Here is a 269,390-nt window from a genome sequence, read left to right on the forward strand (position 1 = left end):
AGATAAGCTTGCAGTGTGCAGGAGTCTGCCAAACATTGTGTCTCTGAACATCTTAATTAATTGTTAGTTATACTCTGCAATGAGATCTTGTCCAGAAGGCTTTGTATTGAAAGTGCAAACTGCTATTTCTGGGGTGCAAAGATGTCCTTGCCAAAGTAGCATTTCCAAAGAAATGAGAGCCTCTGGAGTGAACTGCCAAAGAGCACAACTATATTGCAAATGGAAGAACATCTGAGGTTTTGGGAGCCCTAGGGTACAATTCTTCCTAGATATTGATCTGAGGAAGCCATTCCATATTTTGATTACAGAAATAATGAAACAGCACTGGAAAACCACCAGCTACATACTGTTTATGTGTGTAATGATTAAACGTGTATTTCAGTTATCAGTGTTGGTTGGCACAAGAGGTAAACTAATATCTGAGTCCCTGCTATGTTGTTCTTTTCAAAAGGAGAACCAAGTGATGGGCATTGTCTTATTTTTTGTACAGTTTGTTGGTGGTGGTGTTTTTTTTTTACATAGTGTTGTTTCTCAGCACTTGGGAACAAATTATAAATTGACAGTTTCCTCATTAATAATTTCCAAAACTGCAGAGAGTGTCTGATTCATGAGCTGCAGACAGGAATTGGAGATGAGAATTTACATAAGAACGTAAGAAAAGTCATTCCCATCAGACTAGGCGTCTGTTTAGTCCAGTATCCTGCCTCTAAACCAGAGGCTGGGGGTCTCTTACTATTGCTAGGAAACTGTCTGAGCCTCCCTGGGAGCACAAGCAGCTTCACGTCAGTGGCCTAAACTTTGAAATGATGGATGAGAGCCACTGAAACCTCTCTGAGCAGTGGCGTGCTCTGACTGACTGTACCTTGCTGGATCTCTCAGCCAAGCACTTGCCTGGTCTCTCCTTGAATCCCTGTAAATGTTTTGCATCCATAGCACCTAGCCCCTGAACTTCCCCTCTCACTCTTTCCTAGGAGAATGCCCCTTGCTTGAGTGTTCCCTGTGCTCTCCTTCTGTAGACAGCACAGATGGGCTTGTGAGATTGATTTCAAGCGAGCTAATGTCCTTTAGAGAAGTTCTTTCTCCATTGCCTACGGAGGAGACCTCTAAAAATGATTATAAATCCGGAGGATGAGTCTGGGCCTTGGACTCTCCACCTCTTTGCCTCAGTACTGGGGCTCCCTGGAGTCTCTGCACAGCAGCCATAAGGAAAACTAAGTATCCCTCACCACTCTGTAGGAAATTACTTTAGTGACACGGAAGCAGATCACCTGTCTCCTCAAATCATTTGCTATTCTCCTCCTTGAAGAAACATAAATACAGGAGAGAGGAAGACTGGCTGGAGTTTAGGCTACTGTATCTACTGTGGCAGGTAGCCCTGACCAAAACCGTTGTCATGATTTTGGAGTCAATAAGGACATTCTCTTTGCTTCTCACCACCAGGCTTATTATATAAAGAAAGTTATTTTTAACAATTTCAGGCTTAGCACTTTCAGTAGCCATTCTGATTTTAAAATTTACTGGTTTATTAGGTTTTGTGTGCAGGCACTCAAAATACAAAGCTGCATCATCTTCCTGATGGCAAAGTGCTAGTGATAAGAAAAGACTTAGGTGTTTACTTTTCTTTGATCAGTTTTCTCAAGTTTCATTCAATATCACAGCTGGCTGGCAATTGCATTGGGATATATTAATGCTAGGGCTAGTCCAAAAAATCTCAGATATGTGGCCCTGAAGAGGAAAGATTGTTCCTGGTTTATGGCAAAGGCATGCTCTTGAAGAGACTGTACCAGCATTTGATGGGAAGTCTAGGTAAATGTACAGTGTTACTGCAAAGTAAGAATGTTTATGGTAATACTAGTTTGCAGGTTTTACAATCTAAATTCACTGTGCTAAAATGATGGTCAAGAGAACTGTAGCCACAGCCCTTTTGTTTGGTTTTGTGGTAGAGATCAGTCCTGATAGACCTCTGAGGTTCACTACTAGATACTTTTGCTCCAGGTGTTAACCATCTGAGGTTTTTAAAGTCTCACACTAGACTTGAGCACCCGTGGAGGTGTCAGTTTGGTGGAGAAATGAGATCACTGCATTCTGCACTTCAGCAACAACTTCTTGTTCCTGAATGAACGCCTTACAATTTTCTCCATACTGCCAGTAGCATTATGTGAGTCTAGTTCTGCAAGAACCACACACCAAAGTATGCAGATTTCACAACCATGTGTTTTTAACACTGCTCACAGTAAACCTTGTCATAAATGTTTGCAAGATTAGATCCTTTGCCCGTGTTCACAGCCTTCTTGAAAACAATTGCCTGGCTTATGCTACTGCAGGATAATCCTTATGCTTTAAACTTGGGAGTAAAAAATGGTCTGTATCACTAAAATCCATAACTGGATGGGGCAACGCAGATGAAAATGGAAACCAGAGCTGAAACTAATGACCTAGAATTGTGCTAATTATACGAGTGTGACATTTCCTAAGTGTTCAGACCTTTGAAAGGGTGTAGTTATAGACAGGGGCTATTCCTAATGAGGGATGGTATTGAAAGGTCAGCTGTCAAAAACAGTCAAAGATGCAGACAGGTCTAGTTCTCTGTTGCTGGTGCATGTAACAACCAGGAAGGCTGCCTTTCTCAGGCATCAAGCCTGGGTCACTGTAGCACTGTAGCACACTGTAAATCTCTAGAACAAGGGGCAGAGTTGCAGTTTGTGTATTGAAAAGCCTGATTTGTTCCTTCCATGATATTTTAATTGTAAACTATTTGGAACAAAGGCTACATGTGCTATTTATTTGTATTCTGTCTCAGTGAGGACTTGTTTAGCTGAAAGTTGGACATGCTGCTTGTAATATAAAATAATGAATCCAGTGAAGATTGCTTCCTTTCTCTTTCAGTGACTAACAGTGAGAACAAACTAGCCAGATTCCTCTCACTTAGCTCCTGTTTCATATGTATTCTCTTGCTACCACCCCAAAACTGGCATAGCACCCAGAGCTGACAGCCTTCTAAAATAGAAAAGATACTGCTCTCTTCCTTCTGACATCCAAAATGCCTGGATTATCTTCTTCATAGCTGAGATATTTTATAAATTGAGCTAGAGGCTTTGTTACTGCAGAAAAGTTTTCAGCAAAAGTACTCAGCTTCACCTTTATGTAACCTGACTCACTCTTCACAGAATTGTATTTGGTAAAGTTGCCTCCTTAGTAAGGGTCACCTTTGAGAGCCAGGAGCACAAAGGATCTTATTACATGCAAATTGCCCTAATCAGTTTGAGAACAATACAAAATCACTGCCTAATAAGTTATTCACAAGACTCAACTAAGCAGCTATTTTCTTTTCACTAATAAATTATGCTATTTCTCATGTGAGTATGCCTAAAACATTGGATACTAAGGATTTCACTACCAGATCAGACCTGTAAGTATAAATGATGTAATTTTTAACAGTATCAGGCAACAGCACAGTTACTATGTGGTGTGGTTATGGTAGAATCCTGTGTTGCAATTTCTTCAATGTCAAGGTGAAGATAAGAGGTTCCCACTCTGGCCAGTCATTCCCAACCTCCAGCCACAGTTTAACTCTCTTTCACTTGTGATGATACAAGTGGGGGGGGGGGGGGGGGGCTTGTCCTACAATGCATCAGTGCAATGCTATGGAATTTTGATTTTCTGAACCAGATGATTTCACAGATCTGCTATAATAATTGTAACACAGGACTGCACTCTTGCAAGGCTCAAAATGTGTTCCTTCACTCCTAGTCCTTTCATCAACCCTGCTCTTAAAATTTCTGGATTTTATAACCTATCTGCTGTTTAGTCCCCACTTTTTTCCTGTGGATTGCTGTCAACCCTCTACAGACTCCAGATTACCTGTTCATCCTTGCTTATCCAAATCAGAGTGACCACCTAACATATGAAACTAGTTGCCCGGGGGAACATGCACTTTTCTGTGAATTATTGCCTTGACTTTCAGATACTTGGCTCAAAGCAGTTTCATTATCTGCTATGTGCAAACTGTATAATACATGTCCCTGCTAATCATATCTTTAATTCTTTAGTTCACTGAGGACTGAGCATTTCTGGAAAATACAACACAGATCTTCAAAAACCCTCATTCAGCTCTAAACTCCATCCTACAGGAGTGATTTAAAATCCAGAATATTATTTGGAAATCTGTTGTGTTTTTTTTTTTTTAATAAATGTATATAAAAGATTTATCTGCCCATCTAGCAAGTCCTAGAGGTGGGAATCAATGCAAATGCCGTGAATCAAGTGGTTTTCATTTTGTGCAAAACACCCTGCTATCCTTTGGAATCTCTGGCATAATTATTAACTATCCCAGCTGCACTGACTGAAATAAATTCACCATAGATCCTGTGTTACAATCCCAGCATTGCTGGGGTCTCTATCTTCTCATGCGGGATCAGGAATGACACAACACCAATATGATGATCAGATCGTTCGTTTATTCTCCGATCCTGGTTACATTTACAGTACACTAAGTTCCGTACACGCGCACATCTGTCCTCCGATAGGCTGCATACTATCTACACGCGCTCTTCAGGTGCCTCTACAAGCATTTGCATTGGTTAATTGTATTTGCATACATACAACCCGAAACTTGCAAAACTTCTCTACATTGTATCTTATTTTGTTCAAACTTGTGTGCTTTTGCTGACCACAACTATTCCTTTGTTTGCTGACTTTGCCTTGTCCTTGCATTGTCCTGTCTGCATTAGCTTCCTTCTAATGCAGCCCAGACTCCTACACAGCACCAGTCTTCCTTTTGCTTAGCTTGTTTAACATCTGCTACTGTTTTGCAGATTCTGCATTAATTAAATGAAGAGTCTATTGCAAGAGTTACACTGCCATAAAGCATCCCAGGTGAACATTTTGCTGAAGATGAGCACAAACATATAAAACCACAAAGCATTTCCTTAAACCTAAAATGTTCACGAGTAAAGGCAGAGCGCGCCTCGGTAGCACCCAGGATGTATGTTCAATCAGCAGGCGTGGTGATCAGACCCCACGTGTCTGAGATGACCCGATCACAGTGGAGAACAGAAAACCTGGTTACAGCAAAAAGCTTAATTAAAAAGCTTTAGTTAACCAAAAAGCTTAATTAGCTCATCTTTGCTGATGGTTTGTTTTGACTGAAGTAGCCTACAACGTGTTCCTACAAGCAGTTCAGCTGGCATATCCAAAAGACAGGTAATGCTAGCAACGTTTACTGGGCATTTATGCAAGCAGCTGAGGCCAGTGCTCCTTTACCTAGCACAGCTGTAGCTGGATGAAGCTGCAGGTGGGCTATCAAGATAAGCAAGGCAAAACAAAACAAAATCACATTTGTTTCTTCTCCTGCCTCTGAGATCAGAAGTATTTGCCAGCTACTCAAAAGGAGTGAGATCAGTCTGTATATTGTTACATGTACAACACAGTGTTGTATGCCTGACCTTAGAAATACAGTTACAAGATGACAAGAAGGGGGAAAAAAAATCACAAAGTTGATTCTTTTGTTTATTTCTTTACAAAGTCCAGAAAGCGTTATAATGCAAAGTTCTAAGAAGTCATAACACAACAAAATGCATCAACTTTTTATTTAGGTGAAATTCCCAGTTTAAACCTTTCTTTCTAAAATGCTCACAAGAGGATGGCTGTTCCTTCCCCATCGCCAGGTGGTGGGTGAGGCTTCTCTCTCTGGGCATGCCCCACTTGCCTGCCTTTAAAAGCAAGGACCTCCACCATGCTGCAGGACCTTTGAAGGTTGTTACCAAATGGAGGACTTCTCTGGCCAAGGATTTCTGTGGGAATGGCACTTCCCTTGTTACCAGCAGTAAGTATTTACTGTAGGGATACAAAAGTTATCTGTTGGGTTGAGGTACTACCTTTGGTGCTTGCCTAGGATGAGTGGTAGCTTACTAGACCTTGCATGGGGCCTATGTTGTTACTGCTTCTAAGAGGACTTGAAGCCCCTTTGCCTTTTCTTTTGCCTGTGACTTTTGGCCTCACTTCCTCACTAGGCAGAGGGGACTGTAGTAACTTGTTTTTTCCTCTGAGAGATGCAGTAGGACACACGTGCTGGGACTTGTCTTCCTACACGCCCTCCATCCACCTCCCCAGTGACAACCGGAGGAGTTTTGAGATCCCATCACTGCCCTGGAGAGGATTCACCCCATGATTTCAAAGTGCCCATCCTATCTCTGTTTTCTCCCTCTCTCGTTGCCGCCCAAAACTCAACTACGTCCGATCTCCTCAAGAAGGAGCCACGGGCAGGCGCGAGCGCTGCCCGTCCCCCCCCCCCCCCCCCCCCCCCGGCGGCCGCTGGCTCCGCGGCGGGGGCAGCCGGGCCGTGCCCCCGCTCTCGCCGGCCCGAGGGCTCGCACATCGCGTGTCCCTGCTCTCTCCTCCCTCCCCAGGCCGCGGCACCGGCTGCCCCGTGCCCTGCCCGAGGCGCCGCGGCCCCTTCCCGCCCCGGGGCCCCTCTGTGGCTCCGCGCTCGCCTCCGCCCCCCTCCCCTCCTCTCCGCGGTGAGCGAGCAGGTGGCTGCGCTGCCTCTTGCCCCCGCGGGGAAACCGGTGCCGGGTCTCCGTGTGACCTCCGCCGTCCTCCTCAGAGCCCGGCCCGGACGGCACTTCCCGGGCCGTGCCACGGCCGCCGCAGCCCCCTCGGGCGGCCGCCGGTGTCCTTCCCTCGTCCTGCCTCACCGCCCGGAGGCACACCTTAACCTACGGGCGCGGGCGTCCCTCGCAACACCCTCGCTGCTGTTAAACGTCCTTTTATTACTGTTATTCCTTTCAAAAAAAAAAAAAAAAAAGGAAAAATATAAATAGTGAAACTACGGAGCGCCCTGCGCGTCCCCTCCGTAAGCCCAGGCGTCCTCTGCCCCGGGCTGCGGTCCCCCTGTACAGCCTCGCCAGGCTAGGCGCTGGGGTGGCCCGTGGGTGCGCGGAGCGGGGGAAGGCGGCCGCGGGCGACGCGGCGTCTGCCCGGCTGCCGGCCCCCGGCGCGGGGGAGGCGGCGTGGCCGAAGCCCGCGGGGGTGCCGCGGGAGGGGGGGTCCTGCAGACTTGCTTAATCCCAGCACGAGTGGGCAGGCGGCGAGGCGCGGAGCTGGCTCGGGGCTCTCCTGCGGCAGCGGCGCGCCAGCGGAATGCGGTAGATGCGGCGCGTCTTTAGCGGGAATACGGTATCGGGGGCGGGGGGAGCGGCCTCCGAGGCGCCGCTCTGGCGGGGAAGATCCGGTCTAGGTGGCATCTCTATGGTCCCGGATGTGGTTGTGCCGGGAGGGCGGGCGCGCTCTCCCTGCCCGGCCTCTCTATGGTGGCTTTCCGGGGGGAAGGGCCGCCGCCGGCGCCACGCGCCTGCGTGAGCCGGGCCCGCCGCCCCCCCGCCGAGGCCGCTGTCCGACGCGGTGAGCGGCGCCGGCTGCCAGCGCTCGCGGCGGCGCCGCCGGTGCGGAGGAACGCGCGCGCCCCGCCCCCCTGGGCCCCCGCCGCGCCGGGGGGGCCGCGCCCCCGCCCCGCTGCGCCGCTGGCATCCCCGGGGCTCCGCGGCGGCAAATGGTGGGGCCGGACGATGCCGGAGCTCCGGGCGGCGCAGCCGTGCTTCCCGCGGGCCGGCAGGAGGCGGCGGCGGCGGAGGAGGCGGAGGAGGAGGAGGACGGGGAGCGGGATGGGAGCCGGGGCTTGAGCCGGCGGAGCGGCGGGCCGGGGCAGGAGCGGCTGCTGCAGCGGTACCTGGCGGCGCTCGGCCCCGCCGCGGCGGCGGGTGGGAAGCGCTGCCCGGAGAAGCCCGCCAACGGGGCCGCCTACGCCGTGGGCCCCCGCGGGAGGATGACCAACGGGGATGTCGGCTTCCTGCTGCTGCCGCCGCCGCCGTCGCCGCCCCCTCGGGCAGGACGGGATGAGCCGGGGCCGGGGGAGGAGGAAGCGAAACTGCAGAACGGGGGCTTCCTCCCCTGCCCGCCCGACCCGGGGGGCGGCGGCGGCGTCCCCGCGGGAACCGCCTTGGAAGAGCCGCTGAGGAGCTGCCGGCTGCGGAGCGAGGCGGAGCGGCGCGGGGGAGCGGCGGCTGGCAGCCCCCCGCCGCCCCTCGGCCCGGGGGACGACGCCGGCAGCCGGGCGCAGGCCGCCCCCGGCGCGCGGACCTCCTGGGGCCGGGCGGACCCCGCCGCCCTGCCGCCGGCGCCCCTCGGCTTCACGGACGTGAACCTGAACTCCCGCAACACCTACGAGGTGAGCCGCCGCCGCAGCGCCCCGGAGCACCTGCCCCACGGAGGGACGGCGCCCGCGGCCCCGGCGCCGCCGCAGGAGTCGGCGGAGAGGGCCCGGCGGGCGGGCATCGCCGGCGCTGGCAGCAGCTTTGCCGAGTTCTTCACCAGGTAAAGGAGCAGGCGGCGGCGGGGCCGGCACCGGCGCCCCGGCAGCGCCGGGCCTTGAGCCCGGGGTGGGGGTGCGGGGATGCCCCGCGGGGCACGGGCGGGAGGGTCTGCTGGGCCAGTTCGCGAGGGGTGGCGGGGTCGTCTGAGGGACCGTGTCTGGGGTCAGCAGGGTCTTGCTGCTGGCCAGGTGATGGGCGAGTCCAACCCCGAGGGGCTCTTCGGCCGCCAAGTAACTATTGCTACAGGGAGGAGGCGTCGTTGGGCTGGGCGGAGGGTAATGCGATAAAGGATCTCTTGCTGCTACAAACTATATGGACTTCAAACTGGAATTTGCTTCCTGTGCCAGAGCGTTTCGCTGTCTGAACGAACGCTGGTAGCGATTAAACCGATGGGGGAATACGGTGAAAACTGTTGGTGTTGGAAGCTACGTTCGGGCAATTCTGGGAATCGTCGTGAAAGTTGGAAAGTTTTTGCAACCTGTTGACAGTGTCGGTACAGTTTACTGATTCATTCCAAAGTGTAGTGTGGAAAGCTTCAAGGACTAGGGTTTGTGCCCAAATTAGCCGGGCTTCTGTTAAGTTTTAGCACAAAGAAAAACTGTAGGATATCCAGCTTCATTACCTGGGGACTCTCTAGCATCACTAACATACTACACAGGAGATGCATCTCGGCTGTGATAGTCTATAGAATACTCTGTATTAGTTATGTTCAAAGAGCACAGTTTAATTTCCAAATTTCTAACAGTTTTTATTCTCTAAAACCCTGGGGTTATAGTTATTGTGTGACAGTCACTCTGATTAGCACAGTGGGTCTCTAAGTGTTTTGGGAAGGCAGAATAAGATTAAATCTATTAAGTGAAGAATTGATATAGGAGAGGTTTGATCTCAAAGCAGGATCCCAGATTGAGAAATAGGCTCCTTCTGCCAACCCTCAGGAAGGGGAGGATGGATTTCTGCCTGAGGATAAGGATAGTGGCAGTTGCAGGGTAAGTTTGATGCGTCCGCTTTGTTTCAAGGATGGGTTGAGATGTCCCCCTATTCCTGCTGTTTCTTATTAGTGTTCTTCCTTCACACACCCTTTTTTTTTTCCCTACGTGGTATGTGGACTGTAGTACATTGCCTTCCCTTTGCTTCATTACTTTAACACTTTGACCAGTAACATTGATACTTGTTGCTTTTTGCCCCAGAGTGGTAGCGTGGTGAAGTTCTGGAGAATTTTTCTCATAGAAAAGACTGAACTTGGTGTGCAGTAGAAGTTGTTGTCAATATGCAGTGATGTTTCCTGTTTTCAGTGAAGACTTGGGTAATACATGGAAAAAGTTAATTACTTCTATCATGACAAAAGCTATAGTGCGCAGTGAAAAAAAGGATATGCCAGAGAGCCAATTTCATAGCCCCTGACTGGCCCAGCTGGCTGTGCCTCTTGTATACTTGGCCTGGTGACCAATATGGGCCTCAGAGACTTTACATTCAGCTCTGCCTATATGTTCATAAAAGTGCCATAGTTACAGCTGATTTCATCTGAGCAGCCAAAATGAGATCTTCTAATAAGAACCACTTTTACTGATTTTTTTTTTTTTAAAAACAAACCCAAACTTCTCTTCCTTGATAGATCTGTCTCTAGATACAGTAACACTAGAGTTCATAGTCTCCATTGCTTAGAAAAGTGGTTATAAAACTTTCTTTTCATCATTTTTTTGAGTAGTTAGTTCTTGTCTTCTGAACTATTTCTGATACTTTAAAAGCTTAGACTTCTCACTTTTTTTTTTTTAAACTGCTCAGATTCAGTCAAAACTGACAGTTGCTATTGTAAGTGGATTTTTTTCTGGTTCTTAGAGAAGTACCTTGGCTCTCAAGTAATGAGGACTCAAATCATATAAAAATTGTCCTGTGATTGCACATTGGCGGCAACTATACTTCCTTGTGAAGCTTCTAAGCAGATGGTTGCTTGTATTTTTGAATGAGCACAGAGCCATAAATGATGTTGCTCCCCAAAGTTTTAAGTTGTACCCGGTGGCTGTGTTCTATCGAAAGTACTTGCTAAGAGAGAACAACTCATTCATGTTTTGTCAGAATGCGTACCTGTTCCCACAGTGTATGAGAAAAGATACTGGATGTGCTAAACATAGGTAGCTCAGCAGCCTGGAGCATCTTATATAGGATGTTTCACACTTGTAATGAATGCTCTTCGTCTAGTTTACAAACTATCTAAATTTTGGTAGCTCGCATAGTTTTTTCTAATAGTCATAATTATATGGAAATTCTTTTAAAAAGTAGACATTTCTTGCTGTTGTTTAAAAACTGAGAGAATGCAAATGGGAAGTCCTACTGCCCTCAGTGTGAAAGCTTCCTTGTTGTAATTGCCTGGTCAGACAAACTGTTTGGTCATGGCAGATCTGGGTTAGGAGGCTGCTGTTTCCAGCTGCTTGTTCCCAGCTCTTCAGTTATCAGACTGGCCTGCTTCACAGTTCTTTGAAATCATCCATGTTAATTGTCTGTCTTCATCTCATTGAACCATAGGAGAAACCGATGACGTGAGGTAGGGGAAAAAGCAAGCGGCTGTCAACAGCAGCATCTTACTTGAGCTCTGTGACAGGAAGAGTGGCTGTGCCCTCAAGATTATTGGTAATAATTATCCTAAGGTCATGCGAAAGTTTACATCAATGATTAAAACTTTTTTTCCAGGTAAGTATTAGGTGTAATATTTGGCCCTGGGATCTTAAGTTGTATTTATGCCAAATTACTAACCCTGACAAATCAATGCTAGCAACTTTTAACTGAAAAATAATCGGTTTTGCTATCTCTTTGTTCTACATCTGTGTTTCTCCCAGCATGTGAAGTGGGATGCCTCAAGTAAATCAGAGGTATGTGGAGCAGAGTGCCGTGGCAAGGAAAATTGCATGACTGTGGTCACTTGTCTCCACTGTGCTACTGTTATGGTCAGAGTATTAAGTAGCTTCTTGAAAGTCACCTGTCACTGCTTCATACTCCTGTGTATGATTCATAATACAGTCATACATGGGCACTGTTCTTATGGTTTGTGGTCTTACATAGCAGCGTACAAGTGCAACGTTCTGTTCTTGGATTATTTGATCACTTTTGGGTAGCCCCAGTGGATTGCTATTGGGTACAGAATGGTTCAGTGAGCAGGAATGTTGTGTGGACGATAGAATTAAAGCCATGATGATTACCTTGATTGCATTATGCTTTAGACCACAAAGCACCACACACAGAGCAGAACAGTAAATCAAAAAGGGCAAGCAGCAGTGAGTATTCCAGGGCTCAGATAAAGCCACAGTGATTCTGAACCTCCTTTAAAGATGAATTACACTTCATAATTCTACATGTATGTACTGGGCTTGTGTACTGTTCCTTTCTGAATTGTATATTTACTGCATAAATTTAGTTATCTGGTAGTTGGCGAAGTTTCTCATTCCTGGATTCAAAGCTTACTGCTGATAACAGCAGTGATATTTACTTTGTTGTAGTAAAGCATCATTTTCCCAAATACTTGTTCTCCAGAATTCATTTAACAAGTTTTCCTGATAAAATCGCGGAGAGCTTAATTCATAACTGACACTTCTCATAGGTCTTTATGATGTGCTGTGAGCGATAGGTGTAAGGGGTTGTAAGCATGTATGGTAGTTGGCACACATACGCTTATAAAAACTGTCTTTAGTCTCATCCTTCCTCACCCAGAACACTTGTGCTTATTGTTCAGAAGTTTTGAAAAATCTTCACTTGGGTTGATGCAAGTTGAAGGGAGTCAGTATATGTAGGAACAATGAACTGAGAAATCACTGAAGCCCACATTTTTTTCTCCCTCTTTGTAAACACAGTTCTGTGGTTCAGTAAGTAGGTAGTTCTTCAAAAGCTGCTAATCATCTTGTTCCTACAGATGTCCTTGACAAAGACTGGAGGGTTGCAAAGACGTTCACTTCCCTGAGCATTGTTACTTGTGTACATAGTAATGTCTCTAGATCTGTAGTTTATATTTCAATTTATTACTAAGTAGCACTTGTAGCTCTTTGAGCTATGTAGGCATATTCCTAGCCTACAGTTACATCTTGTGACTGTTTAATACCAGAATCAATGTTTCTCTTTGTATACAGAGCTTGTCTGTTTCACAAAACAGCATGAAACTTCAGGGGACGTACTGTGCATCTATGGGGAAGAAGTCTGTTTTGTGGGGTTTTAGTCAAAAATGAGAGTCAAGTGGGGAATGAGCTGTCCTAGTTGCGACAGATCTTCTAAACCTTCTGTTTGTGTAAAGATCAAAGAACAGATTGATGGGGGCACTTCACGATGCTTAATTTGTATTTTTATATTGCCTGTGCCTATATCTTGGTCAGTTCTTGCTGACATCCTGAAAGACTTGTGTGTGTGTTTTTTGATTTTTTTGGGGTTGATTTTTCCCTGTCCAGGTAAAAAAAAATATACCGAGTGCCTCTAACAGGTCAAGGAAATATACCAACAGTATATTGGAAAGATAACTGGAGAGAAGAGCTAAGGGAATAGAACAAAGCTGCCCCCCAGAAATTGGGAGGGCACCCTTTACCCTCCTGTCTTTGTCAGACGTAGTGTTTTGCTTTCTCTAAGCAATCTTGTAACTTAAGTGAACAAATAAATACTTATAATTGATTTGGATTAAAGCTGACTGGAGAGAGTAGGCAAGAGCACCTGGACCCAAATCTGTGACTTCAAAAAGTCTTCCTTTTTCCGAGTTGGAGACATAATTAACTTGATATAAATAGGAAAAAGCATTCATATTATCAAAATGAGAAGCTTTCTGAAGATTATTCATTCAGTGTTTGCTAAGAATGATTTATTTGTTAAGTTGTGTTGATATGTTGCCCAGTTTCTGTTTCAGTCATATGAATAACAAATATAATGACAACTTCAGTAAATGTAATCTCCAAAGTAAAACAAACTAACAAACTTTGAAGATGAGTGCTCAGCATTTTATTATTTTTTGGCTCCCAACTTCTTAATAACTGTGTACATAGAAAAGTTTACCCAAATTGTATAAACTTTTTATTTGTAAAAAGGTCAAGGAAATAGCTCTGCGTATCTAAAAGTTTTTTTGCAGGTGTGGATCCCACTGTAGAAAATGAAATCTATGTGACAGCAGCCTTGTTCTTATTAGTGAATTGGTTCCAAGCAGCTCATGAAAACAAGCAAGTCCTCAAGGTCTATGAGCTGAAAATGCCTGTTTGAGAAAGCTTCATTCTCAGGCCTCATGATGTATAGGTTTTAAAGAGTTTTGTGTTTCTAAAAAACATTAGGAATGGTGTTTCATTGTAAGCATGTAAGATGCTGTGCACCTATGTTACGCTTCTGGCTAGGATGTCTGTTGAGTAGCAAACTGAAGCTAAATTTCAGGTGCGCAAGTTGGAAGAATCGTATGTTGATCTGGATAGGTACCAGATTGCTCTATTGCTCCAACTTCTGTCTGCAGCCCATCTTCCCCCCCACCCCCCAAGCTGACTAAATAGATGTCACTTCGAAGACCTTAGATCCATATGTACAATCTTTATCAATTTAAATTACCCAAAGTATTAGCAGTTTCTCTGCTCTCCTTAGTAGATAGTGTAATATTCTACATTGGTACAGATATTTGCACTGGGAGTTTTATAATCTTAATGGGATTTTTCCTGAAGTAAGTTCTCCTTAAAGCAATGCTGTAGTTTTTGGGGCATTTTGTGTGTGTTTTTTTTCAAGCCAGACAGCTGAAACTGCTGTTCAGTGTGCAACAAACCCTTGGAGTCATAGCTTGTTTTGCTAAGGGGTGTTTTACAGAGGCATTTAAACTTAACCTGAAAGTGTCTCTCCCCGCCATTTTGCAGAAGGCCTTTTTTCATTTGTTGGTCTCTTCTGCTTCTTTTGACACAATTTCTTACAGACTCAATATACTGAGAGTAGTGTGACAAAGTGAATGGGACCTCTCTCTTCTGAATAGGCTATGACTAAAAGGAGAATGTTTTACATGGAAAACAACAACCAAAGGAGGTTACTCTAATCTCAGCTGGCCTCTAAGAAAATGGTAGTTTTATGCTTTTGCTCTTCTGGCTGTTCAGTTATTCATTAGGCTGTTTTGTCTTGATTGTTTAAGAATAAAAAAGGAGTTTAAGCGGTTTGATCACATTTCATTCACATGGATGCAAAAATTGTTGTTTGTCTCTTCAGTTTCTGGTAACTGCTGAGATGTTTATGATCTAGATCCTTTTTTTATCCCTTATTGGTCTTGTTTGTTGCTCAGCTGGGAAGAGACTAGGTATGTTAGACTGGGTGGTAGGCATTGCTTTAAGCGTCTTGGCCTTGGACTGTGCTGTGCTTCTCAGCCTTTTTATTATTGTTTTCTAAGGAAGTGAAGCTTAGGCAGTTACTGCCTGATCTCTCTAATACTGCAGCCTGTTAGCCAGGTCCAGTCAAACTCCTCTGCGAACGAGGTGAATCAAATGTAAAAATCCTACAGGTTTTTGAACGACGGCTGAGCATAAGGAAAGCCTGCAAGAGACGCTCTGCTAATTTGGCACTGTACTTGGAGAAACCAGTCAGTGGTGCAATCCACCTGCAGAGCATGTTGCTTGTGGCCCAGCATTGGGGTAGCAGTGTGAGAGGTGGCTGTATGTTGTGTGGGTGAATTTATGACTTCAATTAGTAGAAAACTAGTTTTGATGGTCACAGATGTCTACTTCAGAGATCCAAACACTCAGACTGGTGTTCTTGTAAATTCCTTTCCTCCTGACTGAAAATAGTATTGGTAGCCTACAGGAGGAAGTTCTTTGCAGTTTTTCTCCATCCTTTGCCAAGGTACTCCTTTATTAAGAGAAACCATGTGCAGTTTCCATTGTTCTATTAGGAACTCTCATTTAATGAGCTTTTGTGTAAGTGAAAGTGTCTCCCTTGATCAGGTAGTATAATAAAAACTGCCTTGTTGGCTCTCCTCACCTAGGGCACTTTCTGTTGATCTAAACAAGCCTCCTGAAGGCCAGCTGTAGGAATAGGCAAACTAAGTGATTGTCTGGAAGTAAAAGAGAAAAGACACCAGAGATAGAGAGCAACAAAACATCTGTAGCCCTTCTGCCTCTGCTGGAGCCACAGAAATGCCAACTTGCTGCTGCTGCTGTCACTGAGGTCTGGTTTGATATGCTGAGGAAGATGCTATGGGAGAAGGGTGATTGTACTTCACACATCTTACTCATGCTCCAAGAACAGCAGACAGAATTGTTGATGGCAGCTCCTCTGCTTTCTGTAGCAGGGGAAGCTTGGCCCTGGCCAGGTCTCAGACCCTGCAAAAGTCAGTCCTATCTGTATTGCTTCTGTTGCCTGATGCATCCATTAATGCAGGATCTTGTCTGTCTTGCTGGTGGGCAGTAATGAAGCTGTTTGTATGCTGGATGTCAGAATCCTTTAAAAAATCCAAACAAACCATGAACTACCAGAGGTATTTGGGCAGTTGGTAGCTGCGAAACGGGAAGCTGTGGAGATTCCAGAGCACAAAGTATCTCTAGTTTGGGCAGCTGAGGGAACTGGGGTTTGTTTAGCCTGGAGAAGGGGTGACTCAGGGGAGACCTTATTGTTCTCTACAACTACCTGAAAGGAGGTTGTAGCGAGATGGGTGTCTGTCTCTCTTTCCCAAGTAGCAAGTGACAGGACAAGAGGAAATGGCTTCAAGTTGCACCAGGGGAGGTTTAGATTGAGTATTAGGAAAAATTTCTTCACCAAAAGGGTTGCCAAGCATTGGAACAGGCTGCCCAGGGAAGTGGTTGAGTCACCATCCCTGGAGGTGATGGCACTTAGGGACATGGTTTAGTGGTGGACTTGGCAGTGTAAGGTTAATGGTTGGACTGGATGATCTTAACGGTCTTTTCCAACCTACATGATTCTAGCTTTTTATGATTGTAACCTTTAGGTGTTTTGCAAGTGTTACAACCGGGGACTGGGAGCCCAGGGAATTGTAAAGGTCTTGTGATGCCCTCGGGTTAAATTAAGGTGAAATGACATAAACCGACCAGTTAAAATGTTTTACTTGCGGTAGAAACAATTTAAACTTGAAAAATTATGGTAAGTGATGTGGTCTCTTATTGATAAATCTGTAAGAAAGGAAAGAAAAGGAAGGGAGAGAAAGAGAGTTAAAGAATCTGGATCACCACCCCAGGTTCTAGCGTTGTCTCAGGTCTGGTAATCTTGGGTGGTGGGTGCACACCCAGCAAAGTTTTCTGTCACTTTTTAAAATTAATTTTATTGGCTGATTTGCATACTAGACAAAGAGAGGCAGGTATTCACAAAATCATTTGCATGAGAGACAAGAAAAAGGTGGAGCATGGCTTCTGCCTGTGTGTTGAGGGGGAATGGGATGCATTAACCCTTTTGTCCAATTGAGTCTGCACCCTACCACCTCTACCTTTTTCCTCAGTTTTTGTTCGCGCTTCTATACACCCTGTGGTTCCCTAGGCAGATAGTTCGTTCCTTAGACTAACCACAAAGGCCACAATTTGTCCTTGAGGCTTTCCATGTCGATGAATGTTTGAGGCATTAACTCCTCAGTTCCTCACAGCAAGTTGCTTGCTGTTCTTCAAATTCTGTAGGCAGCTGAGTGGTAGGTTGGGAAATATTTTCCTTGCTTTATAAAAAGCCATCAGGCAAAACTGAAAGAATCAGTCTCTTGCATATTAATATCAGCTGTCAGATCAAAAATGGATTATTGAGTTTTGTAGTATTTCTGCAATTTATTACTGAAGCAGTGACATAAAATATATTGTGAATTGCTAGCCACAGCAGAAACCTGATACGTGGAGTGGCTACAAAAGTAGCACAGTAGTACTTTGTAGTACTACATTACACAGTTGAGTAGTCGACAGGCACTCTGGAACCATAGGGAAAAATTTTAACTGAGGCCTGACCAGGCTAGTTGGAATAGTAAGCATCACCAATTCTTGGGACAGTCTTCAGAATAAAACTCTGCCATGTGTTTGAACTTACAGTTCACGGTCTTGTAGGCTGTGTCAAAGGCTGAAAATCTTTCTCACCTTTGTCTTGAAAATATATATTGTATGGGAACATTTGGACTATAGGTATAGGGACTGCCTTGATAAAGCTGGTGGTTTTGCCTTAACTCAGAGTGAGTCACTACTAGAACAGTTTAGCTTCATTAGGCTTTACTTTTGTGAGGTACCTTGGTGAGCTGATTGAAGAATTAGCTTTTGTCAGGAAACAAAGGGAATGTCTCTTCCCTGTTTCTGGTATTTATTTGATCCTCTGTGAGCTGCTGTAGCTCATTAAGCTGGTGAGTGAAAAAATGTGGATGGTTTTCTGTGGGATTAGTGAGTTGAATTGACTTGCAAGGTATGGAGAGTCTTGGAATCAGTGCAGCCGAAGTGAGTGTAGGACATTACTGGTGCGAGGAAGAGAAATGGGCTTCCCCTTAGTGGAGCTGAAACAGCTTAACTGTTATGTGCAGGTCTGGGAGGAAGGTGTTGCTGCTTAACCAGCTGTGGCTTTGCTGGAGTAGATATTCCTGGCCGTGCAAGAAATAGCAGGATATCTGTAGTCATCTGGTAGAAATTCTCTTCTTCTTGCAGCTGTGACCTAGGATTTTGGTTTAGATTCTGTGGTCAAGTGACATTTGGTTATTATAGAAGATTGACTATAGTGTTTGGTGTAGTGTCAAAATAGCTGCTCAACTGCCTGATTAAATATGAAGATGATAGAATAGTTTGACAGAGAGCTCCGTTTTGCTAGTTCACTCTGAAAAGTAAAGGTGAGACCACACCGATTATCTTCCTTTACTCTTTTTGTATTTCACCATTCTGAAATTTAACCGTGTCTGTTACCTTGCATATGTGTCTGCTTGTTCACATACATTTTTGAGTGCTTGAACCTGTTTGTAAAGCTGACCTGTGCAACAGCTCTTTGTTAAGTGTATAATGTAGACTGTTAAAATACTGTTTGCCATTAAGTGTTCTGTACAAAGCGTTCTGTAATATTGCTAAACACTTTCAACTCTTAAAACTTCTCAAGTGTTTGTGTACCCATAGTAAAACTGTTTTGCTAGCAGTTTGTAAAGCCACTTTGGGACTGGTATCAACTAGGAGCTTGAGCAATAGGGTTGATATAATTTAGTATCTTCAGTGCAGTTCCACAATAGTTCTGTTAATCTTTTTGTCCTCACTAAGAGGCCAGAAACCTCCTTCTTCCCTGCTCCTCAATACTTAGCAGCTGCTACTTGACAGTTCATTAGATTTCAGGTATACCTAACTGTGGCTGAGGCTTTAGTTGACCAGTAATATCAATGGAACTGTCATCGTTTCAATAAAAAAAAAAATACTGCAAGCTTGGTCTTGCTGAAGATGCATGTTCTTTGGTTAGGATTTGTTTCCTTATTTTAATTTTTAGGGAGGATGAGGGGGAAACAAAAAACTTGCTTGTATAGCACTTAAGACTAGTTTTAGAGTATTACAGATGCAAATGTTGAAGTTCCTTTGGGGAGGGTGGTTTGGGGTATTCTTTGAGTTGTCCTGGTGTGGAGAGAAAGAAGAGGTCTTTGTACTGCTAAAAGGTGCTAAAACTGGAAACATTCTGCGACAGATCTGTGTTTGGGGGTAGCAAAATTTAAAGAGAAGCTCGTATCTAGCTTCTCCTTGTAGCAAGGGGGTGGAAGGTGTGGACTGTAAAATTGGTTGGGTGACCTCTCCTCCACCACAGGGCAGAACTTGGAAACTTCTGCTCAGAGCAACTGTATAAATGTATTGAATCAAAATGAGTTGATCTTATTCTAAGGGATTGAAACGAAAAATGTAGAATGTGTAATAAATTCTAAATTTATTAGTGTTCTAAATCTCCATGTTAATAATTTAAAACTAAGCCTAAAAACACTTGCATATTAACATACAATTTAAGGTTGAAATGTGAGAATAAAGGATGAGTTGGAAAGTATATTTGTAAAGTAGGGGGTATTTACTCTTAATATTTTTGTTCCTGTCACTTTTCCAGCCATAACTACTAATGTGAGAAAACACTTATGAGCATGTAAAAGTGTGCAGGAGCTATTTACTCAATGTCATATAATTAAAACAGTGGACAAGCAGTGACACCCTATCCATTGATCAAAGAAATAATTACTGTGTGCCTCTGAACATACATTGTAACTTTTTAGACACTTTTTTATCCCTCCTACAAATTGTGTACTCTATATAACAGTTTAAAATGTAGAAATAGAATCCTACTTCTATTGCTGTGCAAGCGGCTAACCAAAAAGGTTTTATTTCCTTTTAATGATTCATTATTTATGCTTAGAGTTGAGTTACATTTGTTTCTGTATGTGAATTATTGAAAAGTCTTGTTTAAAGCAGAGGAGCTAGTAGTGTAAAATCAAGCCATGTTTTTTCTGCTATTATTTCCAAATTGTTGCACGTAAGACCTTAACAGAATGGACAAGACTTGAGTATGAAGAAAAATTCTGTTGTGTTCTTAAGCAGCTTTCACGTTTTATACATGGTAAAAACACACAAATGTGAATGTAGTAATTCTTGTTATGTACTCAAGTAGTCATGAAGGAATATGAAATCACAGGCTTGCAGGAGTCTTCAGAATTTGTGCCGACTGTTCTGAAAGTATGGTTTTAAGTCAAATTATTAATTTTAATGCTATACCAGTAACAATTCGTAGGATATACCTCTCCTAACTCCTCACTGATACAGCTCTCTGGATAAAGATTATTAGGTATGTAAGTAGTTCCCTTATCAGTTTGTCTTTCAGCTAATTCAAATTCCAGCAAATTTCAAGCATAGACCTATTTTGTATATATAGGAAGCTTAGTTAAAAATTAGCATAGGGATGGAGCAAGAACAGACTGTGTGCATGAGTAGAACTCTAATCTTTCCAGAGACGCAAAATCAATTGTGGTGTAATACATATACAGGTTTTAATGAGTTTTGTTACTTCATATTCTTTTTACAAATTCTGAGATTTTATTGGAAGCAGTGGATTTTTAATGTACTTTAGTTACTGCAGAGAAATGCAACTTCCAGGGTTTTTAACTGCATTTTTGTAATTATATTTAAAACAAACAAACAGAAAACCTAGACTGTTTTTTGTCCAAGTCTGCTCATTTGTAGCATTAATTCTCTGCATTCCCCCTCTAAGCCTTTGTGATTCGGGGAGGAAAGGTTATATAGGATAGAGTGAGGATGCTCTTGATGTGATGCTGATTCCTTCCTCTTTGTGTCTTGCTTCCCTGGATCTAATGTGAGACAGTTGTCTTATGCAGTGTCTAATAACAGATACTAGATGCTTAATAAAAAGGAAAATATAATCAGCCCTCACTTCCTTCGTCAGTTCTTGTGGCTTTCAAATCTTGTTTTCTCTGCTTCCCTGTCATAGATCTTGAAAGGTGGATGCAATGAGAAGAAATGATTGTTGGTTGAAAATGACAGTAAACCAGACTGCTATGTGTGTAAAATAAGTCAGAAAAAAATGTTTTGAGTAAGGTTTTTTTTCTAGAAAAAAGTTATACTAGAGTACTAAAAATTATTCAAGTGGTCACTTGTTGGAACTGTTTTATTTGTTGATTAGTAAGTAAACATTTTGAGCAAGGTCAAAGTTACCTTGCAAGGGAAATAAATTAGAGAATAGTAGTCTAGCTTTCAACATCAAGATTTAAACACAGTATTCATTTATTTTCTAAGATAACCCTGCATTCTGAATATTTTATTTGGAAAAAATTGTTTCTTTGGTGCCATGCTTCAAGTTTTGCAAGGATTGCTTTCCAGGGATGTCCACAGTTATTTGTTGTCTAACACAGTGCAGCATTTTGAATTATCCCATTAAAATAATCACGTTCCGCCTATCCCCTTCTGAGACTTAGTTCTAACTGCATATAGACTTCACCAATTTATCTTAAACAGCGAGAAAAACGTGATTTGAAAAGCAGAAGTGAAGTGGAAACAAGCAATTACATTACTAGAACATCACATTAATGTCACCTGTGGAAATGGTTAACATCTTTGAATTGCTGTACTATCAGTATGGTGAAACTCTTGCAGTGTGCTGTGGGCACAAGCAGGAGTAGTTGAAGCAATGTTGTTAAGGAAGAAAACTACTCCTTGTAGCTGTTACTACAGCTGTTGTAGTTGTGTGATCATGAGAGCCCATAGGTTTTTGTGTAGTGTAATCCAAACAATGTTAGGAATAGATGTCTTGGTATGTGTCAGTGAGGGCTTCTTATTCTGTGGTGCTTCAGTTATTTTTCAACCTCTTCAGTGCAGCTACTGCAACATTTTTGAGTGTCATTTGAGAGTGTTAACATGCGTTCCAGTGTGGTTACATAAAACTAGCAGGGAAAAAAACTTGCAACTTTTCCACTGGGTTTTTGTAAACTAGAGCTTAATTCAATGAACTAATTTAATACTTCTATCCCACAGATCCTTTCAACAGAAATCATTATTCAGTTTTAAAGTGTAGGCTTCTTTTTAAGGAATTCTGGAGTTTTCAAGTGGATTTTGAGATTCTGTACTAAAATGCTATTGACTTTTCAGTCCATCTCAATGGATGACTTTTCCTGGGATCAGTGAAACTCATGAATATTCTAAGCAGCAACAAATATATCAAATCTAGTATACTTCCTGCAATTCAGTGAATGCAACTTGTAAGCATTCACAGATGCTGTTCCTTAACAGGGCTTTTGTAAGGCTGTACTTGTTGTCAACAACACATCAGATGTGATACTGTTAGCTGCCAAAACAATGTATTAAACGTGTCCTTCCATTCTCAGCAAAGCTTATTTGTAAACCTCCCATTAATTTCTCTTGGATTAGAATTCTTATGTGAGGTTTATTCTGACATGATATAAAGTTTGACCAAATTTTTGCCTTCGCAAGAAACAGACTTCAATGAATATCTACCCAATAAAAGTAAAATTGTGTATTTTCACTTACACATTCATAGAAAGCGAAACAAGCCTTTGCTTAATTCAGTACACCAAAGAATATTAAGCACCACCCCACCCCCCCTCAAGATTCATTATGGTGGGGATTATGTTCTGGAAGGTTTGTTTTTAATATTATATTTGTTTAAAAAAAATTTTAAAAAAATCAAATTTTGTAAGAGCCTTGAGCATCCTTAAATATTTTGTACAGAAATATTTAAGTCTTCTGTGTGTTTACATGTTTTTCCTTTTTAAATCTACCAGCTTCCTGGTTAATCATCAAACAGCTTTGATACAGTGACAGATTACCATCAATGTTAAAGGCATACATACATCTTTTTAGCTTCCACAAGTGCTAGAAGCAGTGAAGCTGAACTGCTAGGTAATCCTGGTGGTATTCCATAGTATGTGCAGAGACTGGATGGTTATGGGTATCCATAAAGATAGGATGCATGAACTGTTTTGTATTTCATACTCCAGAGTGTATCTTCCTGCATACCTGCCTTTGGGGGAAAAAAACCTCTTCCATTTAAGTTCAAATACAGCTGCTTGCAGTAGTTGCAGATTTAAGGTCAAGGCTGTAGTGTAGTATTTAGTGACATGTTGGTCTTTAGAATACTTTGTCTTGTTTTTGTGATGATTCTTTGAACACTCCTCCTTCCCTCCTGAAGACAATGTAAAGCACTGTGAAAGGTGTCCTGTACTTGTGAAATGAGTCTTTGTTACTTATGTAAGTACACATTTTACTTTTTTTTTTTTCTTTTATGGATGGACCTGTTCATTTCACTAATAGTATATAGTCCTGGGATTGACTGAGGACAGTGTCTTTTAAAGATGTTGGTACCATGGCTGGGCTTTTTCATCAGCCCCTCCTTTCAGGTCATGTGTCAGAAACTGCTAGTTTGGTGTTCTGGGTGCTTACTTTTCTTCCACAGGAAGGGACTAAGATATTGCAAGTTTCCCTGATGGGGACAGAGTTGTGGGATGCATAGATCACAACCAACTAGAACACCTTGTACTAATTAAGCTATTAACAGCAGCAACAGCTTGATTCCATTAATGACAGGTAACTATTCATACAGTGCAAGCAATTATTTCCAAACATGCTTACTCAGTTACTGGGCTGGAACAACAGCTGGGAGACCTCCACAGAGGTATTGATGTACCAGCAGCTTCTATGTGAACATTCAAAAGAAAAATCTCTCAAGGTGCTCTCTTTCATCAGGTGTGCATGTAATCCCACAGTCCCTGTCTGCCTATAGCAGCTGCTGCTTTCTTGAATGCAGTCTTCAGTCTTCTTCCTTTTTTTTTTTTTTTTTTTTTAGCAAGGTGTTGTTGATGGTAGTGTGTGCTGGTGACCTTGGACACAGTGAGCAGAATCTTGGTGTTCTGAGTTTCATGGTTCTTCTGGATTCTTCAGGACTGCTAGTCTTGAGCTTACCAGTTCTTGGGAGACTTTCATGTTTTATCAGCATCTACTTCTCTCTCCAGCTTGCTGTTTTCTGGTGGCTAGATCTTCAGCTACACACAAGTATCTGTAGAGTCCATTCACGCAGACTTGCACAGAAGGGATTTTTGTGACAGGCATTTGCTTGTTTCCCAAATAACAAAAAACATTCTGGGAACTGAAAAGATAGTTTGTATTTGAAAGCTATACAATGTCTTACAAACACCAACAGTTGCTAATTGTAAATCTATGCTGCATGGTCAGAGACCCTGACAGCACTGGAATTTAAGAGCGACTGTGCATTTCTCAGATTGTGGTTGTTGAATCATGCTACGTCTATCTGGGCAAAGCCAAGAGACTTTTCTGTGCACAAACACGAATGCATTCAATTTGAGAAAGAAATGTATTTTAAAATACAGCAAATGCTCTAAGTGAAGATTAAATCTGGGGATCTCTTTCCAGGGGAAGAGCATGAAAGTACAATGTTAGCTAGTTAGCACTACACAAAAACATCTTCCAATAAAAGTGCTTCGTATTCTGTTTGCTCAGAGGTCAGCTTGTGAGCATCCTAAGAAGTAACCTTACAGATTACTTAACTTTTAATCCGTCTGTGTTTTTCATAAGAAAGTAACTTTCCAATATTCAGAATAACTCATACATAGCATGCTGTGTGGGAGCCTGTGATTTGGAGTCAAATAGTACAGCCATGTATTTAGACAAATGGTTGCTAATATGATCTTGTGATGATTTGCTTTCTAAGAATTAATAGAGCAATGCAGTCATCTGCCTGTTTGAGTGTAATTGCTTTAGGCACTGGCAAAGGTTATCTGCTAAACTGAAGCTGTGTGCATCTTCCCTAGTTTTCTAGACCATGTCATGAAAATTGGAGGTGAGAGGATTGCAGAAAATGTTAATAGAAGTTCACCATTTCTTTTTGAAATCTGTAAGTTACACAGTGATTTCCAGCTGTTTTCTTTTCAGTCTCCAAATATCTGCATAAGATACACTAAAACAAACCCCAAACAAAAGCCTGAGACCTGTTGCATGCTGCTAACTTACATTTAAGAGAGTGTCTGGTATTACTAAAGGAGCTCTGATACTGCATAAAGTAGCTTAGAATTAGAGGTAAAACTGAGTGTTAAATACAAATATATTAGAATCAAAGCACCTGTGATGAAAGCTGCTCCACTTCAAGTTAATTATTTTAAAGTATAAGAGAAAGCTAAGGTAGAACACTATGCATTTGCTGAGCAGTAAATCTCTCCAGTGGTGAACTTGGTTTAAAGAAATGTTAAGTGACTACAAATATACTTTGTTTATATGCTTATAATAAACAAAAAGAAAACTCTCCTCTCTTTTCAGAAACTTTTTCACTAAAAGGACGAAGGAACTCAAACCTGCTGTCCAAAGTGCTCCTGGTTGGAAGTTGTTTGGAAAAGTCCCACCCAGGGAAAACCTTCCAAAAGATTCCAAAATCATTCAGCAGGTGAGTAAACATCATGCAACTCTAGATACAAAACTTGTAAAAATTAATGCATGGATATTGCAGTTCTCTGCTGTTATCATGATGTTGTTACTATACAATCATAGAGTGCTCTGGGAAGACTCTTTTGGAGCTTTGTCTAAAGAATAGTAGTTACTGTGAAGGAGTGTGAGTTTTATGATTAATACATTCTTCAGTACATCTCAGTGCTTATAAAAAAGTGATACATGTTCAAAAAGCATTTAAGCTGTTTAGGTCAGAACACCAAAACTTATATTTATTTCCTGTAAAATTTTGCAATATTTAACATGATATGCTACAATTTTTTTTAATGGCAAAGTGATTGTGAAATACTCTAGGCTTCCTTTATGAAGTTCAGTTCTGAGTTACTTTTGCCTGTTTTGTGCAATAAAACCATAGTCATACTTGTATATTCAGTTTTTCTTCAAACTAGGTATTAATCTAGTAGAATTTATCCTCTTAAAGCATTCTTTGATAGTCTAGTGTTACAAAACAGTGGGGTTTTTTTGGTGTGGGTGTTTTTTGTTTTCAATCTAACTCATCTTTCCCTAGTCCTTACCTGGAAGATTTACCATCTGGGTAACTTGTGACAAATTGCTTAGAATCTGAAACGTGTAATCTTGTTTCACTTATACCTTGAGTGAGATCAAAAGTCTTTTTGTTTCAAAATAGCACTGTAAATTGAACTTGTTTTGGAGTTACTGGGATACTACAGAAAGGTAATTCTGATTTGCTTCCCCTGATACCAAGTTGCACTTCCATATATTTGTTCCTCTGGAGTCTGTCTTTGATAAAATAATAATAAAATGGTATAGTCTTTAAAGATGAGAATTGGTAATGTATCATTAACTTCATGTTAACATGCAATCCTGAAGTTGAAAGATTTGTTGATACAAGAAATGTGTATGTCCCTTGTGTTAGTGAAAACAGTAACTTGAATCTCTCGAGAGCTACTTTGTCTCCTTTCTTAAATTCCATATAAGCTGATGTGTTTGACAGGTGCAAATGGCTGTGAATGAAGCAGTGTTCAGCCATCTTCTAGAAAGAGCTTCGTGGTGAAGAGGGCCTTTTGGGAGCAACTAAAGTGAAAAACAAGAGGTTCTTTTTGAAGAACTTGTAATGGGACTGGTCACACAATGGAATGATGTAGAAAAGTGATGTGATTGCAGCAAGTACTATTTACTCTGAAGTAAACTGGGTGCTTTTTCAACATTTTCAAATACAATTTTCCATATTTAAATGCTTTCACTTTTTGGGTGGGAGAGGGCAAGTGTTCTTGCTTAGTTTACTTGCAGATGAATGCTGTTGGCCTTGTGCTATGAAAATACTGTGGTAAAAATCCAGATGTCTCTTCTGTCCTGAGAAATGGAGAATGTGCACAATGCTACCAGTCATCTGCTTCCAATTTTCTAGTAATGAAGATGTTTGTTCTGGAGACCAAGTCATAATCTGCAGAAATAGTCTTACTTTCTTATCCTGTTGTCCCTCAGTGACTGCTTTTCTTTTAAACTGTAGTGTTCCCATTTTTTTAACTTCTCCAAAGTGGCAAAAAAGCAAATATATTAAAACAATGTATTGTCTTTAAATGTGATTGAGTTGGTCCTAGTCACTAGTCATGTGGTTTGTGTTGTTATGGTTGCCAGATTAGGGTCACTGTTGGATTTATATAATCTTGAGTAAAGTGTCAGTAATAGCTAATATTTTTAGCTTTTAGATAAAGCATGAATGGTCTTTAGATAAAGCATCATGAGCTAAGATACACAGGATACACAGTTATCAAAGGGGGATACAGATTGACAGTATACTCTGCACAGTGTTAGATCTACAATACCTGAGAACTTGATTCGTAAATTGAGAGGTAACCCTGATGGCTCCATATTTAACATGTCAGATGTCTTGCATGTGTGTTTAAAATTTACAATATACCTCCTTGTGCATATGCCTTTGAAGAAAAGCTAGTTGGTTTCTTTTCTCAAAAATGTTCAAATTTGCTAAACTGGCAGTGGGTTAGAATGTGATTATAGCCGCACCTAGTTATTGAAAATCCGTGGAAAATAGTATCTTCACTTTTGAATGGCTGACTGAAAGTCCCTAGACTAAATTTCTCACTCTTACAGGAAATGAGTGAAAAGAATAAAGGCAAGAATACAGTTATGAACCCTTTAAGAAGTTGATAGAAATATGATTAAAGCTTAATATGTTCTGTTCACAAGTAATTCTCTGAGCCTGGTAGAATACTTCATATCGAACATGGAGTGACTCTACAAACTTTCACATTGACTTTCTAAACTGAAGTCAAGGGATCAAGTGTGATCTGGAATACAAAACCTGCATTTTTTCCCAATTTTTTTAGCCACCTGTGGTCAAAACAATGGCTACTTTCTGTTTACCAGCTATTGTAAAATGAGCTTCTAAGTGTAAAACTATGCAGGCAGAATGGGCTTAAGCTGTAGGCCAGTTGTCTGTGAGGGAGTTTATGGTAGTTTTATTATTAGCAACAAATCTTGCCATTCCTGAACAGCTATGGCATTCTGCATGGTTGAACACAAAGTTCTGTGACTTTACTGATGCCAGTGGCCAGCTTTTGGAGGGTGTGAATAAACCCTTGGTTGAGGAAACTCAGTAATGAGTCAGCGTCCTTCAGATGAAAAATGAGATCTTAAGAAGCCCTTTTGCAGGAAGAATTAACTCACAACAGGAAAACTTTGTAATTAATAGGACGAGGAAGTCTTTTGGGTAAGGGTGATACTTCTATCAAAGGTTTATGGCAATATCGCAAAGCCTAAAGGACTTTCCTGTTAGTAAAACAAGGGAAAAAAAAAAAAGCATCATTGTAGATTTATAGTCAAAAGGGTGGTAGAGCTCTCATGCCCTGTTTCCATCCTCGCTGATAGAAGCCTCCTTTGTTATCTTTGTTTTGGTAAGGATGATGTAGCAAATTGATAATTAGATTTAAATGAATGCTTGTGGCTCCTAGTCACTGTCTATCAACTAGACATTCCTATAGATGCCTCTGTGGCGAAGTCAGGTAGTGATTCTAGTATCTTGAATAACTTCCAAGAAAATCTGGAAACTTAATTTGGGGTGCTGTTTCAGACATTTTTCAGACAGCAACGTTAGCCAGCTCTGCCTTTAGAGACTGTCTAATGAATATTACTGTAAATAATTTCTTTGTAAATTTTTTAGCATATGTAGAAGAAGAAAAATATTTGTGTCGAAAAACAGCCTGCAGGGCTTCTCTGGCTGGGGAGATGGCAGAGTCCCCTGCAGCTGTGCTGCCATCAGCATGCTTTGGGCAAGATGCTCTAGCTTGAACTGGGTCAGAGGTTGAAAGTTCTTGGCAGCTGCATCTCCCCACTCGCAGCTGCTGGCACGCTCTACTCTCCTTGGATTTAGAGCTGCAGGATGTGATTGAGGCCAACTCTTTTGCTGGACATCTCCCTCCTCTGGGCTTCCTTCCTTCACTGTTCTTTAAAAAGGAAAAATAGCAACTCCTTAGGACTGCAAATGTCAAATGCATTTGACGGTTTTAGGAAGTGTGCCTTTTTTCATGAACTGCAGCTAATAAAACTGGCTATTATAAGAAGTATTTGGTCATTAATGATCAGGCTAGTAAATTCTTTTTGTCTGTACAGAAATCTGCTTTAAATTAGACTGCTGAAATATTTTAATAGAGAAGCATTTAAAGCAGAAACCAGCTTGTAGACTGACGTGTAACGTTTTGGTGTGTATTGACTGAAGTCCAAGTTTTGTTTAAAAATGCAAGCACAATTTCATTTTTTGTGCTTATAGTTAAAAAAAAAAGAGCTTTTAATCTATGGTCAAAATGATTCTGAATATTGACTCATTAAGTTTCTCTTGTTTTTTATTAAAGCAGTCTTGAATACTTTTAAAATTAATTTGTTTAAAGCAGTATGGTGATTTTTTTCTTAATACATCTGAATTAAAGTGAACTCAAAATATGGAAATACACATTGCAAGATAAAAGTAAAACATCCACCTAATTCACTTTATCAGCAGTTTTAACAAAGTACTGTCAGTAGTAGCCTTAAATGGGGAGGGGGAGAAGAAAAAAAAGGTTTTTTTCTATTTAAATCTGACACACTAAGTGTATATGGCATGTTTGTCAACAAATCTGAGGACTGAATATCTCAGAGAAGTAGGTAAATACAGTGCTGGATGCTTTTTCATAGGAGTGGTACTTAAGCAGTTTGTTACTTAGAGGTCACGTTGCCTTGTCTTGCACCTACTACTGGAGAGAAGAGAAAGGGCAAGACTTCTGCCTGTTTAGCAGATATAGGGTAGTATTACATTGGTAACAAACTGCCGTGAAACCAGGACAGACAATAAATGGGGGTATTGAGTCTTGCAAGGAACATGTAACACCTGAGTAACAATTTGTCTACTAGCAGCAGTGAGAAGTCTGTGATGGTTTTCCTTGTAGACACTGTAGTGGTCAGACACTGAAGAAATGTCCCTCATCTTTTCGTCACACATGTAGTCAGTAAAATGCTATGCTAGAGGTAAAACAAAGACATTCCACAGCTTTTTAAAATTTTGCAATGATTATCTTGTCAGTAAAATGGTAATGAAACTGGTAGGATTTCAGTGAGACAAATGCCTCCTTTTGTTTGTGTAAAGGACAGAAAATACAGTTCAGCTCCTAGTACCAGGGTTTACCCAGCTGCCTTGACAAGGAAAACTTGTCAAGAACCTCTCATGGTGTCAGTGCTATGTTAGTGTTACAAATGCATCTTCAGGGGAGTACTTTATAGTAAGCATGGGATTGATGTTTTGAAAATACTACAGAGGTGTTAACTCTGCTGATTGTTAATTCTTCTGATTGCTGGGTTTTTGTTTTGTTTTTTTTTTTTTTAAAAAGAAGTCTTTGAGGTCAACTGTGAAGAGTATTGAAGCAAACTTTCTCTTCCTAAAGCTTGAAAAAGAAAGCATTATACATGTTTTCATTTCTGTCCTTGGAAGTTGCTGAGCTTTGGGGAAACAAAGAATATAGAAACAATCTTGAGGTAATAAAAATTATAAACTTCTTTTGGTTCGATGGGACACTAGATTTTTTTTTTTTTTTTTTGGTCTTCTCGATCCTCTTTTTGATGTGATGCCTCCTTCTCTATTGGGCCTTTGAATTTCTTTAGCAAAGGATGACACAGGTAAAAATAATTGTTTTTTCTTCTTTTAAGAAGTAAGCTTTTGCAGGTTAAGCAGCCTTGTGCTGGTGAGCTTGAGGTGCTGCATTAGCAAAATCATCATCTAGGCAGGCTGTATCAAGTTCCAAAATGATAGGAGTTAGCAAAAAGATTCAGGTGGTAAAGATGCTGTTTTTCATGAACTTTTTAAAAGGTGTGTTTTGTTTGTTTGTTTTTTAATATAAGCCTTATCCTTCTGAAGCTTCTTCCAGGCGCTGTAATCCAATGCTTAAAAGTAATGTCTGTGTCTTTCCCCCCTCCCCCCTGCCCCACACTGTCTTTAAATTTGGCTTCTTCATTAGAAAAACAGCTTTGACTTCTGAATGGAAACCTGCGGAGCTGTGGTTGTACAGGGTCTTCTGTAGTCAGGCATGCTTTTGCCTGATTGCCTTGCTGCAAAGTGGTATGAGGCATTTCAGATTGCTGCTTAGAATCTTGCTTTGAATTTAAGTGACTGTTTCTCAAAGCCTTACAAATGTATCTTTGTTCTCATCAAGTCACTGGTGACATTGAGGTGTAGTCCACTTTTGAGCTTTCAATTTAGAAATACTAATTATAACATGGGGAGGGGAAGGTGGGGGACTTAAATGCTCACTCTTAAGTCGCTGTGCTATTTAATGACATTTTCTGCCCTCTCAGGTTAAATAGTAAAACCCAAACACTGAATGACAAAGTTCTGTTTGAAAGTTACCCTAGTATTTTGTTTCTTGACAAATGCTTATCCAAGTCCAGTTATGTTTCTTTTCCCTTTCTCCACAGTGCAAGTTCTATTTTTGAGTGTTCATTTTAAGCTTTAAAGCTAACTAGCTTATAAGCAAAGATCTAGTTGGGTGTGAGATGCAGTCCAAGATGAACTGAATGAAAGCAAGGTCTTCAAGGTTCATTTTCAGAGCAGTTTCTGTTTTCTTGTGTGAGTCTTCCAAGGTCAGTGTATCTTCCAAGGCTAATGTTTAAATAAGTGTAACTTTTATGGGTGATATGGACCTAGGGAGAGACCTGATATACCCTGATACACCTAGGGTGTATCAGGGAATATCTTTTGTCATGCACCTGAGAAGTGCCATGGAAAAAGATCTCCCTTTGGGCAAAGGTGCTGATTGTAGAAAATATAAAACTTCAATTAAAACAGAAAAATAGTCTAATAGATGTCTATACGCATCTTGCACAAGTGGGAAGTCTTTGTATGTGTTTTTGTGTATTTTGAGGGCCGGAGAAGAAGGCAGAACAGACACATCTATGTTTCTTCAAACATAGAGTATAAATACTCTACATGTGAATTTAAATTTTGGCTTGCATGTTGCTATATTGTAATGGTCTTTTTCTTCATTTATTCACTAAGGCTTTGCTTCTGTTTTTCTCATTAGGATGACAGTTCTGGCAGTCTTGCGTCAATATCTGCTCTCAGTCTATTAAACGCAGGGGTATGAAATTTAATATATATTTTTTTTCTTAGTTGTATTCAATGCCATGCATGGGACTATGTAGCACTCATTAAAATAGAACAAACATCACATTTTCACAGTAGCATGAATATTTGGCACTAACCATCAACTCATTAAGTATCATTAGTAAAATAAAGAAACTTCACATGTGAATCTGACTAACAACTTAAAGCAATTAGAGTGTTGTTGTTGTTGTTTATATTGCATGATCTTGAATAGCAGGAAATAGGTAATGCTAGAGTTTGACAGTAATTTGTTTGCTGTGCCTCCTTGCTTAATGGTAAAAGTTGTTAAAAGGCTTAATTTGTAATATTTTTGAAGACCTTGTATTAGCTTTGAAAATTGACATCCTAGAATCTTTTTTTTTGTCCAGTCACTAATTCACACAAACTATTAACAGTGGCACTTCAGAACTCCAGATGCTTTTAATCACTATTTCAATATGAAATTGGAAACTTAGAAAAGTGTAGCTGTTGAAACTTTTATCATATGTTATGTCTTCGATTTGCTGTGACTGATATCCTTCTGAAATTGGTCCAATGCATGTGTGTTATTTTGAAAACTTTATGTAATCCCACACTGTTAAACAAGAATAGTACAAGTTGGCTTTTTAGTTCTGTGGATTTGTTACTGTGGCATTGTGAAATAGAGCAGTAATGTAACTGCTAGTTGATACGTGATGCCTATGGTTTATGTTACATGGTCCAGCCACTCTCAACTCTTCTTTATTGAGCCCAAAGCCCACGGCTTCATGATATTTTGTAAACAACAAAAGATGAAACTTGATGCAACTTTCCAGTTGAGGAAAAAATAAAGTAAATGAACAATTGAAGATGGATGGTTTGGAAGGTTGACCTAGAAACTCTTCTGTCTGGTTGTTCTCTTGTGCTATATGAAGATTAGTATTTTTCCCTCCTTTGATATAGGTTCTTCCTATATTGCCTGCAAATTAGGAAAGAATGTACTGTTCTGTATGTCCTGATAGCATCTGCTGTTCTTAGTTCTAGGAAAATGTCTAGTTTACAACTCAGAATTTTTCAGTGATGTCTACTCTTGCTGTCAGCGCTTTTTTGTTTATAATCACCTTGTAACCAGTGCTAGCTCAGCAATTTTAATGTTTAACCTGGGACACACACATATGATGACATAGGAGGGAATCCTTATGCATTAGCAGAAATTCTTCTTACATAAATTTTCTATTCATTTCATTAAGGTGATGTAGGTGGGTGCCCTCCTAAGCAATTCTATTAGTGCTTCCATTCTTGGATGATCAACCCTGCTTGAAATGAAGGGAAATAATCTTTCTGATGGTATTTCTAGTTAGCTGTACAACATTGTGAAAATAATCATACAGATGTTTTTAGAGGCTCATCTGCTTCACAGAGTTACACGTGTGTGTAGCGGGGAATATATGGCAATCCCCGTTTCCTCAACAGAAGTAATGATTGAGTAAAACCTGTTTCAGTATTAGGCTTAGAATTTGGGGGGAGTAAAGCATGTTAAAAGAAACTATCACACACAGAGTGCATGCTTTGTTTAATTGGAGTATTACTATGCCTTGATATCTACTTTAAATAGAGGCAATCCATAAGATATTGAAAATTAATTCAGTGTTGCCTGGTCAGACAACTTCAGTTATCTGGTCACTTTTTCCTCCAGCATACCTAACACATTAATTGGATCTGTGGTGCTTAATCTATAATTGGTACTTTCAGGACTGTGAGGACTTTCATAATCCTTGTAATCCAAGGTTTTTATTACTCTTTCCAGGAGTTCAGCTTTTGTTGTTGGATCCTAGATAGATCAAAATTCATCCCAGCAAGATGCATGTTAAGTTTCATGGTCAATATTTATTCCTTTAAAGCTCTATAGTTTGGGCACTGTAGATACAAATCTGTCTTCTAAAATGGAATCATTACGTGCATGCTTAGTTAAATACTCTATCCCCACAGGCATACCCTTCTTAAGGTCAACTAATGCTTTTGGAATGCTGTGATGCAGCTGGTTTTCCTTTCTGTAAGGTAGTTTGCTTAGATGCTGAAAGAAGCAGCTATGGGCAATTATACATATGCTACACAGTGCAATCCAGTAGTGTTCAGAGATCTCTAAAATAGCTCTGAGTGGTCTAGCAGTCCTATACAGTTCTTTTGAGGAAGGATGAAAGAAACTTCAGTTTTGTGTGTTTTCCATGTAGATAGCAAAAAGTTGCAGGCAATAAAGACCCCTGCAGGTTTAGTTTTCTTTTTGTTTAAAACAACAGGGTATTTTTGGTGGGTTCGTTTGGGTTTTTTTGTTTGGGTTTTTTTTTTGTTAAGAAGATACAGTTTGGGATATCTTTATCTTCTTAAGCACAAAGGCAGTTTATAAGCAAAAGACTCTCTTCCCAGCCCCATTTACCTGTTACCTGTCTGTAGGTTAATAGGCTTATCTGTATTTCTGTAGGAATAAATACCAGAAATGCAAGTCCCTCCACATATCAAAGTGCCCTTAACTATATTGTCACAGTGTTTTTCAAGAGAAGCATGCTTTTAGCCTGCTAACAGGTTAATTATTGACAGTAGATGAGAGAATGTGGTTCCAGTCTTCATAGGAGATACCTACTCTTACTTTCTATTCAAGCCGAGATATGTTCTTCTTTAGTTTGGGATTGTGAAATGTTCCATAACCTTCAATGAATACCAGATATGCTGCAATAAAGAATTTTTAAACAACATTCTCTAAGATACTGAAACAATACATGTGATTCCAAATTTTTTTTTTACATAAACAGGTCTTACATGGTCCTCAATCTTAGCTGTCAACTGTTCTATCCTCTGCCATGTGCCCTGCATGTTAAGCATTTGACTTTAAATTGTATTTTTGCCTTGTTATGGAAGAGTATTAGCTCACATCTTTTGAAGTTAAATTCTATGTCAGCTCAAGCTTTTTATCCCATGCCAAGAATTTTAGATTCTGCATCAAATGCATGGTTAAGGCTATTGGATTCTTTACATCTAGTCATACAAAATATTCCAGAAAAGAATGGATATTTTAGTTGCACAAACTAGTGAGTTCAGTGCATGTCTGATGGTTCTGGGATCTAATCTTCACATAAGTTGCCCAGAGCATAGGCTTCTTGAGGAAGAAGCATCTTCCATTGGGAAGTTGTGATACTTTGGAATATATGTAATCTTGGGGAATGTGCAGCCGTGATAGTTTGAGCCTGCAGCTATTTTGGTCTCTGCTTTGACTCTTCCTAGTAACTCTTACGGTTTTCCCCTCTCTGTTCATGTGTTCTTGTGTTCTTTTCTTGCAAAAAACAACTGTTCATAAAGTGTATTTACTTCCAGAAGCACAGTTGGGTGATGAGTTCTGCTTTTCTCCCTGTTGAAGGTTTGAAGGTTTTTTCTTTTTTCCTCTGTTGCTTTAGAAATAGTGTATCAGTTCTTAGCATGTACAACAGCCAGGAGCACTAGCACCATTCACATCTGTTGCTTGTAATAAAAAGGTGAGAGTGGCTTCATTTCTAATGTCTATCTTGAGTGCTTTTTTATTTAACTTGAATACAAATTAGGTGCGTAGGAATGTTGAAAAGGTTGGTATCATTTGAGCTTCCTCATCTCTGACTACTACATGAACTTGATTTTGTGGCTCCTGTTACAAAGTACTGGAAAATGTGAAACTAAATCAGAACTTCTACCAAGAATATGAGGGATGGCATTGCTACTGTACTGCAGCCTGGATGCTGATCTCTGGGTGCTATCACAGGATACGTTCCTATCTTAAGAATGTGCTTGGGGTATTCTGAGGTATAAAGCATGGCAGGAGTGTCTATACTGTCTTTGGTTTTAGGTGGAATTAAATAATTCTAGGCTTAAGAATAAGTAGATTCGTTCTCATAGTAAATGTTGGTTTTCTGATTTTTCTCGTGCTTGTGTGAATACAACAAAACTCTACCAATCCTATATATCCAGTTGTTCAAGATACTTGTTAGAATGTGCCAAATGATGTTGGATGCATATTATTTTCAATCAGAAGTTGTCTTGGGAATTACCCTTCAGGACAGGAATATGTTCTAGGAAATTTGTATAAACACTATTCTTGGCCAGAGACTTAGAAATATTTAGAACTAAGTTGTAGTTAAGAATGGTTGGCTAGTAACTTTGTCATTGTGTTCACAAAGAATTAGGTTTTTAGTGAGAACGTATGTATAAATGATGATAGCAAACATGATGATAGCTTGCTCTTTTTCTTTACAAGGTGCATATTTGGGCTTTTTTTGAAGACAGAAAAGCAACAGAGCTTCTCCTCTAGTTGAAATAGTAGGCTGGTTGCTGTAGATTTGTGCTTGTCTTTCCAGGGCACTAACAAAATTAGTTATTTGGTACGCTGCTATGGGGCAGAGTATGATACAGTGGTTAAAAGGTGGATAGCTGAAAGGATAGCTGAAGACTTTGGGGGGAGAGTAGGGAGGTGGAAACCACTTCAAAAGATATTGAGAATGTTTCAAAACCATTCTTCAGCTTGTTTGGTGGAGGTGCAATCACCCGTTCTCATCAGTTAAACTATTGTTCTGATTCCCACAAAGTAGAAGGACAAGAAGTCCAGATAACTCCTCAGTATAGTGGCGTATAATGCATATGGCTGTGAACTGTGAACACACATGATCTCCTCTGATCTATGAAGTTAACAGGTTGAGCCTGGTTAGTAGTTGTATGGGAAACCTCTTGGGAATACCAGGTGCTGTAGCCTCTGTCTAGCAAGAGTGGAGTCTCCATCCTTGGTGGTATTAAAAATCTGGCTGAACAAGGCCCTGTGCAACCTGCTGTAGTTGGCCTTGCTTTGAGCAGGGGAGCTGGACTAGATGATCTCAAGTGGTCCATTCCAACCTCAGTGATTCTGTGATAACATCCTCTTGAGATGAGATTAACATGACATCAAGGTTATACTTTTTGGATCACTTAATATATTATGGCCAATGTGGAAGAACAGAAATTTTGTTACAGATCATTAAAATGGGTAGGGTAAGGAGGCTGTTGAGCACAAACCTTTAAGCCATTTTAGTACTGGGAAAACACTTTGTGCCTTTTCTGGAAATCTGAGGCTGCATTGTCGCATTTGTAAAAGGTCTTTTCCTATTTAACTTTATGGACTTCAACTGTCTACTGAACTATTAAGGTATATAATAGCTTTAAAGTTGTCAGCTCTGTTTCTATAGTGCTGTCAATGAACACTGAACATGTAAAGCCTGTGGGAGAAATATTGTGTAAAGAAGCTGCGTATTAGGTGTGAAATTCATTTGGGAGCAGTTTCTAGAGAAGACTTATGTTTGATTGGGAAGATGCATGACCTAATTAGTAATTGATCAATCTTTTATTTTTGGTGACCTAGATTAACCAAAATATGTTTGAGACTGAATTTACTTACAGAATTATTAAAGCAAGAAATGTACAAGAACAAACTGTCTTTATATAAAAAAAAAAAGCTTGTACAAGTTAGAGCTCACTTGGCTGTGCTTCATAGAGCTGTGTGATCTGTGAAAGTACATTACTAAAGTACCTTGAATTTGTTCTCTTAAAAATATGATTTTTCAGCTCTTAGTATTCTATGGTTGAATTCCAGTATGTGGAAGACTTGCAGAGAAACTAGTATTTAGCCTTCATGCCTAAGGAGAGTGTGAACCCACAAGCTAACTTGGTTTGGGAATAAGTTGAAAGTCTCACAGATAACCTTTTAAGATTTGCTGGATTGTAGGAATGGGTTTCCCAGTAACTTGGCAGTAAATTGTTATTTACAGAGGGGGGGAAAAAGAGAATGTGAGATTTGAAATTCACATCTGGCTCTGTCTAGCCTTTTTCCTAAAGGCTTTTAGCCTTTTTCCTTATATTTCTGTTTTGCTGAGTTGCTCTTGTGGAAAAAGGAATGTGATTCTTTCTTCCTCAGAATCTTCTGTGTATTAAAGTCTGTTAAATATTTATTTCTAAGTAGATTGCCTGTTTTAACCTCTGAGAGAGGAATTACATGAAACAGACTTGTAATGATAAATACTGTTATATTGCCACCGAGTATAGTGTAGGTAGTTCTGGATAATGTGGGTTTGATGTTTTTGTTAAAGGCTTCAGAAACGTGAGGAGTACCGGATCTTAAGGGTGGCTAGAATCTAAAGGGAAGTTGTGGGAAGAAGCACAGGTTCTTAGCTAGTGGTTTTTGGCGGTGGTGGGGTTTTTCGGTCAACTTCACATATTACTTAAATATACTTGCACACTAATTAGTTTGGGAAGATTATGCAGATTTCCTAAGTAACTGATCCTTGGATGCTCAGTAGTAATATTGAACTAGAATAGATCAAACATTAAGTTGCTACAAGAAGCTGTCTTTACTTAGCAGTCCTGGGAAGCTGCACTGTCTTGCTATAAACAATTTCAACTTGTAATGTTAGCTCCTCGCTGTCTTAAATTATTTAATATTATCTGTCTTAACATTATTTAGTAAGTGTTAAAGAAGTAATGTTATGCTTACTAGTTAGAAGTGAGGCTGAAAGTTGAAATTTAATTTTTATCAATAATGTTGTTTAGGAGTATGAAGCACGGACAGGAAGAATGTATAAACCTCCACCCCCATCAGCAAGACGTAAAAATATTGAATTTGAACCACTTTCAACTACTGCTTTGATTCTGGAGGATCGACCAGCGTAAGTATGATTCTGCTGTGGAACTGATGATGATTTGTTACATATACTTCTGATGAGCTAAACTTTACAAGTCTTACACAAAAGTATCATTCCATCACAGATAACAGCCTAACAAATACCTCCAGAAGAACCTTAAGTATATTATAGTCAATGGGACAAATTCTTTCTTGCTGTAATGGGGCCACCAGTCTGTTATCTACTGTATATCACAGCTGCCTGTGATAGTGTTGTAACCATCCTTAATTAGGAAAATTCCTGAAGACTCTTATGGATTTCTTCACTGCTGTCTCAGTGCATGCTCTCTTCTCCATCCCCTATTCTGGAAACTTAATTTCCTAGACCAGTTGGGAAGACGTAACTGGCAGCTGTCAATTCAGCAAACCTGGACTTGGCTTACCAGAGAAGTGTTTTAGAAAAACTAATAGCAGGGGTGGGAAGAATCGCCTTTGAAACACAAGAAATTTCTTCCTGTCACAAATGCTGAATGCTCATTTTACATCTGGCAAGTACAGTTAACTGTTTTGTTGGTACCAAGGTGATAGTATTCACTGAAACTGTTCCTTGCCCCTGTTCCAGTTATGTTTTCACGGCTCCTTAAAACTACAGCTGAAGGCAAGGAAATGGCAGGTGAAGATGCAACAAAAAATGCATTAAGTACAAATAAGAATAGTAATGAGAAATGGGTAATAAATTGATCAGTATTGTCAGCTATAGTGTCTTCAGCAATTTGAAGGAAAGAGGAGGACTAGCTGACTAGGAACACATGCTGCAGGAAAGCAAATGGAGCAAAACTTTCAAATTGCACCTTGAGAAAGCTTGTGATGGCACTGTTAAATGTTTGCTCTAATTGGTTCCAATTAGGAAATGGAAAATAAAACCTACAGTGTTTCCTTTGATATTCTCTAGTGGTATATAAGCCCATTCAGTGCTAAAACAGAAATAATCTGAATGGAGGTATGGATTGCTATGATTATTTTTTTGTAAATGCATTATTTCTTTTGCTGTATGGTGGGGAGTAAGATATGCAGTAACTGGTTTGCTGATGCTTTTCTGTACTTTCAAAATATCACAATTCACAAGGTAAGTATGTTTTTTACAGATGATATTTCCACCTGTTTCAAATTGGAGTGCCATCCCAAGTGTGTAATGTGGTGCCACAGTCTCATCCTTGAAAATATATTCTGCTCTCACTTTCATTGGAAATATTAATAAAGTGATCTTTTCTGCTTGTATAAGAGGAGATGGAAAACTTTTTTTTTGTATATTAAAATGACACAACTGTCTTATTTCTATTTTGAACCACAGCAGACTAGAGATTGGGTAAGAGACTGAGACCAAACATTGTGTTCTGATTTGTTTTGGAATGAGTCTGGGTGGTCAAGGGAAGTGTGTGCTTGGCAATTCAGGGGATCACTATGCAGCCAAAAACCAAACACATTTTAAGCTGGTGAAGTTGTAATACTGCAGCAAGCTTCCTTAGTTTTAGCTGACATAAGTGGGGATCTATTATTTTTACCTTTGGTAAAGCTGTCTTCTGTGGGAGTTTTAAAAGGCTAACCATAATGAATAAAAACCTTTTACCTTTTATTGAAAATAGGTCATCATAGGTTTCATATAAACAATTGGAGTATTGATATGCAGGTATGTTTAAGGATTGAAATATGCCTGTGCAGAAATGCATTGGAATAAATAACTATATGGAATATCAGTATTTCCCTATTGTCACTTCATGCAAACTTCATTTGAGCATCATTCCAGATGTTCAACAAATCTAATAACTCTGCTTTGGGGGAAGCTATAAGAGAACTAATAAACAGAAGCAGTAAACATCTGGTAGTTGTCTATTGCTGTTACTGAAACACTGGTACTGTGACAAGGCCAAAGCTCACCTTAGAGAGAAGCCAAATTAAAACCTGTTTTGAAATGGTTCCGAATGTCATTTGTGTGTATTGAATTCAGGAACAACTTGTTTTCAGAAATCTTCCTGCCAAATCAGTGGAGGAGGCTTTACGTCACCGACAAGAATATGATGAGATGGTGGCAGAAGCAAAAAAAAGAGGTATGTTAACTGCCAGTAATCACTATAATTCTTTTTAACTGTATAGCAAAAATAGTTTCTGACTTGTAGACTAGTAGGGTACAGTAAAGAACAACTGTGTTTAATATCTAGCTTAGTCTGGTACATATGTGCACACAGTTTAAAACAGAACTCAATTATCAAAGTGTTTTCTTATTCCACCACCTTTTTAATAAGAGGGATTAATAATGATCCTTTTTTAACAGAAGACAGACTATTCCTCTCTTGTTCAGCATTGTGGCTATGTCTCGTATCTTTAGGTCCGCTTTCCAGAAAAGAAAATACATGATCCTTCTAGGTGGAAGTTTCAGTAAAATTTGAATAATTTTTTAAAGTGGATGTAGAATTGCACTTCTGAATAATATTTTTATCTACAGTTATTGCTGATTAGTCTAATAAGTAAGGTTTTAGTAGAATATGGTGTGAAATTCATTACAGGAAAAACAGCACTGATGTGCTTGCTTTTTAGTCAATCTGTGTACTGCAGAAAAGAGTGCTATGATTTTTTTAGCAAGATTTTTACTTGTCTAAATCGCTGTGTATTTGAATAACTTAGCTTAAATTTAAAAGTTTCCTGAGAAATATACCTACAGTCAACAGAAATAATACCAGCTAGCTCATGTGCAACTGCAATTTACTCTTGATCTTTCAGACATCTTCTAAATAATTAGGTAATAGCTGAATTATTTACTTAATAATTTATATACACTAATACAGAACTATAACACGTTATGCTTAACAGAAATTAAAGAAGCACATAAAAGGAAAAAAATAATGAGAGAGCGTTTCAAGCAAGAAGAGAATATTGCTAGTGCTATGGTGATTTGGGTCAATGAAATACTGCCTAACTGGGAAGGCATGTAAGTAAAGTTCTGTTATGTAAATGAGGCAAGGCTGGCTTGTTTCTCCTCTGGAGACAGAGGACCCACATACCTTATTTTCCTTCTCCTTTGTCAAGAAGTCAGTTTTTGTTGCCATGTTACAGTGAGAAGTCATTAGAAAGCAACATGAAATGTGCTTTCTGGGAGCTTAATGTTTTGAGTTTGTTTTTTTAATGTGGCTTTAGCATAATCAGAGATCCTTGAGTATTGATTTGGGAAATAGTATGGTATTTTGCTTGCAAGCTGACCAATGATTTTAGAAAACAAGATGTGTAATATGTGCCTTTTCTTCCCCCCCGCACCACCCCCCTGCCTTCTCTATCCTAGGCGTGCTACACGAAGAGTTCGAGAGCTGTGGTGGCAGGGACTACCCCCAAGCGTACGTGGGAAGGTTTGGAGTCTAGCTGTGGGAAACGAATTAAATATCACTCCTGGTATGCCTTAACAGATAGTATTTTAATGCAAAATTAAGTTGGTTATTTACAAAGAAAAATTTAAACTTCTGTTAAAAACATATATATACACATATATAAAAAAAACGTATTTGCTTTTTGAAAAACTGTATTTTGCAACCTTAGGAACAGGTGTTTTTTTACAATTAGACATCATAACCTGGTAAATTATGGAAACAAGGTTCAAAAGCTACTTACAAAAACATTTTAGTCTAGTAAGAGTTTAGATGATGCTCCCCCCCAAAAAATAATTTTATGTTTAAAATTGAGAATTTGTAACTTTGCTTTCTCAAGGGGGTGTAAAGGGGAATTGCTTTATTTCATAACTTACTATTTTGATGAACTGGAATTGTTCTAACCCATTCACAAAAATAAAAATCTGAATTATTTAAGACATGATTTCCCTCTTGTAATTTGCATGTTCACCACAGAAGAAAGCATAATACAGTGCGTGTTATAAAACTGTGTATAGTGGTACTGCAGTGGTTAGTGGTTACCATCTAATAGATTATCCCCCCGCCCCCAGTGGTTAAGATGAAACCAAGCAACAAAATCAAAGCCAAGAATATTTAGTGTGCTTTTGGTTTGAATGGGTGCTTTTCTTATCTCTTCCTTTTTTTGTTTTTGTTTTGTTTTCTTGCAGAACTTTATGAAATCTTCTTGTCAAGAGCTAAGGAACGATGGAAAAGCTTCAGTGAGACAAGTTCTGAGAACGACATAGAAGGTGAGATCTGAAAGTCACTCTTACAAACCCAGGGAGTCTCACAAGTTCAGCTGCAATTGTGGCATTAGGAATACTTGTTAAAAGAGCTCTGGGTCATTCCCTACTTAAATGTTTGTGTTCTTGTAACAAGTCAGCGAGTGAGGGGCTTAACATTATTTATTGTATCAATAAAAGATGCATCAAAATATTGCATGTGCTAGTTCACTTTCAAATGAATGTGTTTTCCTCTGAATTCCTGAAATAACAGGACTAAGCTGTCATGAAAACTTTAGAGGAAATACAAAAAGAAGAAATGGGAAACTAAATTACAGTAGGTACTATTGCTTAGCTCTGCTTAGATGGTTAAGTTAGTATCCCTTCCACACTTTTGGGAAAGAAAAAATTAGATTTTTTTTGACTGTGGAACTGAGAGGTGAAGAATGTGTAACATTACACATTTCAGATCCCACTTCGGTTTCTTTGGCTGCCCAGATGGCCTCTCCTCCCAAATCTATTAAGTGGGGATGTTAGCACACTTATATGTATAATGGAGTTTTATCACTGGCATATTGCTGTCTCCTGTGGGTATTCTTTCTGTTAAAAATAGCATCAATTATGTTTTTAATGGTGAATATATCCTTGTTATCAACTCCTTCTGCTGTTAACAGTTACTTTTTAAAATGCTGTCTTATGTGATACTGTCAGTACCAGCTGCTATGGAATAACTATTTTTCTGAGTTGGTCTCTTTTTTTGGGAAAGAAAATGTCATTGTAATGCAAGATGTACTTTTTTGTTTGCACTTGCCATAGCCAGTTCTGACTAGCTACTTTTGACCGTAAATTATTCAGGTCTTCCTTAGGCCACCTCTGTGACTCATCTGAAGCTTGTCTTGAGACAAACTGTTTATAAAAAAATCTGTGTGTACATGGCTGTAAATATGCTTATCCTTGGAAAACACATTTGCAATGCCCCTTAATTTGTGGATGGCGGTTTGTTTGTTCCTTTGTTGTGGGAGTGTGGCCTGAGCATGGGGGAAAGTTTAGGCAATTTGTTTATTTTGGAAAGGTAGTAGTTCTGGATGGGAATGAAAGGGGGGAAGGGTCCAGTGTGATTGTGTCAGATGTTCTGGGAAATGTAGTAATAAGGGAAAACCAAGAGTAATAGGATTTTCATTTCTGGTTGAAAAGCAAGCCAACCCACTGTGCTTATTACTAATCTTTGGTAGCAAAATCTGGGAGATCAATTACCTTAGCCTTATTTAACATATTTGATTAGTTCTGAGGATTTTTCCTGTTCAGATATCTTTTAACACTTTATTCTGGCAGATAAAGATTGAAGCATGAAAAAGTATCTTTCTGTGTCTTGAAGACAAGACATTCATCAAGATATGTTATTGGTCAGATCTGTTCAAAAGACCCCCAGCAACTCATCTTTTGGATTTCACAGAACTGAATTTCTTGTATTAATCCAGAGTTTCTTGTGCTCTGTATCATGGATTCTCATCTTCCTTGGGAAGCACTCTAAATGGTTACTGTCCCAAATGATCCCAAATTATCCAATATAATGTGTGTTTCTTTTGAAAGAGAAAGGAGGGATTAAGCAGTAGTTCTTGAATGTTTTATTTTAGATTGTGTATGTTTTTCTCTGTAATAATAATTGCCCTCTTTCTCCCAAATTCCCCTAACACAGCCTGCAGCAGTCCTCCTCACTCCTGAATGCAACTATCATAGCTTTAGGAGGACTGGAAGGAAATGCTACTTTCCAGGCTTCAGCAGAGCAGGTTCTGTTTAACCTATTCATCAAATTCTGTGATCTTTCACTTCCCCAGTGGCTTTTGGTTGGTCTAAGCCCTCTGAAAGAGCTTTTTCCCAACTGCCATGTGTATTTTTCTCCTCGCTATCACTAGTATTTGCATCATGTCCCAATGCAGCGGATAGGACAGAGATAACTCAAGGGCCAGCAGTATTTCTTCTGAAGATTTGTGAGTGAATGCTGCCTTCTTTCCTGCATTTGAAGAATGCCAGTCCTAAGGATGCAAAAAACCATCTGAGTCAAATGAAAGCTAACAAGAGCTCAGAAGTAATGTAACTGTGTGGTCAATTCTGGAAACGTCAGTGAGGTTTCTCTGTATATTTTAGTTATCCTCAGTAAAAGTGGGACATGAGAAATGCATGTCTTTGAAAGTAATATGTCTGACTTTGCAGGTGAAGAAGTGCTGGCTTCTTATGATAATGATGTTATTCATCTTTTTTTCCTCTAGTGTATGTAGTATATTTCAATGCTGCTGGTTGAAATGAGCCACCAAATGAGCTGATTAGGAATGAAAAATTTGAAAAGTGAGATCCCACTGGATCACGTTTAGATCAAGAGCAGTGCTCTCACTCTGTGCTCTTGAACAGACACAGTAAGTGAAGTCACAGTAGAATCTAAGAAAGAATGCAGGGTTTTGATGACTGTACTGGGCGAAGTTCAAATTCTAGTGAATGTGGGGCCAGTCTGGGCCTGGATAGAGTGCTATACAGAAGCAAACCTGCTGGTCTGAAGTCTGAATGGTGTAAAGGTGTATGACTTGAAAAAGAATGAGTAGACAGGTAGTAATTATTGATTGTTTCCCTCACTGATATCATATGCCAGGTATCAGTGGACAGTTTTAGCTCTTGAAGTATAGCATTGTAGAAGCGTACTCCAAGAATTAAAACTAGGTAACATTTTTCCTCAGATCCTTAAAGTCTTTATGTGTCTATGGTAATTTTATTTTGAAGTCTGTAGAATTCATCTATCAGTTCTACTGAGTGTTGGTTTTGCTTGCAGATGCAGGTGCATCTGTTGCTGATCGTGAGGCCAGTCTGGAGCTAATTAAGTTGGATATATCACGCACATTTCCATCCCTTTATATTTTCCAGAAGGTGAGATTTTTGTAACTTCAGTTATGCCAACTTTAAACTTCTGAGTAGTTAAACAAGAAAAGAAACCTAGCTGGCTAAATATGATGGAATAGTTTTTAGAAGTTGTTTCTATAAAACAACAAAAGTAAAATTAGTTTTTCTACATACAACAGCAAAAAGTCATCTCTTTATTCTCATTTAAAAAAAAGTAGGGACACTTAAAGATGGACTATATGGCTTTTTCTCCTGGAAAAATTGCATGTGGTTCCTATTAATGTTTATGAAATTATGTGCAAAAATTAGAATATTCTCACTGCTTTTACAGAAATCTTGATGTGTTTTAGTACACATTTTCAGGCTTTATGATTTTTATATAGATATATGCACACACATGTATATAAAATAGCATGCACTATTGTAATACAGTAACTTGTGTTACTAAGGATTAAACCATTCACCGACTCTGAAAAGGAAAAATCAACCCTAGATGTGTACCAGGTATCCTCATTTTTTCATTATATACTGATTTCCACTGAGTTATTTCACAAGATGATTAGACTGCTACTTTTCCTTTAACATCTCAAAACCATACATGGTAATGCTGAGGGTAAAAACTGATATTATTCTAGATATAAACAAAGCAATAATTCACTGGCTCACTTGCATCTTAAAATACTGGCATGTTACCTTCCTATATTTATAAAGTGATTTTGAAAAAAACCTTTTTTTGCTTTTCCCCTCCTCCCCTCCCTTGAATTAGGGTGGTCCTTATCATGATCTCCTGCATAGTGTTTTAGGAGCATATACATGTTACAGACCAGATGTTGGATATGTAAGTATTTGCTGTAAAATGCTTATAACATAGTGAATCAGCTTAAGATGTCATGTACTAGAATGTATTAAATAAGTAGGTTATCTAAACTTTATGCTACTAGCACTTAAAAAAAGTAATTCAGCTTTGGCACTTACTCACTTTATAGCAGTTAAAATGATGGTAATTCTTAAGGATAATTAAATAGCTGAAAATGTACTGAATGCCAAGGATGAGTATACTACCTGGCTTGCATGGAAAATTTTAAACAGATGCGTTCACAAGGCATTGCAGTTCTGACAGACCCAGAGTATCTACAGAAAAAAACCCACAACCCACTAGTGGAATTCCAGTGAGCACTTAGCCTGATCTGTCCTCGTGTTGCTCCCACTGCTATTTCTGTCGTGATACTCTCAGCTTCACTACCACACATCCTAAAATCCAGAAATGCCTTACTGGTGTCTTGTTGTCAAAGATTAATTGCTCCATCTGAGTTCACTGAAGATAGATTGTTTGTAGCAAACATTACTGTGTTTAAAAAGTCAAAACCAAAACAAAAATGAAAAAAAAAAACACAACAAACAAACCAAACCAAAACCACAGAAACCTAAACCCCATAAAAAACTCCCAAAAAGCTTGCAAACTAACTAAACCTCACATCTCTCTGAATGGTGTCAGTTTACAGAAGCAGATAAATAACACAGGTCCTTTTTTTCCTTTTTTTTCTTCCTTTTTTCCTGGGGTAACTAGGAACAACTTTCACAAGCTCTAATTGCTCCTGGGCTAAAAAGAACCTGAAGAGTTTTAAGTCTGATCCATGTAGCAAAGCATTATTTAGCACAGGATGTGTTTTTCTCTCTATATCAGATGTGCTTGGGACTCTGCATCAGTATCTAGTTGATTTTTCAGGTTCAAATGTTTGTAGCCCTGAATTCTGTCATCTGTGACCTCATTTTTGGAGACCCTCCCATACTCTTTAAGTGAGATTACAAACTCTGCAGGTTCTGAGACTTCTTGTTCCCAGGGTGGAGTTTTGAAAGGCAAGTAAGTAATTTTTCATGGATAGATCTTCTCTTTTTCATTAGGAACACATCTAGCCTGGCTATTTCTGATCATAGGTATTTTTTTTTTTAATATTAACATGGCAGTAAATGTAATGTAATCTTATTTCCACACCCATCTATCCCACAAAAATGGAAAGCTGCTGGACTGTTTCTGATGCATATGAATACCCTTTTCCCTAGCTGGTTACAATACTGAGTGCATTTTTTTAAATGAGGAGCAGGCAGAATAAAAGCCTAGAAACAGCAGAATAATCATCTTTGCAGTTGAAATCGGATAAATTTTTTTTAGCATAATGAGTATTCAGATCATCAGTTAGCAACTACAAGAAGAATGCTCTTCACTTATTGCAGGCTGAAGTGTTTTTGAGAGAGTAATCATGGAAAAATGTAAACTTGCATTGTAGCTAACTACTTAGAAGTACTTATGTGAACAAATGCTGCTTGGCAAATGGAAGGATATGTATTGACTGTTCTGAAAGAGAATTTTGTCTCAATTCCAACATATCTGTCTGGGGCTAAAGTGTCCCATATGTGAGGTTTTTCCTCCACGTCTGCTTTTCTCATAGCTTAACAATGAATTTAAGGCTAAGTTTTGTCTCTTATGAGCTCTGTGTCCAGCCTGTGTGGTTTTCGCTTTCTTGCATTCCAAGTCCTGAGAACTTGTGATCATGAGACCTCCCAGAACTTCCATCAAGCACCTAAAACCAGCATCTGAAGAAACACTATTCTTGCTGAAATCAGACTGACTGCATGCATGAAAGTTATTTATCTGTGTTGTTTCTGTTCATCTGGAAATGTTATGCAATGGTATTTGATATATTGCAGACTGTAAATATTTGCATTTCCAAAGACATAAGATGTACTGAACCTACTGAACTATATTTGCCTGGTGCTTTTCCCACTTGAAGGTGCAAGGGATGTCCTTCATTGCTGCTGTGCTCATTCTCAATCTGGAAGAGGCAGATGCTTTCATTGCCTTTGCTAACCTTCTAAACAAGCCATGCCAGCTGGCCTTTTTCCGTGTGGATCACAGCATGGTATGCACAAGAGTTTTCTGGTTTTGAACCATGACATTCTTTTGACTTGATTTATTGATGACTTCCTTTTGTTCTATTGATTAATGGAGAACTTTAACCTGTGGTTTCAAAATTGAGAATACTAGATACTAATCCATAGAACATATTCTACTGTTTTGATTTTTTTCCTCTAGAAACACTTAATTGTTGTACTTATCCTAAGAATTCATATTATGTTATGCTGACATTCTCAATTCTTGGTGGGGTTGGTGTTACTTTACAACTAAATATTCTTCTGTTGATTGCTTATGAGGTGCTTTACTGTCTCTACAGATGCTGAAATACTTTGCAGCCTTTGAAGTATTCTTTGAAGAAAATCTTCCCAAATTGTTTCTTCATTTCAAATCATACAGTCTTACTCCAGACATATATTTGATAGACTGGTGAGTTCAGAGAACATAGCACACCTAACCTTAGAACTATTGGGACACTTTCCATTTTTCTATAGGTTCTTCAGCAATAGAAATACAGCACAGAAAAGCATTCAGTAGGTGTTTATGTACCTCAGCTTTCTAGGTCTTGTGAAATCATGGTAAACTGGTTTGTGCAACCACAGTTCCTCTGGCAAGATTCAAACTTTATGATCTGGGATTAGGAGTGACATCTATTCAGATGGAAAACAAGACATGCAGGAGTCCTGTGTGTCTCATTTTCTTGTTGCTGCAGGTAAGAGTCAGCTATGTGTAATATAAGTAGGGGAGAGGAGACTACTATACCATAGTTGTCTTATGACTTAATGAAATGAGCATAATCAGCTACTAAAGAAAGTATGAACGTAGGCATATAGACTTTAAAGCAGAAGGAGGATGAAATTTAGTACCTGGTTTGGGAAAGGATAAACTTAGAAATACAGTGAACACTTTGAAGTAATGAATGTTCTAAAGCAGAGAGTACCAAACTACATTATGTGCCTGTAATGCAAGCATTCTTGAGGCTTGTGTAGTGCTGCCAAATACAGAATGTCTATTCATAAGTGTGTGTGTGGATAAGGATGTGCTTCATATAGGGTTATTATATGGGTTACAAGTTTCTAATAGAGTAAATTGAATTGGGAAGAATTAAATAATATAAAAACATGTCATCTGAACTACAGCTATAAGATGCAGCTAGTCAGTAAGCATTAAGTCTTAGCAGGAGCAGGTTATACAATGGCAGCATTGAGTCAGGAGTGTGTCACAGTTCTGAGAGTTTTGGCAGACCCAGAGAGGTATATATGTTGCAGAAATAGTGCTGCTGTACAAAGTACTAGAATATTCTGCTTCCAGTTACCTGTGCGAAACGAAGATTGTTCTTCCTGCACATGTTCCAAAGGTAGCCTTGAGATAGAGCTCCTCTTGCAAAGAGAGAGTAGAGAATGTTATGGTAGTCCGTGGTAAGGAGTGTCCTGAGGCTCCTGAACCACTTCCCAGTAGGAATAATGGGAAAATGGAGAATGCTGTGCTTTGTATCAAAGGAACCACTACAAATTTATGGGAGGGGTTCTACAATATGGTACATACTGCAGACTGAAGTCTCTGCACGTGTATAATGAATGCTTTTTAAAAACAAAATTTGCAGTAAGAAATGCAATTGTACTCTTCCCAGTAAGAATAGAACAGTGACTGTCTTTAGATTTTTAGCAATTTTTAACGCAAGTAGAAATTCAAAATGTATCACAGAAATGTAGTTATTGAATGCTCATTAGTACCTTAGTGGGATGTAGCCTTCGGCTGAGATGATTTCTGGCTTTAGATTTAGTTTAGAAAACAGCTGATGAACAGAGTTAAACTGTATGGCTTAAGCAACAAAGATCATAACTGTAACTTAACCCTTCCCATTATTTAAGTTCTTATTTGTATATTATACCCTGGTTGAGTATAAAAGATGCTTGTAACTTCTCTAACCAGAGCTTCCTAAAGGGAGGTGACTTTCGAATGGAGGATTTCCTGTAGCATGAAGAGATGGGCTTCAGAGTAGGAGTTCTGACTTCCAAAACTGGAGGCTGGTGGATCTTTGAAATATGGAAAAAATAAGAACATATGAAATAACTTGTCATCTTCTCACTCTCAGCTAATGTAACTGATATTTAAAGGAGGTAGTATTTTCACCTTTCTGAAATAGGTTAAAGTTTTAACTGTGCCTTTTCTCTCAATTGTAGGATTTTTACACTCTACAGCAAGTCATTACCACTTGATCTGGCCTGTCGTGTCTGGGACGTTTTCTGTAGAGATGGAGAAGAATTTTTATTTAGGACAGGGTTAGGAATCCTTCGGTTATATGAAGATATTCTCCTACAGATGGACTTTATTCATATAGCACAGTTTCTAACAAAACTTCCAGAAGACATTACATCAGAAAAGCTTTTTAGTTGTATTGCAGCTATTCAGATGCAGAATAGTAACAAAAAATGGGCACAGGTGAGTGGCTTGGATAATATATATCAAGACAGACATGTCAGCACATGGGGCACTTCTCTTAATGACTACTTCATGCTGCGTATCTGACTTCTGAGCAGTGGGCACTTCCTTTCTGGTGTCTCATTCTAGAAATTAATCTCTATGCTAATATTGTGGTGGTTAACATTGGTCTTTTCTATAAGACTTTTTTTTATGTTCATTAAATAATTTACTTTTCCAGGTGTTTGCCTCACTGATGAAGGACAACAAAGAAGGGGACAAGAACCATAGCCCAGCACTGAAAAGCTAATCATTGTAATGTTGAGGTCAATTGGAAATGTGGAAAACCACTTGATGACAAAGGAGTTTTCACATCGCTTCTATGTGGAAAAGCACTATAGAAAATGTGAACAGGAGATGGAAAAATGACACAGCTCTCAGTGGAGTAATGAACTGATGAAATCTTCACCCTTTTGCCAGTATTAGCTTTTGTTGTGGGAAGATTTATTTTCACACAGAGTACTAAAACCTATGAAACTGAGAAGTGGGGGAGTTCATATTTAATACTTTAAAAGAATCAGCTCAATGCAATAAACATTTGTAATAACTTCTGTTGGTACTTTAAAAAAAATTTTGAGGCATAACTTTTTTTACAAATACCACAAAGGCACTTTTTGGGGGGGATGAGGGAAATGCTGAATCTTAAGGCCCCAAAACTGCTATCCAAACCAAATGCTTTGGTACAAATAATACCTCCAAAATTAACCATTTGAAAGTATTGAGGACCAAATAAGGTTGTTTGGTATGTTTATGTGCAAGGTGGTTAAAATTTGGGAAGGGGTATTGTCTTTTTTTTTTAAGTTGCAGCTTCATTCTTCAGTCTGGGCAAATGTAATTAACTCAGGAACTGTGGAAGTACCGTGTCCAAACCTGTTAGAGCAAAAATCATCTGAATTTTAAACAGTGGTAAGATCAAGGCTATTTTCAGAGCGTACAGCTTTCAAAGCGAGTGGTGTTAAGCATTCGTTTTGGTGTATTGGTTGTGCGGCTTATTGAAAATGGAGTGGGTATTCTGTGAAAGAGTTTTGCCACCAGAAGTTTTGTTTTGTCAAGCCATTTCCAACTAAGAAATACTTGTCTGTAGTGGTGAACACTAGAAACTGACAAAGCTATCTGCAGACTTTGTGTTGTCAAAGGAGCAGCCAATTTTAACACTTTGGAATAATGCAGACACAGAATTGGTTTTGAAACTATCTTTTATTAGTGTGCAATACTGAAATCCAAAAAGCATCTAGTTTAGTGATACGTAATTCTTTAACATCTTTTAACTGTGAGACACAAGGTCATATTGTATGTGTCACGGCAGATATTTTCAAACATTTCCTATTCTCAAAGATGCTGTACAACAATGTGTGATTGTAGGGGATGGAAATTTAAAATGGATAGCACTGCAGGTGAGGAACACTTGCACTCCTTTGGTCCATTTTTGCTAATATTTAATGTAAATAAATTCCTTACATGTGGGTTTTTGTAACTGGTCCCTCTGTGGAAATCAAGTCAAAATTACCATTATGTATTTTTTAAGTGCAGGAGGCTTCCAGTTGTCTGGTGTTTAAAAGCAGAGTCTACATAATTGGGGTAAAGATTTAGTGTGGTGTAACTTACATTGCTATCTGGTTTAAAAACTACATATATGCTACTCATAACATTACAATTTGAAATGTAAATGTCAGATTTTTCTTAACTTATGTATTCACTACTTTAATTGGATCCAATTTGTCTTATATTTTTGTGTTATCTTGTACAGTTTTCTTACTTTTCAACTATAAATCTGTATATAACTGTAAATAGAAGGATCAAACCTTCCTTTAAGACCACTAGCAACACTTCCTGTGTAAATAAAACTTATCGCAGACCTGTGCTGTGGTTCTTTTCGATTCCTCTATAACTTTCTTGCCCTACTCAGCAGTGAGTGCCTCAAGGATAGTCATGTACTGATGAGGACTGAGCTGGTTCCTGCACTAGGTCACCCCACGCCGTTACCCGGCTTTCTTGCCTCCCTGAGGAGCCGAGGTGTAGGGCCGCTGTGTAGTACGCTTTGAGCTTAGCTTGGCGCGGGGGTGAGGTCGGAGGCAGATACTCTGCTCCCGGAGGGCGTGTGTTGATGCGGGGCAGAGGTGGAACACTAAAACACAAGACTGATTGATTTACGGAGCGGGAGCAGCTCCCCGCCGGGCTGGCGCCCCTTTGTCCCTCAGCCGGAGCCAGCTAGGCCGCCGCCGCCAGGGGCCGCTGTGTCGGCGGCCGCGCGGGGCGGGGCAGGACAAGGCTCCGCCCCCGCCCGCCACTTCCGCTGCGCGGCGCCGGCGGAGGCACAGCACGCGCCCAGGGTCGCCGCCATGAAGCCGGTAGGACGCTGCGGGCGAGGGGGGCTGCGGGTCTGGGCGGGACGGGGAGCGGTGCCCGGGGCTCCCGCTGCCCCGTGTGCTGCCGCGGGGCGCGCCGGCAGCCTGGCGGCCCGGCCCGGACGGCGATGCGAGGGGCGGCCCCTGGGCCTCCGCCGCGGGCTCCCCGGGAAGGGGCTGCTCTCCTGCGCTGGCTCCTCTCGCCTCGGGCCGAGCCGGTTTGCCCGGTGCTGCCGCGGCCGCGGGGCCGCAGGAAACGACCAAACTCGGAGCGTCGGGGGGCGGGTGGTGGAATGCGGTGTGCCCGGAGCGGGCAGCAGCCCGCCCCTTCAGCGGCGGGTTCCCGGCAAAACGCAGGTTCGTCTCTCACCCCACGAAGGGGATTTTGCCAAAACTAAGGCGTGGAAGGAGCAGCGAAGCACAGTCGCTCGTCACACTGAGGAGCGTGGCCTCGGAGCTTTCCTAGAGAGCGGGGATCTGCGGCGCGCCCGGCTGCCCGGGGCCCGGGCCGGGAGGAGGAGCAGAGCCCGAGCTGACTTCCAGGCAGGGCCATGGCTGGCAGTAGCTCTTCTAGCTCAGTGTCGGCTGTATGGCACAGGGACAAGCGTCAGTGCTGCTTCTGTCTCTTCAGCGCTTTCCCAAAATCAAAACTAAAAAGGGAGGCTGAAGGTCAGCTGACAAAAATTCCAGATTCGAGGAGCCCCACGCTGGTCCAGCCACTTGTCCCCTTACTAAAGGGACACGTCTTCCCCTACCACGGCTCTAATATGATGGCCGGTTTTCTCTCCGCTTTCCTTGCTTTCCCATGCCCCTCAGTAGGTAAATTGTGCTGCATCTATTTCAGTCCTGAACACTCTCTGGAGTGTTTTGCGGTGTTGGCACAGGGTGCCTGTATTGATCTGCACCTCTGGGCTTTCCCTGAGCCCTGTTTCTCGTGACCACTGTGGCTCCCTGAGCTTTGGCACCTGTAACACGTACGGAGCTTCTGCATCACACTGCTCTGAGCATTGCAGCGGGCAACCTTGTCTTGTCCATGCAGCTACTGGTAGTGGTGGGTTTGGGCAGGAGAGAGCCAAAGCTCAGCATGAGGCAGGAGGACATTTGCCTGAGGCTGTGGCCTTGTACCTGTACCTTAAGGTACCTTTTAGGTTACTGTGTGTTGGGGAAGAACAGCATCCTGAAGAGAGAAGACAGGAGCACACAGGGCTAAGAACTGTGCCCTAACAATCTGTTGAGTGTTCATGTGTCGTAAGTGTGATGGTCATCGGGTTTAATAAAAAAGTCAAAGAATGTTTCTGTGAGACATTCTTTGCAGGTCTCTCTTCTCAAAAATGTAATGCAGTTGGATAAATTTGGAGCTAACTGATGATACAGTTTGGAAGAAACACCTTGTTCAGCCCTTGTAGAAATACGAACTTAATGGGATCTGAAACAGTGAAATGAGTTTTACAAAGGCTATGAACAGGCCAGTTACTTGTAGTTTTCTGTTTGTTTCCTAGAGAAAAAACACAAAACGAGTTCCAAGCTTTCGCAAGTTACTGAGAACTAGTAAAATAAAACTTGACAACAAATTAAAGAATAAACAGTACAAGCAGCAGAGTGCTGCTAAGAAGTATCGAAAAGAACAAAAGAAGCTAAGGGAGGCTGTCAGAGATGCTATCTCTAGAAGACCTTTTCCGTTGGAAGAATGCAAGAAAAGACAAGTTGGTAAGTTTGCTCACTTATTTTTGTAAGCGAAAAGGCATGAGGGTTACTGAATATCCTGCTCATATTGTAAAATTATGTATCAAGAAAACAACATTTCGTTTTCTGTGTACGAATATTTGCTGTTCTTGTTTAAAGGAAAGAAAGGGAGAGTTATGAAAAATATGTGGCAACAATATCTGACAGTTGGAGATGGTCAAAATGTGTTTGCTGTGATCATTTTTGGATGTCACAATAAAGGAACAGTTTTCTGGGATAACACAAAACACATTCATGAAGGTTGATGAGTTCCAGGTTGAAGAAATGTGTAAAAAGTGTAGGCAGGGTTAGTTTTTTAAGTTTGGATATACATACAGTATCTTAATCTGTACACATCATCCTTTAAAACAGCTGAAAAACGGGAGGAAGAAGAGGAAGAAGATGCTCTTCCACTGGATATGATGGATGAAGATGACTTAAAATTAATGGAGGATTTGGCTCAAAAAGCATCCTTTTTAACCAGAGATCTTTCTTCTGAGTGAGTGTTGTTGTGATGTCTACTTTTTGTACTAATTGAGCTTTGTGTGATTAATATGTAATTAATATGTAATGTAATACATGTATCAGGAGGTCACTTTCAGTCTGGTGTTTCTTCACAGATTCCATTTAGTGTTTCCTTAGTCTGTCAGTACATTTGCTACTAATGTATTGATGTTTATCAGTACATTCACCTGCTCTGCCTGACCTTCAGGATACTGTTTCTGCACAGTGTTCCTTCCCATGAGGTCCCTGGCTGTGAGCTGAGTAGCGTTCTTTAAACTTAAAGAAATGCTTTAATCTGTATACAGAGTCTTTTTTTCTATATGGAGTATTCAGGACATTCCCTGGACTTTGGGCCACTATACTTTCCACATTGCATGGCACGTTGCTGCAAAAAAATAAAAGTTCTGGAAGCCATGTCTGTAAACACATGCAGCATCAAAACATTAATACAAAAAATACGCTACCTGGTTTCTGGAGCAAGGTATTAGGTAGAGTTCACAATGAAATACATAGAAGGGTGGTGCTCCTAGTTGTAGAATTGTAAGTCTTTACAAATACACTTCTATGGAGTAGTGTGGTTACATGATAGTTTGAAAATCTTGCCATTTTAAAGTTGCAGTTGTGCTGTACCCTGCTGTATGGTCTCTTGTAGCCACATTGCAGGTTCTTGAATTAAAAGAATTCTACTTCAAACCTTACCCTCCCCCCAAACTGAGTGTCACATAACTTTAAAGTCTTGCAAAACTCAAAATTTATTGTGTGTTTTTATTTAGTGACATTTTGCAAGATGCAGTTCTATGTGTCTTGCATTCATTATGACAAGGCATTTTTAGAATGGTGGAAAAACACAGTGGAAGTAGTTGCTCTTTTACCTGTTTTACTGTTACTAGCTTTCATAGTGTTCTGTTAAACTGGAAAATTTGTCTTTTTAGTCTGCTTTACTCCAATCAACTATAATAATCATTAAGAACTTGTCAAATATTACCTCACTGATAAATTATGTGTTAATATTAGCACAGACTAAGTACTTATGTTCTTATTTACTTCTGTGCAGGTTAGGAACATACCCTAGCACTCTGGCCTAGGTGAGAGCAGGCCGTGCTGAGATCTTAATAGGTTCTGGTTTGTGTCTTCATATTTTACTTATTCTTTTCCAAAATCTTTAATATTTTAGGGCTGAAATCATGTTTACAGAGGATGTTTGCCTTTACAAGTTTCATCTGATTTGTTCACTGTTGCTTTACTTTGAAGGGGGTCCCTAAGTCCCTTACTGCTACGTGCATGGGAGTAGTGCCATCTCAAAACCCATCAGCTAGGACTAGGGTTTCCAGATGTCTGGTATGACCCAGAATTTCCCTTGTTTTCACAGCAGCTGTATTTTATTCATGCTCAACAGATCAGTCACAGACATGTAGAATTCCTGTACTTGTTGAGTAGGATTTGGGTACATGGGAAAGGTTTGACCTGCACAGGGACAGCAAGGTTGAGGCTGGTGCACTGTCCTTAAAATGTATGCGTAGGGTAGCTGTGTCATGTGTGCAGGGAATCTGAGTACATGCTGGGATGTAAAAATACTTCTCATACAAGTGATTTTTACTTTCTGAAGTCTAGCAGTCTCTGAGCCCAGAGCTTTCAAAGTCCTTCAGATGTCCATAGTTGAAACTCTGTCCCTTACAAGAACAAAAGCAGTGTTCCTGTTATAAGACAGACCATGTGGCTTCAACAATGTGATTCTTCATCCGTGGCTTTTAGTTTTTTAATAAGATAAACAGATAGCACACTTCATAGTGTGCCTGTACTATAAGCAGTTACACCATTTAATTATTTTTTTTGTAAATTCAAAATCAATGCAAGCATTTTGCATGTGTGTGTTTACACTCAATAATAATAATACAATAATATAATAATATACTATATGATAATATAATAATTATAATAATTATATAATAATATAATTTACGTTTCAAAATTCACTAAGTCAGCTGACCTGCCAGATTAACTAAAACATTTTGTCTTTGCTCTTTTCACATTTTGTTTCCTATAAAAAGGAGATGGGAAGCACTGTATTGTCCTGAATTCAAAGATCCTATACAGATACACATTAGCATTGTTTGATTGAGTGGTGACTGGTGCTGTCAGTGGTGAACACATTCAAACATTCCACTTAGCATTCTAAGTGCAGACACTTAATCCAGCTAGTACACTGTCATACAGGGTTCTCATCTAATTAGATGGCTAAGTCATTTAGTTTGCCTTGTATTTTTCAGTGAACCTGTTCATGTCAAAAAACGAAAACATGAAAGTGTGATTGACAAATATGAGAAGGTGCCAAGGCGCATGCAGACTGAACCAGAAAAAGAGCTCATCCATCTGCTTCCCATTAAAGACAAGGGTGGCATTATTCCCCAAACCATGGAGAAGCCAGGTAAGACACAGATTCTGGAATCGGTATGGTAGCCAAATTGTATATAATTTATTTTTTTAAAAATTCCACAGTGTTTATTACATGCTTGACACTAGACACTCTGTTTCTGCAGTTCTCAATGTTGCACAGAATGAAGAAGAGGATACAGAAGAAATGGAGGAAGCAGAGGGTAATAAAACATCATGTTTGCCTTTTGTTGGTTCTTCTGTTTTGTTTGGTTTGTTTTTTTCTGCAAATCACTGACATATCTGAAGAGTACTTTGCTGTTCCCTAAGGAAGTTTGTAATTTAAGTGTATTTTGTTTAGGGTGGTTTTGAATATGTTCATTACCATGTTGCCCCCAAAGCATAACAGTGATTCAGAGCTTACTTTCTTACCTGCTAGGATCCCAGGACCTGAGGAACAGCTGGCTTCAGAATCTCTTTCTTTAAAATTATTTTGATTTTCACCTGGAACTGATGTTTGCATGAAGTTCCTTGTATCATTTCTGTTATCTTTGCTAGTGAGAAGGGAAATCCTTATCTTAAAGAATATATGCTGAGTTTCTAGTTTGATTACTCTGAGATAATTTTGAAATGAAGTTCAGGACACAGGCTTGTGTAGGCCTTTGAGAGTCTGGCTTTGTCTTTGAATTTTTTTACTTAAAACATCAGAATACTGAGAAATTTGGATTTCGATTTGCAGTTTGCTATCCAATGAAGAGTCATATTCAAATAACAGTTGCAGTTGTAGGTGCCACTTCTGTGTCATCATTCTCTAAATATAATCTGAAGTTAGGGAAAGACATACTTGTAGCAAAATAGTACTCAGAAAACACAAAAGAATTCTATTTTTAAAATAAGAAGTGAATGGTGTATAATTTGCTGCAAATTGCAGAGTACTGCAGTTTCTTGGCACGGTTGGGGTCATATGTTGAGTTTCTGTGTTCCCACTGTACTTAGGGAGTACCATTTGCAGATTCAAAAACATTTGGTCCATTTGTTTTTGCAAGCATAAGATTTTGGAGTGGAGGAAAATTTAATCTCTGGTTTAATGTAAGTTCAAGCAAGGTCATTCTTAGAGCTTCTTTTACTGTGGAACTGCAGTTGCTCTTGTGTGGGGTTACTGTGGTACCCCATCTGAAATGCAATATCTAGAACTGTAGTTGCAATATGGTATTTGTCAAGCGGCTTCCCTAGTGACCCTCTTTTCTAACTCTCACACCTTGTGCTAGACTTTAATGAAGAACCCTTGCCTGTTCTCACTCCTGAGGAAATGGCTGCTCAAAGGAGACAAAAGCTGCAGGAAAGGAAGATGCACATAGCTGCCTTAGCATCTGCCATTCTCTCTGAGCCAGACAACAATGTAGGTAGCATTTACCTAACATACATGTATGTGTGCCTGTGTTGTGCAGTAACTCAATAAAAAAAGGTCTGAAGTGATCAAACAGTAGCAAAAGCAGAAAAATACATGGGTAGAACAAGGAGAAGGGTCAGTGTAGTATCACTTTTCAGGGGGTTGCAAACAGTGGAACTGCTGCCATAGGTTGGTACAAAGGATTTGAATCAGGTGAATATCCAGGTGACAGTGTTTGCTCTGTTTGGGAGTAATTTGTCCCTCTGAATACTTGTGGTTTTAGGAATAATACTGTCTGTGGTGTTTCCTGTCCAGACTACGTTGTTCCTTAAGCATGACCCTTATTTAAGCTCTGATTTCAGGGTCATATCTGATAATTCTCAATGTTTCAGGATATGCTAGTAATTTTCTATGATTCTGTGCAAGCTTGTAATAGAAGAATAGTTTGAACATTCCCAAGATAAAAATTTTGTTGGAATATCTAGCATTTCTTGGCTCTTTATGCAGTGCTAAGTAGTGTCTCAGTAACTGCTGAGTTAATGGCTTTCTCTTTCTAGTGTTTAAAAACACGGCACATTTCTCATGGCAACCTTTTGCTGAAATGTACATTGTACTTGTACATTGGTTTGTGGGTGATCTTCAGCTGACTTCATCTGCTTCTTAATCAGATTAAAAAGTTGAAGGAGCTGCGTGCTATGCTGATGGAACAGGATCCTAATGTGGCTGTGATTGTTCGGAAGCTGGTCATGGTTTCTTTGATGGAGATATTCAAAGATATTGCACCTTCTTATAAAATTCGGCCTCTGACTGAAGCAGAAAAGGCTACCAAGGTGAAATACTACATTTCTTTATAGAGTATTGTGAGTAGTTCAGATTTTTTAATGTTATGCCAAATACTAATACTGATTTGTTTAATATGAATTTATAGTTTTGAGCAAAGGGTGACAAATACACAAGTACTAGTGGAAATTCTGAAACTGTGACACTTTCAGGGGCAGAGGTCTTTGTTTTGAACCTTTAATTCTTATGTACTTCCTTCAAATAAGTAGGTGACATGCTGGTGGTAATGGAGGGAAAAAATAGTGTATGTAAGTAGCATACCAAACCTGGGATGAAAGTAATATACCAAACCTGGGTGACTTTCATCATAAACCTTGGAATAAGACGGTGTTTTGTGTCACACTGAAGGGAACTAGAAAGAAAGCAAATTACGCAACATTGTCATCTAACTGGCATAGCTTTCTTTGAAAGGTGTTCAACAATTTGCAGAGCAAATGCAGAGTAGCTTTGTTTTCTGGAGCTTGTTTCTAACTGATTCTTTAGAACGTTTCTTGAATATAGGTAGTGCAGTTTAGAGTCATGGCTTTAAAATAACATCTAGTTGAAAATTTGACTTCAGTCTCTATAAATTAAATAAGCCTAGTTGGAAGAGGCCTTCTGAACACAAGAACATCTATGGAAATATGTAGAAATATTTTATTTTTAATACATTTCTAAGAATGTCTGTCTAGAAGAAAAAACTACTTGGATATGTGATATTTGTTTTAAAACTCTATTTTTTCATCATTGACTAGGATTTAGGTCTCCAAATAAAATTTCATTTGTATTATTTTACAGGTTAAAAAAGAAACTCAGAAACTGAGAGAATTTGAAGAAGGCCTTGTGAGCCAGTATAAATTTTACTTGGAAAATCTGGAACAAACAATTAAAGGTACAATAAACACTTCCCATTTTTTGTACTAAATGCAAAATGTTTGCGTCATCACAGTTTACCTCCTCTGATTGAATGCTACCTGCTGTCTTTGAAATAGTACTCGCATGAAGTAAGCAGGAGAATGCCTGCAATAACTAAAAATTTAAATATTTAGAAGCTCCCCTGCATTCTGAACAGTAATCACTAAAAATAATATTTTGTGCAGATTGGAAACAAAGGAAGTTGAAGAAAAGCAATGTCATCTCATTAAAAGCATATAAAGGTCTAGCAGAGATAGCAGTGAAGTGTCTGTGCGAGCTGCTTGTGGCCTTACCCCACTTTAACTTCCACAATAACATTATTGTTCTCATTGTTCCACTCATGAATGATGCATCAAAAATGGTAAGTGATTTTCTGATTAGCGGAAGAGTTCTTGTTCTGCATGAAAAAGAATCTATTTCTGAGCTTTATTCCACAGTATCTAGATCTTGTGGCCATATATTTTCACTATTTTACAGGCTGTGTACACTTTTTCATTAGTAAATACAATCAGTTTTACCAGTTAGCTGTTGTCGTGGACTTGGCTTTACAGAAGAATTTGTTTGAATTCACTTTTCAGATTTCTGAACTGTGCTTTGAGGCAGTTAAGAAGCTCTTTAAACAAGACAAGTTGGGCTATGCTTCACTTGGTGTAGTTAAGGTCATTTCTGGCCTTGTGAGGGGTAGAAATTACGATGTCAGACCTGAGGTAAGAGTCTTTCTGTTGTACTATACAATTCTCTTCTGGCAATGATTTAAAAAATATCTAAAAATTAAAGTTAGTGCAGCTGCTGGCTACAGACAAGCAGAATTTCCTTACTCTGTCAGAACACAGGCATCTTAGGAGTGGGCTGAGCCAGAAGGTTAGAAAGAGAGATATGGGGCAAGGGAAGGAAACTGGGAGGAGGAGAGCAGATCCTGACAGAGACGTGGGTTACGTCAGGCAGGAAGACTTGAGAGAGGCAAATGGAGGAATGGGTAGAAAGGGAGAGTGCTGCAGAAGGAACTGGGAGCAGAGATGAGAGACACAAGTATGAAGGAACAGGAGGACAGTAAACAGAAGAACCTTTAACCAGTAAAGCGCACTTGCTGGAATGGAATTCAGGATTTCTTACCTTCCGTTCTTCTGTTGTGAATCACTTTTCACTGTATTTATTTTATCTTACAATAGGTGTTAAAAGTATTTCTTCACTTAAGAATTAAGGAAGTAGAATTACAAAAAGATTCCGAAGACATTGCACCAAAGAAAAAGTTCATGACTTACAAAGAGAAAAGAAAAAATCTTTCAAGAATGCAAAGAAAGGTATGACATGTGCTTTCTCATGCACTACTTCATTGGCTTTATGTAGCAATTTGTTCTAGTAATGATTACACTCTCCTGTTGCCATTGTTAACTCTCAGCATCAGTGATTAGTGTTTGCATTGTACTTGAACATTTATGAGGTTCTACAGGGAATTTAGTTATCTTCCTAATTTTTTTCCTCTTTCTGGTGTTGATAATGCCTTTGATTGGTTGTTTCTAATAGGAAGGAATATATCTAAGCTGGTTACCTTGTAGTATCACAGGGTGACTTAAGCAACTCACCAAGCATGGAAGATTTCTTCTCTGGGTATCTTTGCAACCTGCATATCCAGGCTGGTTGGAAACATTTAATCTGTTGTCTTAAAATCAACTGTATGTTTTCAGTGGAAGAAAGCGGAAGAGAAACTGGAACGAGAACTTTTGGAAGCAGAAGCATCAGAAAGTAAGGAAAAAAAATTGAAACTGGTAAGTAATTTAGAGATTATTTTCCTGTTCTTGCAAAGTAGCAGCTCCTAACCCTTTTGTAACCAAGTGTCTCCCCTCCATCCCAACCTGTCAGCATTCCACATGTCTAGATAATGTTGGCAGCTTACAAACATTTTGCTTGTGCCAGAGGTCTAGGTTTTAGTAAATTAATCCCTCTCAGTTTACTTAGGAAGGCCAGTTTAGGCATTCCTATTTCCTTTTGTTCTCCACACAAAAAGGTATTTCAGTCCATTGACATACTTCCTCCAGGTGCCCTCTTCCATGTGACACTATGTAATGGCTGTTACCAGCCTCCCAAAGTGGCCTTTAGGCAAAGGAGGAGTGTGGCTAGCATGGACTGAGGGGAAGGGAGGCTGTTTAGCTGGGAGAGTGAAGAGACAGAGTAGGGAGCAGAATTTGAGCTTTTCAGCATAAGAAGAGCAGAGGTGGCAGTGCCAGGACTGGTTTGGAAGGCCTGAGTGCAGGCTTGGACAGAAAGAAGCATTTTCAGTTGAGTTCAAGTGAAGTAGAAATGTCTGTTTTCCATGCTTAAGTATTTTATTTTGTTTTCTTTCCTTCAGCACACAGAGACCTTGAATATTGTATTTGTAACTTACTTCAGAATCCTGAAGAAAGCTCAGAAGTCTCCACTTTTGCCATCTGTCCTAGAAGGTCTTGCAAAGTAAGAACTGAATCCACCTTCTTTCGTGTGTGTTAGAACAGACATAAAGCACTAAAGGGATTTTTGGCTTTGAAAGGGATTTATAAGCAGTGAGAAAAGATGGTCCCTGACAAATTTGTTGAAATTCTTTTATTTCTCTGCAGAAGTTTTCACCTACTTCTAAAAACACTTCAGTGTGATGTGAAATTTCCCGTGATAGAATTGATGTGATGCAAACCCAGCAGGGTGTGATGTGATTACATCGTTTTGTCTGATTACTTCCTGAAGAACATGAGCATGTCTCTGGTGCTATAGGGAAGCCCTGATTAGCAGTTGGGGGCTGAATCATCCATCTATGTGAAGATAATAAATGTTCAGCATTTAATTTAGCTCTCATTTTAAGGTGCAGATTTTGGCAGTTCAAAATAGTTTGAACTGAGTTTGCAGATAATGTCTATAACGTAAAGATAAAAATCTCTTTGATTCAAGGTTTGCTCATCTCATAAATGTGGAATTTTTTGATGACCTGTTGATTGTCCTTCATTCTCTTATTGCATCTGGGGTAAGTTGAGCTTATTTTTTTTTCTTCCTTTTTCTTTTCTGGTTTGAGTTGGAAGGGACCTTAAAGACCATCTAGTTCCAACCCCCCTGCCATGGGCAGGGACACCTTCCACTAGACCAGGTTGCTCAAAGCTCCGTCCAACCTGGCCTTGAACACTGCCAGGGAGGGGTCAGCCACAACCTCTCTGGGTAATCTGTTCCAGTGTCACCACACTACAGTAAAGAATTTCTTCCTTATATCTAACCTAAACCTACCCTCTTTCAGTTTAAAGCCATTACCCCTCATCCTATCCCTACACCCCTGATAAAGAGTCCCTCCCCATCTTTCCCGTAGTCCCCCTTTAAGTACTGGAAGGCTGCTATAAGGTCTTCCCGAAGCCTTCTCTTCTCCAGGCTGAACAACCCCAACTCTCTCAGCCTGTCCTCATAAGGGAGGTGCTCCAGCCCCTGATCATCCTCGTGGCCTCCTCTGGACTCGCTTCAACAGGTCCATGTCCTTACGTTGGGGGCCCCAGAGCTGAACACAGTACTCCAGGTGGGGTCTCATGAGAGCAGAGTAGAGGGGGAAAATCCCCTCCCTCAACCTGCTGGCCACGCTTGTCTTGATGCAGCCCAGGATATGGTTTCTTAAAATTATGTTCTTTTGGGTACTTAATCAGTTTTGTATTCTTAGGGTTTAAGCTATCGTGAGAGTCTTCATTGTGTTCTCAGTGCTTTTCATATACTCTCTGGTCAAGGTAAGAGATCTTTAAAAACAAACTTTTGCTTAATATTGTCTAATAAATTAATGGGGTAAATGTATTTATTTTGGATTATGTTAATAGGTGATGTTCTTAACATTGATCCGATGAAATTCTACACGCATCTTTACAAGACACTGTTCAGCCTACATGCAGGTAACTCCAGATTCTTATTTTCAGTGTTTACTTAGATCATCTTCATTCTGCTTGTTTGGTACAAATTACATTTGGTTTAAGATATCTGAGTTCTGAAAAGATTACAGTGTTTTAATCTATGTTTTTCTTAAGTTGCACATTGCATTATTGCACTACAGATACTAGAACTATTATTACAATACATGGTAACAGGTTCTAGTCATGTCATTTCATTAAGGAATGCCAAGTATGTGATCTTGGATAAGCATTTATCCCATCCCTTATGTTTTTTTACTTACTTATAATTGTTTCCTTCAGTGGCAATTTAAAAATTCTCTATTTTTTCTCTAGTTCTTTCTCTAATAGAGAATAATCTCTAGTTTTTCTAATACAATTGTAAAAACAATTTCAATTTAAATTCTGTTTTCTAAAATCTTCTGGTATATATTTCTGATTTTTATAATTCTGACATTCTAATTTTCTAATCTAAATTTTCTAATTCTGAGGAGCTGAATAGTTTATGAAAAAAGATATTTATAAAGTTTGAAATTAACATAATTTTAGTTAAGTTCATAGATGTGTATTCACTAAGGAGGAAAGATTGAGGAAAAAACATTCTACAAATCTGGATGGGTAAAAGACTAAATCTTTGCACCATTTATTTATAAAACATGATAGATATAATGAATGCACTTAGGGTTAAAACACTAACTGCTTCTAATGTTAGGCATTTTGATGGAACAAATATTTTCTTAGAAAGGAGCACAGAAATAATGATACACTGTTTCTGTTCAAAGCTGGACTTTTTTTACCAAAAAAGGATGGATGCTTATGCCTGTATTGCATTAGTGCTGTGTTTGAACCTCTTAGTTTTCATGCTGTTTCTCGGGTTCCAGTGTACAGTTAATAGCAGAGTATTTAGCTGTATGTTCCTTGAATGGTTATTTACTCTTTATATGAAATTCTGCTTTTGAGGTGGTACCAATGATGATACAGGGATTGTGCTCCAGTGCATGGATGTCATGTTTGCCAAGCGGAGAAAGCAAGTTTCCCAGCAGAGAGCTCTTGCTTTCCTAAAGCGACTTTCCACGCTTGCTCTTCATGTACTTCCAAACTCCAGTGTTGGCATCTTGGCAACAAACAGGGTATTAATGCAAGTAAGTTTTACTTGTTTAGCTTACTGGTTAAAGGTTATTGAATTTTTTGACAAATTGACAAATTTTGAAGCATCTTAAGCAAGAATGATGAAAACAGAATATCCTTAAATGCAGCTGAGACTGAGTAACGTGGAATGAATCCTGAACTTATAACTTAACCATGTTATAATTGGATGTGTAATATAACTAACTCAGTCCTTTTTTTTTGTGTTGTAGACATTCCCAAAGATGGACCTCTTACTAGACAATGAATCTCAAGGCAGTGGAGTGTATCTCCCAGAACTAGAAGAACCAGAGCATTGCAATGCTCAGAACACAGCTCTGTGGGAGCTGCATTTACTGCAGGTTAGTGAGTTAGTGAGTAGCTGAGTGATTTGAGAAGTAAAAGTCAGCAGTAAACAGCTACTGAATGTTTATGTGCTTTACACAATTAGAGAACAGAGGTCTTGTCAGTCACATCTGGCCCACATGAGCCTATTCCATACAAAGAGGAATTGCAGTACAGTGGTATGGAATCATAGAATCGTTGAGGTTGGAAAAGACCTTTAAGATTATCGAGTCCGACTGTTAACCTAGCACTGCCAAGTCCACCACTAAACCACGTCCCTAAGTGCCACATCTACAGGTCTTTTAAATACCTCGAGGAATCGTGACTCAACCACTTCCCTGGGCAGCCTGTTCCAATGATTGACAACCCCTTGGTGAAGAATTTTTTTCCTAATATCCAATCTAAACCTCCCCTGGTGCAACTTGAGGCTGTTTCTTCTTGTCCTATCGCTTGTTATGTGGGAGAGTCTGACACCCACCTTGCTACAACCTCCTTTCAGGTAGTTGTAGAGAGCGATAAGGTCTCCCCTGAGCCTCCTTTTCTGCAGGCTAAACAACCCCAGTTCCCTCAGCTGCTCATAGGGCTTGTGCTCTAGACCCTTCACCAGCTTCGTTGTCCTTCTTTGGACACGCTCCAGCACCTCAGTGTCTTTCTTGTAGTGAGGGGCCCAAAACTGAACAGTATTCAAGGTGCAGCCTCACCAGTGCCGAGTACAGGGAGCCTTCCTTCCCTGTCCCTGCTGGCCATACTGTTTCTGATACAAGCCAGGATGCTACTGGCCTTCTTGGCCACCTGGGCACACTGCTGGCTCATATTCAGCCAGCTGTCAACTAACACCCCCCTAGTCCTTTTCTGCTGGGTAGCTTTCCAGGGAAAAAACATGCTCAGGGAAGGAATGAGCTCAAAAGGGGGTGTTCCACATCTATGATAGTACTACACTGGATCTTACTGCAGGTTGCGTAATAAGACTCCTTTGGAGGCTTTTTCAATCTGTTAAGTTCCCTTGCAGTCCAGCCCTTCTCCAGGGAGCAAGTGACACCTTGATCTGTCATTTTAGCCAGGGTTTAGAGTTTGGGGCTTCAGGAGAGCTTCCTCTGCTCTTTCTCCTGCCTTCTGGTAGTAGGAGTTAGATTACCTATGGAGAGTTATGCTCACAGCATGACATAGTAGTGAATAAATGTATGACTGGGTGTTCTCATTCACTTAACCCCAGAAACTGACTGATTCTGAGGTGCTCAGTTTATCTAAAACAAAAGCAGAACCTTCCATCTTTTGAAATGGAAATAAATGTGAGAATCCATAGATAAATACATTATCCCTTATCCCTCAGTTAACTGCCTTCTTTCTTCTTTCTTTCAGAGACATTATCATCCAACGGTGCAGAAATTTGCAGCTCACCTTATTGTTGGAGCTCCAACTGAAGGCTCAGGAGCTCTTTCACTTGATTTGAGCCAAAGGTGAGTTATCATAGAGTTCTGTTTCTAAAAATGGTGCCCTGAAGAAAGAAGCTGTTGCTCATACTTTTTTTAAAGGAATCTCTAAAAATATTTATCCATAAAATTCAAAGATTCTGTTCTTCAAACTCATTTTGTTCTTTTGCCGGTACAGAATGTTGGCTACCTTTCTCTTCTTTTTTTTTTTTTCTTTTGAGTCTTGTTGCCAGGCTGTGACAAGGGTAAAAAATCTCAAAATGCAGTGTGTTTTCCTCCCATGGGAGCAAAATACCTACATTTCCTCAGTAGCAGCCCTGATCTGAATAAGGATCAGGATCACTGAACTGTGGCTGTCAAGCGCAAACTGGAAACCAAGTTACAGCATAAGATCCATAATATGTTGAAACATAAGAACAGCCATCCTGGTTCAGACTAAGGATCTAATTCAGCATCCTGTCTTTGGATGCCTCAGGAAGAGTAAACACAGGGCAAGCATGTAAGACACATGCTCTGAGCGGTGTCCTAGCCTCTGACAGGTTTCAGACTGGTCGACTGCCTGAACCTGATACCATTTATGTTTAGTTCTCGTTGTGCAATTCTTTTCAAAACTGTTCAGTGTCCCTTGAACCAAAGCACACATTTTGCAAATACAGCATTGTTTGGTAAGGGTTCCATGAGTCCACGGCTCATTACATTAAGACCTACCTTTATTTGTTTTGAACCTGGTGCCAGCATGCATCATTTAACAGCCCCTGGTTCTTGCTCTGGGAGGGGAATGAACAGCCTGCTCTCATACACTCTCTGTGCCTCACATGACTTGGTAGACCTCTATCGTGTTGTCCCTCTGCCTACCATCGCTTCTGGCTGAAGGGATCTGGCCCAGACAGGAGCTGTTACATACTTTTCATCATCTTTGTTGCCTGGTTCTGAACTTTTACCAATTCAAGAATTTCAAGATGAGGAAATTGGAGACTCGGATGCAATATTTGAGATGTGGGAGATCTGTGGATTTATACATTGATGTAACTATTTTCTGTTCTGTTCTCTCTTTAACTCCAAACAGCATTAAGGTCACAATCCCATGAAAGTATCTGTCATAACAAAATTTTTTTCCTTAAGTGATAGTGGTCAGCTCAGAGCTTAACTGTTTTTATGTGAAGCTGCGATTGCTTTTCTCTATGTTTTTTTTTTCACACTAAATGTAATTTGTGATTTTATTGACCATCTCATACAGTCTATCTGCAGTTCTTCACAGGCAGCTCATTCCTACTAACTTGGTACTCTCCAGCTCATCTTTGAGTGTGTTGAAAAGCACAGGTCCTGCACAGACCTTGTAGAAATCCATAGTTTCTTTGTGCCATTGCGAAAACTGATCACAGACTCCTGTCCTCTGTTTCCTGTGTTTTAACCAGTTCTTTTCCCATGTGATAGTCTTCCCTGTTCTCCCATGGCTGCTTAGTTTTCATAAAACCCTTTGGTAAGGAACTGTTGGAAAGTCTAGCAGATTCTACCAGCTAGATGACCTCTATCACATTTTTTTTAACTTTTTCAAATATGTAGAGAGCAAGCAGTGACTGCTTGGAGCTCTGGCAAGCCAACAGAACAGTCTTCTTGTCTCCCATTTCTTCTTCTGTCCCCCAACTGAGTATTTAGATGCATTTTACTTGTTTTTAGTTTTATCATTTCCCAGTTGTTGGCTTCTGATCTTTTCCAGGTGTAGCTCATTACTCTGAGTCGTTCTCTTAAAGCATGGTGGAGGGTGTGAATGGCATGTGTGGGGGGAGAAGCTGCTTTTGGTTTGGTGATACATTATTTGAAAATGCTTCTAATGCCATTTTTCTTTCACTGTGGTTTTTGCTACAGGCCTGCTACAGAACTTTTTGAGGCATACAGTATGAGAGGAATGACCTTTAATCCTCCTGTTGCGTCAGTAACACCCAGAAGAAAGGTACCATCTCGGCTCTCTGTGTCTATTTCCAACCATGATACACCAATATAACCTGTATCTGCTGGCTCACTGTGCAGTGCCCAGGGATTAGCACACTTACTTTGGCTTTCTGGTTTCTGTAGTTTCTGTGTCAAGTATTTTTTTTTTAACTGGCATAAGATAGCACTGACTATAGAGAAGGAAGAAAAGCTGTATGAATAGTGCCAGCTCCCACAGCATCAGTTAATGTAGCAAAATGAATGTGGAAGCTATTATTTTACTTACCTTTTGCACTTCGCAGTGGCTCAGTGCAGATTTCTTGTCCCTTTTCTGTAATGATGAACTAATGTTCGTTCAAAAAGCAGTAATAAAAAGCCAGCTGTCTTTCCTCAGTGTGGGTAGTTGGCAGGACAGCTGGATTTTCAGAGCTTTTGATTCAGTACATAGAAGGATACTGATCTGCATTAGTGTCACTTTATAGCTTTAAAGTGTAAATTTGAAGGGAACGAAGAGCTAAGGTATAAAGAGCAGAAATGGGTGAACACTTTTTACATCCTCAGCTCTGGATCTGTTCCAGATGCCAACCTCCCCTGAATGTCCAGTGAATGGTGTGTCCTTTAAAAAGTGACACTTTTCTTTCTTCCTAAAATGAAAACATTATAACCTATTAACCTTGTTAGTGCCTCCAATTTTAACTCAGTAGTGTCAGTTAAAGCCTTGAGAGCGCTTTTTTTTTTCCCCCATTTTAGAGAAGCAACTTCAGAAAATGTATTTGTACTTACTTATTCTGTTCTTTTACAATGACTTTTTGATGTGTCTGTCCTGCTAGGGTGCTACATTAGCCGCTCTGACAGATCAAGACTGGAAAGAGCAGACAGGAGAGAGATTGGTGTAGTGTTTGAATAAGGAAATGCACAAGCTCTTTATGGTAGCAGAAACAAAGGAAGAGGAAGATAAGAGAGAGAACAAACTGTCCGTAGGCGGTTATAATGGACATAACTGGGAAGATGACCTTGGGATCTTGCCTAGTTTCTGGCTGTTTGGCTCATTTAACAAGTTTTGGCAGTATCATCTGTTTTACTCTATCTGTCCTGCATATTTTCCTCTGTGTGCCATGCTGCCATTGTCTGTCAGCACCCCACACCCCCACCCCCACCCCCCCCCCGTTGACAGAAGCTCTGGAGTTTTCTTTCCCTGTGCACCACTAAAGGAGGATCTCAGTTGTTCTTGAGTGCACAAAGTACTCAACTGTGTGAGGGTGAGGACATTAACAGGGAGGTGTAAATCATGTGCATGACCTTCCTCATCTGAGCACCAGGAAAGAGTGGAGGGCTCCAGACTTGGCTGCAGGCAGGAGGGATCTCGAGGCAGGGTCAGGGCATTCCTTTCTGACTCACAGCCTCTACTGTTAGCGGTACTGCTTTCACTGGCCTTTGGATCGGAGATGCTTGATTTGCTGTTGTAAGGTGTGTTGAACAGGAGGCAGTGTGTAAGTGCCTTCAGAGCTGGAAGCTGTGGCTGTGTGTGTAGTAGGTGTTCTTCTAAAGCCCAGTTTACAACAAAACAAAAAATCCTTGCCAAAACCATGAGCTGATGAAGGACCATGTGACATCGCTTTGTTGCTAGCCAAGTGAAGTTTACTGGCAGGCCATGTAACGTGGGCTGCCGGTTCCATAGGTCTGGTCTAGATGACTGGGGGCGTGGGAGAGAACCGGAACTGCTAATTTAAGCTATGCATGGAAAACGCATACTGGCCTTGTTTAGTAATGCAACTAATATTTTGTAATTTTCAGGACACATTCTCACAAATGGATTCATTTATAGATGAAGAGCTAAACAAACAGCTTCAACAACACATCAGCGAGACCATTGTTCACAAACCCTTGGATTTTGCTAAACACCTGAAGGAATCATCGTTGTTGTAAATGAATCTATCAATCATGTTCAGTTGGCTTCTTAATTATGGAGAAAGATTGGCTGAAAGAAACTTCCACTCATCATTAAAAGAATTCAAGTAGGCTTTTGTTTGAATACAGAAACACAAAAAACGTAACAGCAGTTTTCCACACATTGTTACAAGGCCTCTCCACTTACCAACAGGGCCCGCGTTCTCAGGGCATGGGAACCACAATGGACAGTCACATCAGTAATTTAAAAAGATACAAGCCCAGGTCATTTTAAAATTGTTTTCAACCATGCATTATAGTATTTTTGTTTATATATTTTCTAATTTTTATAACAATATAGACATATGTGTTTCTGAGAAATCACTGGGTTCTGTTGATGAATTAATAAATATTTTGGAACTTTTAACATAATATTGACTTCTTTGATGTTTAAGATACTAGAGATTCAGAATATGTATTTCATTTTTTCTGTTTTTCCAACCATTCATCTCATCTTGAAATGATTTTGCACTTGGTGGGGCTTCTCCCCTCCGATGAATCTTGGTATTGGCAAACTGAAATTACTGAATTCCAGTTCTGAACTATCATCATGATTGAATGCTCTACTACAGTGTCTTCAATAAACCCTTGCTGTCAAAAATACTGGACAAATTCAAGGTAAGAATTAAATCTTTTTATCTTGGAATTTATTTTCTCACCATTCCCCAAATATTATTTATTGCCTCGTTGTTCTAGAATCCATTTTCAACTGCATGTTGGCTTTGCAAACAGTAAGTAAAATATATGAAATAACTTTAAAAGTGAGTGTTGGCTTTATATGAATTCCATTCTACAGGTGAGTGTAGTAGACTGTCCCTGGCTGGTGGCTAATACATTTAGTATATTTTTGTATTTTTTGTGTTTTGGAAACTTACAATAATCAGAAAATATTTTTTTCTAGGATATTTAGTCCTTTATCCTGATTTATGGTGGTTAGATATTTTTAAAAGTAATGTATTTATTTTAATACATGTTTTTAGTATTAATCAGACTAGTTCACCAAATTTCAAGTAGTTAAACATTCACAAACATTTTTGGAACAGGCATCTATCTATTAATGGATTAGAAAATTTTACTATGTAGATTATAAAACTGCCTACATAATACTGATGGTAATACATGTGTTTCTGTCTGTTTAGGCTGCCATTCCCATAGCTTCTGAGTAGCTCCTTTTAGTGGTTAAGTGTTTGCAAATGTGGATGTGATTTAAATTCTGAAAAATTCCATGAGGGCCATTTACTAGTACTTTGTTAGTTCAGGAAGGGAAAAGCAAAGAATCAACGTCTTAAATCATTTATTTTTTTACAACATATACAAATACAAGTTTATTCTTCAAGTCAGCAGAGAGAAAATAGTCCAGGTGGAAAAGTCACGTTTAAAATTGTTCATTTTACATAGTTTCCAAACAATATAAAGACTGGCACATAGTGATGTTGCATTTTCAGAATATGTTGACGTGCTTTAAGAGGCAGAGGAAGGTAACTGTACAGCTAAGTCATTCTGAAATACCCTATACATGTATTGGAGTGGAATCTATTTACTGCTATTTATTTTTGTGTTTAATTTGCTAACTCTGCCAAATGTCTACCACTATTGAAGTTACAAAATATTTATCACAGAGAGGAAAAAACGCTGCCATTGTTACATTTAGTGGGGTACCCTAAAAGTAAACTGAGTTTTATAGTGAAATAGTAACAGCCAGTGATTAAAAACCAAATGTCAGTTGAAACATTCAGAGAGCTAGAGCAGGATAGTTGAGTTTCAGAAGCTGCAGACTCAACCTTTCACAGAAATGTAAAGCTACCAGCAAGTTCTTCTTTTTTAAAGACAAACTATGAATGTAAGAGAATATGTTCTTGAAATATTTAGAGATTTTCATGTTAAAGTCTTTAATTCGTGAAAGCACGTGATTCTAGAGGCAGACAGCTTTCTAAAGATGGCTATTGAGATAACTTCATCTAGTAATATTTGTAGCAATAAAAATAATGTGACTGGGTTTTAAAAATTACAACTGACACAGTATTTTTTATTCTTCTAACTGCTAAACTTGGGATCAGTAAGATAGAACAGGAAGCCCTCCAGGAGGTAGGAAGTACCTCCTGGCATGCCCCAGTTCCTGCGAACTGACTAGTCCTGCAGCAGGGCCAGGATCTGTGGCTGCCCAGCTTTTGTCCCAGACAATCACACCACTGCAAGCAGAACATGCTATGCAAGGAAAATGTAAGAAATTGGTAGAAAAGTAACTGGTTTTAAAGTAGTATAGAATAAAATACTTCTGTATTTTTGCCAATAGGCAACAGTGTGTGAGATTTCCACCTGTAAACTGTTCAGCTTGAGGCCTGCTACCACTCAGAGACTGCGTGTTTCTCAAAGGTGTTGATTATTTACATTCCTTTCGTTCAAACTTTATCCTGGAAGCTGCTTCCTGTAAATAGTTTGTAATGTAAAAATAAATGTATTTTCCTAACTGATGTCCAAGCCCAGCCAGAAAGGGACAAAGTTATTTTGTCAGTCTTGTCATAGGAATGTGTGGACAGGTATTCCTGCAGAAATAAAATCTGTGGCTAAGCAGAATAAACTTTCCTATTAGAATAATACTCAGCACATGAAATATGTTTAACTGGGCTTTCACAAAAGTTAAAAAAAACAAAACTGTTTAATGCTTCAAATGGTGTTGTATTTTCATGATTAGAATACTTGGAACAACCACAAAGGGAAGGATATTGTACTCCTTTCCAGCTTCACCCCAAATGTACCACATTTCATCAACAAAAGTTTACTTGGTTTACCGATACCTAAATTTGAAATTAAGTGATTGATACATGTACATTAATGACATGTCATTAGCCTTACACAATTCCAGATGTCTACATGCCTATAAAGTTGGGGGTTTTTAATAGAAAGTTAAGTATTTTGCTGTTCTCTTTCACTGTAATAAACAGCAGCAAAAGCAACTTTAGACTTTGAGGAAGATACAAATATTAATAAACTATTCCCACAGCTAGAAAATGATTGCCACTGGACTTCAGGCTACTGTTAGACCTGCATTACACAATGTCACATGGCTACTGTTGTCCCTTGATTTCCCAAGGGTTTGGTTTGTTTTTTTTTTAAATCTATGTGACGGAAAACCATTAGTGGATGACAGCATGTGTAAGAACTGTCTGTGTTGAATCTAATGAATTTGCAAGTGTGTCTTCCAGACTACTATGATACTGCAGGTGATGTTAAGAATTTATTTTCATTGCTGCTGAATATAACAAAAAAAAAAAAAGCCAAACAGGTAAGGGCTAACTCTGTAGGAAAGTGAGTATTGTTTCTAAAGTGCTATAAAAACACCAAAAGAAAAAATTCTTAGTGATGAGAAACTGCTACTGTGTTAAAATAACAGAGAGAATGAAATTAAGGAAAAAAAAGTTGCATTAGTTGCATTGTGCAGTAGATTGATGTAAGTATTTCCCAGTAATTCCAAAGTATTCCAAAGCAAACTATGCATATAAAGCTATGGGTAAGTTGTCACTTCTAACATTTTACTCAGTATCAGTCTGGCATTACGTGTGTGCCATGGGGTGGGGTAGGGAGAGAGCATACCTCATGGTTACAGGGGCTGGCTGTATAGTTAGGATTTGTAACACGTGTGAAGTGGGTGAGCTAGGAGGTGGTTGAGGTTTTAATTGGATCATGTTGCTGAATTGCCCAGTGCTGTTTTGCTACATCAGTACTGAGGATAAGCAGTGGGAAGCGCATGGCTTCTGGGAGGATATGCCACAGGGAAATGACCTTTTTGTGCGTCTGTGGTTATTTTTCCTGAAAGCTGGAAATTACCTCTAGAGGGCACTTTTTTGCTTTGGTAATAGCTACTTTATAGACATTTTCTGTAGTGTATAGTGAAAGACTTCATAGCTTCTAGTGACAGAATGCCGGTTCTGTCTGCTTGTTTATATGCCAGTTACTGACTTTGCTTTCTTTTATTTAATTTTCTAATTACTGGGGGCGGGGATGTATGTTGGTTGTCACAGGACTACTGCCTGTAACTTCTTTACACTACCAAAAGTAAACCTCAGTTTAGTTACACTGCAGTTTTATCCTTTGCCTGATGCAGCTTCTCTTATAGGAGCAGCAGCATTTTGTGCTTGAGTGCATGAATCACTCTCTGTATTCATGCATTTCCCGATTTAGTCACACCAGGTAACTGAAATGCTTTATTTAGGGATTGTTCTAGGGAGACAAAACATGTGCAGAGCAATTTATTCACCACAGATACACTTCTTGTGGGAAATCAAAGGGATGACGGATTTCAGCAGTTGTTTCATTTGTGCGCCTGAATGTTGGTATGGATTGTTTTAACTAACAAAGCACATTAGTAACTCCCATGGAGAAATAAGAGACAACCACAACTAACTTAAATATCAAAAGATGAATTCAGCAAACGTAAAACTTCACAACAGTGTTTCTATGTAAACAAAAATGTCAAGAGTTATAGTGTAAGAGTTCTTTATACTCTCTGGGTTTAACAGACAAGTAAAAAGACATTTCCTGACTGTATGGAAAAATGTATTTTGAATTCAAAATTTCAAAATATTAATTACATTTATCAATGCATTGTTTTGAGTTTGGTCAGTTTTGGGTATTAAACATTTTGTGCTGAAAAGAAACAACCAGAAAAGTTCAAAACATTTTTTCCTCTAAATCCAGAGAGAGGTAAAAATTCTGCATTTTCTAAAAAGTAGTATATGATAAATATATTATACAATGGCATGTACTTAGAAACATGATAATAAATATTCTTTAAACACAAGCCTGGAAAACTAGAATTTATAAGAAGAAAATGTTGTTCCTTGTCAAAGTATCACTACCAGTTAGGTGTTTTTAGCTATTGTACATTATTTCATTAAAGTAGATAAAACATAAATAATTTGAGCATTTTGTGTATATTCACCAAAGTTAAACAGATATGCAAAGGAAGTTACAGTATATTTAAATCTCTTTACAATCACTTAACACAGTGTTTAACAGAAATCTTCAGGTAAAAGTGCATTATTTTAATATAATACACATAAAAGAAAACTCTGGTTCTCTGCCTTCAGTTTCTCTAAAGGCAACTGGCTAAAATTATCTTTTGTTTAAAAAGGGGAGGGCAACAACACATGTTTGTTTACAACATAGAGTCCAAGAAAACTTCTTCATCCGCCTACCGAGAATCTGCAGATGTGAAGATACGGGAAGAGAAGACTCTTCCGAGAGCTGACAGGCATCTTTCCAATCTACAACATCCCATTTAGGATTCCCAGATTCTGGATGTTAATCCGGCAATAATAATCCTGGATTAAGCATCTGCAGCACAGGGCACACAAATACTGACCAGTTCAGTCCGCAGCAGGTTCCTTCAAAGGCACTACAAAAAGATTCAGTGATGTAAATTCCAGTTTTCAAAAAAAAAAGAAAGAAAAATTGAGAAGAGGAGGGAATGTGACTGGAATCATTCCATAATTTACTTCACTTTTCTTGAATTCAGATTATTTTGATTTAGGATTTTTTATAGTAGCCTAGAAATAAGGTATTAAATTTGTCCCTTCATAATTGAAATATCTTGCAAATGAAAATGTTATTTGAATTCTGTTAATTTAATGATTTAGCAGTAGTATAACTGCATGTCAAATAATGCTTTAATAATTAGGTGTATGTGGAAAGAAAAATGTAATCTTAAATTTGCTATATGTGAGATGGGATTATCAACACTGAAAAAGATTTCTTCTTCATTTACAATGAGCTGTAACTTCCCAGATGGTACCTCAACGCTGTAGTAGCATTGTGCAAATATCTGTATAGTGTAGGTCAGTGGACAAGTTACGTGTACTATCCTCACATAAATGTGACAGTCTTGTGTATTTCATTTGTTGTTTTAGGTCAAGCAAGATGGAAGAAACTGAAGAGATACAGAAGGGATAGTAAAAATGTTTAAACATTTCTGGCAAAATTTCCACTGAGAGAAATTAACACTATAAACTTGTTTTTGCTAAAAAGGAGATCATAATCCTGATGATTTTATTATATGCATGTAATAAAAAAATAACAACACAATCTCTGCTGGATACTTCTATTTACTTTGGCCCAGAGCAAAAGACTAACAGGACATCATTAATTAAGCACAGTTAGTTGATTAAAATGCATACTATAAAATCAACCAGGATGGAACATTTTGGGTTTTGTTTTTTTAAATGGGCAGAGGAAGTGGGTGAAACTGCAGTCTTCACACCAGTCTGATTCACTGTAGCAAATGCTGTAATAAATAACTGGAGACCTTACTGATCTTACTCTGCCTATGCATACCAATGTATATGGTTTTTATGGATCTTTCTGTCAGTCCCTTGTACCTCACTGTGGTTTAACCAACTACAACTTTGAAAAAAAATACTCTCTAAATCATGTATTAAATGATTGCTCAGAGTTAGAATCAATATCTCATACCTGAATAGACCGTACTGTAGGCAGTGGTGGTTATTATTCCATAATGTCACTAAAAGTCAAACTGCACGCAGACCTTTCATCCTTGCTCTGTGGACTGTCTGGCAACACCTGCAGAGGTGGCGAGATGAATCCCCGATACTGCTTACTTGACTTGGTTAACTTCTTGAGTTCACTGGTAAAGGAAATGCCTTTTCTTTTGTCATCTCGTGCTGCCTGCAAAAAAAAAAAAAAAATCATATCATAGTAGTAGTTTTAATAGGCTGTTAACTGTGAAATATGGAATTAATATGAAGCACATTTCTAAGCAGGTCTCCCTTTTGAAATTCAGTGCAGCTGTGCTTTCATAGCCAAGCACATTCTTCTGATTGTTCTGAATAAATTAATAGAAAATTATGCATTGTCAAAGATAGGTTTAGCAAATTTGTTATAAACTTGTATAAAAATCTGTGCTTATGACACTGTTCCTTTAAAGCAGCAACTGATGTGGATTGGTGGCATCTGCTGGAAGGGAGAACACAGCTCCTTCTCCCAGCAGGCCCATACTTCATTCCTGCCATTTTCCAAAGCCTGAGATAAAGCAACAGAACTTTTCCACTGAGCAGGAATAAAGGGGACTTTATTCCACTAGTTTTTTAAGTTCTGCCCATTTGAATAGTCCTGCTTTACTGGGATGGGGAGCACGGCGCACACAGCCAGATTTTGAAAAACAGCTGGTAGCAAAAGAGAAAGATGGCCACGGCATTTGCAGGCTACAAGGGAGTCATGTTGCTGGATGTAACTGATGCAGTTTTATAACAAAAAGAAGTAAGGCAGGTGTGGAGAAAAGAGGAATCTGCTTTTTGCTGTAGTCTTCTCCCCACTCATCCTTACGCCATTGAAATGCCATCCTCCCTCCCACTGAAAGTAGGTTCCCATTAAGCTGATCGTACACCATCTATGAAACCTGCTGCAAAGTATTTAATCTTTTACCTGAACCTGTTCTTTGAGTTTAAGGATAAATTTTCCTGCTCCCTTCCACTTGCTTTGGGCGTGAAACACACACTCTTGATCAGAGAGAATCCTCTGAGATGGTTTAGATGTTGAGGACTTCTTGTTTGCTGGCTCTTTTGTAACCTCTTCCAAAAGCACATAATCACTTGGATTTGGATTGCTCAAAATGCTGTAGGAGTATTTGGCTTTGCAAAGAGTCTGTTTAAAAGCAGAAAAAAAAAGACCAAAAAAAAAAAAAAAAAAGGCATTCCTTCAGATTCAGGTTACTAAAGTGATTCCTCAGCGTAGTGCTGAGAACAAACCCCACCTGGTCTTGTGTGAAACCAGCCTCCACCCTACATGTTACAGACCTACTAACTGGAAACGTGCTGCTTACCTGCTGTATGACATCCTGAGCTGTGCTAAAGCGGGGAGCTTTGATGACGGTGCGTGGTTGCTCTGGGGAGACATCATGTACCTGAACAAAGAAACTGTCATCCTCAGAGCTGATGGCTGCATCTTCCTTTGCTTCTTGAAAGACATTTCGCTCATTTAAATTCTATAGAAAAAAGAAGAGCCAAATTCATGTACTTCAGAGAGATGACTAATAGCTGGTGGACACAAAATTTTTTACCACTTGAAAACTGGAGACTGCTGTGGCCTGGCCCCGTGTCCATTTCATTAAATGCAAGTCTTATATAGAAGATTTTTGACAAGAAACTATTGCTCATAATAAATACTTATGTTTCTAAAATTGATGTCTGAAATACCTTTCACAGTAGGCAAGGAACGGAGACGTATGCATAGTACCACATTACACAATAATTATCACTTAAATCTTTATTTCCTTATGTGTGCAAAAGTCTGTAATGGTGGCATTAAGATGGGAGATGGTGGTAAGTGTCCTTTTCTTTCCTTGTCCCTGCACTAAAGCCAAAAGAATTTAGAGAGCAAGAAGTCTGCACGAAGATTTTCCTGTGAAGCAAGAGGAAGGCTGCTTCTCTGTCCTTTTTCAGGCTCTATGACTACTGCAGATTTTAGAGAGAATTCCTCCCTGCACCTTCTCTCAGATAAAGCATTTCTCTCCAACCCCTTGTAACATAGCTTGAATTCATAAGCTGTAAACATGGGCTGCGTATCACACACCCTACAAGTGGACCCACTCCTTGTTTGCAGCTTCATTTCTAGCTCCAAGATCTGAGGCTGCTACCTGCAGAAAGGCTCAAAATGATAGATAATGTTTTGAGTTGCTAGTATCACAGGGCAAAAATACAGCATATTTTTCACATATACTAAGATTTTAACCCATGTTTTCTGAAAGAATGGGGTTTGGCAGTGACACGTTTTGTAGTTGCATACACTTAAGTGTTGCAGTCAACTGAAGTAGGCAGGCTACTATTTCCACAAACAAATTTCTACCTAGTAATTTTTGCTCCAGATATTAAAAATAGAGGAAAACAAAATACGTATTTGTTTAATATAATTGTAATTTGTCAAATTGAAGCTTTATGAAAAGTTGTATGAAAATGATCAGTTAAAAATAAATTTTTTTCACTTTAAAGGATCCCAGAGGATCTCTGTCATTTGTGTATGTGAAATCTGTGTATATAAACAAATGTGTACAAATATTACTATGTTCAGATAAAGCAAGCATTATTATACACTGAACTGACCAAAGGAAGTGCCTCTAAAAATGAGATCATTAAGTGTCTTTCTCCTGCTTTTTTGTTTCTCTCTCACAAGCCTGGACACTAGTATATTTTCAAGCTGTGGATGTTTTGCTGATAGTTTAAACTGAAGTAATTGCTCCATCTTCCTCCTTTAAATTAAAAGAAATCACCTATTTCATTATTTTAGGCCATCATTGATAATTTAATCATCCTTTGAGGTTTTTAGATTTAATACTAAAATCCTTTCTAATTTTTCTGAACAGAGAAATTGCTGACATCTAAACTGATTGATAATTGTAGTCTGGAGTTCTGTTATCTACAATCCTTTGGTATTAACTATTATCTTTATACTAATTTCCTATCATGTCAAAATCTAGATTTGCATCAAATTAGAACTATGAGTCAAAACAGTAAGCTAGTGGCATTGAACCATTGGCTAAGCAATAATGATTAAACACCATACAGCTGATACTAGAGCTGAACAAAGTCAAATTAAGTCTAACACAGGTGTATAAAGTCTAGTTGTGCTTACTCAAGACCTATATTTGTTTTTAAACAATGTACACAGCATTGACATTACTCACCAAGTAGTGAAACAAACACTGCACCCTTTTGTTTCCTGATCCTAACAGCTATTTTTAGTGACCTTTGTAAATAACAATTTATCTAAAACAGACTTACTTCCTCTCGGGTTTTAAAGATAATCCTTCCAACATATCCTTCTTCTGGGAACCAACTGTTCAAAAGCTGCACTAGCCCTTCTTCAGGACCAATCACTCTCTGGAATGGTGGTTTTCTGCACTCACTCTTTTCTTTAGATATAAAACTTTTCTCTTCCATCAGAAAATAGTCTGCAGCACATGACTCGGTGCCTTTTGTGGTAGACAAGAGCTAAGACAGACCACAATAAACACACAGCAATTAGAATGCTAAATATAAACACTGCATAATTAGTAGTTATAAATGAGAATGAATAAGGAAGCTTTACGAATCAGTAACTATTCTGATACTGCATGCAAGGTTTCTGATGTGCTATTTATTATTCAGATATTTTACTCCAGGGTAATGTACTGTTCTCTTTAGCCTAGCCAAGCAGTTCAACTATTCCAGACAAGGCAGTACTATTTAAACTTATTTCTGTCCTGTTTGGCTGGCCAGACAATTTATTCATAATCCTAGGACAGTACAGTCTTTTCCCACTGCTAGAATAACAATCCCCGTTGAGTTAACTGGTTTTTCTGCTCATGAACTTAGCCCTCTAACTTTTACTCTGTATTCCTATGGTGCTCAAGTTCAAAGAATTGCGCAGAAATGTTTGCCCTTGTTGTAAAAGGACAGCCCACTGCCTTTGTTGGTCAGAAAGAGTGTTTTTCTCATCTGCATATGCCCAAATATTAAAATACTAACAGGGAATATGTTCTAAGATTATAAAACCATTCTCTGAAGCCAAGATTGAGAATATTTCGCTGATGATACTCTGTTTGCAATGTAATTAATTCCACAGTAATACATTTCTAAAGCACCTCCTGTGATGAACTACAATGACCCTGGCACGTGAGAAATGCGGGGAGACGTATGTCCAGAATGATGTTAGTGTGGATTCTTGCAATTAGAGTCTGCAATTCAGCGGGCAGCTTACCTGATGGAGAAGCTGTGCAGCCGTGGTCCCGCCACTTATATTAAAAACAGTGAAAGGCTCCGGGCCTGGAATTCCATGAATTGTCACTTTGTAAGTCCCAGCAGTCTTCCTTTCCCCCATGCTAAACAACTGTTCAGACAACATTCAACAGGTTACTGCATGTTTTTACACAAGCGTGTTATTTTTAGGTTACTTAAAAGAAACTGTATGCACAAGTTGTAAGGACCTTGACAGAGCAAGGCTATCCAGTTAATACATGGCTCTTATGCTACAGATCAAGGCATTAAAAACCCCCCCAAAAGACTGCACTCCACCCTATCTTGAAGCTGAAGAGAAAGAAGAAAAAAGGAAGTTTTCCAGTGAGAGTGCATAAACTGCCACTGGACAAAGGGTAGACCTCCATCACTCACTATCCATTCTAGCTGTGCTCGGACTATTTGGATTCAGTGTACAAATTACTGGATGAAAATCTATTGCTTCGTTTTACCCTCCAAACCGTTTCTAATTTGTTAATAATTTGCATCTTTCTTTTTTTGTCCCAAATGCATTGCTTATGATTCAAGCATAAAGGAATCCATGAGGCAGCTCTGAACCTTACTGCTCAACCACACTCCTTCTGCAGCACAGGAGTTCTTGTGCTACACCTAAATACACCAGAATCCCAACTTTGAAAAGATTTACCCTCCCACAGTTTCAGCCCAATGGGATAACCTTACTTCCACCAAAGCCCAAAAGAGTTAGGCATCGAGGTATTTCTGAAAAATGTGCAGGTTTAGGGGCTAACATCTTTGAACAGTCTGGTTCTAGAAGTCTTCAGACCGTAGTAGTCATTACGACAAGAATAAACGGCATTCACAAAAAAGTAATTAAATTACCATAGATGCAGGCAGAGCGTTTCCAGAGGGACTTTCTTCCATTCTCCGACTGTTTATGAACAAACTAGAAATTTCTAATGCTTCATTGTGCAGGTTATGGAGCTGGACATGTCTATAGCCTAAAGAGAAAAAACCCTTCTGTAAGTACTTTGTCACATCCTAGTACACAAGTCTCATAAATGGAAAACTCAACTTTGCTATATTTATAGCTACAATTTCCCAAACCTATAGGATTTAAAGCACTGCATTAACACTCTTTGTACAACAGTGTAACCCAAATGTTATTATCTGCTGAGTGGCTCATATAGCTGCCTACCTTTGTTTTGCGGTAATATTCAATATATTCATATATGAAATAGCTAAATTTTAGAATATGAATGAAACAAGGACAAATTCTTACTGGGAGAATGCATGTCTATGGCCAGATCTCCTCATATGTTAAGTTTGCTGTGTGGTATTACAGTATCATGAAGCGAATATGAAAGTATTTTTGCAGTTCTACTGAAGAGCTGCTGACAATATGGAAACTCCCTCCCCCAGGTATCACAGAATTAATGATGCTTCCTCATCTCTCTCTCTCACCTTTTTTCACCTTTCCTTCACCTCTCCTCCAGCCATGGCTGCAAGAAGTGCAATTCCCCTCTGCCCAGTGATCACCAGATACAGCAGTTTCTTGGGCAAAGGACAAGGCAGGGAGTGAAACCACTCCACATTTCCTAAGAGAGCAACAAGTCTCAAGGTGAACACAATGTCACATCCACAGCTCGGGATCGGAGCAACTGCATACAAGATGCCCAGTCTCTGCAACAGTACAGGATCTGACTTTTTACAAGTCACTGGGGCAGCCTTCAGCTACTAGATCAGCATGATACTGCCAGGGCAAGCATGTTGTCTGATATTTGCTCCCTGTCTCCTTTAGAAAAATGCAACCAGATGATTAAAAATATCCCTCTGGAAGGATTCAGTCCAGGAATCCGCTGGACCATTTTGGCATAGGGCGTCACTACAACCTATACTGTACCTCTTTTTAGAGCTTTTAGGGGAATGATTCTCTGAGCTGTTACAGCTGAGCTGTTATTTTCAACAACTGCAAACCGAAGAAAGACCAAATCTTCGAAGTGAACCCGGAAAAGGAACTGTTCATTCCACATGGGGTTGAGAGTGTTGCGATGAATGGGCTTCGTCCGGAAATGGCAGCTATCCAGAGGCATCCCCAGCACATCGATTTCAATGCAGGGACTGCCCATGCTATTGCTAGGGCAGACATTCTGTCCAGACACAATCTGAAGCCGAGGAGTACAGACAGAAACCAATTAGTGGAGTAATTCTTTCACTGTCACAATCCTGAGCTAAATATTGTTTAGCACACTCCTAAGAACAGTTTGTTAACATGCTGATTTAATTGTAACACTCCTCTACTTTTGTAATTGCCAGGGCAGTTGAAGCAGAGCTGCTTCAACCCCCCCCTCCATGCCATTGCTAGGGTATCTTTCCTCTGAAAAAAATACACTATACATCATGAGTGTAACCATTCAAGGCATCTGAAAGTTAATCCAGAAAGAATGTACCAGTAACACAGTCAAAAAGGATCAAATTTTCTTCTCCATTACTCAGGGGTGATGGCACTGACCTCTGGCTTGCTTTGGCGTATACAACACAAGAATTAGGTGTGCAATTACCCCAGCTGGGAGAATTTTGATTCTTATGAATCTCACTTTTCTGAAACATTTCCTGGAAGGGACTAGCTTCTTAGAATACATTTTTTTTGGCCACAAATCCATGAATTATGTATCTTATTATATAACTTAAAAAAAATATTTTTCTAAGATTCAGTACAGTTTTTCATAATGCCTTTCTGTGTAGCTTCTCAAGTGTTCGCAAACGTTTGAAACATCCAGGCACACGTATAATTTTACACAGTTGTGTAGTCCCAGGGAAAATGCTTTCAGGACTGGGTTTTGACAAATATTGTGAAGGAAACAGTTAAAGTAACTAGAATACAAACCAGACAGTAAAATAAAATAAAGACAATTATTTGCTCCCTTCCCCTCCAGTTTGTTAGTTATGCAGAAGTTACGTACTTCAGAAGTACAAGCAACAATTACGGGTTCAATCTTTTCATACAGAAGCGTGACTGTAATGCTGGTTAAAGACTGTAGTTAAATGTTGTCTACTTCTATCTGTTTGGCTGTATGAAATTCCCTTTTAATGTACTTACTGTTAAAGAATATATAGCTGGCTCTTTATTATCAAGATCTCTTTCTAATGGACAAAACTGCTGGTACATTGAACAATTTTTATCCCACAGAACAGGAGGTTTCAAAACGTATCCACAGCCACCATTAGCCTCAAACATCGCTGCATTAAGTTGCAGAGGAAGATCTGTGAAAGTAAGGCAGCCAAAACTGACAAAGAGCAATGGTACAATGGAAAAACTGTTACAGTGAAGACAAAGACATGTTTTAAGTATCTTTTTTTGTTGTAGCTGTGTACTATCAATTCATTCCTGGTTTTCAGAGATAGCTGTAATTTATGTATCCAATCTATTCAATACTTACACAAAACTATAAGAACAGTTCATTCTTTTCTATCCCTCTCTGTTGTCTTTATCCAACTCTAGGGCTTGCCTACACCCATTTTCTGAGAAGTTTCTACGTATTTGCCCTGAACTGGAGAATGAAAAAGCAGTGACCGTGTAGCTTTGTAGATGACCTAATGGGTCCCCCATCAAAAAGGTGAAGGAACACAAGATAGGATAGAAAATGGCTCAAAAATGTTTCGATCAACATTAAACTAGCATCCAAGGTGGCACTTCTAAGTGAAAAAATAGTTCAGTACCTTTTTATACTGGAAACTATCAGAAAGGGGTAACAGCTACTTGAACTGGGAAAAAAAGAACCTTCAGCAGTAAAATAAAAATAAAAATAAAAATGGAAGGTGTTGCTGTCCAGGCACTTCTGTGCTATCAGGAAATCTGCTGCATTGGCATAAAGCTCCTGAACCCTGGGGTCGGATTGTCATGGTATGAACCTGCTTGTGCTAGGGCACATAGACAGGTAGATCCCCTTGTGGTAGCAGGTAAAAGCAAATGTCAAATACAAATTCACAGTTTAAGGACTTATTTCACATTTAAAATGTGAAATTTTAATAAATGTAAAAATTTAATAAAATGTGAAATTTAAAATGTGAAATACTTAAAGGGACACTTAAAGGGGGCCTACAGGAAAGATGGGGAGGGACTCTTTATCAGGGGGGTAGCGATAGGATGAGGGGTAGCAGTTTTAAACTGAAATAGGGAAGATTTAGATTAGATATAAGGAAGAAATTCTTTAATGTGGGAGTGGTGAGAACTGGAACAGGTTGCCCAGAGAAGTTGTGGCTGCCCCCTCCCTGGCAGTGTTCAAGGCCAGGTTGGACGGGGCTTTGAGAAACCTGATCTGGTGGAAGGTGTCCCTGCCCATGGAACTAGATGGTCTTTAAGGTTCCTTCCAATCCAAACCATTCTAAGATTCTATAAAATGTATTAAAATGGGTGTTCGTGTACCCATACCATCTGTTTGGTAGTTAAGAGCCACAAGCTGTACACCATGGAGCCAGAAGATCAGCGGATGGGGATTTGAGGAGTCGATGCGCGTGGCAGCAGGGTAGGTCCTCAGGAGCTGACAGGTGGTGTGCTGGATCAGCTTCTGAGAGTACCGCCGGCACAGCCGCTTGGCAGCGTTCTCATTCAGGGAGGAGATATGATAGCACTTGGGCGTCCTTATGATAGCACTGAGAGAAGCTGGAGAGTTGTATGGAGAGCAAGGATCTTCCCAGGTCTGCCGCATCACATCAAAAGGACCTGGAAAATGAACAGTACCCTCAAGTTACAGCTCCAGATCAATAATCTCCAAGAATTCAATGCTTTCTAGTGAAGCATGTGTGCTTACTTTGGTTATGGTAGAAAAAGATGATCCTGGAAAATGACACTACTCAGTGTGTCACATTCCTTCTTTATACAGTAAGAACAATCCACAGAGGAAACATAATGTTTAAGTATTGAAATGATACTGTGATTAGATGTGCTAACAACCATTTTAATAAATAAATACTTAATTAGCATTTGCCTCTATAAAATAAAGGAATAAAATTCCATTCTTCTCATTTATACATTCTACATGAGGAAGGGAGGCAAGATTGAAACCCATCTGCTAAGTCACCAAACAGGCAGTCTACAGAGGCCATAAGAGTTAGGGGACAAAGACACCAAAATACTTCTGTGTTTTAGAATTAGACACTAGACTTCTTCATTTCTAGGACACTGGCCTCTAGAAGGGAATCTACCCTGTCTGCTGCAGTTGTGCCCTTGGGCTGAAATAAATGCAACATTCCTTGAGCCAGAAAATGAGTACAAGAAAAGGCACAACTCTACTTTATGGCATTCACATGAAAGGCAGGGGATCTGGGTCTCATCCCTGTTCCAGAATCTTTTCTATACTTTGTATTTGTTTACATCTGTTCATATACAATTTCCAAGCTTACTGAATCACCTGCAGAGCGTAAATACCCCCAAGGCGGAATACGGGAGTCTGCATGATTACACGTTTGGACTTGGCTGAATTTTAGGCAACTAAGTCCTACTTCAGACACTAAAAATCCTTTTCTGGATCTAGCCCAACAGTTTTGCCTTCCACTTGTACTTTGAAAAGATTCATTCATACCTTTTAAAATACAAATTTTAAGATACATCACGTAAAATGTATGTTAGTTTTGAATCGTTTATGAATTGGGGTCTTCATATTCCTGACCAAGTAATCCTATTTTAACATTCCACACTCAACACTTCAGTTATAATAGTGTTACTGTAATAGCTGCTGCGCTAACGAAAAACCATTCCAGAGTTCAACATCTTACACATTGTAAAGTATTTGATCTTTAACAACTTGGTCTGGTACATGTGTTGGATTACAGAGTCATTCCACATGACTGGTGAAAGAAGATGCTAACTTTACCTTTTCCAGATGCTTTGGCAAGAGTAGCTGACTCCCCAGGGCTCAGCCTGCCAGGATTGTTGCCAAAAATGGACTTCCTGCTTTTTCTTTCTTTTCCTCTGCTAGAGCCAGATGGGTTTAGAGTTGACAAGCCTGTTCCCATAAATGTGAAATAAATGAGCCAAAAAACATGACCAAGAGGGCATGACATTTTCCATCATATTTTACATTATTTTTGAAGGCATGAATACTCCTGTTATATAGTACACAGGGCAAGCAGTGTACTTTTCTCCATAATTTAATATTAACAACTTTACATACATACATGCCTTTATATATGTATATATTATGTGTGTTTATATATATAATGTATATAAAAACTTATAGGAAGCAATACAATATACAGTTATCTCTCTGTGATATAACTTTTCTCCAGCTTACTTTTTGGCTTGCAGAAGGTATTATTGGCTCTGTCTCAAATTATCAAATGGTCCTAATTAATACTAAAAAAATCTGCAGTAACAGTCCCAATGTATTTGTCCTTAGAATGATTTTTTTAAAAAATCATGGAATTCACTAGGATAGGATTCCTGCATAATTAAATAAATGCAAGAATATGATTTAAAGATATAATGTAAAGGAAAAAGTACAAATGCTGTTGGTTAAACAGTTTAACCTCAAGATGCTTTCAGAGTTACCTTCTGTTTAGAATTTGTATTTCAATGATGGGAAATATGGTAGATGTGCAAAATCCATTAGGTATTTAATGACCAATATGTACTAGAAGTGGAGCTGGAAAGCTATAGTATAGCTATTATTCAAACATATGTATTCCAGCAAAATAATCATTAAAATCATGACCTAAATCCCAGTGAAGTAAACAGACTTAATCCCCATTAAGGTCAGTTTCTTTCTGTTGACTCGGAGAGAGAACACAGCAGACCAAAATTAAAGTCAAAATGCATAATAGTTATTCTAACACCCACAGCAGTGATGTGTGGGATGCTCTTGTGATATAAAATACAACAAAGCAAGTACACTGTTATTTGCCTAACTGTGACTCACAAAACAACCTTCATGAACTCATATCAATTCACACCTGCCTAAAGACAGTTCTGGATTTAATTCTAATATTTCAACTACAGATACAAATCACAAAGAGGATACATTGGGCTCTCTTCTACTGAAGTCTGTCCACAGCTGTAAATTTTCAGCTCTCAATCTTTACGGCATGTCTACATGTATTTAGTAAAGCTATGCTGATAGTTTCAATGGAACTGCTCGGGTTAGTAAAATTTAGGATATACATAAATGTTTTCAGCATTGGAGACATACTGTCTCTTTGGGCCAAAGCATACACATAAACCATAGAAGATGGTAGAAGCTGAGATCAAGGAATATTAACTGACTAGAAGAATGAGGAGTCATGCACTGTGTGTTTCCAGCACTATTTAATCCCAGTTTTCAATGGATCAAATGGATTTGGCAGGCAAGATCCAGGTTTCAAAATCCTGTTGTGGAGACAGTCACTGAGGAAACAGACAAACCTCATAAATCACCAGAGTGCAATGCAAAACGCCAAGGTTAACTGTACCCAGTGTGATGGGCACAGGGTAAAATGCAGCTGGGAGTTTTCTTTCAGTCTTTCCCATGGCCATGCTTTTGCATGTGACACTCCTCCTCCCAGAGGCAAGCTCCATTTTTCACTCCAATTTAAACTTGACTCCAATAGCATCACCTATTCATAGAATCATAAATTCATAAAATAATGGAGGTTGGCAAGGATCTCGAATTCTGATCCAACTCTCTGGACAAACCAAGATCAGCTTAGATCTCACCATTCTGCACGTAGATCCTATCATACTACTAGAATGACAGAGTAAATGTTTTGTGTTTCCCTACAACTCCTATGCTCTGATCTTCGAGTTACAGAATTTAGTGCCCGTCTCTCATGTTAGATATAACCACAGTGCTTTACTGCTTTTAGATTTTTAATCCAGAGGATGGCAAACTTCCCTGCACTTTGTATTCTAACCATGCTAAAGTAACAGGTTAAATTAATTGTCACCTTCTCACCATGTGTTTCAGACCAACAGCCAGTTAGTGTGCAGGTTTGCAAACCTTGAAAAAGAATTTACAGTACTTTTGTATGTAGGGTGCCCTTTTTTATGTTCAATTTCCTGAAAAGTGACACCATAGGGGCAGGTAGTCTGATACAATGGAGACGGTGACTGAATTTCATGCTGGTTAGCTCAGGTGACTCCCAGCTCTCTGCACTTGATTGTGCAGATCCTGTTTTCATGTATTCAACTTTCTCTACTCATTGTGTAAGGATCCTCAGCACCAAGGCAACAAGTCATGTGCCAGTGGGTTACAGCAGTATGTTTCAAGTTCTCAAGTATGCTTCACTGCCCTCATCTTGGGTGACCCAAAAGAACAGATCTTCACCCTCTTAGATAATGGTACGATGATAACCAAGAGACTGAAATTGAAGTTAAGCAAGGACTGTAAGGGTCAAAAAATACTGAAACAACAAGAGCTGTGGTGGGTTCCTTGTTACCAGAGATTTTTATAAACAAGAAATGTTATTTTCTCCACATGATAAATACTGTTTTGACAAGGGAGCACTTAGGGAAGTCTGTGTTACTCAGTAGGCTAGGGTAAGTGAACATAATGGTCCTTGTCCTTTTTTATAGTCATGAACCAATGATTAACCTTCAGGGACATAGGCAACTGAAACCATAGAATAGAAATATATGAAGACAGGAGAAATAAAATATATACACCTTTGACCAGCCACTGAGATGAATTCTGCCCTATTTCCAAAACTCTTGCATTTTCTGAGTCGGTTAGGAACCTGGTCAATAGAGCTACGTAGTTATGGATCTACCAGCCTTGTTCTTATTATTAATGGACAATATTGGGGTATGGCAGTGCACCACGTCTGTGTCCTCCAGCTAAGCAGAGGAATCCGATCAGTAGCATGGTGGCCATGGAAGTCTACATATCTTGAAGAGAAGGCAGTATTTGTCTCAAAAGGAGACAGTGTGTTGGAAAACTAATTTCTACAGCTTCATGTGTTCATCTGTGAAAGGAACTAATTTTCTTAATTGTTCTATTCATGTCCCCTTTAAAGCAAGAAGAAGAAATCTGATAAGGAAAGCAGGTATTTCTTTTATAACTGAAATTACATTTAAAAAACTGAAATATTTTAAAGTTTTCTTTGAACATCAGAACTTCGTTGTGAGTCAAAATGCTTGGAACAACTTAAACTATCTCTGTTTAATCTTGAATATCATTCTTTAAAAGAAAATATTTTATTTGAAAGATATCTTATTGCAGATTTCATTAAAAAGAGTATCAGATATGAATTTTTAGAAGTTATTATTTTTACAAGTGACACCTACAACTCTTAAAGTTATAAAAGATTATAAAAGAATGTCTCTCCATTTTTCAGCATGTTTATCTTGCCTATTTGACACTATTTTATGTTTGGTTAGCTTCTCTAATCTGATTATAGTTCTATTTGTATAAGATCATGATTTGGCAGAATTTCTAACTTTTCCACAGAGAACCATTTCATTAAAAAGCAGATTTTTCATTCAAAACATTAAAGACATCAATAAACAATAAATTCTCAATTTAAAAGTATTTGTGTACACAGTATGAGCCAAAACATACTCAACCTTATGTTTCAGTACTGAACAAGTAACTATCAGTGATCTCCTCTTCAGTTACTCCCTCTCCTTTTCCTCTGCAAACATTATTCTTCCTACTGTACAAAGGATGATCCTCCTATTTCCTTAACCCCTTCCATAAAGAGTGTGTGTGAGTGTGCAATCAGCTGTCCTCACCCACCCCACAGAACAGCTGCTTTAGCCCCCCAAATGGCTCCCCTCTTATGCGCTTAGGAAAGAACAGAAGATGCAGCTGCAGACAAAGGTGAAACACACTAAACTAAGGTCGCTTAAAGAAATGTGACAAGCTCTTCCTGCAATGTTTTAAAAATATTTTCCTTCCTAATTCAGTAGGTCCTTACATGGAAACTCAGAGGTCTTAAGATAAAGCTTTCTGTCGTCTGTCATTTGGCAGTGAAGCAGTTGTCTAAGTTGTGGAGACTGGCAAATTTCACTTTTGTAAACATTTTAATACAGCACACAATATGTCTTCACATAATTTATGAATACTACTTCTCAGCCAGGAACTATTATTACATAGACTACCAAATCATCAAGAAAAAAGCTCCTTGACTACTTCAATTTGAAAATGCTTGTACTAACTAATTCAAAACATAAACATAATGTCTCCAAGCATCAGAAAGCTTAAAGCAGTAAAACATGGCAGTGTACTTACCAGGGAACTTTACAGCTTGACAGTAGATTACAAGATCTGATAGCTCTGGGGCTATCTGTCTGCTTTCCTTCTTATTTTGCGGAAGATAGAATTCTTCACCCAGCTCCATGTCATAAACCTAAGTGACAATTCCAAGAACATATAATAATAAAATTACTGAAAGTACTCTTGCATATCTTACTTATGTCTTTATCTCATTCTTCCTGTATGGTTTGCTGTCTTCACCTAACACATCTTTGTGTGCAGGTTTATGCATCAATACCTGTCACTGCGGTAGCATGCAAAGGCCTCAGAGTCAGTTCTACAAACATTTAGATCACAAACATCTATGTTCAGGAGAAACTACGATTTACTAAACAGCAATGCATTGGTTCACTTGTCAGATGACTTAGTAAATGGTAATGGGGCTATCTGATATCATAGTGTGGTATTTTAAAGTTATTTAGATACACAAAGATGCTGAAGATTCAGATGAAATCTTCAGTTCCATTGATGTTAATGGCAATTAGATATCTAAATAAACTTCTGGATCTAGCTTCAATGAAGTCTTTCACTGAGAGCAATGACAGTTAAAATTTTCAGCCAAACAGCCTGTATATACAATAACCTCTGGGGACTTTTCTTAAACAGTATTTTGAGCATTTGTTCTATTTAATTTATTCTCTCTGCTGCGTTTCCATGCTTTCTACTATTTGTCTTCATTAAAGTGCATTTGCCATCTGATGTCTCAGTTACCTAAACTGCTCAAATCCTTTTGAAGCTGGTTATATATCAAAGTGTGGCTGAGAAGAAAGGGGGGAAAAAGCAGAACTACCTTTCCTTTATTATTGTAAGTAGCACAATCAGCCTTCTTTATTCGTTTGGCAGTCTCTTCATTATATTCAAACTGCAGTTTATCACTTGATAATTTATTCTCAGGTCGGTCTTCAAGAATGTTATCTAAAAATTAATGGGATTTTAATAAACATAAAGCCAAACAATTTCAACTGGAGATTTAATCTGAATTAACAGTATTTGTGGACAATGCTGTGAATCTTATCTGAATAACCAGATGCTGAAATAATGCATTTACTGGTCAAAGCATTCTCTTTTAGTAGTAATTTTCTACTTTAAAACTTTAATGCTCGGCTTTGGTTAATATGTTGCACTTCTTTTAAAGCCCATCCTTTTGTGCTCAGGAGATGCTTAAAACAAAATCATCTAATGAATTAAGCTTGCCATCTGAAAACAGCTGATATTCCTGAACAACAAAGAATTGCTCAAGTCCAAACACAATTAACCACATCAAACATGTACACGTCTTTGTACAGCAAGCTTTGACTTTCCTCTCCTTACATTCACCATGAACAAATCTTTTTTACATCTATAGAAATTCCTCTTCAAAGCCTCATATTTGTCAGAGAATAATACACCTACTAATTTGGTCTTTCTGGACCAAAATATAGTAACTGTCACAAAAGGAATGGTTTTATTTTGTTCCTGATATTCCTGATGCTTTCACCATAGTCTTTTTATGCATAATCAGTGTCACACATGCAGCCTTCTAACAGTTCCTGACCAGTTAACAATGCTATATAAAATATCTGATTGCATTTTTAATATGATAGAAACCATATAGTCACACTGTCACATTTAACAGGCTGGAGATGCAGTGCTGATTTCATGCAGTTAAAATGCTCAACCAAATGGCCTTTACCTTCCTGGCTGTTAGGAGCAGGAGAAGCATTAAGGACATCAGCTACAGGGAAACGGAGTCAAAGAGGGAATAAGAGTAAAGGAAATTAAGATTTACAGCCAGAGAAATGAAAATTAAGTGTCAGTCGTAAAACTATTAGCCTTACGCAAACCTAATGTATCAGTAAGGAGAATAAAACTGAAAATCTTTTAGAAAGTTTACAGACCATTATTTAGATTAGTTTTGCCAAAATATTAACATAATTAAAGATCCCAAAGAAAAATCATTGTAATAAAGCAGTAAATCATGCTGCAGATTGCTTCATATATTGGAAGGTGTGAATGTTTCTTGCTAGCTTCAGATTTCTCAAACCTTCTCTTAAGTGGAACATTGCTCAAACATCACTGACTGCAGTTAGCTTGCAGTATTTTCCTGACAAGTCTGTTAATAAAGATCTAAATTTTTCACAGCAATTTACATCTACCCTATCTCCACCCTGTCCCACACAAGGAGTATTCTTAAGTAAGCAGTTAGACCAACTTTCTAGCAAAACACAACTAGAAGGCAGCAAACCGGCACCAAACTCATAAATTTTCATATTAGCATAAATAATTCTGTTATCCCACAAGCAGTGTCAGGTCCTGAACTGCATTCATTAATTTTGTGGCTATTTTTAAAGTCATTAAACACAGAAGCAAATGATGTAAATAAGAGACCAACTGGAAAGAGGTCCTGTGCTGCAGGGCATGCTCAAGCCTTACATCTTCTCTGAAAATGGTACCTAGAACTTAAAGGTACCCATTAGACTTAAAGGTTCAATGAATGAAGTACTTTAATGTTTACCTTGGAGAACACGCCCAGCTGCGTCAGACCAATGGTCCATCTAGCTTGGCATTCTCTTTCTCACAGTGGCAATGAGAGATGCTGTTTTAAGAGCGCATCCAACCACTAGTCATGGTCCATTTCCCTAGTACCACCCCAACATCCACAACTGCTGAATATTAGGGATGTTGAGGTTTGAATTCAGCCAGCAACCAGATGCCACGTGGCCAGCCGTTCACATCCCTCCCCGCCACACACACACACACAACCCTCCTCTGGTGAAATAGTGGAGGGACAAAAAGAAGAGAATTCGTAGGTTGAATAAAAAGAAAGAATTTACTAAATATAACAAGAGAACAACAGTAACAACAGTGAGTCCAAAAAGAAACAGGTAAAATGCAGCAGTGGCTTACCGAGTGAGGCGACCGCCCCCACCCCCCAGCAACAACACGACCCGACGAGCAAACGGCGCGAGCCCAAGCCTGAGCGAGAGCCGACCTGAGAGAGCCCACCCACCTAAATCCCTGGGCATGACATCACATGGTATGAAATACTCCAATGAAAGTTAACTCCATCCTGGTCGAAACCAGGACATTGGACCATACATTTCTACCCATAACATTTGCTTATAAACCTGTCCATGAATTATCCAATCCTTTTTTTCAATCTGCTGATACCATTTGCCTCTGCAATTTCCCATGGCAGCAAATTCTAGAAGTTTACTACCAGCTGCACAAAGAAATACTTTATCTTACCTGTTTTAGACTGATCTTCCACTTGTTTTACTGAGCACTTCCTAGATCTAATGAGTAACAGTCCTGTACCTCTCTTATTCAGCACTTCACATGATTTAGTAAACCTGCTTCAAATTCACCCTTCAGTCCTCTACCAGCTGGAGAATTCCAGCCTTTTCAGACTTGCGCAAGGCCACCATCACACTCCCTTTACTTTTTTGGTTGCCCTTCTCTCTAACTTCCTTAACTTCACCATACCCTTCTCAAGATCTAGAGACAAAAACTGGACACAGAACTCAAGCTGTGGCACATTAAGGTTTTATACAGAAACAAAAAGATGTTTTGTTTCCAGTACTGTTCCTGATGATCCCCATCTTTTGGCTGTCACTGCACACCAAGCTGAGGATTTCAGAGAACTTTCAATAATTCCATGATCTCCCAAATTGATTGTCCTGGTTTTGGCCAGGATAGAGTTAACTTTCCTTGGGCTGGGAGGGAGCACAGCTAGAGGGTCAGGTCCAGATCGATCATTGGAACGTTCCATATCATGTGACATCATACTCAGTACATAGGCAGACGCATGCTCTCCCACGCCCCCGTTTCAGTTTTACAGGTCGGCGTGGTGGGATTTTCTGGTATGGCCGGGATAGCTGCTGGGAACGGGCTCTGTACCAGTTGCTGCTCGGTGAGCCACTGCTGCATTTTACCCATTTTGGACTTACTATTGCTACTGTTGGTTTTGTTACTATTACCAAATTTTTTTTATTCAACCTACAAATTTCTTCTTTTGTCCCTCCCCTATTTCACCGGGGACGGGGGTGGGGAAAGTAAATAACTGGCCACGTGGTGACTGGCTACCAGCTGAGTTCAAACCACAACATTGATCCTGCCATTGTTGAGCTTAGAATTATATAATACATTCCCCTAAACGTATTACCTTATGTTTATCTACACTGAAGCACATCTGTAACTTTTTTGTCCCCTTGGTCAGTTTTGTGACCCATTTATGGAGTTTAACAATGGTGCAGCACTTAACTATCCAAAGAACTCGGTATCACTTGTACCATCACTGCCATTTCATTGGGTAAACGCACTATGATCTATTTTGATATATTCTCTGAAAACTACCAATTAAAAATAACAAGTAACCCATTTAGATGCATCCAACTCATTCAATCCATGCATGCGGGTTTTGACAAACGTCCTTTGACAAAACTTGAGACGATTAAATGTTTCTGACTCCAGCTGTTTGCTCTACCAGAATCTACCAGCCCCACAGCAAGAGAAGCAAAAAAAGATGCAGGCCTTCAGCTCAGCCACCTCAGTGTGGCACATTCTGTCCTTCATCTGTATTTGAATCAAATGTGCCTGACTGAACCAGAGAGCTAAGGAAGTAGTGGAAGTTACTAACTGCAGAATTTTTTATCATCTCTGTTACGCCAATCATTATATCCAATCTATAAACTGCTCCTAAAGGTTGATTTATGCTAAACTGCCAGTTCCTGAAGGCTGGGATAGCTGCAGCATAGACAGCACAGGAACTTACAAGGCAAGTCAGTAAGGCATGTCTTGACGTTTTTTCACTGAGTAGCTAAAGCTTTAATAAAGCCATCTTTCTTGAACAAGCCAGGGACTCAGTGGCTTCTCTACCTTTATGCATGAAGTGAACAGCTGATGCTGAAAGTGTAACTAAAACAGGTACTTCAAGGGCCTCTGGGACAGTAACCAAGGAGGACATCAAAGAATCTGCATCTTAGGTCAATTTAATGGCAATCATGCAGATGCAAGGGCTAAGCCTGCTGTGAACCTTGAGCTTTCCAGTGTCTAAACTCCTTATGAAAGGCAATACAGGTGAATGTAGATAGAGTATACTATGAACCCAATCATTTTTGCATAATAATATAAAATATAATTTATAAAGACTACAATTTTGCATACACTACACAGTTAAAGTCACACTCAAGTCTTCTACACAGTCACATTATTTTCACAGTATTATAGACTACTGCACCAAAGTGCCACTAAGGATATTTAGTACATCTTTCTGTCACAAGGTAAGATCAGCTTACCTACATCATTCCTGAACTAGAATGTTTACATACTTTATTGCTACAGTTCTAACAACAGCACTGTAATAAATAAATAAATATTGTTACCATCAGAGAGAGATTCATAGTCATAGTCGTATTCATCCTCTTCATCTTCTTCCTCTTCGTTGGTAGGTGTGGGGTTGGTAGTACCATTGCTAGCCTGTGCTTGCATATGTGCCAGCTGGTGAGCCTACAGCAACAGAACCACTTATTACATTGATAAGTATTTTTAAAAAGCAAAAGAGTTTTCATCACTGTTTGCATCTTATTTTATTTATATGAAATCACTGAATATATATAACGAGAAATAAGATTGTTAAGATCAAAGTAAAATACCATTTTAAGGGTTTGAATACAAAGAAAACTTGTATTGGTAGAAAAACACAAAATAAGATATGAAACCTACTTAATTATGGGAAAATGTCCACTTTGCACATTATTCAAAGCAAGACTGCCTTTTTCCAGTCTGAGGTGTGCTGGTTTTGAAACAGTTAAAAACTTTTTTTAAAGATGAAGAATCACAGAATCACAGAATGGTTTGGGTTGGAAGGGGCCTTAAAGACCGTCTAGTTCCAACCCCCCTGCCCTGGGCAGGGACACCTTCCACTAGACCAGGTTGCTCAAAGCCCCGTCCAACCTGGCCTTGAACACTGCCAGGGAGGGGGCATCCAACAACTTCTCTGGGAAACCAGATTCCGTGTCTCACCACCCTCACAGTAAAGAATTTCTTCCTTACATCTAATCTAAATCTTCCCTCTTTCAGTTTAAAACCATTGTCCTATCACCACAAGGGGTGTAGTGGGAATGCCCACCTACTGGCACTGTCAGCGTGATTTACTTATTCTGATATAAGAATTCCATTCTAATTCAATTGTGTTTACATTTTGGGTAAAAGCAATTAATTTTCAAGGATTCAATCTAACTGCTGACTAACAACAGACATTGTTAAATTGAGGCTAACAGAGACGCAGCCCTAACTTTTAGAAACCAAAGAAATTCTCATATAGGTATAAGCACTACTTGAATAGCAGAGTCCCCACGAAAAGGGAGTAAGAAAGAGAGTATTTGCCTGGCTTGAATATGAAAAAAGAAACAAAGCAAAATTGTACTAAAATTTACTATATACTGTATATATATACACACATACTCAGTGCATATCACGACTTCTCAACAAACATCAATAGCAAACGTTATAGCCTCAGAGCAAAACTTCATTTATGATTATCACATAGGGCATATGGTGCTAATCATAATATTATGAAGTATTATAAAACTAAAATACACTAAAATTTTGTACGCTGTATCTATACTTTAGTACATGTCTTGTCTACTTATTTGAAAGTGTTACAATCCACTGTGAGTCTTTCAAGCGTGAATACTCATTAGATTATTCCGCTGGATGTATTGGAATGGAAAAAACTTCAAACACAAATTAATTATGTCTAACAAAAGTTAGGTCTCACTGGTTACTATTAAGGGAGGACTTTACCTTTTGTTTCAATATATCCACTGGTGTTTGATGGGCTTTCAGCTTCTTGTTTTTAAGGAGGATTTTTCTTTTCAGTTGGCCAGGTGAAGGAAGCATGGGATCATCAGAAAAGTCACTCTCAAATAAAAACTTTGTTACCAGCTTATCTCCAAATACATTCTGAAATATCAAGAACACGTGATATATTATGGAAAATGCCAAGGCACGTGCTTAGAATAATTTACCACCATTTATGGCCTACCTTGAAAATTTCAGCCATCTTGCGTTGCTGAGGCAATGAACAGTGGTTTTCTATTGATATGATAATTGGCATGTCAGAGGCGATAAATGCATTGCGATCAATAGCTTCAACTACCTCCTGTGAGAAAGGTCATTGAAAGAACATGTGATTATTTTGCAGCATTCACTTAACTTACTGTTAGTTGACAGTGGAGAAAGGCAGGCGTCTGTTTTCCCCTCTAAGAAGAAAGAATCCACAATTTGCTTTCAAAACAAGCTCCTACAGATCAACCTAGCATCTTGTTAAAACAGAACTAGTAAGAGCTATTTATGTTAGTTACGTTGACAATAAAAAGACAGAAAATTACAGTACATATGCTACAAAAACTAATTTGAAAAGCGTCACGTTTATAACTGAGGGGTCTGACGTAGTCCATAGTTCATGTTCTATTAGGATTTAGCCTATTACGATTTGTACTTTTCTAGCAGGTGAATTTTTTCCTTCATTAGAGAAAAGGTTACTGATTTTCTTCTCATTTTTGGTTTCTATATGCAATTACCAGCATACCTTAAAAGAGATCTTAGTAGTAAGAGTGTGCCCATGATAAATGATAGGCATCCCATCATCGCCATCCCAGCAGTCTAATTCTACACTTCTGCAGCCTTGTAAAAGAACCTACAACGCAATTGAACAGTGTAAGCATGTATAAGCCACAGTCTCATGCCATCAAAGCAGAAGACAGACCTTGCAGAGCTAAATGAAAACCCAGTGATTCAGCAAAAGTGCTGGAAAGAGCAATCTCTGTGGAGTAAACATAACCCACTGAAGCTACAGTCCCCAGATAACTGCTCTCCCTAGGCTGAGAAAGAGTGGGAAAATTAAGAAAGCATTTATGTTCTTAGGAGAAGTACCATAAAGCTTTGAAATACATTCTATCTTACAGGACACATACAGAAAATGGTTCTTAATGTATAGCTTAATGTTCTGAGGGAGAAAAACATTTCCACATTTCTACCTGCAAAAGCAGCTAGAAATCAACATGACAATTTATTCAAGGTTGCCACCATCCACCCATTTATTTTTTATTTATTCATTTATTTATTTTAGAAAGTCCTACTTGCTAGAAAACCACTGAAGAAAGCAAAGAGGAAGGATGAAGGGAAAGATAAGCTAACCCAACTGTTGGCAGCCCAGCTTATTATTGCTATCAATATTTAGCCTGCCTGTCATTGAAAGAGTTATCTGTATGACAAATATTTAACCGAAAACAAACATCCCAACAATCAAAACCATTTCCAGCAGAAACATTCAAGAACAAAGAAAAAACTACTTCTGCTATTCAAAACCTGTAATTAGATTTCAGGCAGTTGTGTCCATAGCTGGCACACCACCACTTCTGTGAGAGCCAGACACACTGAGCCAGAACAAAATGCCCCTTCTCTTCTGGCGACAGCTACTTGAGGGATAGGAAGAAGCTCTTCTGCATCATGCAAATTTTGGAGCCAGCAGAGCTCTGTCTGACTTCTTATCTATTACCAACACAATATTCACATCACTCTGCACAGTTTTACTACAGAAACCTCCTTTGTAATTGCATTATTCAATGCAATCATGTTATTCGGGCTTTCCTAACACAGTCTCACCCCTCGGTCTTATAACTACAGGCAAAGCAGCACATGAGATGCCAGATAAGCCCTTCTCAATGGTGAGTCATTAACATTTAGAGTAATGAAAACACTGTTCACAGGAAGTTTGATGCTTTCTCTTGCATTTCGTAAATACAGACATACACACACACATACATATATATGTATGTACAAACACAGAACCAAAAGTCCTAGAGAGAAATTGTTCTTTTCCTGTTCACCACCAACCAGGCATAAAGTCTAAAAAACCAGAATATTCCTAGAAGTAATGTTTTTAGAAGTTACAGTTCCATTTAAGATTTGTCTTTGCAGTACAATGTACATTATTTGAGTAGTGTTTCTGACATCTGAATGAACTAAAATATTAGATCAGTCTTTCCTGTGGGAAAGTCTAATTTTAGTAGGTTGGGTCAGACTGACTGGTGTCTAAATGCTATGAATCTCAAACTAAACCCTTTTTTTTGCCTTAGAAAAGGCATTTGAGCACAACTGTGCTTACAGGCAGCTTTCCCACACATCATGTTTTCCAACATTTTGCAAGCAGGGGTTTAGGACATTTAGATTTTCAAAGCAAAAAGGTCATGTTTCTGAGACTTGCCAGTTAAACAAACAAGTTCATGTTGAAAATTAAACAATGATCCAATCCTGCATACCTGGCTGTAGAGCTCTACCGAGGATTCCCCTTTAAGCTGATGGCCGGTAAGGTAAGTATTGTGTGAAGATTCTATGTAGTAATATGACAGTGGAAAGTGCAAGTCCTCAGCATTCTCTTGTGACTCATCGTTTTTGGAGGCAAAATTGTCTTTATCCATCAAAAATCTAGAGGTGAAAAGATGTGAGGAAATTTTATGCTGTGCTGAGTATTTTGTGACTGTCATACAAACATCAGTAAACTAACACATAAGTAATTACCTTGCAAATCCTTCAAAAGATAGCAGTCCCTGCTGGCACATATTGACACTGGGTTCAAATTTCTACGAAGAGGAAGAAATTTAAAGAGATATGTAATAACAATTCTTAGAAATACAGCTTCTTCATGTTTTCATAGTGTAGTCTGCTCATTGAACTAACCAGCTAACATGTAAAACCAGTCTTTTTAATTAGGTGCCTGCAGTATGCTCATGCTTTTTTACAAATCACTAAACAAGCATACTAAAGTCATAATTGTACATCACAGAATCAGTCAGGTTGGAAAAGATGTTGGGAGGTCATCTAATTCAACCCCATGTCCAAAGCACAGCCAGCACTTAAGCCGAAAATAAAAAGGATCTATAATCACGCATCCTTCTCCTATCTATTGTGCTTAAACACAACACCACCATCACAAAGAGACTTGTGGTATGCTAACTTGATGTTTCTTTAGAATTTCTGTCTGTTAAACTTTGCAATTTTGTATTACATGTGGATAGTTGAAATATACAGTTTTTAGCCTTTGATAAATGCTAAGTGGGAGCTTAATTTTGGAGTATATAAATTACTGTATGCTTGGAAGAATTCAAAATTTTCTACATACTTTCTAATCACTTCAGCCATTGTACATAATAGAATAAAATGTCCATGTTTGCTCTGGAAAATTTTTTACAGTAAAATAAAAATATGTGGAAATGGTGGGTTTTTTAAGTTCCAAATTAGGGTTAAGCTCTATCAAAGATGGTCATAGACAAAGAGAAAACAACGCACTGCCGTGAATACTTTTCCCTAAGTGGTGACATCCCTTTCTGGATAAAGCACACATAGCCAATAAAACTGTTTATTTGCATTTTTTTTTTCTATGGACATATTTATGGACATCTGCACAATTTTATATCCCAGAATAAACACAGTACTGTAGTGAACTGTAGTGAAACCAGTGTGAAAGCAGATATCCAAACAGATATGCTATTCTGACTACAAGGCAGACAATGCTAGCGGGGAAAACAGAAGTAACAAGAGTTCAAGTAAAAGGAATTGAAAGATGTTTGTATTACAGACCTGGATAATACTGAGGATTTCATCATAGGTGCAGTGTTCTCCTTGGCAATTCACTAGGAAGTCATTTAGCTGCTGGATTCCCACTCCAAATATTCCCAGCGATGTGCTTTCAACTCCAGTACCATTGGTTACGATACTGGCAGCAGCAATAGCATCAGATATTTGCCTCTGGTTGTCTGATAGTTGCTGCCTGCTCTTAATGAACAAACCAAGGTCTGAAACATTCCTAGTCAACAAATCTTAAAAGAAAAAAAGGAAATATAAATATAAACTATATAATTATGTGTATTATATATACTGTATAGAATATAATGTAATATATAATACACATAAATATCTGACTGAATATTTTAGCACTGACACAGTAAATTACAACAAAATCATCTTGTTTCTATTAACTAATGAAAGACAGAGTATTAAGCATGTATGAAAACAGTGAGAGCAGAGTATAAGTGTTTGATTACTATAAACAAAATCCTGGAACCTTTGATGTGGATTCGCAGCCTCTCACACACTGTCGCCAGTCACTGACCCTCTTGCTTCCTCTCACCACCACGTACAGCCTCAAAGCCCTTCTTTCACCGTGTACAACCCCATACCCTTCCTGTGTGATCACTGTTTATTTTCTTCCAGTCCCATACACTAATTGTACTGCACCCTCCCCACAGGCTGCTTGGCAGCAAGACTGTTTTCTTTACATGTGGACAAAGCTCCAGACTTAGATTATGGTAACTGGGGAATGTAAAGGGGGACAGAGGTTTCCTTCCCCCTTGTCACACATAAAGCATATCTACTAGGGAACCAGATAGGAAAAAACCAACCAAATAAGAAACAGGGCACAGCCTCATCATTTCTCCTCCCTACATTTGCTCAGTGTTTTAGCCCTTCCAGAGCTCCTGAAACCAGATACAGGTCCCTGTGTTGGGCCTATCCGCTCAGCAACAAGTTTTATGCCTCTGCTATTCTGGTTACAAATATATCTGGCTAATGTAAAGCAGAAATACTTTTCCACTCCTTCATTTCTGAACAAAGAACCTGTCTTACATCCTGCTAACTAGGTATTAGTGAAGGTACGGCAGCAATTCTCTACTTATAATTGATAGTTCTTTATGAGACTGAGACACTTTTTCCTAAGATCAGTAACTGAAGCTGTTCAGCAGTGTAACAGCTGTATTTTCCTCTTTAACATACCTAAATCAGGCTGGAATCCACTGCTATTTTCATCAATCTTCAAATTAGTGTAAAGTGGAGCAGGCTCTAAACCAGATCGATTGCAAGGCACAGCATAGACATCGAAAAGGTCTTTCAGATCCTTGCGGCTACGGACACTGCGAAAAGAGTTGAAAAATTCAATTTTTGCTCTTTTATAAACTGGATAATCTCACTGGATGAATAAATCAGTACAGAATAAAAATGTATTTTACCTGAAAGACTTGAAGAGCTCTACAAATTCCACAAAAGTCATGTTACTGTCAGACACCATGAAGTTCTGAAACCCCTTCATTCCTCCTTTAACGCGGCCATGCCAGCTACTGCTGCTCCATGTGCTAAATCAGAAAGAGGCTGCTGTAGTTTGGTTACCTTAAATTTCTACATATTGAAATATTATGCATTACTTCATTAACACTTTATTTGTGGTCTCCTTAAAGCATTTATTACCATTATCTGGAAGAAGCAAATAAAGCAGTATCTTATAAGATGCATAATAAAAGTTTTTACTTTGTTTTACAGCAGCTATTCTTTTCCCTCAAGACAACCGCAGACTTTGACAGAATAATAATGTATACGTATGCTATTTAAAACTCTTCCGTGTGCAAAAGGGCCTGATGCAAACAGCACAAATGAAAGCACTCTCATTTTCCCTTTAAAGAAAATGCCAGTAGCATTGTAGCACAGGCTGTTTATGAGGTTTGTTGAAGATTTGCTAAGGGAAAAATAAAACATGGATGTAGAATTTCTTAAAACTCTGCACTGTCAAAATAAGATAGTAATATTCTGACTGGATATGCAAGAAAAACAAATATTTTCCTTATGTACCTGGTGTTTCTTATATCTGGGATCATTAAAGGTGCAATTTTAAGAAGCATAATGCTTCCCCTCTCCTGGCACTCAAACCTTACTGTTTCCCAGCCCATGGGTTCCTGGACACTCCCCAAGAACAGTCAGGATTTCTCATCAGATATCTCAAAGACAGGTCAAGCTACAGTCCTCCTCTTCTTTTAGGCTTGGACAGCAGCCTCTGGAGGACATTTCCTTCTAGAAATGAGGTTCTAATGATTTCCTCCTTTCAGCTTTGAGGGCTGAAGGAAGGAAAGCAGAGTAGAATTTCTTGAGAGCAAAGGCAGAAAATGATCACAGAAACAACTGACTGTTTGGTGCTAATTATTTTAGTTGATTTGAGTAATACCAAGCCCAGCCAATTTCTTTATAACTGCAATTGTTAACCCAAGTTGTGCAGCTGAACAAAGTTTCTGAAGCAGAGCCAGTACATTTCCAAAAGCCACATCCCAAAACCTTTAAGCTACTACAGGATTTATACTAGTAAGTGTAGTTAGGCCCTGACTTGAACTATCCCTTGAGCAGTATGAACAAGTCCTTAGTGAATTTCATGTACTAATTTGCAATGATGAGCTGAGCTCATGAGCCCCTTCCTGGGCCTAAACACACACTGCAGGAATGGAATCCGCCAGCACCAGCATCCTGAAAAGGGAGGGATCTAAGCAGCCAGCACAAATATCAAGAATTGTCTAGTTTAAACCACAACTAACTCCAGAAGTTAAACCATAACTAACTCCATTTTGTTTCAAAATATCAGGCTAGGTGACTCTGTGTCAGACTTTATTGCTCTGCAATGTTCAAATCTACAAACCCATTAATCTATGACTTCTGCCATTAGGTTCAGTACAAATAGTTCCAACAGCTGTGATGGAAAAACAGGACCAGCTTTTCCAGTGTTCCTAAAGACACTTGCAAGCAGACGACTTTTTATATAAATATGCTAGGTCAGATTCTTCAATTCACTCCTGGCCTGGGACGGATGCATGCAATTGAAAACAGAATGTGATTTAAAAGTATTAAAAAATACCATCTACTTTAGTTGACAATGTTCAAATTTGTCTGACATCACTACAGCAAGTTACATACTGCATATAACTTTTAGGCTAAAATAATTTCTAACATTTTTAGCAGACAAGAAAAATAAACCATGATGAGGAAGGTCTCTTGACTCCAGAAAACAGACTGGAACTGTAGAGTACTGAACAGAAGACCAGCAGCAGATGATAATGCTCAGCATTTCACCAGATCTGATCACTAAAGAGTATCTTCCACAATCATCCCATTGGTATTAAATACAGGTTGTTAAAAAAAAGCCAAAAACCCCAATGAAACCCCATTACCACCACCAACCACAACTGTAATTAGTACCAGTCTGGATTATACCTGTATACAGCTAATGAGAGAGGCAGTTTACTCTCTCTTCACAAAAAATCCCCCATCTCTAATTTTCTATATCCTGTTATCTGTTTCCCAGTGGTGTTACCACCCTTTCCTTTGCTTCCTCTACCTTACAGGAGGCACTAGGTTTCCAAAGAGCTTAAGAATTTGCTGGATGCGCATCTGCTTTGAAAGAACAACAGAAGACAGCTGCAGGCTACCTGTGTTTGGAAATTATCTGGACATCTGGATTGTACAAGGATTTATTCTCAATGCAAACTATTTGTAAGGAGGTCAGGAATATCAAGGTTGTGAGTCATATATGTAAAAATACTGGTTTTTGTTCTCTGCCTATAAGAACTACTATTATTTAAAATGTACAACAAAGATAGCCAGGTCTTCCTCTTTTTAAATTGCTATGATTATATTTACTTTTTTTTTCCACTTCAAGAAATTTTATTTTATTTAGCACTTCTCACTTGGTGGAGATGCTGATCTAATTTACTGGTCAGGTAAAGTTAATGCACATACATGGCAAGAGAAAAAGAACTAGAAATCTTTCTTGCTCTCCTCCTCCTAACTGCTACACTGCAGCTAACAACCATTTGTTACCAGCTCAGTTTTCTGTGCTGCAAAGGCTTCTGCGCAGGCTGGTGGGACCCTCTGCTCCCCGCTCTCCTAAACTCTGGGTTCTGTGAGGGATCATGCACTCACCTAGTGTGCACAACCAGCTTATGTCCAACACTCTCTCCAACTATGAAGCCTTGTCAGTGTCCGAGTCTAAATTCAGATACTAATCTGAATTAATAAACGCTGTTTGCTCTAATCTGTGCAGAGCCATACAAATGTATACAAGCACCCCCAGTGGATCCTGTATTTTCTAGGTTATTTCATTATCTAGGTCATTCCAACTTTCTGTTACTTTGTAAAATGGTACTTCATTTTATCTTAATTTATGATGCTACTGACAAAACTGGTTGGTATAACTAAGTATATAACTTGATTTTTATGAGACTGCAGAATTAACAACAAAAATGGAGCAAAAAGAAACAGAAGATGTCTGTGTTCAGCCTATGTGGGTGCCCAAACTTACTCTGGTTGTGTATCACCGCTGTTAGGGACAGCAGCTTCCAGAAAGAATATTGCGCTGCTTGCAGACTATACGTACCACAGCTTGTGAACCACTGCCCCAGTCTGCTCCTCCGTCAGTTATATCTCTACTGCTAAAGGCATCCATCTTGCCACTGTTCCTGAGTGGGGCAGAAAGGCTCAAGTTCACATTGCTCTATACTGCCCAGCAACTGGCTCAGGTCTGGTTTGGTATCCCATGGTGCTTGTCTGTCTCTAAGATATCATTTTCATTTTCAGTGTGTGTTCTATCTGAAGTGGCTGAAATAAACTGCAGCATATGTTACTGCCTGACAGACTGCCATGTATTTAATGTAACACAAAGCAACAGGACACGCCATGACTGTGGGTGGATTGCCTGAAGGTACAATCCTTGCTGGGAGTGTGTCCTACAAGACAGTATATAGTAGATGGTTCAATACTGAGTAAGCTCACCATCCATACTATCTAATTACAGAACTCTCAAGAGCAAATATTCCCAGAACTGTGCCTAAATTCCATTTTGGAGGCAACCAGCTGGTTTACTCTAAAAGAGATCCCAAAAGCGAATTAATACACATATAGGGTGATCACAGGACTTTGCAGCAAACCAGAGTGCCAACTATTTGATAGCTTAGACTTATGAATCACAGTTGAGGCAATGTGAAGTGTCCACACATATGAAAACTGGCAAGCACAATTCAGACCTATCAAGGGTCTGAAGGGTAAATATCAAGAATAAAACTCTCTTCAGTGCTCCAAGTCTTTTAATGGCTCATGAAAATTGGGTCAAGATAATGGATAAAAAATGTAATTCTGTTCTGAGGAAGATTTCCTCAGGACTGATGAAACAGCCATACAGCTGTATCTGAACAAATTCTAGCAAGAAAGGTCATATCAAGCTGGGGCAAGCTCTACCAAGAGACACTGAAGCTGCCAGACAACTTTGCCAGGGAAAACCTGTCATAACTCAGGAAGGCCCACAGTGATAAGCTGCACAGGGATCTGTACAGAAACCCAGGACTGAGAGGATTTAAAGGAATATTAGCTGTCTTTCCCCTGGGAATGTGATTTCTCTGTTGAACCTTTTAATCCTATTTAGAGAACAACAGTTATTTTGGCATAAAAGCAAAAAGCAGATTTGCAAAACAGAGAAGCATCTTCCAGTATTTCTTCCGTTTAACGTAAAAGAAAGCTGTTCCAATCCTTAAAAAAAGAGGTATGTCCTACAGAGCTACATCCAAGTCTGGTAAGTTCATCCCAAGGTTGTGAATGACAGGGAAGAACAAAAAGTAAAGAACATAGTAAGAATCTCAGAAGGCAGTGTTAAGAGAAGCAGCCAACCATAGATGTCCACAGATGGCTCTACTACTCACACCTATTGCCAAACCCAAAACGTTTTAAGTGTAAAAAAAAATCCCTAAGAAATACACAACATAAACCATTATATAAGACATGTCTCTTCTAAAACAATATTCTACCAGCAGCAGTAATCTCTTCCATTGTTTACCATTGCTCTTCTGGAAACGCCAAGATTCATATTCACCTCAGTATTCATTCTGTAAAAAAAGGCACTGGATGGCCTCTGTTGAGCCTGTCAAAGTACCATCCACATCTTTGACATATTATTGTTGTTATAGTATCATTACTACAATTACTACCACCACCACTACTACTATTTATAGAATTAATACAATAGTGCACTGTGTCACTGCACAAACACAGCATAACCTTTTCCACTGCCTAAGTCACACCAAAAGAACAAATGTTCAAGGAGAAAAGGCCAGTAAGAGAAAGATTTCAAACCTGTTCCTCCAATTCCCTGACACAGTACTGCAATCATCATCAGGAATGTTAGCAAAAGTTAATACTCCCCCAGGTAGAAATGACTTGTGCTGAGAAACCTCAGAACTTCAGTTTGCACATCTATAACACTTCTGTTGATTTTCATTATACAGAAGACGTCTAGAATTATGTTTTGGAGAAGATCTGGAGAAAGAGTTAAACTCCATATCTGTGTAGTTTTGGAATAGCATTCCAATCTGCTTCTGTAACCAAAGCATACTGCTCAGGGACTTGCTACAAAGCCATCCTCAGATTCATGATATTTCGGCTTAAATGTCCTGTGCTGTTCTACAATGTGTTTTAGATGTCTATCAAAAAGCTAATGACACTTCTGGCATTGTTTTTGTCAGATGTCAGTCTGGCACAAAAAATACATTTTATGATAATTAAGCAACATTACCATTTTTTTCTTTTTAAATCAAAGCATTGATTTTGTCCTTACCTAGACTGACTCTTGCTTGAAGACATCACAGGAGAAGAGACCGGTCTTGCTGGTGAAGATGATGTAGCTCCTAAATTAGGAGATCCAGATGCCGTCAGAGAGTGAGCTCTTCTTGATGGCAGGTTGTTAGATGGAGAAGCATTAATAATAATATTTTGATCTATAGAGAAAAAAAAAAAGTTTGCAGCACAATTACCACATCTGGCCCAATAAAAATGCTTTTGTCCAAGGGACCTATATGATAATTCATTAACGCATAGTAAGACACTAAAGGGATTCTAGATTTGTCCCAAGACTGTCAAAAAAATATATTCTGAACAACACTTAAATACCCATTTCATCTGAACGGAAAGGAATTACTACTAAAACTAAATGAAAGAACAATCATAAACAACTACAAAAATTAATTTAAAAGTTTATAGCATTTGGAGTTGTAAATGCATTTTTAACACCATAAAAAATGTCTGTATAAAAAGACTTTGAGCAAAACCCTGAGGGACTTTTAAGTACTGAAACGATGTATCTACCCGGTTCTTGTTCATCAATATCTTGGGGATCCGAACCACTTCTATTACGATATTCCTTACAGCTTTTTGCCTTCCGAGTTGCCATTTCATCATCAGTGGCCTCTCCACTTTCCCCCTAGAAATAATGAGAACCATAATAAACATCCCGAAAACGCTGCTATTCCCATTCTTCATCAGTGCATTCTGTAACAAAACCAGGAGATAAATCAGCTATTCCTTATGAAACAAGACTCCTGTAAGGACAATACGAGTAGAAAAAAGAAAACTTAAACAGGATACATAGTGAAGTGTGGGACCATTAGGTGTTACTGCAGTTTGACATCACACAGAAGATGAGAATGATCATGTCTCTCTAAAGTGGTGCAGTTGGTTTTATACTATTCCACTGGTGCATAGGAGCCCTAAAGAGGACGGATCTTGTCATTTGAGAATCTCCCCTACCTGCCCACTAGAACATGTGGATAGCATAGAGTTGCTAGTCCCTGCATTTTCCTCTCTCCTGGCTATTGCTGAAAGTGGTTGAGTCCAAGAAAAGAGAGGAGACTGCCAGACAAAGTCCAGTGTTCATGTCACCCAAGTAAGATAAAACTGTGTGCTAACCTCATATGGAATAACTGTGGTGATGTTTTTGGGAACATGAAAACAAAAAGAAGTAAAGAAACTGATACCAGCCTCCAAACATCACGTTGCATGTTAACATTTTTATTACCACCAATATTTTACCTTTATACTGAGGTAGCACCTAAAGGTCTCAACAAGATTCAGTTCCCTTCTGCTAGCCCCAGCACCTACATGTCCTGAGAATGCTTCAAGCATGAGAAAAGAAACCCAAACTATTGGAAAACAATAAGCCCAAAACATGAAACTACAATAAATAGTTTTAAAATTATCATCTAACTTCTTTTCTCTGGTTCAGAATACAGTTAGCTACACAGTAACTGTAGGAATGAAACAAATCAGCCAGATAAGCAACAAAATACGTGAACAACAAAATATTCTACCCTCATGAGGACTTTCTTCTTTTTCTTAGCTGTACTTATTCCCAAAGTGTTGTTTCTCTGTACACTAGGTTTCTCGGCACTTTTGGTGAGAGTTCCTGTGCTTGTGTTTCTTGCACTCCATCGTCTGCCTCCAAACAGTTCAACAGCCTGAGCCAAGGTGGGGCCTTCAAACCTTCCATCCTCCTACAAAAATTCTCAGCATTAACAAAACAAGGAGAATAAGAACAGACACATTTTCTTAAGCAATAATATAGACATCTCTAAGGAACCAATGAAAGACAAAACATCAAAAGCAGGCAATTTTTAATTACTGCATGAATACAAGAGGGTATTTCATTTGCTATTTTGGGGGTTTTTTTGGTCCTCACTCTCATCACTCAGCACCCTTTTCAAGTACAGTCATTGCTTTTTCTTTAATAAAATATTTATTCCAAAACTCCAAGCATATGAAAAGCTTCACAATAAAAAAAGGTTTAACTTCAGTGTATTGAAAACATGCAAGGTTTGACAGAACATTATGTGGAGAATCTGATCTGACTTAAGCCGTGTTACAAAGTTGGAGATTTGGTGGTCGTCTTTAATCTTAGCTTAATTATAACAGAAACTAATTGCATTACATCAAGTTATTCGCAGGTTTGAACTTTTCTTATACAAAATCACAGCATTTCTTACCTGGTAAAGGCTGACATACTGTTTCCGTAGCCACTGTAGTCTTTGATCAGGGAATCTCCTCATTTTTCTTACAGCTTTAGTCAATTCCAGCAATCCATCATATAGCATTCTTGCGGTATATTTTGGAGCAACAAAGTGCAGCAACTTATTATCAGTAGTCTGAAGTCCATAAAGTAGTGTTATACCATTTTCTTCAAGGGACATATTACAAAGTTTATTTTGAACACACACAGTGTGCATATCAATGCCAGAGTGTCCCATATATACAGCCTTGGCTGAAAACAAGTCCAAAAAACCTTCCATCAGTCCAGTATTACCAAGAAACTGGTATTTACCAAGCTCAGCAGTATTACTCAGCACACTCAGTTTTGCCTTAGCATTTGCAGGGCAAACCGTTGTGGGTTTTGTCCAAGTCAAAGTACTATTGTCAGGCTGAAGTTGAAGAAAGCAACGTGCCGAGAGATGTGTCTCCTGGTCATAATGAATGACAGTTGCCCCTTGTTGCATGAACTGATGGACATCAGCTCTTATAGATAACACATACCAGGGAATGAGTTCTATCCCATGGCAGAAAGCTTTTTGCTGCTCTTCTGTTGAATTTGTGTCCCACTCCTTCAACTGCTCAAATATATCACTTTCAGAATCTGAAAGATCTCCGATTATAAATCTGTATGTGATCAAAAATGAGAGACTTGTATTTAGTGATACATGTGCTGATTTGTTATAATTGATGATTTTTTTTTCTGCTGTAGTTTAAATAAAAAGAATACTATCATCACTATATAATTTGGATTACAGGAACATCTGTAGTTTTTACAGTATTACCATTTACGTTATTGCAATTTTGAATTAATTAATAGATGCGGCTACAATTAATTACAACTCCTGTAACAATATAATTATATTTGCTTTAGAACTTTCCAAACATTACATTAACAAGAAAAACCATCTATTTGGATCCTAAAGCCAAGTGATTCCAGTTTCTAAATCCACAGCATAAGAATGCTTCAGTTGAAATATCAAATACCATATGTGGAAAGTTAGCAGGATCTAGTGGATTGAAGACAGGACTTTTAATGCTCTCTTCTATTATTGATTTTATGTGCAGATCTTTCACATTATATAATTCTCTGATTAACACTTGTAAAATAGTAGTTAGAATACATACCTTCCTCATAAGAATGCAGCAAGAATTTTATCAGATACTTGCCCTTAGAAAACTTAATTTTACTTAAGCAAAATATTCACATGAAACTTGTATGCAGCAACCAAAATTTTTGAAATATTTTACCATAATTAGAAACAGTAGATACAGAGCAACAATACTGAACTAATAAATAAGGTAGTTTAAATAAAACTTCTTCCCTGCAGAAGCTTCTAACATGTATGAATGCACAAACGTTCAATATTTTGATACTGCTTTAATAAACTTAGTTTTCCTAAGGATATCCAGCCAGTAAAATCCAAACCAGCTTCTTCTGCATATTCTTCAAGGCATCTTGCCCTAATACCCTCAGTGTTTCCCCTTCATATCACCACAGCACTCTCAGCTCCTGCCTGTATCCTACCAGCTGAGCAAAAGACAGTTCATGCTGTGACTTGTTCCCAGTCACACATACTATTGCCCTAAGTTAAACTCACATACTATCTCCCTAAGCTAAGCAACATGGATAACCATTAGCACCTCCTCAAATTCTTCTCTACTCAGGCCACTAATTAATTTGAATTTTCCCCTTATTCCACATATCAATTTAATTATTCCCCTACAAATTTATTAATCGGTGAGATCTCTACCTCTCTGTCAAATTTAGCAAAAAGGTGACCAACAGGCTGAAGATTTATTGCCTGTGCTGAGGGGACTGACAAAGGTAGAATAATTGCATCAGCCTTGACTGTAGCTCTATTTCCTTAAGAAATATTCCTAAAAATAAAGGTCATGCATTATAACTGAGCTGGTATAAGCCATCACAGCAGAGTCTTACCAGACACACGTACATTAAAATATTTACCTGTCTAATACAAGATTAGGATTTTCAAACTAAACAAACAACTAAAGCAGCACTTTCTCCTCCATGCCCTCAAAACAATCAAGTAAGTCTCTGCAAAAATGCTAGAAAATGTATTGTGAGACTAGATGCGCATGGCTGGAGGACTCTCATATAGGGAAGACAGAAATGGCAGAGCTTCATTTATGCCTTATTTCATGTTTGATAGCACTAGCATGCTGCGGATTAAAACGTACAAGCAGGTAAGCCAAGCACACACACATAATCATATACAGAAACATAACCTCTGACATGAGCTGCCAAAAGCAACACAGCTATCAGTTACTGAAAACACACTTACAGAACTCGGTTTGAATCAGCAGCTTTCTTTACATGTGCTGCACTGAGATGCAAGAAGTGAAAAGAAAGAATAAAGGAAACATTAAAACAGATTGCAGTTTTAGAGAGGAAAATTGCATTGGATACAAAAAGGAAAGAACTTGAGGTTTTCTCCTATTACTTTAAAAGGTATTTACTGTAATTAGGAAAATTTAAAAGTGGAGATCAAGATAATGAAGTGATGCAATAAAGTTTAGAGTATCTTGACAGGTCATCTGATTAACAATTCTATAAAAACTGTATTTCAAACTTGCAATTTTTTGTCATTTCCTGCCTACCTTTATTTGAGAACTGTCAAGACAGAGTTCTACTAAAGATTAAAGGTTTCTATTTATCTGGCATGTACAGAAATTCAGGGTGATTAGACAGGTCACTGATTAGAGAGTGATAGAGTTTATTTGCTAACACAACTAGGAAAGTAATTATACCCACTACCCACTGATTTTATTAGATGCCTTTCATTTTCTTCAGATCAAACTAACCTACCAGCTTTGATGAGTTCATGTTCCACAATACTAATCCAAATCAGCAGAAGGCAAACTAATTAAAAATCTCCCTTGCAATTTCAAAGTAAAGTAATGAGAAACACGTTATACAGTGTATTTTTCCATCTTTATGACCGCAATACTACTATTGTCAGGTAATACATAATCATTATAAAATTTGGATTTTATAATACTGTATGCAAATATGCCTCAGGTCTCACAAGAAAGACGCCTAAGTTTCTTCTTCAGATGTTCACAGCATCAAAAATAAACCGAATATTGCAGCCTTCATACATCAGGGACAAAAGAATACGGACCTTCTATCTCAGCAGCAATTTGTTCCTGTGCCTCACCCAGATCTCTGACTGCCCAGGAAGGAGATGGCAGGTAAATAATGGATTTCCAAAGTCTATGAGGTACTTCAGCTAAATTAATACTTTCAGAAGTATTTTTCTACAAGTCATTATATTGTTAAAATCAGTGCTTACTCCACCAGAATTCCAGATACTGAGTAGTTAGTAGCCTGAATTAGGAAACATAACTTTAATTACCAATCTGCAGCTCTGTTCATTTAAATTTTAAACTTTCATTCCACTGTCTTTTCTTTCCATTTAATTTCTACTGTATTAGAGTGGAACCTACTGAATTATATTTAAATATAAAGCATGAACAACTAATTTACCAAGAACTGATTTCATTAACACATAATAAAGAGAACTTATTTTTCTCCATACTGTTCTTTTATATTTAAATTCTACTTTGTTCATCCAAGTGAAATGTCAATCTCCCTAGCTTATTATCCATTTGAACTGTGAGTTGCAAGCTGATTTTAAAGCATACTAATTAACAAAAAAAATTCCTTGAAGAATTATTTGAACTGAGGTAAGTCAAAAGACAACATAATTGGACAGAGAAGTGGGTCTGTCTTTCTTGGCTTAATCTACTGCTCCACTTTCCAGAAGCAACTGAAGCCAGATGTGAATAATTCTATTAGAAACCATTCTTTCAGGAGATAATTATTATTTATTTGAAATTAAATTTAGAATTGCATGTTAATGAAATAAATGCATTTAAAACAGGAAGATGGTAGTTCCTTCTCAGGCAGTCAGTTATTAGATTTTATGTGTAAGTAGCTGAAACATGTTGGATACTTCTGAACATGTGGATATTTCTGATACACATTATCAATGAAATAACCCAAGCAGTGACCTAACTATGTTCTTTTATGCAAGCCCTCATATAATTTTACAGCGCTTCACCTCTGAACAGTACAGTTCTGTTACTTAATTTGAAGTTACTCTAACACAGTTACTTAGTTCAAAGCTGACCCACCTGTGTCTATAAGGGCTGCCACTGCACTGCAAAGCAACATTCTAGAAGACCAAGTGATGTCTTAAACTTTGCATCTACCCTATTTCTTGCTGGTGAATAGCACAGAATATACCAGGTCTTTGAAGTGAAAATCTGAGATTACTGAATACTGGGTTTTTCTACATGGGGCCCAATTAAGTAAACTTCTGTGCAGAATAGAAGAACTACAGCAACCTGAAAATTCAAAACATGTACTGACTTACAAATGTTTTCTGGACATAATTCAAAAGCCTGAAATGAACATGTCCTTAAAAGAAGAGCTCTTTTGAAGGATAATAAATAACCTTTATTTTGAAGGGGGAGAACGCTGCCCAAGCATGCAGAATATAATGTTCTGAGCTCTGATAACAGATATGTCCTGGTGCTATTCCTGTCACCACAGATCAAAATTGTAATCGTAACTGTGGATTTTTAAAGCTCTGTGTGTAAGACGAAAAGGATTTACCCTTATCGTAAGAGGAAGTAATTACATCATGAGGGAAAATATAGCTATACAGAGAGTTTCTAAGCATTTGAGTATCAAATACTTAGCATAACTGCACGGGAGAAAACTTCTGAATTGGAAGAGGATTAATACAAGGGAAGATGTTAAAGTTGCCCTTATTTCTAAAAGCGAGCCTTGGTAAAAAGAAATTAAAGACTAAAAACATGAAATATACAGGTGATGATAGAAAATAAAATGAGACCTACTGGTACCGGTTTTTGTCCTTCAAAGAGTTTTTTCTTGAATTGCTCCCTTCACTAAAATTGTCTTCACCCTCTTCAGATTCCAAACTGCGATTGCAGCTCCGAATAGTTTGAAATATATTGTTTGCTGTTGATTCTTTTTCTGGATTATTTAAACCATCTTGGCCTACTCGTTGCAAGAAGTTATCTTGTCCACTGTAATCTGAAACAAACTAGAGATAACTAAAAGATTAATATAGTAATAAATAAAATATTGTGTCACTGACTTCTCACTGGAAAAATTTTTACAAGAATTAAGAATATTTAGCACATATTTCCTATTAGCTTCTAATGGGATTTTGTACCTACTTCCAATCCTAAACAAACCAAATCACTGCAGAAATCAAGTAACATAAGTTACAGTAACTCCTGAAAACTTTTTAAAAGCCTCAGTCTTAATCTTTTCATGTAACAGGGGCATTTTTCTTTTAAAACCAAAATGATAAAACTGAAAGGAGTTGCTTCTTTTCATAGACGAGAAGCTTCTGAATTCTGTTTTTAAGGAAATTAAAACCTTCCAATTCCCAATGAGTTAATTGGAAGGTCAGAGTATTTAACCGAAAATAGTTACATCTTTAAGGATTTAGGTACTTTACCCAAAGTATAAACATGATCCTTTGGTACTAACCTTAATTTCTTAGTACTCTGCTACTGAACTAGGTATAAACAACCAAATCTAAATTGCTACAGTAACTATGGGAATTAGATTGAGGTCCATGTAACTGAACAGTTTGGTAACAGCCTAGTTTAGAAATCTTTAATTAGATAGTGACTTCATACAAAATAATATAATATAAAATAATATGAAATAAAGCACTGGATGGCTATGAACATAACCTCTTAGAATATCAATCTCATTTACCTCTAAAGTTTCGTCCTGGGAGTTATATCGTGGACAGAGTCTGATAAGGCTTGATGCTCCATCCAAAACTTCACAAAGCTCTTTTAAAAATACACCACAGAAAGGAACGACTTTACAGCCTGGAATATTGAGTGCCCGGTTAACCACTTTCCTGTATTCAGATGATGACTCATGTTGTGCCATAGCATCTTTCAGACTTCGCATGGTTTCAATATCAGACTGGTCCATAAATTGCCACATTTTCAAAACTTTTCTTGACCTATTGCAAAAAAAAGATCACAATATATTTATTAAAAAAATTAAAACCTATTTACATTAAACCAATTTACAACCAATTTGCGGGTTCAACACCGCAGCATATATGTAATATAGGAAATTACCATAATTACTCAGAAATTAATGAAGGAAATCAAGGTCATTATTTTTATGAGAATACTGCTTAGTGGACCATTTTTCCCCCTCTGAACTATTAAAGAGCAAAACTAAAAAGCAGAAACAAGCAGTCTGACCTACTGGTGTAACATTTGACATTTTAATAAAAGCTCAGCTTCATAAGACATACAATTAGGCTTTCTAACATTTTCATTGCGTCATTGCCTTAAATTTATAAGGGCCTGGGAAGAAATAAGAAAAGATTAAGGAAATGGCATAAAGATAAACCAGACGGTTTATTAAAAATTCCTTTAGTTGTATTATGAACAATCCATAAAGTTAGCAAAAGTTGGGGGGGGGGTAATTAAATTTATTTAAAATTATTTACATTGATTTTTTTTTTTCCATTTCACTCACAAAATTATTTATTTTCACAGAAATAAGTAAGTCAGGACCATGTTCCAGCTCTCAGGCATCAATGCAGTGCTGTAGTTGAAAAAAATCTTTGATTTCAAACAGAAACAGCTCCTGGTGCTCCCCGTGGGCTGCAAGTACTGCTGAGAGTTCTCTCACCTTCTGAGCTGTATGCGTCTATGAAGTGGTACAGCCTTTCTACCCATCCCTGGTCCCAGACATACCAACAGGTCTGTAGAAATGCTAACAGTAGAACATACTTAACCACACTTTCTGTCCCTGTCCCTGCTAATCAGCACTAGCCTTCCTCTCCTCTCTTTCCCTTGTGCTGTGCAGATGCATTAGAGATAAAATAAAGCCCTTAACTGGCTTTGCATTTTCACTCACAACTTACATGGCTTGGAGACTGTGGATGCATTCTGCTCAGAAAGACTCCCCATGCCTATGAGTGTTTCAAATGTGTTTTATAAACCAAAAATGTAAACAAATAGCTCAATGAGAATCCTTACTAAACCACAAAGAGCAACAATACACACACTTTAAAGCTCTGTTACACAAATATGATATACAAGGAGGGTCAAAGCTAAGAGATGGGAAATCTGATCTTAACTCTTCTCTGTTCAGTCCAATTTGCTGCCCTCTGAACTGTCCGTGCAAAGGCACTGCTTTCCTCCAGGTCTAGCTATATAGATAAGATCATAACAGCATGAGATTCAAACATCAGTCAGTATAAGTAAATTGAAGGCGTTAAAAAAAGGAAGTTTAGCTGTTTCGGTTTGTTGGGGCTTTTTGTTGTTTTGGGTTGGTTGTTTTTTTTCTGCAATTTAAGACTGGCTCTTTTAGAATTTTAGAACAATTTTAGAATTGTTACCACAATTATGTTTCACTTGTGTTCTGGAAACTCCAACCCCAAGTTACGTTAGTTTTAGTTGATTCGATAAACCACAACTGCTTTCCCATCTTCTTTTCATATTTTAAAAATTTCTGTTGAAAAAAAAAAGTATGTTTTCTAATACAACATTTAGCATGTACTGGGAAAACTGATGGTGTCTCCAGAGCATTTTGAAAAAAACAGCTTTTAGCATGCTTCATTTTTCCAAAAGGGATTACTAGAAAGTCACAGGGTGAGATGATATGATTTAGCCATGGATTTCTGTTTAGTCCATTGTTCTCCAGAGACATCTGCTTAACAGAAGCTGCAGTGTAACCTATCACTGAAAAGCCGCTTAAAAAGAGTTGCCAGTACCTTAGCCCTGCCAGAAATTCCATTACAGCATTGTAGTTGCCCATATTCCAGCAGCATTTTGCCACATGTACTAAATATGAGAAGACTTCTCGTTTCTCCTCCATAGAACCTGCAGTCAGGATCAGCCAGGTAACCCACGAGCTCACCTTGTAAAATAAAATGGACAGTACAGTCAGCCAAAGCAATGTCACTTGAAGCATTCATGCACACTTGATGGATAACATGGGGGTTTTTTGGTTTCCTTCTGTCAGGAGGGTGTCAAAATTCGACTTATACACTCACGGCCAAACCACATATGCATTGCAAACACACCTTACACACAGACGTACTCGCATTACAACAGTTAAATCATTAACTACTCTAGAAATACTCATATTAAACAAAAAAAATACCGTATTTTAATATAGATATTCTGAATATGCATTCAGGCCATGAAAGAAAATGGACAGCTTAAGGTAAGTGCTGTCTTCTAAGGCTGCCAGAGAGATCTGCAGTGTAAATTCTCATTAACAGAGCTTGCAAAGCTCAGCCTCACACCAAATAACCCTTGTTCTTACAACATGGACAGTGAAAGTTGATACATTGAAATTTTGATTTTCACTTAATTTCACAAAACTGGTAATTGTATTTAATGTATGGATTTGATAATTCTTATATGCACTGAGCATTTAAAATAATTCACATTAGCTATTTGCAAGATCACAAATCAAGTAAAAAAAAAACCACCCCACCTTCCTCAGTGTGACCATATTACCAACTTCTGTTCAGTGATTAATTAATGCCAGAATCAGAAATTAACTTAGTACATGATTCTGTTTGTATTTAAACAAATAAAAAGCAAACCTTCATTTCATCAGTGTGCAGATATTCTTTCCAGTCTATGTTCCCACAACATCCATAAAAAGTAGCTGTATTTCACATGGAAACCTAATTTAAACCAACTGTTCCATTTTACAATATGATTCCCTGAGGGCTTGAATTTTGTCATTGTGTAAACACTTAGGAAGTAATAAACATGATTTGTTTACTGACACAAGTTCCATTCTTTGGTCCTGAAGGATTCAAGTGTTTACAGACAATACCAGTGTGAGGAGAGGCTTATAAAAATTACAGAATGTTAGTTCACCCCTCACAAGGCATAGACTTTTATTTAAAAAGCCAAGCATGCAAAATAAAATGTAAATGCTTTAGTACTAACAGGAAAAAAACCACTACAAATATATAGGGCTTCCATTTATGCAAGTCTATACAGACATAGTGTTCTGAGCCTCTCGATCCTGAGAGAGAACAATCAAAGAATATGAAAAATATAACTTACTGTTTAATCTTTCTGATGCCCAAATCAATCAAGAACAATGAGAAATGTGTAGATGAGAAGACAAGCCATAGCTCCTATATATGCAATGTGTATGTGTGTACAAAACTCCCACATTTTTAAGACTGAATTCCTGAAGAAATGAGGTTATAGAATCATTCTGTCCTTCCTGCAGTGAGGACATACTCAGGAGTGCATGCCCCAGAGATGGGGATGCTCTAATGGGATTGTGAGGATCAGGGGACAACAGACCTATTAAGAAACAAGTGCTCCACATGCTCTAGCCCTCATTGAACAACTTGTGTATGGAAGACGAGAGCTGGAAGAAATGCACTGCAAGACTAGTGATAATTGAAAGAAAACAGGTTAATGGCTGTTTCAGTAATTACTGTACATTTTTATAACACGTAACAACAGAAAATATTAGGAACAGATAATAGGTACAGAGAGTTTTCAACAAAGGTAGAACAAGTACCAGGGTCCAATGTCGTACATGTAAACATGCTCAAGAAGCCTTCCCAAACACAGCCTTAATGCACTGTCACTGCAGAGGCCACAATACAAAAATAAATAAATAAAAACTATTAATATTGGCTGCCCTATACGAGATATATCTAATTGCTGCACCAGCTCTGTATGAGAATTTGAATTTAGCTGAAATTTTATTTGAAGTGCTCAATTGGTTATTCCTAAAATGTAAAAACTGAATCAATAAAGAAGTGTATACCTGAAGAGCATGAAGGTATGGAAATATGCAAAAAAAAAAAAAAAAAAAAACCAAACAGAGCACTGCATGACACGGGGCAAACAAGGGCAAAACCAAAATAAAAGATAATAAAATAAACGCATTAAAAAACTTAGAAATTGTGAAACAAAACAGTTAAATCTGTGATTCAAGGTTGGCATAGATTCGTTTGTGTATGCTGGAATGAAATTACATATTGCTTTTGGATATTATTCCTATTTTCCAGAAATGGCTCTGTTAGGGAATGCAAATGCTAAACATGCAATCTCACCAAAAAATTAATATTTTTTTGGCATGAAATACCAAGTGTGGCAATGACAGTTTGATTAATATGTGTTTAAACATTTTAAAGAATAATATAATTTTAAACAGATCTGTTTTAATCTAAGGTAGTCAAGATGTAATAGTCAGAAGAAAACTATCAAAATTGAAAAGGAATGTCTAAAAAGGTAATTGAATTCAGACTCCCCACTAAAAAGCAACCTTGAAACTAGGACAGTCACTTGTTAAAATTTTATTTAATAGAGAGTTTAGGACTGCTATAAACAGTTATGATGAACTCTTACAAACACTCTGTAAAAGCAAACAAAAAATGATAAAGGTCAGCATGAACAAGCCTTTGCAGCCTCGAGATGGCGTATGTATATGTAAGAGCAAAATAAGGGTGCAGGCAGTAAGTCTCCCATGAAGTTTATGCTCACTCCTCTTGCAGTACAAGAATAGACTTACAGGAAGAGTAGAAAACATTTTTAAAATCTTTCGCTAAACAAGAAGGAAAAATAAAGTGTCTGAATCTCTAAATTTTAAAACAGAATGGGTAAAGGCAGATAAAATGGATTGGGCAGACTCAGGGGACAGAACTGAGCATCTAAAGATACAACCCACTCCTGAAAAATAATGAACATGCCTGTTTTAGAAACATCAGTATTTTCATTTTTCCTAGAGATCGGGAAAAGTGTGAGGAGCAGGCTGGGATACTTCAGTCAGATGTAGGTAAGGGAAAACTTAATTCATATCATTTTATGTATTGATGGATTTAAGATGAAACAGAATTGGATTTAAGATGAAACAGAATTGATCTTCTAGATATGCTACAGGCTGTTTTGACTTACCATTTTTTATGTCATATCTAGCAGAAACCAGGAGTATAAATTGATCTTTCTGGTGGTTCTGAATAGCACCAGGTCTCCATAAAGTTTTTCTATGAATTATTCAACTAATGGTTGGACTAGATGATCTTCAATGTCTTTTCCAACCTAGATGATTCTGTGATTCAGAGACTGTTAGTTGATTAATCTGAACATGCCATAGAGTCCCCAGAAAGGGGGATTATGGACTTCTCAAAAAGCATAATAGCCTGGTGCCCCAAAACTGATTTCTTGGAAGGTTTCATCAGTCTGAGACTAGAACAGAGATGATTAAAATGCAACAGTACTGTCAGAAAGGAGGGAGCAGAGGAAAGGAGCTGTGAGCAAAGGTTGTCTCCTTTCATTCAGTGGGGTTTCTGCCGAGTGCTGTGCTTAACACCTGCAACAGTTTTTCTGCTCCTGTTTTTTTTAGTGAAGACAGCTGGAAAGGGAAGAGAATTCAGTCAGATAACAGAGCTGAGGGGGCATTTCTCCAAAACTAAATGTGGTCCTGGAGCCCAGCTGGGAAACAAACACAGAATTAATAAGCAGAACTATCAGTTATCCACTTAAAATGCCATGGGGGATTCTTCTCATAGAAGTTTTGAAGGTGGGAGATCTGGTTGAATCAATAGGCTTTAAAGGCACAGAAAACTGAAGCTGAACCTGAGCTGATTGAGGTCACTTCCCAGCTCTGAACTCCCTGAAGATTTTATTCTGGCCAGGGAGATTGAACTGATGGATCCAAGAACTTTATCATGAAGAACAATCTTCTAAAGCTCTTCAATAAATGCACACTGGGATAGCTTGGGTATGGCATTCATTTGCGATGATTACTCATTATGTCCACAGCTAAAATGAATGACGTACAAACAACACTGAAATGTAAGTAAGTTGAAAGGACTGCGATCTTCAGGAAAAATCATGTATGACAGCTTAGAGGAAACAAGTATATTAATTAAACTATACTCAGTAAACATACTCTTTAATTTTGTGATTTATTGATAAATATGTGAGCAGTCCAGGGTATATCCTCAAAGGTATACCTCCACAGGAATCACCAACATTCTCAAATGACTGTATAGCTGCCACTGGATCCCCCAAATACCCAATACGTATATACTACATTTTTGCTGCCTGGGATGCATAAGCTTCCTCTGCACATACAGTATTCAAGAAATTACAAACTTTTCAAGATCTTCATTCAAATGAAATTTCAAAAGTGGGATTTCTCAGATGCTGTCTGAGCTGGACGCACCTCACACAAAAGAAAAGCATAAAACTCTGTATATGTACTTATTTCTTGGTGGCTACAGAATTGACCTGGAAGTTGAATTCAAAACTCTGTTTTTTCCACTTTGGCAAGCAAATAGCACAGACAGTATTTTGGAGTGGCAGAGTTTCTATGTCACTAAAACCAGGTGTTATCTCTATCTCCAAAAGGGGTTTTCTAGTAGGAGGAAGAGAGCAAAGGAAGCTTCATCCTGGCAGGCTCCGACTTCTGGACACTTCAACCAGTGGGATACGGATGGCATCCCCTCTTGCAGCAGTTCATTCTTGGTTGGCTTGCAGAGCTACCTCCGCAGCTGCATCACACCTGGGGAGCACCTAACCCGAGGATGAAGTACCATCAGGTAGCCAGCTGCCTAGTTCTCAGGCTGCCACTATAGCAGCATGAGGGCTTCACAGCTCAGGCAATGCCTGGACTAACTAGCTCCGGGACCACAGACAGCACACCCCTGCCGAAAGAGTGCGCAGTAGCAGCCTTGCCAAGAAGATCAAAATACATTGCGAGTATTCCTCAGAAAGAGCAGTAATGTTCTTTGGACAAAGTTTTTGTGTTAGACACCGCTTTAACATCAGGTCACAATCTACGTATCGACATACTAATCATTATTTCCTTAGTTTACTTTTTTTCACACTTGACTTACATAGTTCTGTTTATGTAACTCATTTTAAACTCCCTTCAGAACAGAAATCATCACAGCAAACCTATAATTAGATTTCCGCTGCACTGCTGATGAGTCTGAAAAGTATGAGAAAATGTATCCTGGCTTCATTACTATGATCCACATGATTGCAAGACACAAGAAAAGTCATAAATTAAAACATGATCCACTTAAACAAGTAGATAGTAACATCCGTCTCTTCATTCAGATGAATAAAAATAAGCGTCCTTCAGGATTACTGCATACTAATATTAAGTAGTAAACAAGCAAAATCAAATCAAATAGATACTTAGTTAAGATTTAAATATTCTCTGGTGCCCTAATACAGAGAAGAACTGGCAACGTTCTGCCAAATTAATTTCAGATATATTGTAAAGTAGCCCCATTTGGAAATTTTCAGAGGTGTAAGAGCCTCCTTCAAATCTGAGTCTGAGCACACAGGATCTGCCTCATGTCCAGGCAATGCAAACTGTAGCTGAGCAATGATCTCAAACACAGTAGTACAAAAAGATCTCTATAGTTCTAGATTTTTTGAAATTATCTTTTCATAGCACCTCTCACTATTGTAACTGCACTAAAATCTATTCTTTTCAATAAATTTTTTTTTAAGGTTTTTAGGCTTATCTTACTTTGATCAAAGTTTTCAAATAAATTAAAGTTAGATATTGCTAATGCATTTGGGAAAGGCATATTATAATTCACTGCCAATCTTCACATGTACTGTGAGTATTTTTAAGTCAGTGTCTGAGTCTCATTCAATGTTTCAACTTACTTAGAATTTTTCACAACTGTAGCAACAATAGACCTTTATTAAGGATAGAGAAACCTTCCTTTTTCAGGACATCACATTCCCAGAAGGCTCCAGACATTTCTGTTCTGCTTTTCAGACTTCCCTTTTCGTTTGTATTTCTTTTTAAAAGGCCATTAGACAGAAAAGTTTCTATAACTCAACTGATAGAATTAATTAAATTCAAAATTATAATAATTCATTCCTTTATATAGCTGCTAGAGAATGTATTCTGTGGGATTTTTTAAATGGGAATTAATTTATTGTTTATCTTTTATCAGAATGTAAATGCAGAGGTGGTATTGAGGGAGGAAACTATGAAGAATCTCCACCTGCACAGCCCAGTGTTTTGTCATTGGACTGCTTTACACTCATTTCCCCAGCTCTTAAGTTTATAAGACTTTTAAGCAATTCCCAAGCTACATACTTCAGTGGGCAATGCTGCATGGAAGAAATGATGTCTTCTATTTTTATATTACATTTTTTAGGAACTTCATAATACTTGAGAGATGAGGCTTTCAGAGGTGAAATTAGCAAACACAGCTGTCTACCTGAAGTTTAACACTTACCATTGCTAGCAAGTAAAATAAAATCTTTTGGCTTACCACAAAGTAACATTACAGTACATACCTTCTCCAGCACCTAACATAAAAATTAGCCATGGATATGTTTCTATAATAAATTGTAGCTGATTTAACTACTGACTACACTGGAGCGTAAGTATGTGTAAAGTATATGTAAGAGAAGTCCCTGATTACAAAACAAGTTGATTTTCCGGTTTTAATGATTTTGTTTGATACACTCAAGAAATTTAAGTAAAATCTCATGAACATGAATAATCCATGTAAAACAATAACCATCATCAGATATCACATAGTATTTATGGGAAGAGAGAAAAACATACATTACCTTGTTTAAAAGCAGAATTCTCAGTATATCAGTGTACTATGATTTCTCCCTCTTTAAAAAAAAAATTAAATCCATCTTTCACAACATTATAAAATCTTTCCACAAAGTAAAAGTGTTGTTGGGGGATATTATTCTTACAAAACTCTAAGGAGCAAATTCATTTTTGTGAGTCTTTTTAAAACACTAGCAGTATGCCGCATTAGCACTAATAGCCGGTACCACGAGTTCCTTTGCATTGCTAACTGTGCACAAACCCATCAGTGCATACAGATGAATATAAGGATCACAGTACATAACACAGAATTGGTTTATTTTACATTGGTTTCACTAAAGGTTCATTATTAAAATTTGGGGGCTTTTGGTATAATGTGCAACATAATTTTCAGATGCATTTTTAAAATTTGAGTATTTTAAATTGCACATCTTATGAACAGATGGTTCACTTTACATGCTTGAGTGAAATTATATAACCTTACAAAGAACATTTACCATTTTAAATCTGATTAAACACTATTCCAAACAAGGACTGGAAACAGTTTGATATTTGTACAAACATAATCTTTTTAAAAGTATTATGCAAACCCATTTAGGCATTGCAAAAAAATGCTGAACTAAGAGACAGAGTGCAATATTTATTTACATTCCATTATTTCAGTAAAATGATATGTCTCTGTTTTGCTATTGAGATTTGGATTTAAATTTGTGTTTTGAATGAACAATGAAGAAAACTTACACATTTAAACTATCATCAACTAGTGTCCTAAATAGCCATATTTTTAATTAACTTTACTGAATATAAGAATGACTTAGTGAATGATGAAATCACCCCAGTAGCAGTGCTATACTGTAGCAGTTCAAACATTTTTATATTCTTAGCTTATTCTCTGGCAAATCAATTTTTCCAAGAAATCATGTATTGAACATCTTATTTTGTATTTTCAGTTCTGTAGAGGGACTACATTCAGACAGCTGTTTGCATAATCATTCAGTCTGGTACAACTTTCAATCTAAGACATCACAATTGCTTTGTATGCTTATCTCAGCATGGAAAATTAAATGCTTAATTTTGTTTTAAGTTTTTATTGCTTTTCTTTTACTTGAAGCTGTGGCCAGAAAGATTAAGTTATAGGAGACTCTCTTCATGTCTATATAAAGTGACGCTTGAAATTATTTTAAATGTTTACATAAACATAAATGTTTACAACATGTACATTGAACTTGTGTTTCTGTGGTTGCTTTGCTGGTGAGAGGCAGAAGAGTGGCTTGGAGTAAAAGCCATAAAGGTGAAAGAGTCTGGGAGAGTAAAGATACAGAAAAAGAAACAGTGCCCTGGAAGACTGTGGCATACCATAAAGGTATGATTCAGAGTAAATACCACATGGCACTCAAGGTGAAGAAGCAGGGCGAACTCATAATACCAAACAGGAATCAGAGAAAATAACTAAATGAAGAAGAGAAAGGCACAGCAAGCAACAAGGAGAGATGAAAAAAATATGTCGTTATAGTTCTCAGGGTCCTAGAACACACTTAGGTACCATTTTCCTAATCTCTTCTCAGATGCCAGGGCTCTGCTAACTGCAGAATCTACATAATGGTTTCCTCCCACAGTTTTTATACATCCATGAAAACTAAGCTTCTGGTAGTCAGTGCTCTATCAGAGCAGAAAAATATGTTACTACTATTATGTGAACAATCCTAGAGAATCCAAAAGCCAATAGTTTTGCAAAGCTAGATGTTACTGTATTTCACTCTCCTTCTCCCATGCTAGCCACTAATACAGAAACAGCTTTTAATTACATTTAGTAACAGGAAAAAATATCTGTCTTTAGTTTGATCCACTGCTTTGCTCTGTCAAGACTCTATGATCAATTTGATATTATTAGAAGCAAATGAAATATCAGCTGGGTCTCGCTGATGAGTACATGCTGTGCCCAAGTCTCCACTAGCATATAACTACAGTTTTAATCAAACTTTCAAAGACTATGCACTTTATTTATAGTTGGTGATACTGAATGCGTGTAGCCCAAAATCTTCACGATAAATAAAAACTGAACAGCAAAACACCTTTTAATTATCTGTGTACATGTGGCAGAGGCTACAACAGAGCTTTGAATTCTTGTAGCACAGTAAAAAAAAAAAAAAGCTAAAAGGTAAAACATTTAAGAATATTTGAAATATCTACAGGTGGATTTGCTTCTTCCACTCCTATAAATCTGAATTAATTACTGAATTAAAGTTACATGCTATAAACCGGCACATGTAACAGACCCACAGTTTCTTCTCAAATACATCTAGCTTAGCAATATTCTTATTTATATAGGGATACTATGCATCCTTAAAATATACAAAACAATTCTTCTCTACCTGAAAAATATTTTAACACATGCTAATTTCTATCTTGCAACACTTTCACGTTTGGAACTATACACTTTCCAAAAATACAAGAAAAGTCCACCACTTTAAAGAAGGCTTTCCTTACTGTCTTCTGGCAATAAAGCCAGAATTGGAACAAACTTAGATTATTCTACCAAATTATTTAATAAAAATCTTATTTAGTCATCTGCTGTTGAAAATTTGAACCAAATCTATTCAGAGAATCTGAAACAAGGTTTTCTTCAAAACATTTATAAAGTAACAGAAGTACTGATACTAACAGGTAAGGAAATAAACAACATGAACAAGAATGTACAACACATGTAGGAACAAGATGTACAACACAAACAGAATTTCAGGTCAAATAGGTTACAGGGACAGAAATGTCATTCCCTCTCTCTGAGATCATTTGAAACCTTAGTCTGTTGCAAGAAGAAAGGGAGAGAAAAACCAACAGGATCCATTCACTCTAGTGCCCAATTTCCCTACAATACACTAATTAAAAAACAAAATTACTTTCCATGTTTTCAGTTTCTCTTTTGAATGTCTTCTGAAATATTACAGAGAATTTTTGTTAAGTTTTCTATACAGTACAGAGACAAGAGGTCAAAACACTGAAACTTTATGACAGCTGAGATTACGAATTGCCATCCTAGAAAATTAGGATGACCACTGGATCAATGAAAGTTTAGGAATATATCTGAGGCCTAAATGCATAAACAGTTAAACTTTTTCCTTTTAGTAATTTAACTTCTCTTTGGACTTTGTAAATTTATTAAATCTGATCTAAACTTAAGGATTAAAGAACAACTGAAAAAAACTGCATTTTATTCATAGTATTGTAAAAGAACATTTCCAATAAATAAATTTCAGCCACATTTAGATGTCTAAGATAGGGCATGCACTGCCTAGAAGAGCTGAAGATGCAGGTGATCACAATATAATTTTCTTTCCCTTTTTCATATCCAACAAAATTCGTGGTTTAGTTTTCAGTGTTTGATGCCACACTATTACATTACTCCAACAAAGTGATTTATTGGATCTGTTCTTCACATGGGAATTAGCACCTTGCTAATCGCAGAACACCAGGATGCATTTCTTCTTAAGCAAACCTATTTATTTATTTTCATTAACTCTGAAATGTGTGTATTTCAAATCCCTTAGAATCATGGTATCATTTCTCACAGTTCTGTTCTCCTCCTCATTAAATACTTGATAATTATTAGCTAGTAATCTATATTCTTTCTGCAGCATAGTATATAATCATAGTGATTTGGTAATACCTTTCATCTGCATCTCTCATCCTTCTGTGGTTAATCACCATTTTTAACTTTTACTTTTTCAGGTCTACTGCATCTACTCTGCATGTTGAAAAGTTCTCTAATTCTTTGATTATTTTTTAATTTAACTTTAGTTTTATGAACTATTTCTTAAACAGTAGTGACCAGGCTTTCTAGAGCAGCATTACAGAAGTTATTTAAACTTCAGTGGCAATCTCCACCATGACTATCACAGTACCTCTAGGGAAGCGAAACCTGAAAAAACATGTCTACGTATGTAAACATTACAAATCTTTAGTGACTGGGCTCTATGTCATATGAACTTCTCTGTGTCTGAAAACTTCATCAGAGACAGTAAATCCTGCAGACAAACTGCAACAATAGCAGATTTTAAGATTCTTATATTCCTGTGAATATTTTATTTCCCTGTGAATATCTGTACAGACTTGAGAGCTGGAATAACCCAAAACTTTTAAAATACAAATGAAATGCAATCTGAGAATGTATTCCATCCCATTTTGTGGGATTCAAGTAGGCCATTCACGTCTGACCTTTCTCACAACATATTTTTTAAACAAGCCATTGGGTGGTCAAGCTCCTTGCCATGGCAGCCACCTTGATTAACATAGTAAGTAATAAATCAATACTTGGAAACCCATGACACAAAAAGACATGGGGAAATACATAATGCCTGAATCCTCTCTAGTTACTCTCAGGTCTAAGCCATAACCATCGTCTCTTAAACAAAGGCAGTTTCTGTTTCCCAGTCTCAGCAGCACAGGATTTGCCAGCTGCATGTTTGTGGAGTGCTTGACAGTAGCTTTAATCCATGCTATCCATCTTTCATGTCTCTACATCACTAACACTACTACTACACTTTCTTCCCTATCATTCTTGACAGTGAAAAGAAAAACTGTATACATTAAGAGGATCTAGACTGCTATAATTTTCATCTTTTGTGAATATTAATAAAGGTAATCTCTCTCTCCAATCTATGTTGTTTACTTTTTGAAGATCTTCATATATCAGAAACAAAGGCCACTCAGTTATTAGTTTCATCCAGTATCTGTGACAAATAAAGGTATCTCCAGCTGCAATAGAGTTCCTTGCTGTACCCCTGAATTTAAGGTCAAAGCATTCACTAAAGCCATGCAAAATAGGACAAGGTGAGCAGTTATCACAGCTCCCCGAGGTGAAGGAATGGTACCTCTTCCATAATATAGAGGGCTCAGTCCACTGACACCCTGAGCAGACACTGACATTATGACAACTATGTTCAGGTTGTTGCAGGTTAAAAACAAATTGTGTGGCTCTTCAGGCAAGGTCTAAGCAGGCTGTGGAAACCTTGCCACAAAGACAAGCTCAAAGCACAGAGGAGCTCACCTACACATTTGAGTTGGTTACTTTGCCTGTAAAGCAGGAATAGAGCTCTTATTTAAAAAAAAAAAAAAAAAAAAAAAAAAAATCGGGCAAGGCCCACAAGTTACATTTATACCACCTATCACTACTTATTTTTTGCACTGTCACTTGGTAGCACTAAGATACTGCTTATGTCTGGCTGGCCAAAACCCTATTCAACCCTTGTCAAGGAACGGGCTCACACACTGCACTTCTACACAAAGTCCTTCTGGCCTGAGGCACAACCACAACTTTTCTCCTTGGTGTTAAGTTACTTGTGATGCAGATTTCTCACTATATGCTTCTTAACCTGGTTTCTGAATTTTTTTTAATCTTTTTTACACTTTTCAGCTCCTCTCATAAGGCTCACAATGCTGCAATCTCAGAACAAGAGTATACGAGAAAAATGGATTTCTACTGTCATACTAAGACACTCAACAATTTTCAGAAATCTTGCAAGATTCTCAAGATGTTAAAACAAGCTACAGATATAATGAAACACTGAAGTTGGCAAAAGCCCCAGCTACTGTCATCCTGCCCTTCTACCGAAAAAAAATTTTAGGAAGTGTTCTTGATGCATCATCAGGATTAATGTGATCACTGAATCACTTCCAGTAATTTAAGTCAAAACACCTTACCCAGGTCATACAGCAAAAGCAAATGCACATTACAGGCTTCATCCAGTGTTAGACAGCATGCCCACTATTACACTTTTCCACACATGAGAATTGAATAGGAAAAGTAACAGCAGTTACTTATTGCACATTCAGCCGTGTTAACTGTCTTCACGTAGCAACTTTACCTACTGCAGAAGACAACTGATTTTTGTTCAGTTCTGCAATTCTTCAGCAGTTATTGACTGTCATTTTAAACAAGTGTTATAAAGTGTTTCTCATTAATATGTAGTAAGTGTCAGAAAAATTACTAAAAAGCATATTGCTTTATGAAAATCCTTCATATACTATAATTGCTCATTTAAGAGAACAATAGCATAAAAATATTTTTTCCCATCATGTATCAGAAGTCTGTCATCCTAAAAGTCATTCTGGCTCCCACATTATAAATACCCTTCAGTATTTCTATAGGCAGTGCCAAAAAAAATCAGCAAGTGCTCACTGACTTTTGCCAACAAAAACATGACTCTTTGCACAAGAATTTTCTTGCCATTTATAAACAAAGACATTTTGAAAGTTCATGCTTGTGACTGGCTATGGCAACTGATATACTCCACCATATGATAAAGCAGATAGCAAAATAGTGATTTATTACAAGCAGTGAATATTGTGCAATAACTCCATTTAAACATGTAACATCTATGTTTTAAAAAAACTATTTCAGATTATACTTAAAATAATCCATTGCATTAAATATTATATAATCTATGCACCAGATATTCAGGAATTAATTCAAATTATATGAAGTATTACCCTCTAGCATTACCAAACAAGTAATGTTAGACTACAAAAACTGCAAAGTCACAAACCTCTAACACTAAAAGATAATGTTGACTGCTTTACCAAAACTTTAATGTTAAAATTCTCATTGATACGGAATATTCTCAGTAATTTCTGACAAGACTTCTTCACCACCTACCTGCTCTTCAATCCTGTGACTGCAGTGTCAGAACACAAGACAGTCAATCTAATTTGTAACGCTAACAGCAAAATGTCCTAACAAACTGCTCTAGCATTGTGCCTCACCAGGTCATACTAGAGCTTGACCACTTCGCCTTTTTCACTATAGTGATCACCATAAGAGAAACACCACAGGAAGGAGGACCCTAGCTGGGTCAGCAGCTAGATTCCTCTCCAGCTATGCACCAGTCACAGTGTTTTCCTAAATACAGTAACTAGAGCCAGTTTAAACAATTGTTAGGCTCTGTCTAAAGACTCAATATCATAGGTGCAACTTTTATGTTCCCATAACGGAATTAGGTGAGCAAGGCCAACATATTTACACTATTTTAGTTCCGAAATGTCGGTAACATGGAAGCAACAGGAACACCTCAAAACATACTAAATATTCAGTCACTGATTCTTATTTGCCCAGGAAGCAGAAAGTTCACTGAGGGTTCATACATATTCTGCTCTATCTACTTAATTTTGTGCTGTCTTTTGATACCTGTGCAATTTTCATCTCTTATTACAGCATAAGAATGCAGTGGATAACAAACTAGAAGAGCGTAAGTCAAGACTATCTTCATTTTATTTCACTTTCATGAATCCAGAAACTGCTAACATAGCATATGGTTCACACAAAAAAAGAACGAACAAACTTGTTCCATTTTTCTGCAGCTAAAACCTGAGGTTTTATTTTGGGGGGGGGTTTGTTTGTGTTGAGTTGGGTTTTTGGGAGGGATTTTTTTTAGAGTTTTCTCAATCCTTGATCAATTCTCTATTAAGGTCATCAGAAGATCACTTTACTAAGAATAAAGTAAAATCTCAGTAAAGAACTCAGGATTTGGCTTATGGAAATGTGTCATGCCAAATGATACTTCTTTGTATAACAACATTCAAGACACACAGTGATTAAATAAATAAATAAATTGTGCAGATTAGTGTAGCTGTATTATACAGAATACAGAAACTTCTAGTTTATAATACTTCTGTGCTGACTCCTAAGATCACGCTTAGTCTACAAAAATCCAAAACAAATAAATAAAACTCCAGCTCCTGAACAAAATAATAAACTGACTGAAAGTATACCCCATACTGTCAGTATAAACACAAAGAAATAAAAGTCTGTCATTTTTTCCTTCCTGTTTACTTTACAATGTGCAAGAAAAACTTAGACTGCAGTTTTCCAAACTCACTGAGCAAATCAGTCACATAACTCCTATTAAATTCAGTGGAAGTTATTTAGCTAAACCCCTTGGTCATCTTAACTTATGTTTTAAAAATTTGTCATTACAGCTAAATTCAGCTCTGAGAGATATAGGGAATAACTAACTCGCAAATCACGTAATAACCCATATGAAAAGTAATTTAAAAGTTTTGTCTTACCTCATTAAACCTTGTCACAAGATCTTCTACAGCATTATGTTCATCATTGGGGGAAGAAAGAATAGTAGCAGATATGGAAGCTTTAATAGATGGTAGCTTGCTTTGACATTCAGCATTACCCAAATCCCTGGTTAAAAAGCAGAGGTAGTCAATGGGTAAGACTTTCCGGTAGAGCTCCTGCTCCTGCTCGGTCAGAATGCTGGCAACCTCCTCGGGGAACTGGATGAGGTGCTGCAGTTCGATCAGCTCTTTACTGATACCAGCCACGTTGGAGGGAAGGACGCTGGGGCCAGCCATAGATGTACAGGCTTGACGTTCTAAAACAAAACAAATAAAAAATTTATTAGGTTTCGCCTTTAACTCTTGGACTGGTCTGTGCAAAAGAAAGACAACTTGTTCTTTTTGTTCTGTTGAACTGTTCATTCATGTATGCAGCAGTACATTATATCTTAACTACTTTATATCTAAACAACCTAATACATCCTTTTGGTTGGGGTCTTTCTGCATATCTCTATAGATAACCGGTAGCTGGGGCTTCTAAGATTGTTAAGCTACCTGCCAAAACATGCTTGCTTCCTGACTTATCCAAATGCCTGCTTCAGTCACCTGCAGTCTTGTCAAAACTTCAAATAAAAAGATCATCTGGGCAGGGTGTGGCTCTGCCTTGCCTCCATATTAAGAGTCTGTGGTACAAAGGGGTATGAGGCCTTGACTGGGACATCAGGACTCTACTGCCACAATAAATAATGTATAATGATCACGTAAAACCCACATGGGTCAGCATTTTTCTTCATATTCTTCTTGCTATAAAGATACAATTTATCTGAGCTCACTGCATTGTGAAACTGAATGTCCAAAGTTACAAAAGTTTTTTCATTCCTCTGGGAAAATGCATATATTTGGGATTATGCATGTTTTATCCACTATTACAAAACATTCATGGTAGTTTTATAGTATCCTAGCAGTGATGTCCCTTGAAAAATAAAACTTTTCCTAAGAAGGAAGAAGCCAAGCTGTGTAAGACCATGTGGGAAGCCTGAAACATCAACACAATGATTCCAAAACAGTGAGCATGAGTCTTCTGACTAGATAAGTTTAGAATGGGTTCTCCGAACAATAATTTTTCAAGAATTGCTTAAATGTATAAACAGTCATAGCAGTATATTCTGTGCTCTTCTTCTTTCCCAGGAAAAGGAGTTTGGTTTTTTACATTGCTTCACAAAATATCTTTAGAGATTTTTTGCACACATAATGGAGGTAGACTCCAGATCTTTTAGCTTGATTTTTTTTATATCAGTAAACTCTCATTTCATAGAGGGAGCAAATACCCTTTTTGTTCTCTAAAAGAAATCCCAAGTTCATAATGACAGATTACAATTCATTCTCTTATAATAAACCTAAAATATGCTACATTAGGTTTCCCCTGTTACATCCATTTTATGCCAACTCTATTGTCAATCAGTGGGAAGTTAAAAAGACAGAAAATTTCCTTAATATATCCTACTTAAAGATAAATTATAGCAGCCCTAAATAAAGCCTTTGGGCTAACAGAACCTGTTGAGAAATTTTCAAATACATAAAAGGCTTCTGAAGAGTCAAAGAGTAATTGTTTCTGTATCTAGAGTGGCGAGAAAAAAAGTAATGTTTGCAACAAACAATATCCTGGTTACATAGCAGGGAACAGGTATAACTGCAGTATCTGCAGATATCAAGAAATCTCTGTCACTGAAACTGCTGCAAGAAAGATCAGGGGGGAAAAAAAAAAAAAAAGACAGTTAAAAACATATGTTGACATGTCAATCCTGTTTTGGGGAGCAGGTGAAGCACGGTGAGCTTCTGGGCTTCCTTTCAGTCTTGTTTGCTTTGATTCTATATGAGACCCCAATTCTGTTTTCTACTTCAATCTGTGTGGAACAATTCTGAAAGGTTTCATAGAAAAAGCTCTTAAAGCTCATTTGCACTGTTCTTCACTTTGCAACAGACCATAAGCTTATGCCAAAATAAAAACAATGCAAAATATAATGTTCATTTTATATTACAGGGATTGTATATTTGCATAGTGCTTTGCATATACGGACCAAACTGTCACTGTTGCAGCCAGCATTATCTCAGAAAGAGGAGTATAGGGAAGGCATGACGCAACCATCTGCTACCACCCAATTGCTCCCTAGAAGTCACAGTGCCTCAGTGACCCCCCCATGCATGACAACTCTTCTCACTCAAGGACTTTCCATGGAAATACAAGGCACCCTGCCAGCCAGGAGAAGGCAGAGAAAGTAAAGCCTGTACCAGCCTCTCCTGTGCCTCACTGCTGAAACTAAGGTTGTAAAGGTTGTGTTTATGTTATCAATTTATTTTAGATCACAAATGCACTTTTGAAGTGAATCTCCCAAACATTCTCACTGTGCTTTAGTTTACAGTCTTTGAGCGCACAAATTGGATCCTTTTCAGATGAAACTGCACCAGAAGGCAACTAACACATCCCAACTGCTAACAAGTTGTAGCTGTCAGTGGCATCCAAGCTCTGGAGAGGACACTGAGGTCAGGACAGGACAGTTGGAACAGACAGCTCAGAACCTGGCTCGGCTGCAGGTGATCACATAACGTAGGAGACAAGACAGCAAGTAGCATGGACAATGCAATACCACAGAAATACTGGTGCTTTACAAATTCAACATATTTCATAACTACAGTTATGAACACCGTATATCTATCAATATAGTAGGAAAGGAAGGCATAACTGTATAAGGAGTGCCCAGTCAAGTAGCAACTGATGGAAGAGAGAAAACATGCAAATGAAAATGAGCTGTTCCTTGATGCACTGCTTGCTGACTAGATTTAGGTGTGCATTCTCAATAATTCACCTTCTCCATTACGATACCAACTACAAAAACCACCTATATTCACACTTTCAAGAGATCTACATTCAACATTGTCTCAGAACTCCAGCTTTGCTCAAAGACCTCAACATCTGGCAAGGTTGACACTGAATTTGCAACAGACTAGAGCACTGTTCATGATCCTATTGCACACTGCCTTGCCTAAGTATAATCTCCCTTCAGGCTCCATTTATTACAACTTATCACATCTAAAAACAAGGTTCAATACACTGAAGTGACCAGAGGTAAGAAGGTGGCTCCACAGTGTATCTCTGGACTGACAGAAACTACTAGGAGCATACCATTTGAATTTTATTTCACTAGACTGACTGCCCATTGATCAAATCCAGAAGAGAGCTAATGCAGGGATTTTGAAAGCCTTTAATGAAACTACCTTTAATGAAATCATAATATTCTGTAACAAAGGCTTCACGAGCCAGCTTCATTCTACCAGGAAGATGAAGCTGTCAAAAAGAAAAATATTTTTGTGGAAGCTAAGCCAAGATGATGAAGCCACAGGCTGAACAAGATCAGCCACTGGTATTGCTGGATTTGGAAGAAGATAGAAAATAAAACTCTTCCCGATTCAAAAATTCAATTTCAAAGTAGCATTTCTCAATTTACCATTAAACTGGAAGAATTAAATAAGTGCTGTGTCTTTAATGAAAGAGTCCATTGAACAAGCTGCTGCAGCAAGAGTGCAGCTGATATCCAAGGAGAGGCCCACAAGTCAAACAGAATTATAAAGGCTCACAGCTCATGGCTAAAGTATGGATATAAATACTGAAAAAGCGGAAATATAACTTATTTCTGTTGACTATTTCTACACCTATAAATGTTTCTCTCATCCGTAATTCACGTCTTTGCAAGTCTTGGTTGTTGACATACTTCACCTCTCCAGATTCTGATTTTTTATCTTTCCTCATTCCAGTCTTCTGTGTTTCATCACAGAAAATCCAGGATACTCATTCTCAGCTTCACCACCTTCCATGATTTACACTGTGCACAAAAGTCTACTCCTTTTTCATTCTCTCTTTTTATTTACCAGTACTAAACTAGTTTTTTTCCTGGAGTATTTTTTTGTCTCTTTTTCGTGTCTAACACTTTTATCATTTTTCATGCTAGGAACTGATCTGCACTTCTCTGTTTCTGCTGTAAAACTCCCTAACCAGTCTCATCCACAATTCCTCTGGCTTTGTGTTGTCAGTTTATGTGCTTCAGGAAATAGATCATATCTTTCGGTGCTTCAAAAAAAGACCAGGTCTTTAGATTAACTTGCAGAATGGAACTGCTTTCAGGCCAAAATCACAGTAAATTTTGTTAAGAGTTAAGGCAGGATACAGTCCTCACTAAAACTAGCTAATGCTGCAGTAAATGGTATTATTCTTTGTGCTCTACCACATCAAGTCAATACTAAAACTAGTAGAAGAAAATGAGGACCCTAACTATTCATTTGCAAGTTGTCTAAAGCTAGAATTGATAGCTTTACTTATCCTGATAAACAGCTGAAGTAGATAATCTTTTAAATAGCAAGTATTGCTTTTATTAATCAAAACAAGATAACCCCTGCCTAGCTTTGAAAAAAGACTCATGGGTTGACTTAATCATTGCTGATACACATAGGAACAAAAAGGTCTCATCTTCTCTAACAAAAGAATAATCTATTTAAGAACGGGAGAAAAATACAGAATGCCTGCTTCAGAGTATTACTCAGCCTAGGCTCATCATAAACTCTAAAAAACAGTGTCTCAAGTATTACTTATTTTTATTTTTTTAAAAACTTTCTACAAGGTTTCGTAAGGATCTCCATCAACAGATTAACTTCAAATTAACTCATCCTTTATTACTTAAAGTTTCCATACATCTTGTATATGTATAGGCTCTATAAAAGCTATACTGAAAAAATAAATTTCAAGTATGTATGTAAAAACTGTGTATTTTTTCTAGTGTTTTTCTCTATTGAACCATATTGTTTGTTCGCTATATCAGCATGAGATTGATTCAGCATTTTTTTAATATGAAAAACAGAGTTCACTTTAAAGAAAAATATAAAGAAACTTTTATAAACAAAACCATGAAAAATACTGCCAGTGTTAATTATCTGTAACCATTCATACAATTTTTCCACATTTGTATGCTCTACTAAACACAGTAGTCATATGACATGTGATACGTCCTAACCATAACAGCAAAATTATCACTACATTTATCATATTTCTTGTAAAGCTAAAATTAAAAGATGCTTAATTATTAAATTTTATTTCATCATGCACACAGATAATTTATTAATACACAATATAACTGTTTGGCTGTTGCCATCAATTTTCTCTAAGCAGAAATTCAGGACTGGCTTTGAGCAAAGTAAGTGGAATTCATACAAAGACAGAAGGAAAATAAATATAGCCTTGACTGTAATCACACCAATGTCAAAAGTGCTAATCCTGTGCAAAATTACAGTTGCCAACCATGCAATTTGTACTTTGATAAAATCACGTTGCTTTCCATGTGAATTGTGACCAAGTAAGGACAGTGGTACAGAACTACTTTCATCCTAACTCAAACACCACTCTTACATTTGATTGTTGTAGGAATGTGCTACGCGTATGGGAGTACACTCAGGGAAAAGTCACCGTATTTTTTAAATGAGAACAACCTCAAGAGAGTAAACCTTCCAAAAAGATTAAAATTTACTTTCAACAAAGTTTGATGAATTGACAAATGAGATAACCAGATCTGTGTGTTGGTTTTATTTCTAGGTTGCTTTTCTTTCTACACTATTCTCTCTATACATTCAAAAAAGAGCAGTTTGAAAGCAGTGAAGTGAAAATTACAATCACTAAAAAAGTGCTCACTCTCTAGAAAGCTACTGGGGGGAGATCCTGTGATTATGACAAACTGTGTGTTCTAAAGCAGAAAATGGATTTCAATAGCTGTAAGAATAAAAGTAATTATTCAACCTACTATAACATCTTGAAACTCAGTTGCTTTTTTGATAACAGACTTTGCTTCCGTGAAATTATACTACTGTGACTGAAATTACACAAACATCTTAAAAGGATTATTTTTCCTCAGCTGGTATTAAAAGGTAATACTATAAATAGATGTAATAGAAGCCTTTTTAACAAGCCATGCTACAGACATCATCCAAACTGTTCGTATGCTTTAAGAGAACATATGGATTATGTTTACAGTGAGAAAATAAAAGCAGACCATGGGGAAAAAAAAAAATTTAAAAAGAGCCACAAGTGAACAACTGCCAATATATACAATACAGAAGTGTTCTGTTCAAAAAAGAGGAAGAATGCAATAAAAAACTCCCCCAAACAGAAGGCACCTACGTATGTAATATATGACAGTTTAATCGTACACCAGCTTCAGATAAAGATCAGCATAACTGGGAGAGCATTATTTTGCTGTCCATTGGATGCGATGTATCTCAGTACCATAATAACCAAACCAACAAGCTTTTGTTAATTTCCTGTTCCTCTTCTGTATAATTAAAAACATCTCTCTTTCTCTTTTAATGAACATGAATTCACTGTTATCAGTTTTGACTGCAAACAACTCACTCCAGTATCAAAGGGCCTGATATTAAACTCAGTGGGAAGCTTGCCACAGAACAGTATCAAGTTCGAGTTCAATTTCACTGCAGAAACCACTGCAATTAACAGAACCCATTCATTCTGCAAATTTACTTATGAGTCAAGTAATCAAAGAATCAGAAGATGCACATGCTCTCTCCATATCCCTAAATCTAGCAATATGAGCTACCTCTTAAAACTGCGTATCAGCATGCACTGTAAATTATTAGCAGGGGAGCTCTGGAGCTACAGGGTACTTGCACTAAATAGAATTGGAGTTCAGTATGACCTGAGCCGCAGTAAGCAGAAGATAATACTCTGAGCAAAGGAAGATTCCTGGATGATGACTTGAAGAAAAGAAGATTAATTTATCCAGGGTCTGTATGGAAAATGATCTTTTATTAGACCAAGTAATATTACAGACACACTCTGGGGGCACAAGATCTTTTTCAGGTTTGGAATAGAAACAGCAAACTTCACAGCTATTTTGAGAATACCTGCTTTGAGTTTAATTTGATCATGGTAATAGCAAGACATGGGAGAAGGTGATCTCTGGTGGAGCAGCAGCAAGTCATCACGTGGGCCAGGTGAAAAGAACAATAGTTTCTACAGTACAAAGGAAAAAAGAAAAAGGTAGAGATCACCTGTAGAACAGAATTTTGCTGGAAATAGATCACTATGAAACTATAACACACAGATATTTCTAACGAGACTGAGATTTTATTATTGAATAGAGTTATGAAATCTCTAGACATAATTTTTCAAAAAGGCAGCAATCATGTTGAGGTATAACTGAATTAAATTACAATTATATACTACAAAATCCTGACTCATGAACTGACCGACATAGTGGAATTCGGCAAACAGAAAGATGTGTAAGGCTTGTAACAACCACCACTTACTCCTAAAATCACTTCTTGCTTTAGGAAATGGCAAAGGGTTGAGTTTTGAAAACCAAACTCTGAACGATGTGCTCTTTTTTATCTTTTGCAATTATACCATCAGTCAAATGAAATCCCAGAAAAAAACAGAAAGTACTGTGTAGTTAGAGATACATCCTGCTTATATCATTTCTGACTTGAAACAAATTTAAGTTGACATATTTATCAGGACAGTTGAGATGTATACGCATGGGAAAGAATTTCTTTTTTATTTTTTAACCACAAAAGTTGTGGACAAACACTCTCACAGTGTAAAACCTATGCACAGAAAAACATTCATTCAGATTTTAAAGTTAAAGAAGATCAACATGAAGTATTTATTAATATATTAACTTTGAATTAACAATTACATAATAATCCTTACTTGAAAACGCATTTAAACTGTTTGTGGTTGGATTCAGAAGATCCTGGTTGTAAACTATGTATATGAGCACTGACATATTATATGGAAGGAATTTAAAGTATCACCATAATTTCACCAAATTTCACCTGAGACTGCCATGCCTGCGTCCCATCATCCCCAGTGTACAGCTACACACTGCCCTGTGTAATTACATCTACACTGCTGCTCAGATTTCTGGCAGTGTATCCCAGGGCTTTTACCACTCCGTTAGCTTGAGTCATTCACGGAAATATTTTGCAGTGTACAAAAGAAGAACTTGGCTGCTTGTCTCTGAATTACCATATACTGTCAACACATTTAACCAACCATTTCCTGCTCTGTATGCAGTTTGGCTGGTACTGGCTACAGCTGATAGAAACACTCACAGACCTGTCCATAATAAATGGATCCCTTAGTTTTGCTTCTGGCTGTATATTCACTGGAAAAACAAGATGCAGATAGTAACATTGTAACAGTAATTTTGACTCTGCAAAAACAGTAGCAGATCTCAGAACAAAATTTATCCCATTTGATGCCGATTTCCTGATTCCTTTCCATTTCAGGGTAACTAGCAAAGAGCTGGGACTGCATCCTCATGCAGACACAGGATGACTAGCAATGCCTCCAGAATACCTGTGTAAGAATCAGTGTGATATTGTGGGTTAACCCCAGCCCATAAACATTCTTCTGCACCTGAAATAATAGGCTTTGAAGGCAATCCCCCAACAAATGACCCTGAGGCTACCGCAGTAGCAAATGGATACCTCAGCTACAAAGAGCAATTAGTGTTATGCAAGGTTTGGCTGAACATAGGCATGTTCATAGACATTAAGGAGAGATGTAGTGTGTACTGCCTAAAGTCTGAAGAGGTCCACCATCTACACGTTTAGTCAGAAAGCAACCTTATTGCTTCCAGTCTACATGTTTGGCAACAGGCCACCTGGGCCCTGCTATTTTAGGGGACCTTCACCTATCGCTATAGTTCATGAAACTATATCCTGATTTCAGAACACCTGCCAGAAGAAGGTTTAATTATAAATTTGGTAGATAGACAGTGCGTGTCTGATTGGCTGGTTGAAAATTAGATCTCAAAAGCTGTTTGATACCAACATGCCATCTGCCTTCTTGTGGCATGCTGCAGCCTGCACTGTGCAAGAGCAGACACAGGATTTTATTGCTTCAGAGGCAACGATGAAGGCTGGGTGAAGGAAATAAGGGAAGTAACGGCTGACTTGTAAATCTACACCTTTATATCACAGTGTAACTGATACGTGGAAAGGCTGTAAAGAAGTTAATATGACACCACCACCCTTGCTGTTGAACTGTTTCAGCTTTTTCATTATTTTCCTGCAATGAAATCCCGTGTAACGAATCCCCTCCTCTGACAGTCTCCTGGAGATGTTTTCAGAAATATTCCACTTTCACATACATTTCACAAATCTTTCTCCTAAAGGTTGTCACAGTGGTAGTCTACCAGAATCTTGACTTGAGCAACACACCAGCAGGAGTATTCTCTATGCAGTGTCTGTATTCAAGACCTTTTAAAATACTGGATATAAATACAGCATAGCACATGGAATGTGAAGTTCAAATGCTAAATAAATGTATATATAAATTACCAGATAAATTCCAGCACATAAGAAAGAAATAGTCAAAAGAGAAGACTGATGAGTTGGCTTTGGAAGAAAAGAGTGTTCTAGAAAAAGAACTGTACAGTTTTCACTGCAAAATGAACAAGTTACTGCCTGAGTTAAAACAGAACCCAAGCTTTAACTTCACCCACAAAAATTGATATAAAGCACGTCCAAAATCAAAGCAGGATTTTCTGTGCACTGACAGAACAAAATTAAATTAAAATCCATACAACTTTGAGTTAACTCTGCAATGGAGAAATATCCAGTGGTTAAACAGAGTGCAAGAATCTCAGATCAGGTTCCAATATTTGAGTATTTTGATCAAGATGGATTAAAATTAAATTTATTTGGGGTTTTTTTTCCATTTACATAAAACAGAAAATAAGTAATTTTTCAGTTTTAAGAATAAAACAACTCTGTTATGAATCAGTGAGAATAGGAGAATAGTTAAAACAAAAATGTAACTTGAGAATACATATATACCTATGGAAAACAAGGATGTTAAAAACAACATGTATATAAAGTTAGGTACCCATTAAAGCAGAGGCTTATGATCTCAATTTTTCATATTTTCTTTATTTGTTAGGCACTTTTTAAATTTTAAAGACTGTAGTTGCAGTAATATATAGCATTCGTAATGTAAATAACCGCAAAACTGCAACAGACATTTTCAGTGTTTCAGAGCCTCAGCCCTGAAGCATTCCTTTCAACCCTGAGAGGCCTTCCACATCAGCAATCCTTGCATTTCGTTAATGATCTGCTGCAGTTTGCTTCTCTGCTGCACAACTTTTATCAATTACCACAAACACAAACCCAAATTGCATTTTTGGCTTTAGGATCCTCAGAAATACATTTTGTAACAAACAACATCTTCCTTACTTTGGTCTCACCCCAAAGACCAGATAACACACAACAAGAGACCCTTCAAGGATAGCGGGGAAAGAGGAATTTCTGTTCCCATCTTGTCCAGTTACCCAAATAGTGCAGAGAACAGGAATGCCTAAATTCAAGAACTATTTCAATGAAAACTCTTTCACTTTGGAAAATAATCATTAAATATAGTCCTTTAAGGTAAAAACGATCAAGAATATTCACTATAGCTTCAGTGTCAAACCAAGTGAAGCAAATACTAAAACTGCCATTGATGTTAGCAGTACAAGATGAAGACTAGATGTCAATCTGAGAAATTAATTTTAAGCACAATTATGTCAAGGAATAACATGAGAATTAAGTAAGATCTGATAAGTGTACAGTCTTTATGATTAATGATTCTTGTCATTTGAATCTTCCTATACAAGACAATCCGGTGCATGAAAGATGCTACCAGATTTTCCACACAAACCAAAGGAGGCAAATCTGCTGCATAAGGCATTTTGGTTATTATTCTTACTGATTATTAGAACAAAACTAATCCAAGTCACATCCAGTAAAAACAACAGCACTTGATAAAATGTTCCCAATTTAAGCCCTGAAGCTTAGCAGTGAAAGAATTTTGAAGGAACTTAATACACTTGAAAAACGTTTGATCAATTCAGAGGTTTCATCATTCTGGCCTGCTTTCAGCAGCTACCTAAGCTGAATCATAACACTAGTTTGTTTGAGATCTGTCCTTCACATAAGTATTTCACAGAAAAAGGACAGAGAATAGAACTACCAACAGCAAACACTGTTGATCATGCACTTGTGTTCAAAATATCTTTGTGTGATCTCCTAAGGAACTCTGTTCATTTTCTTATATTACAATTTGAATAATACAAATTCAACTTCTTATCCACATAACTGTAGCAGAAACCCTTCAATCTACACCTTCGCCACTTAGCTTTGGTGAGAGTTCTGCTCCTCACTCTATTGCATGTTCTGAACATTCCCTGATGACGAGAACATTTTGTGAATGGAAGAATTACTGTATCCGCTATAACTTAATTTGATATCCAAGATTTTAAATTTCAAACAAATATAAAATCCAAGAAATATATCTGTATTTAAACAAAAAATGTAAATTTAACATACGCAAACAAATGCCCTAAGACACAACAGAGAAGGTAGCATGATGTACTAAGGCATTGTCCTGGTTCAGCTAGGATAGGGTTAAGTTTCCCCAGCAGTGGTGGGAAGCTCTAGCTGGTTTAACATCACCTCCTGGCACCAAAGCGCAGGAGCGCGTGTGTTATGCCGTCTCTCTGCTCTCACTGCTGTATTGGTAGATATCGTGCTTTGTTCATTGTTATTACTGTTACTGTTATTGTTATTGTTGTTGTTTGTTTTGTTGCTGTTGCACTGTTGTATTAAACCTCCCCTTATCTCAGCCCCGGGGCTTTGTATTTCACTCCCTTTGTGATGGAGGGGCAGCGGCCGTGTGGTCTCAGACCCCGGCAGGACCTAAACCACCACAGGCATCAGTCAAAAAATTGTACTGAAACAACACAAAACTATCATGATCATATTTTTATATTATTCACGTCAGCAGTATACAGCAGGAAGAATCTAGCAAGAACAATATGGCCTGTCAAAGTGCTGTTATAGAAAGTATCAGAATTTAGAAAGACTTAACAAAGAGTTAGTAAGAATAGTGAATTCTATACTGCTATAATGAAATAGTTATTACAGTGCAGTAATTCTACCTCCAAGTTGAAAATTCACTATGTAGAAGAAAATATGAAAAGACTCTCATATAAGAATAAGTGAATGAACCAAGGACATGTATGTTTTAAGAAGATGCCAAAAATGGAGAAGAATAATGAACTGGAAATAAACTAATGGTTTTCACAACAGTGTGAAAGGCAAAGATAATACTCTTAAATCACAACCGTTCAGCACTTGCACTTCATTATTAAAGAAGTGGCATATAAGTATTTTAAGACATACTAGTATATACAAGTACTTGAGACATTAAGAGTATTCACTGGAACTGGTCAAAAAGAGAGGGGGGCATTTAAGATGTGAAAATGAATACACGATTAACTGACAATGACCCAATCCATAACCTGGCTGCAGTCACAATATCCACTGGGAATGCTATGCAGCAGATGCATGGCTCTTCTCACATTTCCTACAGTGCACTGTCACTGTGGTCAGCTACCTCTACCCCCACACATCCACAGCTGTGCTACCCCAGGTTTGGTTTCTGCATTCAAAATATTATTTTCTCTGTGTCCTACTTAGAGCATGCAGAAACACAGAGGTAAAATCAGAGCCCATGTCCTTGCTGTAATCCTTATATATATTCCTAGATAAACACAGGAACAATCTCTTAAATTTGGATTAAAAGAAAATAAGGCTAGCTATTGCAGTTGGACTGGATGATCATTGTAGGTCCCTTCCAACCAAACTATTTTGAACTGTTCTATTCCATATATCATTTACACTTTTTTCTTGTAGTTGGAGTTAAATGTGGACTATCTTCAAAGCTAGTATTAATACAGTCACATTTATGAACTACCATAAAAATCAATGCTGGACTATATAGGCATAGTCTCATAGAGTTAAGCATGTATGTTTTAAAGGACTATACTTGGAGGCAGTATAAAAGGTACTTTGGCTTAAAAAATTATTTTAACAACTAATAAATGTCTTCAACATTTATTGGTTGTGATGAAAAGGCATAATCAAAACAATAAGAAAGGATTTAAAGTGAAGACAAAGAACTAGAAACGGATTTCACACTTTCTCTGAGAAATATATCATGGGCTAAGTTCTACAAGTGCTCTCAGGTCAAAAAGTTTGTTACTTAACAAATACTTTAAAAGAAAAATTTAAAAATAATCACAGTAACCTAACAGGTTTCTTCCACATACATTCTGCAATATCAAAGAAACAAGCAGGTGGAGATGCACGCTAGCTGAAAGCTGTGGGAAACTCCAAGAGTGTCTGACAATGCAGGTGGCCAAAGACACCTGGAGAGTATCTCATGTATAAAACTACAACACACAACATGCAAAGGTATCAGTGCAGGAAAAGCAAAGGTGACTTTCCTAATACGTGTTTATTTGGGGGTAAATTAGTGTATGTTCTTTTTGTCTTCCCCCAGACATAATCTTTTCTCCAAGCTCACTGCCGCATATGTAGTATCTATAAAAACTAGATTACTGTAAATGTACAAAAAATGTCAAATTAGTACTTTCCATGTAGGGTTAAACTATAACCCAGGAACTCAGCCTGAGAAAAGGAAAGCCTGTAACTAGAGAGGAAGAAAATCAAATTTTTGCCGTAGTGCCGTTTCAGAAGGGAAGTAATTCAGCTCTTTTCTTGTATAGACTACATCCCCCTCTGACGTGGGAAAAGTAAAACCAATTTCTCTGCCTAGAATAGCAGCAACCCTCTTAGTTACCCCTAGTCTCACATTTTTTCCTAACTTCAATTTGAATGCAAGTTTCCGGTGTAGTACAATACCTACTTGGTAAACATCAATTATCATAGCTCAATTGACTGAATAAAGAAAAGGATTGCATAATGAGTTTACAAAAATAAATGAAAGAAGCTATTCCTCATTTTAGAATGCACTTTCAAAATTTTAAGAGGTAATTTTAAAAGGCATCCTTTAATGTAAACATCTAATTACATCAACTTTCAAACACTTCCAAAAAATTTTCAGAAAACTTTCAAAAGTGTTATAACAGCAGGCATCCTTAACAAGCTCATTTTTCCCATAGGGAGGATGATGGGAAACTAAAGGAAATTCATATACTATTTTTGTAAAGGATTAACATGATTTTACAACTTCCCATCATAGTAACTCATGTTTGTGATGTTATATAAGTATTATATCATGCCAGTATTTCTTTTAAGAAAGTATTGCTACTAGACAGCTATTCTTAGCAAGGTTTCTGGAATCACAAAGACTGTGCCAGGAGCCCAGTTTAAAGGATGCTGGGAGGCATTTCTTTAAGAGGAAAAAGGGAAACAAAATTCAGCAAAACCCAGGTCAATATGATCAAAGTCCTTCCACTGCCATATAGAACACATCAAATGCAAGGTCACTTAATTTCAGTGGCTGCACCAGTGACTGAAGGACCTAGCCATCTTGGGCTCCCTCACCACTCCAGTGAGAGCCATGACTGCCATGCAGTACAGACACGGCCAGGTGAGCTACCAGGTATCCATGGAATTTACTGGGGGCAACACAGAATTTAGTTTAATTGTTAAATTACATATAAGAAGCAGTTTAGCTGGGCTAACATGTAACCCACCGAACTAGTTACTTGTCGGGTCAAAGGCAAAATTTGCATACATGTTTTAGCAACAGATTCTCATGTTCAACATGTCCAACTATGACAGAAAGAGTATTCATCAAAACAAATACTTTTCTTGACAGCACAATCAAGAAGTATAGAAATGGAAACACAATCAAACATTATTATTCTTCGTGATTATATAACTGGTCAAAAGGATTCCTCTATTTGTGAAATTATTACCTGTATCCTGTAAAAAATTAAAGCTGTTAGCATACATTTAAAATATTTTTCCAGGAGAAATAATTAGTATTCCAAACAACTAAAAAAAATGTTTCGCCTAGTTAAAAATTAGTTTCTATAAAATTCTAGTATTTTACTTCAGAATGCCATTTGGTTTGAACATCCACGTGTCAGATATAATGCAGTGCCTTTCATTCTTTAAATCTTTCCATACATCTTTCTTGATAAGCTAGTATATGAGCTAGTGTATCTCTGCTCTAGTCTCAGAAAAAAGTCAGCAAATGTGCACTGCTCCTGTGCAGGCAAATCTTCGTAAACTCACATATGAAGTTACTACAGTCAAAAGGAAAATTCACCTGTATGTATAAGTCAACAAATGCTAGAGCATCTTTTAACTTCCATGAAATATGGTGGTATGACCTAAAATTAAGCTTATTAGAAATTCTTGAATCTTTTGCTACTCCTATACAAAAAGGTAAACCTCACTAAGTGAAAAACACCACTGTATGAACAAACTAGGACATTTAAAAATGTATCAGAAAGCAAAGAACTTATTGAGAGAATAAACATACTGTATATGCATTTGTAAAATTTCCATTTAAGGAAATCCTCGAATTCCTGTAGATGTAGCAATCAACAAAATATGCTTAAGATTCTCTGCTGCTCCAAATGACCTTAAGTACATGCATTCACTTATATAAAGCACTCATAATGGAGAGCAGATCATGAACCACCAATTAACTCTTTTGGATACTGCTTCTTTGATTATTTAACATCCAGAAACAGTAAATTTAATTTCTTTGGTTAAATTATTTCTAGAGCTATACATCAGTATGTAAAATTTTATCTGCAAAGTTGTTAGGAGAATCAGCAAAAATGGATTTCAAGCTGAATTATTCGTTGAACAGTAGAGTCTTACAGTAAACGGCATGGGCCTGCTCTCAAAGAATATGACAGATTTCCTGACAAACTACAGCATATGCCCTCATCTTTCAATTTGTTATTTCATTTAAAAAATAATATTAGTAACATTTCCTTAATATGATCTAGCAGTTAGACACATAGCCATTTTTTTTTTACCACTTCTTAACAGCCTATTTGGCTTAGGAAATTTCCATTCTGTTTCTATTAGCTCTCTCAATTCAGTTTATTCCAATAGTCATGATTTAACCAGGCTAACAGACACAAAACAAATAAACTAGTAAGTTGCCTGCTGAAATTCACTGATGTCCTCAAAAGCTGTTCTAAAGCAGGCATCTATCTCAAAAGAAAATGCTGGTATGCTTAACAAAACTGTGAAGTCCAAGAATCTATAGTCCTGAGACAGGAAAAGTATTATGTAGCTTAAAGAAAAGCACTCAGCACAATAACAAGAACTGCTGAGAAGTCAAAGCTGAAAAGATTTTGTTTCTTTCATTCAGATGTATTTAAATTACAGAGTGGAGGAGCATGTGTGATTTAGCCTCAGAACTGGAATATTTTCAATGACTCAGGAGTTTATGACTTAGAGGGATTGATTAGTGGAATACAGCAGACTGCAGAGAACATGTCTAGAAGCCGAAAGAAGTAAAACAACAGACTACACAAACTTTAGTAGAAATTTCAGCATCTACAACTTGCCTCTATCATTTACTTCTTCCTAGCTCAAATACAAATGCTTTAAATACTTACCCATGCAAGCTTTTTTACAGCCTCACTAGTGAACTGCTATAGTTCTGATAGACTAAATCCTGCTATAAGCAATTATTTTCTATAATTGATTTTGTTTAGTTCCTGTCATTTGGGGATTAGTGTAAGCCAAATTAATGAATATATAGTTATACAAAATTGTGTTCAAGCAAACAGAGTATAGCTATATGTATTACACTGTTGTAACTAGTTACCTTGTAAAAATGAAAGTATTCACAGGTTTTCACAGGATTAATACACTTACTACATAAAAGCTCTTCTAAACAGTCACAAGACTTTAATGAATGGTGTCTTTGTCATTAGCTTTAGCAAATTATACTAGAAGAGGTGTTTGCAGTCCTCTTCTAACATGAAAACTTTCAAAATTAATGATTTTGCTATCCAAAAACAAACTCAAAATTAGTACCTTCTGAGATGACTTAACTCAGATATCTCCCTTAATCTGAAGACTTCAAATGCAACTAATTCTTTCTCTGAAAGCACACAGTAAAAATTAACAGTTCTCTTTCTTTCCCCTCCTTCTGGTACCACTGCTACCTGTACTGTGGTTAAGGTTTAAAATGGAATTAGGGCCAACTTTGTCAACAACATTGTTCACATAGTAAGAAAACAAAACAACTAGGAAAATAAAACACGTCAGCCTTGCTTTGAGCAGTGTTGGACTAAATCACGGGCGCAGTCTCTTCCAACCCAAATGATTCCAGGATTGTTACATGGCAGTTTAGCATTCTACCTTACAAACCATTAAGCATCACTTTAATAGTGAAGCAAAAAGTAGTTTTGTTAGTGTACACATTTTAGATCTATTGGAAATCGAAAGTATTCTAGACACAAGAAATGCAGATCCTGTGTATGGAATGGAGTTCTGCTTTCCTAAAGGCAACAGCTCTGAAAAAAATAAGAAGGGACACTAAAACTAAGTATTTTCTACAAGTTTTTAGGAGGGAGAGGTGGCAAAAAAAGGAGGTGGCAAAAACAGGTCCTCCCGCATAAATCACCAATGACACCAATAATGCACTATCTTTTCAAATGTTTTCAAAGACACAGACAAACCACAGAGCATGCAGAAGAGAGCTACAAAATTATTCCAGGCTTGAACAGTGAGACCTGGAGGAAGAGATTTAGATCAGAAATGCATAACTTTAGTTCAATAAAGTGAGAATTGAGAGGTGACTTGACTGTAGTAGATATGTCAGCATCTCCAACAGTGGAAACACGTCAGTTTTTAAAGACTTCAATCCAGCCGAAAAAAAGGCATAGCAAGAACAAACACTTGGTCCTTCATGACAGACAAACTCACACTAGAAATAAGTCACTCCCCATTGACTGAATGTCACTGACCACTGCAAAAAGCTGTGGATGACAATTCAAAAGCATCCTCCAAAGGCTGTACATTAGCACTGCTGCCTTTCAACTACTCAGCTTAAAACAGAGACAACTGGGTTTAAGTAAATGACATCTTAAAAAGATGTCAGACTATAGCTAGAGGCCTCCATTGACGTTAGGCTTTGCGATTCTGTGAGCTGTCCTAACTTCCGAAACAACATGGTCTTATGCCCTCCTGTCTTAAAATCTGATGTGCCATCATCCATGCAATCACTAAACTTTTTTTTTATTAATTGCCTCTCAAGCTTTCCCTTTCCTGCAAGATCTTTCTGAAATTAGTCCCTCTGTATACAGTCACACATCTCTTTTCTCACCACCTTTGCAGCTTTCATCCTGCTAGTTATGCCAGCCAACACCACCTGTGTCCTCTTCGAGTGACATTTAAAAGAAGTCCTTCAATTTGACTGGACCGCTCCTCTGCCAAATCACTCTTCTATTACAACACCTATGGCGAGATGTTTGCTGTTCAGATCCATTTTCTGTCCCAGTAGACACATACAAGGACAACTGCTTACTTCCTCCTTACAGTAATTATTATCTATCTAAAGGTTTTCACGCATCTCCTGAACTTCTCTCTACAGAAAGTGCTCGAAGCTGGTCAGCCAGCAGTGACAAGACTGAGAGGACTATTGCATGGTTTTTTACTTATTTATTTTTGCCTCCAGTAAAACAGCAAACATATTACCACAACATGGCATACTTAACCAACAAACAGCTTGCAGTGCACTGTAACCAGCAAGTGCTTTTCATAGCCTGTTTCTCACCAGTCCTCCCACACTGACATAAAAAGTTATATTAACTTCCTGCCCAATAGAATCAGAAAACTGTTACTTTCATGACTCCATCAATTTTGTTATTGTAGCTATTACTGAGAAATAAAATATTACAATACTAACCTTATTCTACCATCAAAGAAGCGGATGTAACTTCCATTCTTTGTGGCAGCAGAAAGTAATGGAACAAGAGCAATTTTGCTTCCATTTTTTAAAAAATGTAGTGAATTTCCAAACTATGCAAATACTGGGGTTTTGTTTTGTTTGTGACACCCAACACACTTGCAGTTCTTTAACTTTCAATCATTTGAGAGATCAAATATGCAGGAACGTAGTCTGCAAGCGTCTGCTGTAAATCAAACAAAATGTAAATGTAAAACTACCATTTTCGTGCTTTTTTACAAGGCTTATGGAAAACACAAAGAAGCAATTATGTTTTTTTAAAGATCAACATTAACAAGAATTTTAAATATATTTTAGTTTTTCCCTGTTGTCTTTTTAAAGCAATTCACTCTATATATGGTTATAGAGAATTCCTGAAGTTTTTTTCCTCCAGAACACTAAGCTTGTATGCAAAATCTTACCACTATCTTCAAGACAACCAGTACCTGAAGCCAGCCCCTCTTTCTCTTTCATGTTCCATGCATGTATTTGAATGATTTGTTGACAGCTTTTAGGAGGTTTTACATTCACAAATCCTTTCCCTATTGGGTAGACAAGAACTACGTGATTTAATTTGTTCCCTTCTACTTCATGGCAGTTACAGAACAACATATTATGAAGATCTGAAGTGTAGAAGAAAATTCTGCTTTTAAGGTTTATTTTCTCTCTCTCAAATTGAAGACACTATTAAACTTAAACAATAACAAAACTATTTCGTGGTGCTTTAACGTATGACACCACAAATAAATTCATAAAATACTAATCACATTTTCTCAGTCAAGAAAGTACCTACACTGACACAAAACCAGAACTAATTACTATGATGTAACTCTTCTCAGCAACTACAGCAAAAGCAATCTTTTCTGACCACACTAACCAGTTTTTTATCTTTTAAAGTTCAAATTAGTTACCATACTGGTTTCTTAGCTTGATTTATTAATGTCATAATGGTTTATTGTGGGTTTTGATAACACTATTTTTGTTTAACTTATTCACCAATAAAAGTGACTTTTTAAAGATCTCTAAAAAGATCTATCAAGTCTCTAACCTACAAATTCTAACATGACCTTGTGCAGCTCACAATGGTTGGGTACATGAAAATAAACTTGGACATTTGGCACATTATGGCCTTCTGAGATTTGCAGAAATCTCAATACAGTTCCAGTGGCTGCAGTTCCATAGCTGGAGGTAGTAGGAAATGGTAGTATTACCTATAGATATTCTACAAAACAAAGTGTAGTATAAAAAAACCCCAACACGTAGTTTAATGGCTTTAGGTATAGCTATTTTCGGGATGAGGTCCTGAAGAATAACAATGTTTACAATCTTAATTCTTCTGAATTCCAATCTGAAACTTCTAGAAACTCAGAAGAGCAGCAATTTATTTGAAAAAATCTTTAAGAATTTTTAGAAAAGGTTATACATATTTATGATACTTCAATAACTACTCCACTGTCATAAAGGAAATACCCATGTTAAAGAAATCTTTCTTCCATTTCTCTGCAGAGCTTTGCAATTTAATTCTGAACAAGCAAATACAGGTGAACAACTTCAGATCAAAATCTTCTCCAAATCTAACAGTAACGTATTAATAGGCATTCAAAACTATAGTTTTCCCAGATTGAGATTTCTTTTTTCCCCCAAAGAAAAAAGCTCTCAGAAGACACCACTTCTGCCTGTGGCAATATGGCTAAGTCAAAAGTTATGTATCTGTGCTTTACTCAAAAACATCAGAGGAAAGACAAACAGCATCAGATCTATCCCCTTTCTAGAAGACCTGAACACTTTATAAAGAAAGCTGAAAATGTGCATGAAATGTGTTGTACCAAGTCCACGGGTAAAGAAGGATAAAAATATTTAATTGACGTACAGCTGTGCAAACCCCTTATAATTAATCACAAGAAGCAATTAAAGTATCAAATTGCATTTCTAGTTATTTTATTGTTTTGGTACTTTGTAGGCAAAATATTTTCAATTTCTGCTTGATAAATCTCACTGGTAATTTACTTATTTCAGAATTATTAAAATGTGTAGCAATGCATTTTTATACATAACAACTATTTCTAAAGTGAATACTTAAACATTAGAAAACTGTGTCACATGAAGCCCCTTAAATAAAAACTAAACAAATCATGCACTAATAAAAATTCTCATATCAGATTATTTTCTAGAAAATGCTTGCATCATTCTACCTCAAATCAAAGGCAGGTTCTGAGCTGAATTCATAATTTTAACATTTCTGAAATTAAATAAAATTATTTTCCCCCCATTTCTTGTAATCCTACTAGGTATCTCAGATTGGTTATCACTGACTGAATAAAGGGATTAAAAACACCATTATTTTGCAATTAATACAGACATACTTGATATCAGGGCTTTTTTTTTGTTTTCTGTGCTGTCTAAATTACTGAGGTGAAAATAAAGGTGTTGACAACCAATACAATCTTTCTATTGCAATGGGATACTATCTCTTTGAATGGTGAATGTTTGTCATAGCCTTTAGCTAACAGCCAGATTAGGGAAATGGGAGGGTTAGCACATAAAAGACATTCCTTTCACAGAGTAAAATATTATGAACATTCGTTCAAGTTACATATGCCAGTTTAAAAAAAAAAAAAAAAAGGTGTTTCTTTATGACCAATCAGTAGCAAAACATTGCTTTTACATGCTGCTATGCACTCATGTCATTCAGAAAGGGAAAATAATTAACTGCCTTCAGCATCCACCAAACACAAATTAGTTACAAGCTATAAACTTGTATACTGACAATCCAAGAAAAAGAGCTTGCTGAAGAAAAAAGCAGCAGTGGATTTACATTCAAAAATGTTACTAACCTGTAACATTTGAGTAATTTATAAACTTTAAGAAAAAAATAATTACCTGGTTCTAGCACTTTTAAAAACTTTCATTACATCTGACATTCATATTTTGTCCAGCATTTTTCACAACAGTCACTTATTTTTGTACAGTAAGAAACAAAGGAATGTCCCACAACATAATTTGATATCAAAATAGTTGCAATGTGAACCAAATAAATGCAAAGTATACCTAAACTACTTATAAATATTTATACTACATTCCATTTTGAACAAGTTGAAATAGAAAATGCACACTTAAGACTGAGAGAGGACTTTATATTTCATATTGTTTATATTAAATCCTTACTTCACTTTTCACCTAGCAACAGATTTAAGTGTCCTTATAGCCCTGTTGTAAAATGCAGACATTACAGATCCAACATTAGATTAGAAACCCCTCATCCAATCTACTTCTAACTCATCACTTTGTTTTAACTACCTGGTTATAATCAGAACCGTGTACTACGGGCCACAGAAATGCAAATCTTACCAGCAAATGTGTCTTCCACTGAATCTTAGGTTCCTCCTAAAATGCCAGAAGAACAGGTACTTCTACTACCACAAAAAGTCTGCACACTGCACTTGTCCAAACTAACAGTCAGGCAACAGCTGCTCAGTTTAAAGCTACAAACTGTAGCAAAAGGCATAACTGACATGCCTTGTGTAAGCCATGAAGAAGACATGCATTTGGCTGGCTCACTGAAAGATCAGGTTACCCACCTCTCCAGATAAAAGTTGAAACACTGGGATTCAAATTGAAGGAAGTTTAGAAATTAAGGACAAGCACACATCCTGCTAAGACTAAAAGCATTTGATTTTGACAGCAGAGTTATAAACAAGAGCAATTTAAATTCTGCTGGATTTTTGTCTTTAAAGATATAAAGAAATAAGTTAGCCTACACCCAAGCTTTTGTACAAGTTATATTTATATCAGTGTTGTTTAAACAGGCCAAAAGTAATAAATGGAGTTAGTTTTGTTTTAGGAAACTTCAGCTGAAGCATTACAAAAACTGCGACATGAGTTTCTTTATTAGCAAATGCCCTACCTTTACAGCTATTATGTCCTCTGCACTAGAGTCTCTAATAAAAGGCAATAGCATTAGCTTTAATGGGACAAAGGGCTATGACTTAGGCAACAATCCAAAAGTTTCTTTGAGAGGCAAAGAAGAAGAAAACCTCCCTGAGGCTTCCAGAAGTGTGATTAACTGTAAAGAAATTACAAATAGAAGGACTTAAAAAGACAGCATAGCCTTTCAGACTGCATCCATGTTCATAAACTAAGTAGACACCAAAACTCTGCCCTGAACCGAACAGCCGTTAATATCAGGCTCTGGCATTTTTATCACTTCTTTTCTTCATTCTAACCTTAGCCTTGTCTACACACAGTTTACATCACTTTCACAAGCAGCAGGACTACATCAGTGAAAAGTTAGTTACGAAATTTGCTAGAGTACACAAGACTGAAAAACGATACACTGCCACAAGAAACCTTTCTCCATTTCCCCAGGAAGTCTGAAAGCGCGATCCATGCAGAACTGGAATGCAAGCAGTACACTCAGAGTCACTTTGTTTACACGGTGAATACACGTCTTGTCTGAAAAACCTCTACTGGAAGAATGATCATGGAACCCGGTCAACACACCATTATTTTTACATTGACAATACCAGTATATTCTTTCTTAATTGGAAGACTGACAATTTATTTTTGTTTCCAAGTTCCTCCTAAAAACTAGTATGCTTAGATTTCTGAAGAATTTGTGTTAAATATGATAAGGACCCCCATGGGGATACAGTATAGAATTTTAAAATTATTTTTATTTATAAATATCAATTTTATTAATGTTATCTCCCTACAAAATAAACCATTAAAGATTTCTCATCATTATAGAGTCAATACTAAAGAATTTTCCACTAATTATAAAAGCAAGTATCTGAAAACCTAAAGAAAAAAATCAGAATGTTCTTGATTCTACAAAGAAAACTGTACAGTATAACTTAGAATTTAACCCCCCAAAATTGTGCCTGGATATAAATAAAACAGCATTATCCTATAAAAGTTGATTGTTCTTCTAATTTGTTTCCTAGAAACAAAACTTCAAGGGGATCTTTAGAGATGACTCGAGTAATCTTGAGGCTTAAAGTCCTTGGGGTTTTTTTGCTTATGATTGACATGCTAACACAAACATACCAGAAAAGTTCCATTCTACACTTTAAAAGTTCCCATGGACACTACTTTTACAAGGCCCATTCAAACAAATGGTCAGACCTTTAAAATAATAAACAATAATAAGCAGTTCAGGGATTAACTATCTGCACTTAGACTCCCATTTAATTTTTTCTGAAAACTAATTACTGTTCATAAGAAAGTAAGTTTGAGTAAAATGAACATCACTTCACACGAACTTCTGCTCTCAGCCTTCATCCATAGACATTAGTATGTCCTTTATTCCCTTCCTCACAATAAAGCTCTAAAAGCACAGTCGGACTCATTCTATGAATTTAAACTCTTTTTTTCTGCTCATGGAAACAGCTATAGACTACCAACAAAAATATTGCTGTAAGCAGAGACTCAGTTACACAAGTTAAAGGATCATCAGTGCACCAAACTGTGGCATAATATTATTGGAAATAAAATCTACACAAAACCATCTGAAACTCAGTTCTGTTTCTTAACTCTATACACTGGTTAGGATATCCAGATCCATACAGATATGTACTTTCCTGTACTGTGAGTATGATAGCTGTTCTGTCCAAAGGAGCAATTTTTTTACTTAGATTACTTACACTAGTTAACTTCAATCTACTATCTGGAACAATTATGTATCTTTTCATCTTGCAGTAATATACTTTACTGAACCCAGGAAGAGGACTATACGGATGAGACAAGCTATGCTGACAGAGCTTAATTCTTTGTGCCTACAATGTATTAAACATGTTGCATTAAAGGAAGTTTTTGTTAAATTAATGTTGGCAAGGATCCTTCTTAAGTCCTTCTCCTACTGCCCTTGCTGTGACCAACCTGTCTGCAACCAGGCCTGCCCAGATGGTGACAGGTCTGGGAGACTGACTGAAGTGATCTTTCCCTTCTGCCAGTTTACAGAGACAACCATCATAGCTGGCTCCAGATGGTCCCAGGTGTCCCCTGGCTACAGCTGTCCTCCCAAATCTTTCTCCTCCTTTCTGCCATCTCAGTCTTGATCTGTGCGTCCCGCCACATCACTCTTAATTCTGCCCCTAACCAGATGACCTGCACTTGTTTCTGGTCTTCCTGACCTACATCCTGGAGCCAACAGAGTAGCATGAAATCTTCAGTTCCTCAACTCACACCCTTGCCTCAGGCCACATTATCTTCTTACTGTCTGACGTATCTCCTGGGTTTGATTTCCTATCCTACAGTACGCTGCTTGACCTATCTTCTTACCTTAGCTACTCAGCCTGAGACGTGTTTCGTCTTTTCAGGTCTTAATCTCTGCTCATTTGGCTTTATTGCTCACTCTAGATGGTCTTAACCTTTGGGCCCAAACACATGCAGACCACCTAAATCATGCTGGCCTTCCTAAATCTGTGTATATAAAGCTTGTTATCGCCCATGACTCTGACATGTAACTGTCAGACAACTGCCCCAGCTACAGGGATCCTGGTATTTCCCCAAATTGTAACAATAAGCCTTGTGCAGAGGTACAATAAAGAGCAGTGGGAAAAGCCACAGAGACTTGGGTCCTGTTTGCTGCCCAAAGTCCTATTACAGAAAAAGGGTAATTTCCGAATACTGAAAGATGATTGAAGTCAGTTTTCTTAAGATCAATACAGTCTGCCTCCGTGTTCATGACAAATCAGTTTCCTTCTGGTTTTGGTCAAAAATTGCTGTTGTCTATTTAACAAGTTCTGAATGAGCTTTCTCTGGAAGATGAACAACAGTGATCAAGGATGTAGTCCAATTTATATCACTTAAAGTGGCATCAGACTTGAACAGCTTTGAAAGATGTGAAAATAAAAAGAATACTGATGCAAAATGTTTGCAGTCTTCTCCATCCTCAGACATCTCTTTTTACTTCCCTTTTGTTATTCTTAGATTACAAAGCTACAGAAGTTGTCCTTGTAAGGGTGGCAGAGGATGTGGGGGCAGGGGGACAGGGAAGAAAGGGTGTAAGTTTCTTTCCAACAATGACTCTGGATACAGGTATCAAATACAAAGCACAAATTTTCACATACTCTAGTTCATTCTTTAAGATTAAAAAAGACCCAAAACGGTTTTTTTCACTTTCTGAATAAAAATGTCAACACCACATGAACTGTGACAATGACTGAGTCTTCAAATATGCTTCCAGTGAAAGTTCTGGCCTGTTCACAACTATGAACAAACTTCTGTAACAATCAATTTGTAAGAAACAGAACAGGCTGAGAAACAGGATTTCCTTTCTCAGGAAGAAATCTGGTTTCAATCCAAATCCCATTGAAAGACATTCTCAAAACTTCTTACTAACCAGAAATTCTGAGTTGCGTACAGAGGTGTTAAACCAGTGCAGCTGAAATGTCTTCACTGTTCATACGTGAAAATTCTGTTCTCTGTACTAACAAAGATGCTGACAAGGATGTGAATGTCACTGACTAGCTGTGGGAACTCCAGTCATCTGTGGTTCCCGGGAGTCCACTCTCAAGACAGTCCCTGTGCTACCGGGACCAGAGTTGCAGCTCCTCAGTCGGGAGCCTGACAGCTATGTGAGCCTGAGAGCAGGGCTTGCAGGCCAAGAGATGAGTCTCCAACAGAGCAGCCCCTACATGAGCTTTGAAAGACTCTCAGTCCCAGATACACGTGATTGGGAATTCTGGCTTCAGAGGTCTGGTATGTTTGGAAGCCTTCTCTGGATCTAACAACACTGGCAGCTGATCTGCCCACAAGACCATCCTAGCCCTGGGGACGCAGAGCATTTAGGGTCCTTAGCTACTGAACATAACCTCAGAACAATATTTCCTGGAGTTGGACTACTTGTGACTGTAAGGTTCATTGCTCAAGTCACTAAATAACTCCTGAAGGACTGAACACAAAGAACTTCCAATGTGCTTATGCTAGGGAGACATAAAACCAGGAGGCCACCCCAGCATTAGGGACTTTCTGTTTGCAGGATCCCTATTTTGGGGCAGATATTACATAAAATCCCTAACTACAGAAGGTATAAAGGTTTTGAGAAGTCTTCCTTTTAAATCATGACAGACAATCCCCATTAAAGTAATGGGCTCCTCTTTAAACAGATTGTATAAGAGAGTGCTGAACTTTATCTCCAGGAATTGCAAACATTTTGAAAGAAAAGTAGTGGAATGTTGTCTGGTCCAGAAGAGGTCCTCTAAACATAAATCCGACAGCCCTTGAAATCTTTTCAAGACTGGCTGATACAGACTGGTTTTAATAAACAAATTCACTTCCACTTTTGAAGCTTTTTAAGAATGGTCTTGAAAATTATTCCAAGTGCAGTAATAATTAAAGTTGATAACTGCCTAAATTGTGTCCACAGTTTCATGCCTGTACTGAAGCTTAACTTGTGGCAAAGCTGAGGAATGGTTTTACCTGGTGGAAGATATACATCTCCTTGACACAGACCTTGTTATCATGTTACATGTCTTTGCCACAAGACTGGATATACTGCAACACAATCTGTATGTGGGCTGTCCCTTAGAGCAATTCAGAAATCATGAAGTGTGGAATTCAGTAGTCCACCCACTCTATGTCCCCTGTGCATCAGCTTTTTATTGGTTTCAGACTGAACTTAAGTTATTGGCTTGAGCTATAAATTTCTAAATGGCTTGTGACCTTCTTACTGGAAAAACTTCATTCTCCCTCATACTGGTGTACTAGTGACAAATGCAGGTGCACAAACTAGATTTTTTTTTATTAGGAAGAGTTTCAAGCACTTCCCCTGAGAGCCTCTCACCTCTGTAAAAAGCATCTATTCCCAGTCTGAATAGTAAAGATCCATACACCATGTTCCATGTGTTACTGTGAGGGCTTCTGTGACTAGATAAGAGGGTAGAAGAGCTTTGTGCTCTGCTGGATGTTTTAACTGTTTTGCATAAGATATGACAGTAAGTCATTATGCTCTAGACAAAAAATAGAGACACTTTTGTATATTTTCACAATTTCAGAAAAAAGTAAAATGCTTGTGTGAGTGAAGCACTTTGGTGCAATTCTGAGTATCTTTGAGTTTAAAAAAACCCAAAACCAAAAGGCGCTAAAAATGCAGTTCCCACAAAGCCAAAAGGCACGAGAAGAAGGAACCAGGCTCCATACCTGATGCCCAGCCACATGCCCATTAAGAGATACTCTACAGTTTAGAGTCATCATTTAATGATATGACTACATTGAACCTATAAACGAGCTCCATCATAAAACACTAAAGATTAGCTAACTTGTTTATGATAATTATTTTTACAAGTAGAACAAAACCCCTACCTTTCAGGCTCAGACAGATACTTTTTCTCAAGAGAGCTATCACCCTCACTGAAAAAACTGCATAGGTGTATTACTCAACTTTTCCTTTCACACATTTGTTAGTTTCTACTTCCTCCAGCATGTCACCTTTCTGTGACAGCACAAGAAAAGAACTTCCAAAAAGAACGTGGTCAGTAGACAATATTCCCCAACCCTGGAAAAAAGGTTTGACCAATGTTTCCTAATTTGGAACAGAAAGAGCTATACTTTAAAAAAAAAGTTTTAAAAGCCAGTAAACTGAAGCCTGCAATTTTATGTTTACTTGCAAAACTCATTTAAACTAAATCTTGTTTCACATACATTATTAAAAGACCTTTCGATCAATTCATTTGTCACTAGTAATTTTAGAGTAAGACACATATAAAACCCTCCTACTTCCAAACATTTTACAAAACTAGAATTACCCAGATAATCCATATTTTTCAGTCAAATAAAAATAGAATTCCTCTTACACTTAAGAATATATTTGCCTAATGCCTACACAGAGGTAATGATATGTTTAAATAAAATACATGACAATGTATACAGGCGTTAAAAACTAAAGTATTAATCATAGCATGTTTTAAACACAATTTTATTTTGCCTATGTTATAGTAAACATTTTGATGAAGTTCTATTAACTCATTGAACTGAAATCCGTAATACATATACAAATAACTAAGGCAATTTAGAGATCTCTAACTCAGGACGTGATATGACAAAATGAAGCACGCAGTGGCAATACTAGGCCAAGGTGACTGCCTCTTACTGTTCTCTTTTACAGGATTTTTTGGAAGTGAAATCAGTTTCTAGGAACAAGAACCCAGGAAGAAGAAGAGTGATTAAAGTTAATGCTGGCATTATCACTTGCCATCAGTTCAGAGCTTCAGATGTGTAAGACTTTAATACGCAAGAGTATTTGTCATTGTCTAAAACTGTAAGTAGTAACACGTAATACAGCAGGTCTTCAATAGCACCTTTATGTAGTGCATCTTTACAAGGTAAAGATCTGTTGAACTGGATCCACCACAAAGAAGTTTTACTATAATTACTTCATAATAATTCACCACTTCTTTCAGCTTTTATTTACAATGGTTTTAGGTATTACAATATTTACAGGACACAAAGTAAGTTTGAGTTCAGATTTCTGAGTGGCAGAACAGTAACTGGATAGTTCAACAATTCTTTTAATTATGCTTATATAACATTTCAAATTATTTCTGAAGATATTTTAAAAGAAATTTATATCATCTTTTGTTTTTTTAATGCATTCCAGTTCCACCTATGTCAGTGCTATTTGCGTTCACATTTTCATGTTAGTGGTTCCTTTCATTTAGTTCAAATAATTAATATAATTGGTGCCTTTGGGCACGCCTACCACTGTATAAAGTATGGTGCAATGATACTCAAACTACCACCATCTCAGCTACTGCCATCACCAGAAAGGGTCATATTTTGAAGGATTATTAACTAGGGCTGCCTATATTGTTTTCAGTCCAACCACTATAGGAGATTTTGCTGCATTATGAGAATACTCTAGTTTGGGTCTGAATGAGTCAGCAACAGGTCAAGTGTCTCTACACTGCACTATCCTATACAAACCAGGCGTCTATAATTTCCTTCTCTCTGAAAGAAATTAACATCATATCAGTGCTCTCCTGCACTTCCATTAGGACTCTTATGCTTGTACATTTGATTGTCCTATGACGTCTTTCTGCAAATCCTTTTTCAAGTACAATTTTTTAAGGAAGAACTATAAGACATGTTCTAATACAAAAATTTAAAAATAAATAAATACAAAGACCTGAGAACCTATACTTGAAGTTTTTATGGAAGCAAGCCAACACTTGAAAATCTGTCCTGTCACAGCTTCTGAAATGCAGTAACAAGAAACATTTGCTATTCTCGATCAAAACAGTAAAAACAAAGTCAGAGAAGGGGTCTTCCCTCCATTTTTCAACAGGCTGAGCAATATGAAGAAACCCAACCTAAAAAGACATAATATTAATTTCCTGCTGCTGATACTAATTCAGGGCAGTACACAGCACTGAAATTACTACGTGGACACTCAAAACCTCTGACTGTCAAAGCAAATATTTATTTTCATCTCTGTGGTGCTTAGCTGCCTACCAGAGTTAAACCACAACAACTATTAAAACACACCAGGATCAATATATTCCCTTTTCAACACCTCCAAACAACTACTAAGTGAAGCATTCCAATGACATGCTGTGTCTTGTGATAAAACTTCCATTGCATTTGACAACAGAACTGTTATAGATGTCAATTAAAAGTTCTCGGGTTTAGATGAGATTATCTGATGGTTGAAGTTAAATCCAGCAGTAAAAGAGGATGCTGGACAGATGAAAATAACCTTTTTATCAGTCTGCATGGACAGGACTATTTTCTTTCTTAAAATGTACACACCCATGAATGATAAGCGCAGCTCTGAATTCAGAATACTCTTCGGTTCCTTGCTAATGCTAATGTCTCAATTAATAACACCACCAAGTAACACTCTGTAAACGATTTAGAGAGGACTCTGTTACCGACACCTTTGTCATTTCTCAGATATATTAAATCACCATGACACACCTGAACATGAACCTTCCACATCCAGAAAACTTCAATATCCTAAAGCTGCAGCACATCTCTTCCTCAACAGAGACCACTACAGTAAATCACACCTAGACCACTGCAGTATCTCTACCATGTACACAAGTTGTCTGTGGAATTGCAAATCAAGTTCAAGATCTTAGCCTTTTCTTTAAGGTCTCACATCTTTGGGCTCAGAATACAACAACAGAAGTGTACAGCATGTAATACAGGCACCACAGAGATCCCCAGACTAGTGCAAAGTGTGCTGGTACACAGAGCACACATGTGCAGTCACTAGCTCAGGCTCTATAAAAAGATAGAGCCATATTAGCATATCAGTGAGCCTGAGCTAATTACTGCTGCTGCTTCCAGTTGCAGAACTCAGTCAGAGCCTACAACTCTATGGTGACAGTCACCAGCTGGGCTTTTTGGACACTGCCACAACATGCCCCATGGAAGGCTGACAGTTGTACTCAGGAGACAGAGCATCCTTAGAGTCTCGATCAGGTCTGGGGCATCTTTTCTCCCACTGTGTAGGAAGAAAGTCTACCACACTGCACTACCAAGTACATGACTCAATTCTTTTAACCTTGCTTTCCAGTGCTGTTGCAGGAATGTACATGCTTATTTTTCTAAAGCACTCATCTCCCCAGACAAATAAAAACCAAACAAAATAAAAAGGAAAAAGCCTACCAAAATAGGATACTGTACTGTCCATATCTCTGTCCCTCACAGATGATGAGGGTATGTGAAGCTTAGTAATGTTGCTCAATGTACTACTGAAATTCACTCAGAATTCAGTTTGCCATCTGTATCTGTTGTTCTTATGCCATTTTAGTGCCTCTCTCTGCCATTTGATTCACCTAAACAGGGACAAATTAAAACTAGAAAGGGCCGCTCTTTGGAATAAAAGTAAGACAGCCTGATCCGAGCACAAACTGTATCATTTGTCTGTAAAAATGAGGTCAGTATCTGCACTAGTTAAGAAACTGCACTGAGAATTCTCTACTGATCTTGTCATTCCTGTAAAATTTTGGGCATACTGTAATACCCACATACTTCAATTCTACAATTGTACAACTGAGATGCTACATCCTTTTGTTACAGTATATCAGATGATGATAAATGCCCAAACGCTTGAATACCTCGGGAAATATTCTAGGCATTAATTAAAAATAAATTTAAAATGCAGTTACTATTCTGTACAAACCCCTGTTTCAATGTAATGAATTTGTACCAAGAATGCCTTTGCCCTGTTTAACTTCCAGAACTGACCAAACTAAATCACATAATGGTATTCTTACTGCATACGAAGATGATAGCATGAAAATTAGTATGTATCATCCACTCTCCAATAGGCATTTTCCACACAGACAATACCCAGATGATACTAGAAAGACGATGGACCCATGAGAAGACCAAAAATAAATCAGTAATGAATTGTACATACTTACCACACAGTGCCATGCTGACAGCTAGTTGTATAACGACAACAAAAATAACCAAGTAGAATATGTACTTCTTTCTCAAGTCCTGAACCAAGTCAGCCCATGAGCAGGAGGAGCACTTGGTAAATGAGAAATACTATACAAAGGAACACCCTAACAGCAATGGCTTAGGCATTAACTTTGGATGTAGAGAGGAACAATTCTAAAAAGAAAAGAAAACTGAAAAGATGTCTGTTTTTTAATAAGAATCTTTTCAGTTTTGCATGCACTTTTAGTTTGTTAAACTAACAGAGCTAGTCATTATGACACATAAAGACTGCAAAGGCAAATCTTCAAAAACATGAAAACTTTTCAACCTTTTTTATCTAACTTCATATATGAGTATATAAACTCCAGAATATTATATAGTATTATATATTTTGCAATACACCCTATACTTAAAGTGGACAGGGTTCAAAAAATTAAATCTTCATTACCTTTAAGCATTGTTCTTCCAGTTGATCCTCCGAAGATATTTAAAAGACCGTTTCTTGCTCCTAATGATGTAGTTGCTTCTAGTAAAGCACCAGTTATATAGTTAGAGAGTGCAGTCCTCTGTAAAGTGGCCCGATATTGACAGTAGGCACCTGATACACATGGTTTTACATAAAAACCATCACCTCTGCATATACAGTCTGTATCAAGTGTTGGGTGCCTTCTCAGAAGATGAGGAAAATATTCAAAAATATCTTCTGCTCCTTCTTCTTCTCTCACTGTATTGAAGATCTGTGAAGAACACAAAAGCATGAACCGTTAGTTCATTTGCTTAAGATAATAAACTGAACATCAAAAAATTCCAAACCAGCATGACTTCTTGTAAAGTTCAACAGCCTCTGCAAAAAGGCACTGTGTTAAAACACTGCATTTATATATTAAACCTGAAATATCCATGAATCCAAAACTGATTTGTGAAGACTTTGAGTCGGGTTCCCAAACAAGCTAAATAAAATGGCATTCTGGCTTTCAATCTATGGTTAAAAGCATTCTAATGAAAACCAGTTTTAAGGATCACCATTAGACAAAAAAAATGTCTCATCAATACATCTGGTCAACATCTAAAGTATATACACAAAATTAATTATAAGACTATTAAATCTATTGTACTTTCAGAAAGTCTTACAGATAGCAGAAAAACAGATCTACTCACGGTTTGCACTTTTTCTTGCTGAGCAGGGTGGGTTTTTGCAAACAGAAATGGTTTTAATCACTGTGCGCAATCTTTCACAACGTTCTGGTGTCACATTCATTACATTACTTCCAGCCTACGCACAGGTCCTCTATCTAATATTGGTTTAGTACTCTTTTTCCAATATTTGTGCTAACACACTAATGAACTTCAGTCTGTGGCTTAGCAACTAAGTAATGTTTGCTTATTTAATAGAGTCTAATGATCAAAGCAAGAATCTGGAAGAAATCTTTTCATTTAGCATACAAGGAGAGACATGATTCTTTGCATTCTTGTATGCTGACTTACTGATTAACATTAATAATTTGTGTTTCAATGATCTGTGCTTCGTAATTACAAAGTGTGAACTACCAAACTAAAAATTAATATAGGGAAAGGTCATTATAACTGTTACCAGGACAGGTGCTGAGACAATTTTCATGGGGTTGTTCCCCATCGGTCCTTAGATGTACACAAGAAATAAACCGATGGCTTAATGACTTTTTTGTGATTAATGGCTTGTTTCTTGATGCTGTCCTTCCCCACATATAAACAAAATACAGCTATCCATCAACATAGCAGAAATCACATCCAGTCCTGCGATGCAAGCACACATGTACTCAGTCAAATGATAAGAAACTGTTTGCACAGTCTGTGCACACCACACGTCAGAGGCACCAGCACCCTCACCTCAGGACACACACATACCCAGCCATGTAACCAAGGAGGGAAGTGGCTCCCAGCACTGGGATACACACACATGTCCACTTCTGCCTTAAGACCTGCGTTTACCCTGCCACGTAAGTGAGGAGGGTTCAAATGCCCTGTTCCCATGAGGTATCTGACCCTCTACAAACAGAAGCTGTGAACGATGATGTAATTCTTGCCTCCAGGTAAAGAAACTGAGAATAGCAGAAGCTTTGATTCAGCTACTAAGTTCAAAATTTGGCAAGTCTTTTACTTCTTATTTATTTTTTGCCATAAATCAGAAAATAAAATACAATGCAATATTTATTAAAGTACATTTCTTAGCTTTAATTTTTGTATTAACAAAATTTTATTCAAAATCTAATTTATTAACTAGCAAAGTAATTCATTGATTTGAAAAAGAGCACTGACATATTTATTAACATGAAATAAAATTTAAAAAACAACTTTCACATGTTGACTGTGACTTTTATAACTCAATTCCATTAGAAATATAGCTTCTGTGATTCATTACACAGTAAAATGCTGTGGTATCTATTTTTTTTCCCCTCCCTGCAAATTTTCCAAAATTTATTTATTGTGAGGCTTCTAGAAATATTAACCCTTTACTTGAGCCTCTTTATCTTCTTTTCTTTGGTATACAACAGTTTTATGGACTCTTAGACTCTCAGTAAGAATACTGATCATCTCCACCTTTATTCAGAAAGAAAATGCACTCAGAATGTGTGTTACCTGGATAGAATATGTGCAGACCTTTTAATCAGGCAAGTGTCTGCAAGGAACAGTGGGATGTACATATGACACACCTTTCCAAAAGGTGTACTGTAAAATAGTGGACCTGCCTTATGCATGGATTATGAGCATCACACGTAGCAGACATAATTAGTCTTTTTAGCTTGTTTAAAAAAATATTTAGTTAATGAAAATAATGTAACTTCTCAAAACCACAGTTACCTTCCAAAATATTTTTAAAATTGGGTTCTGCAACTTATAAAGGCATGTTCTGCTGCCTACACAACTAAAATTTCTTTCAGCTGCCAAAGCAAAGAAACCATTTGTTGACAGAAATAGGCGACAGTGTTTTGCTGGAGAGATTATACATAGAATAATGGTGTTAATCTCTTTTGTATAAAGTAGACTTCAGGGCACTAGCTGTCTCCAAAGACTCTGTGCTTCATGTAACATTTTCAAATACTGTTTATTTTGATGTGTTAAAGCTCTGAATGTGTTACTTCTGCTGCCCACAGATGAGGTTACAAAAAAATACAGTCTTACAATGTGTATACTTACCAGCCACTGAAAAGAACTGAAACAATCAGAACAGGAACACATACCTCAGGTAACTGATAGGGAAAATCACCTCTCAGTGAGATTGCACCAGACAATTGGGGAAACTTAATCTTGCCTGGGAGACAAAAAAGTTGATTCCAAGCCAGGGCTTACAGTTCATCCTGGCAGATGTAGTTATTTTTATACGTATCACTACCAAAGAATGATTACTGCAATTAAAAATGAATTTGAACCAGAAAGAGTAAAATGCAGCACTAAACTGAGAGCTGTCAAAAACCAGTCATTCAAAGGTGCATTGTTTTCTGATTCACTTTGACCTTCCATATCAAATTAAAGATTTCAAAGCCACCGGCAGTCTGATGCTGCAGTATCTCGCATAGTACATATCCAGTAGTAATTCACAAGATGCTGAGGACAGTATCTGGATCTAAAAGCGTTGCAATATTAAACATACTTCAAATTTCTTTTGAACTAGTGCAAAGTACTAACACAAGGAGTTCAGGGTGAATTTGCTATATCTACGCTACCGTAACGAGCACACATGTAGATGGTAAAATTTATATGAAATTATACTACCTCAAGATCTACTTCAGACAATAAAAGCATATATTCTAATACTTTTTCTTTACTCTTTTTTTTTTAAATGATACTTTTAAAGTAAGAAATAGGCTAAAACAGGTAACTCTGTATATTAATATACTGGTATTCCAATGAAAGTATACTATGGCTTTGATAGATTTTTACTTTCTACTGGCTTTTAAAGATATTTTAATGGTAAGTAAAAAGAAAATAAAAATTATTTGCAACATAAAATTTTACAGAATACTACAGAAGAAAAACATGTCCTCCAACTCAAAAATGAAAATTATTAGCATTATAATAAAGATTAATTTAAGGCGGAATTCCATCCTTGTAGTTTTACAATCAAGTCCATATTTGGAAAATAAAAGGAAACAAAACAGATTTTTCAGCTCTTAATAATGTATGCAATAAATCATCAAAACTTTACTTAAAAAAACCTGTTTTGCTGCTAGTAACTTAAAATGGTATCTGCAAGTTAACTTATTGATAACCTTCAGGCAATAAAACTTTCTTACAGTGACAACAGACATATTTTGTTAAGATATTCTTTAAAAATAACTATAAGAACAAGTAACTCATGCTGGCCTTGAAACTTCCACATTTTTCTCTTATAATCTTTTCTTCTGTTTAATCACTACAATTGCAAATTGCATTATATCCTTTTCTCCACACATATTACTGTAAGTTTACTACATAAAAGTGACAGAAACCTAAACACCATAGCCATTTTTAGCCTTACAGTTTATGACAGATATTCCCCCAAAATGAAACTGGAGTTTATGGGTGCTGCTGTACTGGAAATATTAGATACAGCAGTTCATTAAAATAATTGTTCTGATTTCTTAAACTTACATGTATCTCTTCCTGCTTATTGCAATCTTTTATTTGTTTCTCTTCCTCATATTTTTTCTGCCTCAGGTATTTAGCTTAGAACCTGGGAGCATGTTATCATTTTGCCAAACATCTAGCAGCTGCTTGGTCCATCTGAAACCCACAAACTGGAATTAAGAACAGACTGAAGATTCCCATTATTAGGAAGCAGCCTTAATTTCCCAACTTTAGTATAATAATAAAGAATTTGTGTACGCAAAGAGTTCACTGTAAAGAACAGCCACAAGAAATTATGCCTATTGCTACTACGCTATAAAAATAACATAAAATAAGCCCTAATGGGGCTTTAATAATTCACTGCATTGTTTCTGACCAGCATCCATCTGAACTCTTCCTAAAAACCTCCACCAATATATCCTGAATGATCAAAATGAAACACTAAAACGTGCAAGGGGGGTGTGTGTGTGTGTATATATATGCGCTCAGTTGGTACTATGCATTCCAGTCTGATTTCCTGGCTGTTTACCTACAGAGTGTTTCTATTACAGAGGGCTGCCAACAGCCTGTGTGCAGCATTCCTGTGACATAAAGCCTTCATTTGTTGCACCTTTTTAAAGCAATTTTAAATGCCTGTAAACCAGAATGGTATATTAACAAGTAATATCTCTTAGGACAGTATGTCCTGAAGATCACTTAAATACCTCATTTGAAAACACAAAGGTTTACAGAATATACAAGCCTAAACACAATTAATAACATCACAGGAAATACTGCTCTTTCCAAATTTGTTCTGTTCCAAGAAAAATTTCATTAAAATTAGTAAATTATGATGGCAATTTTTCATGTAAATTATGAGGGTGATTTTTCATTTTGGCACTACAGGTTTTTCAGAAGAAAGTCCTCATTAACATCGACCAGATGAAGTTAAGAGTGATCTCTTGGGAATCACAACCAAGGATTGTTCCAACCACTTTTACATGTATTTATTCCACAAGTGTAATTCAAATATATATAGCATAGAATACAACAGCATTCTGCTATGAAAAAAGCATTTTGGGCAGAAAGAAAGGAACATGTAAAGTGAACTTGGGTGGAGGGGAGGGGGGCTGAAAGAGAAAACACACAAATAAGAATTTGCTCAGAACAAAAGAATCAGGCATTAAAAGCACAGTTAGTCAATACTTCAGTTTTATGTCTTCCAAAATGGCACACCAGCATCACACTTTGGAGCATTTATTTAATATAATTTTTAAAATAGGTGATGCTGATAGTCACATCATTTTCTGAAGGATCTTGGGTTTTATGAGATTTATATCATTCAGGTTATGACCATACTCACACTGATTAGCTCATGACATTTCAAGATCACTACTAAAATACAAATGCAGAATAGATTAAGAAATGCTTTTTTGTAAAGATGTTGCCTACTTTGAGCCAGCACTTGTCACTGACCAGGATGTCATCTTCTAAGGATGTTGTGATGTCAGGGGCTTTTTTTAAACAAAAATGGAAGAATATTCTCCTATTACTCCTTACTATTATCACCTTTTGAAAAAATGTCTTATTTTTCAAGTGGAAATAAATAAATTTCCTAATTAAATTTCTATTAATAAATTACTTTTCCCAACATTCTTACCTAAAAAATTGTTCATCTAATTAATTTCAACATACCACCCAACATTATTCTGTTTAAACAAGAGTGAGGCCATAGCCCAAGGAACATTTCTTTTAGCTACAAACACAATATCCATTCTGGACATAATTATTTTTAGCATTTATCCCTTGAGCTAGTCCACTGTGAGAGAACCAGTCACTTACTCTCTGAGCAATGCTAAGTTGCTAATCACTTGATTTTCAAAGATGTTGGAACAAATAACTATCAATTGGGATCTGCAGAAGCGCTGAAAAGCAGACCAATCTGTGAAAAAGGGTCTGCCACTGATCTGGGATTTGAAGTCAGGTCATGTGAACTCATACAGATTTCTAAGCCAATACAGAATTATTACTGACCTTGTTTTTAATCTAGCTCATATTTTCGAAAATAATTCCTGCTGTACAAAATCACACTATTCTGTGCAGTCAATTCTCCACTTTTCATTTACAATTATCTAGCCTGAGTAAACATTACAGGTACAAAGACACTTGGACAGTGCTCTGAAGGCCAGCTCCGGAAAAGCACCGCAGCTTTCCAACCTAAGCTAGCTCCAAATAAATTACCCATTTCGCAGCGCTGTGTTTGCCAGAGATCCCATTTCTGAGCACAAGCTTACTTGCTTGCGTGTATTTATTGCTTACAGAACTACAGAATCTAGTTACAGTGCTTCCTTCATCAACTTCCTCTACGTACTCTCATAAAGCTCAGGCATCTCTGCAGAGAAATTCACTACAAAATTTGGTTAAGAACACAGCAAGAAATCAGATTCTGTACGGATGGATGTTTGCAATATCAAGGGATAAAAATTCTTTTAATAAAAGAAAACTTTGAAAGCTACAGCAAAATTGATTGTATTGTATTTTCTATCACTACTTCTGAAGTCACCAATTAAAATTTTGAAAAATATTTTACTTAAATTGCACAAAAATGTAGATTAAAGACATGCCTAAAAGAAAAAATATTTAATACTGAACAGCAAGTTAACAAATATCTGCATGCAACTTCATTACAACTCAAACAAAAAATCAAATCTTTGGCAAAATTGCAAATATATACACTTTTTTTTTAAAAAACAAATTGATAAATTTACCTTTTTTTGTTTCACATTTTTATACCATCTGTCTGTTTCAGGACAGTTAATCCATTTCAGGACAGAAGCTTCATGTTATTATGCATTAAGTATGGATTCCAAGGATTCCAGCTACAAAATTACATTTAAAAATTAAAATGACAGCAGGAGAGACTGGAGGGGACCAAGTATTGGGTTGAAATGTGTATCACTGGAAATGTTCTGCACTCAAAAACTCAAAGATTGACCATCCCTACATGACTTTCACAGAAGAAAAAGAATGGGGTGCCACAAGTTTAGTATGTATACCTTTCTGATTATCCGGAAGAATGAAATCTTTAATTCACAGACTTTCTAAAACATGAATCTGTAGTGACAATTTCTGATTACTTATCAATCATGAGAACTGAAATACATTAAACACTGAATGCATTTTCTATAACGTCTAGAATAGTATATATACTGCCTTTCTTTCTATCATGTACTTAAGATTCTCAAGAAGACATGCCAGAGCCCCGTATCTCAAACAGTTATGCAGGTTGCTCAAAGCTAAAGGATGTTACTGTGTTTGACGGAGATGATACTGTGAACAGCAGAAAGGTCTGCTCTGTCAGGACTATTTCTTAGCTCTGTTCACTGACATGTCTTGTTCACATCAGCAATCAAATAGGTGAGGCCTTCAGAAACCCTTTTGAGAAATTTAACTCATTTGAGCTTTTTTGTGTTTGGAATACAAAAGCTAGACATCTAGACCGGTAGAACATTATCTTCTTGGTGGCACTTGGCAGCCTGTCACCAGAACAGCTGATCAAATTTTTGGCTACGCGTCTTACTAAGTTCTGGTATTTTACAAGACAAGTAGGGCAAAGGATAAAATCTGTAGTCAATTAAATTCCATTCCTAACTTACTATTCAAGATGAAGTGGACAATGACAAATAATCATCCACAAGCTTTAGTAAACTGTACTGCCACTCAAATTTGCGTGATATTCACTACCTATCCCAATCTTCTCTGATTTCTTGTTTGTCATGACACTATATTGCAGTTTTTCCCTAGGTGCACTGTGGCAAATATGGAAACAGCTATCTGGAAGCAACTGCAGTTTTGCAAGTTGGGGTCAAACTCAAAAATTCCCACGAATCCTCTCCCAGCATCTAATGATCCATGGTTTTTGGCTAACAGGCAACATTCTTGAAGTATTAACAACCATCCCAGATTAAAAAAAAAATAAAAATAAAGGGTTACATATCATGATGCCCTTCTTCATACTCAAAAGTTTTTGGAGATGTATTTGAATGTCACCCTTGAGCTGGCTCTACAAGCCATCAACTGCCCTGTAAAGCAGAACTGGGCAGTTTCATTAATAGCACTTGCCATCTAGCCTGCCTGAAGCTTAACCAACAGGAGAAAAAGAACTGTCATCACCTGAAGCAACTTTTGCTGAAAGACAGCCATTTGGTGCGGGTTTGCATTTGTATTTAAGAAATAGCAGTAAAGGACTGTTTTGGCACAGTGTGACATGGTCACCATCAGCTACAGCATGTCAGAATGACAAATAGCCTCAGATCTATATGCAGGTAATCTCAGAGCTACAGTAGCAACTCCTCAAGAAAGCTGGAGCTATAAACACACATTTACAGTGAAATATATGCAACTGTGCAAAGACTGCTCAGAACATCAGGGGTTAACAGTGTTCTCCACATCTTAATTTGCTCATACCTTGCTCTCTCTATGTATTTTCACATGGTGCTTAAACAGAATATCTTGACTGCCGAGATGTTAATTTTCATAATGGAAAAATTCCTTAAAATATCCCTAGACTGCTGAAATGCTGTTTTGTATCTGAAAAAATGCCTAGAAAATAAGAGAATACAGTGCCATGGTACAATCTGAAGCATACCTCATAACATGCTAGGAATACTGTTGTCCTGGGGCAGGCGGGTGGGGGAGCAGAGGCAGGGAGAAAATCTTGCTCAAAATACATACACACAGTAATCAATTCCACTACAATTTTGCCCAGCACTTGACAAATGCAGTAATTACTATAGGGTGGTTTGGGCATGTTCTGGGTCACCTGGTTCACAGGCGTTGTTCATTTTTTGTCTGGGACACTATAAAGAAGAAAACCAGGAACTACTTTGAGAACACAAGAAATGGAAAGGTTTGTTTATTGCAGCAGCAGACCAGCATGGAAGCATCAGGAAAGACAGAGGGGAACACAGCTGAAGTAGAAAGAACTTAAGTGTCACTGCACTGAGAATGCTTTGAATGCAGTCAGCAGAAGGAGTAGATAAAAGAGGAAAGAAAGGAAATACAGTAAAATGAAGGTGGGCATTTTTTACTTGAAGGTGGGCAAGTAAAATGAATGTGTGCGTTTTTTTCAAGCGCATTTAACAAGATTGTGCTTTAAAAAAAAAATATCTCTGCTTGCACAATTTGCAATTGCAGGCAGTAAGTAAAAGCAAACACCGTATGTTATGCCCTCGCTGCCCAGAAACTTGGTGGAGGCGGACAGACACGGACAATGTCAAGATACAGTCTTGCATATACTATCACTTTCTCCTTACAACAGGAATAAATCTACTTGGTCAAAAGGAAGTTGCCCTCCCCAGGGCAGGGTGTGTATGACTGGCAGATGAGGTGCATGCAGCAGTCTGTCTGGTCCCCTTACACATCTGAAGGAAAGAACACATCACAGGACAGTAATAATGGTCTTCAGGCACCTCTTCATCATGGGAGTCAATGCTTGTTCCAGCATACTCATGACAAACTCTAATTCACTCATGGCTTTTCTAGTAACATCTAGTCTTACAGTCACTGTGGGAGGCCCAGATGTTTTCCTTAGCTTTTCTGTAAATGAGCTTCAGGTTCTAAAAATTTAGATAAAACACTGCAGTGACCTGTCCCCTTTGGTCACCCTTCCAGCAATTGTCTTGTCAATATCCTTTTGCAATGCTTGTTCTAGGAGGCTTTTCAAACTTTTGCTCTCTCTTAAATGATTAGGAAGATGTAGATCTTTACAGTGCCAGAACAAAGCACAAGACAGAGTGCCATGCTAAAGAGCAATAAGGGTCACTTATTCAACAGTAATTTTTGCTACCAAATTTTACACAGTAACTTGTAACTGGGCAACACGGCACAGACCAGCAGAGGACTCACAGGAAAACAGATCAGTTCATCCTGGTAACACGGGAAGCAGTTTCAATGGCAGCTGGAAGATTGCCATAAGAGTGAACAAGCACAGATGTGCCCAAATATTAATTTTCATTAACTGATGTTCTGTGAACTTTCTACAGCTTCAATTGCCATTACAGAATGTGCATTACCTCACCAACCAATATTTCTTATGAATTGCATCCTGTTAAGCATGAGATCATCTCAAGAAGAAGAAAATGAATTTAATGAGGATCAAAACGTCTTGCAGAGGCAATCCTTAAATGTAATTCAACATTCTTCAGAAATAATATCAGCCATCCCCATTAAGTTCTGGCATATAAGCAATGTCTTTAGTAGGGAAATCTTTTCCTTCGTGATCATAAGAAAATGATGCTACAGTTTTAAAAAAACAAATACATTTGAGAGTTGGATTTACTCATGACCAGAAATTATAACAGCAGGTCCAAACTTCCAACAAGTTGTCATTTTCACTTTTGGTAAAACTTGGTTGCTATTACTTACTAATTTTCCATTTCTGTAAGGTAACAGTACTCATTATTTTAAAAGTCATTACTGAAGGGAAGATGGACTTCACAGACTTGGAAGACAGAAAAAGCAGGGTGATATAAATGGGGCACAGATTTACCACAGCATCTCCACCCCCAGAAAGTCCTGCTCTTAAAGAATCGTCAGTCCAGTGGAGGAGGAGTAGTAAAATAGTGCTGGTTACTTCTCACGGCAGGTAATACACTTTAGATCCAAATAACTACTAAGAATAATAATCTCAAAAACATAAAACAGAGGCTGACAAAAACATCAATTAAATGTCATTTGAAGGATTGTTCAGGAATACTTAAAATTTCAGTTTGATTAAGGAGAAAAATGAAAGGATGACACCAAATATAACATAGGAGCTCTCCATGTCACTTTTCAGCAACATGAAACAATGGCCTTACCAGTGAGAAAGACTTCTGTAATCGTACCCAGAAAGGGCCAAAAATATCACTTTCTGGTCAGCTGCGTCAGCCATTTATATTTCTGTTTGCACAAAAGTATATGTGAAAAAATATTTTTCTTAATAGTTATTATTTGATTATTAAGTTCTCTTGCTAACTTCTTCATTTTAAATTATAAGTTTTATACTTTTCTAGTATTTCTCAACTTAGTATTCTTAGCTAAATTTCTGTTAACTATTCTACTCTTGTCAGTTCTTCGTGCAGCCAGTATTCGCTTTTTATTTTCTAAATGAGTGCTTATTTACTTCCTCCAAACCTTTATCAACATATTCACTTATAAACGATACACCATCTTAGTAATTAAATTAAATATACTCTAGTCAAACATCTGTGTTATTTTGACTTTATTCTAAAAATAACTACTAAGCTAATGTACACCTTTATTTATTTACTGAGGAGATGAGTTTTACTAATCTGATGTGGCTCACATCTTTGAACACCTGATCACGTGGATTGGAATTTCTTGAGTTATAAGCTATCAAAATTGTCTACTGAGTTTTTAACATAAAAGTATATGCACCACCCACACTTTTGTTCTAAAATCATATTTTTAAATGTATTTTAATAATGACTTTTGATTCTGCTTACTGATGAAAAACAAAGGTATTCCATTCATATAGAACTTCTCAGGTGTGCTATAAAAAGTACTTAAAACAAGAAAAAGACTAGCAGGTTAACTTTTCAATAGAGAATAGAAGTTTTACTGTAGCTAAGTATATTATCTAAAATAGACGGTAATTAGGATTAAAACTCCATGTCAGAAAGCAGACTGAAATAACTCACAGTCAAACCGCTTAGATGTTAGAATATTAAATGTGCCATGGTTGAGTAATTTCAACTCGAGAGATGCGCATTTTCATTGTAAAACCCACTTTTCATTGTACATCTTTGAACATCAAACTTTAATGGGATGCTACTATTAAAATGGATCTCTGAGCTTTCCAGATAATAACTAAACAGCAAGAAATACTAACAGAAGCCACCGAAAACTCCATTTAGTACATCCTCAAAGACTTGCTTTCTTCAAAGGTAGACATAAATTAATTATTTGAATTTGGTCATGAAAGGTTTCAAACAGGCATCATGTTCATCTTTTTCATTTCTGAAACACTGACAATGTGACAGGTGCATTCAAGACAGGTGAATGCCAAGCATTCAATACAGAAGAACCCAACAGCCCCCTTCCCACATGTCTAGTTTTTTCAACTACTATTCTATATTTGGAGCAATAGTGAATCTACATTTTCTCTAAGAAACAAACAAACAAAAAACCCCATACATATCAGATACAGGCAGAAATCTGTATGGTTTTGTACCTTACTAATAACCGTGATCTTCCCATTTGAAGAAAGGCTTCCACAGAACTCATACATTTAAAAATAACTGCATCCCCACACATGTGAACTGATTATTCAAACAACCTTGAAAGATGAGGTTAGTTGCATATTTCTGAACTACAATTGACAGTTTGGGGGGTAACTCACAGTACAGAAAAAAAAAATAAGAGAACTCCTGTCAACAACACCATCTTAAAAACAAAGAACCAAACAGAAAATCTAAAAATTATGGTTGTTGAACACCATGTCTTACCAATCCTTAAATGTCTGGTTTGTCATCCTCTTTCTACTGTCTTATCTATTTGCCAAAGTTAGCTATAACTAATTCTGCAAAACTCTGGCTTTAGCTGTTCTTCTAAAATATTATTTTAATATGTATACCTACATAACTGATTCAGAAAGAGTACAGTCTATTCCATTCCTGTATCTCTGGTATTGAAAGTTAAAAGATAATCAATGGTAGGGGTTAAAGTTCACAGCAATGGCTAATTTAGTGTCTACACAGTGCAATGTTGCATCCCTGTGACTAAAGGAACTGCTTAGAATTGCTTATGAAGGTCTCTAGCTCAGAGTAAACGTTTCAAAGCTCAAAAGACAAAGGATATGTAATAAAACTGCCTTCATATTTATACAATCACTATTATTATTTGTATCAGACAGATTCATATTGGGATTTTATTGTACTATATGTTGTGGATTTATATTGAAAGGCAGATCTTTCCAAATCTATCAGAAACAGTCTACAGCTTAGGTCTACAGTCAGAAACATAAGTATTGCATAAATGTAAAGTGCAACAGAACCTTGTTGTATCTCTAAATATTTTCATTTATAACAAATTGTAATTGATATGGTTGTAAAAGACCAGTAGACATATTACTACAGCTGTAAAATTTATGCATGCTACCCCTGGCATATAGCTAATAAAAGAGCAACTTGGAGCATTTTCCTTAGCACAGGAAATCTAGTCCTCATTTTCTAATTTTGTAGACACTGAATCCATGCCTATTTGTTTGCTTGTACTTCAGCTGTTGGGTTCATAGGGTCACATGAATAATTATAAGATTATTTTGGATAGTACTTAGGGGCCAGGAAATTCTCAGAGTTTTCATGGCTGAATTATTTAATAGACTTTCAGGTCAGGCTGTAGAACATGATTTCATGAAACAAAATAACTTTGCTCTATAAAGGGGCATTTTCCACTTTAAGGTTTTTTTTAATTACCTAGAAATAGAAAAGACACCATTCCTTGCCCAAAGTAACAACAGAATATTGATACTCTTAATTTTCAAATCATACATTTAATCTTAATTTACTGATAAAAAGTGAGTCTTCATTCATCACTGCTCAAAATGAACATTTAATAGCAATCTTGGAAAAAAAAGGGGAGCGGGCTATTCTGTAAATTTTTAGATTAAAAGTTTTGGCTAAAACTAAGCAATCACAATAATCCAGCATGGTACAATGAAGCAAATTTACTGATGTTGGTATCTTGAATCAGTAACGTAGTACCTTCAATGCTATTCCTCTTCCCTAGTCATTAGCTGCTAAGGAAGACCATGCTGTATCTATAGAAAGTATCTAAAATTTAATAAAGTTTAAGATAAGAAGACAGCATGAACAGGTAATACACAATGCAGTGACCTAAGGAAAAAATTTCCTCTTTTCCTTGTTTCCAGCTGGTGTGTTCAAATGCTGCCTTAAACTAAATAACTCTCATGTAGAACACAGTAGGTTCAGTTTTCACATCATACTTTTATTTTATGACACAAGTGTGATGATGGATATCTAATACACACTAATAGCCATACTTATATTAAGACAACTGTATACTAGAATAAAACCATATTTACCAAAGTAATTGTTACTGGAAGAGTTTTTGAGTTTCATCCAAATGTGCTAAAAAGATGAAATGATGGTAACACTATGATTATGTTAAAATTGATTAGTTTATTTTGCGTCTCCAAATGGAGTTTTGGAATCCAATTCCAAGATCGAAACACAGGACAATGATTCATTAATTGTCCTTTCCAATTCAGTTCTACTTGCCTGAAATGCACAAAATAGATAATCTAATGTTCTGAAATCTTCAAAAGTTCTCATTCCTTCATCACAGTTAAAAGATGTTTTTTAAAGTAAATATGCTTGTTTTAAGAAAGAGCGAATGAGAGTGAGAGTGACCAAACAATGGAGTGGGAATGAAAGTACATTAGTTCAGTATTTAAATCACACTTTTTAATTGTTAATGAAGTAAATATGATTCTGCAGGACCAGAGTATATGTTATCCTTTCTTTTCCCACTGGAGTGGAATGTCACTTGAGATTTGATTTTCAGAATTTAAGGCATCTGGCTTAAGACCAGAAGAACAAAAATATTTTAAATTAACTTTCCTTATTCTCTGGGGATTGTTACAGACCCCGGGACTACAGTTTAGTCATCCATGAGATTTATTTTGCTTTAGTGTTAGTTTCACTAAACTTTGTATATACAACAGCTTCCTTACCAAAACTCATAGCCACTCTGTTCAGTGCAATCATTTTTATAAATTGCAATTATATTACACTGAATTACATGCATGAGTGACCTATGTCTATGCTTAACCCCTCAAAATGAAGGATAAAACTTAGATTCCTATTATAAGATTCATTTTCATACCATCACAGCAGTTTTGAAAAAACTTTGACTGATTTATCTACACATGCCCAATTTAGGATTTTTTAAACATTTTCAAAAGCTTCATCTTAGTGAGAAATAGTATCCTTCAGTAGCTTTGGGAGAGTTGAGTACAGATTTGTTTTGAATTAACTGCACCAAGTTTTCACGTACATAGTAAAGTATTCATGTACTGAGGGAGAAAAATTTGTAGTGGATGTTTCAGTTAACTTATGAGCAAAAATGGTTGTTGGCTCTCTCGTTTTAAATAATTATCATAGAAGGACAGAAAAACCTTGAAAGCACTGTATGTTTCCATGAAACTCTAGTAGTAGCATAACACTTACTTAAGTCTCAAATACTCTAAACTTGACAAGTACACTGTTAAGATCTTTAGAGAGCATTTCTGTCACAGTAACATCATTCTGAGAATAGGCAGGAAGACTTTTTGTTCAAATAGTGCTACAATAAGAACTTGAGGCAACATCAGGGCCAAAACCCAGAAAAAGAGTACCCTATAGAGGTTATAAAGATCTAATGGATCTTTACTGTAGTACAGAATAAACAAGCAGAGATAATCTCCAGACCCTTATTTTCTCAGTAGTGTATCAAGGACAATCTATTCCCATGGAAGGTGAAGTTTTCATATGCTTTTAATAACAGAGGTCTTATCAAACTCCAAATCTACATAAAATATATAAACCCATTATAATACTAGCATAGAAAAGGGCAATGCTGTGGTGAAAAGAAGTAATTTCCATGAGACATGCATTTCTAAAATCTATTTTAAAATGGAGTCTTTGCATTCCAAAAGTTACTCTACAAACTGTATGAATATACTCTTCTACAATGAAACCTGTCTATAAAGATTTATCTATCAAAGACCATATGAAAACAGAAAATGAAGCAATGATGGAAGTTTAGTTGCTTATCAAAATTTAAGATGGAAAGTTTGGGCACTAGGTTAGTATTATTAAAATAACTGATACAAAAATGACACTTCTTAAGAGTCACAGCCTCTCTCAAAATTAATAGCGAAGGAGGAGTAAAGATGGCAAGAAATACTATTCCACAAACTAAATTAAGATGGTTTTGATAACTCTGCACTCTTGATATGTTCTTGACAAATGCGTGACCAATTTAATATTTTAGTCTAGTCGTTTTTTTTTATCTCCTTACTAGCTACCTGTGTATTTATTTTCTTCACTCCCCTGGACTTACTAATACATCAGCAAAAGCCCATATTCACATACATGCTACTTATCAATATAGAAATTTAATAATATGTTATATACATATATCCCACAGTTCACCTTTTTTATCACTGTGTACACACTTTAAAACAGCAATTTTATCTTCCTATGCATTCATTCAGCTCCTTGGAAAGTAAGTCCCACAGCCTAACGCTGCCAGACATTATCACAGTATATGCGACTTTTAACACTTCAACCTTCAGTTACCTTTTGTTTTATCACTTCATAGTAGCACGAATAATAAAGTAGACATTTGGACCCTTTACTGAAGACCTCAAAGATCTGTCATCATGTTCCCAGACTATTAAAACAACAAAACCACAACACTAAACTACAAAAGCATCAGAGAGGTAAAACTCTTCCTGCTATGTAAGTGAAAATAAGACAAGTTGTCACAGAGATACAGAGTTTGTGTTTAAGTATAACCATCACAACTTACTCTTACTAAGCATCAGAGCTTACATACAAAAAATAACATCATTGTGTTATTTTTACAAGTAGGTACTTGGATTCCTCATTAACCAACCTACACGATAAATTGCTTGGGTCAAGTCAAAAGCACTGTTCATAGTTTAAATTCCTGAAACATAGTACTTTACTGGAAGACTAGTCCAGTTCACTTGAACATTACACAATTTTCAAGTTTTTTCAACTATTTAAAAGTACAACTTATGTTTGAGAAAAGGAAACGATTCTCTCACTATCATCACTATTGTGTAGTGAGCTGCCTGTAATTTTAGTTTCATATGTGTATGATAGGAGAGTAAGACAAAACAATATTTTTAGTATTTTTAAAAACATAAATAATAATCAAATGTCATCCTGATTGTATTTCTAGTGGACATTTTTCTATTGATTACACTGGGTGAAGTGATAGATACTGAATTTGCTTTTATATTCTTACTGAATATTCAAAAAACCAAATCATATATTCACTTTATGATTTCAATATACTTTACTAAAAAATAGCAAGCATTTTCTATAAATCCTTGCTGCGTATGCAATATTTCTTAATCAATTTACAGTAACAGGGAGTTACTCATTGGGGGTTTTAATGCCAACTTCATTAACTGTGTCTTAAGTATTTTATCAAAGCAACAAAGTAAGAGAAAGAAAAGCCTGTAATTATATTACTTTATTTATAGAATTAGAGCCCATTACTAAGCAAACAAGTAGACAGAAGTTCATCCAAATTTTATAACTTTAAGTACTAAAATTCTGTATGTGGCTTTACAATCAATTAAACACAATAAGCTAGTAAACATTCACATGCAGTATGCCTAATTTAAATAAAAAGGAAACAACACAGACTTTTAGAAATTACTAATTGTTTACATCTGCAGAGTAAGTAACTGACTGAAAAAGCAGCATGTTCCAGTAAGAAATATCCTGCTTAATATACCAAGAATATATTTTTCTGCAGCATTACATTCTTCTTTCTGAACAGGAGGAATAACCCTCCTGTTATTCCTGCAGTAAGAAAAACTTTTTTATATTTTATATTACGTGAACCATACCTTTTCCCCTTGTGTTTCACCATATCCATATCATATCAACTGGTAGGAAAAATGACAAAATTGTATAGAAATTGAAACAAGCAGACACAAGCAGAAACTGCAAGTTAGCTTTAAGCAATACAAGATGACAGTCTGTTCTCGTCTACAGAGACTGCCTAAGAGCCTGGAGAGAAAAGAAGTACATTGCCAAATCTTAATCCTGTCGCTGCATTTCACATGGTGCTGCCTCACCTCTGCAGCTCCTACAAGCCTACTTTTCCAACAGCCAGTGGAAATCTGTTCATTGTAAAACCTCTGTAAGCATTTTAGTTTAACCACAGACACACAGATAATAAAATCTGAAATATTTAATATTTAATTTTGCTGACATACTGGAGATTGTGTTTACATTACTGCAAATGAAATGATGCAATGCTAAATTTATCTGAAAGCAGTGCCTTAGACTCCTGGTATTGTATGAATTTACAGAAAAAATATTTTACAATGTTAGCAATTAAGTAATTTCTAAAATGTATTTATAAATACAGAAAATGATGTCACTGACATGATGTAAACTCACTGTAAGTAAAATAATTCTTCCCACAATAGATTTCTCGTCTCTAAGCTACTAATATAACATTATTGCAGAAAATATACAGATTAATAGGAAAAAAACTTTGAGCCAAATTATGTAAACACAAGGAGATTATTTCCAATTACTGTCCTCTTGAAACCGTTCCCAAGCATACTGCTGATGTTGCTGCATACTGCTCTCCTGTAATGTTGCAGATGTCCTTTTCTATTGACCCACCATATTTCTTCACAAGGGGGCACAATTTAGAAAGGAAGGGCCTGTTTCACAAGTAATTTTTGCAAACCTAAAAATTCAAGGATGACTGTACGCTACTTTAAGAGGGTCACAGGGGAACACAAAGTAGATGAAAGAGAATTTTTCCTAGTGCAGGAACTGAAAGAAACAGCCTTACAGATCCATTTTCTTTTAAAGTATAGATGAAGGAGCCAACATGGAAGCACTACAGTACACTGGGTTATTTGTGGTTTCATGGCCTTACACTCCGCAGGAAGACTCCTTAAAGTGGGTCACACTTCAAATAAACTTGAATAAATCTGTATCTGGTAACTCCGGTAACTTTATCTCAGAAGTGGGCCTTGTTACTATTTAGTTTACCCTCAAATACTGCTCTTGAATAACTTCATCTGTGGACAAACACTGAAAAACAACGATAGGTGAGAATAATGAGTCATGGAAGAAAAAAAAAAGTGTGATAAAGGTAATGATGATAAAGGTAAAAGTAGGAAAACCACTGAGTAGCAGAAACTTTGCAGAAAATGTGACAGTTGCATATCTTCTGAAAGCGTATTTTAAATAACATGACTCACCCCTTTAAAGTACTTTCCATTACAGTTATGGAAAAGCTAACACAGAAGAAAAACTATTAAAAGATATGCTACAGTCGCATGCTAGATTGCAGGAAAGTAAGCAACATGCAAAACATCCAACTATCAGTAAAACCCGATAGCTTCCTTCAGTGTCCTCTTACAATAATTAACAGACAGCAACAAATACAGAAAAAGGGTACATTGCAGAGATCATTGTTCATTACTTCTATCCACAGAAAGCAATGATTTCTGAAAAAACTGTAAAAATGTTTTAATATTATTGTACTACTAGTACTTATTAGGACTACTGTTATTAAATATAACATGTCATCTAGCAAGTAATGTAAAAATAGCAGGAAATAGCTTGAGTCCTATAAAAGAATTTTACAAAAATTCTCAAAACCCTGTCATTAAATGCTCTGAAGATCAGTACTACTGTAGGCTCTGGCATTGCAATACAGTTTTCTCACTATTCCAGAATTGGAGCAAAGACAATTTCACATGCATGTTTTTGTTGAATAAGACCTTCTGGAATACACAGTATCTAATTTTCTACAGAATCCTTACTTCTACTAAAATGAAATATCATAAAAATACCTGTGGAGAACTGTTCTTTAGAAAAAATAATTTGTCTATCTCTAATCATTGATTTTCTGGTATTGCCTTGACATTTTAACACCTTTACCCAAAATTCCCTAATACCAATTTGTGGTTTATTTCCTCAAGTGCTGGAAGCCAGAAGAAATTTCTTACCTGTTACTGTCAGGAGAAATGTGCTTTTGCTTGACAAGGCATGACTACAGGATATTCTAAAATTTGGCTCTTTTTTCCTGTAAGAATTTGCATCTAGAAGACAACCCCTTTTTATGGTATCAGTACTGACAGAAGTCTTTATTGGAATGAAATCCCCAAGCATGAAAAGACAGGGTAAACACCTCTTCCACATACACCTATTTCATTACTTTATTTGGAAATAGGGATCAATCAATGACACTTGAGCAAAAGGGCAACAGAAAAAGTATGCTGGAAGGAGAGTCCATGTGGGTCATGAGTGAGAGGGATAGCTGTAGTCTCTTCTTTGCCTACTTTGTGCCCAATGAGTGTGTCTATACGTAGAACAACAACATAGTAGATACATACACTCTGCTTTCTGTTGAAGAGCATCTGTCAAAATCAAAAATCTTTGATGGAGACATATCATATAAATAAAGATACCTCTCCCACAGAAAACATGTTGGATACACTTTTAACCACACTGAGGTTTGCAGCACAGATTAGCTCCTCAAAAAATCCCCTATCATTATACATGTCTTGCAACTATGAGTTACAAAACCCAGCTATTATTCCTTTGCTGGCCTGCCAAATGTTTTACTGGAAACAGGAAGAAATGTCTACAGATGTTCTACCTGGTAATATTAGGAAAATGGACATCTTACATGACAAACCCATTCCTTCATACCATTGAAATAACTTTCTTCATAACAGGTAGCCCCACTTTTACATGGGCAATATTAATGAAAAGATGCCCATCTTTACTATAATCATTCCAGTCCCAGTGGCAGCTTCTATTTCCACTGTAAAGTAGCGGAACAACAATCGTTCTGAATGAAGCAAACTAGGGAATATAATAAAGTTTAGATAAGTAGTTTTAATTGCTTTTCTTAACTACAAGAGAATTTATTCCAAGATAAATTTGAAGTTTATTGGCAAACATCTATGGGCATTTAGTTCATAATGTATTGACATTTTCAAGTCTATGGACATTGTAAAGGGCATGTTAATGATTTGTTAGCAGAATGGTTTTGAAAAAAGGTAATTGGTAAGAAACACTACTAACATAAAAAAAAATGGCTTAAAAATATGCAGTGGATTTAGCTAAGCAGCTCCAGAATCTGTAGCTTTACATATATATTACATTCTGCTAAGGTTCACATTCTTCCATAGCTACTACTCTAAAATCACTGCAAAAGTGTTCTTTGAAAATTCAGAACAAAGCACCTGAACAAAATATATCATTTGAACTGAAAATTCCTAGCTCCTGGAGTCCATAATAAAATCTTCACTCTAAGTGCCTATGACCACGTCATTATCCAAATAGTGTGAACCCTGATACCATCTAGTACACAAACTGCTTTACTCTTTTAAGCTTCTTTAATGTGCAGCATGATCCACTATGCAAAGAAATACTTCAAGACAGCCAATCTGTTCTTGGCAGTCCCAACAAAACAAAAATCTAACAGATTTGTTCAAATACAATTTAAGTGCACTTCTGGCAGATAAACAATGAAATTCTCTTTCCTCTTTGGGGACTTAGGGTTTGTGCAGAAGAACAAAACACTATCTAAATTCCATGTATAGTTTGGTAATGCTTTCTATCAGTTCAATTTAAGATCATTATGTCCCCATGATCTTGACCATATTCTATTCTACACAAACAGGCTTGTCGAACTAAATTCACAGCACCCTGAAGTGCCTCCCTATACTAAAAAAAAGAAAGACTGGGAGAATACAGCTGATAAGTCTATGTACATTTAAGTTTTCAGGCCTGAGCTGTTTCTAAGATCTCATCGGGAACTCCAAGTATCACATGCAGGACACAAGGTAAGTGTTGACATGCCTAAGACAGTCAGGAGTCAGGCACCAGGAAGACATCCTTGCTCTCTTCATCTTAGCACAGGGTTAGCAAGGAAACCAAATGCTTTTCCTTTCAAATACACTTTTCATGTATTTTTCAGTGCCATAACATATGGACCTAATAGCATGAGAAGATTTACAAGAGATTCCACTAGTCTGTGGAATCCAAAAGATGAACAACATTGTTCCCTCCAACCCACATCAACAGCTTTTTTGTTATTTATTGTTCTTCCAGTCCAAAGAAGAAAAGCTATGTTTTCTCAATAATGTCAAGGAATTTTAGGTAAACAAACCACTGCAAAATGCCTGAGGGATGACAGTTTAGACTTTATTGTGCCAGCACATGAGGCATAAATGGTGCAACCTGCTTTAGGAGAAGATAACATTCTCCCCAGCTGCAGGATTTTCTTGATAAAAAGATGAAGGTGCACTATTACTCAGCTTTGTTCTCCTTCCAAAGAGAACAAACCATCTCTGCAGAAGACTGACTACATGACCTCTTAATTAAGAGCCTGTCAATTCTAAAATAGCTTTAATTTCACAGTGACCTTCTCTGACACTGCAAAGAGCAGAAAAATTGTGCTATAGCATGGAAGCAAACTCTATATTGCCTACAAATCATTACATACATATCTCATTAGCCTTCTACTTCTTTATATGAATCGAACTGTAGAGAGCACATATCTGTAAGGAATGGCATTACAGTATGCAGGGGGGGGGGGGGGGGGGCAGGGAGAAGAGAAAATAAAAGAAAACGGAGAAAATTAAGACAACATCCAACATATCCTCTTTGGTCTGCTTGCCAAGTCTGTCCTGAAGCAGAAAACCCAGATGCAGAACTCTGGTGTTACAAGCTCTCCCACATACCTTTTATGAAATTTGTCTGTGTAGGTTTGTCCCAAATGGCTTTAGCTTCTTAGACATTTTGGAACCTGTGTCTGTACCAAGACATGCATTTGCAGCACATTAAGCACTCCAGTCCTTTCACTGAGAAAGTGAGAGCTATGTCTTGAGCTCCAGTAACTTATGCTTTTCATCACAAATATTCTGTATGATTTAATCCAAACCATCCCTGGAAAGCTTCTCCTCAGTGAAAGGAGAAAAACATTCCCATGAAAAATTGTTTCCTCCAAGAACATAAATGGGAACTCTCCAGCTCATAAAATTACTTGAAGAAGGAAGGAAGAAAAAATTCAGGAGACCATTTTAGAGGAATTCAGAAAAAACAGACTGAAGTCTAGCTTGCACTTTTTATACCTGATAAAGACCAACTGGAAAGTCTGTTAAAGTCTTGCCAGAATCCATCACTAAAGACCTTAACATTTTCTTTCCTGTATATTTCCTAATTTCCAAGGTTTATTGAAAAGTTTTACTAGTACCAGGTAGGTGATTTTTTTCTCTTACTTTCCAAAATGCTGAGGAGGGAATACTATAGCCCAAAATCAGTACATAATACTACTACAGTTTTGCAAACACAGCAGAAGTGGAGAAAATAGGTATGTAAATAATATCTCCACAACAAGAACTATTCAGAGGAAGAGTCTGAAGGAAAATCTGTAACTTTTATCTTCCAGTATCTCCCTCTTCACTGAACAACTCTCCATCAACTGCCACAACTACAAGGCTAGACAAACCTTTGTCTACTGCCTGACCTTTCCAAAGGGATTATATACCTCTTTCGATGAGTTGGGTAAAGATAAATTGGTGTATGAATCAGTCACTCTTAGACTGAGTTTTGTGCATTTTTCAGAGGAGATACAAATATATGACAATCCTGTTATCTTAATAATTATCCGTAAAATTAACAAAGAATCAAAACTTTACACATAACGTAACTGGGAAACCTTCATTCCCTTTTCCTTTTTTTTCATTATGAATGCTTCTGAGACATATAAAGAAAAGAACTTTTTCATAAGACATCTGAAAATAAATCTAATTCTAAAAATTAAGAAAGATGATCAGAATAAATTTCTATTTAAAAAAGTTGCCCAGAAGAAACTGCCTACTGGACAGCTATGGATATTAACAAATAACAGGATTTTCTTTCACTCAGACAACGCAAAAATACCAGAACATGACTATAAGAAGACATCCAGAAGAAAGTTTTACAGTCTGACAGTGGTAAACATCATATAATAATAGATTTTTTAACCCATCCAGGAGTGCTCTCCAAAAGTGCACATAGGGAACCAGTATCAAAGCCATACTATTCTTAAATATAAATGATAACTTTATATCAACTAAATTTGTATTCTCCTGAACTAAATGGTTTTTAGAAAGCTGCTGTTATTTGTGAACTTCAAAACTGGAGCTACTCAAGATGATTTCTTTTGTCCAGATCGGAAAACACAGCTACACGCTGTGTTTAATAGTTAAGATTTTCATCTGATTCCACCTACTGGTAGGAAAATTATTTTCTATAGCCATGACAATGGCAGAAACAAGCAAAAAAGCTTTGCCCACAATCTTATGCAATTAGTAGAAAGTAAAATGGGAAATCAGGTTTTTCCAACAAGGAATCTGATAACCAACATTTAAAAATCTGCTAGTGAAGCCTTCAAGGACTGATATTCCAATGTTTTTTGAAATTCACAGGCTGTATTGAGGCTTCACTAATGTTTTGTAAATGTTTCAACTTTAAAGGCTAAACTAGTTTGAAATGCATAGCAGTGAAGACTGAAAAAGAATTAATTTCATTTAAAATTTTTCTTTTATACAATCTATCTTATTTAGTGTTTGCACTGTTCTTTATATGAAAAAATGTTTCTTTACAACATCTTGCCAAGAGCAACATTTTCATAAATACAGATTTTAAAATGTTTTTCAAATATATATGTGAACACAGAGTACATTTCAAGCAACAAAACAAAGCAAATTGAATAAATTTTTATATTCAGATAATTTGCTCAGAATAAATCTTCTTTTTGTTTATATTCATATAAATATAACTGTCATGACATAAGACTACCCAAGAGGAAATATCATCTCTGTTCAAGCCATATAAGCACAAAAAAGCCACAGAGGTTGGCTCCATGATAGGCAAATTCACCTCAGGGAAAGATTATTTTGTCTGGTTGGTAGAAGCAAGTCAGCAAAACACCAAACCCCAACTTTAAACCATTTTGTGAGGATTTCCAAGCTGGTAAAGAAGGGGAAAAAAAAAAATCTCAGAAAAGTAAGGTTTGACATATACATCATGGACCTTATTCTTCTAAATGAGAAGTGTGACCTAGACTAACTGACCTACATGACATCATAAGGCCTGTGAAAAGACCTAACTCTTCTGCTTGGTCCCATAGGGTGGAAAAAGACCTGCCTCCCTAACTGTGCTCTTAAGTTGGACATGAAAACAAGAACATTTCTGTCTAGCTTTTCAATGAAAGTGGAGGAGGGCTTCACCACAAATTGCCTGAAGGAATCCTTGAATACCTTTTAAATACCATAAAAACACTTCCCTCCCCCCACCAAACATTAGGAAAACATATCTACACACACACCCCTTTTTTTTTTCTTTTTTTTTTATCTCTTGGCCTTTGGTGGCCAAAATCCATTTATATTTTTCCTTTGGCTGACCATCATTCAATCAGATTGGGAAAAAACACTTTTTTAAAAATATAATGTGGTAAGAGTCATTCAGCATTTTATGGGAAGACAACAGCAACATGTGGAAAAATTGACAGGAAAGGATCTTTTCAAAGCAACTTTAGACACCAGTGTTTGCTGAACCTTTTGAAGTGCTGTGGGCTTTTTGAGAGTAAATAATCATATAAAACATTTTAGACTCAGCAAGATTCATAGCACAAACCAGATAATTTACTCCCAATCTAACATACATATGTTTCTGAAAGAATACAGGACCTTGTAAAGAAGTATAAACCTGTAGCCATTTTAGCAATGCTCTACTGAACATGTGGTTCCTGACTAATGAAATAGTTAAAAGGGGGGTGAGTTTGTACATGCTGTTCCTCCATGAAATATTTGACACAGAAAAGTGCCAAAGCAGCTTAGTTCAGAAAGAAGCTGTTATACTATGGTGCAAAAACATTGCAACTGTAATTTTTTGCAAATAATGTGAACACTTGTTCTTCTTGATTTTTAAACGTTATTTATCTTTGAATGCTAAGAAATAAGTTAGTTAGAAGAAGAATAACAGAGCCATGAAGTTTGGAGTCACATATAATAAGTCTGTTGAGTCTACTGTAAGTAAGTTTACTGTCAAGAAGAATCTTTTTAAATACTTCTAAAGTAGCCAGTTACTTCCAGTAAAAAAACAAACCACGAATGTTTCCATGCAATTAAATCTCCATCTTGTTTGTGCACCTTGACTGAACTAATAAACCTTCAGAGCTAGGAACGTGGTGCAGCACAGTGCAGACACCTGAACTAGCTCTGTGAAATCAGGAGCATGTGCAAGCAATAGCATTACCTGTTTTTTCCATTGTGTTGTATTTCAGCTCTCTCCTTGCCTTTAAATTAGCTAATGGAACGATGACATAACATGGTGATGACAATTCCATTTCACACATGCATTGATTACAATGTATTTGAATAATTCATTGCTTTTCAGACTATACGCACAAACTTGCTTTTATTTGATCTGATCTGTAGTAAATCACAGTATGAAAGACATTATGAAGTGCTTTTTCAATTATTTTTAATATACTAAGTTTAGAAAAAATGAATTTCACGTATTAGGTTTGATCAATCTAAAGAAAAGATGAGGGAGCTGCAGTATCAGTCTTCCAGTAGATAATAGGATGTTAGATTTCTCCATGTCCACTAAAAGAGCAAAAAATAAAAACTATCCACCAACAATAATTCTCTATCAGAATCAATATACATTGACTACTCCACTTGTTATCTCACGCTATGTCTACTCTGTGAACTATCCTGAAGTCGTGCACCCATGCACAACCGTGAAACGAAAAATATTTAATACTGGCTACACTCTTTACTGTATCTGCCTCATCTAGGTTTTAAGATACGCAAGCCACGTCTACAGTCACATCTACTAGCAGTTGTAACATTTTTAAAAGCACAGCTTTCTGTACAAAATTGTACTTGATGAAACTGCCCCAAATGGTTGGCAAAAAGCAATTCTGACCTGCAGGCAAAGGAACCTGAAAGCTGCTGTATGATGCGAGCTTACACGCTCTGAAAGGCTACTCCAATCACACCTACCACATCGGTGCAGATGTAGAGCAATATCCAGTCTTTCCACAAAGGCCATGTCAAACAGATCATAATTTGCAATAAGGCAGGGGCTTGAGAAAGGTGTATCAGAGAAGATCTTTGACTAATTAGCACACATTTTTAAAACTTTAGAATTAGTACTTGAGGTGGGGGAAAATGGTTACTTTTCCATTTGGGTTTTGGGGTTTTGAAAATGGTTACTTTTCCATTGGGTTTTGGGGTTTTTCTTCCAAGCATCCAGTTCACTAATCATACATCAAAGTCAAGTTTGGAATTCCATTTTGCCTTGCATTCAGTTTTCAGATTTTTCCCCTTTCCTTCTGACTAAAGAAATATCCACCAATGCCAATTAAAAGTGATAATGCAGCAAAGAACTGAAATGGATTAAAAACATTAATAGAAGCTGCTTGTTAAATATATCAAATTACCAATAAAACTGTATGAATAATTCTATCCACCAGATGGCATATGCCTCACATTTTGCTTCAAATATAGTCAAACTTCAGTGACATGGGTGAAGATCAGACTTTTCCTGCTTCTTTTTCTTCTAAAGTACAAATTTTGATAGTAGTTTAGAATTTATATAGTTTCAACAAATGAACGGCTAAGTGCTGTAATCAAGGTATGGAAAACTGAATTAATTTCCACACTTACAATACACATAGTCATCTATGAGCTGTTTTGAAACCTTAGCCTTTTCTCTCCTAACAAGGAGATGCTAATACAGTTCTACGAGGAAAGTTATACCTGCAAAACTACCCTTGCAGAGACGGGTCAGCATAAATATAACATAAGGATTCTTCTACCACTATAGTTTCTCCAGGTTGTCTAATGAGGTTGTATTGTCAAAAGGGACTGCAGCAAGACAAAGACCTTATCATTATGGGTAGCGCATCAGATTCACAGTTACTTATGATCTGACTATATATGTATATGTGTGCGTGTGTGCATGTATATATGTATGCAAACCAGGTCTAAGTGGAAATCAGTGATGACAGTTAAAAGATATTGTAGCCAAAGAGAAAAAACACCTTGTCAACACATTCAGAGAGTGTTTCAGTGGAATTCAGGCCCAAATTTTCAAATCGGACTCCTAAAATCAAACCTTCTAAAGGACTTCTAAGCATTGCTGGTCTGATTATGAGAAATACAAGGTATTCAGCATCTCTAAAATCATTATAGTTTTATCTAGTAGATTAATCATTAATTTTTGGTGTCTAATTTAAATGCCTGTATTTAAAAATTTTGGCTGTAACTTTTTCTCACTGAGGTGAGAATTCTACCTTCAAAAAAGTATAATGAGAGTTACTGTATAAACAAAGCTTTCTCACATTGTCTCCCTCCTGTTTTGGGAGATCAGCTCTGATAAAGAATAGTTCAAACCTCCATGGTTCTCTGACTGATATCAGTCAGATCATTTGCATCTGTCCATGGTCTTAGCTAAGACAAAGGCATCACGTCAAGAGCTGGTTGGACAGTAGCAACTTGCAACAGTGGGCAAATAGGCCAGCCTTTGAACCAGGGATCTACGAAGTCTCATGGTCCTAGAGCCGTGCGATTACAGTAAGTCCTATGATCAAACTTGACTCAGGCAGGAAACACAAATAGAATTTATTTCACACCTTTCATTCTTACCTAGGTCTTGTGTTAACAAATGTTAACATCATCAGGATCAACAGCTGGACCACATGTGTTAACAGACATACTAATGGGTTCCTCTAACTACGGAAAGAGAAAATGATGTGTTCTTCAATAGGCAGCTGTTTTGTGCTAGAGAAAAACTGGTATCAGTGACTTGCTTATAGTGCTTGCTTATACAATTTAAAAATTAGAAAAGCACAAAAATTAAAACTGCAGAATGTTCAGTGACAACAACACTCTGCCATCTTACAAAAAACAGTGTGGTTTCAAATTTCCAGTTAACCTGTCAGTGCTTAATCTATTTTAAGTTTATGAACCATTCTTCTTGGAAAAAAAATAATCATGATGAGGCAAATATCTAGAAGAAAAAAGAACATAGTTTTCAATGTTACACAATAATGGTTGATCTATTCTAGACAAATATACCCCGAACTACTTGTTTTCCCACAATGGTAAACTTGACATTTCATTAAGTTGTTTCCCAGTCTTAAGGGGTCTTGAAGACTTCAATGTCTTAACATTTGGGCCTAACAACATGGCAAGAGTTTTTTCAAAAATAAGTATCTGGAAAACTCAAACTTGTTTTACTATCCTGCAGGCATGCTGTGCCATCCAACCCCTGCTCACTTAGCAGCAACTCCAGATCCCTGGTACTGCTGTGGGATTCTCTCCCAAGCAGCTGGAGCTGACACAGGCACAAACAGCACAGACAGAAGCTCTAGGATGTGATTCAGGACAAGCCTAAGAGATAAGCAGCTCAGGTATGCTAACAGGAGGAACAGAGTTTCCTTTTCCCCTGCTTTAAATCTGGACATAAAATGGTGGACGTGGAGGGTGTGCGAGTCCCTGCAATAACTCTGCCTATGTCAGCAAGGTTTCAGCAAACCACAGATTCAGTGGGATTGGACCCTGGGCTTCAATGCCCTCCAGCCACAGTGCTGAAAGAAATCAGCATGCCTGACAAGAGGACCATAGCAAAGAAGGCAGCAGTTGAAAATGTGAAGTTGAAAGTAGCTACACTGCAGGTTGAAGGACAGGGGAGAGGGAGGCAATGAAACAGGACAATATGGACATGGCTGGAGCAGAAGTGTAAGTTAGACTACAGAATGATGATACAATGCTTATGGGGCTTTTCATTTTACTTTCTTTTTTTAAAATTATATTTAATGTCAACTTTTCTTCTGTTCTCCAAAAAGCCAAAACCAACTTATGGTCTAGATTGTCTTAGGTATGGGCCAAGATAGTATTTATCAACAGAACACGAAACAAATAATCTCATCTCAGTCAAAAACTACAAAATTTGATCCAGCCAAATCATGGACTCAGTCATAGGTTTCCAACCTGTGGTGCACATACTATTAATGCTACACGAATGTGACCTAAGCAACCAAACAACTCTTCTTACATGTGCGCATTAAGTACTGCTGCTATCACGATAATGGTAATATATAAGCAAGATAAATTTGGGAGCTCTGCCCCTTCTCTCTGGGAGAGAGGTGAAAGTCTCTAAGTCTCTGGAAAGCACAGAGACTCAAGATATCAGTAACGCTGTTGAATTTTCTCATATGCCTCACCTTAAGTCTTCTAAGAAACTTTGTTATAAGCTTTCCAAAATTAATTTTCATTCTATTTCATTATTTGTTGCCCAAGTAAGAATTTGAAACTCATTTTTATCAAACCTGAGACTCAGTAACTCTGCTTGCAGATTCAAATTTTTTAAACTACCAACCATTTAAAAAAAACATGTTATTTTCATCAGATACTTTCCATAGCAGAAAATATTCCTGGGAAAAAAAAAAAAAACAAACTATAAAACATCATCTAATTAAAAATCCAAGAAGCTAGCAAAATAGCCCAACTACTGAGCCTTGCCACACCAAGCCTTGCCAGAGTGCCTCAGTTCATAACTGGTTTAGAAATCAAATGATGACTAACAATCTCTCTCCAAATTCTATTAATTTTCTTTGTATTTCTACTTGGAAGTGCAACCTTTGTACATAACCATCATGATAGTACTAGCACTGGTTTACATGTGTCTTAGTTCCACAGAGAAACAGCAAAACCTTTAGTTCTGGTTAGGTTTAGAAGTAAGATTTTGTTGTTGTTTTTTGCTCTCTACATTTTTAAAGTCCCAAAACTCAAAGGACTCTTTGTCAGCTATCTCTTTTATTTTCCTTCCAAGTTTTTCATAGAACACTGGCTCCTTTTCATTAGTTCTTTCAGTTAACTACCTTTCATATCTCATTAGCAAATTCTGCCCAGTACTCTTAAACCAATTTCCATTTCTTTTACTTAATGAAAAAGGTTTTTTCGGTTTTTGTTCTCTTGGATTCACTGAGTCACAACCACATGGGTATGTCCTTTGTATCTTCTTTCATCTTGGCTGTTGTTTTCCTGTGTTTATTTGCAGACTGAAGAAATTTAAATTAGGCAAGGATCAGAGGAATCCAGTCATTAATGCCTAATATAAATACCAATTAGCAAATACTTCTCTTTTCCTGATGAGTATAATAGGAAAAAAATTACAAATGTACTATTCTCTATGATAGTTTGATGAAATGGACATTTAACTTCAGCCAAAAATACCAGCTATTTTGGAAAGCCAGTTTCAGTCTAAGAGTGTAATACTACAACCATGTGCATATCAATCGTCCAATGGGAAGTTTAAATGCTGTTTACTAACCTTCACTGGGAAAAAAAAAAATCCCCAAAAAGAACATGAAAAGGAAGACGACCAAAAAAGCTAAAACCAAAATATAATAGCTATAAATGGTACAGATGCCACATGTAAATTTGTATGAGCTCAACAAAGGCTAGTAGAAGCAGGAGTGCCCATTAAGACCACACGATTGCATGAAGAAGTAAATTCAGCCTTAATTATTAGACTTGGCTGAAGAGTAGATTGTGAATACTGTGGGGAAAAAAAAGCTATCTAGTAGTAGTGAACTAAAGGGAAATATATTGCAAAGTCTTTTCTCTATATAAAAGACTGAAGGATATAGGAGGCTCCATAAAGACCTAGGAAATAGTAAGCAAGCTGAAGCTAAGTTCAAGAATAGCACTAGGGAACAAGAACAGACAGCTACTGATAGGCTTGAAGTAGAAAGAGCAGAACATTAGGAGGAGTTATAAAAAACTAGGGGGGTGGGGAGGAGTAACACTCCCTGCTTCCCCTCACAGAATTTAGTGAGAAACCCCATGGAGACTTCCAAGGTCCAGAAGCCTAGAAAAAGAGAGCAGATCTTGAAGTCATCCATCAAAAGGAACCTGGGGAGAAAGAGCCTGGAAAGCCATAGGGAAATGAAGACTGTGCAAGCTGCAGGGGTGTCTTTTTCAAATAGCAACAGCTGGACCATACCCTGAAGTAAATGCTATTAAGGCTGGCATTTATAGAAGTCTGCAGGGCCCTAAAAATGGTATGGGATAAGGCCTACAAATAGGTAAGGATAAAAAATAGCTGAGGGATACAGGACCTTGTCCAGGGGAGAAAATGCATGCTCTAAGGTTCTGGAGCTGGGACCTTCGCCACAGATAAAGCCCCAGCTTTTCCTCTGCTACTCAGTGAAACAAAACTCCGTGACCTTACAGGTGAGGAATATTTAAGCCCTCAGTTCAGGAAGGATCACTGTCCATGGGAACTGACATGCTATCAGCTGTCTCTGCGTATTTTTCTGTTATGCCAGAGGGTCCAGACTAAATAAGATGTGACCACTTCAGGTCACAGGGAGGACTAAAGCAGAGCAAGGGACAGGTGATGCTGGATGCCACAGAACAGCCTGCTACACTAGGACAAAAAAAAACCAAGGGGCAACAAGTGATCCTTCCACAATCCTACACAGTGACAACCTCAAATTCTGAAGACAGAGGGCAATATTTTCATTACTATCTACATAAACACCTTTTGGGTTAGTAAATAACTCCATTAAAGGTCCTGAAGAAAGATGTCTGAAGCCAGGACAAAACACAGCTGCTATCTGTGGATGTGGAGTAAGTTCACCACGAACAAAAAGAAACAAAGTGTAGTGCACAAGCCAGACCTGACAGGTAAATACACCAACTCTTCCCTGTCATCCCTTTTAAAACTGCCCTGCTTTATTCTGCAAAAATACATATACAAACTCAGTTTTAAAATTCCAAAATAGTTTGTATGATTACAAAAAAATGAACCAATCCAGATTTTGGACTCTATCCAAATCAGTCAAAAAACCAGGGGGGAGGTTGAACAGGACAAATATGATGTAATGGTCAGGTCATTATGTAGATCATGGATCAGATAAATCAAAATATTCTCACATGAATACAAAAACTTGGAACTGCTTGAAAAATTCCAACATGCACACCCAAATTCCCCACACAAAGCTTCACCCTGGTGTTTCCGATGCTGAATTAATTTTCTTGAGCTCAAATGAGCTCCCTGTGTAGCAAAAGCTTTGTAATCTATGAAAGATCTAGGTACATCAAACAATACTTCATCTTCTGAATTTCACCATAACTTTACTTGTAATGGTGTCAAACTTGTTTTACTCTTCCATCGTTTTATAAAGGTAATTTTAATTCTGAAACAAACCATTGATGCATTTATCTCCTCAGCAGCTGAACCACTGGGAGGAAAAACAGGAAACAGCTGGTCAAAGCTAAGTGTGAGGAGAAACATGTTCAAAACTTTTAAAAAATGACTCAAAACTGATCATTATTTACAAAGGCTGGATTTGCAGTTTTTCCAAACTGATGGCAAAGAAACACTGTTCAAGCTAAACTAAATATGCAATGATTCACAAATGCCTGCTAAAGATGAAAGCCTAAAGAACTTCATTGCTCAAAAGAAGCATTCAAATTGTTATAAAAGTCCATCTCCAATCTGTTGGTTAAAGGAAAAAAAAAAAAGAGACGAGACAAATAAACCTTCTATTTGGGACTGCCAGAGAATAAGAAAATTAATACACTGTTGTTTTAAATATGATCCATATTTCACACTTGTTAATAACCTCTACCTATCTTTTCTATAGCCTCAACCTGTTGAGTGACCTGGTGTTAATACACCAAAGCCTCCTTCATGCTGATGGCAAAACACTAGATGTCAATGAAACGTTCACATCAAACGATTTTGCACTCCTGTAGTTCTCCAACTGTATTTTAAGTAAGGTAAGTTTCAAAGAGTCAGCCAAAGTGAGCCAGAATATAAGTTAATTTCATAAAAGGAAATATTCTGAATGTTCATGAAAGAATATTTTTTCCCCTTTAAAATACATACATTTACACACACAAGCCTGCTAGTGCAATCCCAAGATTGTAAACAACAGACAGGAAGTCCAATGTTATGGTTCCCATGGCAACCATAACGTGCTTATATAAAGTAAAATATCTTACATATGCACAGGGTCAGAACTATAACAGCCTCAAGTTTGTAGCATGATGCTCTAAGTCTACAGTTACTTAAGATAAATTCCTAATTTAAAACAGAGATTGATAACAGTTTTCTCTCAGGGATTTTTTTCTTGATCCAACTCACAATCACATTTAGAACAATTCTCCACAGCTCAGATACATTCTTATGTTTTTGCTGAAAGATACATTATTTAGAATTACCATTCAGACCTTTATTCAGCCTAGAAGTATTCCAGTGCTGATTGGCTACATATATTAAAAAAACAAATAAACGTTTTTTATTTGCTCTTATGCATATAACTAAAATGACCAAATATTAACAGTTGGAACTGGTGAGAAAATGTTGGGTTTTTCCCCACTGGAAACTTAGAATGTGTCTCTTCTGCAGACTACAGTGCAGCACACAGCTACTAAGCCTGCTAAGATAAAAGAAAATCTAGCCACAGCGTATGGGGAGTGTTTGGGAGAAGTTTATGTTCTCCAAAACCTGAGTGAGCTCACTAACAACTAACTGCCTCTAAGTCTATAGAACAGATGAGATCACCCCTTCTTTGTAAAACAGCTAGGACAACAGATTCAAGTCCAGAAGTAGGGCTTCCAAGCAGTGTGGTAACATGAACAGTAAATAACAGCATATGTAACTGAAGGGTACTGAAGGAAGTTTTATATATCAAGTTAATGACCCCACCTGAATTATTTTACAATACATTATACATTTTTATATAGACAATATTTTTATTTTAAAACTATAGTTTTAAATTTGTTTGGCATATGACTGTCTATTAAAATGTCTGACGTAAAATTATGGTTCCTATGAAGCCAATAGCTCCATTTTGCACATTATTCTTTTTCTCCCTTCAAGTAACATTATCCCAATAGGAGATTTTAAATAGATTACAATATGACCAGGATTTCACCCATTCTCTAATGCTTGAAGGGAATTCCTAAACACTTTAAGAACTAAGACTGCTGTAACATGAAACTAGAACAGCTAATAATACATCCTTTGTTTTGCCCACACTTTACTAATGAAGGTTTGTATCTGTTGTGATATCTTGAAAACAATTTTTATAGTGTCAGGAGAATAAAATAAAAATAATCATGAAGAGTACGTAAGAATCACTTTTAATAATCTTAAAAGAAGCTCTCACAATTTTACTGTGGATTCAAAGTCCAAATGGTGGCAACAGTCAAAAGGCATTACAGTTACTGGAAAAGCTAAGGGGCGGGGGGGGGGAAGGAAAAATCTTCTATTTTCACAACAGTTAGATTATTCAGAGTCCTGTAACACGTGCATGTGCTGATTTCAAGATAAAAAAACCTTTTTCATTACCGTTGCACATTTCCATACTATGACAGCAAACTTATCTCTAGGTATCTATCTTTGAGTATTTGCTATACCAAGGAAATCTTAAATTTTTACAATAAATGTTATTTAAATTCCAGAGATTAGAAGACTCTTCAGAACTTCATACAAATGAGAAGACAAGAATATTATCTGTAAGTAAGAATAATCACAAGCCAATCCAACCTATTTTTCTCTCTCATACTCAGCTAGGGGATTGATGAATGCATCTGAAAAGTAAGTCTTTAATCTCAGTTCAAAAATTATTATATCAGTTACAGTTCAAAATATTTTAAAAAATGGATACTTTCACACAATTTGCAGGACAGTACAAGCATCATCTGATACATGCGTTTTGGAGGTAAGGAATAGCTTCTAACTACATAATTTTCTAGTAAAATTATTAGGAAAATAAAAAAATAAAAAAAAAAAGAAGGTAGTAACAAATGCGAGGGCTGCATGTTTATGTTTCCAGCACTGCTCCACTTCCGACATTCCTGATGAAAGCTGTATGCTATCACACTGCCCTGAGTCATGCTGGTTCCAACTGCTGCACTGATGTAATTAGCTTTGGTTGGTGTGGGAGCACCCTCAGAACTCTCCTGTCCCTTGATACTCCAGCTCATATGTACTTGGATGGTACCTAACAGCTGTATTATGTTCAATAGTTATTACTTTTTTTAAACTGTCACCAGTCTGTCTTTTCAAGCAAAATTCTTCATGACCAGAGGCTCATAACCGTACTATATCAATCACTTTACACAAATAGAGAAACCAAATAGCCACTTATCTCATGGAGGATGCCTTAGATACCGTGGCAAGTATAATTTTACAGTAGAGATTTTTCCTGTAAGTTGTTCTTGAAATTTCATACTGATAAGATGTATGTCTACCAATTATTGTCAACCCAAGCTTATTCCATTTTAGAATGCTTTCTTTTTCAAAGATCCTGAAAGTCTGAAGAAAAGCAAAAATCAATTAAAATGTGAAATCTCATCAATTCAGATTTTAATTATTCACTCACCAACAGAGTATCTTTATACAGCACAGTTTTTATTCACTCATATCAGAGTAAACAACCCAGACTTTTCAACAGTTTATACAGGTAATGGAGATAACTTGGTTTCAACTGAGAAAGAATTTAGAAGAGTGTCCAACTCTAACACTCTAAAATGAACTCTTTAATGTGCTGCAGGGAGATTTTCTAAAACAGATCTTCATGCTTCTTTACAGTTAATGAACAGTCACTAGAAGGAAAGTCAGAAAATGTGGAAAAACTGAAGGCATAATATATTGCTCTTGCCAAGACTCCCACACTATTGGCTCTAAATACCTAAGTGTGCTCACAGCTAGAACTTATTGTTAATAATTTGGCCCAAAATTGTTAAAGCTATAAGGCAACTACAAAATAATACAAAGTATTATGAGATTTATCTCTAACTCTATCACACATTATGGTAATAAAACTGACTACTTCTACAGACAGAGGGTAAATTTTCTATTTTTAAAGCTAGCCTTTAAAACTGGAGCAACTCAACCCAAAGCAAATATAAGTACAGAGCTTCATTTAACAAAGTTCAATTTATTTTTACAGCACTTACTGAAGGGAAAACATAATTTCATGCCTATTTGGCTTCTCTTTTGCTTCCTTGATTTTTTTCCAAATAGTCAATTTTGCTCATGAGCTTTTTTCTTTAAACAAAAGACTGCAACTCTTATGCAAAAAAAAAAGACACACAGGGTCCAGGTAGAACAAAAAACAGCTCATCCATACCTAACTACTTTAACATATGAATATAAACCGTTATGTCTAAAAACATGATAACATTAGTAACAGGCAAAATACTCATGCATAGTCAGATAAAAAAAATTGTTAAGAGTGGAGGAGAACCCCAACCACTTGCAGATTATTTGCTTTACATCATTTTTTCCTGTAACTTCCTTTCAGTGTGCTGGACCAGAAATTTTATTTCAAAATGGAAAACCAAAATATCTCAAGCCCCAAATCTGTCTGTAATCCACAATACAGAATCGCAAACTACTTTTTTTTTTTTTTTAATAAAAGTACAAGTATGGCATAAACTTTAGCATAAAAAGCAGTGTTACATTTTAGGTATGCATGCAAAACTGGTAGGGAAGAGAGCAAAAGTCCATTTAAAGAATTCCATTTTTTAAAATATGGACCAAGAAGGAAAAAACCTGTGGGAGAACCACATAATCTTAACAGAAAGATGGAAACACAGCAAATCTAGACCTGAAATTCCTACCGAAACAATTAAAAAGAATGAAGAAGTGAAAGCCTGTAAGTATTTAATTTTTTAGGCTGCTTCATGGGTTGTGAATCTCAGAGTTTGGCAGAATAACTGCACCAAGACAACTCCTATTGCCAGGTGATTTCACATGGCCACCCCAACAAGCTGTTCTACTAATCAGATCAGTCATCTGAGTGAAACATAGCACACACACAAGGACTCTTATGCTTATTACTATTATCATTAGCAGAGAGGGTAAGTCAGATGCTTTCAAGCTTTTGTTTCACTTGTTAAGAACCAGCATAGGCCTCTTCATTCACAAATTATGTTTTGAATACACTGGGAAAGTGTATCTTCCAAGATACTACTAGATAAAAAAAGAGAGTTATACTATTCATTTTGACAAAATACTGACAGTAAAAGGTTACAATTAACCCAACACCTGAGAAAAGCAACCAAAAAAATGTTCTTCTGAACATACAGCATTACTAATCCTTCCTTTATTCATAAACATATGTTAACATTTGATGTAAAGGGCTCCTGTATTTAGTTAGTGCAACTGCTTGTCGAAACAGTCAAAGCAGATGTTATTTCCATGACTGATAGTGAAATACTCAATCTATCTATATCTTCAGAAATGCCAGAAAAGCATGCAACATAGATACACTGACTAGAGTTGCTGATACACCTCTAACAGGGAGGGGCTGCAGGGGAAGGAAATCAAGCTCTCTATAGGTTCAGAATGAATAATTTTAATTTAAAATTAGTATTTTGTAATTAATAGAATTTTGAATGTATTCAGATTAATAATCAATTCTAAACCAAAAAAAGATTCAGACAAATACTATCTATTAAACAGAAAATACTTGTGCCTCGTTCTGTTTTTTTAAAACTATTATCCAAGACTACTATTTTAGATATCACATTAATAAAACAGGATAGTAAAAATTTTTTACCACCAAATCTTTTTTCTCTCCTTAACTCTTTGTTAACAGATGCCTCCGACTATAGCTCAACTTTATGGAAATAAAAAATCTTAACACAAGACTCCTTACATTAGCTGTGCATAATCAAAAATCCTTGCATCACATTGATTTTACACATGAATCATAAAAGCACTACGGCCACTACATGGAAAAAATACCTGATGCTAACAAATCCTGAACTACTATACCAAATCATTAAATTAACTATGAAACACTCCTACAAGATAAATCTATAATAAAATCATTATTCTGTCTGGAAAAAGATGTGGGGCAATTAAGGTTTTTTTTAATTGCTGCCTTATTAGTATTTGGCATTTCAGTAGCGCCTTAGCAGCTACGAAGAGCGGATGATATATTAGTGTGCTAACTTCTATCTGAGCAGAGTTAAACAAGCCACCAGAATTCTAGCTTCTTAAAGCTCAAACTACTGGCATCAGGAATGTAATGACACAGCAAAGATGCTACTGATGCCTACAAAATAAGCTTAACTAATTCAGCTATTATGCATTGCAACTATGTTGTTGCAGCTGTCATCTGGAGATCCTGAGGCCACTTACTTGGTTTGAGAGAATCACACCACGGCATTCTACTGTGCTGCTCACATTTAATATCTCATTCAATGGTGGACCCGACTACTTCTGTCTTATTACATTACCACCACTGCAGAAACACCATCATATCAGGAAAAAAAGAAGCATCCTTCAGCACTATGAACCTAACATCTCACAGACACAGATGGTTTAATAATTCCAGAAACTCCTGACTTTTGTAATTAGTCAGATTGCTAATATGATGCAGATGAGTGGAACCCAAATAGTGGATACATTGTGCCAGGCCAAAAAAAGCCAACGCCAAAGCCTGCACTCTCATTATTTGTTTCTGTGGCAAATTCTTTGCATTTGCAACATATTAAAGATGTGCTAATGCGAGGAGCTTGCACTGTTCCAACAGACAAGCAAATTTCTCACAAATAGACACAACAGCCATGTTACACACATCCATCTGATAAGGGTAAGTGTTGCACTGTATATATCTGCAAAAACTACATGCAAAAATTAGAAAAAAATATTCAACATAAAAATATTCTCTCTTCATACAACACATACAGTAAATCCAGAGCAGAGGAGTCTCAATCTGCATATAAAATATCTATAAACACTAATCATGTTACATTAAAAAAGTATATAGCTTCATGAATTTTCTACATAATGCAAAGCCTCAGTCCCACCTTCCTATGTAGGGAAAGAAAAAAAGAAAAAGTTATTCAGCAAGGCAACAGTTCAGTGCCTTTCCTTTATTAGCACTAGAATTTTTATGCAAGGGATATGCACAAATGAGACCCACATTTTCCTACTTAAAACATAAAGGTCTCTATTGTTCCATGTTACACCAGTACTGCTATGAAAACTTAATTTCTCCAACTTTTTTTCCCCCTTGAAGAACAGAACTACTGTTCACTTAGCTGTTCCAAACAGAATGCATGCTCAAAGGGTGAGATAAGGGGAAAGAAAGAACAAATTACCACATTCATTTACTACTTTCTCCCTCTCCCTTTGATTATTAGCGTGAAAGCTTCCTACAAATGCTCGTAATTCATTAAATTATTTTAACCCAGTGCATATGTTCAACAGGTCCATATATTTATCACATCCACTGAGTTCATTTCTATGTTTGTGTAAAAACCATCTATAATGCTACTAATATAAGCCATAAACAACAGAAATATTACTGCAGAAATATTATTTGACTAAAATAACAGAAAAATAATGCTAAAAATGTTTGATGCATATTATACATGAAGAGATTAAATACAGAGGTTGATAAGAAGAAAAATATTTGTAGTCATCATTTGGAAGAAGAAAGACTTAGAATCATGAAGTATTAAGCTTTTTCTGATCATGAGAAAATACTCTGTGCATTGTAATGATGCGGAGTGCTTTACTGTGCCTGTTAATCTTTTGTTCATTTGCAGACAGAACTTTTCCTATTTAAATAATTATTCAGTGAGTACTTCTACATTTATTTCTGAGTTTCTCTATGTACTACAAAAAAATCTTCAAACTAAAGCCCTCAAACCCCAAAATGCTACACATTCAGTATTACGCACCAGTGATAGAAAGTGGTGACGCAGGCATGCATGTTAAAAGCTAAGGAATTCAAGTCAAATTGGAAATGCCCAATGCAGAAACCTAAGCACATCCTTCCCTTTTCACACCTATATAAATGAAAATTACACTAGACCTCAGCTACAAAACATTCTTCCTTCTCCCCACAGAAAAAAAAAAAGCTTATAATGACAATACAAATGTACTGAGAAGATATGTTGTTAGGTAAATACATGGCCCATATTCATCCCTTCATGGGAGCGTGACCATGCACCATGCAGTGCATGTGCTGTACCAGCAAGTGTGCACTCCCACTGATTAAGATAGTGAGTATCACAGTAATGAACAGCACCACAAAGCTTTGCAACCTAGTACAAAAACCTGACACACACATGTTCACAGAACTCTTCAGTCAACTATTTAAATGTAAAAAATACAAGTTTCTAGGACATGTGGCTATTACTGGAGGGCACTATTGTCATGGAGCCCCTGAGCCACCAAGTCCACTCTTCCGTTATCACTGACAAAATTTCATACAATCCATTTCATCAACTGTATGGATGGACTCAAAGATCTTAAAGGTCTTTTCCAACCTAAATGATTCTATACAAGTAAGTTAGTTTTCCTCCATTTCAGTCCTACTGAAAGCTGTTGCAGAGTCTGAGCACTGCTAGAAATTTCTTCCAGTTTTCAACCTACATTTATTCAAGACCAGTTTATAAGCATAGCATATCTGACCACACTCTCCTTTACCTTGGTTATTCTCCCCTCCCTAGAGCTTATTCACATATTTTAACAGAGAAAAATCACACCATCTTTTTTTGATAAGCTCAGTAAACCTTTCTTCTCTTACTCTTCTTGACTTTCCCTTGCTGTTACCATCCTGCTGGCCTTTCTTTCTCTGTAGTCACATTTCAGATGAAACCTTGAGAATCAGTAGTCGAAGTCTTTTACAGATTCCATTGACAACTATTTAATTTCTACCATCACAGAAAAACCTTTTACTGCTTAAAATAATTTATTAAGGATGTGCTGTGTCATTTCTACAATAGTAACTTATACATTCATGATTTCATCCTAAACTTAGACTTTTTTGTACTAATTTAAGAGAATACAAATCAGGGCAATATCAGCACATTAAAATATGTTATTCAACTATTACATTTTTTTTTTAATTATTTGGAAGTGTAGAAGCATTATAAATATCTGTAACTTGGGGAAAATACTATGCTTTCTTTTTCAGAGCAACAAAATTTTTCACTGTGATCTAATACTGCCACTTATCATTTTAGACAATTTATTCCATGGAATTATTATTTCATTGATATATCCACCAAATGTTTATATACACACATATGCCATATATATTCAACTATGTATATCTATAATATATAGGAATACATATATTTTACATACATTTTCTATTTAAAATATAAATACCTATAAAATGTCTAGGCATTTTTGTATCTGTAGATAGGTATATTACATTCTTATATACAAATTTATATAAACATGTATAAATATGTACCTATATACATTTTTTATATATGTACATATGTATGTATAAATTTCATCCAGATATAAAGTTATACATTTTACCCCATGCCTATTTTAAACCAAAATTAATTTTAAAGGATGAGAATACATTTTTCTAAAAAGTACTGTTCATCATGAGGTTCAATGTGGTTAAGTGGAATATCCTATTCAGTGTTAGTAAGTGTTTACTAGTCAAAGATTTTTTCTGAATGAAAAGGTCACGAGATTATCAAAATTTTTACCAAAAAAAAGTAAAAACCAACACTATGAAAAGCTTACCTCATACGATAAAGACTTCTCAAGAAAGGAATTAAATTCCCATTTTATTAAGGACTGGATTACAGTTAGCTGTTCTGTTGTAATCCTAGAAAGCTTCAAGCCACTGTTGTTTCTCCTTTGCTCAACATAATTCCAAGCAACACTTCCTATGTGCCCTGAAGGTAAAGTCCTAACAATTGCTCTCGTTCCAGTATAAACTGATTTTTTAACCTCCTTATCATTTTTACAGAAACGTCTTATTAATAAAGTAGAACGTTCCTTTTTGTTTCTAAAAAAATCCTCTTCCATCTCTTCTTCACAGTTATCATTACAGTCTTCAAAATGGCTCAGAAAGGGCTTTGAGGGCGTTCTTCCAGTAAAGTTATTTCCACAGAAGCTGTGACCTGAGCACGCCACTTTAACCTTTCGTGGTGCTCTTTCCAGACATAAATACTTATCCCTTAAGGCATCTTCATACAACTGTTGCCCATTTTCACTCTCACAATTATTTGTCAACTCCATTATTGGCGTATCAGTGGTGTTACCATCACCAACACTTACTGGCTGCAAGCAGTCATCCAAAATGAAGCCATTATGTAAACTGCACAAAGCCTTTGATATATTCCTTTCACTAGCACAATGAAAGTGAAAAAAGGCCACTTTATCAGTATCATTGCTGTCATTCTTATTTACTGCTGTCTGGCTTCTTAACGATGGTCCATTCATTTTTAGCTGAATTTCAGCAAGCATGGCTCTTTCCAGTGAAACAGGAATTCCAGTTTCCAGGCACGCCTCTCCCCCTGCTAAAGGATCACGAGATTTATACAACTGGCTGCACGGGATATTACTCTTGTAGTTCTGCTGTACAATGTTACAGTTAATGTTAAGAAATTCCACTGAATCAGGGATGGACCTGTTCCTCTCCTGTAAGTTTTCATTACTGTTGTCATTAGTCAACTGTTCTTTCGCCAGAGAGAATATTTTGGGCACTGAGCCCTGAAGACTTTCTTCTTCAAGTCTGTGTAAGTATGAGAAAGCACGTGTGGTTTGCCTTCCCGGACTGGCAGTATGTCTTTTTATAACACTGGTGTCCAAAGCATTTTCAGTATTTTCATCTCCAGCTGACTGAGCAGGTATCACTTTACCCTGTACCACAGAGACAAGAACAGACCCTGTCGTCTCCTCAGAGGTCATCTTGACACAGTCCTTAGTTGCTAGATATGTGTTGAGGATGGGGGTGGGGCGCTGTCTACCAATCCTCACACCATGATTTCAAGTGTAATAAAAGATTCAGTGCTAAATAATCAGGGAACACATGGTAAAATATGCATTGACTACTTGTTCTTTTTGAACTGGGTTTAAAAAAAAAGTAATTTTTTTACTGTTGGTCTACTACGCTTTCTCAGCCTTGAAATACTGGCATAAACTACAAACATTTTTAAACCAGCTTCTTATTGTGATGTAGCCATACGACTTGTCTCTTCCCACAATTAATTCTGCTATCATATGTAGCACATACACTGTTGCCTCAGGTTGTAGAAGATGACCAAACATATAATCCATGTCAAAGATGCATCTCCCCGTAGGGCATCCAAGTTGGTTTTCTGTAAAGAAAAAAATATATATATTGAACAGAATCCATGGTACAAAATCCACCATCACAACTACAACAGAAAGAAATTCTTTTAATGTAAAGAGAAGGAACATGAAACGGAAGTTGATTATACTGAGACCTAGAGAATTCCAAAATACACATTTAAATCTGTCTTAAAGTCTCACTTTACAGTTTGAGGAAATTACAGTCATGTTTTACATATTTAAATAGCTGTATTCACTTCACTATGGGAATCTACATGACTGCAGAAAACTAATTTTACTGAACCTCTAACACTGAAATTGAATATACAAAATATATACAAAGAGAGAAAAGGAAATGTCTTTTCTGTAATTTTTCTGACTCATAGTCCGGATAAGTTAAAACATTTGAAGACCAAAACAATCATTAAATCTACACTGTCTTTTAAAACTAATTTTTTTTCCTGTTCAGAACTGAAGTCTACCACAACTACAATTGTTTTGGTGTTACATGGTTTTTCTTTTCATTAAACTTTATGTTGTTACCACGAAATCATGAAGAAAACACAGTAATTTTTCCAGAACTTTATGACTGAAAAAGCATGAAGGCAGAGTAGGGTAAAAGACTGAAATATTGTCAATAATTTTTTTGACCCCTTTACATATATGCCGTAAGCTAAAAAATTAACCTGCCCTTCAACACTGCCATTAATTCTTAGCTTCTTTCCTGCAAACAGCATGATAGAAGTAAATCTTGAATCAGAAAGTAAGGGGTTACAGATAGCTCAACAAAGAAAACAGAATAATAAAGGAGACATACCCAGACAAATCCTGGTGAATTAAAATTAAACAAATACATGCTTATATCATCATATTTAATGTTTAAAAACATTACATGTATTATTAAAAATGTGGAAAATGCAGAAAGTTGTATCAAGGCTAAGTTTACTAAAACAGTCTAAATTCAATAGAAACAAGCAAAAAAAATATGATTTTGAAACTTCAGTAGCAAAACATCACAAAACTGAGGCAAATCACTGGTCAGGTACAACAGCCAGATTACTGAAATGATCAATCAAATGTTGACCCAGGCACTATCTAGACAAGTAGAAGGGACTACCTTCTTCAGTTCAGTTCATGCAGTTTAACCAAGCATAGTAATTAAATCATCTGTGGTTGATAGAACAACTAGAAATGATAGAAGGAATAAAATCAGGAAAGCTTAATAATGAAAGTATTAAAGTATAAAACCTACTTTGATACTCAAGTAACTATGCTTAACAATTTCATTTTAAACCATTTTAGACCATCGGCTTTCATTTTTATTGATTACTAATCTTCATCCAAAAGCAGTCTGGCACAAATGAAAAGGTCAAAACACACTCTTTAGTTAATAGGATATTTGATATGCTATCTTCTCACACAATGAAATGCAGAAGTGAGCAAAAAGGAAAAAAAAAAATTAAAAAGTAACATTTTGCTAAAAATCCATGGCTTAAAAGTTTGCTAGTCAGTGAAAAGCATTATTCCTTCAGACAGTACCTATACCATAAATGCATGAGGAAAAAAAGTAAATTAATATTTCAATCAAGATTTCAATTTCATTGTTTTAACAACAGAAGAGAGATCTGGGAGGGTCGCAAAGGAAAGTGACAGAGACAGAACAAAGAGACACAACTACATTCTCCACGCATTACAAAATGCATGTGCATGCCAGAGCAGCCAGAGGAGAGTCAAGATGGGAAACTCAGATCCTGTACAAGAGAGAGATTTAGTACCAGAATGGAAAATAAAAGCTACAGTTCACAGAAAAGTTGTGTAGGAGATAGTAGTAGTTGGATGGAGTGGCAGGGACGGGGCTTAAACTGGGGTGATGTTACCAACACAGTTCACAGAGCACACTATAAAATACTGCAACAGCACAACTGTAGGGGAGATAAAATGATAAATCAACACCCAAACAATTCTTTAAGTCTATATTTCCTGATAGTCCCTATATCATTAAATTGTACCCTGAAATTAATTTTAGTTCACTTTCCTCAATCTTACCTATTTCACTTCAAAGAAAAAAACAAACCCCCCCACACTTCAGCAGATACACACAAACAGGAAAGCACTTCAACAATTATCTTATTCTACCATTTCCTATCCCTCTTCCCTGTCCTCCTCCCTCTTCAAATCCCCAGATAACAGTTTACGTAACTTTTTGCAACTACACACTTGAAGAAAACTGCAAGCAATCTATCTAGAAATGTTCCCATCTTATTTCTTCTGGCAACCATTCTGTGCCTTTGAGTACAAATCTACATACGATGATGCTGATCAAAGTTGAAAGATCTAGAAGGAGGAAGAAGGAGAAGCATCCATCAAAACATCTATCTACTGATTCATCTTTCCTGTTCACATCAGAAAAATTCCAGGCAATCAAATGAAAATACAAGCCACCAAAATATATTCATAAATGTACTCCCTGTAATATTGCTAAGTCAGAAATAAAAATTAATGGAATTGATTGTCACTGCAAATAATATACCTCTTATTATGCTGGTTGCCAAATGAAATTCTTACAAAACAATATCACTCTACGAGGCAAAAGAGACAACATCATTATGCAACTTTAACATCACACAATGACTATGAGATCACAAAACTGACCATGCAGGTTAACTTGAAATTTTTTACAACATTCTTTATGGAGAAACTTTAAAAAAAAAAAAAAAATCATATCACTGATTTGCTTCTGTAAACAGAAACCTGTTAAAACCAGAGGACCGTTTATATTCCAGGCTGCCCACAAGCTTATTCAGATGCCAAAACTGGTCTTCCACAGTCCTCCTTCCTTTAACATCATTCTCCCACCTTTCTCTTATGCCAAAGTGTCTCCACGTGTCCTGCCCTGCTTCTCTCACATCTTTTTCTTTTCTCTAGAAACTTTATCTCAAATCTTCCCCAACAGTGGTTTTGTTGGTCACCTCTCTCAACTCGAGGCTAAATGCCTGCCCATTTCTCTCTACCAGCATCTCTCTATCTATTTGTGCCTATGAAATCCACCTCATCAAGAATAATGTCTGCTAAGGAAGCTCCCTGTCTATGTCCAGCTGTTCCCATCCTCTCATGACCACTGCAACATGATAGGGAACTGATCCATCTCAAGAATTTTTTGCTCAAGTTACTTCACAGCTAGATCATTTTCCCAATCCAGTTCATATATGGTTGTACTAACGTGTGCTATAACAGCACAAGGGAGAAAATAAGGAGCATGGGGCAGGGAGGAAAATGCTCCTTAAGTTGGTTTACACATTTCTGCAATCTGAAAATGTAATTTGATATTTCAGCTATGTCAATTGAGCAGGTAGTTGCCACCAAAGATGGCAGACTTATTGCTCCCCGCTCACTCTTGACCTTTGGTCCCCACTTCCCTCATCTCATGCATCTAGAGATCATGAGTCCACAGAATTAAGTTACTTCAGCTGGCTGATTTGTCAGGAAACTGTTCTTTTCATCCAAATGAATTGACTCACCTTGTAGCCACATCATCACTATACTCCACAAAAAGGAAATACTATGAATGCCTGGTATGGACCACACGTCTCAGTAGTAGCTTCAGCTTAGATCGTGTTTGCTATGATGCCTAAATGCACTCTGAAGATAACAGACTTAGAGAAAAGTTATCTAGTGTAGGACTATGCTAAAATCTCATGAAATAGCAAGGAAAAAACATGACGGTAGAGCCTCTGATCTATGGACAACTGCAAAAACATGTGAAGCTGCAGCTCTGCTGAACAGATGACAGGGTTTCATGTGTCCCCCATTACACTCTTCTCAGTCTCTGCTTTCCACTGTAATCAACAGATTTCAATACTGTGCCCAGCAAATTCCTTAAACTGTTGGAATTCATCAGACATGTTATGAAGTGTGTTAACACAGTGTTATAGATGTTATCAAGCATAAAGCTCACAAGCTCAACCAATAAAACAGTATTTTGTAACTTACTGTAAAATTGCAGAATTATCGCTCCCTGTTGTTTCTCATACTCGTCTATCTGCATATGAGTGGCCAAAGCCTAGATCCTCTTATAAAATCCTCACACAAACATATACGAGCATTTGCATATGAAAACAATGCTGAAATTACTCAAAATCATATTCTTCCTGTTGCACATTCAACTCAAAACACACTGATTCACAGTTAAATCTGAATATAAAAGCACATGAAGTAGACAGCTAAACCTGTACTGTATTCAACACATGCTGACATTTTCTAAAGCCACTAGATTAGCTGACAAAATCCATTAATAACTATACTGGTTCATTTTACAAGACTCAAGTTATGTCAGAAATGTAATGTGCTCCTTCTATCAGTAAAGGAAAGTAAAAATATAAGAAACTACATCCAGCATTAGTGAATCATCCTGGATGCAGAGGTCAGCCAAAGACAAACGAATAATGAAAATAAACAATCTGGCAACCTTTCAGCACACACATTCACAAAATGTATTAAGTTTTATGTCACATGTTTTCAGACTAATTTGTCTATTTTCTTTTTACACTGCTGCATACACTTCAAGACTTAAAGTGCAAACTGGTTCTAGTTAGTATTAATAATAGTTAATAATAATGTTTAATAATTCCTTATTCCCCAGACATCTGGGATTAAAGTCTACAACATTCTAGGTAAAACATCCAACATAATCAAAGACTATAAAACTGTATTAATTTAGTATCAGTTTAACCTACAATTCATTACTCAAGCTAATTTCCTTTTGAAGTCAGCAGGAATTCTACTTCAGAGAAAAAAAACAGTATGTTAAGACTTACACTATTATTTAGTCTAAGGAAAGCCATACGAAGGATCAGAACTGAACACAATGTGCTAAGTTGGAAAGCCTTTCAACTCTAGGCTGTCAAGGAAAAGATGATTAGATAAATATTTGAGGATGCTGGTTGGGACTGTGGGAAGAAACAGCAACTGTACAAGGGGCAAGTAAGGGATGGGTGTCATGGTAAAGATGGGGATTATTTAGACAAATTGCATGCTGCCAGAGATACCAAATGCAATTCAGCATGTAGGATGCTGTGAGCGCTTTCCGGTGAATGCCCAGTAGGGGCCAAGATTATGGGTGCAGAGAATGAGGGGACTGACAAAAAGATATGTGACAGTACAAAACACATACTGGTGGTTTCCATGGGCAAACTGCTATTGGAACAGCACAGAAGGCAATTCCAAACAGCTAAAGGGCAAATGGAAGCAGCCTGACAATCCTCCCTTCTTCCCTGGCTATGCTGGGACACCTATAGCTATTTCTCCAATTTTCATCCTATATGCTACCTATACATGGTGATTATCCTAAACAAAAGACATTTCAGCACACAAAGCACACCCCCAACAACCAAACAATTACATTAATTAATTCAAATTAATAAATATTTACACAGCATCTAAGGCTTAAGCATTCAACGAGAAAGAGATTCTTGGGAAACAGTAAACTAGAGAAATAATTTGACATGGCAAGTGGATACAAAGCTATTGATCATCTCACATCACCCCAACAACTGTGTTTAAACAATATAATCTCAGTTCAAGATCTTAAAGAAACAACTGATTCATGAGGAAAGTTGTTTGCATACTTCAAGTATCCATTTACAATTAAAGAGCATTTTTTTTTAGTAAATAAACTAGTTTGATCCAGACCAATTCCTTGAAGAGAATAAGAAATCCACATTTAATGACTCCTCTTTCATTTATCCTGTATCATGCACACTGTTAGCTTTTCATTACAGTGCCTCATCTCAGAAACAAGCAGAAGATACCAGTACAAGAACAGGGCACCAATGTGTTGTCATCAGTTTCCTAAACCTTTCTTCTGCCCAGGGAATCACGGGCAAACAGTAAGGAGGAAATAGCCAGACTCTTAAGAATCACTCAAGATGTGCACAAACCCTATTTGAACAGTTAGAAGCAAGTTATAACAACATTTTATTTGGCACAGAGCATCATGCAGAATCTCAGATTTAACACCAGTGTCTGTGTTTCAACAACAAAAAAATCTTGAAAAACTACAGTATTTATATATCCTGTCAAGTTAGAGCATCTTTTTTTAATTTCTAGAATACTTATCTAAACATCATCAAGTATTAGATGTCTCAAACTATGCAAATGGCTGCCAGATGGTGAACCCTCAATTGCCTCATCATTCATCACTGCATCAGGCAGAATCTGAAGTTACTGCCAGATACCAGCTTCACTCTTCATTTCTTTACAGCAAATCCTCTTCTGTATGAGGAGACACACTGAGAGAACCCAAGACTGAATTTATCTTACTGTCAGAATCAGTTCTTTATTTCTTCCTAGATCTGATCTGCAATACACTGAAAGCTGTAATTTCATCAACACTCAGATGAACAGGTCCTTCTATCTGAGATGCATGACAACTCTAACAATTAAAGGTGGGATTATCCTTTTCCATCTTTGAACAAGTACTTCTGGAATAATTTCCTTAACTTTTTGAAGAACTTTGAAAACAGTGTCAAATGGGTGAAAGATTTTGGAGCACTGAGTCACACTCATAGGAAAAGGGAGGGCAGCAGAATTTAAAACAAATATCTTCAAAGCACAGAATTCAACAAACTTGGCACTGGTAAGCAGAATCTCTTGGAGAGATTAGATAAACTATAAAGGAACATAACATAAAGGAAAATAACTGAAAATTAATAAAAGATATTATATAAAACAAATATGTATCACTGTGATCTTGAAAACCAGGAGCATCAACTCAATTCTCCAGTTATATTCATCAGAGATAATAACTATAGTTACTAAATGAATCAATTCTTTCTCTGCCCCTTATCAGACCATCATCTGTTTAAAGCTAATACAAAGAATTACCCATCTTAACCACACTCTCTCAATTTTTAATCATCAACATTTCTCTAGTTCAACTGCTGCACAGATTTAAGAGTACCTGGTTATCTAAACAAAGACAGTATGTCCTCAAAAGGAAGAGTGTAATTCTAACTTTCTTAGAAGGCTGCATTTTCACTAAAGGAAATTCAGCTGAAAACATGACAGGGAAGATGCATCATAAGCTAGGCAAAGCTTTAAAAATTAAAATGTAAGGAATTCCTGTTAGAAGAAATGAAACAAAGCCTGTAAACACCTCCAACAAACAAACAAAACCAGGAAACGCCATTCAGTAAAGCAAAATAAACAAAGTAACCTTCTTGATCAACAGTAAGAATTATTATGATAATATCAAAGGTCTTGTAAAAACAAAGGATAAAAAAAGGCAGAAAGGAATCCTAGATGAGACCTGACTTCTTTGACAGCTTAAGCAGTATGAGCTGAGCAAGACCACTTTCCTACAGCTCCACAAACACATTTTCATTTAGTCAACTTCAAGACTTGTTCAGAAAAGCTCTGGTCAACCCCCCTACACCATCTTCAATATCTTATGTTCACTATGTCCATCAGGATTAAAGATCACTGTATTAAAAATATTCTTTTTCCACCCATATGGTCTACCACAAATTTTTCACCTTGAAGTCAAATGTGAGATCAAGCAACTGAACAGCAGCTGAAACCTTAGACATGCAGAAATAAAAAACAAGATGCAAGGAACATGGATTAATCACACAGCAACTTTATTAAAGTTTTCACCTGGCAATGACTGGCAATAACTTGCACTATGCAGATGGTGATTTGTCCTTCATCAGTTCCACATGGTGGAGGTCTGCCATCAGTTCTCCACAGCTGATCAATTAAAGGGTCCTCACTGCCGTCCTTCTTTACATGACTACCAGCCTACGGAAACTTTTTCAATATGGAAACACCAGAAACCCCAATACTCCTTTCCAGCTTTTGTACAAACTACCTTCTGTACAAACTACAAAGTTTCATTCTAACTTCAGTTTAGCCATGAACTGAACTGCTATAAAGGAACATATGCACCGGACACAATAGAAGAAGACTAAGGCAAGTGACAGGTTTGTCTCTTTCAACCCCAAGAAAGTATTCAGCTAGTTAGCTCAGTGTTTAATATGGGGATTAACTGAGCTCCTACCACAAGAGCAGAACTGCCTCACTCAGGCCCACCAAGGATCTTGTACAGATCTGCAGTGAACAGCAAGTAGCGTATTCACAGCACTGCCCACGTGTTCTGCATGTATTTGAATACCAACAACCAATCATTCAGATCCTTTGAAACACCAACAGCTTCAAACTGGGAAATAATTTAGCCATCATCCCATTTCAAGGCTTTGTCCATCTTTGAAGATTTTGTGGTTCCCTTGGACTCAATGCCATCATTCATATATTTTTTTTATCCTTTAACAAGTTCTCAAGTTCTACACACACATGTTCATTCACATGGTTTCTCTGTAGTCAATTTACACTATTTCTTCTCAGTCAATAAAGCACAGTAAATTCCTTCACTAAGGCTACCCAGAGTTAAATACGTTGGAAAATAACAGGAGAATCTTCTGCTGATCGGGACACTAAGTAAAACCCCACAAACAGAAGCGAAGAAGCAGACACGGAAGGGTTTTGTGCACAGTGAATCTCAATTACAAATTATTTTTAAAATATTGCAAACAGTGTTTCTGTTAAAATATGAATGAAAAACACTGTTGTCATCAAAATACAAATAATAAATATGGGGAAAATGATTGCATGTATTTCCTGTCATTTGCCAATCACTTCTGTGGCCTCAAAATGTTAATACAAAATGGAATGCTTACATACAAGCATTACTGTTCTGAGAACTTGGTTACTGCATTGAAAATCTGTCACTTTGAAACGTGTACTCTTTACGACTCTAAAAAGTCAACAGTAACCTGGGATTACATATTAATGTCATTTGTAAACATGGTATACTCCCTCCATTCTAGTTTCTATCAAATTCTCTCTCCAAAGAATCATTATCACAAATAAACTCAGTATGTGAGCAGGAAAAATTACATTATTTGAAAGCCAGACGAGTTCCTGAATGCAAAAGGGAAAGTAAGTAGGAAATTGCAGGCCTTCACTTTCAAAAAAACATCCAACCACAGATTCACAGTGGCACACCAGTGACAGAATTGCGCATTTCCCTTCCTACCACACCCATGAGAGATGCTACCTTGACCAAAGGATACTATTTGTCAAAGTCAGCTGCTTCAAGCCTTTAGAAGTTAATGCCTTGGCCAACCAGGCACCAGCCCAGCCCTACAGCAGGCTGACCCTTTCAGACTACTGGACAGGGTTCAGACCTCACAGCATGCCAATCACACTCCACACCCTGCCTGGAGCACCACCTATGTCTCCCAGCAAGGTTTGTCTCCCTGCACTGGGATTCAAGCTTCAGCAGTGATAGAAACCAGCACATCAGTTTCTACAGAAGTAGGTTTATTTACCTGGATACTGCAATAACAAGTACTAATTCAGAGGATCTACAAGCCTTAGCTCAGCAGCTTGCAACTTAGTGACAGTTCAGCCTCGAGGTAAAGAACATTTCCCAAATATCCTAACGCTGTTGTCTCTCATCCTCCCTTTTCCTAAAGTAATACTAGAGAGGTTAGCATCACAAGGCAGAAATCCATGTCCCTCCAGCAAGAATCTCTAGCCCTGGCAATCCTTTCTTATCCAGTTCCACTTGACAACAACGCACCACTGGCAGGTCTTCCTGGCCTTCCCGTCTGAGCTCATCTAGCATTTCTGCCCAAAGTGAAACCATGCCTTTAAGGGACTTTACGTGGTACACTGACATATATCTCAATAAATTGCAATTGCACCTTGCCATAAAAAACTGTTACCCTGCCAAAGTTTTAAAATTACTCCGAAACAGGTCACACAATAAGCAAGAAGAACACTCCAGGTTCCTCATGGTGTTCATTCTTCCTCACAGCACTTCTTGTGTGAGTACCCAAGTTGTCCCTCATTTCCCTCTCTCTCACTGTCCTCCATTAGCTATAATTCTAGCCACACTGGTGAGAACAGAACAAACCTGTGATAAAAATATTTCTGACTACTAAAATGTCTGATGACATGTTAGAGGCACATACATCACTACAGTTTATCTTCTACCCAAGCTAACACTTTTATTCACATTATGCTAAGACATGGTAGTCCTAGTAAAAATATTACTTGAGTAATAACTTATATATTATTGCTCAGCTGTCATAACTGCAACAAGAGTTAAGTCTGAAACCCCAGTATATGTTTCAAATAAAAATGAAAAGCTAATCTATATGTGAACAAGAGTTCAGTCATTTGTCAATCTATGCATTTACACTTTAGTTCTACAAAAGCAAAGAAAAATATTTTAAATGCTTCAGACTAACATTATTAAATTCCTGCACCACTCTTGCACTTTCTCAAAATACATTTTCTTTGTATACCATTCCTGACCTATTCATACCATTCATTCAGGAATCATAATATTTAGTGTCTTATTATTTTTACTTTCTCTTTTGAACATCTGCTATTTCATCTGCATATTATTATCATGCCTAATAGAGAATTCAAGAGAAAAAAAACCAGGGGTTTTTGCTTAGACGGTAATTAATTATCTGCTTGAGAAAGATGTCATTTTCAGAAGACTACTGATCAAGTATGCCTGAAAATACATGAAACAATTTCTGTACTACTACTATTCTAACATTTCTAGATATTAAGCACTGTGACACTGAAAACAGCACTACTCAAATACAGCAAAAGATATTTGCCTGAGCAAATCAACACTACATTCATTTTTTGCCTATGATGGCTTTATCAACCACATCATTCTCTGGCAGAAAGCCCACCCTGACATCTGAGTCATTCAAGCCATGAAGTAATCTCTAAGATGTTGGCTCTTGCCAGAATTAAATGTGCAAGCACCAAGTCACCACACAACTGCAAATTATTTTTTTCTGATGTTGCAAGATATTTACTATGTTAACATACGAGATCATTACCAATAGAATCAATTTTAAGTGATCAGTTTAAATTAAATGTTTTAATATTCTAAAACTCTTGTAGGCATCATTGTAATTCACATTATAAATACTAGTAATTCGATCCAATAAATAAATAGGATGGAAATAGATCCAGCGTCAAAATTAGGAGTTTTCTTTTATAATATACCCTCACATCATCTAAGATAAATGGAACCAGCCACAGAGAAAATCATATGTTCACAGCAACTTCCATGTTCCTCAAGCTCCACTTGCATTTCTTTAACAACTTATTTGAAGGAGAAACACACCTGAAGATGAATATAGCTTGTCTCCATATATGATTATGACACATTCTGGCAATCCTTTATTTGAGGATCTTTAAAATTATTGCAACAAAAGTTTATATCCTTGCTGAACAAATGCAGATTTATTTGCTTTTCTTGGTTATCTTTCAGAGCCTCTATGAAAGTAGTCAATTAAGCGTTTTTTACCACTTGGGAGATTCCCATTTAGAACCTGGGGGTTATAATTGTGTATTTGGACTTCACCCTTTCTTTTGGGATAAAACCTTCTGCAAGTGTTCAACTTAAGTGCAGTCTTCACAACTGGCATAAGAATGTGTGGTAAAAGTTAATTCTATACTTATCCAACACAAACAATCACTTGTTCAAAGTTTGTTACATTTCTTAAAAGTTCTTGTATTTTCAGCTGAATAGATGGAATGAAATTTTAAAACAGTGACGTCATTGGTAAAATTAATGGACAAGTATTTTAGAGGATATTTAATGTCCATGTAGAGTATCCAGTAGCTAAAGGTACACTGAAAACCAACAGAAAACATAATAACCAAGCATTATATACCTTAGTTACTTCTAGAAGTAATGAATTCTGAATAATTGTGATGCCTAAGGAGACGCCAGTTTCAACTGAAGCTTTTCTTAAAGTTGGGGTATTACTAAGGTCTTTCTTCTATATGGACCCTCCACTGATGTGTAAACTCTCAGAGCAAATTCTTCACAGCCAGAATTACTTACAGAACTTCTCTTCTGTACCTGAGTAACATTTGCATGAAATTTGTTGAGTCTTTAGCATCTTTGAAATCTGCACTTTTGTAATAAACCTGATTGCTACAGGACAATTTAAAAGTTCGAAGAAAAGACATACAGACACACAGTGTAACTTTGCAAAGTCGTTTCCATAAGAAATCAGGCTAAAAAAATGCAGTCATAATTTGGAAAAGGACACTTCCTTCTCTGGAACACCCATTTGTATTTTGACATAAGTGGCAGTATGTGCCAGAGACTCTGCTAGTATCCAAACAACACTGCTTCACTAAAATCTGAAAAAGCAACTAGGAAATCTTGTTGGGTTTTTTTACCGTAAACTAGATATACATACATTCCAATATTCATATGCCTCAGTAATAACATATTATGTAAAAATGAGCATTACATATACAGGCTACTTTCTCAGTCAAGCAGAAAGATTAGTTTGCACCCAGTTGTGCATTCCTGCTGCTGTAACATTACTTACTATCCTTATATTTAGCTCAAAAAGGTCCTAGAAGGGAGAAGGCATATACATATGCCTGGTGTATACCCTAAGATTGAGCAGAGGAGAATGGAAAGCACCAGAGAGAAAACAGTCAGTGCCAGTTAATCAAGCCAAAGAACCCAACCGCAAAATTACTGTAAAAGATAATGAACCAGCGAACACGTGCTGAAACACTCAAGGTTATTTCTGTTGTAACAGTTAAAGAAGATGAAACTACTCTTGTTTTCTGTAACACACTTGGGCATGATAAAGACAAACCAACGCTGCAACTAGTACAACAATATGTGATGTTAACCCAGGACGGGATCATTGCAGATGTCCGTCAGAGGGAGTGTCAGGGCCCCAAGGACCCCAAGTCCTTAAATGCCACAACCAGCCTCACCTGCAGCCCCCACAAATGTGCCCAGGATCCATTTCAGCTCAGGATTGTCCCCTCAGTCCTGGGCTGAGCTACGTCGTTGGCAGCTCTGGGCCCAGGCCCTGTCCTCTGCTGCTCCTGACCTTTCAACCAGACTTGTCAGATTGAGACGGGACCTGACTCACCCGCTGGTGCTGATCCCTGGATGAGTAGGCTGCAGCAGAGCCTCAGCCCCCAGCTCGTCCTCCTGCTGTCCCCTCCTGCAGCTCCCCAACAAGGGAGATCCTTGGCCTCACCATCAGGCACCACCACATTCTCACCACAGATGATAAAAAGAAGTTGAGGAAATTTAATGATCAAGTAACACCTGAACAGCCCAACAAATATAGACTTTTGCATGTCACCAGCAAGGCCAAGAGCAGGGCTGAGGAGATTACTCTGAATCAAGCACTATCAGGCCAGCATTGAGGCAGCAAACTGAAAGATAAGGAGCAGCCTAAGGCTTTGTAATCAGGCTTCTGTTGGGCAAGATGACAACACTGACTTCATCCTGCTGAGGGGAAAAACCTGTAGACTAGATGCAGGAGGCTCACCTGCAGGACTGATTGTTCAAACCAGTGATGACCTTAGCAGGCAGCTGAGTGCATTATGAAGTAATAACTGGCATGAGAAAAAATCCCTGAGGGGAGGCAAAGCAATAATGAAAACTAATAGTCTGTGCAATCTACATAGTTTTGAACAAAACCATGCCTGATTCTTGCAACAGTGCTCTGCGTACAAAAACCTATGTAATATTTCAAAACAGTGTTAAAACAAAAAACTGTTTCAAGACAGTTTGTAAGGTGATGCGTATCAGTGGCTTGCCACTACTGCTCAAGTTCATTGATACATAGAGAAAGTGTTTCTAAATGGCAACTTAGTGAGAGTATCATCACCTGTACCAGCACCCACAAGGTACAACAGGCAGTTTGAAGCTCTCCATTTTGTCAACTAACATCTTGGACACTATATGGAGTTCTTTGTTTAAATAATAACAGTTTCTAATGCAGATAGTATTGCTTTCCCATATATCACTTTCTGGTTGTTAGGAAGCCAACAAGGAAGAAGCAGACCATGTGTGAGAACTGAGGTGAGGAGAAAAAAAATAGAACCTATACATCTAGAATAAAGTTCATGGATAAGAGTAGATGACTTAAGAAACAACATATAAAACCATTACACGTAAATGAAAGCAGACAAACCTGTCCTTTGAGATTTCAAATTAAATATTGTTCCTCTGTCATCTTAGGCATGCTACTGCCACACCTCAAAACAGTTACCTGCTCCTGCAGATCTTTTTCATTTCTGTCCTTTACAAATCAATTGGCATCCCTTAAGTTCTAGGTCATTTTTTTTTCTAAATCAGTAGTCCTCTTATTTTATTATGAACGTATCTTGCAAACTGTTAAGTGCCTCCTTAGACCCGCTCCTGTTAATTTAGCAGGGACTATGTCACACTCAGACCCCCTACATATTCCAAACATCTTTTTATTGACTTCCAAAGCTATCAAAAATTATTTATTGAATACGGCTTCCCCTTTTTACCTACCTATAAGAAAAATAAAATCAGTAGAATGAAATTTAATTTAAGAAAGGCAAGCTCTACCTTCAAAACAAAAACCTGCTGTAGACGTCTCAAAGTATTTGACAAACTTAGAACAGTTCCTGAGAGTAATTTGAGAACAGGTTAAATTAGAAACAGACAGCATACTCATGCTAAGGTCTTCATGGATTCTGTATAGTTTTCTGACTTTATTAACTTATTAACTATTAATGCTGGCTGTTTTTATTTAAGCATTCTAATGCTGTTATAAAGGCAGAAACAGCTATGGAAGTAATAACACTAATAGTACTATAATGTTTCAACATATTTTTGAAAATACAATGTATGCATTTCATCACTCTTATTTCACATGTGACCTCTCTGAAAAATAAAGACTATACCCAGTAAATATTCCATAACCATAGAGAAAAAGCTGAGTCAGGTGTACATTATTTATATAACTGTGTAATAGTTGTACATAATCCAGGTTTGCATAATAATCACCTATAACAACAATAAAAAACAAAACATTTGTTTTGTTTTCATAATTCACTCACCAGAAAAAATTACACAGCAACCTCTACATAGTCTTAGGTGCAGTTATGGCAAGAAGAATGAGCAAGAGGTATTATTACTGTACCTACTTTTAAACTCAGGATTCTGATTTTTAATGCTTTAAATTCAAATATTTGACAAGAATGAATTAAATATTTTAAAACCGTACCAGTACATATTAAAAATAAGCCTAAATTTTATGGATCATTTCCTTCATAAGTTAATATTGTCTCTCTATTTTATATAGTTGCATATCATTCAACAGATTGTCAGATTATCTGCATACTGAAAGTTTTAAAGCCCTGTATGGTTGAGGATCATGTACTGGAAGTGCCTACACCCAAACACACAATACATAGTACAAAACATCACAACAACATCTACGCTCTTTTAATGATACACTCATAGGCACATCAAATATTTTAAAAATGAAGCAAGCAGGTCTTTAGATTTAGTAGAAAGAATAACAGAGGCAAGCCACATGCATAAAAGCTGCATTACTGTAGAAATGGGATGTTTTTGTTGATATTTAAATCTGTAACCAAAAAAAAAAAAAGTACAGTCAAACTGATAAGCAGAGGAAAAAGCCCAGGTTGATCTACACAAGTTCACTGTAGATTAGAGGTCTTTTCCTGGGGCCTTTGGGCCACATTTAGCAAGCAAGAGACAGACAAATCGTACCAAGAATAGGTCTGGGACTCAATACTTGCAAAAATCGGTATGCAGAAAGATCAGAGCTTCCCTTTTTCTTTGACAGAGGAAGGGCCTCAGCTTTCATGCTTTTCTGGCCAATTTTCTTAGCATTCACTGGCCAAGAGCTGAGACAGTCTCTGTCTCAGTTCAAACTTTAAAACCTTTATAGGGATGCATATGGTTGCTAACAGAATAGAGCTTTACTGTAAGCAAGATGGGTAAAAGCAGGAAACCCAGGAGACAAAGGCTACTGGGTTTTTTTAAAAAAATCTGTTGATTTCAACAAGTCAAACGCACCCAAAATGTTTGGGAGAGTTTGGAAAGTATAAATTCAAGCAAGAACAGCAAGTGAAGGGTTTGGGGGTTTTTTTGTTTGGGCCTTTCTGATCTTCTCAATAGTGTCCTCAGAACTCAAGGGAACAGAAAAGCTGATAAAAGATTTAGAAGGGCATTATAAAGCAAAAGAAAAATAATCAGAGCACCATGTCAAGTCAGAGGAAGGTCCATGAGTTTAGAGCATAGTGACTCACGTACAGATAAGATACTTTATTGGCCATCATAGCTCCAATGCTGTTATACCAAATTATTTTGCCTTGCTTTAAATCTGCACACACACCTTCCTCAAATATTTTTACAGCTCTCCCACTGACTCATAAGTCAATTCCATGCAGCTTCCTATAAAGCACACAGTTGAGATGAAGTTCAGGGGTGCACAGAAGCTGTTATACAGGATAATACTGTGCTGTACCATTATAACATTTCTTTTATCCTCAAAAATTTTAGCCTCAATAACAGCTTTATATACCTAGCCAACAGGACAACTGACTGTTAAGGATAAAACATTTTCATTACCAACTTGCATAACAGAATAAAGAGTATATAAAATAAAAGCAGTGGATGACACAACCATGGAGGTAAGCTTTTGGGAAAGCAGAATGACATTTGTAGAATTTAAGAGAACACGCAGACTTGCCTCTTCTGGAGGGGTGGACTTGAAGACCTCCTGAAAACCCTTTACTGTCTATGCATCTCTACCATTCCTATGCCTATCAGGTAACAAAATTCCAAACAGATGTTAAGATCTGAATCTTGAAAGAGAATTCAGGCAGGCATAGTAGTCTAATACTATACAGACATTTGAAAGATGTTACTGCATATTTTAACACTGACCTGTTTTATAGCCTGCTGTCTAGGGAACTGTTTATTTCTACAAACCACTACTGAACCTGGCTTGCAAATCTAGAATCACAGTTCAAATAGTATGGAGAATTAATTCCTAAACAGACTTCACAGTATTGCTAATTCTTACAGTCATGTACTCAGAAAAGGCACTGTTTTTCTAGAAGTCCCTAGTCGTATCATTATATAACTACTCATAATCTCAGCTTTAAAAACAGACCATTTAGTTATAAAAACAAGAAGAAAATGGGAACAATAAAGGCTTAAGAATTTTAAGACAAAAAGAAAGGTTCTACATTTATTACTTTTAAGACAAACTAATCACAGAAGGGGAAGGATAATGAGGATTTGGAACTTGATGCACTGAACAGTTGGTGCTGACAACAGTTTTCATAATAAAATCAGTTTGTTGGCATGCCCCCAGAATGGATTTGGTTTGAAAGACTAGAAAAACCTGTGAAAATAGATTTCAATTGTAGATATTATCCATTTATTAGTATCACAAATTACCCATTCTTTTTTCTGATTCTATCTTAGAAAAGTAGGAAGAACCATTTACATCCCAAAATGTTGCTGGTTTCCAAGAAATTCCTATTCCTTTATACAAATGAATCTACAAAAATTTATAATTAAGACTTCCTATTTCCCCTGATCTCCTCAAGTCATTATCTCCTATTACACATAAATAAGAAGTTCTAAGACAGAGTTCCAGAATTTGCTGCATGAACATAATCACAATAAGCAAAACATTCCTCCAAAAATGTTCAGAGTGACACAGAAATTCAGTTAAAAATAAAAATTTGCCATAGCTCAGAATTTGTTGGAACAAGAAAAATTCCAGTTGATCACTAAAAAAAAATGCATTAAATAATTTAAGAGACTCAAAAACCCCTCTTACTCATGGTCCTAAACTAATGTTTTAAAAGAATATTCTTTCTTTATAGGAAATCCAGAATGTTTCCATAACTATATACAAACAAATTTAATCTGTGCAACTAGATTGGTAGTTGACAATATCTGCTTAGCACAAACAAGAAAGAACAGTATTAATATTATACTCTTTCTCCATAGCAGAATTGGCCACTAAAGCTAGATTTTTAAAGATCAACATTCTGATACCAGGGTACTATGTATATACTTAATTTTCATTTTATTTCAGGAAAGCTAGATGAGAATGGAAACAACTGAATAGTGCATTTTGGGATTCAACTGTATTCCCAAACAAGTTTAAATGCCGGATTTTAATCTACAAATGTTTTTTGGTGATGTACCAGTAAGGCTAGTTTGACTTCGGTAAAAAAAAATTTAAAAAAACAAAAAACCCACAACATTCTCCTGCAAGTTCACACATCTTAAAAAAAAAAAAAAAAAAAAAAATCAATAAACATTTCTGTTTCATACTGCAAGCTAGTTCAGCCACATAGTAGAATCCTGTAATACAGTCTCTGAAATCTGTTTTAATAGGGGACCAAAAGGCAACTGGATACCAAAAAACTGTATTTTTTACACACATCATATTTCTGCCAACATGGAATAAGTAACACAATAAAAAGAACAGCATCCAATGTTACATGGATTTGGGCTAAGCTAATATAATTTTCAAGTGGGGCAATAAGATCTATCCAGAAATATCCTGACAGATATACTACAGATCCAAGATTTACTGTTCTTTAAAACAGAATAATTATATAGAGTCAACATCATGACTTTTCCAAAGTTAGGAAACATGTCACGTTTCACATATGAGGTAACACTGCACACGCAGCTGGCATTTTTAAATCTCTGCACAAGTAGTTGCATGGTAACATCTTTGTTAACTATTCCATAATTTTATCTGTAGTGGAGGCATACTACATAAAACATATACCCAAAATGTAGGAAAGGTATATAGGTTTCTATGACATGGTGTACTCAGAAGAGCCTGTATTTTCAAAGATACAGAAGGCAAAGAACTGCTTTCAGATATGAGTCAGGAGTACAGACAGTGCAGTTCTGATGCTTAGGAAAGAAAAAACTGCACTTTTCCCTTCTCAGCAAATTACAATAATTCTTTTTCAGAAACACTGCAGACTTCATGTAACACTGGAGGGGAAGGTATGACTGAGCTGTTCTGGTAGATAGCAGCTCACCGAGAAGTCTTGTTGGGAGAAAGGGAACAGTGTTGTTAAGCGATACACTTATTGGAGAGTAGACTTTGATGCGTGTAAACACAGAGTCAACCTTTTATTTGATTTGACTCTTTCAGCTGAGACGTAGCTTCTGCAGGTGTCCAGTCTGCAGAGATACAAGGGTATTCTCATTGAGACAAGTATCTCTGATAGGAACACACCCTGAAAACAGAGATACTTCTTGCTTCCCTGCACATAATTCACATTGCAGGGAACTGAAACCATGCAACCATTGAATTTTCTCTTGTGGAAAGCAATCTGTAACTCCACATACCACAGTATCAGGTAACAACTGGCAATATGCTAATACCATACCGCAGTTATGTCAAACCAAAAGTACCAAAGACACAGAAGAATGAAACGGTACCACCCTCCCCAAGTATCAACCACTCCCTCTTACAACCTAAGTCAGGGTAACAGGACACAAGACTCCACGCTATGAAGAAGGAAGGGAAACTGGAAAACATCTAGAGCAAGATCAAATTCAAAACTGGATGAATTACTGGTGGACAGGGAGCACTGAGCAATAATTACCATCCTTCAACAGTGTCCTCCAACAGCTGTATCTTACAAGAAAAGAAGATCATTTTGAAAACAAGCAAAACAAAACCAAACACACAGAACTGAACCCTTAAGTGTACCTATTACATATTGGTAGACACATGAAGACTATTCAAAGGAACAGTTTATTTCATTTGGATGGTATAACTTGTTGGAATTTTACACAGTGACAGATGATGAAACAGTGACCACTACTTTCTAAATTTCTCCTACAAAAACAAAATAAAGAAAAAGCACCATAATTGGACATATATTTAAATTACCCAGGCTATTAATATTGGAAATGCTTCTAAATAGGATTGCCATGGAGGTTGTAGTTAGTGACACATATGAAACCATCCATTTTTATATTAAGTTTCTCCATATTTCATTTTTCTGTCTACTGAGTGAACACCACCACTGAAGTGGAACTTCTTGTTTATACTTCGCTGAATTAAAGAACAGAATAAGAGCAGATGTATATTCAAACCACTAACAGCAGCAACATTTCAAGTGGTTATTAAGGTTAAAATATTCCCAACATAAGCAGCTGTCCAACTGCTTGATTTTATTTTTTCTATTTTTGTTGTCTCTTCCATAAATTCACCATTAAGAAAAGCAAAAGCAAACAAAAAAGGTGCAATCACAACAAAACAAAGTTAATTATGCAAGATTCCGCCCTTTTTGTATGTCCACCTTGTTCTTTGGGGAGAAAATGCAAACAAGACTATTCACAAAAGTAACAGCTACACAGAAAAATTTCAAGGGCTCTAAAAGAACCACATTTAAGAAATATTTTTCATCTAAAAAAAGCAGTACTGCAGTAATGCAGATGTACCACAATACAAAAGACTTCAAGAAGCATTATCTACCTGTTACTCTGACACTTTTGCCTCTCAAGATGTTACAGAAAAGCAGCCCACAGCATAGCTAAAGAGCAAATGTGAATTACAGAACAAACATGGAGGCAGCCTATTTGTCAGTCTCTCCTGCAGTCAGAAATCTAGGGGGTTGCAGCATTGGATAGATACTCTTCTAGTTTTACTGCTTCCCATAAGCCTGGTGAATTAAAACAGGTGCAGAGAGTGGGCAGAAACTTGAAACTTTCACAAGAAATACCTGCAATTAGATTATTTTCCCACAGCTTTCAGTAGAAACAATTCATATGCTCACAGAACATTTGATACATTTGAAAGTCATGGAAAGTGTGAATTTTTCTAGTAAAAGTTAGAAAAATACTAACCAATCTCTGCCCACCAATGAAACAATCTGATTATAAATGTATTTTAACGTATTTGTCTGAACTGAACAATAACTGGTTGAAAATACATCTTTAAAAAAATATCAGAGTATGAAAATTACCTAAAATTACACCAGAAGCAGAATGATGTCTTCAGAAGGCAATTCAGCCTGAATATTAAAACACTGGGTTTTCTTTTTCCCTTGCAATTTGGTACATAGCTGTAATCCAAAGCAACCGTAGCAACCCTAAAGGAATTAAAAAGGAGGCATTCACATCAAGAAAGTTTCTCAATAGGAAGTCTACAGGTTGTTCTTTAACGTGAAGTGCTGGTAGTGCACAAAGCAGTAGCTACTCTGCTACATGACCCCTTTTTATCTTGCTAAATTCCAAAGGGAAACCAGCTTGGGTTCCCCCAAATACTGCTGAAAGATCTTTGCACCGCTACAGAAATAAATTAACCTAATCCAAGCAACAGAGTTTTGTACTTGGAGTAAAGGAATGCATTATGAAAATGTTAGAAAGAAGATGCAGTGTAACAAAAACCTCAAATACCAGAGATCACTGCAGCAGCATTCTTGCTGTATGCTGTAGCACAGACAGAGAAAAATACTGTGGGAGGAGAGGTCTCACATCAGAGCATTGTCTGAAACAGCAGACAGCAAGGTCCTACTACACAAGGCAAGGTCAATGCAACTGGAGAGTCATCTGTTTAAGAAAACACACTATTATTAGATGCAAGTTATGCAGCACTTGTGCATACTAATAGAATAAAACCATTACCCCAAAAATAAATGTTTTCAAATGGTAACTTTGAATTTGCAATCAATGTTTCCACTTTCTGTGTCTCATTTAAAACATTCAAATGAGTAACAAAGTATACTGAAAATACCTGAGTATTTAATTTTTAAATTACTTATTAAATGTTACAACAATTGAAAATTGCAATAATATATTTAATTTTATTTAATGAGGCGGCTCCACTAACAATGTCATAGCAAATTATTAAATATTACTTACTGATAGCAATGTAGAATTAAAAGTATCCCAGAGTTGACAGCCTATTTAAACTATTATGATATGCCTCAGACTACCATGAGTAAAATATTACAGTAAATATACTGGCCTACAGAATACACTTCCTTGTACAAGACTCAAGCCTCCACTGTCTCCATAGTCAAAAGTTATGCTGGAGTACATAAGAGTTTCAGATGTAAAGAACACAGAAGGCAGCTCCCTGGGGCATGCCACGCATTCCACAAGGTGGGTGTCCCTGCTACTTTAAATCATTCATTGAAAGAGCTGGTATTATTACCTGCAGCACCATCACTGGCACTAGATAGACTGGAGAAATACAGTGGGCTCTGGAAGAAGGATAATTCTGGTGAACAGTTGAGCTCATTCCTTCTAGCTCTTGTAGTTTACCAGTTTTCGGTAACTGATGGCACACATAGCTTTTTTTTGATGTGTTAGATTATTTATGAATGACTGGGCAGTTAAGAAGTGACAGTTTTAAATCAGTGACAGTAAAGTCTTGCAAAGACATGTCACCATGACAGACTATATGAAACCACCAAGGACCAGACTTTGATCCCATAGTGACATATTTACAAATTAACTACATTTTTTCAAGTAAGATCAAAATTCTGTGCCTCAAAAACAGAAGAAAAAGATTAGAGAGTTCCCAATACAGGAAATGCAAAGAAAAATTGTCACCACTTCACCACTTAAAAAAAAAAAAAGACAGTGAAATATGACCAATATCTGGCAGAACCATGACTGTGGAAACCCCACCCACAAGCAGATATACGTATATATTTGCCAAGACAAATAAAACACTATGCAGAGTAAGCTGAACTACTCTCATATAATATGTACTCAATCATTTAGGCCCTGAAGTACACGTGCAACAACTCTCCTCTAAATGAGAATAAGTAGGTTAATTCTGTCCCTTCTTGAGCCTAAGGAAAACCACGGATTTCAGGTTAGCATGCTAATAGTTTTCTAAAACAGAGCCACGATGAAAAGTATTATTTAAAAATTAATCAGACTGCATACTAAAGGTATAGACAGCCGTTAAGCTGCTGTGTGCATAATCAAATGATACCATTACTCAAATGAAACCATCAATGGCTGCATTGTGAACAGGCGTGAGAATAAGTCTGTCCACGCTAGAGCTGCATGATTCGTTCCAATGTTTCATTTACCACTATTTTCAAAAAGTATATAAAACAAAAACTATGTGAGTTATTGCTAATAACACTACCATTGTCATTTATAAAGTTTAGTCATGAGCCAATATCCATTTTGCGGTAGGTGCTCTACAAAGAGAAAACAAAACAACCCTTGTTCCAAAGTGTGATCTTTAGTGTTTTAAAAGAAGAAAATCTTCAAGAAATATTTTTGTAAATATGCAGGTAAACTAAAACTAAATGAATCACTAAAAAAAAACTTAATCTTAATGTTTAATGAAAAATCCCTATGCAAATCATGGACTTCTGATGAAATAATAGATTGGGGTTTGCCTCCTTTGTAACTCAAGTCTTCCTTTAACTAATTCTTGTTTCAAATCCAAGAACTATTGCTAAATTACAGCTGTTCTTCTTCAAGAAAGAAGAGCTGCTAACTTGAGCTAAATGTTTCCAACCATTATAAATTTACCACAACTTTTCACGAACAGTTACAACCGTCACTTTTCATCATGTGCCTTGCTTCTATACTGGATTTCAGTGCAGGTTCTAGTCACTGGATCTTAATATTCATATTTCTCTTACATAGAACAGCCCTTTGATACAAGAAATACTCTCTTACATGGGTACTTACAAATAGTGCTCAAATCGTTTCACAACATTCTTCTGGATAACCTAGAGAATTTCTTTTTCTCATTTTACAAATCTCCCAAACCTCAAATTATCTTATCATCTCTTTCATGAACTTGTTCTATGATTTCCAGTAAATAGTTTTGAGAAATTTTTTATTCTGCAGTAGAGCTTTCATGTTTCTTGAACTCGAAGTTTTACTTTGGTTTTTTTTTTTCCCTTATGAAATTGTTGGAACACTGGCTTGAACACCACACTTCTATTGGTTAAGATGCATACATTAAATTAATGTGAATTGAGAGGGCAGGAACTCCAGTCTGGTCTGCAGTCACAAGGTCTTAATAACAAACTTCTTACCATGTGTGAAAATATGAATGAACTCATTACAGTATACTAGATTAACACCTCAATATGGCAGATCATGAATAAATTCTATTTAGATGACTAAGAAAGATTTCATTAATCCTTTGTGAATTTATGCACAGGCTGGGCATGCTCTTTGATGACTTGGGCATTTCTCTCTGAAACATTTCCTAATACACAGAACTTTGCCTCTGTTTCTGGCGTCGCCTTGTTTGTTTCATTGCTCCCAAGTTTGTTTAGGTGTTTTACATTTTGTTTTTGTAACAATCACAAACATAGGTTGTTTGCCATTGACTTTTCACAGGATGAGATACCACAGATCAAAGAAGATTATCTGCAGTTGGAAACACTTCTTAAGTGACTTCTTAAACTGCATAATGGTCACTGCTTTGCAGCAATTGGTAAATGTTTTTTTTCATAATTGGAAGGTTCTCCCCTTTCAAATATATAAATATATAAAATGTACAGGATTGACATATTTAGCAAACTTTTGTCATATACATACAACAGCAAGCCCAATTCCGCTCCTCACACAAGCACCTTACTGTGAAACATGAAATGTTTGACTATTCCTTTGAAGTACAGCTGATCTTTTAAGGATTTCTCTACCACTCCACCCAGCTCTTACACTTCCTTTATCAGGAGCCTAGTTGGCAGCCACCTGTATAGGCTCTTCCCCGTATCACCTGTGCTGGTGGCATCCCAAGAGCGTGCAGCAGAACTGATAAGCATCACGACTGGCCACTTTGGTCCTGATCCTACAAACACTTCAGTGAAGTTACTTCTGTAAGTGTTTGCAGACTTAGAGTCTTTGTAACTCAACCACACTTCACCAAGCAGGCCAAAGAGAAGTCTGGAGCTGGAAGGAATTCATGCACCCTTCGTGCCTGGGCACCAGGGCCTGCAGTGCCCGCGAAGAGGGGCTCACGGAGACCCACCGAGTGGGCGACAGAGACGACATGGCCCCTGCCACTCACACCAGAGGCTCCTTCTGACGCCAGATCTCCCACGAGCTGCACTGCTCTTGGTGGATTACAATCAGCCAGGCTTTAATGTAAAACAGTAACAACTATTTGTACAATCACAATGGGTAAAAAAAAAAAAAAAGAGAACAGGGAAAGCGAGGGATGAATGTATAACAATGTGGGATATGGGCAACCCACCCCAATATGCTTTTGCAGTTGGGATTTTCTTGAACCCTCCCGGGGGAAGAGGGGGAGCCCCGAAGCACAGGGCAGGTGGGGAGGGCGCAGGGGGGCGCAGGCCGCCGGGGAACACCGGGTCCGGCCGCCGGCGGCCCGGGGCTGCGGAACATGGCCGAAAGCGGAGCCCCGGCCCGCCGCCGCGCACGGCCGCAGCGGGCAGCCCCCCGCCGGGGCCGGGGGGGCCGGGGCCCTGCCCCAGGAAGCCCCCGGGGGAAGCGCCTGCCTCGCTCGAGAGCCGGGAACGGAGCCCGGGAAAGCGGGCGCGAGTGAGCAGGGGACGCACCTTTCAGCGTCCCGCCGGCATCTTCCTCCTCCTCGGGCCGGCCGGTGACTGCAGCTGCGGCGGGGCCTCAGCAGCGGAGCGGTCCGCAGGACGGGGCCGCCCCCGCCTCGCCAGCGCTCCACGGCCGCCGCTGCCCGGGGCGGCGGAGCGAACCAGGCGCCTACCCCGGCGGGCCGGGGGCGGGGGCTGCGGGCGGGCGCGCACCGCCCCGCCGGGCCGGGCCGGGGCAGGGAGGGAAGGAGGGAGGCGGTGCCGCGGGGGCAGCGCCGCCGGCTGACTCAGCCGCGGAGCGAGGGCGCGGGGCGGCCGGGGCGGGTTCCCCCGGGACCGCCTCTCCTCGAAGCCGGGGGGCGGGGGGGAATACTCCCGCCGGGCGGCTGCCCCCGGGCCGGGCCGGGTCGCCAAGCGCAGCCCCCGCGCGGGAGCTGGGCGAGCCCGCCGGCGGCGGCTCCTCCTCGTCCTGCGCCGCGGCGGCTCCGCGCCCGCACAGGCACCGCGGCGAGGGGGCGCGGTGGCTTTGCAGCCCCCCTCTCCCCCCCCCCGCAGGCGAGGCGCCCGCCCGGCCCCGTGACGGGTGCGTCCCCCGCAGCGGCACCGCGGCGGCCGGCGCCTCGGGGGGACGCGCGGTCCGCTCCGGGCGGCGTTTGGGCGACTCCACGTCGTACCAGCTTGGCGGTGACCCCGCGGGCGGCACTGCCCCTCAGCTGCACACCCGGCTGCCTGCCCCCGCGCGGCGCGCGCGTGACTCCCGCGCAGGGGATCCCCGAAGCCCGAAAGCGCACCCCGGGTCCCGTCCCGCCGTGGGCCACCCGCCCGCCCTCCCCCACGCTGGGCAGCCGCCAGCTGGGGTGACCGGCCCAAGACCGTCCTCCTACCTCCCGCAAACGGGCGGCGTCGCCCCGACCCCGCGCCGCTGAGTAACGGCGCCGCCCCCCGCAGCGGGAGCCGGGCCAGCGCCATCGCCGCGCGCGCCCGCCGGGCCGGGGCCTGAGCCGGGGCGGGCCGGGCCGCGGCTGCCTCACCGCATCGGAATGTCGGCGCGACCCCCGCGCCCCCGGCAGCAGCGTTGGTGCACAAGGTGCTTCTCTGCCCGCAGCCCCCCCGGCGCTGCAGGGAGCGGGGGAGCGGGGCAGCGCGCAACCCCCGCCCCGCGGCCGGCCGCTCTCCGCGGGGAGAGAGCGCGGAGCCGAGGGAAGGGGAGGGGGAAATGCCGCCCTGGTCCCATGGGCGCTACGGGCAGAGCGCGGCTTCGGTGAGCGCCGCTGGGCACCTTTGCAGGCGATCCTTCCCGTGAGGAGGCAACGAGAAGAAAAACGGTCTCGAAAACTTTCGCTGTAAAGGAAGCGTTCTCGTTCTTTCAACGGGCGAAAGTTGGCCACAGATAACACGGTTTTATTTAGGACATTTTTATGTGAGGGGCACCGATTCTCATAACTAAGGTATGCAGAGATTGTGTCCCAGTACAGGGTTGTAAAACTTACAGTTAATTTACTTCATTCTCTTCCAATGTAAGGAACTCGCCGTACTACTTTCTAAGGGCAGACCAAATCCAAAGGCTTCAAAGTCAGATTTATTACTGTATATTCTACTCTGTTACCTCAGCAAACACTGTGCACCTCATTGCAGTAATTGTCTTGCGAGGATAACACAAGTACAATAGTATTGATGCCTTGTAGATAGTAATTACAGTGGAGAAAGTCTATTAACAGTTCAACAAATCCATCAAAATAGTCAATGCAGTTACCCACTGAAAGTCTACAGAAGGTACATATTTTCAAAGTTTATGTTTTGGGGGGAGTTAACAAATTAGGTCAGATTTAGTGTTATATATATTACATTTATTCACTTACTACTTCCTGGATTTACATTTGTTATCTACTCAGGGTCTTACAGATTCTGATTATTAGAATAGTGAGAAAAAATGCATCCGCTACAGTAAAGCACCTCGGTCTTCTCAGCAGTGTAAAGTCAAAATCATTTATTGCTTAGGAGACAGAAGACATGACCAGCCTGAACTAATTCAGTTAATGAACTCATAATATTGATCACTCTATACTGAAATACATATTGGATAAAATCAAGGTCCTACAGAAAATGTAATATTCCCTTTGTCTGCAGCGTGGCCCAGATTTCATTCTCTGCATATATTACCCAAAAAAATGCCATAATACAATATTTTTCAAAAAGTAAAATCTCAGTAGGCAATCTTTTCCAATTCATCTTCTGTCTGATCCGTATATTTTCAGTACTTCCATATATTCATATACTGAATATTGACCCAATACATTCAATTAATAATACTTCAGTGTACTTCACATTTTGTTAGTGTCAGAGGCATAGTAACTACTTCATAACAAATCATGCAATAGCTTTTCAGCACTACAATAGTGACAATGAATTATCCTCTAAACACACAGGCAACAGGAACCTTTCCATGGAAGCTTTTTCCAGTTTCTCTCTGCTTTTCCAGTTGTTTTAAAGAGTGCAGGAAAGTTATTATCATATTATTCCAGTGGAAAATATATATACGTTTTCCTTCACAATGTGTTCACACTTTCTTTTTTTCAGCTTGCAAAACTCCAACAATAAAAGGTATCCTGTGCTGAAAAGAAAGTGATACATTTTACAGAATGGAAAATTTGGAGAAATCACGATATCCTTGACTCAACAAAAGACTAAGGCATCTGTTTAACTTCAGGCATACATCAGTGGGACAGCTTAGCATACCAGGATCAATAATACGCTCAAGCAGTTTGTTACATAAAGGATCTCTTCCTGAAATCCAGCTCCTCACCTGTAAATTGAAGATTTCCATGTGTCACCAGGACACTGGAAGATTATTTAATAACAGTAAGATTTCAAACACTACGATGATGGAAGAGAGAAAAAAATTTATAACAATGCGAAAGTTAGAAGTCAGATACAATGGTGACAGGTGCTCTCTAGAAAATAATTAAATTCTCATTTCCTTCGGGATGAGATTCACTTCTCTGAATACTATAGGAAAGAAGAAATGATCAAGATTACAAAGCTACAGGACTGCTGACATGGCTGATCTCTTCCTAAAATGTATTTATGCAATTGATAGTTCAAAAATTGCATCCCTGAAAAGTATTGCAGACTGAAAAAAATTAAAATATGAAGGAATAATATGCCTAGATATAGCAAACAAAATAAATTACTACTTAATATATTTAATGTGATGTCCTTCTTTAAAAACAAGTCAGAAGTTATACGCGGATCATGAGAAGGATGAAATTGCATCCCAATTACACATTTACAGTTGAGACAAGCCATCTTCTTTCCATTCCAACAGAAGTACATGATCTTCTGAGATGATGCAAGCAGATTTACTTGGGAAGAACCTCATTTCCTTGGTGACACGTCAGAAAGTGGCCCGTTACCTGGGTGATCTGTTTGCCTCAGTTACTGCAAGATTCATCTGGTTTGGACCTCTCTTTCTGGTTGTACCCACAACAGAAGTAACTCCTCTCAAAATAAGACACTGACCTTCTTTCAAAACTAATTTCTTCCCAAGGTGGGAGAAATCTGCAGGCACTCATTAGCATCCAGGACTCCATTTCCTCTGTGGGGCACTCCCATGTCCAAGTTTTGCAGAAGTGAATTTTGAGCTTCTTGACAACCTCTGCGCTATACAGATGAAGAAACTATTTTTTGCTGCACTGGACTTGACTCATGAGTCATGGTTTCTTCTTAACACTCTCAGCCAAGCAGAAAGTGCTTTGAGAATGCTTCAGTCTTCTCTCTCATTGTATGCCAGTGTCCACTGTGTTTTCAGGAGAACTAGCTAGCTGTTAGTCATCACACTGTACCCTACTTATTAGGCTTCACAATATAGAAAGACAACACATCCTGCTCAAATTTACCATATTGCTACATTCACTAGCAACACAACATGAACATATAAGCTCAAGGTGGAGATTCAGATATGAAGTTTCACTAATCTAGGATTCTACATATAGTATTTAGAGGTAGAGAAAAATACAGGACTTTCAGAAAATATTGATGTGGCTTTTAGCTCTTACCAGATAACAGCCTTCTACCGACTATGTATTTTGGAGTTAGGGTTACAAAACTGATTTAGAGATGAACTTCAAAGTGGTGCATAAATATTAAATTCCACACATTCCTGCAAGATGGTAAGTATTATTCACATTATACAGATGGGGAAACTAAAGCAGTGCGAGTTTACTTGGGCAATTTTCCCAACTTCAGGAAGAAAAAGTAGTTACAGTGGTAGGATCAGTATGCAGTAATACCTGGCTTTTTTTCTGCACTCAGTCTGAACTATACATCACTTGCCTAAATGCTGCAGTATAATGTATAAAGGAATATTTTGTCTTTAATCATGGTATTCTGTAGCACAATTTTCAAACAATTTATTTAACAAATTACATAAAACACTTAAAATATGCTTTTAATTTAAAAAAATAGCCAAAAGGTTTTTCCTTGGGCTTTGCTCCAAAATTCACCCTTCAGCTAGGACTAAAGAAAAGCACGCATGCTTGTGCACATGCAAACAGGAATTCTAAAAGAAAATTAGAAACACATGAAAATAAGGATTGAGAGTGTTTTCTTAACTGCACTCTGGCTTCAGTACAGCAGAATTTTCATTGATTTACTAATGGACAGCAATTTTTCTTGTGAAGGAACACATAGGCCTTATCTGCAATTAATTCCTCTGTTCCGTTAGACCAATTATCATTCTACAGAAGTACAGCCCATGGACGCAGGGTAGTGACTGCTCTGTCAGGGCAGCCCAGCCCTCTCTATAAAGCACAATTCTATTTCAATCATAAGGCCATGCTGCTCTATGAGAAGAGCTTTTACAGAAAGAGTTTCAGTCAAGACAACTATTATTTTAGTAAAAGTCCAATTTTGAGACTATTTTATTGTGATTGCTAGATAAATAATCAAAATCAATACAATTTCTATGCTGATTCAAAATAATAAACATATGGAAGACAAACTACTTGAATTTCAGATTTTTTTTTAAATTATTAACTCAGGACTGGAAGTTTCTTATCAAGTCTGCTATTCCATGAATGTTCCAGGGCCTTTGTAACTATATTAAAGATTTAATGTCACTTTACGTGATGTGAAGTCTGTTTTGCCCATCTGACTATTATAAACACCAGCAGTCAGGAGGCAATTCTGAAAGCCTAATGAACATGCTCAAAGACTTTTGACATTTCAATTAGGAATAAAAAAATAAACTAGATAAAATAAATAACTGTCTAAAAAGACTAATAAGCTGAAATGCTTAATTTAGAGTTTTGGAATTGACATCAGTTGCTCGACTTTCAAATCATTAGTAAAGTCATCTTCCAATTAGTCTTTGGAAGAGATACAAAAGGTTTTGGAGTAAACTTTAAAAACCACCATACATTATTTTCAAACATCTCTAAGATAGAACATTTGTGATAAAGAGAATTAATTATAAATATGGAATAATTGCATTATCGCTTTTTTAGCTATACAAGTTTTAATCCAGAAACTTTCATATTTCAGTGGAGTAGCTCCTCATAGATCAAATTAAAGGAAGCATTTTATGCCTCAACTGTATTCCCATCATGTAACTTAGCTATATTTTAGTATCGATTTTTGCTACACCATTATTTCATGACAGTATTTTAAAAGTTAGAGACTATATTAGAACATAGGTCTTCAAAACACTAGAGGAATAACTTTTATTTACTTCATATTACAGTTCAGGCATAATGGAAGTTAAACAAAGAATTAATAGTGGTAATTGAATAAAGTTAATAAATTGAATAAAATTGAATGCTACCCCATAATTTTCTGTTAATTCTCCCTAAAAAACAGAAGATGGAAAATACATATCTATTCATGGATTAGTCTATGATAATTTGGGGGTCAAGAATAGTACATAAATATTAGCGATATTAAAGCAGCAAGTAATAAACACTGACATTCCAAATCAAGTTATACAGCCATAATGAAAATGTATTGAGAAGCCTGCTTTATTACTTTCCTCATATAGTTTCAGAATTGAAGTTCCTCAAATGCACAGTAAGGTCTTTAATACATTTCTAATTATAAAATGTGTTGTTTCTTGAATGAAATTGCATGGTCCAACCAGGATGGAATATTGTCCTGAGCATCTAAACAATAAAGCCCGATCTATCTAAGCTCATTAGATGTATCTATCTTTGTATAATCCCATTAACTGTTCAGGTTCACCCGATTAATCCTGTTGAACAGTATTTTATTTCTAGGCTTGTTTCTCCTGATTGACATTTTCAAGGAAGCTTTACCAAAAGGCAGTTCTATCGCCTCATAATTGTGCCTTTAGTTTGAATACTAAATTATTATTGTACTCAGGGATTCACTTCCTGCATGAACCAACAGATGAGCTGACTTATCCATGCTCTGTCATCACTTTAAACAAGCAGCCAGGACAATGAGTTATTCATGTAACTAATTATATATATTTTAGGACTTAATTCTGCTATTTTATGTTAGTATAATTTGTCTGTTATGCTACAGAAAACATGTATTCTTGCTATAGCCAAATAAGGCCATTTTATGCATTATCTATTTATTGCACATACACACAAAACTTAATGTCCACAGCCATTTTATTTCCTGCTGCTTCTCTAGATATTCTTAAAGGATATGCCTATAGATGAAAGATCAAGACTAAGATTAATCTTTAATTAAAGTTTTAATGCTTGAAATAAGCAAATCCTTCTTCCTAATGCTATACAGTCTTAGCATCAAAATATGAGATTTTAACATGTGTATACTACACAACCTTCTTGAAATTAGTAATATCACAATAAAAGTACATTTTGCAGAAACTGACATCTGTTTCAAAGTACAAACCTGGGTATTACCTGATTCTTCCAAAACTACTTGGGAAGAGACATTATAAGCCTTGTGAAAAAAACCCCAAGTGTATCTAAGTTACCTCTAGCTTTCCAATAAAACCCCAAGTTGCTGAAATTACTAACATATAAAGGCTGCAGAACTGATTAAAGTTTTGTATAATGTTGGCATACACAATTCAACTGAAAGTTTGCCTCATCCTAAAGGTAGACTGATAGGCAGTGCTTTTTACAGTCTAGCACTGTGATGTTAAATTTTATGTGATAAAGTCTAAAGATAAATGAGTTATATAAGCTTTTATATCATTCTTATGAATTAGGGTAGAGTTTAAATAACTAGTAACTTTTGCTGTTCAATCTAGTAAAAACATAGTTCGGAATTCACATACTCTGAATGTCTTCGTCATGTGTTTGTTTCATATTTATTATATTCTCCTACCTTATGCAAGTACTTGCAAGAAGACATCTTACAAATTTTGAGGAATGACCTTAGATGTAACGCACTTTAATCTGCTACTAATACCACTAGTTGGCTGAAGGTTTCCTAAAAATGCATTTGCTTTTGGGAAATAGATGTTCAGGAATAAGGAAACTCAAAAATCAGCTTAAAAAACTTTAATAACTGGTTTTGGGAACTAATATCCTAGAAAAAGAGGTAATACACACAGAGAGATTTGTAGGATTGTTAACAAACCTTTTTTGTTAAGAAAAGTTAACAAAAAGGTTAACAAACCAGAAAAGAAAGTATATTGTCAAGGTGAGAGGTAGGTGATTAAATTTAAAGGAGAATTGAAATTGAGAGTGCCATTCATAGGGCTAGATCCACCTTCAGTCTTCACTGGGCAATTTGTGAACTACGTCGTACAAGGAGTTAACTTAGGCTAGAAGCCTTGCTCCCATGTCACATAACACAGAGGCAATTTCATCCTTATCACTTTGGCATTTTGGGATCCCTCATTTCTATTGCAGATGGATGGCTTCCAAATAGAAAGCATAATTCAGACAATGTTCAGGAAACCAAGGCGGGTTTGGTTATACAACACAGTGTTTAAAAGAGCCTGGCCCCTCGTGTGTCTTTTTAAAATTTAGTTCAATTATGTTTTTCTCATTAAAAGCTACTGAACTGAAGTAGATTACAACATGTATTTAAACTGTTGGTTTACTGAATCCAGCAAAAATAAAGTTGAATCAATTTTATAAAGAAGAGATGATTGGACTATTCCGATATTCCAGTGTGCAACAAATTACTTTTTTGTTTGCCAGCTTTGATCAGCATTTGCTAGCACACGTGAATTCTGGACATGTTAACAAAGGTCTTGTTTTGCCCACTATTTTGACAGTTGATACTATCAAAAAAAAAAAAAAAGCTCAAGAATAAGAATCTGACAGTTACTATGTTGAAGGATCCATCTTCTCCATCACTGAGACTACATTCTGTAATTTTACGTTTAAAACCAGTCCACTTTTTAGATTAAATTCCTTTGTAGTTTTGTTAATACATTGGCTTTTGCTGTCACTGTGCTTGTGTATGTGCTGTTTGTCATAGCAACATACAGTTATACTACCAGCAGCATTTGATTGATACATAAATTCAACATAAATTCTTTGATACTTAGGGACATAAAAGATGCATGTGGTTTTGCCACATCACCTTTCTTTTTAGAAGTGCTAACAACAAAATGAAAAATAATCAGCATATTGCTCTAAACAGTAGGTTTATGAAAAGGAAATAAATCCATTATCTGCCCAAATTATTCTGAAAGGTCATGAATAGTATTTCACACTGAATAGTAATTCATTGCAATTCTGATGTAGCATTACACTAATAAATTACTTAAAAATGAAAAAAACATGAGAAAAGTCTTTTAGCACTGTCATAGCACCCATGTTTTAGCCTGGTAGGCACTAAATTCTATAAACGGTAAGTAAATAATAATCTACTGTTTTCTGCAAAGTCAGGCTGGCTGATTAGGTGTTGAAAATGTGAAAGTATGGGAATACTTGTGGTTAATCTTAATAGTTATTCAGAAATGAGTATATATGAACAGGACTTTCCATGAAAGAAGCCAGACAATAACACTGCAAAAAGGGTAATCATTATTTTACTATTTGCTCATGAAATGAAAAAAAGGACATGAACTTTGCAATATCTATTATTGTCTTCTCCCCCAAAAGGGAACATTATTAAATTGACTATAAATTCTAAAAATCCATATTTTTACAATCAACGTGTAAAGTTCTAGTTCTAAATTTTTAAAGCAAAAAAAAATTGCCTTGTTTATTAAGTGTTACATCAGTGCACATAGTTTCACAGCTAGTCGTGAACAACTCAATTTTGTGTAACTTTAAATACAACAGAGCCCTAGTAAAGTATTCTTTCTTTTATAATAAAAACAAAATAAACTTCAGCTTCTGTTTTATAAGCCAGTTGAGATTTTTTGCAGTAATTCCTTCCACATCTGCTCTGCAGCTTTCAGGTTTATAAAAGCAGTATCTCCCAATTTCCTTTCATCAAAGTATCCATATGCTGTGTTTTATAGACCTGTTGGTACACTTTAACAGTTAGCACTAATTACAATTTACTAATTAGAAGGCTAAGAAAATAAATACATGCCGTTATGAGGTATCTAATACTGAAAATCCAAACAACCTAGCCAAAAATTCCTCAAAGTGTGATAACATACCAATATAAGTACAGCTGAAATTATCACAAAAGCTGTAAAAATAAAATTAAAGGAGGTAAAGAAAAAAAGTAAATAGCAAAGCTAAACACAAGCACCACCAGATTCTAAACTAATGACCTAAGATCATGTGCAGAAAAGTTGCCATCCAGATGATGACAGTAAAACTGTTGTTAAAGAACAAAATTGTTTGGGAAAGGGGCTGGTATGGGAAAAGCTTAATTAACCATTTGTCGAAAACATAAATTTCTAGGATTTTTGAAGATAATACAGTGTTGGCATCTCCTCCTGATTTCAAGTTTCTAAGTTGCCGGAGTGTTGTCAACATCATTGGCTTCCCAGTGAGCAGTCCCCTGATGGAAGCATTTGATGGGACAGAGAGCATAAGATGGATGATCTTCAAATCACATTAATCTTCACTATATGCAGGATTAAGAGTTTTGCATTGTCCTGACCAATCTGTAGTGCTGTATTCCCTTTTCTGTGTGCTGTCACTGCACACCCAATACTCCAGTCCCCTTGGAGGTACAAGCATTGTAGCCACCCTCACTTCCACATCTGACATGACAATCTAAGCACAACTGTGAAACTGCAGGTAGCCACTGTTCTTTACAGCAAATTGTGTGTAAGCATGGTATGATCGATATAAAAATTAGGGGCCTAAAAATATCCATTCACCTCAAGAGAAAGACAATGAGGCTGTTATTTTAAAAAGTGCAGTGTAATCTTTCATGCTTCTGTCCAGAAGTTCCTAATGTACTAAAAACATTTCAATGGGAGAAATGAAATGTGAATAACACTTTTTCATCAATTATCTACCTGGAACATATTTGTAAGTGTGCATACAAAAGAGGAAATCTGTCTTCTCACAAAAATTGATCAGTAAAGCTGCAAATAAATGCTTTCAATCCTGAAAACAAAGCTCTAAATATCCAATAAAAGGAGACAAAAGGCAAATTAGAAAAACATGCTACAAAATATCTGTGGACATTACAAAACTTGGAAAGACTAAAGAGTCCTCTAGAAAATTTAGAATAGCTGAATCAAATTGGCAAGTATATTCCTTTCAAGGACAACAGTATATAAGTTTGTTGATCACAACTCTGACATCTAGAGAACTACAGGCTAACATAAAGTAGCATCCATTACCTCAAAACCACGGTTTTCAGGTTTCAATAAAGGCATGCTAAAGAAACAGGACTGTGGGTTTAACACTGGTTTTCCTATTTTCTTCCATGCTAACCCTGGGATACAAGTTGTAATCTGAAGCAAGCAGCACACCATCAAGGGTATTCTTATATAATCAGCAGGGAACAAACTGTTCATTCTCTTCCTTCAATCTGTACCCAATCAAACAGACAGGGTTCATCAGGACAGTTTTGCTAGAGTACTTGCCAGCGAGAGAACAAAGATTTTCCCCCACACTTTTGCTTTCTCTTTTCTCTTCCCCTGCCCACTCCCCCCCCCCCCCCCCCCCCAAGTGAATGTGAGATACAAGAGGCTGTTCTCTAAAGCTGGGTCGAGATGATTTATGATAGACACATTAAAATTTACAAGTTCTTCTGATGCAGGAAATACGGTTAATCTGTAAATTTTACAGTTTGCATAGCTTAAAAAAAGTATTTTTTTTTCACACGTTCATTCTCTGAAAATACAACATAGCCTAACTGCTGATGACATCATAAATTGAAATTAGCCACCTTTATTACAGATTAAGAACTAACAAACTTCAGGGAAATACAGCTATGTGGTTCTGGCAAGTAAAGCAGAATAGTGAGATGAATGACATGACCAAACTAGGCTTCTGGGGTAGAAGAGGCTACCTTGCTATTTGTAGTCCTCCTATAGGAGATTTCAGATTGTAGTATTTCTTTATTGCGCTTCTTTTTTAATAATGAAGAAAATGTTTTGCATATAGCAAGAGTAAAGAACGTCAGCCAAGTGTTTTCATATGGACTTCCTACGTATGTTACTAGAAATAGTAGAACATAGAGCCTTATTCATATTATATAAAGATGATGTTTAATAAAATTGAACTCACATCTATTACAAGGCATTGGTTGGTATGAAATATTTCTGGTAAAGTGAAAAAAACACCACAATCAGGATAACTTTTTAAAAGCATACAGCTTTTTCCTTCACTTCCTCACCAAAATTCAATAGTGACTGAACAGTTTTTATGGTAACATAAAGGAATGTTTGTTTTATGAATTAAGTTACGAATGGGAAAGTAGAAAGTAAATATTATCTGATTCATGGTGGACTTTATATGAAATAAAAGGGATTTGCCACATAGCCTTTCCAAGTAATACTAAAAAGGCTTTTCTCTCCTTTAACATTTAGCTTCCCCAAAACTCTCCAGTACATCCTATCAAATAGAACACCATCTACCAGTGCCAGCTAACACCAGGAAAAAAATCCTCCAGCCAACCTTCCAATGGAAAACAAGTTGACAAGTATTTTTTCTAGTTTGCTGTAGCACTTAAATGTATTACCTCCTCACTTTCTAATATTTCCCTCCCTTAAATTAAGGTGAAGTTGGAACAACTGTTGCCAACTGTTCTCAACTCTACCAGGCTTCAACCATGGTGCATCTATGCTCAAGAGCTTGCACGACTTCTCCATTTAAAAGGCTGGTCTGACTGAAGAGTTACTTTCCCAGAGTTACTGGGAAACCCTGGCATTGGAAATATTTGACAGTAGGACCCTGGGGATGTGGTGCTAGAAGATGCATAGGGCCTCCCTGCCTCAGCACCTGCACCAAGAACCTGCTCAAGAACTATGTAGGGGTCTCACCCCAGCCCCAAAATAAAAATCAGAGTGGAACAGAAAATATTTTTGTAAATCCCCCAAACAGAAGAAAAACAGGGGACATCAGTTACAACATGCCGATCAACTGCTCAGATAGGGTATGCTCTATTTCTGTGCAAAATTAGAACTATTAGCCTAAATTAATCCTAACTCATCACAAATTACCCCAAAGAATTTAATAGCAAGAATGATTTGTTATCCCCTTTTTTTGGTTTGGGTTTTTTGGGTTTTTTTAAAGAATGCTTAGGACATATGCTAGATATACAGACTGTATCGTATCTAACAACATAATTACTAATGTCTAATTTCATCACAACATCCCTTCCCAATTCACTGACGTTCACATGATGGCAGCAGGCCCACTCTCCCCTTGCTTTCTCAACTGAGAGCTTTGGGGCAACACAGAGATTACAGAATTTCAGAGAGAGAACTGCTAAAGTTGCCCTGTACCCTCTAGAATGTTTTGCTCTGAGAGGGGGTGCAAGATGCAGTTTAAAACATCAGAGAAGGGTTTGACAGATTATTCAGGGGGTTGCTGAGCAGCATTCTGTATTATCATTTAAGTGCCACAATAGCATTTGGACTCCTATTTAAATTTAGATATTTACATTGTGTACATCACACTGTATTAATACTTTAATTGCCTAAAACTATGGATTTGGATTTTTAACAGGATTTAATCTTACATATTAAAGTAAATTTAGAAAGATAGCCCCACCTACTGACAGAACAGTCACAGTACAGAGTAAAAATTAAAGAACTTCATACTCGCTGACCAGAAAACAGGGGTTTTCTTTCCACCTCTTTCAAACAGACCCCAGAATCACTTTATACCAGCAGGGCAAGAACTCAAATCACTCATTTTCCCTTTGCTCAGTACATAAGCTCAGATGACAAAGTAGTTTCTTGTTATCCTGTCCAGGATTTATTGCTACTTGAAAGGAAAAATGTAGGAACTGCATTCAGTAACATCAGAAAATAAAGTTCAATACAAAGCTAATTGAAGAATCAAAAGAATCAACTGAAACTGATTTAAATGGTTCAGCTGCATATCGTATCTCACGCACTGCTTCCCATGCTCAGGATTGTAAGAATACTTTATCAAGTCAATAATGAGAAGTGCGAGTTATACCCTAAGTATTTTGCAACTTTAGTGAAGTTTGTTTTCCAAGTAATAATGGGAATGCTTTTTCCTTCTGAAATTCTTTGATCCCTTTTCCTTTTTTTTTTTTGTAGTGGGTAGACATAATTCTAGAATTTTGTTTCAAAAGTCTTAATATTTAGTAATAGCCCTCATCTCTTCATGTTATGTCACTATCCGTTTGTAAATAAGGAAGATTTTAACACTATCCAAAAAGCTCTTTCCCCATTCCCTTAAAGCTTAAAATTCTATATATCTGTAGTTGTTCCAAAGAACCTACAGAACTGCCAAGAGAAAGTTGCAAGGTTTCTCCACAAAATTCTTTCACAATTAGTTTTCTCCTGCCTATGCCTGGCACAGTAAGCTCTCTTGGAAGTACTTTGCTTTTTCCTTTACTTTAGAGCCTGAGAAACAGATGGTGTCAAATCATCCTACAGTAAGATTATTTTTTTTTTGAGCATGTAAGGGTGAAGAAGAGTGCGCTGGATAGACAGGCTAACACTGCTAGTAATTCCCCACTATGTAACTCATCTTCCCTCATCTATTTTTCCCCTCTACAATGCTAAATCAAGTCACACCCAGAAATAAAGATTCACTACATGCACAAAGCTCTCAAGTAGGCTAATACCCTTGTCCACCTTGTTATCTTCTGCTCTTACAAATCCAGACAGCACTGCAGGACAAAGCACTGTTATATGGATAATAAAAAAATTACTACAATCTTTTTGTAGTATTTAGCAATGGTGGTGGTTTTGCAAATGAGATAATCAGGGGTTTTTTTCTGCTTTTTCCCCTTTGGTGAAAAGCTAATTTAATTACTGAAAGACTAGATAATGGGAAGCACTGGGGTGAATTAAGTATCAGTGACAGAAAGGACAAGACCTGAATTCAAATGATGACGTATAGAAATAAAACAAAAAAATAATCAAAAACCACACAAAACCAAATTGAAAATTAACTTTACTGACCAGTCAGTGCCACAGTGTTTCCAGTTAAGAAATCGCTATATGGAAGCTGATGGAGCTTCTTTTTATCTCTAGCTTGTTGCAAGGCATAAAAAGTAACACAGCATGCTAATAGAGGCATATGTTCATATTTAACAGGGACTGTTTGATTAACAGTTCTTTCATAAAGCTTTTACAATCACTACATTCAACTATGTTCTATTAAATCAATGCAAAACCAGAGATTAATTCTTCAGGTTCATTTTATTAGCAATGATGAATATAAATCTCTTATGAAAATATTCTTAATATTTCAATATATAAGAATTGTCTATAAAAATATACCACTACATAACAAAGCCAATAACTTCTACAAAACATATCATTCAACATATATTTAACAATATATAGGACATCATAAAAATCCTTTCATTAATGCTGAGGGTATTTTTACCCCCTTTTTGTCAAACAATAACTCACATAATATAGGAAACCACTCATTCTGATATACAGAAGCGTTATCACCATAGAAGTCTATGTATGTTCCACCCTGAAGTTACCTGCATCTGCAGGAACATAAAGCCACAACTTTTCTTTGGATGGACAGGCAGTTACGACCACAAAAACATTCTGTTGTTAACTGCAACGTCCTGCTGAAGTCAGTGTTGCACATCTGCTGTCAGCATTGCCAACTCTGAATCCATGCAGGGACAGAGATCATGCTTCTACTACCCTCGTAGGACTGATGCCACAGATGACTCTGCCGTGGTTAGAAAACAGACTCTTCCCAGTTAACTGCTGCTAGCTAGCAAGGAAATAACTTTTTAAGAGGCTGCCTCTCTAGAAATAAACTTTCTTCTAACAGCTAGCTCTTGAACAAAAGCTCAAGGAAGAGAAAATACTGCAGGGGGGGAAGGGTTTATACTAAATGATGATGAAGGGTAGTATTACCCATCTTGTCATTATCAACTACAGGAAGAGCCACCTTAGAACACTTTTTGGAATTGGGAAAGAGACTAGTTTCAGGTATTTCACCAATGCTGTTAACGCTGAGGTTACTTCATGCCTGGTGTTAGACAAATGCAGGAAATCCATTTTACTTACGTAGACTGCCCTTGTCTACACAATGAACTTGTCAAATTTGTAGTGTAGATGTATGTAGAGAGCTTTTAGAGCTTCAACCTGAATGATTCTATGATTCTATGACAACCAACTTAACCTGAAAGAAATTGGCTACGGCACAGTGACAGTACATAGCTTTTTCAGCCATCAGTTTTATATAGAAGAGTCAGATACATAAGGCTTTAAGGCTATAAAGTCCCACTGAAGACAACAGATGATTACAGTGTTTTGCATAGTAAAGAACATAAGAAATGTGCTTGTGACACATCAGTAACAACTAAATCTTTTTACCCTGTGTTTATGTGCAAAACAACCCATAATTAATTATTACTCTATTCAGGACCCACTGAAACCTGTATATTGAATTAATATGTTGAAATTCAAGAGAAATTTAACATTATAGCATAGCAACTGCAATGCAACAATATTTCATCATATTACAAAGGAATTCCTATTAGAAAAGTACATTTATCGAACTTAAAAATACTCTAAAGATCACAACAGGACACTACAGGCGATGAACTTTAATATTTCTGACTCAAAGCTCAGAAAAATAGTATTTGACCCTGAGAAACTTGCTGTATTAAAACTTAAAGCGCTAAAAAAGACTTCAAAAGTAAAACTCTATCCAAGGAAAGAAAAAAAAAAGGAAAGAAAAAAAGGAAAAATCAGAATCTGAAAGAATCAAGGTTTAGTCAGTTTCGTTTCAGATTCTCAAACTGTTAAGCTCTGGAAGAAAAAAAAATTGACCATCTTAACAGGAACTGTCAGAAATATTTTCCATTTAAAATCCCAACATTTTAGGGTATCCATACTTTTGTATAATTTCATTCTCTTCAAGGCTTCCAACTAAAATTAGGCTTTCAACCTACATTTGAGAGAAGAAAAATTTAAAAACTGAGGTGGTTGAAAAAAAACTTAAAGCTTAAATGTCTTCCATTCCCCAAATCATCTACAAAAGCTAGTTACAGAAGCTAGCTTGTCATGCTTTATGACTAGAGAAGCTCTAGCCAAGTCCTTCATTCTCACACCAGTTAAACAAATCTCTAAAAGATGCATCAAAATTAAAATAATGTTCAAAAAAATACAATGTTCTCCAACATAGGATCTTGTTTAGATGATTATTTTAACAACTTTAAATATTTAGGAAGGTTTAGGAACAGCAGCAAGAAATACGTAGATGGAGCCCATAAGGAAACCCTATAGGTTTGGACAAAGAAAAAAAATAATCATCTGGGTTTTTTGGCACTACAGGTATGGAAATATATTGGAAGAGTTTCTGCAAGAAATTTGAGAGAAAAAGTAGCAATCACTGTATTAGGTTGTTGACTTCAGCTTATTTTCTGCACTTACTTACATGTTAAGGGCAAGAAAATAGTCCTTTCTTCAGTAGTCTGTTCTTCTCTACTGAGTGTAAACAAAATTCATTGAAATCATATGACCTAAAGATTTTTTGATACAAGTTTCCACATTATTTTTATTCCGTACTGACAAAGCAGCATTCCTGTGCTGTAATTTAAACCATTATCTAATTCCCCTTCCTAATGTTTTCACACTGTCATCAAGTTCAGGCTACTCTGCTTTTGCCCTCTCCAACAAGCTTACTAAAACGTTATGTGGCTGGATCTGCTCCCAGGGCCAGCTTACCACACAACCACATAAGCACAAGCACTGAGCCAACAGGAGGAACCAGGACTAGCTGACAGTCCAAGTTTACATCAATCTGAGCTGCTTTGGAACCACACCTTTATAAGTGTCAATTCAAACACATGCATATTAAACATGAACTGAAGCAGTAAAAAATGCAGTCTACCTTCCTTCCCTCCCCTGAAAGCTGCTGCTCAATGGCCGTGATGGCTGAGAAGCAGAACAACCCCAGTTTACAATTTGAAGTATTAAGTGAAATGGATGCCAAACTGGAATTTTATTGTTACATTGGGCTTTAAAGAGATGAGAAAGCAGTTTCATACTATTCCTGACCTTGTCAGCAGTAGCTGAACTCCAGCCTTCAGGAGAAGCGGAGAATGGGCAGCTATAAGCAGGAACTGATTCTACCACTCAAGTGGAATCTGCTCCAGTCCATAAACATATATGGATTCAGGGTGCTGGTTTACATACGGAATCTTGCACAAAGCTGGCTCCTAACATCCAGATGCATCCCAAAGTACTACACACATTCCAGTCCTTCGGGATTCAAGTCCCCTAGATCTGCTCTGCCAGGATGCAATGCTTATTGGCAAAATAAAAGATGTATGACTAGACATCTATAAATCAAAATAAGAAAACACCTGCTCCCTTCAATGATTCTGAAAAAAACCAGCCAAGTCTACAGAACACAGTATTCTCCTTTAGAAAAACACTAGAGTAAATAACTGAAAAACACCTCACAATACAAAGGACCAAATAAAGATCTGAGTTAAAATTTTCTTTAAGCACTACTGAGACAAGACCCAAAAGTACATAAGACTCGATCTGGGAAAATCCCCCTACCTGATACTAAACATATATTCCTTCGCAAACATGAAAGACACTAAGATCAATAACATAAGCCTTTTATCTTAGTATTTGTTGCTATCAAGATAAAGCCTATAGAAGTGGGAAGATGTGCAAGAGAAGTGCAGATTTAAGAGGGTCAGCTCCAGAAATGGGGCTGAAGCTGCCCACAAGCATGACTGATGTAGTGTGGATGCCTCCATGTCATGAGATGTGTACACATAGCTCCACCCTCTCACCAAGCTCTCCTCAAACCTGTTCTGTAGCATCTCTGCTATGACCTCGGCCAACCTGCATTTTCTATGAAACTGCAATTACTTTGCAGTCTTGTGAATTCTTACAAATTAGGCAAATGTTTTATTGTAGATCCTCCTAAATTTATGAAGGCCAAGAAGACTTAAAACTTGGTCTCATAAAAAAACTTTTGTACAAAAGAATCTAAACAAAAGGTTCATAAGCAGCATTTAAAATAACCTATATTAAATACCTAAAAAATATAATCTTTTGCATAGAATAAAGAAAAGTGCAGCTACAGCATAACATTCCTTACCACAAGAAATGGCTAATTTATGAGTGGTATACAATTAATTGTTGTCTCTCATCACTGAGACTGCAGCAACTAAATGCATGTTTCTTGAGAAAAATCACATATTAAAAAAAGGGATGAGGTTGTTTCACTGTATCTGTAAAGCAAGTGCAAACATTTAAAATTCTTTTTAAAAGAAAGCAAACCTGATAGGTAATTTTCACAAGTTAATTTTCACTTGATATTACTTGGAAAGATGAAGTAGCCTTTGTTCTTTTAGAATCCAAATTAAAAATAAATCCCCATTTTGGCATCTGTTTTGTAAGGGGAAAAAAAAAGCTTGTAAATGTGCAAGCTTCATCTGTTCTATAAGAGTTGGATGTTTATAGGATTACAACCTTCATTCCCTTCTAACTTTTGTACTGCAATCCCTCTAGTAATCAAGCACAGAATAGTACTAAATAAGCCTGGGAGACTAATCTCCACTGCTCAGAAGAATAAAGAAAGGGTCCAAGAACTGGAGAATCAGGAATTTTAGGAAAGTAAAAGCCAAAAAAACTATTGTCCACTTCTGATGGGAAGCAAGCAACTTTTAAATATCTTTCTATTTCTCATATTTGAACGCCTAAATGTAAGAAGAGCATATACCTAATCAGTTGTTAAAACATCTTCAATTTTGCTTTTTTTAAAAAAAGTCAACTTACTTCATCGGATATAACTTGGTACTACAATTTAAGTGAGATCTTTAAAATAAATAAAAATAAATATTGTATATATATTTCAAGATTGATTGTTTCTATAATGAATTAGTGTCGGTATTGTTAGATTTCATTTTGTTTAGCTTTTTTCAAGCTTTGTCGCCACTTACGAATGGCAGTTCCAGAACTACTAGCTACTACACAAAGGGCGCCACCCACAGTCCACCAAGTTGGTAGATGATTGAGAAAAAGAATTTGTAAAATAAAAGCAAACACCACATCCATTGTTTTCATTATGGCTACAGGTCCAGCTTTCTCTATCTGTAATGCTTTTGTGAGAAATATCTGACCCCCTAACCCTAACAAGCCTATTAATATTAGAAGAACCCTATCTTTACCACAGTATGGTAAACGCCATTCATTCATAACAAACAATGCTATAACACATCCAATTAAACCAATGACTGCATAATACCAAATTGACAAAAAATAATGCACAGATTTTCCGACCTTCCTTAGTATAACAAAAGTCGAAGCTCCAGATACTGTGCTTGTAATTGCTGCTATAGTTCCTTTAAGGTGATCTGTGTAACTTCCTTCAATCCCTGTAACGTTTGACCCAAACAGAAACGGTGGTCTGGCAATAAGAACCACTCCAGTGATTGCGAAGAGGGTAAACAGAAGATCCCAAATACTGTATTTCTCTTTGAGAAAGATCCATGCCAGCAACGATGTGAAAACAGGACTGCTAAAAGTTATAACAGTGGCATCTGCTAGTGGCATGACTTGGAAAGCATAGTAGAGAAGAATCATTGCACTGGAGCCAAGGAATCCTCGGAAGAAAAGAAAAATTCTTTTACCTTTTGGTCCCAAAAACCCTGTTCTGAAAAACAGAAATGTCACATTAATGTCACTGGCTTGCTTATTTCATGACCAACATCCAATCACATTTAAATGTACACACCCTTCTACACGAGTGATTTATCTCAAATATCAAAATATTCTTAAGTGCCTGATCACAGACCAATTTATTCCCATCACCACCCCCAATCACATTCAGAGTCCAGAACTTGTTCTTCTTACTCTTAATTTTTTGCTTGCAAAATAACTGAAGAGTATCTACAAATTACCTTCTATTTTTTAAGAACACCACTTCATGGAATATCAATACATTTGATACAATCTCTGCAGAAACTTCTGTAACTCAGGGAGTCAAAGATTTTCAGTTTTCTGAATTGCATTAAGAAACGATCAACTAATCCAAAACAATGCAGTTATGCAACTGAAGTCTCAATTAAAATAATATTGCAATCTGATTTGAGTGATCATTCTAGATCTATTTTTTAAGAAATAACTTTAAACATTTGCTACACTTACTTGTAGTATATTAAACCAGGAAGAACAAATGCCATTTGGAAAACACATCGAAACGCACTCACTTCCACTGAATGTACATCTTCTATTTTTTTAAGAAATAAAGAGGCCACTGAGAAAAGGAAGGCAGACAGTACAGTATAAAACAGACCGAGTCCTGGACACGCAGCTTTCTTCTTTGTTCCTGCAATAGATAAACTCCAGTTAATAATGATCTACTAGAAGATTTCTCAGGTCAGGCGGCTCTACATACTGCAGTGCTCCATACATTTGGAGCTGTTCTTGTGGTAGAGGACAGGGGAAGCAACGGAAACAAATGCAAATACTACAGGTATTTACTAGACAAACCTTGAAAATATGTTTCAATCACCACCACGGGTCTCCTTTTTTTCTTAAAATGGGAGATAAGAGATGAACCCTAACATTTTGGATACAAAACTTCTCACAGTTCCACATGAGTTATTAGGCTTTACTTCCTGGAGGCATCAGTCTAGTTTGGGCAATTCACTGTAGGACTAGTTGTATGATTCTGACGATTGCCCAAGGACCAATAAATACACTGACTGCAGAATGGTCCATGGTCAGATTCTGAAATACTGAAACTTACTACCTTGGAAATCATTTGATTATTAATTTAATTAAGGTTCATAAGCAACAATTTAATTTCCTTTCTCACAAATACACACATGTAAACATTGTGTACAGAACCTCACCTTTGTTAGATCCCATGTTTATTTTGCAGCTAAATCACCCTAAATTTGACCTAGACCTACAGAAGTTTTATATAACATTTTTATCTTGGTGTAAGAATCCAAGTATTTTCTTCAAATAAACATCAAATATACATTTAAGCGACTAATTTTAAAACATCACAAGCCTGCTTAAAGCACTGATACCTATCACAGTTCCATGAAGACCTTAGTTTATGCTTATTTATCAGACTTTCTCTCCCTGAAGTAGTTTCCCAAGTCTAATGGTTTCTATTCAAGCTTCCGCATTGCTTCAGGCTCTCTTCAGTAACATACTCTTCCTCCTCCCACTCATCTTCTCCACCCTCAACTATTTAAAAAAAAAAAAAAAAAAAGGCAAACAGAGGGTGAACTGCTGTTGACCTCGACACCGTCTCCAAAGAAACCAGCCTTTTTTGTTATTGCATGGCTGCATAAGAGGAACAGTCTTTCCACTGAACCTAGAGGTGAACACCATGGAAAGAGAACCCATCTAAAAACTTGGGTGGAATGTTACCTCGCTATCTCTTTTCTTTCTGCCTGCATAAAACATTGGGAGTTACCTTTTCTTCTACAACACCCTCTTAAGACAAGAGCCAGAACTCCATGTCCTTGAGGCAGTGTTTTGAAAAAAGGGTGCCTCATCTCACATTAGTGTGGGAGCCCGTGAGCCTTATGGATCCTCTAAAACGTTATCAGCAGGGCACTGCTCTGAGTTGCTTAGCAACTAAATAAGGTTTTGAGAGGGGTTTTTGTTTTGGTTTGGGTGTGTGGTTTTTTTTAAATTAACAAAACTTGTCACAAACCATTTTGATCCTCCTTAAGATCAGCATTCAAAGCTGAAAAACTGCATCTTACTACTTAAGACAGTGTGTCTAGCATTGGTTCTCACTCCAACAATTCTAGAGACCCAGGTTTTACAACTGCAACCAGAATTTAAAGTAGGCAGAAGGCCTGCTTTTCAAGGAATTCAGCCATACTACCCCTGAAAATGAATGACAGTTTCTACTAGAAATATTTCTGTTTAGCAACAGCTGCTTACATAAAAGTGACTATAAAAACTACCACCAACCAACACTGGACCAGGACATCTACAAACTATGAAACAGAGAGGATTTAAAAAATGTTCATGAATTACGTAATGTCCTAATCCACAGTCACGCAACAGAACTACAAAATCAACATTGTCTCTAATATTAAAGCAGGAGGAATTAGACTGGCCTATAACTGAAATGGGAAATCCAAACCCAGGCTGGCTTATGGATGAACACAGCACAAACAGAACTATTAACTTTTATTTCAAGCATGGTAACTTGTCTGATTAGCACAGAATGAAGCCACTCTAAATAATGGAAGTGTTGAAATGGAAAACCAGTCAAATTAAAGCAAAGCAAGCTGAAAGGATCTTATACCCAGAACTAAGCTTTGGATTTGAAAGAACAAAGAAAAACCAGAAGGAACTAATTTTTGTAAGCTACCCAATATACCAAGCCTATCAGAAACAGTATCTTGTAATACTAGAATTTAAACCATCAACATCTCATATTGCCAAAGCACGTACTCAGTGCAATGAGAAAGTGCTTTCTTTCCTTTTAAAAATAAAATGGTACATGTTCTTCCACCAAAAACAAGAACTGCAGTTCTGAAGAGTACTTGTTTCAAAATATGTAGTAAGGAGAAGTTAGGTTAAGATAACATTCCCATCCCACAAAATATTAAGGCTCCAAACCCTAACCCAACAGCATCAAAATACTCAAGCACTCGTGCTTTTTTAAAAAAGTGTAGCAGTCTGAAAATAAAAAAGTTTCCAGTAGTACCCAAGTCCTCTTTTCTGAGTGGCTACAGACTTGAGATTTGGTTTTCCAATTTTATTCCCTGGCCATCTCCACACATACGGCTTTCAAACAATCTTCTACTCCTGTTTTAAGTCCTAGTCAAATGCCTCCCACTGCACACCATCTTCCGTGCAAGTTCTTTTTGTTTGTTTTAATGCCATGCTTTCTTGCAAACAGTTTCTATACTTGCCAAATGCATACAGTGAAGAAAATCACACTTCTCACATACATGCATCTTGAGAATAGTAGTAGAGGCAGAAGAGTACTGGCAAAGAAGATAAAGGTGGTCAGTGAGAAGACGATTCCCCCAGACCTTCAGGAAAGCCGTAAGAGGATGATCCATTCTTCACACTGTAAGAACAGCTCTCTCACAGACTTCAGGAAAGCACCAGGATTACAACACACTGTATGAACTAATCATGGTCATGCAGACAAGATCTAGGCATGATTCATAAAGTTCAGCCATTGACTCAATTAACATTTTGCTATACAGACTACCAAAAAATAAAAAAGTATATTTTTAGTGAATAAATGCAAGTTTGTCAGGATTTCAAATATTGTTTTCTTTTCCCAAGCTTTGCCTCACTATAGTGAATTTCACTGGTGAAGTACGCTATCTCTTCTGGCCTCTCCACAGCTCACTAGCTAACAAAGACTGCCATTTTATCCATTTTCTGCTGGAAAGTCAGTTTTAGTCCATACTTAATAAGAAACACATTTTCAGTTAAGTTGTTCAAAAACCGCTAAAGTACTTCAGATAACAACTTCAAAAATTATTTTAAGATGGCATTTATGTTTTAAAAGAAAGCCAGATTAAATTTACAGAAACATGTTGTGTATTTCGCTGTAAGTTTGTGGCTTTAACAATTCAAAATGACCAAGAAGTGAAGCACACAATAAGGAGTACATACAGAGTAAAGCGAGGTAAGAATTACCAAGCAAGTCATAGTTGCGAGTATATGGACTTGTTGAACAGCACTCGTGCCCCTTCTCAACGTATTTACAGCACCAGAAGTTCACACTGCTAGAAGGCACCCCGATTTACCCAAACCTGTCAAGTTTTACTTTAAAACTTTGACGACGGGAAGCACTGTTTTCCCGAAGGATAACCGCTACCGAAGCTCTCACAGAGGTGACCGAGCAGCAGCCCGCCCGCCCGGGGGATGGCAGGGAGCGGTGGGCGGCCCCGAGCGCTCTGCCCGCTCCCGGGGCGGGGGGCAGCGGGGGCCCGGCCCGAGCCGTGCCCGGCGGACGGGCACAAGGGCTGGCGCCACGGAGGGCGCTTCACTCGGCCGCTACACCAGGGGCCGGCTTGCCCGGTAGAGAGGAGAAGGAGGAGGAAGAGGGCGAGGCCGAACACGCTCGCAGGGGCGCCGGCCGGGCGGCGGGTGTGAGCCGGCACAGCCGGGGAGGGCCGGCAGGCGGCAGCGTGCCGCCCGCGGGCAGCCGGCGGCGGGGCCGGCGCAGGTGCCGGGCGCCCTCTGCGGCCGCCCGAGCTCGCCCCGCGCCCCGCCGCCGCCTGCGGTGAGCCCCGGTGCCCTCGGGGCCGCTTCCTCTTCCTCCGCCCCGCCGGCAATGTCACCCCCAGAGCGGGTAGCCCAGCCGGGAGGGCGCTGCACCCCCCCTGCCCCGCTTGCCAGACTTCCCCCTCCTCACCAGGTGCCTTGCAGCAGCGCGGCCAGGGCAAGCCCGAGCAGCAGCCACAAACGCGGCGCTCTTCGGCGCCCGCCGCCTCCATGCCGGGCGCCGGGCACAGGCAAGGCTGCCCCGTACCCGCACCGTCCTCCCGGCTCAGCGGCACCTCCGGCTCCTTCCCGCCCGCTGCCGGAGCGGCGCCGGCCTCGCCGCCCTGACACAGCACCATGAGGACGCCGGGCTGCCCGCGATGCTACCGGCTCCTCGCCAGCCGGCAGGCACCTGCCCTCCTGCGCATGCGGTGCCGCCGCCCAGCGCCGCCCGGCCCCCGCCCCCGAACGCCGCGCACCCGCGGGCCAGGGGAGCTACAGCAGGTCGCGGCTTAACCGGCCCCCGCCCGCCCCGGGCCCTGCCCGCGAACAACCGGGCTGCCGGTCCCCCTCCCGCGGCAGATACCCGCCTGAAAGCGCGGAGGCAGCCAGACACCGCTGCCGGGACAGGCGGCAGCGCCCCGCCCGATCTTCCCCGGCGTCCCCTCAGCCCGGGGTGACCCCCTGAGAGGGGCGCGGGCGGCGGAGAGCTCTGCCCGGGCGAGAGGCCGGGGCTCGGCGGGGAGGAGCGAGGCCGCGGCTCCTCGGGAGGGGGAGCTCTCATCTCGCCGGAGCGAGGAGCGGAGCGCCGGCGGGAGGAGCGGAGCTAGCCCCGCCGGGCGACCGTTAGGCGCGGGTGGGGGTGCTCGGCGGCCCGCGCGGTGCGGGCGGCACAGGCCGCGGCAGCCCCCGGCCAACTTTCTTGGGCGGTGCGCTTGCGAGGCAGTGAAACTGAGGAAAACGATGACGCAAAGGGAGTTTAGGGGCGTTGTTGCGTCATCTGAGCGCCTGAAATAAAAGTGTGTAACTGTTACTGTAGACGGGACTGCTACCTCACGGTACCGGCTCATCAGCCTGGTCGCAGGCAGGATCCGCACCGAGATAATGGAGCTTTTATTACCGCTTCTCCATATTCTGTGTGTGACAGTTTGAAATCCTACTGGTGCCATCTCCGCACCGATTTAAATAGCTCGGCTTTCTTTCGGTGGGCCCATTAACATTTAATTGCCATGTCAGTGAGCGGTGACAGCGGCAGCGTCTCTCTGTGGAAGAGCTGCTGACTGCACCAGCTGCATTCATAGAGGTCAAAATGGAGATGGGAACCTGGTGGGCAATTTAGTCATTCTGTGTGCATGTGAAAAGCCTCACAGGATTGTTAGTAGGGTACAAAAATCACTTAACCTTCTCGTGGTGTGTTTTCCTTAAAAAATGCCGTCTGTGTCATTGGGCAGGGGACTCAGAGGAGCTGGTGCAAAGAAATACAGAACAGCCCCTTTTCCTTGCCCATCAAAGAGTGCAGAAAAAAAGCAGCAGAATAAATTTCAAATGCTAAAATTCTTTCCTTTTGAGCAAGTTGAGATGTTATCAATAATTAAAATCAGGAGGAATTTCTATTCAGAGATTGATGCTCACACTAATCTTTTAGCTGCATAAAATAATCAGTTTATTCTTAACAAGGGGAAATGTAATCTATAGCTTTAGTGAAATGAGCACTAAATAGTAAATACAAGCTATTTCACACAAACTATTTCAAGTTTTCCCTCAAGCTACCTCATAAAAGCTATTTCAAGCTTTTCTTGTCTCTGATTTAGCACATTTTATAGTCCATGCTAACCCACCAGAGGCCATAAGTATTTCATTATCTCGGAGCTAGCATTTGATTAATATGACTAGAATTATTTCACAAATTATTCTTAACTAAAAATTAGATGTGTTATATCAAGTATTCAAAAAGAGAAAATCAATTTAAAAGTCTGCATTGAAATAAGGATTAATTATTTCTAAAGATTTACATTATCTGAACTCCTCTTGCTATAAACCCAGAAAATAAGTAAATATCTGCTGCCACTTTTATTAAAGCTCCTATCAGTACAGTCCTCTACAGAGTCTCTATTGAAAGCTTTACTAAATCTTTCCTCGGTGGAGATGCAATGGCAGCTGCATGTCCCACAAAGGGGAGGATCAGGCCAGCAAAATTTCCCAGACAGACACCCTTTAATTAAGAAGTTACTTTTGCGTGATGCACTTCCCTGTCCCTCAGAGTTTGGTTGAATTTAGAGAGGGAAGTGCAAATAAGCCTGGCAGCCTGCTGCTTTCCCAAGAAACTTACACCTCTCTGTACTCCAAGGCAGCTTTTACAGGTCACTGTTCCATGAATCGCCAACACGAAGTTAGAGCTGTCCTTCCCCAGTGAAGTTCTGATGAAAGACAGCAGTGGAGATTCTGCCTCTCACCAGCCGTCCTGGGGTGGCAAGACCATGGGTCTCTAGGAGGAAGACCTGGCCCAGCCCCTGGCCCGTGAGCATGAAGCAGGCTTGCAGAGCACACACACCCACGAAAAGGCCCATCTTTGCAGTCACTGGGTGTGTTAGCTCTGTAGTCAGCAACAGCAGAAGCAGCTGGCTAACTTGAGTCTTCAGTGAAGAAAACCAGAGCCAAAACTTTTAATCCATATTACAGACAGAACAAAATTTAGTGAGTTCTTACAATTTCTGGCTATTTGTTTAGATACTTTGTTAAAATTGCAGATTATGTATTTATTTTATAATACTGCCACTATGAAACCCAAAGTAAAATTTTTAAGTGCCACAATGCCAAATAGTGTGCTGTAGAGAGTTTCAAAGAGACTTTGCAACAACCCCCTCCATGCCCCCCCCATGTCTGGCTTTGAAAGGAAACATCCAAGGGCAGTGTTTGTTTATGCCAAGATACATAAAGTGTTCCGTTTGCTCCCAGTCGAACTGCCAGGCTTGTCTCAGCTTTGACAGCTTCCAAGTTCTGCTTGTAAAAGTACAACCCTCTTCTCTGAGTAAGGAGAACACTTCCCAAAATGACAGAGCAGTTGCAGCTGCCCAAACTAACCAGTAGGCAAATGTAATTTGCAGTCACGCTGCCCTAGATTGGAAAATTAAGTAGCTGCATAAATGTGACAGGTCAATGTTTTCTGCAGCCCTTTGAAGTACACCTCGTCTGTGTAATACTGTGCTCAGAACTAGCTGTTCCTTTCTCCAGGACATTGCCAGCTTGCAACCAACAGTAGAGCAGTAAGGACCTCCTATAGTATCTTTTGTTCATGCAGAGTCCATAAGAAAAACCTTTAGTGAACATGGGCAATTTGACCATTCAAAATTAAACTGCAGCACCAGCTAGAATGGCATTTATCTATTTTCTGTAATATCATAAGCGCAGAGAGGGAGCAACTTTCTCCTGCATAGTCACCACTCAGGGAGTTTTCTTGGGTTACTCTTTTCAAAGGAGAAATATTCTCATTCTCATCCAGAATTTAGACAACGGTTTTTGTCATTATAAATGCCAGGAACAAGTCACTGCTTCATTGCAGGTTGAGACACAGACCTGACAAGTACTTAGTAAAGTACTGTAAGGAGTCACCGGTCTGGGTCTGTGTGTCTGGTGAGGGATCCTTTGGTGTTCAGTTTCCATCTCCCTGCCTGCAAGTGCTGTCTCCTTCTCCTCAGAGTGGCTTTTCAGAAACTCTAACAGGCACAAATGACAAAGCGATTACATGAGTTTTGTGGAGAACCGTGGGAGTTTTCTGTGAGATTATAAGAACTTTATCCACAATCACATCATTTCTTTTATCCATTGCTGAGATATCCTAATAAGCTTTTTGAAACACTGCTGCCTCTTGGAGGTTTAGTGAGAACAGAATAATATAAACCCAGGGAGCCCTGGAACTGGACTATCCCTTCCTCACCGAAAGGCAGCACTAAGGGCTCTGCAGAGCACCAGCAGAAAAGACGGCGGGCTGGATTCCTGGGCACTGCACGTGGAACACCCTGGTGACATCTATCCCAGTTTGATCTTAACATAGCTGTGCCAGCACAGTTGTGCACTGCCTAAGCTGTTAAACTAGTAGAAGATTTAAAACAAACCAGCAACCCGTATTGATGGCTTTTATTCTGTAAAAATGCTAATTCTGTAAAACTGCTTTTAAGATCTTAATTTGAGATTTAAGTTGTCTAGCAATAAATTCATTAAAACTAATACAGGCTAGTGCAAAGGAAGTAATACAATAAATAATAAACTTGCATTTGTTCCCTTCCTTCTGAAAGGTTTTAACAACAAAAGAGATAAGAATGACTTTATCAGCTTCTGAAATGGATCCAACTCTTAAGTGCATTGTAATAACCATTTACCTCTGCACCTGAATGCCATAAACCAGATGATTATTGCAGCACAAAGGATTTTCATTGTCCCGGTCATTCATTCAAACTTCTGGTCAACCCAGAGTTGTTTGGGAATCAGAATAGCTGAGGTTGATGGGCACAGCTGGTGCCTTGAAAAGTTGTCTAGTCCAAACCCCCTTGCTCAAAGCAGGGTCAGCTAGAGTTCAGGACTGTGTCCCTTGGGGTTTTGAATATCTCCAAGGATGGAGACTGCACCACCTCCCTGGGCAGCCTGCTCCAGGGTTCAATCACCCTCACAGTAAAAAAAAAAAAAACCAAACAATTATATGTGGTGTTTATAACCATCTGATGTGCTAGAAGAGACCCATATTTTTCAGCTTCCCTGTTAAGGTGAACAGTGAATGATACTCAATTTTGCCATCACCACAAATTGCTTCCACATATACATATATGACTGTTGTACAAGTGTTTAATCTTCTGTCAAAGAGCGTGCTCAGAGTATCACAGTTTTCTTCCTCCTGAGTTGGTGGTTGTACTGAATAGTACTATAATAATAGGAGATAGACTAGAACATTGTAATAATAGGGAATCCTGCAATTACGGTCAATATAATGGAGAGACCCCAGGGCTCTTTTTAACTGCGCTTTTCAGTTTGCACTGTTAGCAGTTGCTGTTCAGGAGACTGGAAGTATTGAGACAAGTACATTCAAGTAGAAGTAAGGAGTACATGTAACAAAAAACTTCTGTGGTTTTCAGAGTGAAAGATTATATTTTTACTTCTGAAGAATCGCAAATAACAGATAAGCAGGACAATATTCAAATTCTGCTTCTATACTTGTTAGTGTGCTTTCAATCCAGTATTAAAGGTGTGCTGCTTAGCTGATTTTGGTCACATAAAGGTCATGCAGCATTGCTTCTATCCTCAGATAGCTTAACTACACTGCTTGCTAAGCAATCAAGTCTCGGTAGCTAGTATTCATGGGAGAATGAATTAAAAATAAGTTTCAAGCTTGGCAATAAGCCATGTACACTGAGTGTTTTCTTTATTGTATTTCACATAAACTTGTGAAGAATTTATGCAAATCTAGATGGTGATCCTTTAAAAATATTATGTCAGGTTTTGTTCTCTTTAAGCATGTGGAAAAGGCTGTTACTCCAATACATCTTGGACAAAAAAAACTTTTATTTTAATCTCTTAATAAGAAGGCTATCTGTTTCTTTCTCTTTCTTTCTCTATCATTTTGCATCCAGTGAAGAACATAAACATCTAAGCAAACCAATAGAGTGAACTTTAGTAGCTCACTGATAGACAGGAAAATGAACGGTAGTACTGGGTTTGTTGATCATAAATGTATTTGCCACAGGCCAAACCACTGTAAATTTTGTAAAGCATGATGGCAGGTGGCATTCAGGTATTTGTGCTGGTACTCAGAGAAAACAGCAGCACTTGCTGTCTTACTGCAGTGAAGTTTTACAGACTGTTGTAATCACATAACAATTATACCATGCTAAAAAGGCAAAATTTACTGAGTCAATCTCAATGAACAGAGTTTTTAACAGTTCATGTATATTTACACACCCTGTGTGCCTCTATCTCAGGTGTATCTCAGGTGCATACACATATATGTGCATGTACTTACACTGTTGACCCAGTGAAGAACAGAATTCCTACACGTTTCAAACTAGCAGTGCTTGATAAAACATACATTGTCAAGGCTGCTATTTCTACTTCTTTAGGAGAATCTATATTTTGAATATAAACTTAGCAAAGCAACCAATGTGAAAGTCTGAATTTGGAAAGATCTCCTTTCTGGCAAAAGAGGTGTGGGTGGTGTTTTATTCAGGCATTTGGTTTCATTTGGTTGGTTGAGGGTATCTGAGTCCTCACTATATGTAAAAATTTTCCAGGAAAGTGCATATAATTTTATTTTTAATACTAAAGGAACATGGATTCACTATAACACAGTAACTCTCATAATTCCTTTTTCAGTTGTTTATTGCGGCCATTTAAGCAGTGAAGAGCTTGCAACCTTGGCATGTTCCTTTCTCCTTACTGTACCTTCTGATCTGATGTGTCAGTACTATTGCTAGGAATGCATAACATTATGAGATTAGCTATAAAACTAACTAAAGCTCTTTTCCCTGTGAAGAACTCATTACTCATAAAGAGTAAGACTATCCAGTGCATACAGAAATGCACAGTGAACAAAAAGAAGACAGAGAAAATGAAAAAGGAATCCAGGAAAAAAAAACCCCAAACACTGATGGTATTTGATGTATAGAAGAGAAGAAATGAGTATGCTAGCATTTATGTATACATTGCCCTAGGTAGGTGCTTCTCCTGGTAAGCATCTCTGGTAGTTTCGACTTTTTCAGCCTCCAACATCTTTTTCATTTAAAATTATTTCCCAAATCCATCTGAACTTCTGGATCTTTCAAAAAAATGTGTTTGGCAGTTTTGATAACATTACTTGTTTTTTTCCACCTCTTCCTTGGAGGGGTTCTTGAAAATCACCTAGGAACTTGTCCTGTTATTTAGTGCAAATTGCACTTAGGTACAGCAGAGATTACTATATAAGCTTTTCAACACACCTATCAAAGCCAAAGGTCTTGGAAGAGGGAAGGGCAGATATTCTTTGAACTATAGCTAGAGAAAACAGGAGTAGGCAGCAGGTATCAGTTACCATTCTGCAACATGCTTGACTAGTAATAATGTAATCATGAAATACATGCTCCTTCTAAATTACTCAGAGATTTAGTAGTAGATAAGAGGAAATATTTTCCTCCTTCTTCATAGCAGTCAGCACTGTGGAGAGAAGAGAAAGTGAAATAAAAAATTATATAACTTTAAAGTTTGTGGTGATTTTCCAGAGCTTTCTTTTCTGGCAGGCAGTACAGTGCAAAAATCAGATAGTAGAAGTACAGCTTGAGTGCCATTGAGTGTCAGAGCTCCCAAGGAGGAGTGGAGGAAGGTGGAAATTGCTCACAGTAGCCACTGATCATTTTTGCTTGTTTTGTTTTGTTCTGTTCTATAATGGCTTTTGT

The 269,390-nt window shown here is 37.8% G+C and overlaps 4 protein-coding genes across 11 annotated transcripts; 2 read left to right on the forward strand and 2 right to left on the reverse strand.

Annotated features, from left to right (window-relative positions):
- The first annotated feature begins 7,541 nt into the window (after positions 1 to 7,541).
- Positions 7,542 to 52,803, forward strand: TBC1D12 (TBC1 domain family member 12). 5 transcript variants are annotated; one of them, XM_074874923.1, is made up of 13 exons: positions 7,542 to 8,370; positions 25,106 to 25,229; positions 38,448 to 38,563; positions 40,540 to 40,622; positions 41,383 to 41,500; positions 41,849 to 41,955; positions 42,617 to 42,697; positions 45,489 to 45,583; positions 46,323 to 46,394; positions 48,346 to 48,474; positions 48,787 to 48,896; positions 50,651 to 50,909; positions 51,130 to 52,803. In XM_074874923.1, the coding sequence occupies exons 1-13, from the start codon at positions 7,550 to 7,552 to the stop codon at positions 51,196 to 51,198; spliced, it is 2,184 nt and encodes a 727-aa protein (XP_074731024.1). In that variant the 5' UTR covers positions 7,542 to 7,549; the 3' UTR covers positions 51,199 to 52,803. The 5 variants fall into 5 exon arrangements, with proteins under 5 accessions (XP_074731024.1, XP_074731028.1, XP_074731026.1 ...); XM_074874925.1 differs by lacking the exons at positions 7,542 to 8,370; positions 25,106 to 25,229 and adding exons at positions 29,360 to 31,375; positions 31,816 to 31,872; XM_074874926.1 differs by lacking the exons at positions 7,542 to 8,370; positions 25,106 to 25,229 and adding exons at positions 29,360 to 30,415; positions 31,816 to 31,872.
- Positions 52,804 to 53,215: 412 nt separating this feature from the next.
- NOC3L (NOC3 like DNA replication regulator) lies at positions 53,216 to 72,039 on the forward strand. Its single transcript, XM_074874933.1, has 21 exons — positions 53,216 to 53,296; positions 54,793 to 55,000; positions 55,388 to 55,514; positions 57,787 to 57,944; positions 58,057 to 58,113; positions 59,158 to 59,288; positions 59,948 to 60,109; positions 60,897 to 60,990; positions 61,199 to 61,374; positions 61,592 to 61,720; positions 62,183 to 62,314; positions 62,699 to 62,779; positions 63,361 to 63,461; positions 63,930 to 64,002; positions 64,675 to 64,738; positions 64,826 to 64,897; positions 65,852 to 66,033; positions 66,250 to 66,378; positions 67,721 to 67,818; positions 69,658 to 69,742; positions 71,515 to 72,039. The coding sequence occupies exons 1-21, from the start codon at positions 53,288 to 53,290 to the stop codon at positions 71,644 to 71,646; spliced, it is 2,400 nt and encodes a 799-aa protein (XP_074731034.1). The 5' UTR covers positions 53,216 to 53,287; the 3' UTR covers positions 71,647 to 72,039.
- Positions 72,040 to 75,859: 3,820 nt separating this feature from the next.
- On the reverse strand, positions 75,860 to 237,372 carry PLCE1 (phospholipase C epsilon 1). Of its 4 annotated transcripts, XM_074874928.1 has the most exons (35): positions 237,249 to 237,372; positions 210,243 to 211,825; positions 167,714 to 168,002; positions 135,033 to 135,349; positions 120,148 to 120,293; positions 118,116 to 118,374; positions 117,218 to 117,426; positions 114,634 to 114,675; positions 112,288 to 112,954; positions 111,616 to 111,798; positions 110,615 to 110,729; positions 110,088 to 110,247; positions 104,683 to 104,805; positions 104,450 to 104,586; positions 103,259 to 103,497; positions 102,200 to 102,261; positions 101,941 to 102,106; positions 100,209 to 100,316; positions 99,663 to 99,779; positions 99,422 to 99,580; positions 97,999 to 98,122; positions 94,308 to 94,349; positions 93,426 to 93,550; positions 92,612 to 92,729; positions 88,280 to 88,411; positions 86,839 to 87,129; positions 85,507 to 85,670; positions 84,310 to 84,571; positions 83,289 to 83,407; positions 82,414 to 82,542; positions 81,456 to 81,665; positions 79,502 to 79,663; positions 79,105 to 79,323; positions 78,136 to 78,348; positions 75,860 to 77,062 (listed from the first exon to the last, which is right to left on the reverse strand). In XM_074874928.1, the coding sequence occupies exons 2-34, from the start codon at positions 211,413 to 211,415 to the stop codon at positions 78,169 to 78,171; spliced, it is 6,948 nt and encodes a 2,315-aa protein (XP_074731029.1). In that variant the 5' UTR covers positions 211,416 to 211,825; positions 237,249 to 237,372; the 3' UTR covers positions 75,860 to 77,062; positions 78,136 to 78,168. The 4 variants fall into 4 exon arrangements, with proteins under 4 accessions (XP_074731029.1, XP_074731031.1, XP_074731030.1 ...); XM_074874930.1 differs by lacking the exon at positions 114,634 to 114,675; XM_074874929.1 differs by lacking the exon at positions 94,308 to 94,349.
- Positions 237,373 to 251,696: 14,324 nt separating this feature from the next.
- SLC35G1 (solute carrier family 35 member G1) lies at positions 251,697 to 262,376 on the reverse strand. The gene is made up of 3 exons (XM_074874934.1): positions 262,130 to 262,376; positions 257,914 to 258,094; positions 251,697 to 257,419 (listed from the first exon to the last, which is right to left on the reverse strand). The coding sequence occupies exons 1-3, from the start codon at positions 262,335 to 262,337 to the stop codon at positions 256,660 to 256,662; spliced, it is 1,149 nt and encodes a 382-aa protein (XP_074731035.1). The 5' UTR covers positions 262,338 to 262,376; the 3' UTR covers positions 251,697 to 256,659.
- Between the last annotated feature and the right edge of the window lie 7,014 nt (positions 262,377 to 269,390).

This window comes from Strix uralensis, chromosome 7 (assembly GCF_047716275.1).
Source record: "Strix uralensis isolate ZFMK-TIS-50842 chromosome 7, bStrUra1, whole genome shotgun sequence".
NCBI classification, from domain to species: Eukaryota; Metazoa; Chordata; class Aves; order Strigiformes; family Strigidae; genus Strix; species Strix uralensis.

Excerpts from the sequence above, each read along its gene's own strand:
- TBC1D12 (XM_074874923.1), top strand. The coding sequence starts at position 7,550 with ATGGTGGGGCCGGACGATGCCGGAGCTCCGGGCGGCGCAGCCGTGCTT. Across the intron at positions 46,395-48,345 it reads ACAGACCAGATGTTGGATAT|GTGCAAGGGATGTCCTTCAT; the intron begins GTAAGTATTTGC and ends TCCCACTTGAAG. Across the intron at positions 50,910-51,129 it reads GTAACAAAAAATGGGCACAG|GTGTTTGCCTCACTGATGAA; the intron begins GTGAGTGGCTTG and ends TTACTTTTCCAG.
- NOC3L (XM_074874933.1), top strand. Across the intron at positions 59,289-59,947 it reads TCTCTGAGCCAGACAACAAT|ATTAAAAAGTTGAAGGAGCT; the intron begins GTAGGTAGCATT and ends CTTCTTAATCAG. Across the intron at positions 63,462-63,929 it reads GTCCTAGAAGGTCTTGCAAA|GTTTGCTCATCTCATAAATG; the intron begins GTAAGAACTGAA and ends CTTTGATTCAAG.
- PLCE1 (XM_074874928.1), bottom strand. The coding sequence starts at position 211,415 with ATGACCTCTGAGGAGACGACAGGGTCTGTTCTTGTCTCTGTGGTACAG. Across the intron at positions 93,551-94,307 it reads TGCTCCTAACAGCCAGGAAG|ATAACATTCTTGAAGACCGA; the intron begins GTAAAGGCCATT and ends ATTAATTTTTAG. Across the intron at positions 79,664-81,455 it reads TCTTTAAAACCCGAGAGGAA|AATTTAAATGAGCGAAATGT; the intron begins GTAAGTCTGTTT and ends TTTTTTCTATAG.
- SLC35G1 (XM_074874934.1), bottom strand. The coding sequence starts at position 262,337 with ATGGTGCTGTGTCAGGGCGGCGAGGCCGGCGCCGCTCCGGCAGCGGGC. Across the intron at positions 258,095-262,129 it reads GCGCTGCTGCAAGGCACCTG|GAACAAAGAAGAAAGCTGCG; the intron begins GTGAGGAGGGGG and ends TATCTATTGCAG. Across the intron at positions 257,420-257,913 it reads CCTGGTTTAATATACTACAA|AACAGGGTTTTTGGGACCAA; the intron begins GTAAGTGTAGCA and ends TCTGTTTTTCAG.